The 232,280-nt window shown below is 42.0% G+C and overlaps 4 protein-coding genes across 8 annotated transcripts; 1 reads left to right on the forward strand and 3 right to left on the reverse strand.

Moving 5' to 3' along the window:
* Positions 1-3,546: 3,546 nt before the first annotated feature.
* SVOPL (SVOP like) lies at positions 3,547-16,829 on the reverse strand. The gene is made up of 11 exons (XM_065633282.1): positions 16,758-16,829; positions 16,529-16,653; positions 14,855-14,918; positions 13,277-13,402; positions 12,094-12,222; positions 10,450-10,523; positions 8,051-8,253; positions 6,794-6,905; positions 5,584-5,665; positions 4,022-4,111; positions 3,547-3,708 (listed from the first exon to the last, which is right to left on the reverse strand). Exons 1-11 carry the CDS (start codon positions 16,827-16,829, stop codon positions 3,547-3,549), a joined length of 1,239 nt encoding a protein of 412 aa, XP_065489354.1.
* A 10,953-nt stretch (positions 16,830-27,782) lies between these two features.
* Positions 27,783-55,369, reverse strand: ATP6V0A4 (ATPase H+ transporting V0 subunit a4). Of its 3 annotated transcripts, none has more exons than XM_065627026.1 (21): positions 55,062-55,369; positions 53,008-53,192; positions 52,424-52,502; positions 51,506-51,600; positions 50,365-50,490; positions 49,878-49,972; positions 48,699-48,825; positions 48,020-48,102; positions 43,739-43,832; positions 42,431-42,643; positions 41,277-41,427; positions 40,356-40,495; positions 39,889-40,046; positions 39,340-39,433; positions 37,427-37,545; positions 36,261-36,477; positions 34,522-34,629; positions 32,544-32,678; positions 31,468-31,585; positions 29,284-29,455; positions 27,783-28,183 (listed from the first exon to the last, which is right to left on the reverse strand). In XM_065627026.1, exons 2-21 carry the CDS (start codon positions 53,122-53,124, stop codon positions 28,090-28,092), a joined length of 2,535 nt encoding a protein of 844 aa, XP_065483098.1. In that variant the 5' UTR covers positions 53,125-53,192; positions 55,062-55,369; the 3' UTR covers positions 27,783-28,089. The 3 variants fall into 3 exon arrangements, with proteins under 3 accessions (XP_065483098.1, XP_065483099.1, XP_065483100.1); XM_065627027.1 differs by having other exon boundaries at positions 54,949-55,369; XM_065627028.1 differs by lacking the exons at positions 27,783-28,183; positions 31,468-31,585 and having other exon boundaries at positions 29,338-29,455.
* A 6,777-nt stretch (positions 55,370-62,146) lies between these two features.
* On the forward strand, positions 62,147-65,980 carry TMEM213 (transmembrane protein 213). The gene is made up of 3 exons (XM_065626769.1): positions 62,147-62,228; positions 64,413-64,481; positions 65,814-65,980. Exons 1-3 carry the CDS (start codon positions 62,147-62,149, stop codon positions 65,978-65,980), a joined length of 318 nt encoding a protein of 105 aa, XP_065482841.1.
* A 9,549-nt stretch (positions 65,981-75,529) lies between these two features.
* KIAA1549 (KIAA1549 ortholog) lies at positions 75,530-223,869 on the reverse strand. 3 transcript variants are annotated; one of them, XM_065653319.1, is made up of 20 exons: positions 223,231-223,869; positions 149,540-152,278; positions 147,952-148,040; positions 142,005-142,182; positions 141,055-141,182; positions 139,533-139,716; positions 132,189-132,248; positions 129,454-129,599; positions 121,705-121,882; positions 119,302-119,486; positions 104,449-104,651; positions 101,077-101,201; positions 95,951-96,156; positions 94,001-94,224; positions 92,701-92,845; positions 90,823-91,056; positions 89,729-89,781; positions 85,770-85,915; positions 83,772-83,926; positions 75,530-78,441 (listed from the first exon to the last, which is right to left on the reverse strand). In XM_065653319.1, the coding sequence occupies exons 1-20, from the start codon at positions 223,340-223,342 to the stop codon at positions 78,187-78,189; spliced, it is 5,745 nt and encodes a 1,914-aa protein (XP_065509391.1). In that variant the 5' UTR covers positions 223,343-223,869; the 3' UTR covers positions 75,530-78,186. The 3 variants fall into 3 exon arrangements, with proteins under 3 accessions (XP_065509391.1, XP_065509400.1, XP_065509407.1); XM_065653328.1 differs by lacking the exon at positions 83,772-83,926 and having other exon boundaries at positions 78,203-78,441; XM_065653335.1 differs by lacking the exons at positions 75,530-78,441; positions 83,772-83,926 and adding an exon at positions 84,078-84,162.
* Positions 223,870-232,280: the final 8,411 nt, after the last annotated feature.

Genomic DNA, 232,280 nt, shown 5'->3' on the forward strand with positions numbered 1-232,280 from the left:
TGAGCGTTAGCAAGTTGAATTTAAGATCTGATGGTGGCTTTTCTGAGTACACAGCTAGTTCTGCAGATTTTTATTTTTCCATCTTTTTGACTTGTGTGTGTGGAGTCCAGCAGCTGTAACTTAAAACTCTTATTTGTAGCAAGAAGGATAATAATGCTATTAAGTCCCCACAAAAAGAGGGGACCATGTTAACGAGTTATTACAGTCCCATTTATCTTGACCACCGTTAGCCAAAGTTAATCCAACTGTAGCTGAATCAAAGCTGTCCTTTTAGATCTAAAGCAGTTTTAATTAAGTGTTTTGCTTAGTAATTTTCTGTAAATGCAACCATTTGAAGGCCTAAGTGGCTCTCTGGCCTCTGTGCATGGGCTTGAATTTCACCCACAAGGGAAGAGTAAGTTGCTTTGTCCACTTCCTTATTTAAACTTTGCTTATTTTTTTCCCCCAGTCTTTTATAGAATATCATTTAGATATTTTAAATGGCATAAAAACATAAAAGACAAGGATTTCTAAAAGACAAGCAATTAAAGAAGCAGGCAGTGATTAATATGTTGGGTTTTTTTAAAACCCTAAGGTTAACTGTCCCATGTACCTTTGGGAAACCTTAGAAGATGTGACCCAATGAAGTTAAGAGTGTGTGTATGTGTATATATGCAATATGTGTGTGTTTGTATATATGGGGTTTTTTAAAAGCTTCTGTCTTGCTCTAGGCCGCTAAAGAATGTGGATTATTTATCCTATGGTGGTCTGATTTATACAGGTAAGACTGCAGAATAACAGGCAGTGCAATGTGGGCATGCTGCATGCACGACATGAAAATTTCCATGCTGGTGTAGCTGAAGCGACTGGAATGACACAACTGCTCACCACCTCCTGAAATGAAACTAGTGTGCCTTAGGCATGGGAGGGTGTCTGAATTTAAACTTTCCCCTTAATCTTTGTGCTAGGTGTTTTGGTTGATGGCTTTAGAGGAAACACTAGCCACAAGGGCTTACCTAATGGACTGATGCAGTTGGGGCTTCTGACTTGGATTTGATGAAGAAATGGCTTTAGTGATTTAAGGTTTGGTTACATCTGCTGTCCTCTCTTCCTGCAGCACAGGCAGAACAGAGTCTGTGCCTGTGAAGCAGCAACTTCAAATCAGGACTAGAGATGTTGAGATGTTTTGGGATGCTTAGACTGGATATTGGGAAAATTTCTTCACGGAAAGGGTTGTCAAGCACTGGAACAGGCTGCCCAGGGAAGTGGTGGAGTCACCATCCCTGGAGGTGTTCAAAAGGTGTTTAGCTGAGGTTCTTAGGGACATGGTTTAGTGCCAGAGTAGGTTATGGTTGGATTCGATGATCCTGAGGGTCTCTTCCAAGCAAAATGATTCTGTGATTCTGTACTAGCACAGAGGGGCTTGTGCTAGCTGAAGCCAGCACGCTTGCATGATGAGTTACTGGGGCGAGGGCAGATCTTCTGGTTTGTTTTATGACAAATCAGCTTTAGGCAACTGGGGCGACAGTGCTTTGAGCTGCTGCAACAGCACAGTCCTATGCTTGCCTGTCAGGCTTCATTTTGGCTTATGAACCCTCAGGACAGTTTGGGTTAGATTCACAGAATCACAGAATGTGAGGGATTGGAAGGGCCCTCAAAAGATCATCTAGTCCAATCCCCCTGCCAGAGCAGGAACACCTAGGTGAGGTTACACAGGAAGGTGTCCAGGCGGGTTTTGCATGTCTCCAGAGAAAGAGACTCCACAACCCCCCTGGGCAGCCTGTTCCAGTGCTCCGTTACCCTCACTGTGAAGAAGTTTCTTCTCATATTTAAGTGGAACCTCCTGTGTTCCAGTTTGTACCCGGCTCCATCCAGTTTGTAGCCTGGCTCCATCCTCGTGACACTCACCCTTTATATATTTATAAACATTGATGAGGTCACCCCTCAGTCTCCTCTTCTCCAAGCTAAAGAGAACCAGCTCCCTCAGCCTTTCCTCATAAGGGAGATGCTCCACTCCCTTCATCATCTTTGTGGCCCTGCGCTGGACTCTCTCCAGCAGTTCCCTGTCCTTCTGGAACTGAGGGGCCCAGAACTGGACACAATATTCCAGATGAGGTCTCACCAGGGCAGAGTAGAGGGGAAGGAGAACCTCTCTCGACCTACTAACCACCCCCCTTCTAATCCACCCCAGGATGCCATTGGCCTTCTTGGCCACAAGGGCACAGTGCTGGCTCATGGTCATCCTGCTGTCCACCAGGACCCCCAGGTCCCTTTCCCCTACACTGCTCTCTAATAGGTCACTGCCCAACCTATACTGGAACCTGGGGTTGTTCCTGCCCAGATGTAAGACTCTACGCTTGCCCTTGTTACATTTCGTTTCCAGCCTGTCTTGCTGGATGGCAGCACGGCCTTCTGGCGTGTCAGCCACTCCTCCCAGCTTGGTGTCATCAGCAAACTTGCTGATAGTATACTGAATTCCCTCATCCAAATTGTTGATGAATATATTGAATAATACTGATCCCAGAACTGACCCTTGAGGCACTCCACTAGATACAGGCCTCCAACTAGACTCTGCCCCATTGACCACGACTCTCTGGCTTCTTTCCTTCAGCCAGTTTGCAGTCCACCTCACTACCCGATCATCCACTCCACACTTCCTCGGTTTAGCTGTGAGGATGCTGTGGGAGACTGTGTCAAATGCTTTACTGAAATCAAAGATCACATCCACTGCTTTGCCATCATCTATCCACCTGGTTATGTCCTCACAAAAGGCTATGAGGTTGGTCAAGCATGACTTCCCCTTGGTGAAGCCATGTTGACTGCCCCTAATGCCCTCTTATCCTTGATATGTCTTAAGATGGCACCAAGGATAAGTTGTTCCATCACCTTTCCAGGGATGGAGGTGAGGCTGACCGGTCTATAGTTACCCGGGTCCTCCTTCTTGCCCTTTTTGAAGACTGGAGTGACATTTGCTTTCTTCCAGTCCTCAGGCACCTCTCCTGTTTCCCACAACTTGGCAAAGATGATGGAGAGCGGTCCAGCAATGACTTCAGCCAGCTCCCTCAGCACCCACGGGTGCATCCCATCTGGACCCATGGATTTATGGATGTCCAGATTGCTTAACTGGTCCCTAACCCAGTCCTCATCAACTGAGGCAAACTCCTCCATTGCCCTGCCTTCCTCTGGGGCCTCAGGGGTACGGGGCTCCTCAGGACAGCCTCCGGCAGAGTAGACAGAGACAAAGAAGGCATTCAGTAACTCTGCCTTCTCTGTATCTTCTGTCACCAGGGTACCCACCCCATTCATCAGTGGGCCTACATTGCCTCTGGTGTTAGTTTTATCTGCCATGTATTTGAAGAAGCTCTTCCTGTTGTCCTTGACCCCTCTTGCCAGGTTTAACTCTAAGGAGGCCTTAGCTTTCCTAGTTGCCTCCCTACATCCTCTGACAACAGCCTTATATTCTTCCCAAGTGGCCAGCCCCTCCTTCCATGATCTGTAAACTCTCCTCTTCCACTTGAGTTTGCCCAGCAGTTCACTGATTCTGGCTGAATCATAGTCTACTAGTTTCTAAATAGCATTTGGATACAGGGGAGCTCCTGGAGGGGTGACACAAACCTGCAGTGCCCTGCCCTTGGTCTCGATGGGCAGTGTGAACGCAGAGATGGCACACACGATGCACACTGATGAGAAAAGACACAGGGCCCCAATGAAAGAAGCATTTATAAGAACCTGCAGGCAAAAGAACAGTTCAAACATCAGCTCAGTGGTATTGGGGGGGCTGGCAGTTAGCTGGGAATTAAAGGATGGACAAAGGGTCACAAACACCTGAAAGACTCAACAGTAGAAAAACAATATCTTGTGAATCTAAGAGCTTTCAGAAAGTAACAAATACTAAGCTAAGCTCTGGGAAAAGATTTTTGCAGATCTGCATCTGGCAAAGACCACATAAGTACTCTGTGTAAACATCAGATAAAGAACTAATGAGTTGAGGAGAAATCAAATACAATGTTTACCAACATAATCAAGCATGTGATAATCTTACTTGTGATATAAATGGGGCCACCATAGCTCCAACACGGCACAATGACCCACTTGTTCCCATCCCCAGGGCTCGCATTGTGGTGGGATAAACCTTAAAAAAAAGGCCAGAAAGTAATCTCATTATCTCAAGAACGATCTGTGATGTGTGTCCTTATTTTTCCTTTTTTTTAAAAAAAGATTTTCTTCAGAGAGGCCCATTACATTATCAAGGGCAGCTAGAGCGATAAGATCTGGAAAGAAAGGCTCCTTTGGGTCTCATTTGTGCCATTACCAACCTGACCTATTTTGCCCCAAGTAAAGTATTAGGGCAAGTAAATCGAAGCTGGATGTGACTCCCCTGCTGTTTGTTATGACCACCACCTTTTTCCCAGCTGTGCTGGGCAGCTCGCATCAAAGTCACAGAGGATAGGCTGGGTGATAATGGAAGAATTGAATTTATATTGCTGGGCCCTGCATCTGGAAAGCAGAAAGAAAGGATATTGTCTGCAGCCTTCAAGGCTGCCTATTTATTTGTATCAACAGCACTTTATAGCAGGAGGGAAAAGAAAAATGGAGCCCAATAAGAAAGCTCCAGGCTTGGAAGAATGTGCTGTGTGTATTTTCTTTTTCACATCTCCCAAACACCTATGCTGATAAAACACTTAAGCGTGTGTTTTGCTTAAGTCCTGTTCAATATCAATAGATTTTAGGAGGTATAGTTATATGAGCCTTTGTTTAAATATTTCACTAGGCCAAGCCAATGGAGGTAACCTAGTTCAAGAAGAGTCCAGGCCTGTGGCCAGAAAGGGAATTTCCAAGTTTGGTTTTGATCAGTGATTAAATTGTAAGTAATATGGATTTATGATATTGCTGTTGCAGCAATAGTCTGACCATCAGCAGCATCTAATTCAGGAGTATTAAAAGGTTAGTATTTAATCAAGGCTGGTGCATGCTTAAATATAGTGTGCTATTAAAAAAAGTAGCAGGTGAACCCAGGGGAAGCTGCTTCTGTTTGCTTTTTATCACTTTACTCAGTCTGGAAGGCAATACATTTAACTCAACAACGAAAAAACCCAATGCTGCCTACTTAACCCACAGGACTCATGGCTCCAGAGTTGTGTGCAGGGCAAACTCTCTGAAGGATTTAAATTATTTGTGGACTGAACACAACAATTTCCATTAAGTGAAAAAAAATCATATGCTACCTCATACAATACATCGGTCCCTTTAGTGGTGGAAAAGGTTCCTTTCAGTGGTAGCCTATTTTCTAACTTTGCAGGGTTTGGGGAGGGGAAAGATCATGAGATTTGGAAGATGGTGGTACACACCATCCTCAAAAAATAACATTTTCTGTGGTAGCTGACCAACAGGTGACTCCTCTTACACCTGCTCTTGTCATCTCCAACTATTTATCTGATTTATTCTCTCATCTTAGATAGGAAAAGAGTGTGGTAAGGAAGCCAGAGAGCCATAGTTCAAGAAAGTTGACTAACTAGTCAATAAATGAGGCAACATTGCTGGGTACAGGCAAATAAATGGGTTTCATGCCCCAGAACAGGTTAACATACTTTCAGGAGAACCCACCTCTGCTGTGTAAATGTAGATGGTGTTGAAGTTGGCTGAAACCAAGGCGCGCAGCATGAAGAGAAACCCAATCGTGCCTGCGCTAGAGAGGAAGCCGTGGGGAGCAAAGAGTTAGTACCACGGAACAGTGATCACCGGAGACACAACCTCATATATTCATTGTGCTGGGGCTTTTACCAGCTTAACGTAAGGGAAAGCATATGGAAAAGTTGATTGCTGACAAGTATAATCTCTCTTTAGTCCATTGGTAAGGCATGTTTGATAACAGGCTGTTGCATGTGAGGTTTCCTTTAGACCAGATTTAGGGGCTGGAGGGGATGATCTGAACAGGACAGTGGTGGCTCAGCTGGTGCCCTCAGCATTATGGTCAAGTCTGACTTTCAGCCTAACCCTTGCTTTCTGTTCCTCTATAAAACTGTCGCAAGCAAATGTGCTGGCCAGGCTCCATTTCAAGGAAAACTGAAAATAACAACAATAGCAATACAGAGGTTGGTGCCTTAATGAAGAACTGTAAGCTCCCTGACAGGGGCTCATTTAGCTTAACGACTACGTGCAGGCTCCCACCCCAGCTCCCAGGCGTTTCAGCCAGTCTCCAGGGCCAGCGGCCACAGGACAAGCAACAGAGGTGCACGTCACTGGCAAGTGGCCCTTGGGCTACCAGTGACGTTGGAGGAAACTTGGGCTAGAAGCCATCCTAATTTTCTGTAACCATTAGCTCTGCCAGCTTGAGAGGGATCTTTCTTACACATCCTCACAGATGAACCTGATAATTACAGACATGGCAGGCTTTCCTTTCATGCCTTGAGCTCCTCTTGAAGTGCCCAACTCTGCAGGTTAGAGGAGACATGTAGCATTGCCAAAAATGAAAGAAAGGTGGAAAAAAGAGACTGAAAGAAAAATATTACTTCTTTCTGGTGGATGTTGTTCACATTACTTTTCATTTTCCAGACAGCACTAGAAAGCAGTTAGTTGTGTACTTAGGGGAAGCCAGGTGGGCTCAGTAATACCAGGGGGTTGCTCTGCACACCCCTGGACCACAGCATCTGCCGCAGCTTTCATAGGAAGGGCAGGGAACAACTCAGAGGGGTTTTTTCAGGTCTACGAGAATTAACTGGCCTGAGTGGTGACCTGAGTATACAACAGTTATTCTGCCCTCTGCCCACAGCATGGCACCCCCCCCCAACAACACCCGCACGCTGAGCGAGACTACCTCGAGACGCAGATATTAAGGAGAAGAAAGAATAGCGCCGTACATCCCATGGTGATACACAGGCTCAGGCGTCTTCCGAGGAAATTGATGCCAAGAATGTTCAAAGGATTTACTGGAGACGAAAAGGAAAACAGTAAAATGTTAGATGACTGAACTGTAATGATTGTCTGTCTTTATAGATTTTAGGCAGCATGCCTCAAAAATACCTCTCTGCATCCCCAGCACCTGCCAAATGCTCTACAAAATGCACAAACCCTATAATTCTCTGCCTGTACCCAAACCGTGCAATTTGCCCTCTCTGTTTTGTTTGTCCTTCCTCTCAGAGGATGCAGCCTGTCCTCTGAAATTGCCGTGCTGTACTACGACCAGACCCCAGCACAGGTTCTGAGCCAGGCAAGGAAGGCACCTGCTGGGGGAGCACCACAGGCCTGAGTGGGTTTGCTCCCTCCAGCCACAGCCCAGCCACAAATGCTGGGGCCCAGGCTGTGCCCCGTGGAGTCTCCCCATGAGCTGGGAGCCAAGCAGGCACCTGAGTCCATCACTGGAGTGGTCCCAGCCCAGCTGCACCTGCAGGATCCAATACCCAGTTGCTGAGATATGAACCAGGGAGAGCATTCGTCTCCCAGGAGCGTTGCAACACGAGACCCACACACAGTGCAAAGTTCTCTCAAGGGTGCCATGTGGGAGCCTTTGGGCCGTCCTGATATCCCTCAGCGCTCTCAGGCCGGCTGCACCAGGAAGCATTTTGGTTTGCTGCGGATCCCCTGGGCGCTTAGCTGTAGCGTTCACACAGGACCTGCTCCTGAGGCCACCCCCTCTTTGAAAGGAGGGCACTTGCGTGGTGCGTTCAGTTGCATCAAGCTGACTATTGTCAATCCTTGCTTATTTGTGACTATCCAAATACTACGTCGGGGAATTTGGGAAGCCAGGCTCAGTTCTGCTAAGTTATAAGCCATTTCCCTTGGAGTTTAACCAAGGCTTTCAGTAGGTACTAGCTGCAAAGGAGGTGTTTGGCTCTGCTGTTGGAAGGACCTATGCTGAAGCTGACTTATCCCCCTGGGGAGCAATGCCCTTCCTTGCCCATTACCACCAGCTCATGGCCTATGTCCCCGACCTTCATTTGAAGAGCTTGTGCCTGGCAACACTGAGGACATGTGGACCCCTGGCACATCACCAAATGCGTGCAAAGCTGAAAGCTTTGCAGCCGGTATGAGCTGGCTGCGAGAAGGGGGGGGCAGGGCAGGGAGGGGAGGTTACGTGCGATCTCTCCGACTGTGCTGATGATCATGGTCTGGTAGGCGTCGGGGCCGAACAAACGGCAGTGGCAGGGACTGCGGCTCTCCTCGGACTCGTGGCTGGAGTCTCGCACCGGTGGTGCCGCGGAGCCACAGACGAGGTCCCGCTCCAGTAACTCGGCGCTGGCCAAGATGACGCCGTAATAAGCAAAAGCGATGCCAAGCCTGGGGGGGTAAATGCTGCAGTGAGTGGCGGCAATGATGGGGAAGGCCCACTGCCACCTACGTCCATGCACCTTTCGCCCCCGGAGGACCCCACTTCAGCTTATAGCTCGTCTTTTTCTTGCCCCTTAGTGCTGTTTCTTGCTCTGCAGTGGTTGACCTGATGCGGTCATGCTGGGAAGAGCATAGCCCTTCAGTTCCTTTCCTCACACAGTAAGTGGAGACATTTCCAAACCACCTCTTCCCAGAGGACCAGGGAGTCTCAACATCATGCCCCAACGCTTGTAGCTCGCATGAAGAAACTGTTGATGTTTAGGTTTGGGGGTTTTTTGTCCTTATTCTTTCTGCCCAGAGATTTTCAAAAGGAGTTTTCATTAACTGGCTGGAGAAGCTCACATCGCACCCTGGCTGGCTGTCAAGAACACAGCATTGGTGATGGCAGCCTGGTTGTCTCATTATCAAGTAATTCAGCATACGCCTAATCATAACCAGGCTGAGATGTAATTTTCACTTTTTTATCCCCTCAGCAATTTCAGAAACAAGCAGCAGAATTTGGGCTAGGAAACAAGCTGCCTGGGGAGGTGGGGGATGCTTGGGGCATGGGGGCAGGAATGCAAACCCAAGAACACACCAGTGACTCCTGGGAGGACTAGGAGAGGAAGAAGGATTTAAAAAAAAAATCTATATAAATCACAACACTCATACAATTAAGGAGAAAAAAAAAAAAACATAAAAAATTCAAGGCCTGACTTAGCAAAATTTTGGGTCAATGAGTTTCCATGGACCCATTATTTATACATTTCCATTCCAGACAGCAAAGTCAATGAAACATATATTACCCTTGCATACAGCTACCAGGAACATTGCATATGAAACCCGTCTCTCCCTTCAATCTTAATTTTCCTCAGCCTGTGGCACCAGTAACACTTAATGAGTTTCTGTTGAAGCCCTATTTGACCGATACATTGGCTGGCCTGCAAAGGTGGTACATTTGTGCTCCTCTCGGGAAGAACATGTTGTAGTTTAACCCGAGCTAGCAATACAACCACGACAGCTGCTCACTCATCCCTCCTCCCCACCCCCCAAATATGGGAGAGAATCAAAAGGGAAGGGAGAAACTTGGATTGAGATAAACACAGTTTAATAAAATAACAAAATACTAATACACTACTAGTAAATATATAGAGAGAATAGAAATAGAATATAAAATAAAAGATACTCAATGCAATTCCTCATGAACTACATCTGCACCAAGCAGCCAGTCCCAGGCAGCAGCACCTGGTCCCAACAGGCAACCCCAGAGAGAGAAGAGAGAAAAAGGCAGAAAGGCCCAGAGGCCTCTGCAAAACGGCAGAATGGCAAATGGCAGAACTAAAGAAAGTCCCAAACAGAACTCTCCCAAACCATCCCAGGTGCAACAAAGAGAGCGAAGAAGGTGAAGAAGCGAGAGAGACAGACCAAAAGATCCCAGCTCTCCTTAAATATGAAGCATGACACTAATGGGATGGAATACTCTTGTTGGTCAGTCTGGATGTCAGTCAAGCTCTGCCCCATTCAGCCCCCCTTCCTCGATACCTCACGCCTGTGGGCAGAGCGCTCAGAACATCCTTGGCTCTAAGACCAGAGCAATTAAAAACATCAACTCTGTCCCAAGGTGTTATCTTCTTGTTCTTAAACTAAGTCCAAATAATGACCGTGCTAGCTACAAAAAAGAAAGGTTTCTAACTGCATGAAGAAAAGTAACTAATTTTCAGTCAAACCAGCACAACACATTTGCACTGAGAAGGGAAGCTGAGCCACGGGCACATCGCTGGGCACGCTGCGGGCAGGTGTGGGGTCTCTTCTGCGGCTCTTGCCTGGCTCCCACCCCACCTCCCCTGAGGCACCGTGTCCTGAGGAAGGGCTCCTGGCATCCTGCACCACCCTGCGTGTCCAGCCATTTTCTGCCTATGTCAACACTGACACAGGGTGTCCGAGGCATGGACGGAGACCAGGACAAGCCTGCAGTGACCCACGCTTGCATACTCCCCCTCCAGCTGCCAAGGGTCTGCAGCCACCTCCTGAGGCAGAAGGGGTGCCTTGCAATGGCAGAGTCAATGGGAAACTTCTGCTCCCTGCACACATTCAACTGAGAGAATGAGCTGATAAGCAAGAGGGAAAAAAATAATTAAAAAAATTTAGAAACCAACTTTTTTTTACCATATGATCCATATCTGCAAAGTGGTTCTGAGGTATTTGGGGTGGATGAGGTCCTTGAATCTTCCTCTCCTTTCCTGCAAATCATTTGATAGAGACAGAAGTTTTTTAAAAAGGCATTTTTCACTCAGTAGGACGAGTGTTCTGCGGCAGCAGCCCCAACCCCCGCACCCTCACCCCAGGCTGCTGGTGTCACAGATAGATGGTGCAACACAGCACTCCACCAGCCCTCCGGAGAGGAAAGCCCCTCTTCCCAAAGGATGCCCACAGAAGGATGTGCTGCAAAGGATGGAGGGGAGGAGAACAGAACACCCTGAGCACTCCTGGCCCCACAGGACCAACCCCCAGCACCCAGCAGTCTGGCCCCAGCATAACCATCATGATGCTGGAGGGGGACCTGTTTGCGGTGGGGACCAGCACTGCTGCAGCTGCTGGTGGCTCCCATTGCCCTGCGTGCCAGCCAGAGGGGCCCAGCGTCCTCTGCTCTGCCTGCAGAACAAGTTTGTGGCCATGTGCATCCTGCTGGGAGGCCTGGAATGCCAGTGAGCAGAGAGACAAGCAGGCACTGAGGGCCCCTGCCTGCCCCCCTGCTCCCCAAGCACCAGCAGCCACCCCAGTGTCCCACCACCGAGGGGAGACAAGTTCACAGGGATGGTTTGGCTTACCTTTATTTTTATTTTCCTCATTATTGGTTGAGCCTGAGAGGGTATACAGCTAACAAAACCCCTTCCTGCAGCCAATGCAGGTCCATTACTTAAATTCAATTAAACTTCAGGGAAGCTTTAATCCTAATTAATTCCCATAAAATAGCACCATCTCACATGAATTGCTAAGGACAATGCTTGGTGCCTGTGGGATTGAATAAGCAGCAAAGAGGTCCAGGAAAGAGACTTAAAAGAGCTAGTTAATAATTTTGAGGCCCTGGACAACATTGTCCAGTCTTCCTCTCTTGGCACCCAGCTCCTCTCCTGCCACCCCTACAACAGCCACACTTGCTTTTGGGCATTTTGGTGGAGTAATGATCAACTCCTGAGCTGCTCCACTGCTTGCAGGTACAAATGGCACTAGGTCTGAAATGACTTCTGCTTTGACCTTTTCCTGCTGGCCCATGGCTCCACACTCAGGGACCTGGAGTGCTGGTACCCAACAGACAAGCCTGGGCAGGGACTGGGAGAAGCCACTGGGAACGGTGGGTTGACCTCATGGCAGGGACCCACGCAGCCCGACCAGCCACAGCCCTGAGAGGGACCCCAAGGGGCAGGTCTCAGGTGTCACAGCACAGGGATCATCCCTGTGGGATCGATGGGCAACCGGGAAGAACGTGCTTTGCCGGGAGCCCTTTTTGTGGTAAAGGAAGCAAATCTTTTCTCAGCATAATATTTTTCTGAGTGAACACAAAGAATGTGAAAAGAAAAAAAAAAGGCAGAAAACTCAATTCCATTTTGAGGGCCAAGACTACTGTCTCTCCAAAAGAAAAATGACATCTTGGTCATCACATTCAGTAGTTGCTTGGGAAAGAACGCAGGTGAGAAGGGGAAGAGAGGCAGAGCGAGATGTGCTTGGCTGTCCTGCTCACTCCCCAAACCCCAGATACCAGCAGCCCTGCCCGGGACGGAGGGTCTGGGCAGTGCCCCAAGCTCAGCTTACCTTGGCAGGCTCCATCAGCACCCCCTCAGGCATCGCTGCCCCATTCATCTTGGCGATCCTCTGCAGCGTGGCCAGAGCAGCCGCTGTATTTCCCGTGGAGACGTTGTACCGCGCCGACTCTGGGATGAACTGAAAGTGGAGTGGCATCAGAAAGTGTTTCTGCATCTCTCTGGCTGTGCAGCCCTATTCACGGCTTCCCGTCATGCCCAGGAGACCAGCCAGGTCAGCACAGCCTGAGCTGGGGCAGCCTTTTGCCTCTCCTCCTCCCCAGCCATTCCTTGGGACACCCCTGCGTGTCCCAGCTCCCCAAGTCCTATTCTGGGGGGCCGACTTTGCCAGGCAAACCCATTTCTTGGTCCAGCTCCCAAGCCAAAGACACAGGTTTAACAAAAGCAATGCTTAATTAATTGTAATTCTAAATCGAGATGAGGGACATGTCACTTACTCAAGTGAAAATCTTGGAAGACTCAACAACATCATTAAAAAAAGGGGTACGTGGAAAAAATTTAGGAACAAACTCACTCATCACTAGCATTTCAATGTCACTCATACCTGGTGCTCTCCCCAAAGTAAAATACCTTTTTATTAAATTATGGCTCTATTAAATTATAAACAATTACATGTATATCACTGAAAGACAAAGACTCCTTTTTTAAAGGTATGTATATTGACCATGTTTTTTATTTCTTCTGGGACTAAAAACTTTTGCTACCCGTTCTTTCTGGCAAAAATAATCAGAGAAACCAAATGTCAAAGATATACAAGTGGCTGTTCATGGCAATCTTGCATTTCACTGCCCAGGTAGTACCCCAGGTGGACTTGTGCATTCATTCAGCTTCAGGAAGGGCTTTCACATCTGCAGTTCCCACGAGCACTGTAAGTAGGGATTTTCTGCATCACTCCCCACAAATAACACAGTCAGATCGGTATTTCAGAAACATGAGTGGACCTGGGGAAGCTGCAGTTGACCCTAACATCCATTTGCTGTGTGAACACTTCACTGAAGCTCCTTCCCTCAGTCCTAGGAAATGTAAAGATTGAAAAGGATGTGCTGTGACCAGCACTAGACTGAAGGTACTGTGATTTTTTGCACATCCCAGCTAGCCTGTCTTTTGCTTGATGCTTCTGGAAACGTCGGGTTGCTGGTGGTGTGGTGGACAGTGGGGAGAGGGGCTTTTCTTACCTTGAACACCAGAATGAGAAGGATGCCGGGGATGGAGGCAATTCTGATCAGCCACCGCCAGCCAATGGTTGGGTTCACCACTGATGCCAGGCCAATGATTAACAAGGACCCTGCCAACCAAAACACCTTTCCAAGGGAAAGGAAGGGGTTAAGACATGAACACATAGAAAATATTTGTTTATTTTCTTCCCTTCTGGTCTGGTTTCATAGCTCGGTGGGGATCTGTGCTAAGGAGCACTGAGGTGCAAATGCCATCATCCCACAGCTGTCTGAGAAGCTGAGCTTGGATTGAAGGAAAGAGGGAAAGACAAGGACTTGGGAAGGGATGGCTGAAGATAGCCTTAATTAGCTCCAGATGAAAACAGATAACTTGCTGTGGCTACCATTGTACTTAAAGCCACTTCTTTTGTCATTTCAGTTGCTTCTCTGCTAATGTTCCTGCCTGTCAAGTTTCCTCTTGTCTAAATCTCTGTGGGGAAGCAGCAGCTTTACAAGCACTAAAGGCAAAGACAGACCAGATTTCCACTGCTCGAAGCTGGTGGGTCTCCAGTAGACGCAATGGCAAGATACACCAACAGAGAATCTGTCCTCTTGATCTGCAAGTACATTCCTCCCCAAAGTTCACTTGCTGCCATTAGGAGACATGCCCCTTTCCAGGGGACTACCCAAGGGAGCTCAGCCAACACAAAGCACAAATACTTAAAAGCCACAGCATGTTCATGAGTAATCTATGGGCAGAAATAACAAATTTCTGGAGAAAAATACAAAATTGTTATTTTTTTATAAACCTTTGTGTTTCTGATGATACTTTAGTAACGAAGCACTGGGATAAAAGAGGCAGTAATGAAAAGCAAATTAACCCCACCAACAACACCGTATACAAACACTTTTGGTTCAATAGTGAATTTGTGCACTCGGTGAGGCCTCCGCAGATCATCTGCACATGCAGAAAGTTCCCACTGCAGAAGTCTGGAGTAAGTAACAGCCCCAGTCACGCTTGCTGTGGTCTTTGCCCAGCAAGTGGTCACAACCCCCCCAGCATGTCTCCAGCCTAATTTGGGACTATCCTATCCTGTGCAAAGCCCTGTGCCGTCCCTGAGCAGGGACAGGGAGAGGCACAGATGAGAACCACCTCATTAACCACTTGTCATCACCAGGGATCCAAGGAGAAGGAGGGAACGTGCCCAGGGCTGGAGGAGGCCGGTGGTGCCACCAGCCCCAGTGCCTGACAGACAGCCCATCGGTACTGACCCCGTTAGAGTGAGCAGCACAGTTACCGACAGGGAGACTGAGCGGCTGGATGTCAGTCATCACTCAAGTCCTCAGGCAATATTCAGAGCATCCCATTATTTGAGAAGAAATTGCCTCTCTTCTGCAGGCAGCTGCCTGTGTGCATCTTTTAACACTGCAGACACCACGCTGCAGGGTGCAGGAGGCAGCGGACACTCGCTCAGACCCAGGTGAGTGTGAATTGTCTGGGAGAAAGGCTGATGTGCTGGCAACCCATCTTCCAAACAGCAGTGGGACAAATCTCCTGGGACTTGGGGCTAGAAGAAACAGTAATATGCTCACTCTTACCTGAGATAAGGGCAACATGTATCCTCGGTATTTGGTGGGCAAAAATTCCGTTTTTATGATGAGCCTAGCAAAAAAAGGGAAAAAAATGCAGAAATACAGCAACAATGAGAATTTCTGTACTAATCAAATAGCAGTTCAGCTCAGTCAGTGCTGGACATTGCTGCCTATAGACAGACACCCAGAGAGGTGGTCGATGCCCCATGCCTGGAGACATTCAAGGCCGGGCTGGACGGGGCTCTGAGCAACCTGATCTAGTTGCAGATGTCCCTGCTCATGGCAGCGGGTTGGACTAGATGAGCTTTGAAGGTCCCCTCCAACCCAAACCATTCTATGATTATATGATTCTTCCACCACTGAGCACCCAGAGATGGGGGATCCCTGCTCAATAAAACTTCTACTTGGGCAGGCAGTAAATTACATGCAAGGGAGGTACATGGCACAAGTCACCCCCAGGCCACTGCTATAGGATATAGGCAGGTGAACACTGCAGTCTGTGCAGCAGGAAACCTATGGGAAGGTCCTATGGGGTGGCTGAGGTGTCAGCAAAGGCACAGAATATGCTTGTAGAAATGAACAATTTTTAGTGAATCATATCTTTTTTTTGTTAAATAAAGAAAAGAGTCTGTTCCACTTTTTATCAAATGATTGGATGGCCTCTGGGGGGAGGGCCTGGCACTGGCATCTCTCAAGCTCACAGGAGTGAATTGTGTTTCCTTGGCTGGAAAGAGGGGTGGGGAGAGACCCACTTTGGGTCCTTCTGTCTCAGCTATTGAAGTGTTTTATGAAATGTGTAATCTCCCTCCATCCTCATTAGGAGACTCCATGGCCAGGGAATGGGGGCCCTCCTGCAAGGGAGGCAGCCCTGGGTGCTCAGAGGATGCACAGCCCAGGTGCACGGTGCCGTCTCCCCCCAGTAGCACCCATCTGCCTCCCGTCCTTCGCTTTGGTAAAGGGCTCTTGGGTCAACATGACCGACTTTGAGCTTTCCTGCATGGGCAGCAATCAGGCTTTGAGGAACTGTGGAAGACGCTGAAATGTTGCATTTGTTTCCCTGAGAGAGTTGCAAGAAATAATTTATTTTGCCAGGTTCCTAGTGAAGAGGTTATTAATATCGTGAATTTCTCCTCTCCCCCTCCATGCCCCCCTTTCTGCCCCAACAGGGCAAAAAGTTTCATTTAAGTGGGAACATTTTACATCTGTTCGAGGAGAATTTGCTACTTAAGCAGAATAGTTGTGACTTTTTTATGAGAAAGCGGCCTTTGCTCATCTGTTACCTGTCTAATTCTTTTTATAATATATATGCTTAATAATCCCTCTGTCACTGGCTTAACGTAAACCAGCTGCCCCCTCTATTCCAGGGAGTCCTTGAGAACTGCAATTTAGGCCAATTGACCAGGATTCAGTGAAATTACAGAGCGGCATTTTGTTTAAGGAGGTGTGGGAATTTGCTCCCATCTCCCCTTCCAGCCCCCATGGAGGCCCCTTCCCCACCATCTCCTCCAGCCTCCAGCGCAGCCACGGTTTACCAGGCTCAGCGCAAGGCAAACCAGGAGCTCCAGAAGAGCCAGACAAAATGAGCTGAAGGTCACCTCTTGCTGTAAACCCAGGAACTCAGCCCCTCAGGTCCGTGGGTGCCCCCACTAACCTCCTCGTGAAGGCTTCTGCCTGCCTTACCCTTGTGCATGGCCCGCCACGCCACCTCCTACCATGGCTCGCAGGAACACGAACCAGATGTAGGACGGGGAAAAAGAGGTCAGCAAGGAGAAATAGGCCGCCCAGAGGAATGAGAGCAGCAGAATCTGCAAAAGGGGAAAGATTGGGGTCACCAAACCATGAGCTCAGCCCGGCGCGTGGCTCCTATGGGGCTCAGGAAAAGGACATGCAGCCCCAGGCGCTCACTCACCTTCCAGCGGCCATACCTGTCGGCCAGGAGCCCGAGCACTATGCTGAAGACCATGTAGCCAAAAAACACCATCTAAGGGGATTTAAACACAAGCTGTGGAGGATCCACGCCTGGCAGCACCAGGCAGCTCTGCTCTTTGAACTGTGGGTGAGCTGAAAGCTTTCTGGGCAGCAGAATGAACTGCAGTACCCAGAACCAGGAGCGAGGTGGTTTTCAGGGCTTGACTTCCTTCAGGTAGCAACCCACTGTTTCAGTCCTCAAAGCTGGAAGTTGGATGGCAAGGACTTCAAAATAAGAATATGGAAGCAGGGGCTTGTTTTGGCATTACAGCTCTGGGCATGGATGTGTGCTCACATCAGCTCACTTTCTGGTTTTCTGCAGTTGTGGTACTGTTCTTGTTCCTGAGAGGAGGTCCTAGGAATTTATTTGGTCCACTGGGAAACAACGTACTTTGCAAAGCCTTTGGTGGTGTCCCTGACAATGACCACATGATGGATGACCTGCATGGGGAGAATACAAGTCACTCACCGTTGTCACTAAAGCCACCTGCCAGTCTTGAAGCTGCCACTCACATCGGATGAGAGGGGACACAACAGCTATTAGCATGATCTCCATGGCTTCGACCACCTTCGGGAACAAGTGTGCATGTTAGCAAGAAGGGAAGCAACAAGGAGCCCACTGGGGGAAGTCCCTCAGTCCTACAAAGCCTGCAGCCACAGCAGTCCCACCATGTCAAAACAGCCCTGCAAAGCCATGGTGTCTCCATAGTGGTCTGAACCCTGTGCCTGATCTGGAAGAAGTGAGCACTTGGAAACAAGGAGAAGAGGGGAGAAAGGTGCACCTAGAAAGCAGGTATCTAGGTATACTGTGTATCTAGGAAGGCTGGAAAGACTCATCCTTTGCAGAGGACACTCTTACCCAGTTGTGCTAGTGGAAGATCTTCAAAAATCTCTGGTAACCAAGCTTCTTGGTTAGGTACCCAGCTGTGAATTTTGGCATCTAACCTAGAGATGACCAGGCTTGCCAGGCTCCTAGTGAAGAGGTTGTTAATATTGTGAATTCCTCCTCTCCCCCTCCATGTCCCCCTTTCTGCACTAACAGGGCAAAAAGTTTCATTTAGGTGGGAACATTTTATATCTGTTTGAGGAGAATTCAAGGAGAACTTAAAAGTTTTGGCATTTGTTTTGGTTTGTTTGGTTTTTGTTCGTTTGTTTTGGTTTTAAAGTTTTTAATTTTTTTTTATTAATAACTTCATTGATCCATTGGCTGCTTGCCCCAGCAGCTGACTTCAGTTAAGAAATAAAAGAAATAAGCCTATCATTTACTCATAGCTAGAGGCTTCTAGACCTCAGCTGCAGTGATCCTCATGGATCACATCTTTATGTCACATCTTTACCCCAGCCTGACCTCAGGCTTTTGCCCCAGTTCCCAAAACAGATACACCATTAACCCAAGACCCTGGCAAATTTTTCAGGTACCCAAGGGTGAGAGGATGGCAGCCCTTCCATGCCAGGTTGCACAGGGTTTGGGTGCCCTGGGGATGGCATGCAACATACTGCCAAGAGACTGAACCAAACCCTCAGGTGCTATTGAAGATGTGCCCCACCAGTGCTGCACGGTGGGACAGTGCCCCAGTCAGGAAAAGCTTGCTTGGCTTTGCCCTGAAATCACCTGTGGCCAACATCTAATTTGGCCAAAGATGACAAAAGCAGAAATCCTGCTTGAGAAGGTATGTGTGAAAAAAATGGGCTGCAATACGTGCTCATGGTGCTTATGGTTGTTATTGCACAGTAATGAGGAAAATGAGAAGAGCCTTTTTTCGGGTCAGCACAGATGGCTGCAGACACCTACCCCAGTGCTGCCCATGATCAGGAAAAGTGCGATGTGGAACTTCCCAAACCCAATGGTTTCCACAGCCTCTTCCACTGTAAATGTCTTCTGCCCTGAACACCAAAAGGAAAGACAGAGAGAGACGAAAAACATGTCAGCAGTCAAATTGTACCTCCTCCTTAAGAAATGTCAACATTTTTCATGTTACTATGGGACCACACCAGGAAAAAGGCTGGAAACATCTACCAGTTGTGTGTCCACAGCCCAGCCCCTGGTCGGGGGTTGCTGAAACAGCAGCCAGGGGGGAAGAGGGCAGGCTGGGCATGGAGGAAGGACAGCCTTGCCTCGAGTTACCCCAGCTGCTTCAGAAACCCATGGCTTGGACTGCATCTGGGCAATGGTCTGCTCCCTTCCCCTGCCCAAACTGCCATGAGACACTGTCCCTCTGCACCCCTGGGCTATGGGTCTGCTCCTGGCATGGGCGGTGTGAGTTGGGGGCTGCCCCAGCCCTGAGCCCTGCAAGATGAGCACAGCCAGGAGCTCTGGGGTCAGTTTCATCTCCTAAGCCTTTATTCCTGACTTGCCCCCAACTCCAACCCCATTTCAAGAGCAAACAAAGCATCTCAAGATCAAGACTGGGATGACTTTATAAACAGATCTGGCAGAAAGCTTTCAGTATGTGTATACATTCAAACTCTTATTTAGGTAAAGTCATAGCTGTATAAATTTTTCTGTCAGACCATTTATCTCCCAGCTAAGTCATCTCAAATCCATCAACATTACCTCTGAAATGGAACAGAAAGTACTACAGGATTTCAGGAGGAATTTTTTTTTTTCAAATGCAGAACTTTTCATTTTATGCTTTTCTGCATTTTTTTCACTTTAAAGTGCTTTTGAAATAGAATATATTTTTCTTTTTAAAAAAGTATCCAAAATGAAAGAATCCTTGAATTACCAATATAATAAAATATTTACACAAAGCAGAGGCCTGAGAAAAACCAAGCCAGCCAGCTCTTCCCACCATCGTAGGGAGCAGCCACTAGCCTGGCAGCTGTGATGAGAGAGGAGCGGTGTGAAGCTGATGCTTGTGGCTCCGTATACAGACATTTTAGGTAGCTGGAGTGCCAGGATGGCGGACCCAAATTTCTAGTCCTGACAATACAAACCCACCTTTTGGGGGTTCTTGTCTCTCCATGTGGATTTCCTCCAAGCCAATAGCATTTTCCGCCTCTTTCGGTGCAGTGGCCATGTCAGCTCCTTCTAGGGTCCACTGTCACTGCTGGGCAAAGGTGGGATTTACCTGTGAAACTTCTGGAGAGTCACGAGGCCATCTGAACAATCAGCCAGCAAAGCAGCAACCTGCGCTGGAGTGGAAACACTCAGATATGCTCAAACACAAGTTTGCTTTGGGCAGCTACTGGGAGATGTCCCTTCCCATAGTGGTTTTAGCGAAAAATACATAGAAACTTCACAAGGTAGGTTAGTCGAACTGACAGAGATCAGTCATCACATTGCACTGACCATTTTTATGGAAAGGCCAGGCCCTGCCTTAGGGAAGACTGGAGACCTGCTAACACAAGAAAGCGTGTGACAACTTCCCCAGCCCAGAGGTGAGTGAAATGCAGAGGCAGCCAAAAGGTGCTGCATCTCTGAGAGCCAAAACATGACATGATTGGCAGCAGGTTGCCCTTGTTGGAGGCAGGAATTGCCACCACTTGGGAGCTGGGTTGCATGAGCAGCAGAGCTGCTGCACCCTGAAATGGCTCAGCCTTGCGGGAGCACCCATGGGGCAGAGCCAGGGGGCAAGAACAGCCGTGCCAAGGAGTGGGGTGGCCCGGCTGCTCCCCCAACCCCGGCTGCCCTGGGAAGGCATGGCTAGCGAGAGGCAAGCACCCAACACCTCCTCGCCCAGCCCGCACCTTGCCAACAGAGCGTTTCCCACCGCAAACCTGATCCCCTGCCTCACGCCCCCACTGTGCTAATCCCTGTCCTCTCAGGTCAGCAAGAAACACAGATGTGCGTCCTGATTACAACAGGGCAGAGCTGGCTTCCTCCGCCGGTATTTCTGGTTTGCAGCACCAGATCCCTGGTTTTATCCTCATCTTAATCCCAGGGCAGGGATTAAGTATACTGCTTGCTTTAACCCACAAGGTTTCCCGTTGAGTGCATGCACAGACACCGGGGTGGGGGGACTGGAGGAAAGCAAATGTCACTCCGGTCTTCAAAAAGGGCAAGAAGGAGGACCCGGGCAACTATAGACCAGTCAGCCTCACCTCCATCCCTGGGAAAGTGATGGAACACCTTATCCTTGGTGCCATCTTAAGACATATCAAGGATAAGAGGGTCATCAGGGACAGTCAACATGGCTTCACCAAGGGGAAGTCGTGTTTGACCAACCTCATAGCCTTTTATGAAGACGTAACAAGGTGGATTGACGATGGCAGAGCAGTGGATGTGGTCTACCTTGACTTCAGCAAAGCATTTGACACCGTCTCCCACAGCATCCTCACAGCAAAACTGAGGAACTGTGGACTGGATGATCGGGTAGTGAGGTGGACTGCAAACTGGCTGAAGGAGAGAAGCCAGAGAGTTGTGGTCAATGGGGCAGAGTCTGGTTGGAGGCCTGTATCTAGTGGAGTGCCTCAAGGGTCAGTTCTGGGACCAATACTGTTCAATATATTCATCAATGACTTGGATGAGGGAATTGAGTGTACTATCAGCAAGTTTGCTGATGACACCAAGCTGGGAGGAGTGGCTGACACGCCAGAGGGCTGTGCTGCCATCCAGCGAGATCTGGACAGGCTAGAGAGTTGGGCGGGGAAAAATTTAATGAAATATAACAAGGGGAAATGTAGAGTCTTGCATCTGGGCAGGAACAACCCCAGGTTCCAGTACAGGTTGGGGAATGACCTATTAGAGAGCAGTGTAGGGGAAAGGGACCTGGGGGTCCTGGTGGACAGCAGGATGACCATGAGCCAGCACTGTGCCCTTGTGGCCAAGAAGGCCAATGGCATCCTGGGGTGTATTAAAAGGGGGGTGGTTAGTAGGTCGAGAGAGGTTCTCCTTCCTCTCTACTCTGCCCTGGTGAGACCTCATCTGGAATATTGTGTCCAGTTCTGGGCCCCTCAGTTCAAGAAGGACAGGGAACTGCTGGAGAGAGTCCAGCGCAGGGCCACAAAGATGATGAAGGGAGTGGAGCATCTCCCTTATGAGGAAAGGCTGAGGGAGCTGGGTCTCTTTAGCTTGGAGAAGAGGAGACTGAGGGGTGACCTCATCAATGTTTATAAATATATAAAGGGTGGGTGTCACGAGGATGGAGCCAGGCTCTTCTCGGTGACAACCAACAGTAAGACAAGGGGTAATGGGTTCAAGCTGGAACACAAGAGGTTCCACTTAAATGTGAGAAGAAACTTCTTCTCAGTGAGGGTGACGGAACACTGGAACAGGCTGCCCAGGGGGGTTGTGGATTCTCCTTCTCTGGAGACATTCAAAACCCGCCTGGACGCCTTCCTGTGTAACCTCACCTAGGTGTTCCTGCCCTGGCAGGGGTATTGGACTAGATGATCTTTCGAGGTCCCTTCCAATCCCTAACATTCTGTGATTCTGTGATTCTGTGATTCTGTGACTCAACTGATCTTCAGTTTGATGACACCCTCTCGTTTGACGACCTCACTCCAGGGGTGCCAGACTTGGCCCAGGCAGCATTCACGGCCACCCAGCAGTGATCAGGGAGGCTGCAGGAGAGTGAGAATTAACAACTGAGAGCATCTAATGAAAGATGCAAAATCCCAGCTGAGATAGAGGACAGCACAAACACAGAAAGCACGGAGTTACAGCACTCCCAGGCTGGACACCATAAAAGCATTATACTGATATACAGTCATGAGGAGGCCACTAAGGGCTAACGGCAGATTAGCTTGTCGGGTCACACACCTTGCTGTTATGGATTGTTACAGTCAGCATCCAAGAGGATGCATAGGATGTTGCTTACAACTGTTTCTCAGCAGTGGCCTCAGAGACAGCAATACGGTGCCACCAGCTCACCATACTGGCCACCAGCTATGGACCGTTTCCAAGTGGAACCAGCTCAAGAGCAACCAAACAAGGTTCCTGGGAGAGCCCGCCAGAAAAGGTAAAGCTTTACTGTGTCGCTGAATCAAATAGCAAAATCTGGGGACCTGTTTTTTTCCTTTTCTGTTCCTTTATGATGAGGGACAAGCAAACAGGTTCTGGCCTAAGCTGTCAGGTCACAGCTGTGTCTGGTTGAACAGCTGCTCTCCTCTGAACCCTGTGGTGGGTGCAGCCCAGAGTGCTGGCAGGCCAGGCTGGGACATGCCCAGGACAAGGATCGAGCCCTACACCCTTGCCCACCCCAATGTGAAAGCCTGACGCTGAGTTACTTTGCTAAGTTTTGCTGAGAAATGCTGGAGCTTTTCACTGGTTCTCACCATCTCTTGGCCATGTGCTGCCCTCCTAGTAGGTGATGCAGCTCTTCCAGAAAAGGTGATGAAACCCTGATCCCTGGCATTGCTGTGCAGGATCCCTGGTAAAGCTCATGCACTCAAGCAGAAAGGTGCAATGCCACCTCCAACACTTCACAAAGACAAAGACACTGCCCAGAGGCATCAGGATAGCAGATGACATCTATGGGAGACCCACACTGCTCTCAAATAGCAGCAGGTGAACAGGTGGGATACCTGCCCTAGCATCTTAAATAACATCAGAAATCTGTGCAGGCACCTGCATCACCCTCTCTCCACGGTATTGGGACAGCTGGAGCAAAACTCACTCATCCATAAGCAGACAAGAAGCCACTGTTCAGGTAAGTCTCTGGCACTGTACGCTCTGCTCTAGACTTTATGTCCAAAAGGCAGAAATTTAGATACAACACTTCAGTAAATCTAACGGTTCCTACCAAACCCACAGCTTGCTCATTTACAGCCCTGTTTGCCCTGATGGAGCAGCTAGTTTCTATCACATCTCCTTGGAGAGTCACAGATTTCCCACTATTTGATTCTCCATCCAAAAGGAGCAACTGCTGCTGGGACCTGATGGAGGGATGCTGTGGCCCCAGAGCAGAGGGCTGCAAGGCAGCAAAGGGCACACAATACGTAGCGCTGCTCGTAAAACCAGCCAGGAATTTTGTCAGTAAAGTCAGAGAGCTTCTGCATATGACATATGAACAATCAGATACCTCCACTCCTAAGCCGAGGCTTGATTAGATTTTTTTTTCCTTTTTTTTTTTCCCTTGAATGAAGCTTTCTTACCTCTGCAGTGTCTCAGGCACGGAGCAGCAGACCTTTCCTCTTTTCTGACGGTTTCTTTCTCTTCTGTTATTTTCTTCTTACAGTGTTGGCAGTGCTGTGGGTTTGGGATCCGGCTCCCGGGATTCAGGTTTCCTTCTTTCCTCCTTGCTGGGCACAGGCAGGTCACTCTCCGCCCCCGATAAGCAGGTGATGCAGGTGAGGTGCCCTAATGCTGACTTGTACTTCTCCTGTGGCACCTACAGCTCCTCCCCAAGGGGTGCCCATCGTGGGTGAGGGTATTTGCCCATCCTTTTTAGTGAGGACAAACCCAGGGAGACGGAGGGAGGGCACTGGGGAGACATCCCTATTGCAACACCAGCAAGGTTTTAGCTGACAGGTTTTGGGGGCAGGTCCTGCAGCACCAGTGCCCACAAAAGGCACCTTTGCCATGTCCTGCAAAGCCATAAGCAGTGCCAAGGCATTGCAGTCACCAGCCCTCCCTTAGGCCAGGTGAAGCCAACTCAGGTGCCAGCACCATGAAGAAATGAGGCCTGTTCATCTGCTTCATCCTTCTAAATTTCCTGACCAAGTATCAAACTGCAAGGAGCATTCGTGGCTTAAACTGCCACAGCAATCCTGACTTTACCGTGCAGCAAATCTCAGTGCTACAGGTTGTGTTGCCCAGTGAATCTGAGCTAGGATGAGTACGTGCTCTTGACCAAGAGATTATAAGTCAACCTTTACTACTCAAGTGTGTTGGCACTGATGAAGGCCAGCAAAGATGCTGGGATGGCTCTTGTGTCTCTCTCACAAGGGTTACCCAAATCCTTCCATTTTGAAATACATACAATGAGCTGACAGCAATGCTGCAGTATTTTTATCCAAGTGTGCAACTCCCACCCTGAATCTCATGCTTCCAAGCATTAGAGGACATTTGCTACCAGCCAACATATGCTATTTCACAGCCTTATTTTACATCTTCTTAATAACATCTAATATTCAGCTACAGCTATTATTGGCATCTGCTGAATGAGATGCATGATCCAGGCTGCCAGATCCGTACCATTATGTTTTCATTGCAAAAATCTCAGACAGCATGCATGCAGTCACAGGAGGGTGCAGATGTGTCAGCATTCCAACTTCCAAGCACGGAAGGGAAAATATGACCAAAATACCAGTGAAATTCTGAACAACAGAGATGTGCTTTCAGGCCCAGGTGTTTGGGACTGAACAAAGGGATGCTAAGTCTACTATATTTTTTTAACCACTTCATGATATTTTAGTTATTTGCCACAGAAATGCAAAGACTGAAGCATGAATGGAAATGTCTACATGTGTGAAAGCTCCAGGAGAAACAGAAGAGTGAGGGCAAGAAGAAAGGTCTCCATGCTGGCCAAGGACAGGATGGAGAGCCATCATATGGATAAGCACTGATGAAAGTGCTGTTTGCTACAGGGCCAGAGGCTGGACTCCAGGAAACTGTTGACTCCTGAAGTTTATGAAAGTACAATCCGAAAACTGGTTCATCATCACCAGTCCAGAGGACCTAAGAGACTGGACAAGAACTTAATACCTGGCTTTCCTCATCTTCCACATTACCAAAGTCATCACGGCAGGAGGGCCTGACCATAAACAGCAATGTCTCTCATGAGAAGAAACAAAAAAATCCAGGAGAGAGCGAGAGTGAGTGACTCAAATGAGTTTGATTGACTTTGTTATCCCTTTCCCTTCTTACATGGTCATTCACTGAGTTTTTTTAATATTAATTTCCTACAAAATTATATAACTGATGTCACCAGCTCTCAGCAACAACTGCCTTCCTAGCAATAGGATGAGCTTTGGATCCAGAAACACTCATTTGTCCCTAGGCATCGATCCCAAGCTCTCCCCAGAGGGGCACACTGAGGTTCTGATTTGGGAAGCGTTCCCAGTCAGGTAATTACAAGTCAGACCTCCTTAAGCAATGGGTAAAGTCCAGATAAACACACCGGGCTGTTGTACCAAGGTCTACTGGACTGTAATAGTGGTCTCTGCTGGATCTGACCACATCTGGTGCCCGCCTTCACAGCAGCAGCTAGAAAACACAGTCCCATTCAGCTTAGCAGCTGTGCAGTTGAACGGCCAGTCACTGCCCTGCTCCAAAATCCCCCTCATCTTTTGCAGGAAAGTATTTTTAAAAATAAGGTACTCTCTGGAACATTTCTGGGTTTTTAAAGAAGTTGACACAGATAAAGGCCCAAGGCTCTCCTCAAAGTACATAAGAACAACCCTGTCTCTCAGCAATATATCATCTGAATGCTCCCTGATTGTAAGTGGGCTTGGTCCTCATGTGGAGCGGGGAAATGCTGTCCCCATATCACGAATGCTCAAGTGAGCCACAGGCTTTGCTGTGTTATTCAACTGTGCACAGAAAGGGAGAGCTGAATATAGAATTAAGCCAAATGTTTAAATCACTGCTTGGTATAGTAAACAACAGACCATCTTGTCACCTGCAGTGTTCACAGGATAACTTGTTTTTCTTGCTTAAAATGTAAACCTCAGACAAAAAGCAAAACACCAAGAAGCTCTAAAAGGAGCAGATATTCTGTGTCAGGTAATCAACTTCTCAATTACATTGCAATCACATGGAATGGTGCGATAAAGATACAACATGTTTGTGCAGAAAATCCGCCCACTGTTTCATAAAGTATTTGGTAATGCATCAAACCAGTTTGGCCTTTCTTCCTGCAAGACAGCTTTTCTCCTGAATGGAAACAGACAAAATAGGCTGGAAGGAAGAAACAAAGGTGATGTGCACATGCTGAGCAACCGTGACACCAACTGCATTCGTATCTGTGCATTTTTTGTCTGTGCTGTAGGCTACCCATGCCTGAAGAACTGGTGGCATGGAGCCACGCATGGGTCATGGACACACTCCTGTGCCCACCTTTTCTCTGCTCTAGCTGTGGTTTCAAACCCAAGCTGTCAAAAGGGAAAAATGCTCGTGGCTGAGTTGCAACTGGTGCCCGATACCAGTGTGGTTTCTTGAGACCACAAGGGAAGAGAGGAACAACTGCTTTGCCTGGGCCTGTATTCTCTCCCTGGTCACTGCAGCAGGAAGGTGGCTCTCAAGCCTGACTATTGCAGACTCACAGCCCATGATGACTGTTCCACTGTGTCTCCTGCTGGGAACACTCCCTTGTGGGTTTCTTTGATGGAGCTGAATGCCAGGGGTGTGAGGTTTGAAAACAGGGCTTGTTTCATCACACCACATGGAAGGAAGCACTGCCACTTCCAAATCCATTGATGTTCTGTGTTGGGATTTTTACATCCTCCATGATTAAAAAAATAGCCTGTTACAATTAACACTATTCAGTTTGGAAGATAAGTAATCCATTAATATTTAGGAAAGTTCACAGTACATCAATACTTCAAATTCATCTCAATTGTTTTGATTCCTCTCTTCTTCCTGTTCATTAGGCATTAGCATTTCTACACTGTCTGCTTTAACAACCTGCCTTGAAAAATACAGCACAAGGGGAGTCATCTTAAGTCTCCAGTGAGAAACAAGTCAATAGAGAGAAATAAACTGGCTGCCAGTGTGGAAACTGGCACACTCTTTTGTTTACATAGCTCAAAACTAACACTTCTGTTAAGTGATGATGTGTGCAAACATCTATAATCCACTGCTGTCAAGCCCTGGAGCAAATCAGATAAAAAGAGGGTCATTGTAGTAAAGCATGTAGAAAACTGCAAGCCTGCAATATGATCTATCTTTGAGTTGGTGTGCGCTGTGTGCTAAATGAATGGCTGCAATCTTATAAGGGACTTAATCGTTGTCATATGACCAATCACAGCTTGAAACAACAGACAAAACATATTTTACTTGGAAAGGGATATGCCACAAAGGCGAGGCAGTAAATGGAGCAAAACATATGTGAGTGGATTATTAATAAGAAATTTAATTCAAAAAGGTGTGTCTCCACTTTCAACCAAGCTGCAAGCAGCTGACCCGATCAGATGCTGAGGACGGGGTACTTGGCAAAGACATCAGAGGACACACTCAGCCAGGGGTCCAGCCAGCGTGGTCAGTGTAGTATCAACTCTCAACTCACAGAACAGTATATGCGAACATAGCTAGGACATTTTCAACTACAGCTTCTCCTCTTTCAAGGGCCACATTCCATTCTGTTTCATCCCATACACCCCACCCTGTGGGTGACCAACCACAAGGAAATAGAGCCCAGTCTCAGAAGCAAAGTAGCAATGCACTGGCTTCACTCATCTGTGGTGCCATCGATGATGTGCTCGAAGGAGAACGGAGAAAATTTGTTCCCAGCTCCCATGTAGAATTTGTTCTGGAACTCCACCCTGGGAAGGAGAAGAGGAGGGCATTGGTGTTGCCCACAAGCAGGACCTACGGCCAGCTGAGAGGCCGAAACATGGCACCCACAGGAAAAGGGAGGACACAAGAGGCAGTGGCCTCTAAGCCAGGAACATAGGCTCCTTCTGGAGCCAGTGGTGAGACATGGGCAGCCCAGGGAGCGACCCGGCATGTATTCCGCTTTGACTTTCCATCAGTCAGCCTGGAAATGCTTCTTGTGAGGCCAGTCGGCAGGATCTTGCCTGCCCGCCAAACTGCTTCTAGCAGCTTTGAGAGCTGGGATAACTGCCTGCTGGCCGCTCACGCTGGTGGGAGATGGATGCCTCCCTCTCCCTGCACAACGACAAACAACTGCACCCCAGTTTGCCTGGGCAGCATTTGTGGTGGGATGCTACATCATGGAAAAGGCCACAGCTTGGGTGCTCAGGCAGGATGCCAAGTTATGGTGGTGCTGAGGGGTGATTTGTTACCTCGGTCTTGCTTTACATATTAGCCTGACAGTGCATCCGCACTGCTGCCCTTGCTTGGACTGATGCCTGGTTAAGGCAGACACGAGCTAACTTAAAACTGGTTTGCCACAAAGCCAAAACAACCTGGAGCTCAACCTGGGCAAACAGCACAAGGGCTCACTCAGGTTTTCAGCAGGTTTTTGGAGCCACAGCTGAACTGTTGCTGCAGGAGGTAGTCTCCAGATGGCTTGTTTGATGGTAACCCTGTGTGGGATACACCACCAGTGGTGTGGCTGTGCCTTCAGGCCTTACCATGCAGGTCAAAGTGGCCTCGGCAGCTCTGCATGTTTACCAGGGCAGAGCTGCAGGTTGCCATTTGCCACATGTGCTCACAGCCCCCACAGGCTCAGGAGGACAAGCAGCTTGCTCCAGGGAGCAGCTCAGAGATGGAGCAGGGAGCTTTGACCTCCCTTTGGAGGAGTCTCCCTCACTTCATTTGCCTAGAGAGACTGATGTCCTAGCACATAGGTACTAGCACAACATGTCTAAGGCCAGCTGGCTGTTGTCATCTGTTTCCACAGCCTGACCCTTCCCCAAAGACCTCTTTGGGAAAAGCTCCTAAAGACCATGCCACCTACCAGTGCAGACGCAAGGCATGCAGAAAGGCTGAGAGCCCCTCCATGACAAGCAGGATGGCTACCGTCAGCACTGCGAAGGCTGCGAAGATGATGAAGATGAGGATGAGGCCTGCCCAGCTGCTGTTGTTCAACCCGTTGCGCATCACCATGGTCCAGAGAACCTCTGACAGTTCTGCAAAGGAAATAAAGGGAAAACAGTGCTGAGCAACAGCTGTGGACAGACAGAGCACAGTCTGGCAGCTCACCCATTTTTCCCAGTTAGATGAGTTGACCTAGGATAAAATGTACATGACAGTAATCAGGTACATGACAGTAAAACGTATATGACAGTAATCACGTATGGCCACTCTGCCCCTTCTTGATGACTGGGGAAGGAAAGTGGATGCAGATTGTTTTCCATTGCCCATCTTCACTGTGTCAGAAGCTGACAGTGCTGTTTTGCCTTGGCTTTGCACCACAAGTCCATGCAAGCACACCACCAAGACTGCTGTTACTCTGGCATGATGCAATCACCAGTTTAATTCGCACCTCTTTAACATGGCAGATAGGCAGTATGTGGAGCCTTCTAGGACTGCCTGCTGCTAAATCCCACTGAACGTGATCAATCAACATAGTCAATACATCTGTAGATTAGGTTACAAGCTCTGCTGTTTGATGCTAAGACCCACAGGAGATATGTAATTCCCATTAGTAAGTTATAATTAAATAAATGATAATTTCTATATAAATTTATATATTATTAATAAATTATATATATTTGTAATTCTCTAAACTACTACTCTTACGGTGTGACAGAGAAGCTGTGGTGGGAAAAAGAAAAAAAAAAAAAAAAGAACAACTGGTTGGTCCCACCCAAGGTACAAGGCAGGCTGTATTAGTGTTTAGGTTGCTTGCATGCTCTGAAAGGTTTTTTTTTTCCTGCACAGGTTTATATCAACATTCACCACACTGGTATATCTCCATACATAACAATAACATACTCCTAACTTACTACCCCAGTCATACAGGAGAGATTCAGGACTGAGCAATTTTCCTCTTGTGATACAGGAAAAGCAAGGACTTAGCTCTTCTACATCCAGATGCTCCAGCCACCAGTTCAGCCAGGCATTGGTCCTTGAGCCATATTCAGATCTAATGACCTGTTACTTTAGGTGACAACAGATGTAAGGGATCCCTTGTAACTACTGCCCTTGAGAAAAATACTCCCGTCAGTTCCAGTTTGTAAGGCTACAAAGGAATACAGTGTTTTTTCCAGGGAGAATTCTGACGGAATACACAAGATGGCCCTTAGCTAAGCTTTTTAGTCGGTTTATTTTATTTAGATACCTGTCCTCCATGTAAAGCTGATGAGCATTAGCTTCTACTCAACACCTACTAAGCTCATTTCTGTGCCAAGGAGTACAGTTCATCTGTGTCAATCCATGGCGTGGCCTGCCTTTCGTTTTCCTATTTTGTGTGCCCAGTTCTTTAGGTCAGGCACAACTCCTGGCCAGAGGCAGTACAGCAATATTAATAAAAAACATTTCAGAAAAATTAGAGTCATTGAAAATCTGAAACATCAGCCTGAGGCAATTTCTAGTATTTGAACATTTGTTTTTATCTTAAATCAAGACAAAAGACATTGAAATGCTGTACATTTCTCATGGAATGTGAGGTTCCACTAAATGTTGCTGGGAAAAATCCCAGTGAAAGTGACAAATTCCAGGATTTCTTGAACAAAAACTTTTTTCTCATTTGCTGAACCAAATAAAAGTAACTGTTTCAAGTCATTTTGACATTCACCTGCACACCCTAAGGCGATAGCAAGTGCCTCTGTGGAAATTAAGCTATGATTCCCATACTGCTTTTACCTCTATGAACTGGACTACCTGTTTGGGCTGCACCTCCCACCATACCACACCCCATGAGGACTATTCCAGAGGGGTGGGAAAGGGGGCCCAGCCAGTAAATGCAGCCAGGAGCTGCCTGCTATACAGCTGCCAGGGGTCACCACTGAAAACTGAAGGTGGACACCACAAAACGCTTGGATTGATCTGACCTGAAGCGAAACATTGTGAGACACAAACATCCACAAAGGCAACTTCGATTTCATGGAGAAATTCGGAACAATAATCAAACACCGGCAGAGGAAGCGACGGGCATGGAGCTGCTGGTGAGGTAAATAACAGGTGGCCAATCACTCACGTGCATGGGCTAAGCTCAGTGCCCAGAGCCGCAAGTAGGACGCTGTGTTGGAGATGCAGCCAAGGCAGTATTCAATGGTATGGATGGCCTGGTGGACAAATATATCTCCAAAATTGAACTGAAACAACATGAAACCGAACATGTTTTATTAGTTCTTAGTTCAGAGCTTCCTGGTTAACAGGGCAACACTCCACCAAAGGCTCTTCATAGTCCTCCCTTTTCCTTGATGTGTCCTGAGCAACACACAGACAGTTCCCAGATAAAAAGACTGCTTTGAAAATTGTCAGTTCTCTATGATCTTCCCATATGTTCTCCCCAGAGAAATACAATTCCCATGAAAAGCAAATGTTCATGAACCAGCTCTTATTCCAGCCTTACGATTTCAATCTGAAACAAGATGGCAATCCAATTGCTACCCGTCTTTGTGATTTCTTGTAGAGGCAGAAATTCTTATATAAAAGAGAGTTTTTCAGACTATCTGCCTATTGGCATATGCATTTTGGGCGATATCACTGAATAAGCATATCTTGTAAGACTGTGAAGATTCCCTGTGTCCAGGAACAGTCAGCCATGTCCTCACTCAATATTGTTGGTACTCCCAACTCTTACAAACACTTCTGTCACTTTAACTGTGTTGTTGCATACTGCAGAAGGCCTTGACAATACCTGCCAAAAGAAGACTTTTCTCCCTAGCCAACACTACAGGCTGTCAACTTTTCAATGCTCCTTTGCAATTTAGAGAAAGGAAACCTCACTGACTCTTGGGGAAGGCTTGACCTTCTCCAGGTGCAATGTGGAAGTGAAACAACTCCCCCGGGGAAAAAAAATCTTCAAGTTTGTAAAAGCCTGAGGTTTGTAAGAACGCCTGCCATCACAAGGTAAAACTAAAGGAAAAATGTAGAGGAATTCTGTGAAAATTCAAAGCTTACTCTGCTTGGAAATACAAACTATTGCAACAGTAAGTCTTGGCATCTTGTTAAAAAGAAGGGCTGGCAACTCTGCAAAAGCCTCTTGCTTGACTTTGTGTCTTCTACTATTGTGTCTGTCCGAATAGTTTTCTGCCCACATCTTCTTACCTCTTCATCATCATCCCCATGTCCTCCATGGCCACCACTGTGGTCTCCCTGGGAAGCTTTCTTGAAGTGATTGGTCTCTGGAACATCTACCTCATTTTCACCTCCAGGGTTTCCTGAGACAGCTTGAGACTGAACCTTTCAGGAACAAAATGTAACATGTCTTTTATGTCACACTACAGGTTGATACCAAAATGAATCTGACCATGGCACAGAACAGCATCAACAATCTCATCGTGGGTAACATACGAAGGACTATATCATGAGCATGAGGACAATTTCAACAATAGTCAGTCACCATGAACCACAGAAACTGAGTAGTCCTGCCAAATGGCTAATAATACTTAAATATTTTCCATACTAGAGCATTTCCCACTCATTCCAACTACTTCGGAGATAGTTTCTAGTCTCACAATGCCCTCTTTATACCCACCATGAGAAGATCCATCACTTTTGAGAAATGAGAAAACTGAGGCACATTAAAGCTGATGAGCTCAATTAGATGGGTGCAAGTCAGAGGAATTAGCACCTAGTGAAAGGGAAATGGAGCCTGAAAGGATCAAGTGACTTGATGAGGGTCACACAGCTCCTGAGATACAGACAGAAATACAATTCGGATCTCTTGATTCACTTTAAATTGACAAAAACCTTATAATAACCCATCTTCTCTCTGTAATTATTCTTTACGGAGCTTTTCTAGAGGCCTGAAAAACCTGATATGAGCCTCACTCCAGAAATGACAGCACAGCATAAGAACAGCTGTACATTATATGCCTATTATATGGCATAACCAAATACGGACCTCACAGCTTCTGTCAAGTTTTGTCCTGTCACTCTTTATAGCTTCCAGCAGGTTTCATGGGCAAGGTCTCGTGATAACATATTGTTTCCTATTGCAGCAGTAATCATTGTCACACTCACTTTGCTTTACCTGAATGTCAGCATAGAGAGCAGATTTTGTTGCAAACATATAAATCTGGGTAAATGTAAGATGTGATCAGACGGCTAACATATGAAAATTAGGAATAGAAATACGGGGGAATAATAGGAGGTGGGGAAAAGCTGTCAGATGTTACTAGCATAAAAGCAGGAGATGGAGTCAGTCATGTCAAGTTTTCATCCAAATCCCAGAAGAATGACAAAATAAGAAATTACAGCACAGAGGCAGGCCTGCAAAGGTCTCCCAGGGATCTGGCTTTCAGTTATAGGTCAGAAGTGACTGTGTTGGAAAAGGTCATGCAACACAACCAGCATCTCTTTCTTCAAATGGAAACATCTGTGCCCTATAAAAGGTACTCCAGGCACTAACTCCAACTATAAAGAGAAGTAAATCCTGACAGACAAGTAAAGTCGTGTTAGTGTAATGAAGGAGAGAATTAATGAACAACTGGGAAATTGCAGCTGCCGCAGTTACACACTAAAGAGCTGGGCAAACCACAGAGCCCGCAGGAAGGAAGGTTCCATTAATGTGAAGGCAATCATTTAGGGAAGAAAGCATTGTTGGAAAGCAGGCAACAACTTCTAAATCAAGCCTCTCCTCCAAGCAGTGTTGATCTCTCCGAGGGAGGAGCATCACAGGCGCCTCCTTCCTAGAGAGCAGCCAACCAGTGGTTAGTGGTGGTTGTGGGCCAGGAACTAAGTCCTTTGCCCTGTCTTGGCTTTGCCAGCACTTCAGTCTTTCTAAACATTCTCTGGTTTTGGATACAACACTTGAAAGAGATCAGTGTCAGCCTAACTCCTCTCCCAACAAAGAGGGTATGGCCTTCTGAGCAAAGCTCCTGCTTCCCTTTAAGATGGCTCAGCCAAATGTCCATACACGTGCTCTCTTTGCATGTGCCATAAAGCACAGTTTGAAATCACTGGAGAAACTCTGAGATCAGAGAAAAGCAGATTTAGATCTCTGCAAACAGTTTTTGGGGTCTGTCTCCTCAGCTTTGCCTCTGCTCTACTGAACACCTCTTGCCTGATCCACATCCCTTACCATGCGCTGTGCTTTCTGGTGGTTGGCTCGGAGGATGAAAGGTTTAATTAGGAGCATCCAGGGAACAGCAATCAGAGCAAATATGACCAAGAAACTCTGCACTTCTTTCTAAAACACAAAACAAGAAGACCGAAAAGTTACTTCCTTTAGCCAACTACACTTATGGTTAGAAACCTGATTCTGTACATTTGTGTGTGTGTGTGTGTGTGGTGGTGTTTGTTTTGTTTTGGGTTTGTTTGTTTGTTTTGTACAACAGATAAACGCTCTGTACTGGTTGAGTATCCTCTGCTTGTAAGGACATGAAAATAAGCGTATGCTGCTTAACACTCCAGAAAGCACTGCCAGCTAGAGATGGCTGGAGACTCTGAGATGAAAGGCTTTCATGTTGGAAAGGGCTGATTAGCCAAAACCCAGTGTTACTGTCTTGAACCTGTATCTCCATTGTTCCAAGTGAATGTCCTAACTGCTGGGTGAGCCAGTCAGTCTGCCTGGCTTTGGTCAAAGCAGAAATGCTACAATAAGAGCCAAGTCATTCATGTCTTCCCCTGGAAAGCAGGGAATCCAGGATTTGCTCTACACTTGCAATTCCAGAAGGGAACTGAATCCCCATAGTTTAGGTTTGATAACACAATATAAGGTGTTCTTGTTGCAGTATGCCACCCCTCTTTCTGTCCTAACATGACTGTGCTTTAAGAAAAACAAACAAACAAAACCCCAAGGTACAACTTTTGCATTTTTCTAAAGCTGACACAGATCTCTGATCACCTTATGGTTGGTCTCATACGATCTTTGCATTCAGACTACTCAGCTGGATAGCACAGACAGTTGCTGGTTGAGTAAGGTGACAGGAATATGAGAAAAAAAATTACCATCTTGGAAAGGCTTTGGGATGCTATAGAGCAAAACATGAATCTAGTGAGTTTTTGAAGGCTGGGAAAACTGTGTTTTCCAAAACTCCCCTGCAGCCTTAATGCAGTTACTTGGAACTGCTTGGGGCTCTCTACTACCCCTGAACCACCAGCAGCCCTAAAACCGAGCTCACATTGAAGTGCCAGACTGTGCAACTGTATAGATTGTAGACGCATACATGTGGCTGGAGGCAGTATTTGCTTGCAGATTCTTCATTGATGCTGCTGACATAAAATCAAGCAAGAAAAACATAATCCATGTTCTGAGTAAATAAATAGAGACGACTTTAAAAGATATTTTCTCTTAGAGGAAATTTTTTAGCTTTTTTAAATTTTTTTTTTTTAAAGTCAACTCCCCAAAGGAAATATTTCAGACAAAAAGCTGCCAGAAGATCCTCTAGCTACTTCTGGTTTTTAGCTGAAAATTGTTTCCAAGTTTTCCAAAGAAGAAAGAAGAAATTATCAAGGAAAGGAGAGGCATGCTTTGTCTCTAGCACGCTAGCATCGTGCCAAGACTTCAGGATAGCACATCTGCAATACCCAGCTTTGCATCTCTAATCACCCCTCTTCATTTTTTTCCCCAAAAGTATCTTAAATTGCATCATCATTCTTGTAAAGATGATGCTAAGGATGAGGTTTCCTCCGCATCACTGATTGATAGCTTCTTTGCCCTACCTGCCAACACAAATACCAGAAGAACAAAATTCTCTTATGTGACTGGCACTTGTGATTGAGCTTCTGAGCCTGTTCCCCATATTTATGCCCACCGTCCACAACACCCACTGTGAATCCAAAACCAGCTACAGTGGATTTGAGCTGCTTGATCCATACCTGATGCAGATACAATGAAGCATTTGAAGTGTCACTGTAATTGAACAGAAACATATTGATGAAGTGGATGAGGATGCTTGGTGCACTCTGGGATGAGTGGACATCAAAATGACACCATTTGAAAATAATCATGAAGACCAGGTAACCAAAAAGAGAGATAATAAAAATCATCTCTGGAATGAACTGAAGGACAATGTTTATGTATTTCTTGAAGTAGCTGGAAAGAAACAGGAAAGATAACTACAATTAATACACTAGGTATTAACATAAAATTGCACCCAAGTATGGTAGTACTGTACACTACTTGGTGTTTGCAAAATAATATAAGAAACATACAAATATCACTAGCCAAGAAAGAGTTCTGTAATTGCAGTCTTTAACAATGAAAGCCATTATGTAAATACAAAAACTTTGTCATCCTGATTCTCTTCAGGTTTTTGTACATGAACCACCAGTATCTCAGCACCTCAAAAGATTACTACATTGAAATAAAAGCCAATTTTCAGAAATGGCTAATGTACAAAGTTAGGCATTACATGCTAAGGAAGGTCAGAATCGGTTCTGTAGGGGCAGTCGTCCTCTCTGTCATCCGCACACACTTTCTGTACTGTCACTGCACTCCTTGCAGCTTTGAAGAGTCTCTCAAGACAGTAGTTTCAGCCTCTCCACTCTAACACCATTTCTTATTTTGTGTTGCAAAATACAGAGGGAGAGTTATAGAAATGCACACCCACAGATCCTGACCAAAGGCCCACTAATCAGGTGAAACACACACACAGATACTGTGCAAGATTTCTGTGTGCTTTGGATTAGTGCAGAAGAGTTTGTCTTTCAAGACAAAAGCTGTCAATAGTGGGAGGTGCTATATATTTTTAATTTAGTGTACTTCAGCATTTCTGCAGGATCAAGAATATAAGAGAGAAAAAGAAAAAGAAAGCTTATCCAAGAGAATATCTGCAACACAATGGCCATCAATCTGGCCTTCAGACTCAGCACTCTGTACCAACAGCGCTGTGAACCAGTCCGTGTACGGGGCATTTCTACTCGCCTTGGAGAAAAGGCAAAGTTCAAGTAATCGGTCCAAGATACGAGGATTTCTCTGAATGAAGGACACTACAGATGAGGACTTGTGTGCTGCAGCAACGAGCTTGGCAAAACATACTTACATGTGGTTGAAGAGACTGAGTATCACCCCAAAAATCATGTGCACAATCCCTATGACAACTGACATCTTCATTTTGTAGGAGTTCAGGAAAGTCAGCTTGTTTGATGCAATGTTCCAGATCTTTGAGGAAAGAAGCAGAGACAGAAGAAGAAGGTTGTCACGTGTGTGCTCAATAACAGATTTGTGGAAGTTGTTGCTTTGATGCCATCAAATTACTCCTATCAGTTCTAGTAAGGAGATAGCAAGTAACAGAAATATGGATGTTCCTTATAATACTTTTCACTCTGCCAAGCTTCTCATCTAAAAGGTATAAAGTATTACTCTCATTTAACAGAGGAAACAACAGGAACTTAAAATGATGCACTGACTTTGCCTCAGTCCTCCAGAACTGATGTAAAGGATGGCAGCAGAACCTAGACATTTTCAGTGTAATTCCTTGCCCTCAGGCTGAGTCATCTCCTTTAGCAGAGGTGGAAAGACATGGGAAAATCCCTTGTGCTGCCACAGAAATTTGTTCCACCTTCATCAGAGAAGTAACAAGGGCAGAGCATATTCAAACTTTTTGTTTGAACAAAAATCCAGCTCATTCCAGCTCTTTAGTCATGGAAATCAGATTATCTCCTGCCTCTCTGCAGTAGCTTTTCAGTTGTGTTAAGACAGTAACTATATACTTCTTCTCAGTCCTGCCCTTTTTATGCTACAGAGCTCCAGGGTTCCTTCTCTTTTCTTCTAAAACTTCCTAGATTCCCAAAGTCTTCTGACCCCAAAGATGGTAAGTAGATACATGTTTCAGATATTAAGTATAGTATCTGCACAGAAAGAAGGGAAAATGGGATTATTTGGAAGGCAAAACATTAGCTTATGTGACTTTGTTCAAGATGCTTTGCCTCTTCTATGGCTATGGAAGAGCCTGCCTAGCCTCCTCAGTTCAAGGTGACTTTCTCTTCCAAGATATACCCCAGCCGTCCTGCCAGGACTTGCAAAATGCAAAGAGCCTTCCACCCTTCTGGGCAGCTGACATAGATCATTTCCACAGAGAGGGTCACAAGGGGGCTGGTGCTTTCCAGCCCACCCCTTCCCTGCCAGCACTGGTTCAGCTGATTCCTCCCTCCCAGCCCCAGGCCCTGGAGCAAGCAGCAGCCAGGGTGGAAGAGGGGCTAGCCTGGGTTAGCCTAAATTCAGGATGTTTTAGGGCAATGTACAGAAAATTCATCTTCCTCTGTCATGACTTCTTGAGCTGCACTTCTTATGTCCTGGGCAGAGCATTAGAGGCTGGTTTGTGAAAAACTTACTACAAGGTCAACCTCTCTGCAAACCAGGGGAAGCCAGTTTTTATTTGTGTGAGCAACTGAAATGAGAGTGCATCCAGCAGAACAGAGGTTATTTGGCTGATATGAAGACTGAAACAGGAAAGCCTGATGTTGCCAACTGCATTTCAATACGCGATAAAGAGAGAACAACGGCAAGAAAAGGGAAATAGGACACGGAAGAAAATGTGGATCTGTTAACTAATACTGGCATTTACTTCACACTTCAAACGATAAATACACTGCATAGAAATTAGGACTTTGGCCTCAACTGATTCCAGACCTACCTCACAAGTTTAAGTGCTCAAGTAAGGAAACTTGAGTTCAGCAGCCTGGTGACAGAGCAGAGACTGCAGCACAAGACCACTCTCCAGTGAAATCAAAGTTCCTTCCTGCTTACCATTTTGCTGCTGCCTGTGCAAAATTGTCAGCAATGTATATCTGTGATTGCCAAAGAAAAGCATCACGACTACTATCTAAAGAACAGGCAAAGAGCAAGAAGATAAGAGCACGGCTTCAGGAGAGAGTGCAGGGAACTCCTGATGTACCTGATATATAGAAACAGGACTGAAATACAAATTATCTTAGAGCAATTTAATTTAATTACCGGATCTATTCCAAATGGATATGGATTTCCAGAGTAGACTCCGGGGACTGCCGGATCCAACTGCAGCTCCGTATTGTCCTGAAGCACGTCCTTACTAAAAGAAAAAAGGGAATTGACCTTTGCAGCTTAATCTCGCAGCATAAGCCTGCAGTATGTTTATGTGACGTGCTGAGGCCTACCCCATGATATCTGTCACCAGCTCCAGTCTTTCTGTGAACTGTTATCCTGGACGTGCATGTGTGTACGTGTGTGTATAAATGGGTCCTACATAATGGCACTGAATAATTCTCTATGCATCAGTCCCGGACACCTGCAGATTTTTATGCACATCAGATCCTGAACAAACAGGCGTGTTCCCGGGGACTCTGCATTTCCATTTCAATAGTGAGTTTGTCTGTGTGTGTCAGACAAAACCTCTGATTCATTCATGACTGCATCCACAGCAGGGAGTTCTTCCATTCCCCACACAGGCAGTTGCTGTGCCTTTCTTTCAAAGCCCACATGCTCCATTCGGTGTGTTTTCAGTTCTTCCCACATTTAGCTACTTACTTCCAAGTGCTATTTTTAAACATGGGGATGATATGCCATGAAGAGCCAAAGATGTTGAAAGATTTGGAGAAGCAGTCATTGTAGATGAAGCCAGTGTACATGGAGAATATGCCCATGAGCAGGATCAGGTAGCGCCCGCTGAAAAAGGTGTCCCAGATCTGCAGGGGGAGAAGCCAGTGCCAGTGACCAAAGTACCTGCAGTCCCACCAAATGGTGGGCATCAGCCAACAGGAGACACGATCGTACCAATCTATGTATATACCATTATTCATAGTAAACTCCAGGTCCCTTGGGCCCATAGAGGTCTCTGTGTAGAAGCAGACAGAATTACTTGCCAAATCTCTGCCTCACAAGCATCTTCAAAGGAACTGCACTCAGCCTTTGGGAGGCTGGATGCCCCTTTTATGAAATGGGGATGATGAGCCTTTTCCTATGCTGATGGGGTGCACCAGCTCCCTGGTACTCACCTCATTAGTGCTTTTCTGGGCCAGAAGGCTTTCCTCATTAACGACCATCCAGAGGGCAAAGCCCAGCATGACAGCGCCATGGCCACAATCCCCAAACATCACCGCAAACAAGAAGGGGAATGTAATGATAGTGTATGGAGCTGCAGGAAGGAAAAGACAAGAAGCTGAGCTCTTCCTAAACAAAAAGGTGTCAGCAGAGCAGCAGTCCACCCCACCAGACCATTCTTCACAGCTGCTGCCCTTAAAGGACTCCACAATCTCTCCTCTACTCACCTGGCAGTCATATATAATGCAGAACTGGCTTTATCACCAGAAATATTTTCTAATTGTATGACCTGCATCTTCCTTGCAATTTTAGCCTTCATTTCATGTCTCACCATAATGAGCACCAGGTGTAGACAATTGCATTCTGTTTTGCAATGGAGCAATGTATTTGAAGCTTGTTGCCATGTTTCTCAGTCTTCTCAGCCTCAACAACCTGAATTCATCCAATCCTTTCCCATGGCCCCCCATTTTTAGGTTTCTGTTCATTTCTCAGTGGTCTCTTTGAGATTCTCTACCATTGTTTCACACTTTTCTCAGGTCCTTCAGGCCTTTTTTTGCCTCAGCACTATAAGCTCAACTTGTATTTGTCTTATGAGCTTAGGTCTTTTCCTCAGAGCTGCTACCTCACCATTTGTTCCCCATCCTGTGTTTGCGTAGTTCATTATTCTTGTCACAATCAGTCATTGAAGACCAACAGCTGAATTCTTCACCTGAGAAAAGCCATGCCTATCTATCAAACAGTATAAATTTTACCAGAAGAAAATATGATTCAGATTTCTCAATCAGCAATGAGCACATGTTTTAGGATAGTGATGGAGCTCAAAGGCTTTACTTTGGCTCTAGCAAGCCATGTGCAGGTAGTTGAGTGTTTCTCACCTGGGTTCATCTCTCTGTAGTTGCCCACACCGTATGCATCCACGATGTTCTGAAATCCAGCCGTGAACTTGTTGGTCCTGTTGAAGGTGGGTGGTGCCATCTTGGTGTGTACGGCAGTCAGGATAGGGGTCATAGCAGAGCCACTGCGCTCCTGCAAACCCGGTGACAAGGACAGACACAGTCAGGGTGGATAGCAGAGAAGAATCAGTCCCAAAGCACCATGGTCTGTGTCCAAACATGCACAGGCAACAACATGAAAGCTGGGCTCAAGGGTGTTGTATCTCAACTCTTTTTCTAATATCCAGATTTTTCTATTTTCTGTGTGTCCTGCTTTTTGGTGGGATAGGGTTAATTTTCTTTATAGTAGCTGATATAGTGCTGTGTTTTGGAGTTAGTATGAGAATAATGTTGACAACACACTGATGTTTTAGTTGTTGCTATGCAGTCAAAGACTTTTTGGCTCCTTATACTGCCCCACCAATGAGTAGGATCAGAGTGCACAAAAGGTTCAAGGAGACACAACCAGGACAGCTGACCCAACCTGACCAAAGGGATATTCCATACCATATGGGATCATGCCCAGTGTAAAAGCTGGGGAAGAAGAAGAAAGGGGGAGATGGTTGATGTGATGGCATTTGTCTTCCCAAGTCACCATTAGGTGTGATGGAGCCCAGCTTTCCTGGAGATGGCTGAACACCTGCCTGCCCATGGGAAGTGGTGAATGAATTCCTTGTTTCGTTTTGCTTGTGTGTGCGGCTTTTGCTTTACCTATTAAACTGTCTTTATCTCAACCCATGAGTTTTCTCACTTTTGCTCTTCTGATTTTCTCCCCTAACCTACCCAGAGGAGAGTGAGTGAGTGGCTGTGTGGTGCTCAGTTGCCAGCTGGGGCTAAACCATGACACTGTGCTATTGATTTGTTCAGGGAAAGCTGCCAGCACTGCTGACTCTTGTGGGTCGATCACAAACCTGCTAAGATTTAATGCTGACCTTAAACTCCCTGAAGCCAAGTGATCATGTGACAACCTCAACTTTAATTAAAATAGAAAAGGGAGCCCAGCATTATGGTAACAGACGGAAGTCTGAACATATGCTCAACACATAAACAATTCAGTTTGGGTGAGAGCTTCAAGGACCCAAAATGTTCGTCCTCACCATTCCCTGATGGAGAGCTTTTTTTATCCGGCCAGTATCAGCCACTGGGAACCAGATCTCTGCGATGACGCATTGCTGGGTGACATCAATGTTACAGCAATTCAGCATGTGGTAGATGGCCTTGATTTTCTTCACCTTGATCCTCCAGGACCACAAGCTCGCTGCTGCCTCATGCAGCAGTTGCTGGCGGTGGGACTCAGTTTGGGTTATCACCTGTAAGCACAGCACAGGCAGCACTTGAGATAGGAAGGGATAGGTAGCATGGTCTATTCAGCAGTTATTTGGCAGGCGGAATAGTGTTGCAGAAAGGGAGTGATCCATATAAATGTGTGGGCAGTCCTGGAGGCCAGTGTGTGCAGGTCTGGACACAGCAACACTTGACACCAGGTGCACAATGCTGTTCACTAAGGACTCTGCCTGCATGGCCCTGAGCCTCTGTGACTGTAGAGGAGATCATCAGGAGTGACTGCGCTGTGGCATTGTCTCCTTACCCAGTAGCTTACAGACTGGTCACATCTCACCATGCGCCCCTCAACCCGCCATCTCCTGTAGGCATCTCTGTGCCACCAATTTAGGGCACATCACATCCATGAGTGTGCCTGCCCTACTAGAGCTACAGCTCATGGCCCCGGTGGGACCTCCATGCATCCTGTGGTCATCACAGTGCTGCTACCTAAGAGATGGAGATAACATGTTGGGAAGATAACCTGTGTGGCCTACAAGCACTGAAGAAGCCTAGCTGTCCATGATGCTCAGGAGTGAAAGGCAGTTTGGGAGCAGGCTTGCGTGCAGGCTTGTCAGTCACAGGCATCCACAGAGGGGGTGACAACAGGATGTCAACTGCAAGATGGGCCACCTCAGGCAAACAGGGTATCCGTTCCTTCCTGCCTTGAGATATGCTGACTGTCATGTGTGACAATACAAAGATGACAGGCAGGAGTCCCTCCAAAAGGTGTCCTGATACAGTATATGGATATACAAGCTACCAAGCACCCATAGCAACTGAAATCGTAATTTTCAACCATGTGTTAAATGTTGGGGTAAAGAGGTTGCAGACTTGCTCTTCTATAACAGCAGTCTTGGCTTTCCAGTGCTAGTGTGACAAGCACCCCACAATTTCCTTGGTAAAGGAAATCTAATTTAAAGGGACCACTCCTGGGCTGGTGGCTTCATCCCCAGCCAGCTCTGCACAACCAGGTCTCAAAACAAGCTTGGGATCTGGCCACGGCCACAGGGTTTCAGACAGGACAAATACCTGGGAGGTTCCACTTGCAGGGTTCAGATCCCAGTAAAGCCACTGGCACTTACTGTGTTTAAATCCTCGATCCTTGTGTTGACTCCGTCAAGCATTTCTCGGCGCTCGGTGGCAGACTCTGGACAGGGATAGACTGTGGTACGAAATCTAGTCTCAGTAAGACAAAAGTGAGAAATACCATTTATTTGACTGACTTTTTCTTCCTCTGGACTCTTCTCAGATCAAAGGCAGGGATACGAGGCTTTATTCTTTACCAAGTAGTATACACTTGTTACATATTACAAAACTGTGCCTGGTCTCCCAGAAAGGTCCAAAAAGGCACATTTATTAATATCTCTTCATGAGAAAAAGGATCCCTTCGCCTGTTCTAGCTAAAAAAACCCAAACCAAACCAAACAAAAAAACCACTACAAGGTACATCATACTGTACAATGGTCAGCACTAATATGCAGGCACCTCCCTTGTGCCCACAAGCTGCTCGAATTGCTAAGAGTCACCAAAAAAAAAACCTCACCACCACCCTGGCAAAGGCATCCCCGATAGCACGGTAGCCAACAGATGGCCCTCTTGCACTGAGGCTGGAAAAATACCACGTCCCTGTCCCTGCACTACCCTCTCGCAGGCACTGGGGGAGGGCATCAGCTAAGCTACTGCTGCACAGCAAACAGCCTTCGTGCTGCAGGCTGTGTAAGTAAATAACCCTGAGGGGGTGGAAAAATCCCCCAAACCCACGAAAACCATCCACGAGTGTATTTCCAGGATAAAAAGAAAAAGGAGGATGACCACACAGCCAGCTCTTGGCTTCTGGTCCGTCCGTTTGGCTAGATAGCTTGGGAGTGAGGGAAGGATGAAACAACTGAGGGTGTTATCTGTTATGTCCACTTAGATGTGGCCATGCCAATATAAATGCTTTAATAAACTTACCCCCAAGGCTGTATTTGTGAGATTCAGCTGGTTTGTTCAGTGTGGTATAATAAGGACTAATGTGGGCTTCTAATATGTAAGTGAAGGTCTTATGTCTATGCAGGTGTTGCATAATGCTTCATCTATAGCACGCAACATGACCTTTTCCATCACGGCTGCCAGTTCATATTAGTGTAAAGCTGCTTACACTAGTACAGCACACTGCGGTGTTGTAAAGCCACTATATGAACCCAATACCACCCGTTAGAAATAAATGAGTTGCGTGTCTCTCTGAAAAGTGCACAGCTACCTGTCCTGCCTGCAAAACAGGTCCCAGTGTATACTTCACGCATGAAGAGCAGGCACAAGGAGTTCCCACTGGGACCTTGCAGGTCACAAGGTGCAATGCTGCAAGGCTCTGCACCTATGAGCTTTGACTGAGCTGAGGTGCTGCAGCAACTAAAATCAGCAGAGATCTCTCCATTTTTTTCCTACTGGGTTTGTTCAGTACTGTCTAGCGCTTGTGCCAGCCCTGCCACTTCAAAGGCATTATAAATGTCATCCTCCAATATTGCCCCAACAGGTCTGCAGGAAGAGATCACTCCTCTTTATGGAATGGAGATCTTCTGCCCACCTAAGGCAATAAGATTCTACCATCCTGCCGTGGAGTTATGCTGAGTTAGGGTTGCTGAAGGGCTGCCTTTCTGCACGTGAGATGAATTAAAAGAAGATGTAACAGGGTCATAGGGGCCTATCCCTGTTTAAGAGACAAAAACTTGCATGCTCTGTATACGGATAAGCATCATGTTCTGGCTTTGTCTGAGCACAGAACATATCACCACCTGCTCTCCAAAATCAGTTCCACCACACACACAAGTGAGGACAGTTGCAAATTGAAAAAAACACAGAGTGGTTTCCTAGAGATCAGCCCAGAGCTGTGTGTAATGACAGCACGTGCTCTTCAGCTAAACTTCCCTTTCCAGAATTGAATCGCTCCTCGCTCAACACCTGATATTCATTTCCAAAGGCTATTCACCCTACCTAATTATTTCCATCTTCTTATTCTTCACAACTCTTAGTTCATCTTTAATAAGGATTTTTAATCAAACTTGAAAGCTTATTCCTCCATGCTGTACAGTTCCCCTGTTTCAAATAACGTTATTGCAGCAGTGTTGCTTTGATCTTTTAACAGCCATTTTGCATACTGAGTATCAGCTTTGCCCTCATGGCACAGACGTCTCTTAAAGCTCCAGGAGAATTCAGCAGGGAATCCTTATATTGATAAACCCAGTTTAGTATTCACATTAGCACTGAGGCAGCTGCAAGAAAAGGAGGAAAAGAAAAATTCTTACATTTTCCTCCTCCCTGCTCCCTCTACACCTTTCACTAATAAATTTGTGCATGGACTTAATGCTCATGAAATTGGCAGACTAATGTTACCAATTAGAGTCAAGCTGGGACTACAAGCGTAACCTGAGGCACACTGCTCTGCAAACAAATCTTAGCCTGCCTTGCAGGAGACTGGCTTATACCAATCGCATGATTTTTTGCAGGATATTTACTTGTCATGAATGATGACTTAGTGCTAAGCCAAAATGTCCTGCTGGCGCTGGAATGACACTGCCATCTGCTTTTAGGTATAGTTAACCCTGCCTTGAAGATGGACCAGACCAAAATTTGAGAGAGAGGAAGACAAGACAGAAAGGATGATTTTAAGTGTAGCCTGATTAGCTGGCAATAAACAAAAACCAGTGCACTAGCCCTGCAAAGGACATCCTGTGAATTTATCTTAGGTAAGTATGTTTTACTTCAGTTACAAAGGCTGAGAGAAACCAGTCTAAGTTCCTTTCTATGAACCTACCACCACATCCATGCCACTAGCTCATTGCACATCTTGGCCTACCCTGCAGGGATCTGCTCACACTTCCAGTGCTGCCTGGCCCCCCGCTCCCAGCTGCACCCCACTGCAGAAGGTCATGCCTCCACTTTGGATGATTCTGGGTTCAATAATGAAAATGCTGACAGGCATCGCATTGCCTGTTCTTTTACTCCCACCCCACAAAAAAAGTACTGGGCTTTTGACTGCAGGGAATTTAAAATGCTGCAGGGAAAAAAAAAAAATCCAAACTTAAGTGCCTGCAGCACTCTGGGCAACCCCAGCCAACTCAAAATGTATGGCCTGGCAACTTGCAAGGCCATCAGCACAGGGGCAAATGCAATAGGAAGCATTTACCAGCAGCAACTGCTCATGAGTACAGAAGAAAAGGCTACTGAACAGGCAAAGGAAATGGGAAATAAGCAGGAAATTATAATCCAGAGAGGCTCACTGAAAGCTTAAAGACCACTGGCCGCAGCAGTCTGATCCTGTGCAGATGGCAAAACTCCCTCCATCTCTGAGGTTCACGATCAGAAATCAGTGGCCGAGAGCTGGGACTCTTCCCCTCAGCTGTCCATGCTCTCCTGGTTGCTTCATAGAGAGAGATGCCCACCTCAGGAGGGCTGAATTGCTCTCAGGATGAGCACTGCCCTCCACTGCCTCTAGAAGGCATCTAGGAAGGCCTCATTTCTAATGCAGGAATTGCTGACAAGTCCCCAGGGGTCTGTCACTTCACGGGACCCAAGTCAGTTCTCCCAGCTGGATGAATGGTCTTCCTGCTTTTATTCTGATTAAAGGCAGGATGCAAGGAAAGACCTGCCCTGAGTACACATGTCAGGTAGGAGCAATTGCTCACCCCCTCCCTGCGACCTTCTGCACTCTGCAGGCGCTTGGCTGGCCCCGCTTGGCCTCGGGGTTGTACCTGAAATGGATTTGGTGACAGCAGACAGATCCCCCCGTCTAATCTGATTTACACTGCAACAAAGCCCATCAGTCATCAGTGTTATGAAAGAGTAACAAAATATCCAACCTGAATTATATTTTCAAGATGCTTAGCAGGGTGGAAACAAGTCAGGCTGCATGAAGCTTTCATTTCTCTTCTGGGCTCTGTCTCTGATTACAGATGTTGCCCAAAGGCCTTGGGAAAGGTTTGAATAAACTACATCATCTTTTTTACGTAGAAACGGAGGAAGTCTTGAGAGCAGGTCGGGTATTACCACATTCCCAGTGCCCACTTTAGGGCCCCTGATTTTCAGGGGAAGGATGTTCAGTACTTCTTAAAAAACAGTCCCCTTTAAAATGTGCCAAGTTAAAAACCTTGCAACTGAAGCTCCCAAGATTTCTAAGTCACTTTGGAAAATTTAGGATTTCAATTTCCAAGTGCCAAGGTGATGGACATCTTTCATTATTCGGAGCAGCAGAGCTGAGGGGAGCTCCATGGCAGAGCTGACAACGGGAGAGCTTGAGATCTGATCTCCAGCTCCAAACTCAGCCAGCCTGGGCTGACAGGTAAACATTTCCGTAGGAGGCTGGTTTGCCCAGCAGCCTGCCTTACCCTTCACAAATCTTCTTGATTTTTTGTTTCAGCTGCTCTCCTTGATAGAAGATAATGAACATGTTCTTCTTCACCTCTTCTCTCTGCAATGCAGTTCAAGCAGAATTTAGCACACTTAGAGCAAAGAATCAGGTGCAGAAAATGTGGGGTTTTTTTCATCAGTGTCTCCACCAGATTGGTTTTTTCCCCCCAGCCCCAGTTTTTCAGCAGCAATGTTTTCCCTAGATGCTGTTTCAGGGACCAGGTGCAGGCAGCAGATCTGGCTTATGAGGGAAAGAGCAATGTGGAGCAGAGAGGTCGGGGACAGGGGTTCTGCTGGGGCACAGGGTTCACCCCAGAGGCACCAAGGGGAATCAACACTCCATGGCGTACCCTGGGTGAGGACAGCCACAGCCCGCCTCCCTGGTGGTCCCTGTAACACAGACACCCTGCTGCGGCTCACATCCACCTGGACCAAGCAGGAAAAAGAAGCCACCTCGATAACAGGCAAAAGGGGAAAGCAACATCCAAAAACCTTCTCCCATCCTCAGACTTCCCCACCTTTCTTCTACAGTCTGCCTTCAGACACCCAGCTTTGGTGAGGCAGCCATTGACGCAGCACAGCCAGGGCACCAGTTTGGTTTCTGCAGGTCACAAACACACACAAGGAGCAGCGTGAAACAAAAACACGTGTACTTACCGTCACAGGGTCCTCCAGGGGCATGTCCATTTCAGTGTATCTCAGGTAGATGTTTCCCCTGCAGGCTCGCCACAGCAAACGCTCAAAGAGTAACATCCGTTCCCTCTTTATTACCCCTGCTGTGAATCTGAACAGAGTTAAAAGATAAATAAACAACAAGCCCATTCCAACTCTTTTAGGACCTGTAACACACATGATTTTACAATCTCTTATTTTCTAGCCTGTGATAGCCAGGGCTCTGCTGCTGCTGTAGGCACTTCTAGGGAAGACCTTCTTGCTCAAGCTTCAATCTACTGGCTTCATCCTGTTGTTCTTTCTTTAAAACATTGTAAGTCCTCCCCAGATCAACAGAAAAAAGGAGAAGAGACAATTCTGGCTAGAAATGGAGGAACCGAGAGATGCTTAAAGTCACACAAAAGCAGGCAGCAGTTTTGCAGTGGTGGTTCATCTTTACTGCCTCCTATTTTTCTTTCCCCAGGAAGCACCAGACTGCCCCTTTGAAGGGCACCATGACGTGCTGTTAAACCCACCAAAGAAAGCCATCTGCAGGCATATGCTTTGCTCATACCAGATTTGAACAGGACTTCAGAAATACCAGCATAAGCAGCTAAAAACACCAGTCTGAGAGAACACCATCAGTGAGTTTAACCACACAGAGCTGAGGTAAACACAAGGGTAAGGTAAACACAAAAAAGCTGTTTGAGTCTATACTGGCTGCTGAATTACCATCAGCATTATTCTCAGTGGTGTTTCTGCTCCCCTAACTCTCAACTTTAGTGCCACTTTCTATTGCAGACAAAGTCCAGTGCAAGCAAATCCCATGGCTTTTTGCTGTGTTTAGACAGCCATCCCTGAGGAGCCGGCTGGTAGCCAGCTGCCTGAGTCCAGAAACCACCAGAAAGATGTCATAAGATAACAATTTCCAGTCAATACCTACTAAAAGCTCACTGGAATTGGTGGACTGGAAGTAAAAGTCCATTTGTCCCACTGACCCACAGCCTGACCACAGTTTTGATGAGAACTTCAGAGGACAGTCGCTCTTTCGCCTTCACTAAACAGCTACCCTGAACAGGCTGGTGAAAAACCTCTGCTAAGAAGCTGAAGGAAGTGTAATAGTGTCACAGAGAGGCAGGGCAGGTGGGAAGCCTGGCCACGCTGAGGGCCGTCACCAATACACACCCCAATTTGGCAGCTGCAGCGGCAGGAGCGCTTCTCAGCTCCAGCAGTCCAGAGGTGTCTTCACTGAAGAAATCATCTGGCAGATTGGTTTCTGCCTGGAAAACATTCATTTTAAAAACTATTCAGCATTGCCAGTTTGAAAACTATTTTCACATTTTCCTCCTGACCTTTTTTCCCCCAAAGGTAGCTTTCCACAGAGATTTAGACCAAAGCGGGGCAAAAAAGGTAAACTGTATCTTGGCAACTGAAAAGAACAAAACCCATTTTCAAAGAGACCTGGGAACCAGGTTCTTGAGTCCCATGGACTCATGGAACAATGCAGGCTCCAAAGTGACTGAAGTGCTTCTGCAAATGTACCTTATTGGCTTGTGGTAAAGACTGCTGGGTTTTGATTAAAAATCAATAACAGCAACACATACTGAAGGAAAATGTCAGTATTTTTAGGAACCTTCCATATCTCTATTGGGAGAGTAAAGAGGCCTCTCACCTCGAAGAAGTCCTGGGTTTTCTTCAGCAGATGTTTGAGTTCCATCAGTTCGAGGAAGTTCTGCTTCAGCATTTGCTGGTTACGGTTGGCTTCCACCAGCTCAGCTCCAAGTTTCTCCAGCACTGCCTGTTTAGGGTCCAAACACATCTAAGAAAACTCTGAAGCAGGTCAATGGCCCTTTACCAAGCTGATACCAAATCTCAAAAAATAGATGGTTGGTTTTTTTTTTCAAGGGGGAAATCTAGAAATATTCAATGTACGCATCCATTAACACTGAGTCCATTAACACATCAATGCTGACACCTCATTTTCCATTGCCACAATCCCTACTGGGTGTTTTGCCCTCTTCTAGCATTAGAAACAGAATTCACCTGACCAAAGCCCAGGCAGGTAAGTGGGTGCCTCAGCCTGTCTTAGCAATTCTGTGGTTCCCTGTGGGACATCTCAAGCCCCAGGTGGACTGGCTGTCAGCCTATTGACTACTAAAGGAGCCTACAACAAGACCATCAGCTTAGTTTCATTAGCCATAAGCCAAAAATTAGGTGAGGATGTAGACTCAGGAACACACCAGGGAATCACCTTGCTCATGAATCTGAAGCCCTTGGGGAGCACGACTTTCCTTCCTAGTCACCTACATGTGCAGCATTTAAGAATGACCCAGTCTGTAAACTTAATTTCCAAAAGCAAGCCACAAATATTATTGTCGGGCCACAATATTACTGTATCACAACCATACTCCCACCAGGACAGAAAGCCTTGGGATTTTTCTGCAGTGAAGTCAGTTCTAACAGTTCTGCAGTGAAGTCAGTTCTAACATCAGCTCTCCTGGTTAATCACCAAAAACCTTGTTATTCTCACCTACAGGATGACGAGAAGGGGGTGTTGTGGAAGTTATGTGTTGGATCAGAGCTTTCACAGGAGATGTTAAAAAGACTGGGCTCCTTTAGGAACACGCAACAAGACCAGCCTTAACCTAACTGCTGAGACAGCAACCTGGGGAGCACCTTCCAGGCAGGGAGAGCTGTGCCAGCCTCAGTCACCAGGTCCTTCTTTGCCAGGGAGGGCTGTATCGAGCATGGCACCCAGACACCCCAGTGAACATCCCCTTCCGTCTCTCCTAATCCTGCTTCAAATTCTGTACCTCCAAATCAATCATTTCCCGAGGCAGGGGCGTCTCTGGGTACTTTTCTAGTTTGACTATCTCAACATTGCCTTCCACCTCATTTTCCAGAAAACCTGCAAGGAAAGGACACAGACATCTTTATACAGGGTCATGCCTGCAGCATCATCCCAGTCACCAGCTGCTGCTAAAACTCCTGTCAGGACATCTGACAGGGGGCAGCAATATACAAGTGCCATCATCCCAGTGCATATAAACAGCCATCAAGACCTGAGTGCCTAGCAGCCTTCTTTCTTGGTGAGGATGCTGTTTCTCCCAAATTTGTCATGGCTGCTCCCACCCCCATGCCCTGGACAGCCCTCAGCCCTGCAGCCAGCATGGCACCTCCTTGCTTGGGGCAGCGAGCAAGGCACGCAGCAAGCTCAGGCTTCACTCCTCCACTCTAGCCATGGCAGGTGCTGTCACAGCGGCTCTTGTGGGCACTGGTGTCATGGTGGGGGGAGTGCAGAGCTCACAGGACACACGTCCATGGGACACAAGGTGCCACGAGCTCCGCTGCTTGGGTTTTAAGGCTTTGCCCCCAGGCTGAAGTCTTTGGCCACAGGAAGTGTATGCCAAGGGCTAGTGCATGGGTGTTACAGTCAGGTTATCTGGATTAGCCTCCTGCCCAGCCCCAGATTTATCCTGTGATTTCATATAAGCTAATTCTCCTCCTTCCAGTTCAGTTAACCATTTTCAAAACAGGAGCAACAATTTATTGCCCATATGGGGGAAAGCAGTAATTAGCTGACACATGCAAAACATTTCCAGGGGCTCAGATGAAAACATCACCATTTTGCCACTAATTCTGTTCCACAGTGTGAGAGCACTTAACAAAGAAATAAATCCCACGCCACCAGTTGGCAGGAAGCCGATTGCATTTGACAGGCATTTACTTACGCAGGATCCTCTCCAAGGATTCACACCTTCTCACTTCTTTCACAAACTTTCTCTGGAAGCTGCTCACATTCACATTCAGCTAAAAACAGGAGGGAAAACAAGCCTGAGGCTGGAGGCTGTACGCTGCTGTGCTCTTTTTTAACATCAGCAGAGACCGAACGCCTTTGGTGCAGATGGCCAACACTGCTGCATCTTACAGACTCCTAGAGGCAGGACAATACCATGTGTTTCCTTAGGGCCAAGGACATCGTGGCCTTACCAGGCTCATTTCCACCCAGCCTTCTTGTGGCAGCAGGAGTCAGTCATAGATGGACTGTCATGGAGAGACTCCCCTTTGTTGGGGGTGGAGGGAATCGTCCTAAGGTTGTGCACAGAGTGTGCAGAGCACTGAATAGGGACTCAGGAGCAGGCTGGGTCTCAGCATGGTGACTGGCTTTCAGATCAGCTTTGGGGAAGTCTCGCTCTCTCCATGGGCTTTTTGACCACCCTGCAGGTGGACCTTCCCCAAGCGCTTTGCAGGAAGGACAAGCACAACCCAGGGCGCACCTCCCGCAGCAAAACGTGCTAGCTGGGCCCTTACTCACATCTCTGAACTGGACCAGACCCAGCTCCCCGAGCTCAGCCACGCAGCAGTAGGCAGCCTCCACTTGCAGGAAGAGCTGCATCAGGCTCATCTCCTCACTCCGGAAGACCGAGGACATTTTGCCTGCCCTCCTCTGAGCTGGGGGTCCGTGAGGGCCTTGCTGGCAGAGACAGAAGGTGCTAAGCGCTGTGGAAACATTGGGATCAGTGAGTCAAGATGCTGGAAGCTAACCCACTGCTGCCCATCATGTCCTTCAAAAGGGTTTCTTCACCTCCTAAAAGCCTCCTCAGACCCATATAAGGTTTTACCCCACCAGTATGACAATGGATGCTAAGGTATGTGTGTGACACAGGGAAAAGGAGAGCCACTGGTCCCCTAGGACAGATGATGAGCAAATACCCTGCCTTGTCCTCTGCTGGGCAAAGATGCTTCAGACCCTTTATTTGGGATTTGGATGTTGAGCCTGTGAAGGATTAAATATCTCTTTGTCTTCCACAACACACAGAGGAAAAATCATTCATCTGACCTTGCAGTTAGATGGATGAAAGAGGCCTGACTGGTTTTTATCACTTTCATTGGTTGTGTGAACACCACATTGCAAACACATCTGGAGCATCTTATATGGGGATGGGAAGAAGATAACTATTTTATTTAAATTAAAACAAACTTCAAGATTTAAAAAGCATTTTCTCCTCATAAAGGACTGTTTTCAAAACAAGACAGACAAAATACCATGCATTTCATAAAAGTTCCTTCTGTCCATACGCTTATTATTTACTTTGAGTAACCTGAACTTACAAATTGCCTTTAGTCATTCTTGCACAAAATTTACTGTTTTGCATGCAAAAATACAGTAATTATTTCCCTGAGAAAAACATGCAACCTGATCCACTTCTTGCATGCATTTAATTTTGTAGCAAGCCTACGTTTTATAAATATCGAAACACAATCCCTTTATATCTTCACTTCTACTTGTTGACAGGGATGGGAAGTCAATTGCACTTAACCCTCTATCTCTCCATGAACCTTGTCTTGAAACATTTTTTTTTAATGTGGATTCTAATAATTTTTTTTTATAACATATGAAAGATTTATCTTAAATGTGAGAGAAACACTTTGCAAGACATTAAAGGCTTGTTTAACAGGAGCACCATAGTTGCTTGTTTTTATCTGCTCAATTGTCCTGAGTTTTCCTTGTCTTACTCTCTGTACCCATTCATGACATGATTTAAAATGTTGAAAATATAATATGTGATAACTAGCAGCTTGTTTAAAATAAAACATATGAGCCAGCTCCAGTGAGTTGAGTAAGGATATAATCTTTGAAGTCGGTTGGACATTTTTCAGCAAACTATGTTTTTCACAGAAAAAAAACCCACAGAAAAGCTGCAAGAATCTCCCACAACTCATGCAAGAAAGTAAAAAAACTCCCTAGCTCTGATTTTGAAAAAGTTTAAAATCATCATCAAAATGTCCCACCTTAACTTCTTTAGACTGAGAAGTGTGGAGAGACTGTAATTTAAAGTAGTTTGTATTTCTAAAGCTGCAGTTAACTTCCATAAAAATGTTAAAACCTTAGAATTAAAAGAACAAAACTCAAATGAAATATTTGGAAATATCATAGTTAAACTGCTCAAACCATCCAAAACCAGGGTTATATTCTTACTTAGTAATCAGTTAGTGAAAAAAACCCTGTTGCTCACTTTCATCTTGATTTTGAATGAGAGAAATATGAAAAACAAAACGAGAAACCTCTTTCCAGCCAGGAAACTCTTTCCAGCCCTGCTCCGAGGAAGGCAGAGCATTCGCCTTTCATCTATTCCTGCAGCTACAGAAGGCTTGCCCAAAGGCACCTGCTGCCAGCCATGCCTGTACCAACACCCTCCCACACCCCCAACTTTTTTGCTTTGGCAGAAGAACAGTTAACTGAGAAACCACTCACGCTATCCCCGTTCGCTATTTTCCAGCAGTTCTGCGCTGCATTCGAACGCGCCAGGTTTCGGGCAGGGTAAATCTGGTGCTGTTGCTTTGGAGAAAGTTGTCGCTGGGGTTTACCTCTCAGCCACCGCGCTCCTGTTCGGCAGGCCCTCTCCGCGGGGCAGGGGCGAGCTGCCCCCTCGGCTGGCTGGCGGTCGCGTCAGGCGGTGACAGCGGGGCTGTGCTTTGGCATGGATGGAGGCACCGCGCCGGCGAGCGAAGCGCCCCAGCCAACTCTCCTGTCTCGCACAGGGCACAGCAAACCTTTTCTTTTAAGGTCAGAACTGGTCTGGACCAGAGAAAGGGAAAACCCTTTTTTGTCTCGAAATAAACCCCTGGGTGGTCTGGACCCAGCGCTTGCTGGCTCGGACGCAAACCCTGTCTCAGGTCTGCGACAAGTGCAAGCTGTGTTGCAGCAGCACACGGCTTGTTGAGACTAATAACAGACAGGGCATGCCGGCTCACACCGCCCCTGCCACCCCAAAACGAGCGAGAACCTTTGCAACCTGCTGTATGCGGAGAGCTGTAAACCCATAAAAACTCATTTGCGAGCCCTGGACAGAGGATCAGTCGGCAGGGAGGTGGAAAACTCCTGCGCTGCTTCTCAATGTTTTTTCCTCACCAAGGGCAGTCCGGGAAAGGGCAGGGAAACAATGGGAGATTAATGATTCTCCTGCAGCCGGGACCAGCAGAACTTCACAGCAAAGACAGGGCAGGGGCTCAGTCAGCAGAGGCGCGTTAGCCTGGGGCAGTGCTGACAGGGAACTTGGTTCTCATCCCTTGAAATAATAAATTCTGTGGGAAAAAGTGGGTTTATAAACTTTCACCCACTTCAGCTACTAAAGCAAGGGCTCTGGAGAGAAATTTGGCTGCTCCTAAAATTGATGGGTTAGACAGGTCAGAGGAGGCAGTGTTTCATCCTGGTAAATAAGGCTGGTTGGGTCACTATTAAATCTAGCACCCATAAGGAGTTTTATCTCAAAAGAAGCTCAAAATTAAAATGCATGGATATATGTAAATTAAAAAGTACCCCTTACAGAAATGCTTTCTCAGATGTCTTTTTTCAGAGGCACCCAGTATCCCTGACTTGACAAGCCGAAGGGTAGAGCTTATCAAAGGTAAAGATGCGGAAAGGCGAGTAACAGCAGAGAGTTTCCCAGCACAGAAGTTTTCTATTCAAAAGCAACAAAGAGCAGCCCAGTTTTGCGAGGTCAGCTCGTGTGAGAGGGCTCCCACTGCTTTCTGAAATCCAGCTGCCTCAAGCTACGCAACCCAAACAGGAGGCATTAAAAATTATAAGGTAATCTTGAGAAGTGAGCCCAAAACTGTAATTTTGCTCAGCAATGGCCCGGCTGAGCTGGCTATGGGGCTCTCTGGCCTCCCACGCACTTTGGCTGCACAGTGCTCCTCCCGTACGGGCCATCGCCAGCCGTCGGCTCTGCTTTCTGCATCAGCGCTACCAAAGAAAGGGGATAAGGCTGATGAAAGTCAGCACTTGCTGCTGGGAAATCAGAACTTCCCTTGGTAAGGCCCAAGTGAAGTCATTGTCGTGAACCGCATGTTCACCACGCTGGGCTGTGGAGAAGGTGGTGTGGGAAAGGAAGGACATTGCCTTCCAGCCCATGCTATAATGCTAAATAACAGGAGTCATCATTCAGTTCTCAGCTGATGTATATTGACACAACAAAATAAAACAGCTTCCTAGGCTACTCCTCCACCTCTGCACCCACAGCACATTCTTCCCCCCAGCAAAGCTGTTGTGTTCATTTGATGACACCAGGATTTGCTTCTTTTTTAGAATCATAGAATCATTTCAGTTGGAAGAGACCCTCAGGATCATCGAGTCCAACCATAACCTAACTCTATCACTAAACCATGTCCCTAAGAACCTCATCTAAACACCTTTTAAATACCTCTGGGGATGGTGACTCCACCACTTCCTTGGGCAGTCTGTTCCAGTGTCTGACAACTCTTTCTGTGAAGAACTTTTTCCTAAATTTTTGCACTTACTCTGCTTTTACTCATCCCCACAGTTACACTCAGCTACTCCCCTACAAGCTATTGGGGTGGGGGAAGCAGGAGTGGCTCCCAATGCACACTTCCTTGCCAAAGCAAGCCGCGCTATGCTGGCCGCTCCATCCCATTAGTCAAGGAGCGAGTGAACACTGAGTCTGGGGATAAAGCCATCTCTCTTGTCCTTCCCCCCGCCTTTCTCTGGCAGAGGAGAGGAGCAGAAAGCATATCCTATTTCCTGCCTCTGGCATGGGAAAGTAAGAACATTATTTTATAATAATCTTATTATTAAAGATGAGATAATGATGGCTGATGATGAGGTGCCCTGTCAATAGTCTCATTGTTGGCGCCAGCCTGGGCGAGCTGAAGGGAGCCCTTCTCAGGCAGCCCCACGCCACCTGGCTGGTCTGGGTCTCCCTCCCTGGGTTCTCCAGAGGGACAGTGTGGGGTCACAGCAGGGCCAGCAGGCTCAACATTTGTCTAATACCAGCCCCGGCTTGGACTGGAAAACACAAAGGGCACGGTAGTGGAGTTATTTGAAATGCTAGAGCTGCTTTCCTCTGTGAGGTGGAAAGGAGATCCCCTCTCCCCTTCTTTCATTTGAAGAGTAAAACCTTTGTCATTTTGATTTTTTTTCCTCCATTTGCCTAGTTTTAAAAATCAAATGCCCTGTTCACAGGTAGCTTTATCTTACATGGCTATTTTCATATCGATGAAGATACCAAACAAAACAGCCCCCTACCTGACAGACACATTATTGGGATCAGGCTTAAGATTTTGCACTTTTAAAAGCCATTTTGAGGGGTTTATAAAGGCCCTTAAGATTTCTAAGCTTTATAAAGGCCACCTGGGTTTTGACAGACAGACCTGCCCTCCCAGCAGATGGCTTTTCTAGAGCTGCACTTGGAGGTTTTGCTACCTAAGAAGCAAATGTAGGAGACAGATCCACTCCTGTGGTCCCACCAATAGCACAGACCACCAAGCACCCTCCTTGGTATTTAGCACCATGACCTCAAAGGCTGCACAGAGCCCTTGGGAATAGTAACTGGTGATTGTCAACTAATCGTCAACTTCAGCGTGCCAACAGGCAGGGCTCAGGGGGATCCCAAACATGCAACCCCTCCAGCCAGGTTGTTACCATTCTCAGCAGTACGGGGCAGTTTCATGCAGTTGTAGGTGGCTCTGGGATCAGTATCTCAGCTATAATCACTCCACTCTTAGTTCCACCATGCAGAAGGTTTTGCGTGGCTACATACGACATGATGTTAATTTTTGAGCTCTCTTTCACCAAAGATCCCTCCTACTGCATCAACTAAGCAGAGTAGCACCTCAGGTAGGCTGAGATGAGAGTAGAGGTGTAGTTAACTCAACCTCAAATGTCATACGGAACAAAGGGATTTTTTTTTCACTGATATCACCCGGAGGTGATGGACCTGCTCTGCTGTGCTCTCATGGGTTGTGTGTTTTGACCTGAGTTAAATATCGTGCTATGGCTCAATTGCCATCATGCTGGTCACTGCTGGGATGGAACAGGATTGCAGCAGCAATCACCTTTCATTCAGAATTAAAAATATAAACATGTTGCCTATGTAAACAGAAAATATATATAGACAGAATGACTGTGTATGAGTGTGATAAAGGTAACAACTTTCTGAGAGCCACACCTGGTGGTATTGGGTCAAGGGTAATACCTTGGTCAGCAGAGAACTTTAACTGTGAAGCTCTCCGTGGCACAAAATATACCGAACAGTAGGTATTGCCTCCTTCATAACTACCAGGAAAAGCTGACCAGCAGCCCTACACACTGTGGAAGAGTCTCCAAGGGGAGGGGTGGTGAAGTACCTAATTTTAAATTGAGTCCTGCCTTAAGAACTGCCTGGAACCGGGAGCCTGAGGAAAGGAAGCCCCTGTCTCTGCTGGTGCTGCAGCCGTGCCTGGCGTGCCAGGTCACCCCCGTGGAGACAGGCATTCCTGCGATGCATCGAAACCAAGCTCAGGGAAGGCTTTGGAGGGTCTTATCACTCTTCAGGCAGTCACAGCACTGAAATATGAATGTGTTACACAGAATAAATGAAATAAATCCAAATCTGTGTCCGGAGATGATTTTATAGAGCTCCCATTGTGTCTGAACTTATCAAGCAAAGCCTTCATTTCCAATCCTTTCCAAAAATCACTGAAGCCAAGCGCAGCCTGTTCACTGCTTCAGGATAACTCAGAGCAGGCCCTTTCTGGACCACGGAGGGAACACATTTTGGGAAGGAGAAGAAAAAGAAATACATTATGTTAATTGTGCAAAAAGTTTTTAGCATCACTTAGAAATGGACACATTTACCTGCAAGCTGACAAAGACCATTTAGGTAATACTTAAAACTCAAAAGTAATTTAATTTCATTACAAATTGAATCATCCAAGCAATAGCAGAGCAATTTTGTCTTTTTGTTTCTCCTCAAACATTTTGTGTTGCACAGAACACCTTGTACTAATTATTTTTGCAAAATTAACTGCCAAGTCAACTTTCAGCAGGAATCATGGGTGAGAAATTCAGGAGGGAGAAGTGAAACTGCAAGAAAGTGGAATTCCTTTCCCCAGTAAAGAGTCAAGTTTTAGTTTTGATGCAACAGAGCGCTCAGATAAAAACACAAATAAAAGACAACTAGCATGAAAGGACTTAGACACTGAAATGAGGCAGAGATGAAGATTATTCTATAGGCTGATTTCATAGACTATTTTGGATTGGAAGGGACCTTCAAAGCTCATCTAGTCCAACCCCCTGCCATGAGCAGGGACATCTTCAGCTAGATCAGGTTGCTCAGAGCCCCGTCCAGCCTGGCCTTGAATGTCTCCAGGGATGGGGCATTGACCACCTCTCTGGGCAACCTGGGCCAGTGTTTCACCACCCTCAGCGTAAAAAATGTCTTCCCCATGTCCAGCCTGAATCTCCCCTCCTTTAATTTAAAACCATCACCCCTTGTCCTATCGCAACAGGCCCTGCTAAAAACTCTGTCCCCATCTTTCTTATAGGCCCCCTTTAAGTACTGTAAGGCCACAATAAGGTCTCCCCAGAGCCTTCTCTTCTCCAGGCTGAACAACCCCAGCTCTCTCAGCCTGTCCTCACAGCAGAGCTGTTCCAGCCCTCTGATCATTTCTGTGGCTCCTCTGGCCCCTCTCCAACAGGTCCATGTTTCCTGTGCTGAGGGCTCCAGGGCTGGACACAGGACCCAGGTGGGGTCTCACCAGAGCAGAGCAGAGGGGCAGAATCACCTCCCTCAACCACGCCGCTTTTTGAACCCCGAGCAGTCAGAGCGCTTTTCCAACCATGACCTGCGCTTACCGAGGCCCAGAGCGATGGCCGCTGGGGTCACACAGCAGAGCACCACTCGCCCTGGGCCACCCGTGGGGTCCCAGCCGTAGGAGGGGCCGCACACACCCGCAGCAGCGGGCGGCGGCTGTCACGGACCGGCCGGCACAGCCCCAACTCCGACAGCCCCACAACGTGTTGACATGAAAACAGGGAGACAGGGCGGGTAAAGGTGCCTGTTTCAGCTGGCCTGCCGTCATCTGCAGCCCGGTGTGCCCTCTCTCTGGGGGAAGCCTGTGTCTCGCTGCATTGTGGGGACACTCGTGTGTGGAGGGGAGCAGAGTGTTTTTGGTGGTGTGTGGTGGACAAGTGGGTTCACCCCACAGAAACGCCAGGCAGGGCTAAGACTACATGGGTTTTGCTCTCAAGCTTTTTGTTAAATGAAGGGAAACCAAACAAACCACACGGTTTTGCACAGCAGCACCCCATTGCATGCATCTCACTGCAGTTCCTGTGGGACATCTATTACACGTACCCCTGCAGGTTTCAGCAGTGTGGCGGGAAAAAAAAAGATAAAATGTATAGATATTACCCATCCTACCAGGATTGCTGTCTCAGGCACCTTCCTTCTAGCCCCTCATGGGATGGCTACATGTCCCCAACAGGCCCCAGATAACTTTATTCTCACATGAGCACTTGAAACCATGAGTGACCACCACTAAGAGCACCAGCTCCCTGCTGAGCCCACCTCTCCCAGACCCTTCCCGCTCAATTTAATGCCTGAAGTTTTCTCTAACAAGGACATCACGGTAGGTCAAAGCCAGGAGCGAGCAGAGCCAACAGCCTGGGGAACAGCAGCAACGTGTGGTGCTTGTCAGACCAGGATAACACAAGCACTTCAACAGTGTGGCTTTTCCAGCCAGGACTGTAGAAATAAACACTTTCCCTCCAGCCAATACCATTTTGCCAACAACCCCCCCGGTCTGCACATAGAGCCGAGCTGGTGGGAAGCCACAGCTCCTGGCATTACCTGTGTCATGGAGATGGTGGCGTAACTACGAGAAAAAATTGCTCTTTCAAGCACCACATTGCACGTGAGCGATGGAGGCAGTGACACAGGTGAGAACGGTAGCAGCTTCTCCTGTGCAGAGAGGCCCCAAGCTCGAACTGATCCCAACACACACCCCAACACAGGTCCTTAAGGAAAGGCTGTTGTTACTGTGTAATAGCTGTTGGTAGCCCACACGAAGCAACAGGTTTCATCCCACTATCGGCGGGAACATGCCCACAGACTGTGTTAACTCAGTGGCTACTGTATTGGTGTGACACACAGCCCTTCTAAAAAATCGTCACTGCTGGGCAGTTTGGAGGTGGGGGGATATCATGCCAACGAACAGGCAAAATCAAAGCCAAACATGGAGACAAATTCTCTACCCTGATCCTCTGTTGCTTTCCAACTCTATTTGGCCATCTTTGCCGGACCAAAAGGAGACTCAGAAGACAGAAGGTGCCTGGGACCCTGCGGGGACGGGCTGGCTCCAGAGGCCTTTCCTCCCTCCAGCTGCAGCGGATCCTGGGGAGAAACCTTCAGGCTTGACCTTCAGGGCCCCTCCGCCTGCCTCAGCGCTGGCATCCACCTCCTGCTGGAGCTGTTTTGGCCAGAGCCCTTCTGGTACCTCACCCGGTTGCGGCAGGAACGTTCCAGGTGTCCTGGCAGCAGGAAGCTCCTTTGCTCCACCCTCCGCCCTGCACGGCAGCTCTGGGAGCTGGTGGAGGATTTGCTGAACCAGAGCTGGCAGCGACAGCAACCCGACCTGTGCAGCTGCTCGGGTGGGAGCTGGACACCCCCGGCATGAAGCCCTTCTCCCACCAGCCCCGGGCAGCCTTCGCTGTGCTCTTCTTCGCCATCGTGCTCTGGTATTCCTGCTCGGCAGGTATTTCTCTTCTCTTATGCTCCAGTTTCTACACCCTGCCTTTTACCCCCACCCTTTCTCAATGCCAAAATACATTGCCCACCGACAGTAATTCGTTCTTTAAAAACAAGGTGGGCTCCCTTGCCTCATCTAAAAAGTGTAAAGAGCTGGAATTGATTAATGCTAATGCGAATTATTTGACGTGATCGATCACAGCATCTTTCTGAAGAGATGTGCTTTTGGCAGTTATTAAGAGATCCGCTGTAAATGTGATTGAGCTGCAGGCTGCTCCACTGAATGACAAGGAGATAGGGGAGCACAGTTACTTGGCCTTCACGTGCTTGCGGAGACAACCCAGAGGTTCACTGTTTAGCTCTTGTTAGGTGCTTTTTACAGGAAATCTGGTTTTGTTGCCCCCTTAATTGGAGAAGTTGCCTAAAACCAAAATGTAAATGAGAGCAGTGAACTGCTGTTTTCCCATCAGGCTGCTGCCTGCACTTATATATCAGCACCGGTTGAGACCTGGCAGATGTTTAAAGATGGGTTGGCTTTGACAGTCTGTCCTTTGGGCTGCAGAGTCTACAAACATGAACTAGCACTCTGCATTCTGCAGCACTTTCTTCCTCGGGTCAGAGACAGTTTTCAATGATTCTTCCAAGTGTTGCTGTGAGGTACTTATTAACCCAGAAAACAAATTACGGGCTTAGCCAAGGTCATTCAGCAAGTCCTAGCAGAGTCAGAAAGAGGAATGGGGAGTACTCAGACCCTGACCTGGAGCAGGCTGCCCAGGGACCTGCTGCATGGCAGTGGCTGCAAGGAAAGCTCTGGTCTTGCTGATGGTTGGTCAGCTCAAAATGCAAAGCTGGGCAACAGCAGGTGACCCCAAGGGGGACATCTCCTGTAGGATGACTTCAGTTTATCTGCTCTTACTTGGAAAATACCAAACTCAAAGTGAAGGTTTGCTCAAAGGTCTTGTTCAGTCTTGGTTTCCTGAGCTGAAATTAATCTGAGCTATTATTTTGAAGTCTTTAGTGGAATCAAGCTGGAACTCTCTATCACACTCCAAATTATCAGCTCAGAGTGATGGCTTGACTGGAAATAGTTCTCTCACAGCTTCTGCCTGCTCTGTGAGCCAGCAGCACTCTGGAACCTCTCCATCTGCATGCAGCAGGAGCCCTCACTCCTGTAGCCTCTCCCGGCTGGTTTTCATGTGTCTGTGAAGAGGGGCATTTCAGCACGGGATACTTCACCTGGCCAAACTTGAACTGTAGTGCTCACAGTGCCACAGGAGGAGGCATTTCTTTGGCTCCCCCTTCCTTCTGCAGCAGGGGACAGGCTGGTGTTAATGCACAGGGACCAGAGCAGCCTGCGTTTTTCCCACACAGGTGTCCTGCAGCTGCTCTTGCCTCTGATCCATGAGAGGTGCATGATGAAGCTGAGGGGCAAGGGAGGTATTAGGACATCTAAGGAGGCTTTGGCCTGTGACACCATGTATAGGTTTGGAGGGCTAGAGGCCAGCCACAGAGCCATGCCAGAGTCCATGTGTGCTCTGATTCAGGATAAAGAGGAAAAGCCTTCATTGAAGCCCCTGTCCCTCACCCTCCCTCACTTATTTCTGTATGTTGTATTTTCCAACCTGAGCTGGTTATTATACTGGCCTGAACTGGAGCCCAGCCAGATCAGTTTCAGACACAGCTGCACCTGAGCATCCACAAAGCCAAAGTGTCCTGCTGAGGCTGTGGTGGATCTGCTGGGGCTTCGCATGGATGGGCTCAGCCCTTGGCTCTGCCAGACTCCTTCACGCCCTGGAGTTACTGGGGTTTTTCTAAGGGCAAAAGGAGGTAGATGTACAGCTGTTTCTCATATCAGTCCTTGCTCATTTTGCCCCTGTAGCTTAGGAAAGGTCAGTGGTTAGTTTGAGCTCTGAGTGATGGCTCACACTAGGGTCACATTCGGGTAGAGGCACAGTGATTCACTTGCTCCTCATAGCTGGTGATAGAGCAGGTCTCTCTGTTCTGACAGTGGTGGGATGAGAAAGCATATGCTGATGCAGCAATGTTTAGGGGCAAGAACTTACATTTTCTCCAAGTTGTTACCATCCTACAGACCTCTGTAAGGTCAATGGCTTTCAGATTTTCATGCTTGATGTCTAGTATTGCTTTTCCAACCCAACTTGCCTTTTCTCCTGTGCTTTCCATCTGGCAGCAGCTGAAGACATCTCCAATGTTTCAACAACCACCACGTCCACAACTGAGAATGAAGCACCATGTCTTAGTAAGTCTTCATAAATCATTACGACCATGATAAAGCCAGGTGATGAGAACACACAGATGACTGAGAGGCTGTCCTGGAAAAGGATTTATCTGTTGACATGGCTTCCATTGCAGGTGAAATTCTAGGATGTATTTCTAAGACTCCTCTATTGGCACACCCAGTATAATGTCTTAAGTACATTCGGATGGACTCATAGCTTTGAACAGACTAATTCATAACCAATTCAATGTGTGCCCTAAAGGTCCCTGCCAGCCTGTAGGCACAATGTGGATTCCCAAGAGTGCCTCCTTCCTCCACCCTATCAGGTCTACCCCAAACAGCCAGTCCCAACTCAAGATCCTGCCAGTCCTTCCAGAGTCATCCTCCATCCCAAATGTCAAATGTCCCCACAGTCCTGCACTTCCTGAATTACAGTAGGTGTACCAATAGAGGTATGCTACTTCAAAGCACGGTGTAGGGGGCAGGCATCCCTCTCTCTTCTCTGGGCACATACAAAACTTCTCTCTCTTGTTGTGGAACGAGCTGTTCTCTACAGCACAGGACACGTGTACTGTGTGCACTGAAGGCAAATGCACAGGAACATGGTCCTGCTTGACACAGAATCATAGAATTCTTTAGGTTGGAAAGCATTTTAAGATAATCGAGTCCAACCATTAACCTAGCACTGCCAACTCCACCAAGTCCAACTGTTAACCTAGCACTACCAACTCAACCACTAAACCATGTCCCTCATGCTCACATACACGAATGAGAGCAACTGAGAAGCACCTGCACTTGCCTTTTCCCTGGAAATGTGCAAGATGCTGGCTGCCCTGCACCAAGGTCAGGAGGCATTTACTTTTCACAGCTGACAAGCTTTGTGCACATCAACATGCAGCTGTAAGGTGGTTTTGGCTGTCTCAGCTCTCTTGGGTGCTGGGGTTTCATGCTCAGCTTCTATTCTAGCCTGAGGGGTCAAGATAGCATGGTCCCTCAGGCTCTCTTTGATACTTCCATGTTACCACCCAGGACGAAGACACCGAGCTGGGTATTTTTGCTGTGCTCTTGTGACAGAAAAAAGTATGGCAGATGCTTTTCAATAGCAGCATAAATGAAACAACTAATGACGTATTCCTTAATTGACTTTAGGAAATTGGACTGATTAAAAAAAAGGGGAAAGGTGCAAGAAAAAATACATGGAAATGTTAAAAATTATTTCATTTTTGAGAACATTGAGGCAGAGTGACAGGCCACAGGGTAGAGAGTGAAGTCACTGTCTCATCTATCTACTGGCAAAGGAAACATGTTACTTACTCAGCCTCCCCTCAGCTCACTTCATTTATTCTCCACCAGATGTGAACTGCGTGCAAGTAGCCATGTGCTGCCCCACAGGCATGGATGATTACGGATGGATTGCAGCGGCCGTCGGCTGGAGCCTCTGGTTTCTGACTCTCATCCTGCTCTGTGTGGACAAGGTCATGAAACTCCGGCCTGATGAACACAAACATTTGGTGGCCTGAAGCAGGGCAAGCCAGCAATCAGCAGCACCTGGGAGCAGTGAGGTGCAGACAGACTGACAAAGCATTTAAATCACTTTCTAGGAAGTAAAAAAGAAAGGGAACGTACCTCCTGGCAAAAAAGGCAAGATCTAAGCAGGGCACATGCTGGGGCTTCATCCTCCCCTGTAGGGTGGAGCTGCCAGCCAAGGTGTGGAGCAGTCAAGTCCCTGCAAGGCACCACGTACATCCCAGAGTGGACAGAAAACCTTTTCCCTGAGCCATTTTCCTTCTTGATGCGAGTGTGCCAGCAGCAATGAGACACCGAAGATCAGTTACCGGTCTATAGCACACTGCCTAAAGGCAACCCAGTACATAACCTTTGACTTTGAAACAGAAAGTGGGTAAATAAAGTTTTTTTCTGGAGGATCGATGTTATCAGATCCTTTGCTAAGCTATAGGCCAGGTTATGACAGTACATCAGATGTAGCTGATTGATTATACTGAGTCCTTCACACTTCCTAGCCTGCGGTAAGGATTGTTTGGGCTGGTTCAAAATTAAAGCTAGTTTTTCCAGTGCAGTTTATATGCGAACTGTTTTGCAGGAATTGAACACTGGTTGTATTTATTCAGCTTGCACCAGCCCATGTCACTAAGCCAAACTGAACCCTGGCAAGTAGCTTTAAAGCAGCATATCCAAATGATGCACAAAACTTTCCTATTTATGCAAGATGATAATAAACACTTACTGATGGAAAGATTCTCACTGACTCGTTTATGTTGATAAAGCTTATATTGGCAAGGAATTGCCCAATGCAAATCATTAGAAACATGATTCTAACATGAAATATTCACACAGAAGGGTTTGCCTCACTGCAGTCAAACTGTCTGATTTGGGGCAGTTTCATCTGTTTGACTTCTTTCCATTATTAAAACAATAAATCAGTGTTAAATCCATCCAGACATACACAGGATTAGCAACCCTGCTAGAGACCAGCTGAAATGAAACATAAAAAGTTACTCTTAAACCAAAGAAATCTCTATTGGAGATTTCTGTCTGTTGAATGTCATTAAAACCTCCCTTTGGTTTATCAATGCATAACTTTTCCAGTTAGAAAAGATACAAATCAATTTAAGACTCTTCAAATTGATTCTGGCACAACTAGACACCTTGATCAGGACATTTCAGAGTGATGGGCTGTTGGCCCTTATCAACTATCCACTATCAACAGGAATGGGTACAAGATAGACACTGAGGAGACATTCTTCCCTATCATTAGTATCACTTAACACAAAAAGTCTTCTAGAGTGAAATGCTGAGCAGAGATGTTAGTGTCAGGAAAGAAAGTTTTGAAAGGGAAGGGCTTAATTATTTTGTGGCATTTTTACTGTGTGTTTTGTTTGTTAACACACACCATACTACTAGTAGTAAACAATCACAAAATATTGCTTCATTAAGAAAAAAAGAAATCTCAACATTTCAACACACAACAATTAAAACAAAAAAATATTTCACAAGATGTCGCGGTTTAACCCAAGCTAGCAATACAACCATGATAGCCACTCACTCAGCCCCTCCCTCTCCCTCCCCCCACTATGGGAGAGAATCAAAAGGGAAGGGAGAAACTTGGATTGAGATAAACACAGTTTAATCAAATAAAACAAAATACTAATACACTACTAGTAAATATACATATATAAAATAGAAATAAAAGATACTCAAGGCAATTCCTCACAAACTGCGTCCACACTAAGCAGCCAGTCCCAGGAAGCAGCACCCTGGTCCTGATCCTGAAGAGAGGAAAAAAAGGAAAAAGGCAGAAAGGCTCAGAGGCCTCTGCAAAATGGCAAAAGGCCGAACTAAACGTCCTGAACTGAACTCCCCCGGCTTGAGGGAAAAAGAGCTAAGAAAAAAAAAAAGACCTGAGAGCAAGCAAGAGCTAGAACGCGCAAGTAAATCTATTCCAGTCTGAAGAGCTGGAAGCACTTGACACAAGATCTAGAGGTGCTACAGCCCAGCACAACACCCACAAACTATCTTGGTAACAACCAGGCAATTCTGGGCCACTTCATAAAGCCTGCCTTTAAAAGCACAGCTTGTTTGTTTTTCACACTCTCCAAAACAATCTGTGTGCAGCTACCTTCAAGGAATGTAGTAGACTCAAACCTCAAGTTTTGCTTCTTGCAGCTTCTGTTGAGGATTCCCAGCTCAGGCAAACTGGGGAAAAAAGGAAAATAAAACCCCATAGTTCTTCATATATTGTAATACCCGCAGGATTTTGTATAGCTATGTTCAAAGGTGACACCACAGTCTCAACAAACTCAGGTATACAAATGGAATATCTTAGAGATCATTTCTGCCGTGAAACGTATACTTTTTCTAGACCACCGACCTGTAAACCTCTGATCTAATATAACAGGTTTTTTTTCCTTACTGCTTTGACATCAGTCAGGTTTCATCTATAGCCTCTTCTTTTCAAGTCATTTGACTTCCCTTGAAGTGGACTGGGTCACCTAGAAAAACGAGGTCCTGTAATGAATTTCATTAACACGTTACTACTCCCAGAGTGTCCTGGGATCCCTAAACAAAGTGGTAGTATCCTGAAAGCTCAAAGGCTACCAACTTAAACATCTTATCTGTTCCTATGCAACACAATACAAAAAAAAAAAAAAAAAATTAAAGAGACTCTCTGAAGTACATGCTATGTGTTGTACTGATCCTAGGCATGGTGGGCTATCACATGTACAACATAAAGCAAAGCATTGTGCAAAAGGAGAAGAAAAGCCTTAACAGCACTCTCAGTGTTTCAGAGGCTTGTCAATAGTTACAGAAAGTGCAGAATAAAAAGAGTTGCATCCAAAAGACTTGAGAGATTGAAATAAAGACAAAAACTAATATGGAGAAATTGACTATACATACTTAATTTACAGTAAATATAATCTAAATATTATCTGTGGTCTGCTGCTACACTTCCTGGAATATTTTTGGCTAGAGAACCCACAGTAGCACAGCTTGTGGGTTATGATCCCTATTTTAAGACCAATCAAGTCACACTAGAAGGCTGTGGTCTGGTTTTGATGCAAATATTAAAGGCGACTCCATAGTACAATGTCTCATAAATGTGGTCTACAAGCACTGTCATAGACCAGTGTACTGATTTATTTTGTATTATCTCATGCTCCTAATAATATCACTGACATTATAATACTTCTAATAGTAGAACCCCAAGTAGTGTAATGCTGTCCAAATCCTCTTGACTACCAGGGAGCTACACATACATCCAGCACATGCCTTGTTTTGTTGTCTGGGCTTTTTTCATTGTAATTCAGGAAGAGTGACATTTTCATTTCCACATGAAACCTTGGAAGCAAAACATAACTCCTGATTTATCAGTGTGCATAAATCATTCCACCCATGTTAAACTCTGGTGACCCTTCAGACTGCTACATACAGTGCCATGCCATAGCACTGAGCTGGTTTAGGCTCTTGTACATCTCAAAGTACGTAAAAAATAAGATGACAGCTCATATCACCTACTAAGCTGCAAACTACTCTTTCAGAACAATCATGGAAATGTTAACGCTCCCGTCACTTATTGTACATTGTCCAGTCAAATTCTATGTCCTTGGACCAAAAAAAATCGTTAATGGAATGACATGGAGAAGAAACCTGTTCCAGTTCATATGATTCAGTACAAAGAAAAGCAAAAACCCAAATTAGTTGAAACCTGCATGGCTAAATAAAAATATGACTGAAAAACAGGACTTTGAACCCTGACATTGCCAATCGAGCCAGAACAGTTCTTCGTATTCTTTGGACAAAGTTTCTGAATTTCAGGCATGAAGACACATAGTGCCTGGAAAGGAAAGAGAGACGCGGTTGGCACCTGGGAAAGCTGCTGGTCTGCAAGTGTCTCAGATAGACAAACAGAGCAGCAGCCATTACAAAAACTAGGATTTCAGAAAATTGTTGTATTAATAATTAATTACAGCCAAGGAATGAAATATAGGCATTCTTGGGAAGCAATCACCCTCTCTCATCCTTACATTCCAGCGCCTGCTTATTTTGTGGTATCAGTGGTACCAGCTTCCGTTGTGGAATTCAAACCTCACCGCGAGTTTCTGTCCCAGAATCAAACATGCACTTTCTAAAGAGCTTCGTTCCAACTCCTATTTCATAATACCCTTCCGGAAATAAACTGGGGGTAAACAACGCAGTATTGTCTCCCAAGTCTGCAAACAGCTTGGAAAAAAAATACAGCTCTAAGAGACACACAGGCTTCTTCTGTCCAATTCGATGGTATGAAATCTAAAGACACATTCAGCAAACCATTTTGCTCACCTACCAGAAATAGTAGTTCATGGGCCATTATGTCTTGCTGACATAAAACTTCCCCAGAATTGACTTCTGCCTCCAAAAAGAAAGCCTCTCTGCAGTCACAAGGGGAAAACGTCCACTCTCAGCGACCAGCAAACAAAGCTCAGTTCTAAACCCCACACCTTGTTTGTGCCCTTCGCTCTAAGAGCTAAATGACTAACCTAATTGCAAAAGTCTACATTATCTCCCTCTGCCACTATGTGTGGTAAACTCACGTCTTCTATTTGTAAACCTGCCAGATACATATTTTGGGGACAGCGTGAACTAAACACCACTCATGTCGTGTCAGTCCCAAATCCCTCCATTTCTCTGTCTCCCCAATGGTGACCCCCCAGTTTGGTTTTCCATGGGAAGGAACCAAAAGAGCCTCGGGAAATTTATAACCTAATTTAGATGAAGATGCCACAGGCCATACAGACCTGGAACTGAGCTTTCTTCCTGCAGCTCTTCCCCTCAGCATTTTGAAATTAATCCTTTGAGGACTGTAGATATTTTCATGCAATAACACCTTTCTATGACTTCTTCGTTGCAACTTCTCCCTTGCGATTGCAATCACTCTGGTTTCCCCTCACATTTCTCTCATTGATCTCATTTTCCATAAACTTCACATATTCACTACTCAGTTTGTGCACCAACCTAAACACAGTGTGTCACGCTTCACGTATTTCATATGAGTGACTTTTTTTTAGACAAGCATATAGAAGCATAATGTCCGAGTCCTAGCTAAGCTTCTTGCTGGTTCTGTGCTCTTTGGTGTCCGTATCTTCTGAACTATTTACTCATTTCAGCTTAACTTTTATTATTCTCTATTTACTCAATACACTAGGTTTCTTCCCTTCATTTCCAGCCCACAGCTGTACCCAATGTTGGTTGCAACATCCCAAAAGACCTGCCTTGTCCTTTCCTTCTCTTCCCTTGCCAGTGAGGAACTGGAAATCAAATCACCTCCAACTGATTATATTTCCGCAAGCTCTGCTCTTTTCTGATGACTTCACTAAGTTCTTTTCATTAATACCCTATCAGTGGCTCTTTGCTCCCAGGCAGAAGTGCGATTATTGTAGGTAATGCTGTGCCAGTGATGCGGTCTGTGGAAGCAACAAACAACTTAATTCCTTTGCAGTTCTACTCTGCAAGAGCAAGACTCTGGTTTCCAGCATCCTAGCAAATTTTCTTCCATGTGGCAGTGAAGTACAGGAGGATGTAGCAATAATGTAAATACTTGACTGCACATCTACAAATACTCTAAATGGGAGATTCCTCACCTCACATCTTGAATTTTTGAAGTGTTCTTGTTTAAAGCTGACATCATCAAGCCTGAAGACAGAAACTATCATAGAATCAAAGTTAAGTGTGGAAACGCTTGACAGGAAGTGTTCCATACAAAATGCAAGGCAACTTACCTGCAACCCTGTTATCCAGGATTGCACGGACTAACAAATCTGGGAACCGGTTCATGAGTTTGTGGGTGCCCACATCACCTGTATTGCATCAAATTTGAACAACAGATTTTTTACAATGAGGGTGGTGAAACACTGGCCCAGGTTGCCCAGAGAGGTGGTCGATGCCCCATCCCTGGAGACATTCCAGGCCAGGCTGGACGGGGCTCTGAGCAACCTGATCTAGTTGAAGATGGCCCTGCTCGTGGCAGGGGCTTGGACTAGGTGACCTTTGAAGGTCCCTTCCAACCCAAACTGTTCTATGATTCCATGAACTTTATATTTGGCAACTATGTTGAAGTACTACTGACAGTGGCTAATCCACAATTCTTTCTCCTGTTTCCTTAAGTCCAAGGATAAAAGCTTCCTGATTTTTTTTTTTTTAATTATTGCAGTATTTTAAAAATTATTATTTCTTTAGTCAAGTTTCTTTCAGGTCTGCATTTCAGGACCAAAAGAGCACAGCACATTGCCAAATATAACACTGCATTAATTTTCCTTAAGTATAAAGAAGTTTTTTCTGAAACACAAACAATACCCAGTTACTGCTTTTATATCATGCACAGCACTAAAACATTCAAACAGCCTGGATGAGAATATCAACTTCTGAGAAGCCCTGGGATGGAAACCTTAGAGAAGTTTTAATGGGAACATGCCAGAGCTCTTAAGACGTGCGGACATCAGAACTGGAAATGCAAAACAATAATTTTCAACTTTTAGTGTCTTTTCTACTCTCTTAATTCTCATTTCACTTCATCTGTTCTACCTGTGGCAATAAGAGGATGATGGTAAGTGAACCTGAAAACCACCATGTCAGGGATCCACAGAATTTGAGCATTCATTTCAAAAGAATCTTCAGAGCATTTATTCAAATGTGCCAACATTTTATTCCAATTAAGGAAAGATGTAACAGCCTAAACATAAACTTAATGGAGTAAGAACTATTTAAAACTAAACAGGACTGGCCAATTACAAAGGAAAACACATAAATGTAAAGAGTATAAAAAAAAAAGTAACACAAAATCAAGACAAAACATTCCAGCTCTACAAGCTATGTAGTGTAAATAAATGTGTGTTTTTCTAGTACTAATGTAACTTTTTTTTCTTCCATCAGTCTTCAGTGGGATTCACAGGACTGCAGCTCTACTTTGGAAAAGTCTCTAAAAATGCAGCGCAACTCCACAGGATTTCTGCTTCTCCAGTTTCTTACTCTCAGGGTGAGTAAACTCACCTCAGGACTTGGACGACAAAGCCAGACACACCTTACCAAATGCATCCCAAACTGTACTAAACAATCCGTAGGATAAATTCTCCTTCCAAAGCATACATGCGACTAAATGGTTTTCAGTGGAAGTCATGCAGATGCGACCAGGGACAACCTGCAGACTAACATTTGGATCTGAACTACCAATCCTGTCGGTATGAGCTGCCACAACGTTCTGCCCTCATTTAATTAGTGTCAGAGATACAGAGGAAAATGATTATGGGTCCTCCTTCTGACATAAGCTGCATTTCAAGGGATACCCACTAAAACAGAGATCCCTGACCTTTGAAGCGCTCAAGTGCTCTCACACCAAAACTCTGCTAAGCTACCGTGAATCTTCAGCGACACTGCCAAAAACTTTCATTAATAATTTCTGCTGCCTCAGTATTTACGACCTACAGATAGTGGAATACATGAAGGACAGCAGACTGGTGACAGTGGAATGCATCCCCAGGGTTTCCCCCTCATTTTTAAACAAAACGTAACCAGGAACGGGAAAAGAAGCCCACCAGAAAAGGGAACTGATTTTTACTTCCACATTTAAGCACTTCAAAGCTGCTACTTTTCTCTAGGAACATCTAAACAGTTCTGGAGAAACTCCACAGCCATGGTGAAGTGCTTTTGGGAGTCTCACTGATGAGAGACATTCCTCGCTGGTACAGACCAGCACTGCAAGTGGTGAAGGACTGCACAGAAGAGGGGTTGTGTTATGGGATCAGCTTGAGTAGAGGCAGGAGTCCCCAAGACTTTATTTCTTTTTAGTGCACTGTCACAGGTGGTCCTGGAGACCTGGTTACTGTCCTCTGCCTTCTGACCATCACGTGTTACCTTTTTTTTAATCCAATTTCAGCTTTATGTCTGTGTTCAGAAAATAACAAACAGGTGGGTTTTTTTAACCCATTTATTTCTTCACTGCTGCAAAAATATGGCCCAGACCACGTTACCACCTCAAAGTCACGAACGTTCTTCATCATGCCACTTCAAAACTCTTGGCCAAGACGTGGGTTTTTTTTTTTCAAGGATTGGCACTTGTTAACAAAGAACTGACAGATAAGGCATGGAATGGGAACTGCCCATTTCTTCTGTGAGCTGAAAAATTGTTAAAAGCTGGAAAAGGGGAGAATGTAGTGAGGGTTAGAGTTTAAAATGAGTTCAACTGCCTACTGCCATCCACATGACACAACTGGTGAGCTCACTTGGGCTCGAATACATACCAGCTGCCTTGTGTAATCCATCGATGTGTTTCTAGCCTTGAGTTAACACGCAAGAGTGTCAGTAGTTTCGGTTCTTGGGGAGTTATGATCCCTGTGAACAGCCTCTTTCTAAGGTAACGCTGTAACCCTGCTGTCCGTGTTCTAATCTAAAGGCACTGGCTTCAGCACTTGGTAGGAACGTGTACTTCTGAGTGATCAATCCATTTCCGTACCTACATGTGTGCATAAAGGTGCATTACACTGGGGTAGCCAGTATCTTGCCAGCAACTCCTTTGGGTGCAGAGGTGATATAAAGACCTTGTGTGATGCTGCTGCCCTCCAACCACAATATATGAAGCCTGTTTCAAACTACTGTAAGTACAGGACATTGCAAAGGTCAGTGAAATTCCACTTACTGCTCCAAAGTGTGCGTATTTAACATGACAGGTCCAGCACCTATGCAAATCATTCCTCCTAAAAGTGGAGTCATGTCACTGTCAGGACCACGTGTTACATCCTGGTAGAGAATATTTAGAGCACTGAAGTGTGCCCCACCTCTCAAATCAAGTGTATGAAAAATAATTGTAAAATTTCACTTAGCTCCAAACATAATGAAGAAGCAGGCTAGAGGTCAACATTTTGGCCCTGATAAGGAAAAGCAAACCAACCAAGCTAAATTACGTAGCTCTCATCTTGCCAAATTCTTCTGTCTGCCAAACTAAACACAGACTAAACACAAATGTCAAGGAAAATTGTGAAGAGAAGAGCCTGAGGATTCCATGAACCAGATGGTTTAGTCGTGGAAATGGATGTAACTGTTGGTAACAGCTTTCTGTGCCTGTACCAACTTCTCATCTGATCAGCATTCTCAGAAACTGGTAGATTCATTAACAGATACTTAAATTCAGGATATTTCAAGTTTCAGAAAAAAAAAAGGCTTGCCTTTTTTTTTCCCCTCCCCTTTTAATAGCGCAATAAAAAAAAAAGGCAAAAGAGCTCAAGCACACGGGGATGTAGAAGCTTAGAGATTATTTTTCCCGGAATTCCCAAATAGAACACATTTTGGCCCATGCACTCCACAGAGTCCTTTTGTAGCACATGAAAACCCAGCTTTTCCTGTAGCTGCAGCAAGTAAAGTGTGGGTCTCCATTATTAAGAGCATCCTTGGAACTGGTGCCTTATGTGTTACTTTTCTTACTATGTGAAGATACAGATGATGCCATACTATTTTTTGTGAACAGTGGATCAGGTCTCCATTCAAAGTAACTTCCAAACACAGCTTTCTGACTTCTTGCATTTTACTGTCCTGCCCTGTGAACTTGAAAGGTTTTAAATCGGCATTTTTGCATTAGAATGCCTCTTTTATTTACCAGTACATATTTGTCCTGTGTTCTTCAGAAGATTTGGGACTGAAAAGAAAAAGGATATTTTTCCAAACATAAAAAGATGGAATATCACAACACTGTCACCATCACTAGCAAAAGTTAATGAGAAATGGCTGAAGTAACTCTAACTTTCAAAGCTCTTATTTCACATTCCTTCCTAAATAGCTGGAACCAGTAGCCAGACAATGAACTTACTTTCTAGAAGCCCACATTTTCTTGAAATGAAGTCACAGTAATGTGCTAATATCAAAAGACTGACTTCTGACCTCACTGCAGAATTAAGCTGGAGAAGGACATGAAGAGATGGTTTTAATGGGAACACTAAGGAACAGTTGGTATTCAGCATTATCAAAAAGACCAAATGCATGTTGCCTGATACACTCTTCATTCTGCAAAATCTGACATTTCACAGCAGTATTGGCAACGTTCATGTTTACAAACCTGGTGGAAAATAAACATTTCTTTATTTTTGTCCTAGAAGTGATTATCACACAAAAAGCTTAAAAAATTCACAACATAGTAACCCGCTGGTACTGCTGTTCACAACCATGCTGGTGTTTGGACTCCATTCAAATCTCAGCCAGTGCTCATGAGCGCTTTAACTATTGGCCTGGGAACTAGAAATCAATTTAGACTGTTTCGCTACAGTAAGCCCCTCAAAGCAATTTCATACAGCCTTTTGATGATCATGGGTAAACAGAAAAATAATTGAGCTTCCTAATAAAGAGAGAAAACACACCACCTTTTTTTCCACATCAGCGAGCAGCCAGTTGCTTCCTAGTTTTGTTTTTGGCAATTATCTACATACCTCATGAACAAGGTACATAGGGTTCTTCCATGGCACCCTCCTACCTGTTTTCATTTCAGTCTGAGTTAGTCCTGTCACAGTTATTGACCTGTGCACTGGAACCAGAAACAGATTTGGTAGCCAAAGGCCACCATACCACACCAGTGTTATATATTTATATTTTACCAATGCCATTTCTACCCCAGTAAAAGAGGCAAATGCCACCCTACCCTGATCAACTGCCCAGTGATCTTTTTGGTGGAATACTGTTCTTTAGACCTTTTATGACTACCATTTGCTAGTGTTTGAAATACCCACGCTCTAGCACCAAATAGTTTTGCCTTTCATTTTTCTAGACCAAGGCTCTCAAGCCTCCTCACAAACACTGAGCTTACCCTCTATCTCTGTGACAGTTTGTTAGCTTTAGTTCAGTCTGATCTGCAAATAAAAACACTCCAACAAATCATGACTTAAGCAAAATTTCAGTATGTATTATGTCAGTTACAGTTATGCAGTGGCCAAATATTAGTAAACTCGTAGCTAATATTAAATTAAAACTCTGGAAAAAACAGCAACAAACATTTCCATGGCACGTACCATTCTTACCATGGGGATAATGCTTACCCTTTGTCCAAACGGACATTGGAAACAAGTATAAATATAGAAACTGTCTCAAAACTGCAAATCTAAACCTATGTTAATGCTCTAAACTGTCACTGACTTTCACTAAAATTATTAAGATCCAAACATAAGCAATGATTTAGGACATCAATTTATAACGTAATGCTGGTGACCCTGTACCAGTCAGGCTGGATTGGTTCCTGTCCACAAAGCAAACTACAGAGTGGCAATATTTTATTGTGGGTCTTGCAAGAGCATACAGTATGTAAATATATTTTTTAAAGATACACATACACATTACTCCAAATTCAACTGTGGCTGAGCTCCTCTCCCAGTTTTCAATAATTTTTAAACAAAAAAATACCAAGCCCTTTCTGTTTGGATGCTTTGCTTTGTTTTTCCAGCCTGAACAAGTCTACAGATATTTTCTCAGTTATACAAGGCCAATGTTTCACTCTGCAAACATTGAAGATGAAGGAACACTTGAAGCTTCAGCACCAGAAGGGAAACACGGAAGAGTGCAGAGGGTAGCTCCATTTGGAAGCATAGAGCTATAACAATTATTGTTCCAGTTTGTTACAAGTAGCTCATAAAGACTTTTATCCTAAACAGTCCCACTGTTCCTGACAACCAAAGTGATTCTTACACGGGGTCACACCATCAACACTCTTGAGCTGATAGTGTTTGTAATCTTGCAGAACGGCAACACAAACCAATTCTCCATAAGCACTGGAGAGATCAGAACACTTGTAAACTCTTGCAAAATGTCATCTCAGTTTATTCAAAGAGTCATCTACTTCCTTAGAAAAAGGAGTCTATCATACTTGGTAGTTTGTTCCTGTGATTTTTTTGTTGCTGGAGTGTTGAGTTCTTGACCTAATGTTTTATTTATGTGTTAGGTCGAATGAGGGTAGGGAGAGAAGAGGAGCACCGTAATATTAGCAGATTAATTAATATTACTTGTGATTACACTGATTGTTTTCCCTGTTTGTCCCCCACCTCTCCTTACTATTATCCTCATTTTGTTGCCTTTTTCAGTTTTTCCAGAGTGTTGTCAACAGAGCTGTGAAAGTTCATTCTTTTGAGAGGACAACATTGCTGATTTCCTCTAAGTCTTTGCTTCCATAGGAAGCAGATACCTGGTAGATTTGCAAGGGAATGCTAAATCAGCTGTGGAAGTTCTGCACCGCTGTCTGTTTCTGAGAAAGCCGCAGAAGTTCTTCTCTAATTGCTTTGATAAGAGAGGCTGAAGAGTGCCCCGGCTGGAGGTCCTCAGTGGAACTGGTGGTGTAGCAAAGGCCCTGGCCCTGAAGGCTGTTGTGTGGAAGCTGAGCAGGGGGTGCCGAAGGCTGCCTGGCTGAAGTCCTCGGCATCGGGAATACTGGTGAGGAGGAATATTCTTGGTGCCCATGCATATGCATCTGGAAAAAGGTAGAAAGCGTTATTGTACTTTCTGAACAAACATGGTGATCCCAGAAAAGGCAAGAAAGCAAAAAGGCAAGTAACAGAGGGAAAGCAGCATGGAGATGCTTCTATCTGCTGCCACTGTTCTTCTGTTTTATGAATGAGTGATTCCTCTTAAGGAGCACAAAACAACAAGGATACACAAAATTGCTGGGCTGCCTCAACTATAGGGATTTTCAAAAGCTCTTTGAGCATCCATTAAAAAGTCTGCCCCCCTTTCTAATCTATGGTATGATTAGAAACTGAAGTGGAAGGAGGTGGGGAGAAAAACCCACAGAAATAGAGGCCAACAGAACTGGCTGTTCTTTCCTTGCCTTTCCATCAACATTCTAAACGACAACAGGGAAATTAGTCTCTTCCTGGCTGTCATTTCTCCATAATATTTATAAACAGAGATACTACTGCTTTCACCTTCCCCTTTTCTGCCTGGCTTGCTGGTTCTGTAACTGACCAGTGCCCAGGAAAACATGGTCAACAGAGGAACCAGCAGAAGAAAATTATTCAAAAGGGAAATATTAGATTTTTCTATACTCAACAGCTGTTTTACACATCTGAGAAACACTATCCCAGTTTAGGGACAATACTTGTTTCAGGGTAGAAAGGGGTTAATTCTGCATTTGTTCAGTAACATAAATTTTCTAACAAAACAGGAGAGAAACAAAACAGAAGCCTGAGTTTATGGACTTGTCTATCTGGAAAAAAATCTGCTTACACTAAAACAAAGCATGAATGTGCAGCACACTATGCGACTGCACGGACTGCCAGTACGGACACAAACGAGGTACATTGCGGAAATCTAAATTCCAGCTGACATCCCTAAAGCAAGCGTTTCATCTTGCCTCGTGTTGATGAAAGCTGCGAGACAGCCAGAAGACAACACTGGACACAACAGACTTGAACGACACAACCAGGAACAAAGCAGTGCAGTCCCCTTTCAAAGGCTGGGCCGGAGGAGCTGCAGCACCGTCAGATCACAGTTATCACAATTTAGTGAGCACTATCTTTGTGGATAAACCTTAAGTAGTAGCAGAAAGAGCAACCTGATGAGGGAAGAAAGGACAGCAAGGTCTGCTAGAAGGGGATTTGGGGGTGAGGAGAATGAAGGGATTGCAAAGCAGAGCCTGGGAAGGATATGGGGGACCTAGAGCGACAAGGACACAAAAATGCACGAGAGTATGTTCCTTAACACCTCCGATAATATAAATGAATAAAATCTAAACCATTTTGTATAAAGTAGAACTAATAATAGATTCTGACTCGCTTGTGCAGCTCGTGTACAGCACTGATCAGTTACACAGTTAATTTGGGGACAGAGATCAAGAGGAAAAGAGGCTTTAATAGAAGAACGATAGGTAAAGAAGGTTTTCTAAGCAACACCCTGTCTTTCTTCTTTGAAAAGGAGGTGATTTTAGTTTCAGAAAGGAATGAACAGGTCTCTTGATTGTTCAGAATTATTCATGAAACCTGAAACTAATTTATAAGTGTAGCCTAGAGTTAGCAAACCTGACAAGTGCTCTGTGGGTTTATAGAAGAGATGACATAAAAAGTATTAAAAGCAAACATTCCTTGACACGAGTCTTAACAGCAACCCAAATTATGTTCGGATTACTTTCACATTAAAATGGATTATGTGATTCAGCTCCCATCTCATACTGCCCTGAATTAGCACTAAAAGAATGTTTCTTAAGGGAAGTTAGGAAGAACATCTGATGACGGCAGTGGCTGTTTTTTAACGTTAAAGCTATCAAAGTGTTCTTAAATATCTCAGAAAAACAGAAGTGTGTATTTCTGTGATCTCATACATAACATCAGAATTAAACAGGTGTGAGAACTTTCAAAAGCAGATTGGTTTAGAAACCTAACTTATACTAAACTGGAACATCACAATAAAGAGAGTAAAAAGGTCAGAGTCAGGAAGAATTTTTGCACTATTTTTTTATACTTTTAAGTTCTTTACTAACAGAAATATGCATTGATATATGATAGTATATATGTAACAATATGTAGTTTTACATAGGCTCTATAAATTCTATATTTTTATAGAGAGACTTCTGTAACATTAACAGCAGTACAAAATAATTGACAAAAATATCTTCATTGAGTCTTCCTTCTTGAGGAACGAAGATTTATGAGATCACATTGTGAACTTGTTAATCTCCATGTAATTGTTGAACTCTGGCCAATTTCAACTGAATTGGATGTATAAATACACACACACATGTATATGTATTAACTGGTATATATTTTAAAAATTGCAAAAATAAGTAGCTATTTAGAATTAACCTGATCTGTGCTATCATTGGATCTGCTTCTGAGTGGCAGAAAGGCCAGGTTAGGCTGTGCTCAGCTGGACCTGTCAACCAGCACGTATCTCACAGGGGACAGCTAGGGGACATGAGAGGCAACTTGAAGTATACCCTGTTTCCCCAAAAATAAGGCAGGGTCTTATATCAATTTTTGCTCCAAAAGACGTGTTAGAGCTTATTTTCAGGCAATGTCTTATTTTTCCATGAACAACAATCTACATTTATTCTTGAACAAAAAAAAAAATCAACATTTATTCAAATATAGTCATCTCACCACATTATGGAACATCACCATAACTCTCCAGACCCTGAATTCCACCGTGAATTTCTTGTGATTCTATCTCCTTTAGAACCATTGGCCCCAATTTCTCATGTCTAGCAATAGAGCTTTCCCTAAATGAGCACCTCTTGCCCATGTAGCCTGCTTGTAGCGCATTGGCAACGCAATGGTCAGTTGTCTGTCAGATGTCTGCTTTTCTTGGTGAAGGGTCTATCTGTCGTGATGCATTCTATTGCCAATTAATTTTACTTTTTTACATGTATAGCTGCCTGGACACGATTTAATTTTTTTTTTTATGAACTGTAACTAGGGTTTATTTTTGGAGTAGGGCTTATATTTCGAGCATACTCAAAAATCCTGAAAAAATAATGCTAGTGCTTATTTTTGGAGTAGGTCTTATTTGCAGGGCAACAGGGTAGTGAGATGGTTTAGAGACACTACAGTGGGCAGCCAGAGTATAACAACAGGGTAAAAGGATGAAGGTGGCTTGGGGAAAACACTGGCAAACTAGAGAAGACTTGAGAGAACAGTGGAGAGCCAGAGGGGATTGTAGATGGACAGAAGGAGATGCAAGATGCTACACACACCTGTAAGCAACCAGCTTCATTTGTTCTGCTGCTCAAATGACCGCTTGCTCACTATTGTATTTTGTGTCAGCTAAGGAAATGCTGTAATTATCCTGGTTGCTCAGGCCTTCCAGATGGAGAATTAAGGTGAATTGATGGCAACCTGCACACTGGCTTTGGGTCAGGAGATACAAGTGAGAAGTCATATTCCAGCAGAAAATCAGGTGTTGATGGCAAGAATAATAGGTGAAGATACTTTGAGAAAAGGGCCATTGCAGGAACACAAACACAGATCCCTCTCAAGTTTGCCGGTGAGAAGAAGCACTCTAGATCTAATCTTCCTAAAGAGTTTAATTTTAGAAACTTGTTCAGAATGAGGGAAAGGTAAGGCTGTTTGCAAAAGATCAGTTGAATACTCCAGCATAAGGAGCATGACTCTCATGAAGTAAATCCTCCTTTCCAAAAGGAGGAAAGACAAATTTAGAGCTCTGTCTTAGTGAAGGAATCTGAATGCTGAAAGTAATTAAACTAAAGAAAACTACATGACTAGGACTTATCTAAGAATGTCTTTTTTTTTTTTCTCCAAATGGGAATAATCCTTTGCAAAAAAAAAAAAAAAAAAAAAAAAAAAGAAAAGGAATTCCTCAGAGGAAAAAGAAAGTACAGGCACCAGATGAGCTCTCCTACAATTAAATGACACAATACTCAGATAGATCTGGTCCATGATCTCCTCCTTTTTCTTAAAAAAAAAAAAAGACAAAAATCACATTGCAGCAACATTTGAACTGCAGCAACCAATGCGCAAAAAGTTCTGTTAAAGCCGAAGAAGTGTTTTAACTCTGATTAGTTAAAAGTCGACCTAGATTGAGGTGACATGTACCCATCTAAAATGGTGACTCAAGGTGTAAACTGCAACCAAATCATATTCTGTTGGGCCAGGAATCTTTGAAAGTTGCACAGGTAACTGATGTTAAAACACTGATCTGGAAAAGTTGTTTTCAGGAAAGACAAATGATAAGAAGGGACAGTTAAAGTTTTTGAATAGTATCAGTAGGGTCTGTCTCTACTGTGCCCCGTTCTCAAAAGCTTTATGCTGCTCCTCTCAAGTTCATCTGGAGTGGTGGCAGCTTGGTTTCACCAAAATCGAAAGATAAAGCCCATCCTGTTGCATTTTCTTTCTGCAAAGCCATTTAGAGATCATGCAATACTGCAAAGCAACCTCAAGTAGTGTGAACACACACTGCCCTAAGTATGCAAAGGAAAGAGGTCCTTCCTTCCTCCCTCAAGGAAGAAACCAGAAAAATCATAGTTTAAGCAAAGGAGCAAAAGAAGGAGCATGAAGTTGTCACTCTCAAGAGTACTACGACAAAGCTCTCACATGTCAGTCGGTTTCAGGATGCAAGTACAAAGAAGGACAGGGAGCAGGCAACTGTATCTTTCCTGGAAAGGCCATACACGATCTTCAACCTCACACATCAGGTTGAATCAGAAACATCGACCTCGAGCTGCACTGCTGCCAAGAACATGAAGTCACGATGGCTGCCTAGGCAACGCTGGTAAATGAATACGTATTAATTTACCACATCCTGCTGAGTGAGGCTAGGAAAACAGCTTGCTTAGAAACACCTCTCCTGTTACGTGCAACTATGTGCCTTATTCCGCTGCCCTGACTCCTGCTTTTGCGCACTGATACAGAAGACAAAAGAACTACACCAATACAAAGTAGGACGGTAGTCTGGGACAACTTAATTCAATGTTTTCTACTTACAATGATCCCAAAATACAGAGGCATATTTCAAAGAAGAAAATGGAAAGCAGTATCCACCTCTGCCGGAGCTCAGAAGCAGAACTGGGTGAACTGCAATTAATGGGTGAAGGCCTCAAGTGAGAAAAAAAATAAAAAAGGTTAGGGTAAAGTGAGAGAAAGCAGTTAGAGAGAAGCAAAGGCGAAAGAGCGGCAAGCAAAACTTAGAAGAGCTAACAAGGGTTCGAAGAGCAAAGCAAAGAATGTCAGAGAAGCAACTGAAAGTATTCCAGGGGGAAAAAGTTCCAAACAGTAATGCAGGAAAAAAAAAAACCAAACCCGAACATATCACTACTTCGGAAACTATGCAAATGTGTAACACAGTACTCACTGCATCTCGCCTAGCATATTCCTCCTCTCCACGGTACTGGGGCCACCCTGGCCCCCCCGGCTGGCCATGCCCTGCTCTGCCTGAGGGGATCTCCACTTGTTGACCTCCGATCCTGCTAGCAATTCCCACCTGAGTGAGGTGCTGTATCTGAGAACCTTAAAAGCAAATATTGGTTTTTTTTCATCTTTATACACAGTCAAGTTTGTAGGGCAGACAAATGACAACATAAAACTTTGTTGGAAGCAGGAGACAAGAAGAAAGCAGAGCTCTGTTTCTGTGCAATTAATAAAACAATCAGCAGAAAGAAGGCTGTCAGCATAGAATAAAGAAGGAAAAGTTACGTGCATTTTGTGCAGTTCATTGGAGTGTGAAGCTTTTCATTGCCACTGCACTGAAAGAAGAAGTTGGGATACACGCATCTCAGACATGGACTACACTTCATTCCAAAAATATGCCAGCCCTTTCCAAATAGCGTTTACTGAAAGCCCTGGCAATGCTTTCATGTAAATTATGTAGCAGCAAAGGGAAGACATTTGCTCCTGTGGTTACACCTTATTTGCATCACACTGGCAAGACACTAACTCTCCAGACTGCTTTCTATTCCATCTCTCGGAAGAATAAAATACATGACTACATAAGAGTAGGGTTCTTTCAGCTTTGCTTTGCAGTTAAATATTAAACGATGCTGTCATTGAGTAACGAGAAGGTCAGAACACACTGTATCTCCTTTCAGCCTGAAAGTGAACCTCCTCCTTTCTCCTGTCCCTTCCCTCCCCTCCCACTGCTTTCACACACATGCAAGGACAGCCACCACCATTAATTGTAAGAGACGTGTAACAACATGCCGGCTTTTTTCCTGAATTTCCTCCCACAGGGAAACACAATTTATTATTATTATATTATTCATTAAAAATGAAATACATTTAATAAACCCACAGATATAGAAGAGAAAACTCTGTGTGTGTATGTAAAAAAAGGGAGGAAAAGACAAAACAAGTGTGATTTGCATGATGGACAGTTAGGCCACTTCCATATTTTCCTCTCAAAAAAATTTTTTTTGAGAGATTTGATATTTTCACATAATTATACTGAAGGACAGGAACTAATCATCTGAATTGCCTCCAAACTTTAAAGCAGAATATACATGAACATTTAGAGAATAGTGTGAATCAGACAGTAAAATAACCATCGTTAAGCTGTAACAGTCACTACATCCCTGTCATTCTCTGGTACAGGAAAAGGACAGCAGCTATCAAAACCAGGACACCAACATGGGTATGTACTCGTATTTCCAGTCTTTTTCAGCTCCCCAGGAAGAAAACATTTCTCTGAGAGAAAATTAACTGTGGCATTGGCATAAAAGCAGAATCTTTTATACTTAGAATCAGTTTTTGATGCTTAATTGCCATGTGATGTCAGAATCTTATTCATGATAGCATTGATGAGTGCTACAGAAATTACCTCGCAACCAAACCAGGGAAGGTGATTTCATATGGGACAGCAGCAATAGATAGTATAGCCAGAAAGTAAAAGATCCTGCTTTTATGCATACATTTCTAGGAAGAGAAATGAGAAATAAAGATGCAGAAAAGTATTAAAGTTGCTGTTTAGCAGGCTGATGTGAGATGCATCAGTTAGCTCATTTAGTACAAAAGAAATAGTCAGCAGTGGAAAGCTAGCATACACTGTACACTCTAAAACAATCACGTATTTTTTCATTCTTAGAGAATGGGGCTTTTTTTGAAAATATACTATGCGATAACCAATGCTTGTAAGATACTAAAAAGGTGACAAAGCACTGCCTTTTTCTGCAAGGTCCTATGGACATAAAGTTAACCTCATCTTGTGATCACTTTTTTTTTTCGCAGTGAAGACAAGGACCACATGTCAAGCATAGCAGCTGAAGGAGAACGACGCCTTAATGGTTACCTAAGTTTAAGAGCGGATACGGAAAAGGATCAGTTAATTTAGTGCACATTCAACTTAAGTGAAGTGTACCTGCAGTGCTTCCAACAGGTCGTGGCCGTGCCACGGATGGCACTTCCTCTGAGTATATCCCTCTGGAGGAATACTGAACCTCAGATGGCTGCTGGTCTGGGTGCATTAACTCTGCAGGTTGAAGGAAACCTGGCCCAAAGTTCTGCCTGTGGAAAAGTAAGGACTCAAGATTACAATAAGTGAATTGCCTAATTAGAAACAGTAATGCTAGTGCACCTCATAAAACTCTTTACAATGACTTTTGATGTACATCTTAACCTTAAATGTTAAAGAAAACCATCACATCTGAGGAATACATTCCTCCTTCATGACCTGCATTGCACAGGAATAGGAGTTAGAAACTCTAACAAAATTTCACACAAGTGTTTTTCACATGTTGCAGCCTCCTCAATGCAGCGAAAAGCATCCACAGATCTTGTTTTCCCATTGGGGAAAAAAGCTTTTTCAGTTGAAAAAAAAAGAAAAATAAAAATAAGAATTCAGTAGTGATGTAGCTGCTTACCTTAGCAACAAATCTGACTCTCACTCAAGAGTTTTTGGGCACACAGTTTTGCCCTGAATCAAACCAAAATTGCATTACGTGTCCATTTCATTGATAATTATTATTTCATCAAGTGTCCTGATAATTTTCCAGGAAATTTTCAAAACTTTGCTCTTTAACATTGAACCTACACAAAGCTGTAATTAGCACATATGAAGAGATACAATTGTACAGTAAAATGAACGTTTCCTACAATTCAGGTTGGTGTTGGTAGTCGTTACATATTTACTGAAAAGAGTTAACAACAGAAACCATCATCAATCTAACTTTAGTAATTGTGTGAAGCTAATCGGACTTGTAAAAGAAACCCTATAATTCATTCACAGAACAGGAGTAGAGAAGAAGATGGAAATTCTGCTTTTCCTATGCTTCCTATTAATGCATCTTAACCCTGGTACAGAGAGATTGTATTTTAAAAGACTGGTGGCAGCTGAGTTTTCAAGGATTATTGACTCCTATCAATACAGTGGAGGTGTGGATGCCCAAACTCCACGCTAGTGTCTCTTAGACTCCAGGTACAATCAAAGAAGAGAGACACGCTCCTCAAGAGGCACCGCGTCATTTTTTGCAGGAGCCTCTCACTGGTAAGTATAAAGGACGCAAAGTGAGACAAACATCCTAAGTCAGGCACATGAAATTACACAAGGTGAGGACTAGGGATGAGTTTTATATGCCTTTTACCACAACAGCATCTAAGCCCTTCTAGGATATGGCCGCAACCTACCCCATTCCTCAATACCTCAGTTTTACACCCTTTTGTTTTAGAGGAAAATCCCATGACTGCATTTAATTCAAACTATCCTTGATCTGTGCTTTATTTGGAAAACGAATCACCTTTGTATGACAGCCAGACAGCAAAGAAAGCTGACATAATAATAAATAGCCTAATAAAGCCAAATATGAGCCTAATATAGCACAAGCAAGTAACTCTAAATTAAACTACTAGCTACCTGACATACAGTATTACACAGAGGAGGTATAAGGGGTTCAAGCTGCAACAACCCCATTGTGGAAGTGCCAGAATTTCACCAGTTCCCTTGCACACAAGCCCACTTGTCCACTGAGCAGATCCAGAGGAAACCATTTCCAAACAGACTGACAAGCTAGTTAAAATAAATGCTTGAATGGGTAGGTAATATTTAACAATGTCATTTCTGTTATGTTAATCACTGTAACCAGTAAAGGATGTGATCATCTGGCCCTTTATGCCTGTAGTGCTCCGCTGGGAACTTGTAGCTGATAAATGACTACAATTTTTGTTGTTATCTAAAGAAAATATTTTCTCAACATTATTGGAAAAGTATTATTTTTGTGCCAATTTTTCAGAGGTCAAGGAGTATATCCTTTATTGCTGATGGGTTTGTACTTGAAAGGTGCATGTTTAATAACCCATCACCCTTTCTTCTCAGTCTTCTTTATAATAGATATAGCTACCCTTTAAAGCCAGAGATCAACAGAAGAGTATAAAAATGGGATACGTTTCTGGATCCATATAATACAGACTTTCTGGTGCTCCTTTCTATTTCCAGACTGAGACACAGCCTTCAATTTATCTTTGCACATTCCAAAAAAAATCATTTATCTCCAGTTATTTAATTAAGTGGGGAGATACTGCCCCCAAAAAATCAATTTTACACCACTAATCCACTATGGCTAAGTATCTCTCTCTGTTGCATGATGCAATACTCATTTTCTCATAAAAGCTGTCCATTGTGCCTTTAGGTTTGCCTAGCTGTTATGTGGCCTAGGTCTTTTACATGTAATTTTTTTTACTGAGGTTGGTTCCACCCCATTAAAGACACTGACTACATTTGTACACAGAAGGGAACAGTACAGTCACTCAACTATTATTCCACGCAGTGGATATTTAAGCCAATGGACTATGACATTGATACATGCCACATAATCATACTGACCTCAGGTTATTTTTCCTTCCTCTAATTGGTTCACTGTTTCTATTAATTTGTTTATCACTGTTTTCAGAATTTGATCATAACTCCCACTCTACAGCCATGACAACGCTTTCCTTGTTTTTTATTGACCAAGCTTTAGGAAACTTTCTATTTTAATGACAATTTAAATGAATTCTTCCTGTTAAGGTCAACAATCTTGCAGATTGTTAACTTAATCTGCCAGCACTGGCAGAGCCAGCATTTGAATTATCAGTGATGATGCCATTAATTTGTAACTTACAGAAATCTCGAATGCCTATGCCAAAGGTTGATACACTTGTGAACAAAAAATATCTTGCAAAGACACTGTCTTGCTCAGGTGCATGAATATGGGTTACGGCACTTTCATGATTAATTGATCACATTTTCCCTGAATGCGTACCAGGCCAACAAAGAGAAAATCCTCAATAACAAACAATTGGTTATGCTTTGTGTTGGCAGTCTCAAAGCTCATAATCTTCAAGGTAACTTAAATTACAAAAAATATACTGCATGTCATGCTGTTTGTCATTTCATGTATACTCCACTCACACTGAAACTGTCACCTTCACTCAAGACCTAAGTAAGAAAACGTGCTTAGAGGCTCCTCCTTTCCTTTCCTAGTTGGTCTTTTCAACATAAGGTTGCAGAACAATGGATAAAGAAAAGCTCTTCATATCCATTTTACCATCAAGTTTCCAAGGCAGTGAAGACTTCAGGTGAAATCTAATGAATGACATGGATACCAGTGGGAATTCATCTCACAGGGGGAGCTAGAAGAAGGTAAGGAGAGAGCAACATGAGGCCACCTTTTTACTACCTTGGCTGCAGCAGCTGGGAGAGGGTGAGACAGGTCTGACCACAGTGGGTACCATGACTCAAGAGTCCAGCTTCACATGTAGTTAAAACAGACACCAAATGTGGAAATAACAGTCACCTGGACAACTGTTTTCTTCTCTTCACAGGATTCTCCCACAGCAAGGCCAGGAGAAGATGGAAAATTTGTTCTTCACCCCTGATTTTATAACAATAGGTCTGCAAGGCCTGTGAGGGTCACCATGCTCTGTAATTTGTTCTCAGCTTGGTTAAAGATAGAATGAATCTGCTAGTCATCTGAAAGCTTTTGCGAGTGAGTGTTGCCCTGAGGCTACAGAAACAAGATAAAAGCGAGACTACTGGGAGAGTTGCATGCATCTGAGTAACTGTTTCAGGCTCTCTAAAAGTTGAAACTCAGTGGTTTACTCAGTATTTGGAAGGATACCTCTATAGCCAAGGGGCTAGAAACACATTTCTTTTAAAAGGAGGCTTGGATTCCATACAGCATGCATATCATTCATGCTACATAAATATATTACACAGGCTGGATCTGGACTCCTCTTACTTCTAATTTATGAAGTACTCTGCATAATTATATACCAGTGCGAGTAAGAACTCTGGAGGAATTGCAGAGAAAATAATAAATGATAATTCTATCAGTGAAAAGCTACCTTGGTAGGAGACCTGGTGCTGTTGGCGGGGTCATTCCAAATTCCACGTATCTCTGTCAGAACAATGAACAAACAAACGAATCACAAATTAAAACCAAAATGCATACTCTGGGAAGTCCACTGTCAGCCTTCTAGGTGATGAATGGCAGAGATCACTAGGCCTGTATGTGTGACTTGATTGCAGCCATAAGAGCTTAGTTTTACAAACCCCGAAGCACAAGAAGATCTGGGAATCACTGCTGCAGTGGGGTAGCAGTCTCTTCTGTCTGATCAGAGTCTTAACTTAAAAACCTTTCAGAAATACTTTCTCTCACTTGCAGAAGATCAAGGGCTGTTCCAATGTGTACTTAGCTTAAAACTTTCAGCAAATGAAGCTTTGCATTTGGACATCTCTTTACACCTCAACCAGCATCAGACTGCAGCAGAGAGACCATAGGGCTCAGACTCAACAGCCCACTGGCATTATGAAACTTGTACTGAATTGTTGTGGAACTCGAAATGACCTGAAAGATTATCCACGTGTCTCCAGTGCTCCATAAAATGCAAAAAAAAATACACAGAAATTCTGCTTCCCTATCCCTCTCCTCTTGAAAGCACTCGGATACCCTGCTGCAAAATATGACCTAAGCCAAATACACTCTTTTTTTCACTGTCAAAATAGGAACTAGCATATATTTTTTTTTTAAAAAAGAAGTTTTACTCTTGGACATAACAAGACTGATCTGCGGAAGATCATAACTGAGAAGAACAGAAACATTTTCCTAAAGGAGGGGAACTCCTGTCTTCTCCTGTGGTTGGGATGGGAAAACGGAAAAGAATCCAAACCGCTTAAAAAGCAAGTTCACCATCTTATGACGGTCACTTCTGAACTCTACTGGCTCCAGAAACTGCTACACATTTGTGACAAAGTCCTGACAGCAAGGGCACAATAACAGTGAGCATGGCTCAACTGGTGCTAACTACCTGCCCAGAAAAGCCTTTTAAATTGCATCACTCACATTAAATTGTTTTTTTACTGCCTGAGTTGGACCATAAGGTGATCCCCACTGGGTGCATGTGGTTCCCTTCCCTGCTCGAGCAGGAGTGTTGTTTACCGGCTGTCCTGCAGAGACCCCGGGTGGCGTGACGGCCGTGGAATTGGCTGCTTGGCTGCTGGGAGCCACCAGTGCAAAAGCATCATCCAGCAGAGAGTGCATGGTTTGCCGAGCCTCTTCAATGGATGGCTGTGGTGGGATGTACTGGGAGACTGGGTGGGAAGGCAAGCCGGGGAACTTCCCCAGATCAGCTGAAGATGATGTCTGAGGTTCAGCAGGCAAGTCTGGATCAGACTGGAGGAAAAGGAAAGAAGGTGAAGGGCAGTCACAGGGAAGATCTAAACAGACAGCTTCCAAGTCCCTGTGGGTCTTAAGTATGAGCAACATTTTCTTTGCTAGAACCACAATGAGATAAATGGCACAAGTGCTAGTGCTGGACAAAACCTGCCCCTTACCCTTCCCACCTCTGTATGCATGTATACATGCACATATATAACACTAGTTGTTCAAATACTTCACTCAGTGGGATCTGAAAGACAGACAAGGCAGCAGAGCTTTGTGCAGGAGTTACTCTGCTACAACAGAAATCTTGTGGTTTGCAAGCACACAATGAAATCATGCAGAGAATGTTTACTCCACCCAGAAAAAGACAATCAGTTCTGTCTCTATCTTTGACTTCACAGCAGCTTTTGCAGTTCAAATAAATTAATTTGGTCTTCAGCTTACAACTGGCCACATCAGCAGTAATATTCAACAATTATTACCTCCTAGGAAAACACAAAAAGGGAGCTGTTAAGCAACTAAGTGGTTAGCTGCATGGAACTTGGATTTGGATGCATCATCTGAATGGGATTCATATAAGCGCTTCAGAGCAGCAATACCCGAGGCACACACTGCAATTACTACCTGGGATCTTACCACATGGGCCTATTGTTCATCAGTAACAGGAAATTAAACGAGCTTTACAGCAGCAGACTTATTATCAAAGCTCATTCTCACCACTGCACACAGACTGCGAAATGAGTCGTCAAGATGCGAAAGCCTCTACTTCATCAGGAACTTAGCATTCTGAGTACTGTCTCACTACAGATGCGAAAGGGCCTGAGCTTGCTGTGTGACATGTCTTAATTAAACAGCTTCAGATGATAATTCATTCTGCTGCAGCATGACATTAAAATCATCATGCTGTTGTTTGAAGGCAGAGGGAACTGAAGAAATTGACACTGTAGTCATCTGACTGCATACACAGCTAATGGTAAAACTTTAAAAATTCTTAAACCATCTTCCAAGATGAAAACCGTCCAGGGGTTTCCAATATTAGGATTAGGCTTAGTAAAGTTTGCTTAGAAGTGGCTAAAGGTGCCTAAATACAGTTTGTGACATGGATGTGATTGAACAGAAGCATTCTTCAGTGTCTTTGCCTTTTTTAGACAGGAAACAAAATTAATTTTCAAGACATTGTATTAGAATTGTTTCAAGTTACTGTAGCACAAAGACATGTTCCTGTTTCATTAATAATTAATTCCCACATTTTAGAGATGAGAAAATTTCTCATGAAAAGAACTGAATCTTCCAATCTGTGAAAGCAAAGGATGAAATTTTCTGTAACATATGAATATATAACATCCAGCAAATTGGACTAGAGTGAAGCTATGTTCAAGATATTGCAGAACATGCCAAACACACTTCCATGTGCATAATACATCGGCATTAATGAAAAGAAGGTTTTGGTTCTTGGCCTCTTTAATATCAAGGAATACTTGGCAGAATTTTACTGCTTAATACTGACAGACTGCCAATGAAATCCTTGTTTCACTTTGATTTACATGGCACTGAAACTAGCCATATAGACCACAGTCAGAAGGCCAAAAACCTTCCAATGTCACAACTGTCATTACAATTATCACAACATTCCTGTCATTCAAGAGACATACATACAATATATGCAGAATTATTGACTCCTGGAGGCCTTTTGTATGTCCCATCACTGTCAGTAGTGATTAACCTGTCCTTTTCTGCATCAGTCGGACTACCATTTATCTGATGTCGCCGGCGCTGCTTGGGAGAACGTTTTGCACGAGAACTTAACAGGAAGAAAACAAAAAGCAGAGAGAGAGAAAAAACGAACAGACAAGACAAAGGTAATTGTATTTCTTTTTGCAATTTTTCTTCTCATCCCACTCAAGGTTGAACTCCTCTGCCCATTCCCTCCAAGTCGTCCTTACCTCAGCCCCGTTTCTCTTCCTTTTCCCAGTTTTTCATGCCAGTTACATTAGTTGGCCTTGAATCTCCCTCCGCAGGCTTCTCCTAATAACACTTTCATTGGCAGCTCTCCAAACTGTCCCATTCCTTCCCCAAACTCTCTCCAGTGTCACCTCCCTTCTACATCAAAGTTGTCCATGCTCCAGCCCTGCTCCCAGTGCCTCTCCAGACCTCCCAGTCCAATGTCTGACACATTTGCAGTAGCAGAACAGACCACACTGCCAACGAGGCTCTGTGCTTGGCATGTTTGGTTTAACCCTCTACCAGGCAAACCAGCCGAGGAACCCATGTAGCTGGAGAAAAGCTAATTTCTGTCAGTGTGGAAGCGGTCACAGGGACACAGTGCTCCAGGAACAAAGCATCAGTATCCATCAGCCGTAAACAGGGCCAAGGGAAGACTTTCTCTGAAAATACAAGGCCAGGAAGGCAGATCCACGAGGCTGAGAAATGTGCCTCATTACCCAGAGGGAATATATAAAAGGTTATCTTGTTGATTTGTGAATTTGCCTTTAAAATTCAGGATCTTCATGCTTCTTAAGTTGTTCAAGGGTTTCCTGATTTTGCATGTTTTCCTCTCTTAACAAAAATATTATTTCTTGCAGCTTATATTTTCTGTGCATCTTTTTGGTAGTGCTTATATTGCAACTTTGATCCCCCTACACCACACAAAAATTATTTAAAGAAATGCTAGAGCAAATACTAAATTGTTTTAAGATAGTTTTCATACATTTGGGGTTATTTACCAAGAATTCACTGCTGAGAACTTGTAAAAGAATAACTTGAAAACAAAACAGAGTGGTATATACTGAAATAAATAAAAATGTTTAAACACTCCAAGCCTTTTCACCTAGATAACTCAAACTCAGCTAGCGATCAAAATTATTTTAAGCTCTGAAAGTTCACAAGTACAGGTTTGACGTACTTTGGACATTGACTCTAAAAGAAAATGGTTCTTTCCCATCTTTGAAATCCCTACCTCTTCCTGGGCTCTATGAAGACAGTAGGCACACTGCCTCCAGGGTCCAAGATCTTGTCAATCTGCATCTGTGCCTTGCGATATATTCTGTGCTGTTCTTTGGAGTCAACCACCATCACATCATCCACCACTGGAAATTCATAGTGCCCTTTGCGCTTGGCACGAAGACGAATCTTATTGCGGTGATGCTCAATCTCAGATTTATGCCTCAGGGCTGTTTGTATCTTAAAGGAGGAGTGGAGAAAAAAAAAAAAATCAAGTGTGTTTTTCATTTGTAGTTTTTGCAAACAGAACTTTTTTCCGCTCTTCTGTAAACCTCTACTTCTCACCTCCCTGCCTGCCCCTATCTCCCTCCTCCCCCAAATCTCTGAAGGATTAAACTATGTCACATAATTTGTAAACACACTTTCTTTCTTGGATATTTTGCAGTATGCCCATTGTCTCCCCAGGCAGATGTACTATTATACAGAATACAATAGGTGCAAAACAGCAGGTGCAATTGGAGAGAGGTGGCAGTTTGTTAACAAAAGGCAGGAGGAACACGAAAAAGTCCTGCTGTCTGCTAGAAGTGACACTGCTCTGAAAAAATAAGACTCATCAGTACCGGCTATATCTACCTTTGCTTGTTTAAACAGAGATACATTTGATCAATAGTGTTGAAGCCTGTCACCAATTCCCTTTAATGACCTTAATTAAGAAGAAGAACTTAAGAAGAAGAACTTAAGAACTTAAAGAGCTAATTGAGCTCATAACTTGATGCTTCTGCTGAGCGTGAGAGACCAGCACAAGCTACGCAGAAACGTAGCAGCAATACAAGGACCCAGCTCCCGAGATGAACATGGTGTTATCAGCTCTACCTTTTCTTGCAGGCTGCGCTTTCACGCCTCTCTCTCACCTCTTTTTCAAATCTCCTGGAGTGTATCTTATCATCTGGGGAAAGCTATCATAACACCACAGTTTTAAGTCCTGGCCCAACACTCACTGAAATCATTCTTATCAATGGAAAAAATGTGGGCACCAGATCAGGTAGAAACAACTGCTCTACCTGTGCTGGCCTAGTTCTGGAACACATCTGCAGCAGCAAATTAAAAACCAAATAAAAATTGATTTTTGTCTATTCTCTCATCAAAATCTCCCAAAAGCATAAAAGGGACACAAGCCAGACTTAGTCTTTACATTTATATTTAGAATTATATGTCTTCTGCCCATATAATCAGATTTTGTCTTGTGGCCCCTCTTGCCTACGTATACTGGATGTATTTACCTCTCTTCTGCAAGGTACTCAGAAATACAGTATCTTAACATATTTAAGTTAGAGGTTTCAGTAATCTTCCACTCTGAATTATGAGAAGATGCCATCTTAGGCCCAGTACCAAAGCAGGGTGCAGGTACACGGTACTGTCAGGCAGCATATGATGTGGTTTTCTCTCCTAACGTCCCAGGCACGCTCATTCTGCTTAGAGTAACCCAAGTCTCAGAGAATGCAGGAAGTTTCTATATGCTTACAGTCAGATAAACACATCAGACATTGGAAGCAATGAATATGCTGCAAATTCACACCCCAGAATTACTTGAGATAACCCCCATCCCAAGCTGCTGAAAAGTCAAAAGAATGGTGTAGAATGAAAACCAAGGTGGGTCAGACGTTCCAGTTCTCTAACACAACTCCCGTAAGTCGTGTCCTGCTGACTAGCAAAAGCACGGTAACACAAGCTATCCTGACCATCAAATTTGCTCCTCTCTCAGTGTTTAAGTTTCATTTTAGGTATCTCTTAAAAACAGGTCAGATTATCTCTTTGGACGGAAATAGGATTACTCTTGCAACTTGTCAAAATTCGACTCCTCAGGAACTAACGAGGAACTCCTGATAACAAGCACCTGGATACTTTTCACTTCACTCTTGGCTGGGCATATGGTCCTCCACAAACATTTAAAACACTTCAAAAATACCTCTTTATTAATTTTGTTGGTCTCTGCCACTCGATCAGAAAGCACCGAGTTCTGAACCGGAGGTGCTGCCATCGGTTGCATAGCAATCAGCTGGATCTTGCTGGGGACCCGTCTGCTGGCATCTGAGGAACGCGACATCCTATCCACGTGTTCAAAAATAGAGGCTGAGGAGTGCTGTTCGTTTCCACTGCTGGTCTGAGGAGGTCCTAAATCACCAGAACAAATAGAGAGAAAAGTAGTGCCGCTAGGGTTATCTCAGTCAAATGTTAAGCTCTACAGATGCTATGCTACAAGAATATGCCTTGTTTTCCATCTGTGTTTAATTTGCCCTATAGGCCTTCCAGCTGATCCACATTTAGTGTACAAGTTTATCCAGTGGTTTGCAAATTATAAACATTTTTCCATTATATTTCCAGAAGGCGAGTTGCCATTTTTTATTTCTGTAAATCAAGCTCTTGGCATTTGCAACCCCCCCCAAAATCTCAATCTACTTTAGTCAAAAAAAGCTGTTCTAAGTACATAACTGCTAATGGTTCCTCTTATCAGTACTTAAGGAGATGCAAATTCCTCAAATGGAGGTTCAAAGAGCAATAAAAGATGTCTCACTGCACTGTTTTCTTCTCTGTGACAGGATAAACAGTTCACATAGTAATAAGCAAGGTGCACAAATATTGCCACACTGCAATTTTTTGAAGAGGTTATATCAACTCAAATAGGATCACCAAAAGATGTTATGGAAACTGACAGATGTGAAAGTTGTGGCCCTGGTCTTGCCAACAGTTAATTGTATCAACAGAAATGGGTCATCTCCCTCAAAAGACTTGGAATCTTTAAAGTCACTCCAGTGGTTCGCAGTTAAGCACATATTTAAGTATTTTGTTTGCTGGAGCTATGCCTACAACAGGAACCATTATGTGGATTAGGCTTGCAAAGACTATTGAAGACTTGCAAATTAATCTTTTGTTTTGTCCACATGCTAGCACCACAAATTCATAAAATGCTTTTCACTGTCAAATACAAGCAATAAGAGATTAAGGTTTGTGACTGCTCTCATGGAGGAACACAAGAGAGTAGAGGGACATAGTCCCTCATCCTTGCACAGACTCTAATAACAGGTTGTGGTTCTCAGATTCAAATCAAGAGAATCTGATTTGATTCTGATACAGAATCAATTGTTGATCAACTTGATCCAACTCCAATAGACAAGATGGAAAAGAAAACAGACACTGCTCTGATCCGTATCTATCTCTTTTCTGTAGCTATTTATATGACAAATTACCATTTGTCATCTTCACAGCCCCATCGTCATGCATTTCTTAGAAGCATGCAAGCATGGCCTCTCTGAGAGAGGGGCACAAGATATATTACATAGTTAGTGTGGATCCCTCAGAGCAATCCTGTAGTCAAGGGGAATCTAAAATTCTGCATCCATCTTTCCTGTTTTCCCATACATTAGTCATGTTTTCCAATGTTTCCAGTTGAACAGCAGTTCTCAAAGTCCACTAATGTCCAACAAAAAAATTTAAGGTTATTTTCATATTACTTGGTTAGCAAGGTCTAAAATGTTCGATTATGTTGACAATTCACTCTGAATCTTTATAATTTCATTCACAACCTTCCCTTTTGCACACACAAACAAGTGCTTGGCAGAGGCCTCTTAGCTGGAGTGGTTCTTAAACTCATTTTGTAAGACTGTCCAGAAGTCCCACTGTCAAATTTTGCTAAGGCTCTACATTAACATTGTATGTTACTCTCTTTTGCAGAAAAGATACGCAAACACACAAAATAACCCATAAGCTGCACCTGACCTTTAAATCCTCTTTGTGTGCATACACTGAATGTGTCTATAAATACAAACCACGATGGAAGTACAGTAAAGTAGATAAGAAAGCCAGGAACTGGACAGTGCTGTAAACATGCAACAAAAGGAGAAGTTGTTTCTAAGTCAACACATGAATGAGTTATTTTAGAAGTTTTGACAGAGTGAACAAGAATGGTTTCTCATTTCAAGGTTCTTATATTACACTATTGTCCATGGTTAGAAAACCTTCCTTTAAAAGCTATCAGATGGAACTATATGAATGAAATTTTGATCTCAGACTAGACAGCTGAGGCTGAAAAATAATGGAGAGGAATTAATACCCAAATAATGGACAGAACATATTTAAACAACTAGTCCATATAGGTCACATGTCAGTGATCAACGTTCATCACTGTTCCCTGAATTGAAACTACTAATTGAACTGAAATGTCAGGAAAATTAAGTGCTCTGCAGGAAGCTATGATTTCATATGAAAACCAATACAGCTGGAGATAGAGGAAGGCTTCCTGTACCTTCTTGAAATAAAAACAAGGGACACAGCAACCAAGATGCATAAAGCCTAATCCAAACCCACGTAAAGTTGAGAGGAATCTTCCCCTGATTCACTGGTATTTGAATCATGCCAGAGCATGCAGTTTCAGACACATTTTGCACAGTTTCTTCATGTGTAGATCATGTCCCCAGGATGCAGCCGATGACTTTCATTCGTTGTACAAACCCAACAATGGAAAGCATCATAGCCAGCCTTATATCCATACTTCTAGACTATTATAAGATGGAAACTGCTATCAGAAGACACAGTCCTTAATTTATCTCTAGATAGGGTATGTGTTATCAAAGACAGGGTCAGATTTCTGCTACCCCATCTTTGCTATGTCTCAGTCCTGACCAGAAAAAAAAAATAGGTTGTGAGAAAATATTTGTGCTTCTTTGCAGGTAGCCAGCAAAGTCTTGGGCTTCCAGTAAAGATGCTAACAATTTGTATAACTTGTTTATACAAAGTTAGTTTCAGGACCAACAGCTGCCTCAGTTTTGCTTCTTTCACAGTGATGTTTTCCTCAATAATTTGAAAGAACTGGGAGGAAATTAGAAAAATGTGCCTAAATTGGATGACTATAATTTGTGTTACTGAGAATTTTTTATACTTCAATAGCTCAAAAGCAATTTTGTTTTTTTTAGACTCAGAAGACAAATCCTTCCATCCCTAAGATATAATTGCATCTAACCCAGCACCTCTATTCATATTTGTACTCAACTACCAGCTCTGGTTACTTACCCACTCTGTTTGCTCCTGACAACGTAAAGGAAAAAGAAGAGACAACACAGTAATTATTACAAATAATTCAGCTGGAATGGTAACTGGAAAGAAACACAGCAGTAAGATGATTGCATTTACTTTTGAATGAAATGCATGAACTCGGATCAAACTGCCAAGCCTCAGCTGCACAAAAAGGGAGCCGAATCTGCCATTTAACAGAGAGCTCTCCACAGACAGTGCCTCCAATTCTGAACGCTAAAAATAGTCCCTATGATTACCAAACTAGAGGCACGAAATTCTGGGGAAAAAAAAAAAAAAAAGTATATTTGATCCAGGAAGGGCATGATAGGTTAAAAGGACACATCTTACACAATAACCTTGCTGCCTTTGCCAGATAATTCAGAAGCATCAATACCTAACATTTCTACACCAAAAGGACATGTTAAATCTTACACAAGGGTTTTAAGCTCTGATGGAAAATGAAGAGAGAAAAATGGAGTTCCCAGGTAAGAAGAAATGGGGAGAGCACTAAATCAGGGCAACAGAATTCAAGTCAGATAGGTTGGAGTAACTCATCAACCATCCTGAAATGAGCTCTCTCATAGCACAGTTGTTTTCTTATATATGTACTTGGGCATGACTTTTGGTCCTTAGAGCACACCTAAAGCACTGAAAAGCTATACAGCATCAGTACAATATATTCTTTTTGTAAACTGTAAAGTACATACAGCATTCACTGCGTGCTGAATTATTAGGAAGTATAACTTCCTAGTCTACATTAGCAGGTGCCGTGCTTTGTTTTCTTGCACATCGGTTACAGAGGAAGGCCTGCTCCTTCACCCTTGCTGTTCCAGAAGCAGTCCACATTATGAAAGTTTAAGAATCACACACTATTTAGCTTGCTGTTTAGCCACTCATGAGCTAGTAGTTTATATAAACTATCTTACACATTCCTCAATCTCATTTCTTCGACATAAGCAAAAACTGAATATTGCCTGCTAAGATCTGAATTTCACTGGCACTGCAGTCCTCAGTAGACATCTTTACATCTCAGCTGGTATTTCAAGGAGTACGTGGAAAAAACATTCAATAAACCAAAGAAACTGCTCACAATGTTGTCAATATTTTCTTCTTCTCAGTTTCTGTTGCCACCAAGGCCATGTATACTAAGAACAGATGGGGATATCACAAGCTCACAATTCAGTATCAGAATTTTCTCTAGGAAAACTATTGTGATACAAGGCAAAGATTGGGTAACTAAATCCTCAAGCAGGAAGCAAGCCATCTAAACCCAGAAGATTCTCAGAAAAAAAACCCAAACAATTAGTGTTCACATAGGCACAGTTAACCACACACTTTTAAACAGGAAAAGAATTTAGAAGAATGTTTTAATTTAAAAATGAAAGTGGGTTTGCAGCATTTTATCAACTTTTCAATGAGGAATGAAATGTATCTTAGGGTACCTCCAAGACAGATGCTGGCACTTCAACTGGAAGGAGGATGGTTCTTTACAAAAAAATGTCACTGTTATTAATGTACCAGCACTGGATTTTCATCTGTCTAAAGCACAATCATTAAGGCATTTTGATGCCTGAATTAGAACTTATTTGTAAAACATTTACATTTCTGGTGGTGGGTTTTTTTTTTTTGAAGTTACAGTTACAGACACACACCCAGGCTGTATCAAGTCCTCCTGTGACCTCTACTGCCCATGTAACTGCAAGACTGCTACCAGGAGAGCCACAATTAGGCCTAAATGGAAAGAGGTTTGCTGTGGGTGTGTGGGAGAGAAAAGGGGAGAAGATTCATTCCTGCTAAGAAGTTACTTTCAAAAGCTTGCTGGAATGAAAGGAATGTGTAGATATTCAGTTTCAAGAGAAGAAACTAAATGAAAGAGGAGAGGAAGGAAATTTTTCACAACACAAACCAGAAAAATCAACAGCCAGAGATGAGTTTAGAAAAGTTATAGCACTTAAGTAACTCTAACTCTTCAACCTGAGTAAAGCACTGCTAGTGCACACAAGGAAAAAAAGGAAAGTAACAAACCCTTCTTCACTGCTTTGCGTGGTTTGCCCTCATTTGCAACAGCTGATGGTCTTGCAGTTTCTTCTCCTGTCTCTCTCCCACTGGATTGTTCACTTGCTGTGGAGTCGGCATCTGATGGCGAAACTCTGCCACAAACATCAAAAAACAAACAAACCAACATGCAACATAAGTTTGCAAAGGGGCACAGTTGTCACACACAAAGAATCCTGTGCTAAAGTATCTTGTGAAGACTGCTAATATTTTCCACTGTTTATAAGTAAATTTATAATAAATTATCATAGTTAAGATATTCATCGCAATGATGTTACTGTTGTGTGTGAAAACTGACTGCAACAGGATTCACATGTGACAAGATTGTTAACTAATCTTTCCTTTAAAATATACTTCAAGAAAACACTCTGCATTGATAAGTAGTAGTTTACTTTTCAGACAAAGGAATTAGAAATAAGAAACCTGTAGAGGTAATTAGTCTAATATTCAGACTTGCTAACTTGCTGTTCTCTTACTAACACTGCAAGTCCACATGTGTATTTTCCTGACTAGTTAAATGTAGGGTCACTCAGAAATGCTACTTTTATGTATTTATCCATGCAGTCATGAGATTCTTAAAAACATTAGTTACTGACAAATTACAACCTCAGTGTTTATAATTTTTGTGGGTGATTACAGAAAAAAATATACAGAAATACTGTGATTTTCCCCAATAGAATACTTCAGCTGTAAAATTATTGAGATAGTATAAAAAACAGAAAAAATACAGAGCATACAGCATTGCCCAGCTGATGCCAAAGCCTGTCTTTTCATATGGGACCAGCCTTTGTGATCGTGTCTCTAGTGACCATTTTGTCTTGCGAACATTCATATTCTATTCCTGCATTAACTGCGTGAAGTGCAAGATTTGCCTGGGTTAGATGGAGATCTGAACTAGTTACTGGAGCTCTTGGCTAAATATCAACCTGCCTAAAGCACACAGACTAAGATAACTACACCCAGCCAGACAAGTTCATTGGAAGTTAAACCAACTCCTCACAGCAGGCAATGCTCCAAATTCAACTCCCCTTTTCCTCCTCCCCAAACAATGCACTGATAATTGAATTCTGTCTTTCATTCTTCTCTGCACGACTGTAATACTAAGTCATCACATCCCAATTAAAAAAAAAAATAGCAGGGAAAAACAGAGAAATGTTTCTCAATGAGCTTACAGATCTGCACAATTGCATCTTTTCTTATTTTCTAAGGTGGAGGGGGTGGGCAGAGCTATCATCTCCATCACCTTTGTCTTGGTTCAGCAGAGTAGAAGGCTGGAGTTCTGTTTCCAGATCTGTTACTGACTTTCCATTTCACCTCACTGGGCCTTGTTTTCCTTTATACTATTTCCTCAGTCTATTCAAATTATCATTAACTAAATTATAGGAACATAAATAGTGCTGAGTCAACAGTCATCAAAAGTGCTGAGGAATTTGCAGTCGTGTCCTCTCAAGCCAAAACAACAGGTCCAGCTCTCAGCTGGAGCCTAGAGATTCCATTCTTTCTGAGATCGGTTGTTTTTCTTGTTTGCTGTTTTTCTACAGATACAGAACGTCTACTCACATCACCACTGTATTTCCTGGCATTCAACATACAGTCCTGAATTGCACTGTGATGAACTGAGTTCTGTATTTCCTCACAAAACAGAAAACAACTAAAACCAACATAACACACTGTGCTATCATTTCACATTTCAACTTCTGCCTCAGGGAATAAATGTTTTAAATCTCAAGCTGACATGGGCATGTCAGCGTGTTAGGGAGATGATGGTAACATCTCCATAGTTAAGCCTAAAGGGAGATTTGCTCTTAACGGAGGATAAGGGAAAAGAGGGAAATTCTCCTTTTTGAAGTGTTTGAATTTATATGCTATTAAAAAAATAAATATCTTTGTTCCAAATTTGAACAATGATTCATTATTGTCTTCTGGGGAAGCATTATAATGTTAGCTCCTGAAAATTCTTCCTGCTTCATTTTCTGAATTATTCTAGATAAAATACAGTAACAGCCTCAAGTTTAAATATTTTTCTTATGCTTATATGCATTTGAATATAGATACTTTTCCCTCCCCTTAAGTATCATCTCTGTCTTAGGCCATTTTTGAAAGAAACACAAAACCACTAGTCCTCAGGGTTTACATTCGTTTTAATTTAAGCTACACCAAAATGAGTTAGCTCATTTTTCTTCCATTATTTTCCAATTTTGCCCACCTTCCACTGTACCACTGGTAGTCTACTACTTGCAAGGCCTATAGGGAGTTAGGAAGACAGTCTCAGCATCTTAGAAGGTGGAAACTGAGCTGTGCGAAGCCCATGTGGGGAAGATGAAGCAAGAATCTTAGGGCAACTGGGGCTTGAGAGGAAACACAGAAGTTTGAGCAGAGGATCAAGATGTGTCACAGACACCTCCAGCTCAGGAAGAACCATTTCTTCCTCCCACCCTGCCATAGCATGAGGGTAAAAGCACGGGGGATCCTGAGCTGGAGACAAAGGAGTGCAAAAAATGAGAGGAAGGGAGAAGAAGAATTATGGGAAATTGGAGCAGAGAGGAGCTGTTTGTGACTCACCATAGCACTTCTTTCCTCAGGGCTCCAATTTTTTCCCCACCTATTACTTTCCCACTTATGCTTTTTTTTCTTTTAAATGCATAGATCCTTCTTCACTGCATAGCTCTGTTACACCACCTATCTTACAAACATAATCCTTTCCAGCAAGACACATTCACATCATTTGATTTTTGGAAAAGTTTGGGAAGTTACTGCTGAAGTTTGACAGACACTTCTCCACTTGGACAACTGTAAATTTGCACTCCCTTTCTGGAATAAAACTGGTTTGATATGAGAGTTGCCAGATAGCCACAAATAAAAAACCACCAACTATCTTCCATGATTTTTTGAGATACTGCTTTTTTCTGGAAATTCCAGCTTACCATATATGTACTGATCACTATTAATGTTATTGAAACACACTGCTATTCGTCACTGGTTTCTGCTTGTTTTTAACCACCTGTTGCCTTAGTTGCTAGAGGTCACTATGAAGTGAATGCATCAGAAAATACACACTTTATGTTTCCACTAAATAAGCAGTGATTTGACTCCAGCCAACTTAGTAGTGCCTTAAATAGTCCTCTTAACTGGGCATGTTGCCTTTAAGAGAAAAATGGACACTAAATTCTCACAACCTTGTACTAATGAGTAGCGAGGTGTAACACTGACAGCCCACTATAAAACACAAGTCCCAGAGCTCTAGAACAGTTCTGTCCACTGAAATTGCCTTAAAAAGACAGTAATTGCCAGCCATTAATAAACTCGCATCTACTACAACTTGTTTTTCCTCTGTGAACTGACCTCCCTCTGTGTCGAACAGTCTTTGAAGGCTTTGATGAATTCTTGGATTTGGGGCTGGGCACATCTCCGTTTTCAGATGGGGTAGTGTCCTTAATAGGTCCTGGTAAAGGAGCTGGCTCATGGATAATCAGGACATCATCTTTATTGTGCTGGCCCAGATGCTGCTTAGCAAAATCAAAGCCTTTCACACTGGGGGCTTGTAGCTGTGAGAGAAGAACAAAGACAAAAACCAGGAACAATGAGTGACAATGAGAACAAAGTCTTCTGGGAAGATCTGCAAACAATGGCCATTAGGAGGATGATCAGGATATGGTAGTCTCAGGAATGAACGTAAGAGCTGCAGAGAAAAGGAAAATAAACCCCCCGTGATTCTGTCATCTTACTTAAGTAGATGATACACAGTTTAAAACTATTAATCAGCAAAACTATTTAAAAAATAGCTTTCTGTAGCTGCCACATCTTTTTCCAGCTATTTCTTCAGATTTAATCATTGTGTGAGGAGCTTTTTGAATACTTGCAGGTGCAAGGCTGTAGATGCCTGTGTACTGACTGAAATGGTTACCACTGCCAGGTCATCTTTCCATTTGTTTCACTGTTTCCATTTCTTCTTCTCATTTCCAAAAATGAGTGAAGTTAGTTTAAATAGTTGAGTAACATGCCATCACTGACCTTCCTCATTTTGAGCACCCCAAATCTGCAGGAGGTCTGGGAGTTCTTGTACAAACACCTAGTTTAGCTGATGAAACACTTTGCAGATCTGAATTATACAGCAGCCTGGCAATGACTTTTCAGCCAGCACAGATGCCTCCAGCAAAGTACTGAAGATCTGGCTCTTAGGAATTTCATACTGAATAGACAGAAAAATATATAAAAGGCCTTGGAGTGTAGAGAAATTAGATACTTATCCTAGAGAGCTTAATAAGGAATTATGGATTCAATGGGTGTCTTGCTTGAGAAAGACACAGAATTGGGCCTTTCATTTTCATAACTGTATTTATAAAAAAGTTAGTCTCACCTTGTCAGTGACTTGGTTCGGACTTAATTTGATCAAGCCTCCAAGTTTCAAGTTCTCCCGCTGACTTTTTGGGGGCTTTGGAGTAATTAGACATTCTGAGACACTAATTAGAAGAAAGATTTTCTTCGAGTCTCACTCAATTTTATGTAGTTTGGAAGTTGAAAGTGGAAAGAAATGTTAACTCCAGTTTTCAAAGTGCATGTACACACACTCATAGCACACGCATAAAACCTTCTGTGTGTTCCCAGGGCTGATTTCCTGCAAAGCGAAGCATGTGTTGGAGTGCGCGTTTATGGGTGCGTCAGGTTCCAGATGTTTAAATGAACCCCCTTTCATAAAGCTTGGCATACCAGTGTAGCTAACTATAAACACACTCGTCTGATATCATGCCAAAGATAAGCTTGCCTAAGGAATATTCTGAAACAATCTCTTCAAAATATTTTCTCAGTAAGCAAACATTTTCCAAATGGTTCTTAGAAAGGGTGTTGCAGTAGAGCAAACTGCCTATTTAAACCAGTAGATGGCAACAAAAGCTCTCCTGTAAAATCTAACAACTATCTGAAGGGTTGAGGTTTCGGAGTTTATTTCCCAGAAAATGAGTAAGCCTGTTATTTGAACAGATCTGGACATCTTCCACTATATTCCATTTTTGTTGAGCTTCACAACAGTCCCTTCACTTCAGCATTATGGGTGATACAATTACTGAATTTATGTAACTCATCGCAGCCACTGACTCGAAAAGGCACTGTTGGGCTAGACCAGGTGAAGGTGTAACTGTTTCTGCAATTTTTGAGTCATAGTCACCTATTGAATCCTTCCTGAAACTTCCCCCCCACTCAGAGTTGAACATTGTCTTCAGGCTCTTGCTCGCTTAAAAACCAAACCAAACAAATGAACCCAAATTTCTATGCCTTTTCTTTTTTTTTTTCCCCCCAAAGTTTTTGTGAGGAGGAACTTCTCACTTCTGCTGCCAGAATTAGCATGCCAGCTTGCCTAACCCTTTAAATACTCCGTCCTTGTGCCTATACTACCCTGCTGCTGATACTCAATGATCACTTTTTCTATTTCACCAGCCTCCTTTGCCCCAAAGATGATGCCAGTCTTCACCATGTGCTGAGCACAATTATTTCACATACACACAAAAGTGGTGTTCCTCTACCCTTTCTTAAGCACCCTTGACTTGACCTGCAAAGTTACTACTCTTTTTTGAATAGTGTGACAGGTGGGGTGAGCAGGGAGAACTAAAGAGACAAACATTCTAGTAATAATAGAATAACTAGTATGGTTTTATTTAGATTACTGAGTGTGTCAAGCACGTGTTTCAACCTACCTTAGAGTTAACTCTAACACACTGGGTTTGTAAACCCTCTGGGGAGAAAAGCAACATGCAAACATATAAATTTTCCATCTTTTGACTTTGAATAGTCTTATTCCTAGCTGAAGTGCTATGCTGAAGCATAACCTTTCATCTAAGCACAGTTACGGAAACAGATATGTGTACAAGTATGCACACCACAGCAGATGTATGCACAAATGTTTATCTGTAGACAGACCACACAGAAGCTGAACTGAAAGACTGCTAGAATTGCAAAGACAGGCACTCACACTGTAAGAAAAGGCACAGTTAAGATTGTCTGAACAATCACAACTGGATCCTCTCGTACAACCATTGCAGTAGAGTCTTGAATTACAAAAATCATAAATTTGTTTCTTCCACAGGAACCCCCTTTGCTCTCTCCCACCCTTCAGGATCCTTGGCATAGGCTGGGCATTCCGCTGTAAGTCAAAGCTGGGTAGAATCTAAAAATGTTACTTGTAGAACCAGGATGCCCATCTCATTTCATATGCAGAAGCTAGCAAACATGTAATGAAAGGAGAGAATGCAAGACGAGAAAGGATGTATTATTCTACGCACATCTGCAGCTAGAGTGGCTGAGACTTTTTAAGTGGATTTCACGGACATTTGCTGGCAACAGAGGACTGCCAAGTCTCAGGTCTCACCATCCCAGGCCTCAAGAAGCACTCAGCGCAGGCACGGCAGAACCTGCGGCTCTATTTTCCTAAAGCTGCAGGAGGTCAACTCCTCATCTGGTCTTACTCCTCCTTGCCAGGCACAGCCAGTCTCTCCATCACACTCTCTTGCCCCTCTCTCCTTCTGCCTGCCAGCTGCCAGTTCCAGCTTATGCTATCCAAGAGCCTGAGGCTCAGTGCTCCTTATTTCTTTATTTGGCCTCGTAACAACCTCTGTGTACAGCAACAGATAAAAAAACTCTCTCGGCTTTTAAGTGACAGCTCTACAGAGCCCAGAACAGGTATAATCCTATGAGAATTTAACTGGTAAACCTCTAACCAGACTGTCAATCGCATGCAAACATTTTCCCAAAGGTTTAAAAATTAGTCAGAAATGGGCAATTCCCCATCGAGTGGGCATCTCCCTCACACAAAACAACCTTCTGGTCCTGTTTCCTTTCTTTCCCCACCCTGCACCGCCAAAGGCTGAGAACATCCACTAGGGCTTCTCCAAAACGATTTTTAAAATTTGGACAGAGCATTCTATTTTCTCTTAACCTTGTTCTTTAAAAGAACAAGCTCTTCTTGTCACTGTAAAAAAAGATCTAGTATGAAACTGACACTTGAACAGAAAACTTTGGCCTGAATGATTCAAATCTTGCAGAGTTCTGTACAGCCAAATAATAACATTTCTAGATATCTCCTGCTAAAAAAGCTCAAGTTGGCACTACCAGCTACAGTCAATAAATGAATAGAATGCATGTGTATATGTGTTTGCATATATGAATGAAAAATGAAAATACATATATAAAAAACCTGATATATGACTGAATATGAAAAGATGGTCCTCAATGAAAAAAATTATTTATTAAAAATAATACCCATTATTTGAGAAATAGAAATACTAATACTAATGATGCCAACAGAAACCCACTTTGTTTTCTTAAAAAAACCCCAACTACACTGCTGATATCTCACCTCTCAGACCATGGCAACATTTACGACTTTTAACTCAGAATGGATATCAACAAAAATCGACATTTTCCGTGAAAAGTGTCTGAAAGACACTGAAAGACAACTCTGCTTTCTGAAAGACTAGATGGTCAGATCACTGAGACTCAGTGGAACGCATCAATAGTGTTGTTCCAGATTCAAGAGGTTTCCTACAATACAATTTCTTATGAACTTCTGTGTACCACCTGCCACATTCTTCCTTTTCTTTATATCAAGTTATATAGTGTACCAGATTGGACGAACTCTGCTCATCTTAGGACAGGTAGTCAAAATACTCTGTGTGGATCAGTCATCCGCTACTTATAACTTCACCACCACCACATTTGTGCTGATACACTTACCTGTTCAGGTGCTGAAAATGAACCCCTTTTTCTCAGCCTCAAGCGCCTTTAACTAAGACTGCATAAAATCGGTTATTAGTAAAGATTTATTGTTTTAAATGCAAGTTGTTAGAGAAGGTTTTCATTTGTTTTATCTTTATATATTTGTGAAAGGGGAAAGATAAACTACTCTGAAGGTTACCACCAATATAAACATGTCTTAGCTATGGCATTTGTAAGGCACTATATTATTATACAAACGCAGAACCTGCTGAAATCTGAAGAGAAGATAATTTCAAATTGCTAAGCCAAGACAGTGCTTTAATTCCATTGTTACATACTGAAAGAAAAAAAGTATTTGAAGTTCAATCCATAGAAAAATAAAATAATTTCTGCAGAAGCCTACAAAGCCTGTGCACCTTGGTCAAGACTTATTCTATTAAAGCAGCTAATACATTCAGTACCGTTCAAGTCACAGAAATTTAATATGGTTGCCAATATACTGTTTTGCTAGATGCAGAGACACACCAGGAATGTCAATAATGTGTCTTCTCAAGAAAGCGAATACCACACACACAGGTCAGTGAATAATTTCAGCAAAAAGCAGAAGAGAAGAAAGACACTTACTCAGTATTCTTTTTGTAGTTCCTACAAGTGGCGTTTGAATTTAGACATAATATGAAGCATAATGTATTAAGAATATTTTCTCTTAATGTTATACCACAGTCTTGCCTTGTTCCTTCTAGAGATAGACCCATTGAGCAGAGGCTGTTAAAATACATTTCTAAGGAAACAAAGGAGCTAAGTATAATTTCAAAAATAAAACTTCAGTGTTGGTACATAACCTATCCACAGGACAGGTATCCCTGTAAAGAAGTCATAGAATCATTTGGGTTGGAAGGGACCGTCACAGGTCATCTAGTCCAACCCCCAGCCATGAGCAGGGACATCTTCAACGAGATCAGGTTGCTCAGAGCCCCGTCCAGCCCGGCCTTGAATGTCTCCAGGCATGGGGCATCGACCACCTCTCTGGGCAACCTGGGCCAGTGTTTCACCACCCTCAGCGTAAAAAAATTCTTCCCCATGTCTAGCCTGAATCTCCCCTCCTTTAGTTTAAAACCATTACCCCTTGTCCTGTTGTAACAGGCCCTGCCAAAAGTCTGTCCCCATCTTTCTCATAGGCCCCTTTTAGGCACCGAAAGGCTGCAATAAGGTCTCCCTGAGCCTTCTCTTCTTCAGGCTGAACAACTTCAACTCTCTCAGCCTGTCCTCATAGCAGAGCTGTTCCAAGTCCTGCTGAATTATGACTTTACTAATATGCAAGAACATGGAACGTTACCAAAATGACAGGATAAAGAAACTTTACAGAAAAAAAAAGTTTTCAAATCTGCCAGTTTCAACGCAGCAAGGCAATGAAAATCACTGTTCTTAAAATTAATATGGGTTCAAGATGTCAGTTTGATTTAGGATGTCTTGAAGCAATTCAAGATCACAAACTGCCTTCCACAATCTGGTCTTCATACCACTGAACCCTTCTCTGTATACCCAGGGCACCATAGCATAGGGTAGTGTGAATCTACTGTATTCATCTCATGATGCACCAGTAAGGACAATTCTTTGCACCTGCTAGTGTGCTTGCTAGGGTCTTCTTAATTTTACCTCATTTGTTTCACCATGCTTCTACTATCCCATCCAAGATGGTGCCTACTTCTTCCTCCCACAAGAATCATTCATCCATATTGTTTGCAGTGACTGTTCCATGAGATATTTAAAACACCTACCAATAAGTAAGAATTTAGAAGTACTGAGGCATGTTCACCTTTCTCAGTCTCATTTTCCTATTCAGCTCATTCTTCTAATATCATCCCTACCCCTTATGCACATAAGTATACCCTCTGTATTTTTGTTTACTTTGCTCTCCTTCAATGTAAAACCCTTTGGGATCATAGCCAGGGACTGCGTGTAAAGTATGCATACAAATTATACATGCAATTCAATAAAAATAATGTATATCCGACTTAAGAAAAAAGAAATCTTTGTTAATGAAAAAAGCGTATTAAAAGAAAACCCGTTTGTGTTTCTTTTTGTGCCATTGATGCAATTTCCCTATCAAATGGGATATGATGCAACCAACTTGTGCCATCAGAACAAATTCTTTTTCAGTCTACTTTAAAAAAAACTACTAAACATCACTAAGAAATGTACAGAGGGATCCTTCACGGCTGCTGGTTTAGGAAATGCCTTTGAGCTCCAAATGAAATAAAGGTCTCTGATTTGATTTAAATACTTTCACTTGATAACTTTGTACGTATGTAAAAAGAAGTATATGTGCAATGGCAGTTCACCGTATTGCCTCTTAGGTGGGATGCCATCACCCTTCTACCACAGCAGTGTTCCAGCCTGTATCCTCTATGGCAAGCCCCATCTCAAGAAGCAGCAGGATTTTGAGATCTGAGGGCCAAAAAAGGAGTTGCGTGTACAAAATGCTGCCCATTTTCTCATCTCTGACCAAGTACCTCTTCATACATACTACGTCTCACATTGGTCATCGCAATAGCACTTCTGTCAACTATCACCATTAGTGGGAATAGGTAAAGCAGTTGAGCAAACCTGTCCTTGTGGAGAAGAAACATGCCTACGGTTGCATGGGCCTCTACTGCCAAGTTGGGGAAAAGCAGTGTATGGTATAGCCAGTGCAAGTGCAGAAAAAAACCAGGACAAGCTCGTGTACAGCCTCTGGCCCTCCTCCCCTCCTCTGAAAAGTCAAATCTGCGGTTTACTGCTAACTACCAAACAAACAGTAGGTAAAGCAGGAATCCCACAAAAAATACCACCTCAGGAATTTTGCTTCTGGAGTAGGATTAAAAACAAATAAAGAAACCTCCAAACGTACAAAACTTTATAAAGCCTGAAATTCTCAAGACACCTGTTCTGAAATATTTTCTTAAGACAGATTCTTCTCATGGATTTTCATCATTCCTCCTCTCCTCCTTTGTGCATTTCTTCCTGCCACACTAATATTACCGTGACAGTTCAGTAAATTTTACAAAATACAAGAGGGATCATGTTGTTGAAAGCCCTTAACTCTGAGTACATCTATGCCCACAGGCTGCTGAGATAACTGGTGTAACAGGCAGAATTTTGTGTCTGAATCACATACGGTTTTAGCCTTCCTTCTCAGACAGAAATGCTGCAGGGTGGATACTACCTTAATCACAGTTTGGTGAGGTTCTTTTGCACACCAGTTGGACAAAAGTGTCAGAAGTAAGTTAGAAAAAGATTGCTGACTTTATAGGATCGCTGCTGTGTATCAGTTCCACTAGTCTTTTGTCCATAAGTTATGTCAAACAATTACTCCTTCAAGGCCACGTACACAACTCGGACGTCAACTGCAACCTCTAAGAGAGGTAGCACAACACATAATATATTATAAATTGAGGAAACTCCTTTCTCAACTTGTGAGCAAAATACATTCATAACACAGCTTTTATTGTCTGGACAGAGAACATAGCAACACAGTCCAGAAATGCTTTCTCTCTACAAATAATGAGAAAAATGCTAACAGACTTTTAAGATAGAGTATAGGTCAGCAACTTTGTTTATTTTTGTAATGGTTTAATTCACACAGAAAGTGCATTCGCATATGTCATAGAAATAATCTGCTTGCTGAAGTGAAGCTACAAGTGACTAGAAACATCAAAACCTTAGGCAACAACGATTTGATGTTGGCCCACTTCCTTGTTCCCAAAATAGCTAAATTCTACAGTAAACTCTTTATTATCTTTTGCTAGGAAAGACAATTTATTTCCTCAGCATTAAGGTAGTCTCAGTGGTCTATTATGTCTAGGACAGTATAAAGTTTATCCACATTTTGAAAATGGATTATTTTTCTTTTTGTTTAACTCTTCAAATGCTGCCTCCATATAAACGTCACTCTATAAATCCATGCATTTTGAATAGCATATTCAGTTCTGGTCTTCCCCTCTCAAAAAGGACGGAAAAGAATTTGAGAATGTTCAGCCTTTTCAAAGGCTAGCAGTTGGTTCAAAGGCCAGTTCAAAAGAAGGGATGAGAAAACTGGGACTCCTCTGTCTGGAAAAAAGAGATGACGGAAATGAGAGTATGAGGGAGATCTGTAAAGTCAGTATGGGCAAGGAGCAGGTGCCCACAAATCAGCTGTTCACTGCTCCCTCCAATACAAGGCCTAGGAGGCATCACAGAAAACAAAGAGGTGGAAGGATAAAAGACGAAACAAGACGACGTGGTTCTTCACGTAACATGCTGTGGAAATCCCTGTCAACAGCTCAGATGGGTTTAGAAGGACCGGACAAATTCATGGAAGAGAAATCTGTTGAAGACTGCTAAATCTTGTCACTTCTACAGAAAGTCCCTGAGACACAAATAACTGGCGGCTGAAGAGTTACTCAAGGCAAAGCATCACATGTACTTGCCCTGCTTTTCTTCCCTTCTACGGGCTTTTGCTTTTGGCTCCTGCGCTAGCTGGCCTTTTCGTCTGACCTCAAGACAGCTACTCATATGTTTGTAAAAAAGCAGATGGAGACATTTTACTTTTTGTATCTATCAGTATAAGCAGTATATCTAAGCGTGGTATCTTTTTACTACAGTTTGTGAATAGTTAATCCTCATTACAGAAGAAGAGTTACTACGAAAAAGCTCATGCAGATGAATTGCCATGAGAGAAATGTATTGTTAAAAAATAATTAAGATGTTGAATACTGTGTTCCTTGTTAGAATCCAGCTATTGACTCTGAAGCAGAACCTGTATGCCAATTCCAAAAAGACAACATTTTGGATAGTTAGTCAAGCTTGCTATTAGAAATGAATGATATTTGTTATGCAAACAGTAGGCACAGACATGAATCTCTTGCAGAAACTCATGTCAGTTTTCAAGTAGTTTTTATAAGATTTATGTCATCAGCTGCCTTTCTTAACATGAGTCTCTTTTGACTAGAATTATTCTGTAACGCAGAGCTCTTGCCTCAACATTATACAGATGAACAAAAGCATTACAGGATGTCAAAACATCACAAGAATTCTTTATATCAGGAGCAGAAGTCTAGTATTTAGCCTCCAGCAGGGTTGGCCTCTCTGATCCTGGGAACATCCAAGACGTAGTCTACTGAATACACAATAATAAGCAAAACTCTCAATTCAGAGGTGTAAAGTTACACCTGACACATGAGATGCGGATATCAGATATTCCTGCTTGGGGGGGAAAAATAAAAATCCAGACAAGCTTCTCTAACACATCTTGCAGAATGCATGACTCATTACCTGTAACTGAGTGACACAGGGAGGTCTGGCTGGCTGTCAGAAGCAGCGCAGATTAGAGCAGAAATGCAAGGGCTGGTAATGGTCCCCAGGTGATCACAAATAAGCTGAGGTTTGCTGGCACACGATGCAAACCGGCAGCCCTCCAGCTCTGGCACTACCTGTGCTACTGCTCACTGAGAGGTAAGGTACCGTATGCTTTGTCCTAAGCTTCGTGGGGACCAACCCACCCCACCCCTCCCACATGTGGACACACAGGAGGGACACTGAGACAGAGAAATATGTTCAGCCTATAAGAACCACGGTGGCACACAGAGGGCCCCAGAGAGGAGCGACTCACGGCTGGAGAAGCAGACCTGGTTTTTTTCCTCCTAGGGTTCTAGGATGTGCCCTTGGGGAAACTAGGAGCTGAGCAAACCACTCCAAGTTAGCACTGCAAAGACCATGACTTCAGCATGCGCAGCATTTACAGGAGAGCATCTGAGACCTTCTAAATAAACCATCAGTGAGCTTGTCCACAGGTGTGAGATTCTTGTCATTAGGGCAGGGAGCCTTTCCCTGAGTAACTGTCTAGAGCTGAAACTAACTCTGAAAAGTCCTAGCAAGGGCTTCGACTTTTTTCTCCAAATGCTTGTACAGAGCAGGGCAAGTGAAATCTCTAGTTAACCAGGATCCATTTTAATTTTTGGATGTCCATAGAGAAAGAAATAATATTAGCAACTGTGTTTCCATTACAGATAACAGGTAGAATGTGGGGGTTTTTTTTCTCTCTGGGGAAGAGGAAAGGGGTTGATGGCATCTTTTGCACAAAAACATCAGTAATCCAGTAGAGAACAGAATGATGATTTGAGCATTAAAGATATTAATGCATTTTTTCATTAAGAAGAAAAATAACCCATGGCATAAATTCAACTGCCCACTTTTGCAAGTAAAAAAGCTCAGGTTGAGACAATGTTGTGGTGGATATAGGCAATGGCAAGCGAGAAAATCCTGTAATTTAAAAATGCCATTTATGCATCTTTTTACTTCCAAAGACATCTTTATCCTGTGCAGCAATCCAGATCACATCAAGGTGAATTTCCAGTAGGATGCTATGGCTTAAAGAACATGTCATGAATACTTCATGTGCCCTTTAAATATCTTAGTTCCATCTCTTGAAAAGAATTATCCTTGCACAGACCAATGAATCTTGCATAGAAATTCACTGCTCTGATCTGCTTCCTTAGCTCCCAGTTTGAAAAGGGTCCAAATAACTTTGATCTAAGCATGTTTTCCCATCTAATCTCCAAAATGAAAAAGGTAACGTAATATTTTTCAGGTATTGTTAATCCTGTTTTGAGGCAGAGGGATGGATTACCTAATCAGAGTCTCTTCAAGATCCAGTATTTTTATTATTATCTTCAAACCTGGTTTTGCTAGCATCAGTTCCCCCAAAAGTCTTCTCTCATATGTATTTATGTTTATGTTCACTGAAGTAGCAGACTTCTGAGACTATGCAGAAGTAAAACATCCCTTACTATTGTTTGAGTTCAGGCCCTCTATATATCCTTTGCAAAAAATAACATTATGAGCCTTTTTAAGAAGGACCCATCTGCCAGCCTGTCTACAACATATTGATCCTGTGATGAAACTAGAAGGAAAACTGGAAAGAACAGAAACTGGTAGAGTGGCACAGTACACTCAATCTATAGAACGGTCTACCCTGCCCATGTCCTCACCTTAGAAGAAACATTATCTTTGTATTATCTACATTATCTTTGAGAGTGACCTGGCCTTGAGGGTGGGGACAAGCAGCAAATCTGGACTCAAGCCCAGCTTCAGGGCTGCCACGGCACATAAATAACAGATGCAATTCTGGGTACTTCTGCAGATTTGTCACTGCAAGGTCTGAGTATTTTCCAACACAGCTATGCCTGCTGAAGTGGAAAATACACTAGTATCGACAGTCACACGTGAGGGACTGTGACCCAAATATTCTAATGGGGTGTCCACAGAGCAGATTTGGGACCAAAGCAGGTTAGCTGTGCTGGTATGACATGCTGGCCAGTGTGACTGAGTTCTTGCATAACGCAACTACCTGGTGATCTTTACCTCACTGAGGTGTACCACTGGAGCACATCCAAAAGGCAGGAAGGGTCTTAGCATCAACAGATAATAGTACTGGTTTGCTTCACCAGAAGATAGACTGTCAGGGTATGCAGCTTATGACTTACTTTTAATGGTGGTCACAGGAACACAGAAATCACACCTACTCCGTAAAAGTAAACCTTTACATATAGAAGATTAAAATTAAAACTCAAATAATTAAATTGTCTGAGTGCATATCAAAATATTTCAGGAAAAAGCACGAGTTTAAAACCAGAATTAAGTGATTAAGTGAAAAGAAGGAAGAAATAAAACATGGTACTAGAATGACACATGGGACTCTAGAATCCTGAAAACTTGCAGCATCTTTAAAGCATCTCTCTGAAGAGAAGAATGCGAATTTGTAAGAGACCCTAAATTGACAATAAAAAGCTGCTGCAAAACTTATGTCTTACTTATGTAATCTGCATTACCGTATGTTTACAGAAGTTCTCTCTCTTGACATTTCAAGGAACCAGCCTTTTAGTGGCAAAGTCTTTCCTCAGCAGCATGAAGCAAACAGGCTTTTTCCTCACCCCACTCCCAACTTTGTTCCAGGCTTTTTTAAGTCACAGGTGACATAATTTGCTATCAGCTGCTACTGTGAACTCTAAGAGATTATTATGCTGCCCACTGATCTGCTATGTTAAAATGGCTAATTAAACACGCTGAAAAAGACTGTGATACCTCTGGAGATCCACCAGTGCAGTATGACATCCTATTTCATCTGAACAAGAAAAGGTTGTCTCAGGTTCTTGTCTTCCAACCAACACACATTTTCAAGTTCAAACCACATTATAGACTTATCACATGGTTGAAAAGAATTATCTTCAGTTGCCAGTATGGACATGCCATGCATATTCTAATGAAATACTTTGATATTTATATATTCCATTTCTATATTTACATTAAAAGAATTTTTTTTTAAGATTAATGGAAGTGAGAAGAGTGAGCACTGTAAGTGCACCTTTATGGATTTCACCAATGAAATATTGATTCCAAGAGAAAAACCCAGATCTTTAACCTAAATATCCTTCCATTTAGAGATGTAGTACAGGCTTTCACTTCCTTTTGGTACCAAAGTCAAGCTCTGTAAAGAGGGAATGGAATAATTGTGGGTACAGTGAGGAAGAGACAACCCCAGTAATTTTTTAAATTGAGTTTATCTACAGGCCTAAATCCTTTGATCATTTCTTTGCATTTAATGTAATAAAAAGTATTTAAGAAAATTTAAAGGGTGGGACCAGATCAAATGTCCCTCATCATTGGTACACTGTTATAACTATCCGAGGGTCTTCAGTGCCTGTTAAATACGCCTTATTCCGAGATCTGGAATTCCAACCCCGTGTTTGAACATATGAAGATATCCCAAAGACAGCTTGCTACTAAGGAAGCCAGAGTATGACTCTAGTTCTGGATCTTGGGCAAAGGAGGAAAATGGTTTTCAAAGTAGATTCTGCCAGTTGTTTGATGTGCTAAGTGATAAAAATTTAAGACACTTTTTATTGCTTTACCTCATTTAGTATTAAAGTATGAGCCATCTACCAGCACAAGGACTGGACTAGATGTCTATTCTGGTTCTTTCTAGTTGGCTTGCAGTGACTTGCCTAAAGAAGGCAAAGTGACAGGCTCCCTAGGCGAACTGAAATGAGACTTGCATACAAACAAGTTCAAGGCTTCTGACTCATGAATAAGATGAAGAATACGGTGGAAGCAATGGAGAAAAACAACGGAGCGATTTTCCCAAAAGAAATTAAAATTACGAAAGATGTTTTTTGCCTTACAGCCAAACCGACCGCTTTCTTACAAAAAGCATGCAACAGCAGAGTGGTAGCGAATATGTATGTGATGAAATAGTGTACCAAGGGTAATGATCCTCTCCTGCTTTTTTGTATGACCCTTCTCAAAGTAGCCAAAACTACTGTGTGGAACTTCTTCAATCAAAATCCACATTATGTATTACCCCAGTACAGGTAAAACAAGGTACCAGGGGCAGAAGTTCATCCAAGGGTACCACTTGTTGCCAACCCTGATTCTGACACACTAAATCTGCAGTGGCAACACAAGAGGAAGTTACTATTGATTTGTTCTGACTGCTTTGGAAGTGCAACCGCTTCCTGCTTCTCTCATCTTTCACATCATTAATTATCTTGAATGAGAGCAAGGTCTACAGACAAGGCTTGTTACAGAGAAAACTATATGACTGAACATGAGGTGACAGTACAAGAACATGACTACAGTACCACAGGATTAGCACAGGCAGATTATTTTGCCTTTTATAATGCCTCTGAAAGTATAATCAGTAATAACCATCTCTGACACACAGACCGGTTCTTTTCAGTTGTGAAAAGGAAAAGTAGAATTTGTAACCCTTTAGTCACTTCTCCATACTTTTTAATGAATACACACTTCGTGAAAATCCTGGATCACATATTTTTTAATTTACAGTCTTGGGCAGGAAAAAGACAGACTTCTGAATTCCTCACCATCTTAACCCAGTCCTCCAACAGTCCAGTCAACATGCTCACCCATGCAGTCTCATGCAGATCCACTAATTAAAGTTCTAGTCCTGCAACAGGCTCTCACAACAGTGACACGAGCCCTGGCAGAATGCGGAGCAGCAAAGATAGGCTCTAGCAAATTCTAATTCCAGCATGAGGTACAATGGATGGTGTGGTTTAGCTGTCAAATCAGTTCAGCAGAAGCTCTCCAAAGAAAAATTCAGCCCTCTGCAGAAAACAAGGTCAGTGATTCAACACTCAGTACACTTCCTCTTACTCAGTCCTAGCCAGAGCCTTGAAATGAAATGATAAAGAAAGGTTAGAAAGGTTACTTTCAACCTCGGTGCCCACATTTCAGAAGGATGTATCTGTCTAATGCAGTATCATAAGCCTAGGAGAACAAATAAAACACTATGGGATTCTTGACTTCAACTATAATTTGAATTTTTTGCTTAACTGGAAGGCTTTGAAACTGTGTTTCCACAGGCTATTTAAGGATTCTAGGTGTTCCCTAGACTCCCACATTCATTTCTGCTCAGAATAATCAAGCTCCTCTCAACACAGCTTCCCCTTTTACCTTCTGTCGCTGCTGAATGTTGCTCATCGTGTCTGGCTGAAACTCCAGTTTGTCTGTTCGACAAAGCTTCCAGTACAAAATAATGACAATCAGGAGCACCACCGCAACTGGGACTGCCACACCAACAATAATCCATAGGTTGCTATTCTGTGACTCTGAGGTGGACTCCTTCACCTTCTCCACAGCTGTGAAGTTAAAAGGAAGACAGCAATATTACATGGTTCTAGATTTTAAACCAAGGACACTTAAAGGTTACGTATTTTTATGTTCTTGTAGACGCTAGTTAAAGCATTTATCAGAAACCAGTTGCACACGACAGGAAATGTCATACCACTTATAAGTTAACGTATGTCATGCTCAGGAAGCATGGGGCAGGTGATCGATTGTCCTGGCCTACCTCCTTCTGAAGATGTGTGCTTAAAATATTAATGAAAATGCACTTCTGCCACATCATTCTGTAACCCAAAACTGAGCTGACATAGTGAAACAGGTCCAGAAAAATGACTTATCACTAACTGCAAGGCGAGAAGGATGTTCCAACATTATTGTCTGTTTCCTGCTTTAAGCAGTATTATCAGCTGTCTCTTCTTTTTAGTAATATATTTTGTTACCTTCCCCATCAATAATCACAGTCAATTTGAAATCAGTAAGACCCTCCTCCTCAAGGTGTATAGTTCTGCATTTTTTAAGCCTTTTTTCCTTTCTCTGTTTCATTGTGAGTCTGTGAGATCCTTTAGCTCCAAACAAGAAGAAAAAGCTACTGGAAAGTGTAATCGAACCAGTCGTGCTTGAAAACAGCAAACCGGAAGAATCAACAAAACCTTCATTTGCTCTGTTTTGCATAGTGGTTATATGTACGACTAAAAACTATAGCAGTAATACATTTCTAGTCAAACTGATGCACTTCCTTAAAATGACATTTTCAAGTTAAAAATAATATTTCTATGCCAACTTATTTTTATATAACATTTTATTAATAGCCATTCTAATGATGAACCTAGACATTAAAGGAATATATTATAATTCTTATATTTTATACATCTGACAGCTCATTTATAACATTACATTTTCTGTTATAAAAATAACCTTTTTTATCTAGCTTCTTCCAATAAGAAGAAACATGTAAAAAATTTCTACGATTCTATGCGTCTTAAAAGAACTTTCTAATAATATGTCAAAGATAACAAGTTTCAACATGCAGGACAAGCTAAAAACACTCATGAAGTTTGTTCAACACTTATTTTTGTAAAGGGAATTTATTCTTGCAACTTTTTACATTTCTGTCTAACCAGCATTACAGTCCATTAACAGATATTAAGCAGAGGTATATGAGCTTCTGACCTATCTTTAAACCACTGTTTTAATAAGGGACAAAATTTAGAAATGCATCGAGATGGTGCCATTATTACTATTTTCTTTCTTTCTGCAGAGAATTTTAAAAATCAGACATGTTTGTTCTATTGGCAAAACACTCTGTGGGAGAACGTAACTCATACCTCCATATGGCAGAGAAAACGGAAAAGGTAATTAAGCATTCCTATCAACGAGGTATTTTGTAGATCATATACATGTCTGTTACTGTTTTAAAATACTTTGAAGTTTCTTTCCTAATCATAACATAGAATTTTGAGAAAGTCTTCTGCCTCGCTCCCTACCACAAATTATTTATATACCAGCCTTCCTAAATAAAGCCATTATATGACTTTATATGACCTGTCACTTTTATTCGGATGTGTATCTAGTAAAAGACCGCATTACTCTTATATTGTCTTTATTAAAAGATAACATTACTTATATATGACTGATGGACAAACAAATAAAAACAAGGTCAACTGTATTCGGTGGAGAAAAGAAACTATTTCTTTTTGCTTATATCCTCCAAAATGCCCAAATTAGCATTAGCCTACATCTTTCACTCACAGAAACGATAATTCAGACAAACAAAAAATAGTGACTTGTATTAAACTTCACTGCCACTACTCAGCTAAAGGAAACACCCATTTCGCACTGACGCTCTCCCATTGCACAATCGTGGGTTTTGTGCAAGTTCCTGGACAAGATAAGGTGCACGGAAATACTGGACTAGCAGAAGGAGATGAAAATGTCAAGAAGGTATCTAGTTAGCACAGTATTTTTCTACCACAAGCACTGAAGTGAATGCAGTGAGGCTTGCACTTAAGGACTTGTTGCAATTCTAAGCTCAGCAGTCCTCAAGAAGCAAAGCAATATCACATAGCTCACTGTCAGACTGCTAAAAGGTATTTCCTCAGGACTGTCAAAATTGCAGCATTCCAAGAATGAAACACTGCAACAGTGGGCACTATGCACTGCCATGATCTAAAAATTAACGTCGCCCTTCCTGTTTCTCTTTGCTGGCATCAGTGTGGATTTGATAGAGCTTACGCTGTGCAACGGTGCCCTCAATGCGGTATCCAAGGATGATTGCAGCCCGCTGGATATCAACTCTGTTCATCAGATCTGAGCACTTCAGAGCACTGAGCCTCTCTCCATCTTGGTCCTCCACAAAATAGATCAGCTCCACAGGGTTATCAACACCAACTAACCGTGACACGTTCACGATCTGAAAGGAAATTGGAAAGCTTTTATATTTTAAGTTGTATTTATCTGGTGTTTCAGTCCTTACCCTCTCTCCCCCTTCTTTTCGCAGGGCCTGGACCTTAAGGACACTTATCTAAAAAGAAACACTTGGAACAGCCTTGCCAAGATGGCATCAGTATCTGTCTTAACTATCACTGTGTGCAACCCTTAGTGCGTAAAAAAATTCCACCTTGTATTATGATGTAGAAATACAATTGCTGTTAAATAAAATCCCACTATCTGTGAAACCAAAGAATATAATATTATACTAACCATATAACTGCTGCAAACTGGTACATTTTGGAAATTGTCAATATCAGAGAAGTCTGATGGGAAGACATGCTGCGTGTAGTAATCCAAAATACTGTATGCAGCAAAGACAACATACACACAGGCTAGATCTCTCATCTGAGAAGAGCTTAAGCAATGTTGGGCAAGCGTAGATACACAAAGCTAATACTCAAGTAATAGTAATTTGTTTCCAAACTAAAATTAATGATATTTTCACCTAATACTTATATAAAGGATTCTGAATAGCAGTCTTCCAGGGGAAGACAACATTGCTGGAATAACGCATCGGTGTCTAATTACACAAGCACTATTCAAGTGCTCCAGGGCCCTGGGAAATTTACAGAAATATCTATTTTGTAACTGAAAAGAAAATTTCCAGGGAAGTGATCCCCTTTGTAATACATTTTTATGGCAAACCTGAAGTTTCTGGTTTTTTCCTATTTATTTCATGACGATGTCCAGATCCAACACTGAAGAGAACTGCTTTCACTCTAAAGCTGCAAACACCATACCATCCTGGCAGCCTCTGCTGATTTTAGCATTTGTCAGTTAGTAGTAGCCACAGAAGAGGTTAGTGTGACTGTGCTTTTCCCTTCTCTAAATACCTGCTTTGCTCTGTTATTCATAACATGCCTCTCTCTGTTCCAGTTTTTCCAAATGTTAAGCAGCTACACAGGTGAATATTCTGCTAGCTTCAAATAGAATTGTTTGCTACTCTTCAACAAAAGCACCTGCGCAGTCATCTTCACCCTCCAAACAGCTCCCCTGGCATCCACCTTTCTTCAGGAAGGAATGTATTTGATGCTGTGGGAAGCAATTCTTCCTTCCTACTTCTAAAGACATTAATAACCAAAAGAATGCATGCTATGAGGAAGGCCTGTAGATACTAACCACCAAACATCTACATTGTGTATGAGAATCACGTAACAGCTTTGAATTCCTGTAAAATTAAATCTCGTATATAATAACTCTTCTCTGTTTAACCACTTATATGTAATGGTGAGTTCAACCTAGAATTAGGTCAAACAAATAGTAGGAGGTATTCTATCATGTAAACCAGAGTTTGAAGAGCTCTAGAAGGAATTGCCACAAATAGAGCAATATATTTAGCTTCCTTTGGGATTATCCTTTACTATGAAGTACATATTTAATAAATTAGCATTTCAAACACTGCCTATAGGCTGAAATTAAAGCAAACACACAAACGTTTGCATGTCTGAGGCTTACAAAAGCAAAACTTTATATTGTTTCCTTTCCTAGTTTCCAACAAAGCAATCATGTTGAAAGCAAGCAGTGCAATGTTCTAGCTCAACAGGGCTGATGTTCTGGTCTTTGGGGACATCAACTCAACATGTCCAAAAAAAGCATTTCCTAGGAGTGGCAACAGCAAGGTATATAATGAAAAAGACAAAAAAAAAAAAGGCAAAAAAAGAACGAACAGTTTTATGGAAGTCTTCTAGGCCAAATCAACTGAAAGCAAAGAATAACATTCAACATCAGTCACATTTGATGCAAAAACTGGAACACCTACAAATAGAGCAGAAAAATGTGCAACTATCTGAAACACAGTAAGACCTGCTAGCAGGACCCATTAACCAATGCTGCTTCTCATCCTGAATGCTATTCACTCTTCTACCAGCTAAGCAGCATCCGATCCCTAACTGAAGGGAGTATCGATAAATAAGGTTCCAACACACATATTGAGCAGCTGTAAGGCTGAATCTGGTTTCACGGAACCCAGATGTATCATTAGTTAACAAATGGCCACAGCTTCGTATTTCTGCTTCAGCTGGGCTGCCTTCAGCACAGTCTGGTCTCAGTGCAGGGAGCAGCGGGGAGTACGGACGGGCATCTATTTTCAGCAGGGATGAACCCCTCCTAAGCAGCACTTAACTCATACGGAGAGCAGAGGAGTTCAAAGGCCACATGGGACTGAAAGTCAATAGGTTGTTCATTTAATTTTATGAAATCCCTCTGTGTGTAGAAAAGCTAGAGAATCAGAGAAATTTAGAAGATTCTTAACTGAATGGTTGTAGATTTTATAGTGTTGTGGAGCATCCAAGAAGTACTGTACCCTGTTTGCCTGAAAATAAGACAGGGTCTTATACAATTTTTGCTCCAAAAGATGCTTACTTTTTACATGTATAGCTGCCTGGACACTATTTAAATTGACTTTTTTAATTGACTGTAAGTAGGGCTTATTTTTGGAGTAGGTCTTACATTTCAAGTATATTTAAAAAATCCTGAAAAATCACGCTAGGACTTATTTTCAGGGTAGGTCTTATTTTTGGGGAAACGGTAATTATATGCGTGTTATATACAGGGTTAACAGTCAGAAACTGGCTGAATGGGTTAAAAAAGGAACTACTCCACAGCTGCCTTTAGAAAGGGCAGAGAGGAAGGAGGACAGATTCCAAGTTGCCCAAACTGAAACAATACAATTTTAACACAGAATTTAAAACAACAGTGTATGGCACCCTATGCTGGGGAAAAGGGATGGGTGAGAACAGTCAAAGTGGAGATGCGAACCAGCAACCGGAGCTATTTCAGCACAGTCTTGAGAACATGGGTACGAACAAGAAATTGTTTAGTGGAGGATGGAGGTGCAGGCTGCTGTTGACGAACTAAGCTCACTACTTAAGGCTAAGTTTTATCTGAAAGAATTCATTCTGAATACACGGTATTTTATGACTCCTCACACCATACTGAGGGAAGCTGCAGACAAGATTTCAAATCGGAGGGGAGATGGTTATGGATTTCTATTTTGGGAAAGCTGATGGCTGAGCAGGGTATTCTTGGTGTGACTACAAAACAACTAGACGTGTACATTAACACAACAACGGTGACAATATCGGTACTTCAGTTTTCATCACTGTCACACCAATTCTTATTTTTTTTTTAAACTAATATCCGAGTTTGCTGCAATACAGAAAATGGCACACTGGATCTGAACAGTTTTTAAGTCTGTTTATAAAATTGAGGTGCACAGACACTGTGTCCATTTTTTAGTTTCTGTATACTAAGATTTGTGCCATTTTGCTCCAAATTATCCTCCCTGGGCACCTTCAGATTGGTTTTGTCTCATATTTTACAGAGGTGTCGCTGTCCTCAAGAGTGCTAAGAATGCAAGCAGAGGCAGAAATGGTATTTTCCAGGCTCCCAGCAATGCGGCCCATGTGTAAGGAAGTACTTAAGCATTTTGCATTTATACTTTGGCAGTGAGGGATGACATAGGAAGGGAGGAGATACGAGAATTTCAATACATGGGAGGCAGAAAATGAAAAAAAAAAAAAAAAAAAAAAACCACCAAGAAAAAGAAAAGACGAATTCAACTTCTGTGTACATAAATGATACCATCTTTGTTGATACTAGATGTGCATTTAACCTCTACAGAGTAAAGGCTTAACGGTGTTCAGGTGTCAGTAAATTTAATTTTAAAAGTGTTTTCAAGAGAATATCATAGGTCAGTGAACGCAGTTGTCTTGGCAACCCAATCTAGCTCATAATTTGAAGCAGGGAAATCCAGGTGGTGGACAAGCTCGCGAGGCGTTTGCAGCGTGTTAGTCAGCCCGTGGGGTGTCCCTGGGTGAACTGGTTCAGGGTTTTGAAGGCATGAGTGTTACTTAGAAACAAGCGAACACACACATACACAATCTCCAAAATGAATGTACGAGGATTATTTTCCTTTTTTTCACTACGTTCATCCCCTAGGGAAAAAAATAATCAAAAAAGTTTGTGCTTTCTGCCTTATTAAAGTAGGATTTTAGTGTCCAGGCTATTGAGTCAAAGCTGTACTGCGGTCTGAGCGGTTCAGCAGACAACGCAACATGAAACACATGTGGAACAGGCATCATGCGTAACCTGTCCCGGCTCTGAGAAAGCTCCCACAGGAACCTGGCGGGACAGAAATGGTGGTGCCAGCTGCCTCCTCAAGGGCGCCGGCTGGAGCCGGACAGGACAGCGCTTGTCATGGCACCAAACACTTGCCCGCTTTGGCGGACCCTCCTCCCGCTGAGCTGAGGAGACCACTAAGTGAACTGAAGGCAACGCTGAGGGAATCTCCTCTGCTGGCTTGCGGAGGCTTGGCCAGCCAAGAAATTAACAGCTTGCCAAAACAGGGGTAGGAACAGGCTGCGAGCAACATGACAGAGGGGCCGGTGTCTGCCCGGTGCGGACATCAGAAGGGTGAAATTCCTCTGAGGAAAAAGTGAAGCAGCAGCAGTCCCCAAAAGCTCCATTTAAAACCCTAAAAACTCCCAGCAGGACTGGGCCTCTCCTCAGATTACACACTCGGGAGAGATACATAAGCTGTCGGTAGAAAACCAGGAGAATGAACCTCTTTGCCCTAATGAAAAGCTCAATTCAGTCATTATGTCCCCTCATAGCTACTATAATACTTCCTCACACATTACAACTGCAGTGCTGCTTAACACGCTCTTTAAATCAGAACATCGGGGTTTTTTGTCACTTAGTAGGACCACCTCTTCGCTTTCTATTAGGTTCAAAAGACCAAGCAGGCTGAAATGACAGAAAACTAATTTTTTTTGTATTAGCTCCTTGTATATTTTTAAACTACAATTAAACCATTTAATTCCTCAAAAAATTGAAATTTGAATTATTACGGTAAACTATTGACAAAATATAGCATAGGGCCTAGCCTCTGCAGATTCAATTCAAACTAAATATGTACCTTCAAATTTACAGCAACAGCAGATACATATTAAAAAAATAGATATATAAACGTGAAACATTAATATAAGCATCACACAGAAATCAATGGAACTATCTCACATACAGCAGTCAGGTGTGAGGCTTCACAGTTTTTTTGGTATGTAATGGTTATAAACTTTTTTCCTTTTTTTTTTTTTTTTAAAAATCATGAAGTGCCACCTGTCAACAGTGCAGACAGACAAACGGGAGGGGAAAGCATAGTGTTTGGGCACCCTAGGTAGTCCAAAGCTCTTACTCAAAGTGTTTAGCTTTAAAGACTATTTTTTAACATTCTTAGATCATAACACATGCCTCGAGAAATGAAATCTAAACCTGACAAGGTATCGCTTCTATTTTCTTAGTATGTGAAAGGAAACTAATATGCCTGTTGTAACATTCACAAATAATTGCTTCACCTTCTGACCCACAGTCCTGATTTTCCACAGAGCTTAGAAATGCCACATTTCAATACACTATAAATATCTTTCGCATCAGGAAGAACTCTGGTCTATAGGGGCTCCACACAAGTGAAATGTGTGCCTAGTCTTCTGTGGATATATGCATGTCCTGTTAATAAAAGTATCCAACACGTTAGTGTTGCTGGCAGTTCCTGTTCTAATTTTTACTTCATTGTGACCTACTATCACAGCAGTCGCTGGTTTGTGTGCAAGAAATATGAGAAAATCCAAATATAATGCACAAAAAACATCAATAGCTCTCCCTGAAGACACAAACACGTGCATGTATACAAAACACTTCAAACATAGCTTATAAACTTGGCTATGAGGAATAAAATTAGCAGCAAGCAGTAAAACTAAAAGGTTCATTGCAAATGACCATGGATCAGATCCTCCACTGACGGGGCAGCATCCTTGAAAGAAATTGTCCTCCCCTCAGGAGTCCGCTGCCAGGCACATCGCTCCAGCTGCACACAGCAGCCTCTAAGGGTGTCTCACCCAACACACGTGAGCATCCTGCCAAAGTAAGCTGCCAAGAAGCTGTAGTACCTGATGGTACCTACCATGCTCATGCAGGACAGCAGGACACCTATCGCAGACATCTAGCACCAAGGTTATCTCCTTCAGCCTTCCACATCTCCTTCATTACAGCGCTGACCTCATCTAACACCATGGGCTGTGAGCACCTAGGGAAGCCCCGTGTTATGTGGGATGTTATGATGTGCTGACCATAACTAAGAGAAGCCTCCACTGCCCAAAGACAGCAGTTTGCAGACTCTTTGCACTTAATTAAGTGGTATAAATGAGCAGCGCCACTGTTTGGAACATAAGCTGAAGACATCATTTTTATCTCCCAGTAAGTAAAACAAAGTCATAAAAAAAACGCTGTATTTTCACTTTCTGAAATACTTTTCTTCAGATAGAAAGGACTGCTTGTAATTTTGTGCATACAAAAATAAATTACCTGAGCTTTATGTAAAATCATAAAACCGTAATCTACACATACACATTTTATAGGCTGTGGTCTCTTTGCTAGTAACATAAGGAATATTTATTTAATTTATATGCAAAGGGAGGACTGAGGCATAAAGAACAAATTGCAGTAAGAGGTGTTGGGAATACAAGATGTGAAGCAGACATCTATTTACAGCAGTTCAAAGATACACAAAAGAAAAATAAAGTTGAATCTCTGTTACTAAAACAGATGTTTCTGAGACAGGAAAACAAAAGTAAGAAAATTCCAACATCTGGAAATTTAAGTGGTAGCAAAAATGCAGGATTAAATTAAATAAAGATATTAGGTCTGAACTACTAGAAAGGCATCTGTGAGGTAAAACAACTGTAGATGAATTATCAGGAAAAAGTAGTTCTTAAGAAGATGAGCCATTAAAAAGTATTTTGGCTTTCAGTTTGTTGAACTAACTAGAAAGAACACATGTGAGAATTTAAAACTTAAAATTAAATATCCAAGTCTTCCTGGACATAATGTGAATAATTCCACCTGTGACAAAACAATAAAGCAGCACTGGAATCCAGATAGCAGAAGCTGCAGTGTGTACAAAATTTGCCATGATTAATCATTCTTACATGAAAGCCATTCCTGTGACCAGGAGTACTGTCAAAATAGGCAGTTAAGGGGTGGAATATACTACTCTACTGCTGCATCAAGCTGCACATGATTCTATTTCATATTTCTACACCACCACCAAAATGCCACAGAGAGCTGTGAAGTAGCTGTTCCAGAGTACTTTTTTGACTGACATGACTATCCTGTCTCCTTTTGCTAGGCAGCTCATGCAAATCAGACAAGATAGCAAGTTTTGAAATCAGGATGTTGGTAAAATAGTTTTCAATATTGTTTTTAAGAAGTCACCAGACACTTAAAATACTCAGTCATTTCCATTTGTTACGTTTAGCTTTAAAGACAACAAGGTATCCAAAAGAACCATATTTTAGGTGCAAAACACAAGCATCAACTAGCTAAATGTGTTACGTGCTTTTGAGTAATGTTTCTGAAATCAAAACCTAGACAATATTCACTTATTCAATAATTTATTACCCTTTATTTCTTCCTCTGACTTTGAGCTCTTAATACCTGCACAATGTTGCTGCCTGCAAAACTGGCTCGTCTCCATATCCGCCCTCTGACCAAAGCCTCGTTTAACAGGTGAGCTAGTTTCCGTTCCATCTCAGCCTGAAACACTTCCTCCTGAATTCGCTGGTCGATGACACCCAAGAGAACTACATTGCAGAGAAAGTAACCCAAGAACACAAATGAATTAGTAAAACTTTTCACTGTCTTTTCTGCAACTTCAATTACAAGCTTTGAGTCACCCTGTGACAGCTCGTGGACAATTCAAGAGCAGCTGTGTTCATTTGGGAATACTGCCCAATTCAGCTGGAGATTATGTGCTGGAAAAGAAGACATCACCTGGGAAAAGGTCAAAATAAATCAATCAATAAATAAATAAAATTAGCGCAGAGTGCGTTTTTGGAATCTCAACTAGATTAGAAAGACCCAGGATATTAAAGAAACAGTTTTAATTCTCAAAAAATATAAACTTGTGAGCATTCAATGAATTGTTCCAAACCAAATAAAAGAGAAAATCCAGTCTAAATTGTCTGCTGCAACTACTTTCAGTCAAAATGTTGTGTTTGGAAGTGATATGGAGGTGAAGATGGGCAAGGCAAGGGTTCAGAATCAAGGAGAAAAAGTACAACAGCAGCACGTGAGTGAAGCTGTGTATTCCAAGTGCACCTTCCCTCGATAAGATAAAGATTAACAAGAATGCCAATCATAGCACAAAAACCGTGGTTAGTAGCCCTGCCTTCTTCATTTCCCAACCCCATGTACACTGGGTCAGCTGGGGCAGCTAATGCTGAGAGGAATCCCTGAGGAACAACACATAGGAAACATGAAAAAAGTGTGGGCCTTTACTAACAAGACGGTATCTGGTAAAAGAAAAGTGGAGTTAATGGAGTGAGTCATTCAAATGACATAATTAAACAACCCTGAAGGATGGTAAACCAGCTCACCACTGACTGCAGAAAAATAACTCATTTTTCATTCCTGTGCCTCTCCACTAAAATGGTTTCTAATATTTCAAAAGTCCCTTTTTTCAGTAAGTGTTTTGATGTCTATTTTTTTTTAAGTGGTGCTTAATAAAAAGCCATCCAATTAGATAATATCAATTAAATATAGATTGAATTTTTAAGACAGAAATATGAAAACTACTTTCTCCATTAAAAAAATTTCACTCCACATGTCAGGAAAAGGAAACCTTTGCATGATTTCTCACAGAGATCAACAGCATTCGTCTTCTAAATTCAATCGCAGCCTAAGTATCTCAGACTTAAATAGCAAAGTAAATAGACAGTAGCCTAAGGCTACTATATACAGCAAGTAGAAGACTGTTCTTGCCTGTGTCTTCAATTTCAGTATCAATGCATTATGCTTAAGAGCATTGTACAACTGAGAGGGACAGCTACAGAGAACAACTGCATTTCCCCATATTTTATGACTATTGGGATACATGCACATACATATGGGTAATCTAATGTTAAAAACTTTTATATGCATAAATTCTATCTTTTTTCCTACATCATGATTCATTACCCTTACAATACAACATACAGACTGAAAGGACTGACCCAGCCAAAGTCTACTTTTTCATCCTAGGCTGCCTGCAAGAACTGGGATTACAAAAAAATTCCTCTGCAGCAGAAATGGTGCTGCAATTGGCTTTCAAAATCTTACAGTCAGGAAGTTTAGCAAAACCCAAAGGGACATGATATTTGAGCTGCAAGAACCCTCCTCTTACTGCAGGATCTAAAAGAACTTCCACTAATGGACAAAGCAAACCTAAGGCTGAGCAAGAGAGGGTGGAGGCATGACCAAAAAAGTCAACATAAATCTCTAAGGAAGGATGACATTGGATGTGCGATACACACATGTAGTTTCATGTTATTGAACATGATCTGATTTTCTTCATTTTTATTCTTTAAAACAAACTGTATGGGATTCAGAAACTAAGTTGCAACTTGGTTTCCTGCCTAAAAAGTAAACTGAGTCACTGGTGAGAGGAGACAGGGATACCTGAAAAAAAGAGTAGGTCTTTACAACTGGTAAACCACAGGTGGTAAAGTTGTGGGAAGAAAAAAGTGTATCCAGTGGGGCATCTGTGCTCTAACAGCAAGTTTGGTAGGCACAGCCTGGTCACCGTTCAGGCTTTCTGCTTAAAAGCAGGTATGAACTACAGTGCGCAGGCAACCCCAACAGCCTTTGGGCATCTAAATGTGACAGCTCAACTGTGCCTGTGAATTATAGAGCAAAACATCCAGAAGACGTGGGTGGGAGGGATCTGCTGTGAATGAATCAGAAGAGATCAATGAAATGTGCTGAAACTCTTTCAAGTACTTGCAATATATCTATTTTCATTCTGGTTTATTCCTGGCATGTTTTGGTTAAAAGTGCCACACAGATAAAATTTTAATTTTCACTTAAAATAAAAACCTAAAAATCAATGTGGTATACTGACAGCATACAGAGTAGACACTTTCTGCCTGACAGTGTAAGTTGTCTCACTAAGAATGAATTGCTTATTGACACAAACTACTTTGTGCGCATTATCAAGGAATTGCAGGGGTTCGTGCTAGACCCGGGAATAACATTTCCCAGATTTTCCAGGTCACTAGGCCTTTGGGTTTAGAATTTATTCATCTCAGACTCATAAAAATGTAGCACCCCATAGCTATCAATATTTACGTAGGCTAGTTACCCTGCTAACAAAAACAATTACACTCTTACTTACTCACAGAGACTGTACGTACCTGTTCTCACCCAGGAAGATTTCATCAACTGAGACACATTAAGCTTAGGATAATGAAAGGCTGAGGAAAAAACAGAATGGAGGGAAAACATCCGTAAGAACAGTATTGTCAACACCATACACAAAAAAAGAAGCCACTTTATAATTTATACTGTCAGTAAGCATCTTATTTACACAGATGTATTACTACTCCTGAGGCTGTGCAGACACAACAGTAAGGAAAATGCTCTGAAAATCCACCCCCCAGTTCATCTCTGCACAAAAAGAAGCTAACTGAAGCAGTCAGATTTATTACCTGAAAGATTTCAAGCTGCTGGTACTGAGGTCACTGCTCCTAGAAATTTAAAAGCTCAGTGTCTGAATTGTGGCTCTTTCTGAGCTAGCTGCAGGATCACACGTGCTCAAAGGGCAAGGAGGCAACTCACGAGCACCTCAGAATGAAGGTGAGACCTTCTCTGAAGCAGAAACAGCATGGAAATACTAAATGTAAAGCAAAAAACTAAACACATCTGATTTGTGTTCCAGACTTGTGCAGGGGAAAGCATTTAAAAAACACCACCTTGATTTTTTTTTTTACAAAAATCACAAATAAGTGCATGTAGAAACATTGCTGTAGACAAATCTCATGGCTTTTGTGTTTGGCTTGGTGGCTCCAAGCTTAATTTCTCAAATTTTCCAAAAAAAAGCTCTGCTCCAGCATGAAATCCTTGCCTCGGTGAAATAAATGAAGTCCATCTCTACTGACTTCAGTAGGGATAATATTTTTCCCAAGGATTCCACTGGAGAGCAGTAAAGACATGTCGGGAAACAAGAGAAGATGGGGGCTGGGCCAACACTTTCCTCAAGGGAAGTCTTAAGCTTCGCTATGTCAATAAGGAAAATAAATGATCTTAACTTTATCAAAATATTTAATCCAGATGCAGTTTGCTAAGCATTATACAAAGGTTAATTTTTAAACCATTTCATGGATAGAAAGAATGCAGCACATAACAATTAAATGACCTGGCCCATGCTAGATCTAGAGTAAAGATGTTTTGTCTTCAGTTGTAGAATAGTTTGCCACTATTGCATGTTTCAGAGAAATAGAAAATTACCATTTTTCTGAATTAATTATGCAGTAATTTGTAGAGGAGCTGACCTCCGTCAGTGTAACTAAAAACTGATTTTATGCCTCTTGAAAAACTTATTATTTTTTTGTTAAGACAAGAGCAAAACAGTCACTAGTTACGTTGTACCTTTTATTTTCATAGACTTATAAATAGTCCTATGGAAAAAAATGAAAAACTTGGTTATTCCAGCTTTATTTCAATAATAGTACCACTAGACTCACAAGAACCACCTGGGAGGTACTTTGTGACTTACTATTCAGAAGAGTATCAGAATGTGGTCCTTTATTCTGAACAGGAGACATCATCCCTCTATACACTGACCAAGATGCATCAAATTTCCAAAACTTTCAGACACACAAAAAGCACCTCACAGTATATTTAAGCAAACACACTTATTTTTGGCATACTGCTACACGATTCTTCTGATTGTAGCTTTTATATTGGAGTTCTATTTACTCTGGTCATGCAATTGCTTACTTCAATTTAGAAATACGACCTGAACAAAAAAGTATAAACTAAACCGCATCTGTTGTTTTTTCCAAAGCATGGAAAGAGCAAGATAAGAAAATCAAAAACCTTCCAATAGCCATAAAGTTTTGAACTGCCAGCACTTGCGAGTTTTTTCTTCTTTAAACCAAAATAATGTTTTGCCTCAATACTTAATGTGCTCTTCACACTTTTTCTAATTAGTACTTGAAAATTATTTAATTAATGCAAATTGCTGGATGACTATTCACTTAAACTTTTCACGGAATTAATGAAATTTAAAAATAAAACAACTTGAGCAGAAAATCTTGAAAATGAAAAGAAGGATGTGCCATGAACATTGGCAACTAAGGCTGGGTTCTAAAACCTGACCAAGAATGCATGAAATGATGGACACTTCTGCAACTGAGATCATGCTCAGAAGCCAGAAAATCCAGGCTCCAACTTATTCCACAGATAAGTCAAGTGTCTCAACAAGACACGTGGCCAGATCCTGAGCTCAGCTGGATTCTCAGCACTGCAGCAAGATCATATTTGTGAGATTCCTAATGCCCCCTGGAACTAAGGATTAAAACCAGCACAGACTGATTGTTTTCCTGAGGGAGAAGTTGAACAGATGAAGTGCAATTATTAGTTAGATTGCAGCTGGTCTGCTAATGACTATAGATGCATTAATGAAGTAGATGCTAGCATTGTTAGAAGATCCTAAAATGCAGCCCTGAAGCATCATACTGCATAACAGCATTGATTCCATGCTGACCAAAAAGGCACAGGGTCATCCTGAAGCCTCTCGACAGCACTCTGAAGCACATCACTTGGGCAACACGGCCTTCACCAGATGCTCCAACAAGGATCTCTCTGACCCTCTCATATAGAAATGTGTGGGACCATGCAGGATAGAACCAGCACCATATCGATTGTTCTTATTTCTGATAAATGGAGGAACAGTAATAGAAAGCACGGAGGGGAATGCAATTTTTGGAATGAGAAGGCATCAAATGAAAAAAAAAAATCCATGCAAATATGGGGGCGTGGGCAACAGTAACACATTTTATCTGTTAAAAGTCTGATTCAAAATCTACCCAGAAAAAAAAATGCCAAATATTTCTGTAGTTTTTGGACTGTATCATACAATTTTATATTATCCTACTGGCCTTGCAACATTTCCAAGATATCTAAAATAGATGCCACCCATCAAAGCTCTACTTATGGCTCCAAAAAAAAAGCAAGTCCCAATGCAACTCTCTCTCTATAAAGTTGTAATAAAAACCAAGGGATTTATTTGAGGAAAGTTCATGAAGGCCAATATTCCTCATTTACTCCACAGTTAACCTTTGCCTGTCCTCAGAGAAATCATCCAGCCATAAAGAGATACCAAATACATTGTTTCCTACTGTTTTTAATGACCTGGCACGCAAAACCCATGACTAGCCTTGGTTTTCTTTCTGCTGATATGTAGTTCTTGGTCATCTAACCAGTTTACAATCTAAAATGTGAGATGTAAGTTGTACAACACAAAACAAGCATGCAGGAGGGTTTAAACTGAAAATCTGAATATAAGCATGTTGCTGAAATCACCTAGAAGTCGGTGGGGGGAAGAAAAAAGTCTGAAAGTTTCCAGGCTTGGCCACTCCAACAACTTATTCCTGCACAGGACAGTTCATTCTGTCAAACTAACAACTTTCACTACTGACCTTTACTCTAAATGAGGGGAAAAAAAGCTGACAAAAAAATCCTGTTGTTAATGATGTACTGTACAGGGACAACCCACACAGTTAAAAGTATAAGTATTGCATATTAGCTATGTGGGGGGGAAAAAAAAAAGTGAGAGGACTGTGTGTAAAAGGCAATGTGAAGTGAGCAAGCAGCAGGGAGTAAATACATTCCTTCAAACAAGGCTCATTTTGGGATATCAACGGCAAGGTCTCACCTCACTTAACAGTGTTGAGATATAGTGATATTATGCAAGTAAATTTTCCTTAATATGAGTCAACTTCAACACCCTGACAGCTCAGCTCACCTACAAACCTCCTCTTTTTCCTCAGATGCAGAGTATAAAACTTATAAAATCATATACAGAGCCCTCAGGGGGAAAAAAAAAGTCACCCCCAAGAGTATTAACTGTTGGCATTCCAGATAACTAAGGCACAAATGGCATAGAACAGTATGGCATGGAACATTTCATATTTATGTATAAACAATTTACATATAAACAGTAACATATGTAAATTGTTTATATGTAAATATCAAAAATTCCCCCAAACATTCACACTGAAAAGCAGAGAGTTGCATATTAATTTGCACAGACCAAAGCAGCTGCCTATCTAAGGAAGATCTTCACAACACCTTCCCTGCTACAACTGCCCCGTAGACCAAGGGAGAGCACGAATGCAGGGAGTTCAGGGCCTAGAAAACAAAAGTATTTAGGCGTCTTCCTGCCAAAGTAGCTCTGAGAAGCTGTCTGTTGGTCATCTTCAACAGACTGGTGAATAAGATGTCTCAAGAAGGATCTGCCCTATGCTGCTGACCCTTTGGACATCATTTCTGGCTCTGAAGACTGAAGATCTAAAATCCTTTGGCTCAAAATACCATCATAGCAACAATGCAAAAAAAACTGTAGGAAGAGCTAAAAATAACCAAATGTGGTTGCCTCACTTATAAAAGCATATCAACTACATTCGTTACTGTGCTCACTGACAGACAGACCCGCAGTTCTAACAAGCTGAGAAACGATGTTCCCACTTTGCTCACTTCTCAAATGGCACCACATCTGGTATTCCAAAACAGTGGCTACAAATGCACCGAAGCACTACTGAGACCAAACTACACAAGTTCAAATCAAAATGACGTGTCCTGCAGTGGGCTCAATCCACTGTAAATTTGAGTTCCTCTAGCAAAAGGCAAGTCAAATGCTGACTAGATGCTCCTGGATTTAGGGCACCATATCCACAAAATTCTCATGTTTTCTGCATTGCAAACTCTGCGAAGATTTCACCGTTCCTAAAAATTCTGAATTACTAAATTCAAATTAAATGTATTTATTTTGACTTATAACATTTATTCCAACAGAACATTAACAGTTTTGAAAATTCAGTCTAGACAAATGCGAAGGTCGTCTTCAAAATTTCTCTTTCAAACAAATCAAGAGACACCACCACCACCAAACTGGCCAAGATGTCTGAGGCAAGTGCTATGCTCTGTTGGCAACGTTCATTCAATGAACTACAGCAGCAGAGTTAGGTGGGGTCATGGAAGGTAGGGGTGTATACATAGCTTGTTCAGCTGTCATCATCCCCGCTGCTGGGAATGTGCACCAAATAACCCAGCATTTTTCAAGAGCTCCAAATAGGAGAATCTGGGAATAAAGTGTGTATCTTGATGGACTTAATCACCACTGATGAGTAATTCTTCTTTCCTACATTAAGGGTCTGCTTGAGGATTTGAAGTTTGGTATTGTTTGGGAGATTTGGAGGATTTGAGGGGAGAAAGAATAATTTTGTGTTTGAAGTCCTGTGCTGGAATTTGCAGGAATGAAATTACCATGCTGTTGACATACTAGTATAAAATTGTCAGCAGGAACAAACAATTCCTGAAGCTTCAGAAACAAAGCTATAGAAATAACTCACCCACAGGCTTGGACATGTCACTGTACTAACGGAGGCTACATTTTCCAGGCCATGACTGCCGACATCTACATTACTTCATTGCAAATCCTCAGAGTAGTCAGGAAAGGAGAAGAAATCCGAATGAGACCTTTTTCCAAAGGCACTGCCTGACCTCTTCACTGATTCTACTTTGCACAGTTTCTCATTAACATGTGAGCTATTAATACCACAGAACTCCACTGGCCTTGGCCAGCATCAGCCCCACTGGCCGGGCACTAGAAAGCACACAGGTAACACAGGGAGAGCTCCTGCTATAAGCACTAAAGAAATTACCTTCAAATTTCCTAAGTAGCACCAAAAATAAGGAGAAAAGTGTACATGCCTGTTACATAGGAATTTTTTTTCTCCTATGATCAGCCTGTCTTTCAGGATACAGCAGCCTTGGTAGAAATTCAGTTATAATTTGATTGCACTGTTGGTCCACCACACAATCCAGAAAAGGATTCTCAGCATGGGGCAACCTGCAAATTCACTACAAATATCACTCCAGAATATGTGGACAAAACTAAAAACTGTAGGACTTGATGTGTGTACATCACAGGGAAAAAAAAAAGCCCCTGACACTGAAAATCCGCAAGAGACCACAACTAATAAACTCTAGGGCAAAGGTGCAAAAGAGATGATGTAGAATAAAGAGAAATGTCTTTCAAGCAATGGAGCCAAGAGCAACATTTGTTTTGAATTCAGTGAGAGGTAAAAGCCACAGTCTGCAATCTGAGAAATTTTGTGGCCTCAAAGGAACAAAAGAAATTATAGTCATCTATGAACAAGGATTCTCAAGGCTTTTGGTCCTATATCAATTAAATACAGCTACTACTGCACAGGTACAGTCTATGCGAGACTGACTGAGAACAGAAATGTTTAAAGGAAACGAGACAACAATCTGCTACATTGTTTAAATGATTATGGGAACAGAAGGTTTAAAATGCTGAAAAATGAAAACAAAAGGTTTCAAAAAATTAGTATGTTCACCCTACTTCTAGTCATTGGGAAAGTATCCTGTGTAGTCATCTTATCTAGACTTAAAGGTGCTATAGAGAACAACTACTTCTGTTGACAAACACTCTCTTAAAATATCTTTGTTGACATACTATAGTACAGCTGCATCATGAACAGGCTTCATTTTCAAGTAGACATTTAAATATATACAGAGAATCTCTGTGTCAGATGCTATGCACCTATATAGCTCATAAAAATAACTCCGATAATTAAAAACCTGCATTGGAAAGCACAGTGACATAGGAGAAACTGGGAATTAACAGACTGGATTAACAGTAACACTTGTCACCAAAAAAGGCAAGTACTGTTCGCTCATAATCTTGCTTACGTTTCTGGCATGAACAATCCACTACTGCACAAGGGTAAGTGTTGAGTTCAGAAACTTGGCCTATTTATGAGACTGAGAAAATTCTAACCAAACCTAAGTTGCCAAGGCTCAGTGTCAAGCAAACTCTGCTATGCACACCGTTCCCGTTAATCTATGTTTAGGATTGCCATGGTGCGGAAAGAGTGACTTGCAGTGCAAGTTGTACATAAGAAGCAAGAAATATGCTTAAAAGATAATACCTTAAAGTATAATAGACTAATCAAAAAAACCCACTGCTGCTGACTAACGGATAACCAGACACACTACATGGGCAGATATAAGTTTATGTTGCCAATGCCCCAGACTTTCTCGAAGTCAGAGCCACAGTTAAGTGCCAACACAAAGCCCAAGGTAGTAAATTCTGCTGAGAAGCAGCCAAGGCCCCTGTAGACATATCCACAGACATACACCTTGGATCACACTTCACAGCAATACTGATCAAAGTGACTTTTTTTTTTTTTTAATCTGGACTAAGAGCAGAGAAAATGATGCCAGGCTAAGCACAACTGGCCCAGTGCAGAAGGGAAGGATGATGACAAAAGCAACAAGTTGCTGCAACACTGATATTCAGGGGCATAGATTTGTTCTGCAGAATTCACGATGCAAGTTAGGTACTTCAAGCTGCATTATCAGTTATGCAAAAAATTACTTTAAAATTATACAGAGGAAAAGATACTAAAAAAAGTATTTTGCAGTCTTGGCCAACAGTAAGTACTCACGTTCAGCAATTTGCTGCACAGGAAAGCCCAGGTAGAAGCTGAATTCCACCACAGATAAGTTTCTTAGCTGCTCACTGACTTCGGACCCATTTAGAAAACCGTATCTGTCTCGGACAGCAAAAACAATGCTCACAGGGCCTTGCCGAAATGCTACCCCAGGCCTACTCAGAGTTATATTCAGTATCTGAAAAGACAAGATTGAAGCATAGTCAGCAAAATCAAATCACTGGCATTTCCATTCCTTCCTCGACAGACTTTTTTTGCTCTAATATGAAGAGCAGGGAGGGCAGATCGCATCAAAACAGAGGAACATCTATTCCAAGTTGTTTCAGCCTGCTGAGTCTCAGAAGAGGCAAAGTTACATGTGAATTCCTCTTCTAAGAGTTGTCCTTTAGGGTCAATCATAATCTAGAATGATCTGGAAGCTACAGTCCAGAAAACTATGGTAATGAAACATTCTGAAAATGGATGTTCTTTAGGTCAAGACCTCCTGCATCATGCACACCCAGAACTGGTGGTTCTAACCACTGGTTAGAACCCTTATTTTGCACCAATGTACACAGAAATGTAGACAAACATCTTCCAGACAGTGAGAAAGTATTTAAAATAACAGTTTACTAAGCTGATAGTCCAATAAATCAGTTTGTGTGTTTTGTCTTCAGTCTACCCAATCACATTGTGTCATTCATTTGTACAGTTCTGAGCACTTTACTACATGTACTATATAGTACTTCAGGTACTATAAAGTTTGTCATTTTTCCTGCTACGATTTTATTTTAGGGTACCACAGATGGGTATTTATGGTGTCAATTAAATAACATGATAAAATTTTTACTAATTTTGGTATTACAACAAAGCCAGATTAAATTTAAGAGTTCAGACAGAAGAGGGAGTTGGTCTCATTAAGTTGAACTCCTGACTTTCCAGGGAGTTTTAAGCTCTGCTAAGTGATTCAGTACCCAGCACATATGCAATACATTTCATATGCAGAGTTCCAGTAGCAGCTGCCACAGACATCATATGTTGCTCTAAGTATTTCTAGACCTCAGAAGCAACTAGCATGTTTGCTTACATAGTGGCAGAGAGCATATAACTCCTACATTCCCTAACAGGATCCCCTGAGTGGCAATGAGACCTGAAAATTGTCTTCCAACAGGAACATTCTAGCCATATTCTACTCTGTAACAATAAAATCTGAAGGGAATGACTTTGATAAGTGTTAGGGCAGCCTTTATTTGAAAAACTATAAAACCTATTATACTCAGTAATGCTTTTGGATATATAATAAATCATCATTTTTGATCATTTTTTCGAAAAGTTTGAAACCAGAGGGATGCGGTGCCATATTATTTTGCAGGGGAAAAAAATCCTGACATCATAACAAAGCCTCATAATTCTACATTATCTAGATAGCAAGTGGTAGCCAGTGAACACCCAACTCATTTTACCAGCTGGATGAAACACAGGACAAGGAAAGGTGAAGAGAAAAAGGGACAGATACACAACATGCTAATCTTCTTACCTGCACAGAGAAGTTGTAGAACTCCTGGCGTTTGCTCATCTCCATGAATGCCATTGTCAGCCCTTTCTCAATGCGCCTGCTAAAGTTGCACAACCGAACATCCACATTCCGAGGAACAAACTGAAGCACTGAGGGCAAAGGGTACACGTTATTCTCACAGACAAGTACTTCCATGAGAGAGAACAAAACGAGCAAGAGAATCCACAGGGCTACCACTTTTTCGTGGAATCCAGGACATGTTTAGAGAAATATGGGGCAAAAACACAGTAGAAATACATTTTGTGTTGGTGCAGTAAATTCTCCACTCATTAATCCCTGTCACTACCTCATTACGCTGTCAGCCAACTAGGCAGGTGGTTTTGTTATGCAAATAGAACCTGAAGAAAATTTTAAATGATACCACTGAGTCTCAAAATCTATTACATGGGTAATATTTTAGTTTAGATGATTAGTAGTCATGGACTTCACATGAACTGCTGCCACACAGCAGCCATGGAAAGAATGCTACATGAGCAATCCTCCTGCTTACATTATACATGAGCACTCTTGCTCACCAGTTCTCCTATGAGAATACTAAAAAGTAGTATTTAAGGTAATCAGAATTTGAAACTTGATTCAAGCACTATAAAAAGTAGCTGTACTGCGATTTTATGAATAAACGCTTCACAGATTCTTTTCGCTTCTCACCTTTTGAAGCAAGAAAAAAGAGTACATCTATTTTGCAATGTGCCAAAAAAAATCCTGAAAAGATAATGAAATTATGACGTTAACTGTTCACGATTTATCATCTCTCAATCACGTATCTGGTGAGTATTTTGCTAAAAAACAAGAAGTAAGATTCAGAGTAGTAGAATGCAGGGTTTTGACTTAACCTTGCATACTTAATCATAAAGGAAGTGTGAATCCATACAAACCTACATCTCCTCCCCTTTGTGTCAAGAAGAACTCACCTGTCTGAACTTGGAATCTGCTATCCGGCACAGTGAAAGAAGGATGCAGCGAGAGGATCATGGGGGCCTCACCACGAAGAAGACTGCTGTTCACAAGCACATTTATGACAGCTACTGCCGTGTAAACAAAAGGACCTGATGTCACCAAGAAAGTAAATTTTGGGGAAATTTTATAAACCTACGAAAAAAAGAAAATTAAAAAAAATCTTCAATGCGGAATTCGACAACACTTTAGACCTACACAGTCTCACGCATTTTGAAGCCACGCAATCAAGAGGTAGGAAAAAGCAATCTTTATTTTCCCAGGAGGGAGCAGAAGCACAAACAGTCTGATAGTGCTGTGTCTTGCAGCCTCTGCTCCAGTGCATCAGAGGCAACTCCCCCATGCTAGGTGCACCTACTAGAATCTCTTCAGAACAATCACATCCCCACACAGTAGCACTCCCCCTCGCCTGCATTGCCTTCAAGTACATAAGAGTTCCCGTACAAAATTGTTGTTTACTTACTAAACCACTTGCATAGCATCTGCATTTCAGTCATATACTGCATAGCGAATACATCCTATACCATTCACACGTGAGATGCAAGAAGCAAAATACACATAATCTGTGTTTTATGGATTTAATTTTCACACTCAAGAACACTTTCTTCCAGAGAACACTACTATCTGCTTATTTCAGCATAGTTAGCACAATTACAATTTTCCTCTTCCAATTAATTTCCTGACATGAGTCGTCTTAAAAACCCTAAGGAGCCTTAGTCATCATGTAAAAGAAATCAGATTTTAAGTTAAATATAACACTAGGTGAATGTTTCCATGCAGACACTCTTATCCACCATTTCTCTGTCACCTAAGTAAAAACGAACTGAAAGTTTTTATTTATTTAAACATATTGCAGTGTCTTCTCTCCTTCAGAGAAACTCTCTCAATATCAAGGAAGCCTGCTTCCCCAGCATTTTTTTCCTCTTTGGTTTACTCCCTCAGTTTGCTTTATTTGCCTAAGGCAGTAACACTGAATTATTTTGGGATGTCCAACATTATGGCCTCACAAATAAATAAATAAATAAATAATACAAACCAGGGACCCAAAGGTTTTGACAAATGTGCACCTGTTAGACGAAGACATGCTAGCACTTTGCAGGTTTTGTGCTGGTGAAGGGATATTTAGATATCCTCAGCTTGAGGATCAGCCTTATAGAAAGCACATTGCTACTTAAATTGTGACCCACGTGTTCCTTACAAGTATTTCTGCAACTGTGTAAAGTGATGGCAGTTGCTGTTTAGATCAGACAGCAAGCAGCTCTCTCCTGTCTTCTAAAAAAACCACATTTCAAAGAGATCATCTTCAGCAGAAGAAACTACCTCACTAGCAGAAAGAAATGAAAAAAATAATCTATGCTGCTCATTATTCTTTTCTTCCTTCTTAGCCCACGAATATATGCAGCACCCAGCTTTTATTTTAAATGGATTTAGACCTACAGAACTCAAATTTGTTTGATATTAATAAAATGCACAGCTCTTTGCAGTTCCTCTTATCTGAAATTTTATGCTTTTATCTCAGGATGAAATGATCTCTGCAGCTTCAATTTGTCAAATGGAAACAGCAGTTATAATGGGTAAGACATGCCAAAAGAAAGTTGCCCGTTACTTGCATAGGAGACTACTTAAAAGGAAAGGAAAAGAGGAATTAGAATTACAAATCTCAGTGACAATTTGCTAGTGATTTCTAAAACTATATATGCTGAGGAAGAAAGGCTTAGTGTAGCCAGCATGCACTAGATTTAGGTATTTCAGATAAGAAACCGAGCCTCTGATAACTAACTTGGTTGTCTCCATCTCTCACCTCTTTCAGTGCACCACAGATGCAGTGTAAGCAGCCTAACTCAAACAGCCCCCTAAAATTTTGCATCAACTTTTTCATGTTAACAGCTAACACTGTTTCTATTTCGTGCTTCGCTGCAGAAGAGTGACAGCAATTCCAGAAGAATGGAAGTGCGTAAAAGAACTTTTAAGTGTAATTTTGAGGTAGGTAGATTAGAACCACTATATTGCAGTGTTATCTAGAGCTCTCTACAACCTAATTCAGACAACAGAAATAACAAAGCCATGCCAGAAAGATGCTGTCTACAAGCTGATTCACAAAGAAGTCTGCAAGGTTGTATAGGATAGATGAGCCCGGGTCATGAATGAGAATAGCTCCTCCTGGCACAGCTCTAAAGGTTCACAAACCCAGCTGTCCATCTAACCCTCTCTCGGAGCTTTCACCTCTACTGTCAGGATAGTTAGACACTAATAAATTAGCTAGCTGAACTACCACATTTTAGAATGCCACCTATTAAGTAAACAAGCACAAATTTCTTCTATTAAACAAGTACAAATTTCTTATCTTAACGCTTTGGGCCAAAAAGCTGGAGAAGCACTCAAAACTCCATGTGCGCTTTGGAGCCACTGCCACAGCAAAAGCTGAGACCTTTCGCTGGAGCAGAGAACCCTTACACCACCTCAAGTGAAGGTGTCCCCTCTCCAAAGTGTGATGGCTAATCCCAGTCTGCTGTTTCCAGGACCAATCTGTCTCACTCAAAGCTCCCTTCCCAAGAGAGAGTGCTTCTTATACAGAAAGTTTTCAAGCCTTGATTTACTAGAGGCTAGAAGATTATTTGGGTAAAACATCACTGTATGCTTATTCTGTCCCTTATGATGTTCCCTAAGCATTTGTTATTGATTACCGTCCGCTAAAATATTTGATCAGATGCACCTTTGCACCAATCTAATCCATGCCTACACTCCACCATATTATGCTGTGTAAACATCTGGCAGAAAGCATAAACTACCCGTTTCCTCACCACCACCTTATTAAGCTTCCTGTAAAGAGCCTGCAGAGAGCGCTTAACTTCCTGAAGACGGGCTACAAAGGCTCACAGGTCTTAAAAACAAAACGAAGCTTCTGCTTCTATGCACATTAGGAGCCTCAGGCAATAATTTTCTCACCCGTTTTATACATCCAAACGGCACCAGCCAGAATTTCAGCAGCAGTGAGAAAGGATGAAGCTGGTGCAAGTCCACGTGCTGACATCTTTGAAAGGAGTATTTAACTGCCTGACAAGGAACTGATCTCCTTACTTTGAAGGCAGAGGTTTACCAATTTTGGATTATACAAACCAATACTCCAAGGTCAGGCCCAAGCCCCCACATTAAATTCAGCAACAAAGACTGCATGATAAAATTTCCAAGCACAAATGAGGCTGGTAAAAAGCTTTTTTTCCTGTTGGCATGAACTTAATACACCAGGGGTCCTGGCAGCGAGTCACTGCCAACACTATTTTATTTCACACCCCAGTTCAACAAAGCTAAGTCAAGGGAACATTGTATAACAGATCTTACCCAAGTTGTCATAAGGTTTACATTAGAGGAAGCTGACAAAAATTGCTCTTATTCAAACAATAGGGTCTTATTCTTTTGCAGATGCAATACATTGAGATCAACTGCAAAGAACGAACTTCAAAATTTTAGGTTATTCTCACTTTACTCTAAAGATTTTGCTAGGAAAAAATTGACAAAAGTTTTTTTCTTTAGGCAGGATTCAAGCCTCTTTTTTTTTTCAACTTCGACAAGTCAATGTTTCAAATAATAAAGAAGCAGGGATCAGAGTTTCAACTGAAAAACTTGGAAAAAAGTGTTTTAATTCTCCTTGCAGTGTTAAACTTGGTTTGTACTTGAAGTGAGCAGTAGTTATATCCACCGTTGCCATGGATTTTATTTTTAAAGCATACATTATTACCGAGTTAAATTTAACAAGACTGTCTCCCGATTTACGATGCATTACATCACAGCAGGGCAACAACATCTGTAAGCTGTAATAGGAGACACAGTAAAAAGGCAGCCTAGAGAAGTGCGCTGCTTTACCGTAACCTACAAATGTACACACGTTTCCTGGGTACTCTCAAGTAACAAAAGTCAAGTCTGTTTGATTAATTAAGTTTAGTAATATAGACAAATTCTGTTTAAAATTTTGCATTATCTCACCATTAAACATGTTGGTACCATAAGACAGCTCTTTATTTAAAATAACAGTTTTGTTAGTATTTCACCATTATAAGTGAAGACATTTGCTAGTGATTATTTTTAGTGCAGAACCCATACCCAAGGCACCACGAAGGGAATGCAAACAACAGCAGCATTCTAGCATAAAATAAGCATAACTGATTCCACAGAGATGCTTTCTCCTTTTGATAAAAAAGAATTTGCAAAGAATGAAGCTGGACTAACTGCATTATTTATAAAAACAGTTGCTTCTGAGGAGCCTTAGGGCCAAAATATCCTATTGAGACCTTTACAAGGGAATAGTGCACATGAAAGGAACGAATTTAAAGGGCAAAAATATAAAGAAGGAAGACACCAAATCTTGGTTCCAATCAGCCTTCAAATATTTAGCAATAGATTTTGTCTTACTGCTGTTACTATTAAGAGGGTAAGTGCTTCCATATTATTGAGGCGTATAAGGTCATTGAAAATTAGTGTAGTTCTATCATTGTGAACTTTTGGCTTTTACTTGACTATGCCAGTTTGCACGATCAGAAGGTATAACTCACAAACCAGAAGAAAAATCTGTTATTTACAAAAAAACCCTAAAAAAGCTTATAGGCAGGCATTGCTAAAAGGACTTAAACCAAACATAATTTATAGTTGCAGCTCACTGTGGTTGAAGTTTGGCAGAAATTCGTAACACTCTTATCTTGACTAGGTAGTAGAGAGGGATGTTCTCAAATACCAGACAGGAGTTGTTTAATTACTGAGTGCAGTGATTATGGCAGGAGCTGTCAAAACACTGTTTCCCCACACAGATCAGCAAGCAGAAGTTAGAGGCACCAAACGATCCTGTGCATGGAGAAACTCAAGCTATGGAAACATTCAAACTGCTATGTGAGTTAACTTCATAATGAAAATGAGATCATAGACTGAAAAAAGCAAGATAACGTGGTGTTGGGCTATCACATCCAGATGAACACAGACATGAAAAGTTGCAAGTGCAGCTGAACCTGCACCTACACCAGTACTTCCATTAAAACATTTCGTTTTGTCCCCAGTGTTAGGTATCTGATTATATGACAAAGGTACCCCCAAACTACCTCTACAGTCTTTTCCTCTCAGACAGAGGGTTTAAGATAGAGGGGAAGAACAGAGTCTCACTTTGAGGTTAGGAAACAACACTGAAATATAGCTCAAAGATAATTCTTTAAACATCAAAGCAGAAGCAGCTTTCAAAAAAAAAAACCCAACCAAAAAACAAACAACAAACAAACCCAGACAAACAAACCAAGAATGCAGCAATTCCTAGCCCTGTGAGTGGAGGAAGGACCTGAGTCACACCTATTTGAAGGCTTAAAAATAACATCTTACCATTGCACACCTGATTTTTTTTCCCTGCCTTTTTCATCTGCCAAATCCTGTATTTGGGATTCCACTAGTTCCCCTGCAAGTGTTGATGGCCTCACTTAAAACATAAAATATCACACGGCTGTGCAGAAGGTTTTGTTTTGTTTAAGGTGCTAAATATATAATCAGCTAGCAGAAGAAATAAAACTTTTTTACAGCTATTTCAAAGGGTAACATCTTTTCAGTTCAGTTTCAATTCAGCAGCCAAAGGAGCTGAGCAGTAGAGGCTGGGCACTGCTTGCTCACCTCTGGCAAAACCAAGAAAGGTCTGTCCTAGAAAATGCTGACATTCTAAAAGTAAAAAAGCTGATGTCATATTAATGTTATATTAAAAAACAAGCAAACAAACAAAAAACCACGAACATGACTAACATTTGAGTTAGAATAAACCGCTCTCTGATATATTATAGTCCCACATGGGTTGTTTTTAAATCACCATTTTAACCTGTGAACTAAAACCGCTATTGTATCTTATTGATCAAAGAGTACTTGTACACACTTCATCCCACTTACCTCCAGCTCTACTGGTCGCCTGAACTGAACTCTGAGCACTTCTCTGATGGATTCACTGACATTTGGTAGAACAGCTCTTCGGGCCAGCACTGGAAATTAATGTCAGTCAATAAATACATTTTAGCTTCATCTCCTGAGCTTTGAGGCAAAGCTGCATTTTCAATTGTGCAATGCATGAAAAAGCAGACAATGAGATCAACTGCATCAAATGGATAAGATGATGCACAAGGAAGCAGGTAAAGGTGTGACTGTATCCTAAAAAGTGACTGTGCATACAGTTTAAGGAACTCCAGGTTTACTTTCTCTCTTGTTTTGTTTTTCCATATCTAATGTCTTTAGCATTCTAGTAAAAGAATCTCCTAAAGAGCCACTGGGGCATTCAAACTGGATCTGAAAGTCGCAGCACATTCAGTCTGACCTGTGCACAATAAGCCTGCTGTCACAGCGCAATTAAAGCTGTGTAGGCAACACACGGAATGCAGATAAGGTCAGAAAAAAGCCACAGAAAATATGCATCTACTTTTCTCTTAAATAAAAAGTAAACAAACTTGACATTGATTACTGAAAGGGATATCAACTAAGAAACTGCTTTAAAAAACCTACATCCCTACGGACGTCATGTCTGTTACAGTCACACTTGAGACTGTGACTACAGTCATAGAAACAACTGAAAAGTGTTGCCTTGTCATCCTGCATTTACTTTCCATCAGTAACCTGCCTACATAACTACTCAAATTACAGGTTAAAAAAAAAAACAACAAACTTCCTCATCAACAGCACAGCCAGCTCACCTTCCTATCTGGAGGATAAGGTTATGCTCATTCTGGTTTACATATTGCAAGTAAATCTTAAGGGGAAAATGTGCTGCTTACCACCGAACATGCAGCACTTCCGCAGCTGCTCTGGATTAGTTGGCTAGTATTGTTTTGTTAACAAGCTAGGAAGAGGTAGGAGCGCACCACAAAAGCAAACACAGATGCTGAGGCAATTAATTTTGAAACAAAGTAACGTCACTTTTTCTGGTTACAAACACACCAAATCCAACTGAAGTTAAGTACGGCAGGAGGGAAAATATAAACATAAGCTAGTACGTTACAATTGTAAAAAACAGTAACGAAACCTAAACATTTTTTAAACCAACTCTCTTCTTCCATATCACAACATTACCTCACATGCAGGTTTTTTTTACAAACAGCAGCAACAACTGAAAGGAGAAACTTAGTCAGAATACTTAATAGTTCAATAAACAGTACCATGACAGTAACATTCATTTACAACCCATGAAATGATAAAGCAATCTTTAAATCAGTATACTTGTATATACACATCGGCAATTTTAGAAGACGATTTCGTTCTTGGTGCAGTGTAATGCATATGTAACTCACTATCACAATGGACTTTGTTAAAGTGAATTCTATTATTTTCAAGAGTAAATGATAAATCAATGCTCTTACAGCTGTTTGTCTAAATTTACACCATTTTTCTTTGAAAGGTTCCCTTTAGCTAACTCAATACCTGAGATTTAGCTAGCTGGTCTACATTACAGTGGCTTCTGAAAAACAAAATAAAAATGTTAGGAATCTCTTACCTGCAGTGACTAAGTAAGCATCGGGAACCGTGATGTCGCAGACATAGGGTTGCCTGGTAGTGGTCACGGCAGAGGTTATGACCACAGGTTCAGACGGAGTACTTGTCACCAGCAGGGTGGAGGAGGAGAATGTCCCCAGGCTGCCTGAAACAGTCGTACCGTCACTGCCCGTGGCACTGGTGGCGCTGGTTGTGGGGAGAGCGGTGGGAGCAGCCGATGCATCAGTACCAGCAGCTACGCTGCTTCCTGCTGGAACTTCATCCCCAGTGGGAGTGCTAGAAGTGGGAGGAAACTGTGTGGGAGCAAACAACGTGGTCACAGACAGAGATGCTGTAGGAGAGGGCATCACACTGCTGGTGTCGGCACGTGGTGTCAGGTTGACAGGGTCTGCAGGAGGAAGGGCTGTGTGGACAGTGCCCTCGCTGCCAGAAGTTAAAAGCAGTGTGGGGTTAACTGTAGCACCAATATCCTCATCAGAAGCTGGAGCAGTTGATAGCAGAGATGAAGATATATTTAAGACAGGAGTCGCCAGAAAGGTAGTAAACAAAGAGATCAGATTTGTTTCACTGTGCAAGATGCTGCTGGTAACAGAGTGGGTGTCGGATGCAGGCAGCACCAGGGTAGGAACCACGGAGTGAGAGGCGGAGAGTGAAGGCTCCACCAGAGAGGTAGCTCCTGTAACAGCTGAGGTAAACGCAACTTCAGAGCCCGCTGCCAAGACTGAGGGTGCTTCCAGAAACACAGACGACTCAGAGTGAAAATCTGATGACGGCGTTATTTCGGGAACATGTGCACCTGGAACAGAAGATTCATTTGAGTAAAAGGATGATGTTTGGCTGAGAGGGAACTGAGAAACCTCGGCGTCAGTGGCAGAGCTGACAGTGGTAGCTGACTCCCAGCTGGAAACATCCTCAGAAAGTACTGATGTCCCAGTCAACAAGGTCTGAGGTAAGACTGTTGATAAATCACTTTGCATGACAGAGTAAGAACTCAGCATGGCCGATGATAAAGACAAGTAGCTTGGTTCAATAAGATACGGTATTGATAAAAGACTGGATGGAAAATCTGAAATATTTGAAGACGGTTCTTCCCTTGTAGATGTCTTGCCAAGCAAAACCACAGATTCTGATGGCATTAATTCTGGAGTCTCCAGCAAAGTTGTATGGCTGACTGGAAATGACGCTACTGGCTCACTCAGTATGAACGTAGAGTCAAGCACAGTGGTGGTGGCACCAGGAAGTTCTACATGAGCCCTTGATGTCCGCAAAACTGTTTCCAGAACAGGAAGGGAAAACTGGGCAGACATGTTCAGTGATGTTCCTCCAGGGAGCTGATAGTAGGAAGGAGAAATTGTTATAGGTGTTTCAGTGTCAAGGTCAGTGTCTGCAGTGCTTGATAAAAACACGCTTGAATCAGGGATTTCTGCAAACCTTGAAGAAAATGAAACAACTGGTCTTGATGGAAAAGTAGTATCAAAAATCTCAAGTGCGGGCTCCTCTAATTCATACCTGTCAGTAATTATTGTTGTAAATAGAGTTATGCCTTGTACTTCAGAGACTCTGATGGACAAAGTTTCAAGATAATCACCTGAGCCCACATCATGTTCTGGGGAAAAGCCTGCTTCTGGCAGCAGTGAAACTGAGTCACAATACAGACAAGAACTGTATGATCTCGCGAAAGGCACTGGACTTGTGAGCTCACTGACAAGCTCCGATTGACTTGGTATTTCTGAACCAGCAGGCAAATTTGGTACTGTCCTGGAAAATTCATGTGTAAACAGGCTGGCATTAAGAACCATATTAGAGTCTGAGGAAACGACAGCTGAGCGCAGCGGGAAAGAGGCGAGTGGAAGACTAATAGGAAACAGAGCAGGCTCAGCACCAGCTGCTGAAGCCGGCATGGACCAGAAAATGCTTGGACTGGGGTAGGTCCATGAACTGGGAGTTTCTGCTGCCCTGCTGCTCGCATCAGTGTAAATGTCACCATACAGGTCTGCACTTTGTACTGTGGCAATTGGAGCTACAGGGGTAGTTTCATCCAGCAGCTTGAGATGAAGAGGCGACTCTTCCGAAGCAGCTCCAAAAGTCAGAGCTGTTAAACCTGCATTTATGTTTTCCCGCATTGCAACTCCCGCCTTGGAAGGAATGGAAGTGAAATAAATAGCTGTATCTGGAGGGTACAACGGCAAGTCTCTGCTTGCAGTCAGTACTTCACTATCTGGTACAAAAGACTGCAGTTCTGCAAGAGCGTTACTGTCTTCAGGGACAGCACTCAGAGTCTTTTGCTGTGCTGCTTTTGAGATATCATATGGTGAAAAAAGGAGAGATAATGAAGGTGTTAGCAACACAGTTTCTAACGTTTCTCTTGGTGGCTCTACTGTATTAACAGAGTGATGATCTGTTAAAACTGCAAAAGACTTCAGTGGAGGAGTCCACTGTGCCTTTGGAAATGAGCTAATAAATTCATTGTCACTTAAGAATGCCTCATTGCTTGTTACAGAGACATCTACCAACGGTGTACTTCTCCCTTCTGAAATCCTGACCATTTCTCCTTGGTTAAATAAAGTCACATCAAAGGGAGTGGTAACTGATGATAAAACCATTTGAAGGAAATTACTTTCTTGGGACTCCGAAGTACTTTTTGCTAAGGCCATTTGTGTCCTGCTGCCTGATATGCTTTGGTGCACTTTTGAGTCCATCGAGAAAAAGGTAAAATTTTGCTGCTCCGAGGATCTCTCATCTAAATAAAGAGGGAGAGATAAAAAGAAAAAAGAAAACCCACCAGATTAGCACAAGTAGTAAGATCGCAATGAGCAAACCTCACACAAAGTATTTCTGGAGACAACTGCCCAGAATTGAAGGGCTGAGACAAAACCTCTCAGCATATGAAAAATCTCCATAAGCGAATCAGCACAAACAAGATTCCCCATGAAACTCCATTCCCTGGAAATGAGCAGGACAACACGAGCTCCTGTCACTCTGTACCTACTGCTCTCTCTCCAGCAGTGCTCCAGCGAGCCCCAGGGAAGGACAGTAAGTGGCTCCCTCTTACTTACATGAGGCTACAGTGCATGGCAGCCAATGGTCACACCAAGTAAACACACCAAAAAGGGTAACGAAACAATGCAGGGAAAAATTCTGTGTAACTTTAGGTCTTCTGCTTTCTTTTAGTATCACTTCGTTTCCTCTGTTTTCATTATTTCTTAATATTAGGCTCACTAGGCAAATCTGTTCTGTATCAAGGACTAGATCCTGCCAGTATCAGAAATGAGTGACACTTAATGAGAGATGAAGAGGCGTTGCCTTTACGTAAGCCAAGTGTGGACCTGACATCAACTATAAGAATTTACTAAGCAACAGGTCCAGTAATTACACTTACATGGTCAGCCATTCATTGAACTTCTGGCCTTTCAGCAGTCAGTGACAAACTCCTTCATTACACAATTGCCATCTTTATTAACAACCTGCTGCAGGAGTGACTTGTTTATAGGCCACCTGCAATAAAAGTTTCACTGCTCCAGTTTGCAGAATTCAAGTAGTAAGCTTCAAACATGATGGAGAAAAAGCTAAGAATTCACCAGATATTTTAATTAAATACTTGCAAAAATCACATAGGAATATAATTTGCATAACTTGACTATAATTCCTCCTCTCTAACAAAAGTGTTCTTGAGTTACAGAGGAGATCTGTATAAAAGCTTTTCCAACCATGGACACATTTTGCAGAGAAAAGGTTGATTATTGCTTAAGTACTTTTCTGAAATGTCAAGACTGAATTAGTAGCCTTCAGAGATGAATATTAAAGGAAATCACAAAATTGCCGCAGGGTATTTTTCAAGGATATACACAAAGGCTTCATCCTTAAATTATCTATCCCACCTAATCATCCTGTTTTCATATGGCAGGGTCCATACAGTGCTACTGGAACTTAATTACAACACACATTAAAAAATCCAGGGCGGGGAGTGTGGAGCAGGGGTCAGGAATCCCACTCAGTTAAACCACCAGGGACCAGTTTAAAATGAAAATGACCATACACAGTATAAAATGCCAGACAGTGATACAGTACACCTCTCAACTGCAACTACATTTGTAACCCTTTAGAGGATGCCTTGAACTCGGTAAACCTGTGGCAGATCTTGTAGGACTAGCTCACCTATCTGTTACCACACTATTGTCAGTCTAAAGACACTTTCTAAAGGTGATAAACTGCTGTACTCATCCCTCCTCCCTGGTCTGTCTGCTGAATTCCTTGACGCAACTTTTCAAGTGCTGACATATCTTGGTAAGTTTTTAATCTGCTGATCTGAAAAGCACAATTACAAAAATGAATGCACAGAACTAATACCACGGTACCACTAATCACACCTAATCACATATACAGGTACTATTCTCTCAAGTAGTCCCAATCCATCTTTTCCTCTCGCTGCAAGCATTGCCAGCTTTATGATGCTTAGTTGTAGTATGCTAATAAAATATACTGCCTTACAATGCTCTCAGGGGAAGACAGGAGGAGAGGAGGAGAGGAGGAGAGGAGGAGAGGAGGAGAGGAGGAGAGGAGGAGAGGAGGAGAGGAGGAGAGGAGGAGAGGAGGAGAGGAGGAGAGGAGGAGAGGAGGAGAGGAGGAGAGGAGGAGAGGAGGAGGGAGAAAATAAAAAAGAAAAAGAAGAAAAACACAACAGGTACACTCTTGTAAAACCCGTGTAAGACAAATATACAAGTCCATCCTTCTTGCATGGAGGTCAGCTCTTTGAACATGGCACAGTACAGCCACCACAGAATAACAACTTTCACAAGCAGTTAATGTGAATAACAGAAAAAGTTTCTAGCAAGCAGAGAACTGAAACTCTGGAGCCAGCCCCATTTGCTGACCAAAATGTGTTCAACATTTTCTCCTTGCTAAAAGTCTCCCTAGTCTCACCCCTTCCTTTGACTTAGGTTTCCAGTCTTTATTTTTCTTCGTGACATTTTCAGTAAGCAGGGAGTTACTAAAGGAAAAGACTTGCAAGGCTATGAAACAAACACTGCCCAAGTGAACCACTTCTCTCCCTATATGCATGCACAGTTCCTTTCAGCCAGCCCTGTAAAATCCTGTCCACTTTGGTCGCACTTTGGATACCCAGTGCTCGCTTACAGTGAATTCCAAATTGCAGACAAATAGGCTAAGAAAGTAAGTTCTTGTTCATTGTGGCTTCATGTTGTAAATCCCTGCAGCAGTAACACAAGACGACTGTATTAGCTTCAACACAGTGGGTTAAACACAGAACTGCTACACATTACAGTTTATGTGACTGGTAAAGGTGAATACATACTGATTAGTAACTGCACTTTTGACCACAGATCTCCACAAATCTTCGACCCAAAGCTAGAGGTGATACCACAAACAAAACAGTTTCACTACCTACACACGGCTATGCTGTGTATCATCTTCCTTCACCCACAGAGACCTCCTTTTACCTGTGTTCAATTTGACAGGGGGAGCTGTCACAAGGCAAGATCCTGCTGGAAGTCAATACCCATCAGAGAAAGATCTTCTGATGCACCATTGTAAGCTGGCCAATAGACATGCCTAAGAGGCAAGGGCAATTTGGCTTTAAATTGATTCTGACTTTAGAACTAGCTTTTTCTTTACAGTCTGCTAATCTTTTTTCCTTGAAAGACAAACTCATAGTATATAATAATTTTATCATACACCTAATGCCAGGAAGGGAAGAACACAACATCTGAAAAAGATGCTTCATTTTTTTAAGGAAAACACATCATGCCTTGAAAAAGTTACAAGCTGTAAGACAAGGTAAGAGCATTGTTACTTGAGATAAGTGGAGTCGGAGAAATTCATTTGTGCATATAAGATTTTGAAAAAAACCTCACCAGCAAGTTCGCAAGCCAGTGTTCCATGCTATTTACTTTGCTTCGCGTTTTCGAAGCAGGGTGCATTAGTGACATGCCATTAACAATACAAATTACTGTTTTCTGTCATCTCCATAAGAACAGTGCACTACTTGAATGCTGCTTGTCAGAGCTGTGCGCGCCTCTCATGGAGAGCAGATGGGACGCGTGGCAGATGTGCCCGAGAGCAGCCAGACAGCCCACAAGGAGGAGGGAAAAGCAAAGGAACAAGGGAAGGAGGCGCAGGCACACCACGGCGGGACAATCCCGCCCTCACCAGTGCGGAGCAGCCGATCTGGCTATACTGCGGGACAAAGAAAGCAGACAGATTGCACATGTTCTGGTGTATCTCAACACCGCGACCGCACAAAGCTATTGATGAATATCAATGCTGACGTGTCTGTTTGCACAGCTGTTGCTGTTCGGTGATGGTTTCGCCGTCCAGCAACTGTACTGCCATAGAGCTGGGCAACGGCAGCAGGATGGCAATCAGACGCGCCAAACTCCGCCAAGCTGATAACGTTATGGAAAAGAATAGATAGCTTAGAAGCAAAGCTGTGATCCCAAGTGGCAGGAAAGCGGGGGGAAGGGCAAAAACTCATGGCAGGGGCCACAGGCAGCACAGATGGCACCAATACAATGCCTCAGCTCTGACAATGACATTGGGACTCGGGAGGAGCAACAGCATGGGAAATGTGCTGATGAGCTCGGGGTGATGAACTCTGCTGCTTCTGCTGCCCCCAAAACAGGTAAAAGCCTGAGCAAAATTCACAAGTAATGAAACCTGTCACTGAACACAACGACCCCTCCAACTGCCTAATCTGTATTTACAGAAGCACAGTCAGGCATCCTTAATGCTGGCGCAGACTTGTGTGAATTTGGGAAGGGCCATAACACCAGCATAACACTGCCCTGTGACTACAGCAAAGGACTGCTGCAGTCTGTAGACATCTTTAGTGACAAAAATATACCATGTCAGCTTGCCAGAAAACTACATGTGTTCATAAACCAGGAACTAGCCTAGCTATTTCTCCAGAAAGCAATTAGAAGGATGTAGTTTTTGTTCTTCCTGTAGCTGCAGTGCTGAAAATAATGTCTGTTCTATACTCTATAACAAAGTAGAAAAAGATGATTTTTCAAATATATATTGTAATAATATATTCGTATACTTTCATATTTTGATATTCCATTTATAATAAACATACTTCCATATATTTTTAAATGCAGGATCCAAGATGTAATCTCACCTCTGCCACTGATCTTTCATGCAGCTTCAAAACAGCTGCATCGCTCCTCTGCACTCTGCTATTAAAATGTGGCAATTGTACATTACTACCACTATCAATATCTACTAACATGTATGTAATTTCCTACATCATGGAGATGTTAAATTATAGACAATAGGTACAGGCATGACAACAACAAGTAAAACAGAGAAGTCTTTACTTGTAATAAAATCAAACTTTGAGAATAGAACTATTATATTAATTTTTGCTCTATTATTTTTGAGAAACTAAACAACAGCCAATAAAGTTTGCAAACATCAGAAAGTGCCAGCAGACTAGTAACAAAGCAATTCCAAACACACATCACTTTAAAAAAAGTGATCCATGTACTAACACAATGATCTACAAAATTAAATTTTAGTACCTTTGGTTTTTAGGCATGGAGAAAATTTGCTCTTTTATGGCTGCCCATTGTTTCAAATAGTGGCATTTTAGGTAGAGAGGCAACCAGTGCTGCATATGTTCCAAGTATTATGGGAAAATTCCTATTCATTAACTAGATAACAACAGTTCCTAAATTATTAAAATTAAAGCTATGAACTTACGAAGAATTTTCACCACCCAAAACAGCTCCTTGACTATGGGGTAGAGTAGCACATCACATTTCAGGGAAGCTTTTAACAACATTTTTGCTATTCACCACTATTTAACTTTTATTTGAGAACCATATAGTAAGAAATTGAAATAACTAAACGCAGCATAGGAGGATATCACCTGAGGGAAAAGAGAATGATAGATGCAAATGTATCTGAAAAAAATCACAACTCTTCCTCATATGGCTTAACACTTAATAACTTTCTAACTTATTTAACAGCATTTAGTCCAGCTGCCATCAAGAAGACCTTGTACACATTAGCTCACTGCAAAAAATGTACACGATTCTCTTGTGTAAGCCCCTAACTCAATTTCTTAGGTGTCTGGCTTGCAGGAAAATACCAGTCACAGAAGCATGTGCAGCTGAAAAGCTGTCTGCTTTCTTCTCTGGGAGGCATTAAGCATGGATTGAGCAGTGACAGTAATCACCCCTGGCACACAAAAGCCAGGCTCCCATCCCCTCCTCTGCCTGCACTGCTCCTCCTTTCCGGAGCTCCAGCTCCTCTGTGGGGCTCTGAGCGGCATTTGGAAGGCCCTGTTCCCTGGAACACAAGCTGTACCCATGCCCGACGCTGCCTTGGGGTAGTGCACACTTAGGATGTGCAAGAGCCACAAATCAGCTGGAGTCCTAACAGCTGTATCTCAATGATGCTCATTTTCTTATTGTAAAAGATCAAGAAAGTCCATCATTTACCGCACGCACTTACAAATTTTAAGTAATTAAGCTGCTTGTACCACCTAAAGGCTAAAAAAGAAAGTAAAGAAATGCAAGATCTATGCTGTGTCTTGGCACTCTTTTGCAGTGCAGTTGAACATAAAATTTCATAACAAATAGCAGAAGTTGTATTAAGAGAAAAAATAATAGTGTTAATGGAAAGCAGGCAAAGTCAGTGCCTATGTACACACATGCTCAATTCTGCACACTTCAGGGTTCAATACATAGCCAAGAAAGAAGAGGAACATCTTGAAGCCATTCATCATCCACATGCAAACAGATGTGGCTCAGCTGCTGCCCAGGTGCAAGTACCCAAGAAACTCCTCCTCCCACACAGCAAACAAGCACAAGCTTCCACCTCTGCATGAGGAAAAAAGATGCACCAAAACACAAAGGGAAGTGGCCAAGAGAAACACCTCCTTGCTTGCCAGCAGAGCTGATAAGTCTTTGTAAATGAAAAGGTTTAGTAGAAGACGGTCTAACTGCATTTCAGACCCAAGTCAAAAAACATATCATGACACTCCACATCCAGTATTTATTGCATTTGAAAACCAACCGCAGTGCAGTACAAACTGATATCAATATGATACCAATGAGCGTATAATACCAGACATTTACATTGTCGTCTTTTTTTTTTTTCCCCCAAAAACACCAACAAAAAACCAAATGCTCAAAACTTCCTTTAGGACACTTTCGCTGGTAACCATCATGCTAAAGAGCTGTAGGCACTCTGGGATCCCAGCTAGCACTGCACAGCTGATGGAACAGCTCAACAGAAAACTTGCGATCCGCGTTCTGATCCAGCAATCTTCCAAATATATACACTTCTGAGGCTGAACAGGACCCTGTAGCAGTTAATAGTAATTGGTAGATTAAAAGAAAAAAAAAAAAACCACACAGCTTCTCTTTACCTAATAGCATGGTAACAAATCTGTTTTGCACAATAGAGAAAAACCTTGCAACCCAAGCAAAGCTTTTCATAACACAAAAGATAACAGTGCACCCACCACCAGATCAGGCGGTGAGGGCAGGAGAGCACACAGATGGGGAGAGAAAGAGAACCCCCTCCCCCCCGCAATCCACTCCATAATCACAACCACGCGCTGAGATCCGTCTCCCAAACAGCATTATTACCTTTGAAAAACTCTGCCTGCCAACAAGTGGGGCTGGGAACAAACCCTGTTCACAGAACAGTTTGTCATGCCTACACACCACCTGCAAACCCGAACGATAAAGAAATCCTCACTCGTGGAACTGCACAAAGCTCTCATGGCACCAAGATGCCGCAAGCCAACAGTCACTCTCTAGAACTGCTCTGTACAGATACCCGAATGCAGAGGTGAGAAAGCAAATTTACCATGACAATTCACACCATTTCAAACATCTCAGGGGGAAGAAAGGTAGATGTTTCCCATACAGAAGCCTTCTGTGGCCACTGCATATTCCTACAGACCATCACCCACAATTGAGGAAAGCAAGGGCTTCGTGCAGAGCTCAGTGCTCTGGAGCAACCGGCTGGCTGGCCATGCATGCACACGCACAGAAAACTGCAAATCAAATCCTAGTTCAAAGTATAACTTTTGCTGGGAGCTCTCATGCTTTTTTGGCATTCAGTTGTACATGACATCATCATGTGGGAAGCCATATGTTAGGGATAAAGCACACACAAACGAATTGGCTTTACAAACGTTAATTCTAGGAAAAGCTCATCGGATTTGCTCATCATGATAACCAAGTCACATTTTTAAAAACAAAAAGCTTGCTTTCCCCCTTGTGTGGGTTTTTTTTTTTTTTTTAATTGCTCTCTGCAGAGGAACTTGATTTTTAGTCTGTGAAGTGCCAGTATCAGTTTTCATCTAACCAAATGACTACTAAGCAGCTTTCTGTTTATGCTCAGCACTGCAGCATCCTCCAAAAAGCTTTTGAAAAGACCAATTACATTTATATTAGCCTCTCCTTTGCACAGATGGCATATCACTGAGTAGTATTTTGTTTCCGATGCATACGAGTACTTCAAGAAAAAAATACATCCTTAAAACAATTTTTATTTCTTAAATTGCATTATTACTATTATATAATACAGAATCTCTCAAAGCAATGAAATGACAGCCTGAAGACAAGAATAACTGCCTAATTAAAACAGAGCCTATGCTGTATCCTAGTAACCCAGTTATCCACAGGGACTCTCCTCATTGACACATATCCTTAACTGTGCCATGCTGACAAAGGGAAAATACCCTTGACTGAGCTTTAAGTTGTTCAGGTCAGCGGACTCGTTGCTCCAAATTCATGTTACTGCAAGGAGTAAATGGAAGTCCCAACCTGCAACACCTAAAAGCAGCTCCTTTGAGAAGCTAATTTACAAGACTTTTGCTACACAAAGCATGGTGAAAAATCTGAAAATACAACATTTTCAACCTGCATAATACCATCACTCTGTATTAAACTCACGAAACAACTTCCTTGCTCCAAGGCCAGATCATAACAATATCCCTCTACATGCTTAATTTTTCAAACAGTTGCATATGCATAAGCAAATAATACTGAAAAGCTCTTGCACAGTAGGATACGAAGGCACTTAGTGGTACTCGCAGCATGTATCACTTGGCAAATCAAGTCACATGAGAGAGAATCTGTCAATGCATTTTCATAGAAAAAGGATATTTCACAAAAAAAGATGGAAAAGAGAAGAGAACAGTCCCAGTTACTCCAGTCTTTGGGGTTGAAACTAAGTGTTTAGCAAGAGCTGAAGACACGGAAAAAAATGGGACATAAGAAAGAGATGGAACAGAAATTCAAGTAGAGGTTTGAAATAAGCTACCTAAGATTTTTCTTTACACTGTGCAAGTTTTATTGGCCTTGACTTCACCTGGAAAAAGAGAAATCTCCTAAACCAACTCCGTAATAAAAAGAAAAAAAGAGTCATTGCATATTATCAAAGATCAAACTTCTGCCATAACTTATGCCCATGGAACTTCCAGATGACAATTCCCTGGCAAAACTACTAGGGAAGAAGAAAAAAGGCAACACAAATACTCTTTCAAATTAAAAATAAAACAAAACCAACGAAAAAAACCCACACTTTTCTGCCCCTTCCCTACAGGCTGGCAGGCTTAGGCATCTACTGCACAATATTTGCAAATTCCATGCAAATATCCTTACTAGAGATTCTGGAGCTGCACTAGTTTTAAGAATAATTATGATATCAGGTAGTATGTTTCCTTGTGTAAGTATCTCAAGCTTTAGCAACTAATTCTGGTCTTTTTGTCTTTTTCTCCTTAGCAACATCCTCGAAACATGGCAAGTAAAGAAATCACAGTTGCTAGCATCTTAAGAGAAATGAAACTTGCCTGAAGCCTTTTCTTGTGTCCCTAATGCAATACAACAGGCCTAATCACCGCTCTCAGAGCACTCCACTGGAAACAGGTTATCCTGAGCTACTGCCTTCTTAAGCTTTCAGACCTGGGGCCAAGTTCATGACTAGCACAAATGAGTTCACTCTACCAGCTCCAGCAAAGTTGCATTGTTATTTCCCAGCACTGAAGTTGGTGCTGGGAGACAAGAAGTTATCGGCCATACAATAATACCCAAGATACTAAGGTGCAAGTCTTCTATTTCTCAGTACTCTTAGGTGCTCGAGATGCGTGTGGCATTCCAAACTCATGAGAAAGATGCTGTGGATACCAGAGTCCTTAAGTCCTGATAATAAGACCATCTTCTAGTAAGAGCTGCAGTTTCTACATGGGCTCAGAAACTTCATAGCTTCAGTTAATAACAGAAACAACAGAATGAGTAAATAACATATTAACAATGGTAGTAGAAATAAATCAAAAAAAGGATCTGCTGTGGGACACAATGAATACATGGATAATCCAGAAAAGGGATGTAAGGAGAGTACTCTTACTATAAATATGTACAGAGAACCAGAAAGGTAAAAAAAAAAAAACACTGTAAAGTATGGAGAAGTATATAGGAGTGGAAAGTGTTATATAGTCCTACGTTATGGGGCAGTCTGCTCACAGCATTTTTTTATAGGAACAATCTCTTTTCAGGAATGTCACAAAGTAAAACTCCCTAATTAACATATTGGGAAACAGACTACAAAGCCAACAATAAAAAAAGAGGGGCAAGGAATCTCTTCTTATCGAAATTTAACACACACGAGACAAATGAGAAATAGAAACAACTGGTTGGGAAATGGATCGGTTAACGCAGCTTTACCAAGCAAGACTAGTAGCAAAGAGCAACTGAAATCTGTTTCAGAACAACTGAGCATTAAAGAAATGGAACAGCCACAGCACAGCCACACCAGCCTTGAAGGAGACCTTTTTGTAATAACTGACATTTGTTACTGGCATGAAAGAAAATATATTTTCCTTAAAGCAATGAGGAGGAAGTGGGCAAGGCATCATGTACATGCAAACAATAGCCACATCCCGTCACATTGTGTAATAATCATTGCACGCTTGTCACCTCGGCTGCCATAAACTATCCCATTACAATCAGACTTTACAAGATCCTGTGGTACAGCACCATGCTAGCTTGGCTGTGAAATATTGCTAAAGTGAATGATGACACTGAAGAGGTGGTCCTTCTAAGTCCTTACTAGGACTTTTCCTGGTCCTTAAGCTCCCTGGGTCACCCCTTCACTTCCCCATGTGCTCTAATGCATAAGGCTGCATCATGTTTCAACCTACTGCCATTACTGTTCTGTAAAGCTACAGATGCAGGAGTCAGTGCAGCATTATAAACTGCAGCACATACTCATTAAACACAGACCTATATGCACTACTCCATCTACCAGAGATGGCTCTGTTACAGCTACTTTCCCATGGAAACACCTGGGCCAGGATTAGAGGTTCTTCAGGTGACTCCAACATCCAGTTAAAACCATGCTGATGCCCATACACACTGGAGAAGGCCACTGGGAAACAGAATTGTGATGCATTCTGGCTGCATAATCTCCAAGACAAAGACAGTAAAAAAAAAAAAAAAAAAAAATCCAAGAACACTAAACATTGGTCTCAGAAGAAGAATACAGGCTTCTCTTGAATTCAAACCTTGATATTTGTTCCAAGATGATCTGAGGTACATTTTAGGACAACCTAGAAGTTTAACCCAATTAAGTGTTGATGAGTTCCTTATGCAGGACTCCTCAGGACAGTAAACAATATTTTTAGAAGCTGAAACAGATACCCCTTAGATTCTGAACTGAATAGTGGGGCATTTCATTTATGAAGTTGTCAATAGCTTCATCCTATCTACTTTAAAAAAAAAAAAAAAAAATCACATTTAACCTGGTGAAGCACCAAGTTCCTTTCACATGTGGTACTCCGCAGGACAGCAAACTATGTTTGGAAGCCAAAACAGCTACCCATGGGATTCTAAACAGAACAGAACCTGGGGCTTTGATGTCTTGAAAAGCTTTAACCTTCCTGCTTGAAAGATATCACTGCATTGAAATTGGGGGTTTTGATCAACAGCTGGCTGAACATGAGCCAGCAGTTTGCCCAGGTGACCACAAAGGCCAACAGCATCCTGGCTTGTATCAGGAATAGTGTGGTCAGCAGGACTACAGCAGTGATCGTCCCCCTGTACTCGGTGCTAGTGAGGCCCCACCTTGAATCCTGTGTTCAGGTTTGGGCCCCTCACTACAAGACATTGAGGTGCTGGAGAGAGTGCAGAGAAGGGCAACAAAGCTGGTGAAGGGTCTGGAGCACAAGTCTCATGAGGAGCGGCTGAGGGAACTGGGGCTGTTTAGCCTGGAGAAGAGAGGACAACTTCCTGAAAAGAGCATGGAGGGTATTGGTTTCTTCTCCCAGGTAGCAAGTGATAGGAAAAGAGGAAATGGCCTCAAGTTGTGCCAGGGAAGGTTCAGGTTGGATATTAGGAAAAAATTCTTCATGGAGAGGGTTGTCAGGCATTGGAACAGGCTGCCCAGGGAAGTGGTGGAGTCATCATCCCTGGAGGTGTTTAAAAGGCACATGGATGAGGTTCTTAGGGACATGGTTTAGTGCCAGAGTAGTTAATGGTTGGACTTGATCTTGATTGCGAGTTTCTTCCAACCGTAGTGATTCTATGAAATTTGGGCTCTGCAATGTGAATGGGGCTGCCAATGCTCTCCACAAGGTATGGTACATTTGAAGCATCTCCCCTTTCTGAAATATTCCAAGAGGAAGAAAATAATTCAGTTACCTCTGTAAAGAGGGAAAAGGCAGAACTGTGGGTACGCAAGAGTTCAGTTTTATCAGGAATCATGACACAAGTTTCAAGAATAAAAACACACAGTAAGTAGAAGCAATGCTGATGCCCATTTTTTATTTGCATATAATTGCAAACGAATAGATACAATTTTCCAAAATAAAGAACAGACCCTCTTTTCTGATCACACACCACTATTTTCCTTTATGGCATGCTTAGTACAATTTAAAATAATTGCAGGCTTCTTACATTGATTTTTGAAAAAACCTGGCTTATGCATATTACAGTGTCTTCAGACAATAAAAATTAAAGTGACCACACGTTAATAAATGTTTTCACTTTTATTCCAGATAATGTTAAAACAAACAATATAATTGGATAAAGAAATAACACCAATATGATAGTTTCCACAGTGTATTAGAATTCTTCTGAACAGTAAGTTTCAGACTATCTGAAGTGAAACAGGTTCAAAAGAAAGGAAAAAGAAATACCATAACCTTCCCTAATAAATTATCAGTTACTTGAGATGGAGTATTTACAGTGTACATGAATGTTGTTTGATATGTCCCATACAGAGCTGGAAAATCCATTCCGTCATTAAAGAGGCTACTACAGGACAGCACATTAGGTATAACCAGACATACTCTTAAGAACCAATCCTAGCTCCTGCATCTTAGAATTCTTCCCCTTTCTTCGGTTGAAATGCTGAATTAAAGATCCTGGTTGGCTGTTGATGTATTCTTCTCCTAATATCCTAATCCCAGGAGTTATTCATAGTAACTATACATCCACATCTTAGAAAATAGAATTATTAAGATGAGATACTACAAAAGAAAATTTTGTAAGCAACTGCCTGAAGAACTGTTCAACAAAGAAAAAAAAAAAATCTCTCAGGCAGAAACACTTTCCTATGGAAGAGTCCTCAGTCAAAGAGGATAAGTCTCCTATATCAAGCTGATTTAAATTATTTAAGAGACTGCATCATGCACATGGCTATTTTCTTCCCTTACAACAGTCTGGCCTTTCACAAGTCACACTGCTTAAGCGCCCACAATCGAAAATGGACAGTGTTTCTGGATCAGGTCACAACACAGATACTTTGCACTACTTTGCCATGTATAGCCAAACTAGCATAAAAATTTTATTTATGCTAAAAGAAAAGCAGGTCAGCCTTACACAAGTTATGAGCTACAGTTTATTTCACTCCCTGTGGTTTCAAACCCCCCTCCAACAGTCACTTGAGAAAGGACACTTAGCCTAATTATCTCTAAATGCAATATTCCTACTATCCCACTAATTCTTGCTGTAAACTGACCTAATACCATAGAATCATAAAGTAGTTTGGGTTGGAAGGGACCTTTAAAGGTCATCTAGTCCAATCCCTCTGCAACAAGCAGGGACATCTTCAACTAGATGGAGACTGGCAGGAGTGTTGTTACCATAGACCTAAGGCACCATTTCTCCAGTTCCTGGATAGAAAAAAAAAAGGCACTTCAGGAAGGGGTTTTTTTCCCCCCCAAAAAAAGTGTTAGAAGTCATTCTGGACACACAGGGAAATCTCTATTTTCTTTTGAAGTGGACCAGACAGGGCTTAAAAACTTCTAAAGAAGATATGATTTTGGAGTATATGAGCTTGATTACTCTTTGCTTTTAACCTTACATCGGTATTCACACATCTGTAAAGTGCTGTTATCCTAACCTGGGAAAGTTTGCACACAGTGCACAGAAAATAACAGCCTACACAGAGAATTCAGTCCATTAACTAATATTGGTCTCGTCTAGGAAAGAGCATGGTATGTAGAAAATTTGTTAATTAAAATGAAAAGAGAAAATGCACTGGGACCATGATAGTTTGAGCTTTGTTCTCAAATGTACTATATTTAAACAGTCCCATTTGCAACGATCTGAGGCTTATTCAACCTTTGGAGTAAGATTTTTCTTTTCTGTGCAGACTTTTTCCTGCAGTGCCAACACTATACAGTACCCAGCACAGGGGTATAACCAAGTTCAGCCCCTCCGGCGCAGCCTGTGCAAAGCACCTCAAGTGCTGTAGGGAACAGAGCTCCTCGCCCAGCTGACAGAACCAGGATTCTGCAGGAAGGTATATGAACACAAGTCTGTTGTCTCATGCTGTGATACTAAAAAAAGGAAATAAAAGAGCTTTACACGTGACCTTGGGTCTCGTTTGGATGCTGTCCTTAAAGAAAAATATGGTCTAATTATAAATAATCCAAAGAAGAGTACAAGAATGGGCAGAGGTTCTCTGATGAGGAAACAACTGAGATAAAGTTGGGATTAACTATCCTAAAGGAAAAGTGATTACAGGGGGAAAGGAAGGTACATAATAAAACATGCCGATTGCTTTCAAGTACATGTAAAGCTATAGCAAAGGGGAATAATCTCTTTTCCACTTCCATACTGGACAGTTTAGCAGTGCTAAAAGCCATTAGGATGAGTTTTCCAGAGGTCAGTGTTGCTGTGTATTGGAAAGGATTGCTCCAGATGGTCCAGGAGTCCCCATCGCTGGAGGTCTTTAAGAACCATTTAAACAACCACATCAGGAATAATAATTACATTTGATTCTTTGTGGCTTTGAGACTTCTTTCAGACCCGTTTCCTCTGATCCAGACTGTTCAGATGCACTGCAGAGGGAAACCAATGTCACATGTGTTTAAAAAACAAAAGTTGCAGAGCTAAACTTTCTGTGCAGCTTCTCATATACAGCAAAGCTGGTTTAAAGAACATAAACCAATAAACCAAGTTTGGATATTCACAAACATTCCTGCTACCTAAGAAAGAAATTTCTTCACGATCTGTTAAATTAAAAACATTAGCTAATACAGAGACACCATAAACATGAGGTTGCCAAGGAACAGGTCAACTAATACACTTAGAAGTATGATGAGGAGGGATTGTAATCGGTGAGTACACAGAATTCCCCAATCCTAACTAGCAATTAGTTGCCAATGGGTAGTAAGCAAAGTACATACTACTCTCTCTCTAAGAGCAACACAAGAACATGCTCTGTATTCAGGTGGATAAAAGCATGTATAATACAAACAACTTCATGCTGCTGAGGACCTGGCAGTAAAAGGGATCAATGTCTGAAAGCAGTCTGTATTTGACTCTGTCACCAGTTGTGCATCCTTTGTGGTGAATGTGCTATTTACAGTATCTCTACACAACCTCAGAACACATTACAGAAGCACAACTTGCTTAGCTATGCTCTCAAGGACATTTCTCAAGTGAGGCAAGCCTCCAAATTCTTTCTTTTGCCTTCCAGCATTGCCTATCCCTTTCACAGGCCAGACTGTTTAGTCCTTGATCACAACTGGAGTAAGAGTCAAACATTCTGAAAGCCTCCAATGAAGAGAGTAATATTGCCACCTGGCAGCAAAACACAATGCTCAGCTCCCCAAAAACTGTTTCCATGTCTTCCTGGTAGAAGAAATTACAACCAGTTTTAGTTAAAACCACAAATGTTTTAAAAGCAGTGCAAGTACAAATGCCTATACAATTGCACAGTCAAGGAAGTTATCCCCATCACAGACACATACCACTTTTTACTTCATGCGGCTATTTCACCCTCTCTTCCCCTACCCTGCTGCTTCCCACAATACCTACATCCAGGATAAAACCTAAGTAATAAAACATGTATTCTGACCTGCTTTGGACTCCTACAGCTAGCAAAGTTTCTTCCGCAATCTAAGCTGTGGTTATCCTCAGCTGCACTTCAAGACCTACTTGGGCCTCCAAAACTACACGCATTTCTTTTATCAACTAGTGCTGCCCTGCTAACTGAGATTAAAAGCAAAGTAGGACAGTTCCTGCTGCTGAGGAATGCTTTAAATTCCTATCACTGCTGACAAGAATTGTGTGAAAGACATGAACACATACCGCGCAATGGACTGAAAAATCTTCCCCAAACTTATAGTATATGATGCTTCCACCTGAAGAAGCTCAGATAAGGAATGGGTACAGACAGTTACGCTGCTGTGCTGCAGGGTCAAGGTTCTGGCGCCTGCAGCAGCGCTGGATGTTTCAGCCTCAGTGAGGAAGGCAAGAGAGGCTGTTCTTCATATGGCAGTGAAACTACAAGAAAATCTATATGTGCTTTGCCCTTATAGATAGAGCTGTTCTAACATTGCCATCTTAGGATAAAAAAGTGTGGTTTGCCTCTTCTAGTATATGTTGCCACGTGACAGGCAGAATAGTTAAAATGGGAACTCTTGGTGATGCTTCTGGTTACAGTAGGTGAAAGATATTTTGCTGTTACTTGCTGTTTTGTAGCACCATGTACAAGTCCCTAGCGGAGATTCAGACACCAGGCCTTGGCAACACCTGCTCCACAAAAATTGCAGTAAGTACTGGTAGGAGTTTTGCCTCAGTCATAATTTTCTAAATTAAGTGTTTTTTAAATTACTGAAACTACACCCAAAAGATTTTTTTATCTCTAGCTCCTTTTCTCCTTCCCTGCCAAGTTAACTACCTGGCATCACTTCTACTTGAGATGATCTTAGATTTTGTTCATTCAAATACATACACACATTCATTCTGCATTAATCAGGATTTGTAAAAAGCTAAAAGCATACAGCCATGTAAGCTTCCTACAGATTCAAGAGTAACACTGATATTATTTCCAGTAGCACTTTCCATTTTGGCCCATCAGACCACTGAATCATTTAACACACATGTGGTTTTGTTTATTATCTCTCTAAATGAATGACATAAAAAAAAGGCCAAAACACTCAGTACTAATCTCAGCTAAGAAATGCAAACAGCGGTGCTCCCATCCAAGAAATCTTTGTTTTAAAATACATAGACAGGTCTAGTATACATTTCATGACCTCCTTAATAAAGGAACAAAACAAGTTAAAAAAAGAGAGAGGTATATCAGCACCAATATTCACAAAGGCAGAGTACAGTTATCTTCACAGGCAACTAAGTAACCAGAGCACCCATTAGAAGATTCCTTGAGACCCTCAAGGTCCAGGCATCCCTGTAATTACCCCTGTAATCTTCTTACGTGCTCAAAAGTCTCTGCTAACACTAGTCATAAAAAAAAACCACCAAAAAACCCCCACAACACCAAAAAACAACAACAAAAAAACCACACAAAAAAACCCTACCACACCGAAAAACGACTAAACAACACTTTTACACATCTTGCAGCACTAACTCTCAAAACAATAACCACACTTGGTGGTAAAGGACCGGTTCTCCTTTTAAGGCATAGGAGAAAAGTACTAAAATCCAATGCACCACCTGCAGTCAGCAGTTCTAGTTTAAGCAGTTTCCATGCCCAGAGATATGGGATGTACCTTCAGGTTTGCCATGTCTCTGAAATGTCACATTATACAAACTACCTTAAGATGAAAGGAAATGGGAAGTGTGTCCTATGCCATCAAAATATACACAGTTAAAGGTCTGAAAAAACAGGTGACAGGAACAAACATATATATACACATATATAAAATATGTATATATTTGATCTAATACAAACATACACAGAGTACATGAGACATCAACATGCATATGTTCTAGATCAGTTCTAAGGGTCTTCCATCCCACACCCCTCCCAGCTGAGCTTAAAGCTGTAATATTTTCCCAAATTTCATAGCCTGAGACCCAGTTCTTATTTCAGCAATATCTTCTTTAGACTGCCTTCACACAGCAAATTAAAATACATGGAATCACATAAATGCTTATATTCCAACTCAGCTATGATTTTGTGGAGACTTAAATCCTTATCTCCATCTCTCTTCTCCCTCCAGTTCCCTAATTCTTGGTCAGAAGCTTAAGCCAGGATGAAGATCTTAATGTTTTTGTGAAAATTTATAACATTATGACCCATCTTTAAAAATTCTAATTGTCTTTGGGCATAGTAGGTGAAAAGATCACCTTAACAAAGGCTACAAGAAAATCAGCCAGAAACCATGATTGCAGGCATCTAAACAAAGCATGATGTTCTTCCTGTCAGCAGAAGGTAGCAGAGAAAAAATGGGCACTTCGCGGAGCATGATTCCCAGCCCAGTCTCTGAGAGACACTGCAGCAGCCTCCTCTGCAGACCTGCTCCAACCAGCTGCCAATGATGCAATGTTCTGTACAGACCATAATCTAAAACCAAAAAAACCCCAAACCACTACTCTAAGCCTGGTTTCCTAAGGGAGGATGAAGCTGTACTATCTTCTGACACCTCTAGTAACTTCTGAATCCAATGGCCAATTCGAAAAATACTCAACAGAAGTCTAGAAATTCAGAAATAATCAGTTTCACTCATATTTCATGAACATACGCATCTGAGGTGAGGAAGGAGATATAAATTAGTCATTCATTTATCCTTCACTGAGTAAGGTCCAGGCAGAGCTCAGCTTTTAACATGCCTTTTGAGAACACCTGTCTGGCAAACTTGGATGTCCACAGCTCAGACACAGCACCAAACATATCGCTTCTTGCCCATCTTTTTGACCTTGATCTGCTGTTGCTGCCCTGGTTAGACAGAGATGGAAGGAAGAAGAGGGAAGCAGAACACTACTGTCAAGGCATCAAGATTCGTAAATTCTGCCCATTGTGATACAGATCTTAGACCAAGTTGCCCTTCCATCCACCTACCTAGTTCTGTTCTGTGCAGAAATCCCAAAATCCACCTAGTCACGGCAGCAGTTCTCAAATGGCTGCACAAAACACTGAACCTAATCACGTCAGAAAATCGTGTAATCATTTGGTTGAAAGAGACCCTCAAGATCATCAAGTCCAACCATTAACCTGCTCTGGCACTAAACCATGTCCCTAAGAACCTCATCTAAATGCCTTTTAAACACCCCCAGAGATAGTCACTCCACCACTGCCCTGGGCAGCCTGTTCCAATGCCTGACAACCCTCTCCGTGAGGAAATTTTTCCAAATATCCAATCTGAACCTCCCCTGGTGCAACTTGAGGCCATTTCCTCTCATCCTATCACTTGCTACTTGGGAGAAGAGACCAACACCCTCCATGCTACAACCTCCTTTCAGGTAGTTGTAGACAGCGATAAGGTCTAAGCAAGTTACTTAGCACAAGGTACATGTTATTCTCAGTTCTCTGCAGGTCGCCTACAGACACCATCAGTCAGATTCAAGTAATAGCTGGGAATAGACTGCATCACTACGCACTAGCTGGAGCACTGTATTCAGCATCACTCAGAATAAGAGAAAAGTATTTAGGATACGCATCTTCATTACTGTCCAAAGTCTCTTTGACACCTTTAACTAATTTATGTGCACAATAACATTATGCATAAATTCATGAAGTTATTTAATGATTTGAGTTAGAAAAATCTCTAATTAGGCTTAGCAGTCCTCATCGGAGAGTTGTCATTTCTGGATACTTAAAGCAGCACTGTATTATTTCACATTTGGAAGTTAGTCCTCTTAGCCTCTAAGGATCAGAAATTTTACTTCTATTTCAAAGCTGTAAGCCAAAATTCTGCACAATCTGTCATGGGATCTAGATAAATACATCAAGCAGGCCAGATCTGGCCTAAAGGCAGGGCATCCAGCTTTCCTGCATATGTTACATTGTGGCTCAATGGCTTGAACTTCAGGATGTGCAGGTTAGACTATGAAACTGATAGAAATGGTTTGGGGGTTATTTTCCCAAATCCAGTCACTGTACATGCAAAAGGTTTATCTGGGAGCTATATAGGAAGAAAATCTCCATCAGTTTATCCATGTTATGTCAGAAGCCAGGCTGTCAACGTACTAAGTAACAAAACTAAAGTAATCCTTAAAGAGAATGTGCTAAGACAAGGGAAAGAACAACACACCAAATATCTAGTTAAGCATCTGTTGGGAAGAAAAAAAAAAGTTTTAATATTAAAAAAGGCACCATTAGGAAAAGTTATATAAAATAGCCTAAACCAGTCTGCTATACTATCTGATTACTCAGAAAACTATGTTGGTGCAGTACTATGACTAAGTAGGGTAATGATCTTCTCTGTCTCTCAAAAAAACCTGTAGAATTCAGCAGTCACCAGTTGCATGCCAGCTTTAAGTGAACTTTGATTAGGACTGCATCTAAGAATCCCGCTGTGGTGAACCTTCCATCCTCTTCATCCCCACCAGTAATTTAACTCCCATAAGGAATTAGAAAGGCTAATGAACTAAACAGCTGCATAGAGTTAATTTCCGATTCTCAGTGCATGCACGTTTCTTATGTTTCTTCCTATCTGTGCAAGGACTTTGCTGTTGCAGGAAGATGAGGGATAAGAGGCTGAAGAAAAGGCGACCGACATACTTTGTCTGTTGTACCTTGGTGTAATGGTAAAGGAAACTATATTAAACATTATGGCAACAAGAACGAGACAAAAAAAAATCTACAACCTCTAACTTTCTACTATTTGAACTTCTGAAATAAAACCAAATTATTTTGCATTAGTATCAGTTTAGGGTTTAATTTTTTTTTTCTTTTAAACATATGAAGGAAGCACCTACTCTTAATATAAGTTGTGATAGAAACGACTGTGAAGTAGGTTATTACCTTCAATTAATACCAGCACTGTGCTTACATTTAAAAGGGGACAGAAAAAAAACCACAGTACTTAAAACACTCTACACATCTCACCTGCAGTGGCTTAAAATCACATGTGGCCAAAAATGAAGCCAGTAATTATTTCCCAAGAGAAAACAAGGAGTGAAGAGAGGAGTGAGACGCAGTACAAGGGAGAAGTCAAGGAAAATATGCCATTTTAACAGTGTTAAGATGAAATCCCAGGAGAGGACAAGACTGAAGAGATGCTCTACTGTCATTTAATTATGTGGCTGATTAACTAGCTAAACGTAAGTATAATTTTGTAGTTCATATTTGTCCAATAACCCACAACAGCAAACAAAGACAAATTGGATGTAACCTTGTATGTATTTTGTTACACATAAAGGAGTCTAAAAGACATGGAAGATAAGATGGAGAAGAAACATCACAAAATATTGAGGTGCCAGGAACGGATGTACCAGAGCACTGCAAAAACAATAAATGTAAAGTTTGAAACTGCACAACATTCCAGATGACAGTAACCAGGAGGACACCAGGCTCAGTCTGGCTAAGCTCAGTTATAAACACAAAACAAGCACAAATGGTGCTTTACTGATTAAAAGTATCTCCATCTCAACAAATCTGCTTCTTTTGCATTTGATTTCAGAAACTGAGAAAAGAGCTAATGTGGGGATTTAATCTGAGGATACATTTAACTGTTGACTCCTGATCCACAACTCTTTTTCCATTTTCTGGTGCTCAGTTTTTTTTTTTTTTTAAAAAAAAAAAAAAAAAACAAAACACAAACTAAAACCGGTGCACGAATTAGTACAATTCAACAGCAAGTTCCACTTGTGCTGGGTGATCTGCAGTGCCCCTCGAAGTCAGTTTAACTACTGCAAATTTTCAAATTCTGCAAAACAGACTTTAATGCCTTGTCCTCAAGAGCAGCTATGGCATACAAGAAAAGTAGGATGCAAAATTTTTCAGCAAAATTGTTTAAAAAGTAGTAAGCATGTACAAGGACAGAGCTGGACTATACAGGTGAGCAGCCTACAAATGGCACAGAATCGGTAAAAGCGGAACGATTTAGCTTGATTAGTGGGATGTATTGACTCAGCAAAGAGTTCAAAATGTACCAGAACCACTGAAAAAGAGAAGCTGGACAACAGTCAGAGCAGTGGAAGGAGCAAGTCAAGTGAGATGTCTCCCTGTTTCAGCAGCAGCAAACAGTTCGGTCAGCTCATCACCCTAAACACCAACAGAATGCTACAAACAAACAAAAAAAAAGGGGGGGGGGGGGGAAAGCCTTAAAAGAGTAAATTAAATGGGGCACGGCTCAGGTTAAGTAGTTGAGCTGACGAAATCTGTCTAGCCTATGCTCTACCTCTGGAGAAATGTAAATCAGAATATCTGATCTTAGCAGCAGTAATACTGAGTTGGTGGGGCTGAATGCTTTTAAAGTACATTAAGTATTACATTTGTTCTGGTTTTCGCTTTCTTCCACACGCTAACAATGTAAATCCAAACATCCTAGTCACTGGGTGTGGTTTATTTTAGCAGAGATTTTTTTGAGATTCTGTTTAAACACAAATTACTGACATCAGCTTGACATTTATTAGGACCCTTGCCACAACTAAACATCATCCAGCCTACAGAATGAGGAAAACAACCAGGGCAAGTAAGTTAGCATCAAACCACTAGAGCCTGGGTTTGCACAGGATAGCATGTAGTTGTTTTTTAATATGGGGTGGGGGGTACACTTTGATAGCAGTATATTTTTCTAGAAGGTAGTTTTGATTCATTGTGCGGTCTTTTGATTTTGCTTTTCCTTCCCATTAAGCTCTATGCTCTAAGCTCTAAAGCTCTACTTTACCTGTAACTAAATTCGGCCCATTAATAAAACCATAAAGTGCTACGTGCTTCAGTGCTGACCTGGTTATCAACACAGGTACACCACAGTATCATCCTGCAGCTCTCACACATCAGGCATGAAGACTCCATATCATTTACAATTTGCTCATTTCTAAGCAAAGATTTGAGCCACACTCCTCAAGGTATTACTCTTGGCTAATTCATCAAGTCCAAAAAGTATGCAAAAAGTATGTCTGCTTTTAGGAGTACCAGTTTGAAGTTCAGTAGAATAACTCAAATCACCTAAAACCAGTAGATTTACCAGCACCTCAGAATAAAAGCATGTAATGAATAAAATCTCTGTACATTTTGTTCCCAGGTCATTGCTCCCAGGTCCCTGAACTCTATATCTCTGGCAGCACCAAGAAACCTCGACCTTTCCACCTCTGCACATTCTCCATGTGCCTCCATCCCGTCTTCAGAATGCTTTCCTTTTTTTTTTTTTCCATCTATGAACTCTCCTTTGATCCCCCACTTAATTTCAAAAAAGAATAACATGCTAGTTTGGATTATGCCAGATTGTTGAAGCTTCTCCCAACAGTTGATGACCTCGCAAGCATTATTGTAGCTTTTCTAAAGCAAAGCTCCTACAAATACTCATCCTCGCCACCATTTTCTTTTCTAGCCCTGCTAGAGTTTCCTTTAATGCCTACTACATCATGAAGACAAGACAGAGCTATATAATAAAAAATAACACAGACTTTTTTGTCCAGTTCGTTGTAAGAATCCCAAAAGGGCTGAGAAATATTTCTCAAGACAGAATAGCCATACAGGCTGCTTTAACTCCAGATTAACCTCAGTACATTCCACATTTAATGCTCTGTAAATTGTTAATGTTTTATTCTGGGTCCCCACATTCCCCTAACCTATTAAAACCATAAAGTAAATATTAAACAACTATTCTTTTATTTTTTAAAAGGTTGTAACTCATGTTGGAACAGTATGTTAAACCCTTGGGAGCTTAAAGGATCGCTTCATCTAATTCTTTTTTCTTCCTTCTGTAAAACGTAATCATGACATAGTATTGCAATGTAACAGCTGTGTTGGTGATACATTAAGATGTAATCCCTAAAACTGCTCAATACCTACTATGGATTTTTCCTTTATAGTCTCCCACCTCACTACAATTCAAATGAAAAAAAAGGAGAGAAAATTGTTTTTTGCAGTCCTAAATCTTGAGATCCACCTGCCATCTCCCTCCTCTACCTCTTTACATTCTTCCACATGAGCAAGCACAGATCATTGTAAATCCAAGATAGTCACAGCTTAGATGTACTCACCTGCATTCATCTAAATATTCAATGATGCAGCACTTCATTTGCAACAGCTTGTTAGCTTTATAACACAAGAGGGTATGATTTTTATCTACTTTTTTAATCCATTAAGAGGACTTTTATTATGTTGCCCTTAAGCTGATTAAGAGCTTCCAGAAGAGTCTTACAACAGACCAAAATAAAAAAAACAATACCCTTGCTTGCCACAATAAATAACATTCTGAGTAATACATAAATATGAAACATTTACATATTTCCAATGAATATATCAAATGCAGCTTTCACTTAATAGGTAACTTGTTTCAAATTAAAGGTTCCTTGTAGTAATTTGGTTGGAAAGACAGACACATCTGAACATAACATACACACAGCTTGTTACCACTTCGTGATATCTGCAATAATTTTTACCCAAAAAGATCCAATTATTAGTGGTTCAGAGATGGAGCAAATGCCACCGTGCTTCCAGAAGACATACTAATCACTGCCTGGAGTGCGAATAAGTTTCCCTAGGAGCTAATCAAGGTAAAACCTGACTGCTTTTCTCTATCTACATGATTATTTCATGATTCCACAATCATACTTTGATATTCATATAGTCCAAAGGGCTTTGCTTTCCACAGAGAGGTTTCATTTACAGTCCCTAGTATAACATTTTTAGAGGCTTACCAGCATGGCATTCTCCAAGCCCTTCTACCCTCTAGAAGAATTCAAGTCATAAAAATGGGGATAAGGAGATGAGAAGCATTTTGTTTCTTGATTTTTAGGTAGTCATGTATGTTGAAGAAAGAATGAAATATTAAGAGAACTATACAATGAGAAGCACATGTTATTTCAGGCAATGTTTTAAGTTGGAAAAAAAACTGAAACAAAACTCATGCTATCCTCAAACTCTGCAGGTAAGGTTTTTGCTCAAGAAGGCAGTTTTTCAGTACATTAAATTTATTTTCATCGCTTTCCCTTTATCAACAAGAGTTTGCATAAACAGATGTTCTTATATACTGGAGTTTACAGCTGCCCCATATGGAACTGCAACAATAAATATGCATAACTATGGAAACTAAAGCAAAGGTCAGAGAAGTCAGTAGTTTAGTAACCTGATATCACAGGTCTATAATCGTTATCGAACTTACATCTTTCCCAAATGAACCTGACTACGAAATATGTCAAACATATTTTCTATCCAAATGCTTCTCCCCGTGCTCTTAAAACCTAAAGAATACTTACTTTTTACTTAGACAAAAAGTCATTTCTGTTAAGATGGAGCTTCTTCCTACCAGCTGGCAAGTGCTTTCTGCTAGAAACAAAGTACATTAAATACTCACTGAATTCAATAGGTTATCAGCGGGACATCTCAAAACCTAGATCTCTGAGATTATTCCGAGATCTTACTGAGCTACTTCTTCCTCTAAATAATCCTAGGTTTATGTTGCCCATACAGTGAGGACTTCGGCAAATAAACATCACCTGCTTCTTGTTTTTCAAAGCATCTCCCTCTTTCGATGACAGAACAAAAAGTGGATACCTGTACTAACAGTTCAGTAACAATACAAACATAAGCTCTCTTACCTTCAAAGATACAAGCAATACTAAATAGAATATTTGAACATGTCACTGCATAATCTTTTAGTGAGGAACAGAAGTGAATACACCTGCAAAAGCATGTTCAGCTAGTTCACTGATTATACTAAGCACAAACTTGTAATTTATCCTTAACTAACGAAGGACCTAATTCGTGACCCAGAAATACACACAAACTCCCTTTCTTGCTATTGGCAGAAGATTAAATCAAGAGAAATGGTTTAGTACAAAAATATTTTGCTCTTAAGCCTTCTTTCTTCCACAAGCAGGAAAAGAAATTTAAACCAACTTCCTTCTACCCCTAAATTCAGTATTATCTCCTCCAAAATAAAGCTTTTCAGACTCTAACAGGCATGGCTCACAATTTCAAAAGTAGGACTGTCAAGTACTGTCCAGCTGAAATTGTGAAGGATTATTTATTTTTTGCAAAACTGTAGCTGACTCAGTTCTGTTGCACATTACAAAATCAGCAAATAGCTACTTGAGTAAGGCTTTTAATTCAGAAACCTGCAGGGCAATTAAGCAACTTAACATAAAGCACTTTCTGAGAGGTGCCACCCAATATGTATGACAAACTTGAAACACTAGAACTCTTATAATAATAAGGTTGGGGCACAATGGGGAACTTTAAATGTTTAATTTAGACCAAGCCGCAAGTCATTTATTTTTAATTAATGCAAATCTGCAATTCAGCTAGAGCTAGATAGCCATTCTGGCTGAAAACAGGGTGAATTTCTGCAACACAGAATGGGATAACCCCCTCCTCCCAATATCGTCTTTTACGTACAGATGTCAGGCCAAGACACGGTCAGACTCATGTCTGGGCCTGGATGAAGGTGCATTTTTTGCTCATCATTTTGCTCACCATTAAAAAAAATGCAGCTTGATCACGTATCTGGAATACACAATTACAGCATCAATTTACACAAAACTATTCCTAAGAACGCAGAGTGTTTTGAGAATGCCATCGGCACTCAGAAGCTACTTGGCACTACGTCCTTGTTCATGGTGACAGAGCCTCACTCATCCAAAGCCAACACACTGAGGAAGCAGAGATACTGATATTGAAAAAAGAAACATCTGCATTTCTATTTGCCCAGCAAGACAGAGGTTTTAGCCATCAGTTCATCTAAAGCTAGAAGCAGTCTACCTAAAGCAGCTAAGGTTCGTTAATTCAACAAATGTGTCAAAAAGTAGAATTCTAATCTCTTCCAAGTCCAACAAGTATTAAAGGCAACTTATTTTCATTTTTAAAGATTCTTAAATATTCTGCTGAAAGTATATTATTAAAATTTAAGTCAGCCAGGCTGCAAAGGTCTAATGAGTCTTGACTTTCCATGTGCTTCCTAAAATTTACTTCTACTTTTCTAGGAAGCAAGAGGAGACCTGATACATGCTCAAACTTTTTCAAAATAAACCTTGTTCCAACTTCAAAAGCTAAATACTTTGTCAGGTTCAAGGTTCTCAAGTTTTAAGTCAAGTTGGTCAAGCAGCTAGTAGCGAAAAACCTGAACTGGTGAAAAATGGTATGCTGTTGTGTTCCTTAAGATTACCTATAAGCAAAATAAAACACGTTGTGACCTCATTTTGCTGTCACACAGACATGCATAAACAGACTTCCTTGTAAATCTGGCTATGTGCCATTTCCAGCAAAATCCAGAAGTGACAGGTGTCCAAGAAGCATCATTTCAACTACACCAGAAGAACATATTCCCATAACACCATTCAAAGAGGAACCAGCTCACACAGGACAGGCTAGAGCTGTGCACTTTTAAGCAATCTCTGATCAAGCTTCCTCCTTCCAGCACTGTGGATGTGTGGGTTGAGCAGGGCCAGGAGTAGAAACTGCTCAGTGGAGGAAGGATGCAGATTAAGAAACAAAGGGAATAGGAACAGTGAGGACCTCCACCAGCATTACTGAAGGAATGAAGGGATGTGCTGGAGTCCAGCAGAATCAGTAGATGTCTCCCTCCCACCCTGAAGCAAAGAGGCAGGAAACCAGGCAGATCACGCAATGACCTGTGCATCCAGCAAGGGAAACACCTCAGCTCCATCAACAGGGATTCAGAAGGTCTGCAGACTTGGGAATGAGCAGCAGGACCATCCACCAGGCACACATCACATCAGGGGCTCAACAAGGCAGCTTCGTTGCTGTGGGGCACCTGTGTGCTGAGGAGCCTCCAGGGCCTGGTAATTGTCCAGAGATACTGAGAAAGATCTCACATCAACCTGAAATATCCACAAGTTGCATTAGAACCACAAGGAATGGGTAGATAGAGTGGATACTCCATACAGACTGCCTGCACCGCAGACATGTTTGGCAGGGCCTGGAGGTAGGAAGAGCTGATCCGGCAGTGACGCTGATGAAGCAGGACCTCCCTCCCTCCTCCAATGGAAGCTTAACGCCTTTTTTTTTTTTTTTTTTTTAAAAAAAAAAGACAATTCCTACTACTCCTCCCCTTAGAGATGGACTGATGCTCCTTTCTAACCATCCTGAAAGCCTCCCCTAGGGAAAGACGAAAAGAGATTAAATGAAGTAATTTAACTGGACACAAATGAAAAAGCTCAAGGACAGTGAGGGTCAACATCAAGAGAAGGAACTGTAAGGAGGATCAAGCAGAACAGTCCCAACAGCATCCACTGTTCTCTGAAAGGGGATTGAGTATTGTACTTGAAGGATTTCTGATCTAACCTAGCAAGGCCATGCTTCAAGTACTGAACAAGAGACAGAAGCATGTGAATCAGATAATTCAGGGCCCTGGAACACAACTGTCTGAATGGGAATTAGCCTTAGAAAGCACTTACAGAACAGATTGCACCTCTATTGATTATTAAAATAAAAACGGTACACATCTTCCTGGATACTTACCACAAACTCCAGAGGACACAGTTTAAACATCTACAAAGCAGCACAAAGTGTTTGAAAAACAGATCATGCCAAATCATTAACTGCAACTGAACTAATGATTGGTTAGACCAAGATTCTGTAATATTTGCCTTCATCAAGATTTTTCAGCAAAGGTCAAAATTTCTGCCAAAATAACAGCTTACAAATTATTAAAAGGAAACAATGTTAAACACATCATTTCATTAAGCAGTCTTGTTTAGATGTTTAGCTACTCCATTGCTTACAAGATTAATTTCATATTCCAACCACCACCTCTCAACAGAAAGTAGAGAGAGAAATCCACATTGACACGTAAACAATTCAAATCAAATTTAGCAATGTTGATTTTGAAGCATTTTCTGAGACATGAAAGGAAGTTAATGAAACAGAAACACAGCTTCTAAGTTCTGGAGGGAGGAGGATGGGAATGGATCATACTGCAAAAGTGCTAAATCTGTTTCCAATCTTACTCAATTGCTGACAGATATAGTTTTTAAAGTTCTAGTAAATTTAACAGTTTAAGAATGCACTTTTTTTTTCAGATTTAAAAATAAATTTCATAGTCTTCTATACAGAAAGCTACTGTGAGATTGCAGTGGTGTAGGTAAGAGTATTACAGGAGGAGAGGGAACAGCAAAAGCAGCTCTGGGAAGAGAATTCCAGCCAACCAGAGAGCAGAAACAAGTGAAACACTAAAAGCAGGGTGCGTGGGTAACTTCTAGAACCTAATCTTTTACATTTTTAAGGCTACTTTTACACAGTCAAGGTAAACAAAGGTTTTAAAGGTAGGAACTTCTCAAGTGGGTAATAAATTAATGTTTAAATTTCTGAAAATTTACTATATACACATACTTATTAAATATATATTTAGACTTCCGTGCAGAGAGAAACACCTGGACAAATAAAAATTTAGCCATCACTATAGATAAAACTTATAAACAGAATTTTCTTCCTCATTGATAATGAAGACTTGAATAACTTTTTAAATAAGAATGACCTTTATGCTTTGGGGATCCCATCTTATACATGTCTTGATTGGGGGCAAAGTCATTAGATACTTGCTAACAATATTTCAGTTTTATTTATGAACTAGGAACTACAACAGACATGTGGAGCACACTGCTCAGATATAGGTGACCTGATTTGTTTTCTACTGTATATGAGCCTGCCACCCACTGAAAACAGAAAAAAATAGGACAGGTTTTTAAAGTTCAACTGGACAAGACTAGACTTCCTGCCAGGAAATCAGAACTCTGAAAACTAGAATGATTTTGTTCAGAAAAGTGTTGGGGTTTTTTTTGTTTTGTTTTGTTTTAATTCTTGATATCAGCCCATAAAAAAGTTTGTGTCACAAGTGAAAAGTGATATTAACTTAGCATCACTTCAAAAAACTTTATCACTGAAGGGTAGCAAAATTTATCTAGTTAGTCAAAGACACTAGAGTTTTGAAGAATTTAAGGTTCAACAATACTAAAAATCATACGAACTCAGCCATGTCAATCAGAATAATGAATAAAAGAGGACATAGCAACACTTTCCCTAAAATACTAGCCACTTTCACACTGAAGTTAAAGACCTTCATCATTTCTGAGGCGTGACTTGGTGGAAAAGATGAAAATCCTGACAATTTCCCACCAGGAGAAGCTTTGAAAGGAGGAAGATCAGTCTTTTCTGTTCAGTGCAGTAATACGCTTCTGTTTGCAGTGGGGAAATGCCTCATTCATTTTGTGTCTCGATTTCAGAAGAGGGGCACTGCTGACTTCAAGTGCCTTAACAGTTTTCTGAATGATCACCCAGTCTTTCACCTTTTTCTTCTTAAAACATTCAATACGGCATAAACTCAGATTTGATCACGTTAACTGGTAAAAGTAAAAAAAATAAAATAAGCCACAAGCATTGAGAAACTATGAGGTAATCCTTTTTTCCTCCAAGACTTTAAGACTCCTATTTTACATGTAGGTTTTTTTCTGCACACGTAAAATGTATTTCCAAGCATTTAGCTCCCAGTGCAAATAAAACTGACAAACACATCCACAATGCTGCTCAGTTGCTACAAAAGCCATTCTGTCTCTTGCAGCCCCAGCTCTTGCCACAGACATGTCAGACTTCTATGAATCAAGTGTTTATTATCTCTTCCTTCCTCACTACTGTGATGGCCCAAATTGAAAAGCACAGTGGAAACAATACTTGATTCAATCGCCCCTTCCCAGAAACCATAACATTAGATAATGAGGCAAAAAATACTCAAGAGGGGTCCAATTCACCTCTGGCCTTGTAAAGTTATTGTTCTTTGTATTTGTGCTTATTAAAAATGCCATATTAAAATACCAATATAAAAATACCTTCAGGAATCAGTATGCTCTCTTAATGATAAATTTTATGGCTGACAGATTGTATCAAGTGTCAATAAATAGGCGCTTTTCTGTCAGCAGGTCAAACTCTTCTTTGTCCATGCACAGACCACCTAAGCTGCTGTGGTAGGAGGATGAGTTAGGAGATATTGCAGTGCTAATTCAAAGCTCTAGAAAATCGTTTGTAAGATCATTAATACCACTAGCCCCTCCCTGCGACAAGAGGTAAATAATGTAGAGGTTCTTTCCACTGCATGTAAAAATAAAGAAAATGCTATGTAAATCATCACTCTAAGCTCAAATTTTTTGTACACAAAACCACAAGTATTAAAATCTGTATTCTCTTCCTTCTTTGCATACTCAGGAGATCTTCTCTCAATTGAATTACTAATGGAATAACAATCACAATAATAAAAAGCCTTTTTGAATAACCAATGTACAAAATCCATTTTCTGCCTAATTAAAAGAGTAAAATGTTTTTGGGGAGAGTTTTTCCTCCCTTGCTAGTACATCAAGTGTCTTCTTTCAATACCGTTATTATGTATTCAATATTTGCAGCCAAGTAGATACTGTGGGAAGATCTGACTCATGATTAAAGCAATAGCTATGAATCAGGATGTACATGGAGAGTTCTGTAAAAAGTGTCTCTGTAAAAGCACTTTCAGGAATCAAAGGTCTGGCAACATCTATTAACTGAAACACACTACTGTGAAAACTTAACTACAATTTCTCCCAAGTTTCTTATTTCATTTGAGTCTTTCAGAGGCCCATGTTTCCCAGATGTAAAATAAGCGAACAGACACTATGATGACAGGTGCTTTTTGAGGAGCACTGAATGCTTCCCTCGCCTAAGCCACGACTCTCACCAGTGTCAAGTATCACACAAAGGCCTCAGCCCCACCTCACTGGGAACACGCTGGTTTAGCCCGTATTTAGTGCCACCAGCATCAGACCTACTTTACATACTTTACTTTTGCTAAAGAAAAGTGCTATTGATCTACATCAGTTCTTATTGATCTACATCAATTCTTATTATCTCAGGTCCTCCAGAATTTCAGTGTTGGCCAACTAAGGCTCAAAGTTACTGCCCACATCTCTTGAACACTCCACTGTCCAAAAGAATTTTATGTGCAAACAGGCCAAACTAGACACAGCAGGTAAAGTTATTTACTATTTAGAACAACACTGCCCCAACAGCAAAGACAGATAGATGCATGCAGCCTTCACCACAAGAAATTCCAAGCATTAAAATAAGCTTTACAATGCAAAAGAATAGCTTGTGCTTCAATGCTGAATCTCTCACAGGATTCATAGTTCAAGTCAAGAACATTTATCTAGCTTAAACTGTGGTACAAGCAATCTCCAGCAACTTGAAGGAAGGCAGAAAGCAGGGCCTGAAAAACCTAAGAGTCCTAGCAATGAAGTCTTCCAGACACTATGAAGAGCTAACAAGGGTTAGTGGTGCAAAGATGTCTAAGCCCCCAACACTGCTGAGAACATCTCGCTGTTTCCTATTTACTATAATGCTTGGCAATTAGGCAGAAGTGCAGTTAGAAGCATACAGACTTTTCAAAAGATGATGTTTTGGGGGAAAAACTTCTCACTTAATAAAACATTATTTTAATAAAATTATGAGTAAAATACCCAAAAGTCCATTGTCTCCACTAGCTCCATTACCAACACAAATGAGCCAGCATTGTTGAGAATACAATAAGCTGATGTAAAAGAGAGCTGACCCAACCCCACCCTCCCCTCCAGATTCCCCCAAGATAAGGTTGTGCCAAAATCCCATCACATGTACTTTGGTCGTTCTTAATTCTTCAGTGTTTCAGACAGTATGAACTGGGGCACATCTGCATTTCTTTATTGTCAGAATAATGACAGGATAATGATGCTGGCATTAGGCCAGGCATTTTTTGAAACACTGCTGGCACAGACCATATTTGCAGTATTGTGAGTAAATGGTCTTGCCTGACAGTTATGGAACAAGTCAAGGAAATAATGGTAAAAGAAAGTTATCCCTAAGTCTCCTGCATTGGTAAATAACTCCCTATTAGTTAAAATCTTTGTTATTAAGTAGTCCACGCAACTATTTTGAGACTTTTCTGAAAAGTGATATCTCTTATATGTAGAGCTGAAGGTGCTGTGAAAAGAGAAAAATGGACCTCAACTTCCAATACTTATAAAACTAGTGCTGTACTTGCAGAAACACTCAAATGAACTCCCTAAATACTTAGGAACTGAATTAATACCAATGTGTGTTTGAACTGTGGGACAAGAAAGCTGAAAAAATTATGTAACATACAGAACATGTCCTTGTGATGCACTGACAGCCCATAAATACATTAAACTACAAACTAGAAGTTACTCTCCCTCACCATTTCAAGGAAGAGCTTATGTACTTTGGGCTTTCTTCCTGTTCTCTAAGAACTAAGCATACACTGAAGAGGAGATGGCAAAGCCCTAAGTTCAAGACAATACTTAACTAAAAGGCTGAAGGACTCTAAAATATGGAAAGCAACTGTGCCAAGGCTATTTGTGAAATTAAGAAAGTGACAGCCAGGCAAATCAGATGCTTTTAGCACCATATAGCCTTCAGACTTCTCACATATGAAAGTATGCCTTATTCATGTAAAGGCTTTTAGCAAGTTACAGAGATAGACAAGCTAAGCTTTTGAGAGACTCACCACTGGGTGCTCCTATGTAACAGGTTTCTGCTACATCTTATACTCTTGTGCTCAAATAAGGCTGTCACACAAAAGTCTACAAGTCTTACCTTATCACTGTTCAGTCAAAATATTAAAACTAAACAGTAAGCAGGCTTCTTTTCTTTTTTTTTTTAAATGAGAGATTTAACAGAAATATTTTAGCATCTTGTGGTTTTATATGACATTAAAAGCACTACTATGTTTAATATATGAAGTTGGTTAAGATATCTAATCTAACAGAAGTGTAATTAAAGAAAGGGTATTTACTTAGCTTCTGTTTATCTACACACTCATACCAAAACTACCTATGTTTGTCACAAAACACCACAACACACTTCAGCTGAAGTAGTTTCAGAAGCCATGTGAGCTCTCTCTCCAGCTCTTGAAATAAACAAGGCTAAAGATTTTTCTGAAACAAATAGGCTTACCTAGTTTTAACAAAAATCTCCCAGGAACTCTCCACAGCCACGATGCTGGGAGCTGTAGAAATAAGAATTGGCTGGAAGGTAAAAAAAAAACCCCACACACAAAACAACACACAGCATGGATTCACAGAGAGAAAAAACCCTAAACACAAAACCAAAACAAAACCCCACACCAATGAACAACAAGAATTAGCAAGGAAGATCAGGTCCCATTTGGGACTCACATCAGAAGCATCAATACCATAGACACAGACTGAGGCATGTTCAATCTGGGAAGGAGCAAAAAGCATGTGTATTTTCTGGAAGCTTCTTTAGTTGAGGCAGCACAGAAGACATATGTAGCAAACCACACCCAAAACAAACCTACCCGCTATTCCATATGTAGCTAGAATGAACCAAGTGAAAAAAATGAGCCCAATTTCATGAACTTGTCACAAACCACACAAGAGTTTAAAATCAAAGAAATTTCTGATCTCAGAATAAATAATTGACCCTTAGGGCTAGACAAGGCAAACTTCCATCCCCAACAGAGAAATTACAGCTAGCTGTAACTTCTAACTGCCCTTGAGCCTGAAATCTGCAGGTGGTTCTACCAAAACTCATCTCAAGGATCCCACACCAGCACTTCTCTGGGAAAAAAGCAACAGGTGCCTGACACAGGCAGCTGGTTGGCCTGGAGACACCACAGGCATCGCCCAGGGAAACAAAAAAGGTTCCTTCAAGAGTGGACAAAGGCTTTCCTCAGACTTGCCCTTCAGCCTGATAAAATAAACATTGATGTGCTGCACAGTTAGTATTATAGTTCAAGCACTAGGCTCTTCTAACTAAGCTTAACAACTTGATTTGGTACCAAAATGTAGGGCTTAATTTTGAATGCAGGTTTAGGTTGATTCTGAAGAAGACTAGGCTGCTTATTGATAATCTAGAGTTAGGTGTGATCTAAAGTCTCTGAAGAGGTACTGGGGACAGATACAGTGTTCCCCCGAGCTGCAACCACCATTTTCAAACACAGTAGTGTTTACATTCAAAAGCTCTCAAGAATATCACCATGACAAAGAGCCTGTTGTAATTTAAGACCAATCAGGGCCATATCTGTGGTAGTATTGCAACATATTTTATCTCATTTCACCCTCCCATGTAACATCCATGCATTCCAACACAGAAGCATCCTAGACTTTGGATGATCACACCTCCAGGTCGTTGCTCAGGATGAGCAACAGGGAACAGGCAGGAAAGACAAAGACATTAAGATGCTACATTGATGTCCCATCATATCTGAAATACACTGGTGGTCTCAGCTCAGTTCCTAGAGGGCTGGTGACCGCTATCCACAATCTTTTTGTGTGTTTTCCATTAGCATTTCCAGTTGAAAACCTAAATAGCAACACTATGGAGAATAAGGAGCCTTGAACAGTACTACTCTCTCCCATCATCACATGAGGCCAAGTTCTCATCAACAATATGCTGTATGGGGGCATTTTCTGTCCCTACTATGCTGCAGATAACTAGGAAGCACACTGTTTATTAATAATCACATTTGTTATAAATGTGTGGAAAAGTCAAATGCATATTATTTTACAATTAAAAAGAGTTCTTTTAAAATGTATTTAATTGTTCTATGATGCAAGTGCAAGCTTCTATTTAAATAAAGCACCTCCGAGAAAAATCATGAGTAGACAAGTGCAGTTCTTCACTCAGAAACCTTGTATTGTAGAGAGCTGTTGATGTATTTTCCTACTCAAAAAAGTACTTGAGAGGAAGGCTCTCCTAGGATGAAGAGGGGAGAAAGCATACTTGCTTATCTGGATCAAGGCATTTATTCACGTTACTGTGATAAACATGAACTCAGCATCGAAAAAGTGCTACTGAATTCTTCAGAGGTACAGAAAACTGCAGGTCTTTAACTCTGACATCTGTGTGGTGAGAATGCTATGCTCAACATAGAGACCACAGGCAAAGCCACGGCACATTTAGGAAATGGACATTTGAAGGAGACCTTGAAAGAAGAAACTAGAAGTTACACAATTAAGTGCCAAAAAAATCCAAAGAATAAGAAAGTCTTCAATTATAAAAGCCATGACAGATGCTAGAAATTTATTTCAATAAATTCATTATTGCAGATTCTTTTTTGGAGGAGGACAGGTTTTTATTTTTAAAGAGGAGCAACCTGGCTGGAAAAGACCAAGTTTCTGAACATCTTTAAGACAGTCCTGAAGCATTTACAAAAATGACTGCTTGGACATACTCATCATTCAAGCCTTAGTCACACAACAGCAGTATTCTTCCTCCTTGCCATCTGAGTGACCATAAGCCATGAATACGTGATATAATTATGAAAAGGAAAATGCATCAAGTATTTTTTTTAACTGAGAGATATTAGTGTCAAAAAAACCAACTCAGACCAATTTACAGAAGCAATAGTATATGCCAAAAGAAAAAAAAAATCCTGTGATTTTTGTTTAGTTGAAGTTTCTGGCAGAGTTTGAGCTGACAAATTTAGATAGCCACAAGAATGTAGAAGGCACTACTGGGAATTGTAGCTGAACAGAGAGCACTAAGAATCCCCTGCCTATCTCTGAAATATTTATGTTATGTCAAGCAATATTTCAATTAACCTCTCAAGCAATAGCCAAGACCAGTAGCAAGTTAAAGTTCCACAGTACTGGCTGCTATATAAAGCCATAAGACAATTTGCCCTAGCATGATTCTTCTGTTACTGTATTACAGTTGCAGGAAGACTAACACAGTTATTTTCGCATGTAGAGAAAGCTGTCTCTGGAGGCTAAGTGTCATAAGGCTACATACATATTTTCACCCATTTACAGAATGGATCCTTAGTTCCAAAGTTGTTTTCTACAGAAGTTTTTAATTGGGGTTTGGGTTCATGACTGTTTTATTTTTCCCCATGTTGTTAATAAGACGGTGTTTTAGCAATTACTTTTTAGAGGCAGGTTACACCCTGATGCAGAACAGATACTCAGCAGGTATATCCACAGAGCCAAAATTTGTTCAAAACTCTGACCAGGAACGATGAAATATGTTGCTTCAGGCATGACCTACTAGTTAGCTTCAGAAGTCCTTCCTATACCATGCTGTTCACTATGCTCTATTAATGCTAAAATATAGTTTGCATTTATTCAAACATAGTACATGACTAGAACTCATTGCAGTTGAGATTTCTAAATATTTCTGGACTGCCAGAGAATTGTATTAAGAGAAAAAGCAGGCGAAGGAGAAGTGGGGAGGATACAGAGATGACTCCCCTCACCCCTTTAAAAAAAAAAAAAAAAAAAAAAAAAGAAGAAAAAAACCCCAAAAAACCAAACACACCACAAACCCAAACCTTTATGCATTACATCAGGTCAAAAATCTCTGTAGTCCTTTTCCCTTTCTTAAAAAAAGAAAAAACCAACACACTAACATTACAATTCCCACTTCATATCATCATACAACAGAGCAAATAACAGTGCAGAGAGTTCATTTCTCATTATTTTCCAGAGAGCTGAAATCAAAATAATGCTGATCAGACTGAAAAACAGGCTTTTGTATGCTCCCTCCCCCAGTTCTAACCAAAGCAGCAGCTTTAGCTTACAATGCACCTCTCACAGGAAAAAAAAAAAAAAAAAAAAAATAATCAAGGAGTGCCATACATCACAACATTTCAGGAGGTTCTTAACTAAAATAATTCTTTGGCTTCTTAAATAACTCCGTGTAGGACTGTCAGTACAACCACCCTACCCTCCCAATACTCTAAAGGAACAGAGGGACACACATTACAGATCACGTACTTAAGACTGCTACTCTTGGTTTTACTTTGCCTACTTCGGTACTTTCAGATCAAGAGTTGGGAGTCTTTCATATACTGGAAATACATGCTAAAAGTAAGACTCCTATTTTAAAAAGGAACATCATTTCACATGCCATAATCTTCGATGACGCCAAATAAAGTAATTTCAAGCTTTTAAAAAAATGAAGTGGATAAAACAAAGAGATGACTCCTTTATCTTTCTTGGGAAAGCAACACTTCTCTAAACTTGCATTTGCTTCATGGAAGCAAACACAAACAGAATGACAAATCTCTTCCAATGGTTCAATTTAACTGACACCAAAATGCACTGTTGTAAATCACAGAATGGTTGAGGTTGGAAGGGACTTCTGGAGGGCATCTTGTCCAACCCCCCTACTCAAGCAGGTTGCCCAGGACCATGTCCAGATGGCTTTTGAATATCTCCAAGGACAGAGATGCCACAGGGCAACCTGTGCCAGCACTCAATCACCCTCACAGTAAAAAAGTGCTTCCTGACATTCAGAGGGATCCTCCTGTGTTTCGGTTTGTGCCCACTGCCTCCAGTCCTGTCACTGGGCACCACTGAACAGAGCCTGGCTCCGTCGTCTTTGCACTCTCCCTTCAGGTATTTATAAAAATTGATGAGATCCCCCTGAGACTTCTCTTCTCCAGGCTGAACAGTCCCAGCTCTCTCAGACTGGAAGGATGCTCCAATCCCTTCATGATCTTAGCAGCCCTTCACTGGACTCTCTCCAGTATGTCCATATCTCTCTTGTACTGGGGAGCCCAGAACTGGACCCAGTACTCCAGGTGTGGGCTCACCAGTGCTGAGTAAATGGAAGGATAACCACCTCCCTTGACCTGCTGACAACACTCCTAATCCAGCCGGGGAGACTGACAGCCGCCTTTGATCTCAAAAGCTAGCAGCATCCCCTATTTTGTGTTTGCATAGTAAAAAAATAAAATGACGGAAAGTGAACAAACAACTGTGGTTTTAATTTTCTTTAAATACTAGGTTTCCTTGAAAAGCGGAAAGTTGTACTAGGACATTGCTATAGCATACATCTTTCATGCATCTATACAAAATACAATGCTAGTGCTCCAAGTTATACAAGGAAGGGGAAGACGAAGCTGGTCACTTTTTCAATTCAATAAATTCATGACATACACAGTGAAGTAATTCTCAAACAAAAGTGATTTATAACAGATGACCACAAAATTACCTCTGAGCAGTCACACTGCAGTGGATCTCTATGAAAAAAACAGGAATAAATATAGCAGTGTTTACTCCTGAGGTAATCTTTTCCTATTAAAAAAAAGAAAAACAGAAAACACCTTTTGACGAACCCTTCCTCAAACTCAAGTTTTCCATTAACTTCAGAATGTTAACATTTAGCAAATCTTTGGACGCACAAGAACAAAAAGAGCTTTAACTTCCTAGCTAAGGTTTAAACAAACAGAAGTGGCAAAAGATGTCTTGCATCCTGCGCGTTCCACCAGTACACGTACTCTGTTTCACTGTGGGTTACTGTGACGCTTTTATCCCCACATCTTTTACTGCCTGCTTGTTCATTTTAATTTTATAAATGGACTGTTGTGCTGGAACTAATTCCCTCAAGGCCAGTTGCAAGCTAAGGACGTTTTCCCTGTTCCACCCCATCTCTCTATTTCAATAGACAACTCTGGCTTATGACAGTAGTACATGAAGGAAACCCTCCACAACTTTGGTGTTTAAAACTTCTCAATCCTTGCAAATTACTAGCTGCTGTTAAGGCAAGCCATACGCATAGCATTTTAGTCATTTTATTTAAAAAACAAATCCCTCAAATTACCACACTGGAATTAAGTTAATGCAACATCCTTTCACAGGAGTGAAAAAAAAAGAGTAACAAAAGCATAGTTCAAAAGCAACCTAGTGCTGTGACAGCTGAGGCTGTAAACAGACCTGCCATTAAAAGGGACTGTTATTTCACCAAGTCACGAAGAATGCAGATACAGATATTAATGTGCTACCTAAAATTGGGCGCATTTTTCTTTATCACAGCGCATGGCTTCCCCATTCCCATCAGAAGGAGAAAGTGGACAGGAACACGATAATACAGTGTCAAGAGTCTTGTCTGTTGTGTCTGATGATCAGATCTGTAAGAGGCACAAGAAAACTGCTTTTGTGTTTATAATTTGCCCAAAACTGACATATTTAATACCCTACAGAATTACCTGTTATGTAACATGTTGCTCAGTCAAATCTTCCAAAGTAACATAATGTTTTGTTCCAAACTACTAAATAATTTGCTTTTTGCGTATGTCTCCTGTCACATTCAGTAAATCTACTTAAGGTTTCTCTCCATGCAACAGGAAATTGCCTTAACTGACGCATTCCATTAAAGCAGACAGCCAGTGCTCGGCTTTGAATTGCTCCTTTGTAAAAAGTCTATGAAACGCTAAAACGAAAACTCCACTGTATCAACATGAACTCTACAGACTAAGTCAGATTTAAGCAGATGACTCATGTTAAAGTGACATAATATCCAGTCTCCTTTTTAAAGAAAAATGCAGTTTACAGACTGCTATTAGCATTTTTTAATCTAAGGGCAGGTGTTGAAGTCTTTAGGATCTCTACAACAGTCTTATTATGCTGCATTTGTTACTGCATATTTTTACTGCTCAGCAATCTTGAGGACCCTAGGAAGCCATTTTCAAAAAGTAGATGGAAGCAAAGATTCTAAAGGCTTCCCCTGTACACAAATATAATTGTTTATGTACAATATATTCTCACATTTAATCTAACTATACCTCAATCTTACACTGTGAAATTAAAAACCTATTCTCTTCCTAGACCATAGCAAGATATTTCCGTGTTTTATGTTGCTCTACTATACCCCAACTGCCTTTTCTATCTCTCAAACTCCCTAGCCTGGACAGGCAGAGGGGAACAGCTTTTAATAATTCTTTCTGCTTTTAGCTTTTTATACATCTAAAGAGTCCTGTATTTTCTGCCCTAGCTTTACATCATATTTATATTTATTTCACAAAATACTAATAGAAGAGTTTATTGCTTTCTGTTTCATGCTGGTAACATTTCCCTTTCAATGCAATTTGATAACTGTTGACTTTCCAGCACAGCATTTCAGCACACTATGCAAACCAGTTTTTCATTAGAGCACAGGTTGTGTAGTACTTACAATATTAGACAACCAAAATAACATCACTGGCCCAGACCTGCACAGGTCTGCAAGCAGGCTGTACCCAGGTCTTCAACACAACCTGCCAGCTCCGCAGCAAATGTGTCCTTTTTGAAGTTTCCCTAATAGTAGCAGAATGTCTTGAACAAAGCAACATGAACAACCATTCTCCAAAATTCAGAATGTTCTATCTCTTCAATAAGTCTGTTAAAAGTTAGGAAATTTAAGATTAAATATAGTGACTCATTTAAGGACTTAAGTGAGACCATGAGGGACCACATGATGAGGAGGCCAACAGCAGTTCTTAGATCCCAGCTTAATTGTGAAGAGAATTCTGAGCATTGGACTAAAATGACACGACTCACTAAGTAACTGGCATGTAAATGTCAATTTAAAAGAGAATTATATATTTCATGTAAGCTTATATATGGTTCCTGTTTTCAAAAGCTTTAGGAAAGCAAAATTATCCCATTCTCTCCCTGTACATACACCTGTTGCCACTTCTTTTATGTTGCTTTTATCCAGACACGGTCCCCTTCCTTCTCCTTGCTAGGAGCTGGAAAGTACATTTCTAGAGGCTACAGTATTTCACAGAAGTGATGTATTGAAATTGCTTAAGCTATCCCATCATTCAGATACACTGATTTACACAAGAAATCAGACCCAACACCTTATGTTCTTTCAAAACACACCTGTATTAACATCGAAATATTTTGATTGAAACATTAACTGTTTTTATTCATGACTCAGTTATGAGGTCTTACCAAGTATCCACTGATTTGCCTGTGTGTACACAGTTCATGCCAGCAATATAGTATACGATTTAGTCTGTACATGAAAAGGACTAATTTAAAGTCAAAATAGTCCGCACTTGCCACCACACTCACGTACCGCTGCTTCAAGTTCATTGAGACAGGACAATTCATGAAACCATAAGACTTTCAAAAGTTCAGTACTAAAGACATATGATCAATCAGTTCACTTTGAGACCCATTAGAAAACAGCTGTATTACAAAAGAGCATAATCTAACCAATGTTTTACGTGGCAAGTAAAGACTGCCATAGCTGAGCTTTTGATACCAGCAAGGCAGCTGTCAGGAACACTATCAGGCAACAGTTTGCAATCCCCACATCAACTCCAGCCCCAATGTTTGCCAACCAAATTACGTGCTTTTCATCTTCCAGAATTCAGATATTATAAATCTGTGACATGCTTAGTCTATTGGCTCTACTAATCAGCAAGTAAACTTGTAGTAAGGCTTTTTTCAATTACTGTATTCTTCATTTAATTTTCTAGGGGATGCAGAAACACAACCAACATCACACACTTCAGCCTCTAACAGCAGCCAACACCAGACACTTTGCCAAAAGACGTATGAAACTCTGCATGCAGTAAGCAATACTTGGGCAACCAGCCCACCAGGCAGATATTGAAGCCTTTGCAAGTTAAGAGACAGTCTTATAACAGGGAAATTCAATTCTTCCAAAACTTCCAAACCTTGTTGGTTTTTAATCCATGTCCATTCTGGAAGGACCAGCTTTGCCTACCCAGCAGGAGTTATGCTCAGTCTTCACAGTTACAAACTGTGGCATCACACCACATGTGCTCCCTGTGAGACCAGAAGATAATGAGAGGAAGCATCTCATGTCTGGGACCTTGGAAGAGTTTGGGCAACTGCTACTCGTGGTCAAAGGAAAAATGCCAAGCATATATAGACAAGCACAAATGCTTATGTCCTTTGCAAGACCTGACCAGCAACTGCAGTTATACATGTTCTCAGCATTGTTATAATACATGTACAACTGCTCTACTCATGGCCTTTTGCACTCACTGTTGAAGCCTGTGTGGGATTTTCCTCTAACTACATATAAGTATTAGGTAGATATCAGTGAGCACAAGCAACAGACTTTTGCAGCATACTGCATCTTATCTTCTCCAAGAAGAGTACTATATTCAGGTTAATTACATATATAGATACAATGAGTTTTCCAAGAGTACGTTGTGAGTAAAGTGTATCACCAGACTATTAGTGCGATAAAGTTTTCAGAGAACTCAAAACAAAGTGCAGTAAAGCTGGATAACCTGGAATGTATGGAGATTTCTGCTTGCTGTCTGCTGCCCTTGGTGACTACTGGATTTGGTTTCACCTCATGAGAGGAGGGTCAATACAGTCACGTTATTTCCAAAAAATATACAACATTTTTAGAAATAAATCCTGTTCCGAGCAGTTGTTCTGCTTCACACTATATATATTGACTTTATATATGCTGACTTTACCACTGACAATGAATGCACCTATAAACTAGAGCATTGGCCAGCACTGCACCAATTCTATTCTCTTTTTTATTTCCAAAGTGACAGAACTGCAAAAGTTGAAGATGGGATACACCATTCTTCCAGTATCAACTGCACCCACAAACCACCCATGACATCTTTCATTCCACTAAAGGTACCGCTGGATAATTTAAAATTTCAGATATGTGGTTTAGGTAAGTACACCCCTCTTATTTCAAGCAGTCAGAACACCCATGGAAAATATCTTCAGGCACCGACTTCTTGCATCAAAATTTGAAGGCTGCATTTGGCTGCTGTGGGAACCGGAAAAAAATAGCGACAAACTGTACTACTCAATTAATCTTCCTTCTAGTAAACCGATTATATTCTTTGACACAGTTCACAACTCTGTATGAGCAAAGTCTTGACAACAGAACAACAGAATACTTCTGATAGTTTGAGGACATTTTCTCTGGATCATTCTGCTTTCTCTTGTATATTACATAAGTTGCCAGAAACGAAAATTTGAGGTTTATACAGAAAGGTCACCTAAAAATTGTATGTGAATCCCAAGGCACTGAAAAACACCAAAATTTGCAATCAAAAGAGTGTTCGGCATGCAAAGTATTTTCAGAAAACAATTGTCAGTGTATTGCAAGTCAAGATTTGTAATGAACTTCATGTGTCAAGTGTTTTCCATTCCAAATCATCTCTATTATTCAAGTATGAGTTGCAGTAGGAAAATCCTTTGACAGTATCATGCATTTTCATGCATGTAGTATCCCTTCATAGAAATTAGCATTAAGCACAAAGCTTTAAAAGAATTGTTGAAAATTTCATCTTCTCACAGTTGAAGGACTGAAGGTTTTGAAATCGAATTGTGATTTTCAGAAGTACCTTTTCTATTGTATTCCTAAAGCTGTTAATCTTTAGTTAGGATTCTCACAGATAAACTGTAGCACTCTGAAAATGTACATTATCTTACTGATACCATTAAGGATCAAAATTGTATAGATGCTGACAATATACAAACATTCAGCTGTTCCTGTATGAGATAACACTGCTAGTTATAAGAGAAACAATAGTGGTCACCATGACGCAAAATCTATGCATTTTAACAGGGAAATCTTATTTAGGAGACACCCTAGTGGCACAATGTAAGAGGTAAACCAAGTCATCACTTAGTTCTTTTTGTCATACAGATATAAATAAGCCACGATGATTTCTCTCCAGTCCAGATACTTACAGTCCTGAATTCTGGAGCATGAAGCTGAACTGTAAGTATCTTAGACAACCACTTTTTAATGTACATATAAGCCAAGAATAAAGAGACCTCACTGGAAAAGCCATTGTCTGGCATCCAAAAAAAAAAAAACAAACAAAAACTTCTCAATTAGAAAACGTGGCAAGAAAAACAGAAACCTCAAGAGAATTTTGTATTTCATCAAGTCATCCCAAGGAAAACAGCAAATTCCTGATTTTAGCTCACTATACAGTATCAACCCACAAAACGATATGGTCAGATATAATTTAAAAGCCTTAAGTGAAATAAAAGCCTTACTTAGCCAGCTGCATGGCTTATCAGCCTGCTGTCATCTACAAGTATTGTAAACATCAGTCAGGATGTTGTGTACGGTTTGTAAGGAAAAGATATGTCCCTGATTATAACCTCCCTTTGTGGATTTTAAGAACATAGATGGCCACCATTTATATTGCTCTCCTAATCTTTCTGTTAATAAGCAAGAATAGATAAAAGTGACAACTAAGTTTATTATACATGACCTTGTTAATAAATGGCCTTGACAATGAATCTATTCAGTCTTTTCAGCAACCTTCCGGTGCTTTCACAATTAAGATGTTTACAATGAATTTCATAGTTTAAAAAAATGCTTTGCATACTGCCTTCATCTCCAGCACATCTCTAGCTGCTTAGACATGATACCTTGTACCTACTTGTCTTCCCTCCTTCACCGAGCCTTCTCAGATACAACTTTTGTTTGCTAACTTCAGCTGCACGTGAACAAGCAAGCCCACCGCAGCATGAAAAAACCATGTATAGCCAAAAATAATATATATAATACTGATGCAAAAAAGCTGTGCGTGTTGTTCTGGAACAGACAATAAATCATGGCCTCACTCCTTGCAGATATGTCCGCCTAAAAATTCCTCCATGGCATCATTCGGCAATATGTTGATGCTATGTATGCACGTATGCTGCATATCTGAGATAAACTGGTTTCTTAGATCAAGAGCCCACACAAAAGTTGCAGAAAATTATATAAAAAGAAATATTTTTAAGAGAATGATCTTACAAGCAAATAACTACGCCTTAGAGTGATCTGATGAACCACATCAACTCAGCAGCTTAAAGGAGAGACTCAAAAACTGTTAACCAGTTATGCATAGTATGATTTTAAGCTGTAATCCCAAGATTTGTTGAAAATTCATGGGTTTTCAACAAACAGGTTTTTTTGTGGGATGTTAAATTCGTGGGTTCTAAAATATGTTTTTAACCATAAAATTTCTTACTTTCCCAGTATTTACTGTTGTACATCAGGCAGTAATACTGCCAAAACACATGCATATTTTTCTATGCATCATGTGTGTATATATAAATATCACATACACACATGTACATAGAAATCTATACATGTGCATTAATACATTTGTGTTAAGATCAGTATGAGAAACTTGCATACTGTCATGCAATTCTTAAGTTCTTTGATGAACATGTATATAAGAGAAACATGAGAAAACCAACTAAAGAATACAACGAGCTCCAATATACACAGTATCCTGAGACACAACTATTTGCCTTTAAATAATTTCAGCTACATTCACAAAATCACAGAATGTGAGGGATTGGAAGGGACCTCAAAAGATCACTTAGTCCAATCCCCCTGCCAGAGCAGAAACACCCAGATGAGGTTACACAGGGAGGCGTCCAGGCGGGTTTTGAATGTCTCCAGAGAAGGAGAATCCACAACCTCCCTGGGCAGCCTGTTCCAGTGCTCTGTCACCCTCACTGTGAAGAAGTTTCTTCTCATATTTAAGTGGAACCTCCTGTGTTCCAGCTTGTACCCATTGCCCCTTGTCCTATCATTGGTTGTCACAGAGAAGAGCCTGGCTCCATCCTCCTGACAGTCACCCTTTACATATTTATAAACATTGATGAGGTCACCCCTCAGTCTCCTCTTCTCCAAGCTAAAGAGACCCAGCTCCCTCAGCCTTTCCTCATAAGGGAGATGCTCCACTCCCTTCATCATCTTTGTTGCCCTGCACTGGACTCTCTCCAGCAGTTCCCTGTCCTTCTTGAACTGAGGGGCCCAGAACTGGACACGATATTCCAGATGCGGTCTCACCAGGGCAGAGTAGAGGGAAAGGAGAACCTCTCTCGACCTACTAACCACCCCCCTTCTAATACACCCCAGGATGCCATTGGCCTTCTTGGCCACAAGGGCACAGTGCTGGCTCATGGTCATCCTGCTGTCCACCAGGACCCTCAGGTCCCTCTCCCCTATACTGCTCTCAAACAGGTCATTCCCCAACTTACACTGGAACCTGGGGTTGTTCCTGACCAGATGCAAGACTCTACACTTGCCCTTGTTATATTTAATTAATTTTTTCTCCGCCCAACTCTCTAGCCTGTCCAGGTCTCGCTGGATGGCAGCACGGCCTTCTAGCCTGTCAGCCACTCCTCCCAGCTTGGTGTCATCAGCAAACTTGCTGACAGTGCACTCTAGTCCCTCATCCAAGTCGTTGATGAATATATTGAATAATACTGGTCCCAGTACCGACCCTTGAGGGACTCCACTAGATACAGGCCTCCAACCAGACTCTGCACCACTGACCACAACTCTGTGGCTTCTTTCCTTCAGCCAGCTCATGGTCCACCTCACTACCCGATCATCCAGTCCACACTTCTTCAGTTTAGCTGCAAGGATGCTGTGGGAGACTGTGTCAAATGCTTTACTGAAATCAAGATAGATCACACCACTGCTTTGCCATCATCTATCCACCTGGTTATGTCCTCATAAAAGGCTATGAGGTTGGTTAAGCATGACTTCCCCTTGGTGAAGCCATGCTGACTGCCCCTGATGACCCTCTTATCCTTGATATGCCTTGAGATGGCACCAAGGATAAGGTGTTCCATCACCTTTCCAGGGATCGAGGTGAGGCTGACCAGTCTATAGTTACCCGGGTCCTCCTTCTTGCCCTTTTTGAAGACCGGAGTGACATTTGCTTTCGTCCAATCCTCAGGCACCTCTCCCGTTTCCCGCAACTTGGCAAAGATGATGGAGAGTGGCCCAGCAATGACTTCAGCCAGCTCCCTCAGCACCTGCAGGTGCATCCCATCTGGACCCATGGATTTATGGATGTCCAGATTGCTTAATTGGTCCCTAGATTCCACTCAGCCTCCTGAGAACTAGTATATTAAGCACAATGCTTCTTCAATTCTTTTGTTTCATGGAGGTACTCACACATGCAGGCAGAAAGACAAACTAAAACATTCTCATTCACATAGATCTTTTCTAGCAGCACAAGTAACCCCAGAGTGCTTACAAACTGAATGTGAATAGGTATATAGTATAAACCAAGAAATAAAATATAAATGGTTGCTAATCCCCAAGAAAGCCAAAATAGCAAGTAAGACTCCATTTTTCTCTCCATTGATAGCTGTCAAACACTTTAAAGATAAATCTCATGAGATGTATTGCTTTTACACTTACCCCTAAGTGCCAGTTATAAAGCAATGACAACATATAGCCTCTTCATTGAGCTGGGTTTTACTCATAGCAGAAAAAAAGCATAAGCCTCCTTCTCAAGCTTATCCTGAAAGTACCTCCAAAATGAACTACTTTTTGAACAAAGCTTCTATCACTTAAGGACTGCTCTTGTTCAGGTTGCTTATAGTTTCAAGAGCACAAATCTACCTTCTGAAAACACTGATTGCCCTCTAATCCATCAGCATTTCTATCTTGGACTTGCTACCTAATTGCCTTGCACAGATGAACTAGGCAGAGTGATCTATGAAAGAGTTAATGGTTGTAATCCCAGAGGTTCCCAAATAATTTTTGTGGAAGTAAATTGTATGTCACATGTCAGTGACAGTTCCGTGAAGAGCAGTGTGTACACAATATTAATCCACCTGAAACCATTTTAACCGGATTTTCAAAGCTTTTAACAAGGCTCCTAATCAACACTCTTAAATTTAACTACTAAGAACTAAGCTCAAGATGTCAACAGGAATCAATTAAAAACTTCAGAATGCAGAAAGATTTCCAACCGTGGTGCAGCTACAATGGTCAATATCCTCAAAACACAAACAGGAACAGAGAGGTAAATAAGTTGACAACATTTGCCAACAGCATTTCAGAAAAGTCCCAACTGAAAACTGACACAGAAGAGCTTTCACCGTGTTAGGTGAAATTCAAGATTGATGAATGTGAAGTACAGAAAGGAGGTAAAACAATGCTACCTACAGAAGCAATAATAAGCTCTGAGTTAGCTACTACTAACTCGGCAAAAGAGATTGTAAAGTACCATCCACCACAATTTCAAAGTGTCACCTCAGTGCTCAGCAGAAATTGAAGACACAAAAACAGAATAGTAAAGACCACTAGGAAAGGAATAGAGAACAAAAACAGAAACATGTTATTATGCCACACTACATGTAAACATTGTGATCTCATCTTCAGTGCTACACCGTTATAATTATCACTCCCAAAAAAGAATAGAGAAATTGAAGTGTCACAGACAAGATTAAGGATAAAACACAGGTATGGACTGGCTCCATTACAAGATTCTTCAGACTAGAGGAGAGACGACAGGAGAGAAACTATGAGAATGAGGTTTCTAGAGTCATGAGTGGGAGAGATGTGATTAATTAAAAGACAACTATGATATTTCAAAATAAACAGTCAAATTCAATAAAAGTATCAACTAGCATAAGTTTAATAGAAACAAAACAGAAGTATTTTCACCCCAATTAATTTAATTAATTAATTAATTAAATTAATTCACCCCATAATTAAATTGGGGAACACACTGCCATGGGATGTTCAGAGTCCAAAGAGCATAAATAGTTTCAAAAAAACCTAGACAAATACCTGAAGAATACTGTATTCATACTGCATTCAGTTGCAGAAAACTAGAAGAAATCAGATAAATGAATACTACAAGCTTGCTCTGTTTCCTTAGCTCTGAGTAACTACAGAGTTAATTCTACCTTTGCTACAAAACAGAGACAGAAGAATAAAGGAGAAACAAATTCCAGTATCTGCAATGTGGATAAAGCACACCAAACACAGACCCAGACATGAAAGTTGTTAGGTATGTTATCAAAAAGGTAATGTTTTTTAATCTGTCCATTAAAACAATTTTCTTTTATTTCAAACATAATTTGGGAATTAAAGTTTTGCTGGTAGAATGTTACCTCCTCAAAGGCCTATTTGCTGAAATTAATTTGAATTTTTACAGTAACTGGAATATAAACCCCACAACAAACTGAAATTGCCACTCTTCATTAAGAAGTTTCCAGTTGATTGAAGTTACTTTTCTCTTCACGTGCCCATGCAAGGTTTAAGAACTCTTGCTCAAGGTTTCTACCTCAACACTTGCTTGGAAGCTTGTCCCACAACTTCCATGGCAGTGCCATAATTCATTACAACACCGTGAATCTTCACATGTTCTGATAGATATACCATGAGTTGGCATTACTTCAGAATATGTGATATATTACAAGAGTTACAGCCTTCACTTTAAACAAAACCCACAAGTCACAAACACATTGCATACCTTTAAAGATCCATCATCAGTTTTTAACTGACAATGAAATATTTGTCATTTCAAGAGAAACGTAAGGGACGCAGGCTTGTCTTGGTTTCTTCCACGCAGGCAGTTTTTCACATCAAAGATTTCTAAATGGCTGGTTTTTTGTCAGTCAACTCCTGCACGTTAACGTATTTGGATGGTGGGACTGGAGCTCTTGAATAATTTTACTGAAACGCATCACTACCTACAGAACTAGAGACTTTCATTTACTTCAGTTTCAAGGGAGGATAATTTCCTAGATATGCTGCTTTTGAAAAGCATATTTTCATTCTCTGTTGCCTCTTTTGTTGCTGTTTTTGTTCTGGTTGCACCTTTATCTGCCATGCCCTTTTCAAGTCTGCCCTTCGCTGCTCTGACCTCTCAAAACACAACTCCAGTTCAATCATGCCATGAGGCATCTTTCCCCTCGCACTTCTCAGCTCCTTGTACAGTCTTCACATTTTCTGTCAACTATGAATAAAATAAAAGGCAACATCAATAAAAAACACTTCCTAAGCCATATTAATTTCTCTAAGAAAAAGCCACAAACCAGTTGTCTCATTTACATTCAGCCAGTCTTTTCCCCCACCCATTGCTTTTCTTCATTGACCACTGCACTAAGTTTGAAACCTGGTGTAAACCTAGATTTAGGAACCCTCAAATGTCATTACAAGATTTTTCTATCTCTGCTTCCCAGTTTTCTGGGGAGACCATATACTATCTCTAAAATATCCAGAAAAGGAAACTCAGAAGGTAAAAATCAAGTTTACCTAGCTACTAGGGCTCTACAAGTTAAAAAACAGTAGTAGCTCTGCTGCATATTAAATTTCTTGCTCTACAAGCTATAAAGATTACCGAACATGGTAGAAATTCAGCAAACAACTGAACAAACACAACCTAGTTCAGCTAGCAAACAGTAAATGATTTTGGCCCAAAGGGTCCAGTTCAGAGCAACTACAAGATCAGTAAGTTCTCTCGTCAGAATCACATTGAGAAAACCCTATGCCAGCATTTCACTCAGCAGAGGCCTTAAAAGTTACAGCTGAAAACCACACAAAACTACTGAGATATTGCTGTCTCCCTCTGCCCCGCTTTCCCATAACAGTTTAAAATAACAAATGCTCCAGGTAAATGGCTAACGTAGCAAGGAAGTGAGAGAGCGCCATTAAAATGATTGAAATTGGTCACCACAGATACCAACTTCTATAGTCCTGCACTGAATTATTTATTAAGAAGTTTCCGTTGCTACAGAAGTGTCAGTTTAACTCACTCTGGCTTCTTCACTCTGTGCACACTGTTACCAGTGTGTGAAATATGCTTGAGGGGAGTCCTACTACAAGTAGTACTGAACAGTACCATTTGAACCTTGGCATGATACCCATGAAAAAAAAATTAAATACTACCTGATATTCCAAGGAAATTAAACCTTTGGTGTAAGAGAGTCAATAGGGAAGGGAAGAAAGAGGTGTCTACAACTTATTCTCTGGTCCTCTTCCAGTTTTATCTCTAGAGCTGCTTCTTAGTTGTGGTAGCACACATCTCTGGGGGGCTTCTCATTTGGTGGAAAATTTGACTCTGAGACTTCTTTCCCTTCTCTCTTTTTGCATCTCCATGGAAATTCAGAGTATTATCCAAACACAACCATCTGCTTCTACACCCACAGAACTCTTCCTGGTACAGGTGTACAACAAGCTCCGCAACACCTCTGCTCTCACACTTGCTAGGAAAAAGGGAACAGCACAGCCAGCCTGGGAGGTACTGACTTGAGCTCAGCTCACTGCCAGTTGCCACTGCTGACACTGCTGTACCACCAGCACCCCAAATTCATTACCTTCTTGAAATCCTGACTTTTCTTTGGCACGTAAGTGATTGCTTTTAAACCAGTAAAACTTTATATCAATCGCCCCTAAATCTCAGACAAGAGAGACAGGCACAAGCAGTATCATCTTCTCTTGGTCAGTGCAGGTTTTGCCATTTACTCCAACAGAACATGACTGAAGCCAAAGGAAAGGAGAATTAGACTCTGTGCTACGTGATTAGACTCAATGTCATTCTTTTACAGCATACAGTCAGATGTTTTTAAGGACAGTAAGTAACAATGTAATCTCCCAGCCCCATCTCTGGCCTAATTCAGTTCATAAATCTTGCCTAAATTAACTCTTGCTTTTTAAAATTTCCAACACAGTAAGTTGGCCTATGGTTAATTATTCCTCACTGTTACAAAACGCTATATATAACTCCTAGTCTGATGTTTTTATGCTTCAATTTCACTTTACTGAAAATCTTTCCTATCTAGTCCAAGGGCCCTTGCTCTACAGAATTTATGTTTTCCACAAGACAGAAATCAAGTCACAACTCCACTGTTTCTAGAACATGCCAACTAGGCTGCCCTTTCTGGCATTTTCACCTGGAAACATCCTTTCCAAAGCCTCAAGGGGATACCCTCTAAACCATCCCCAATTGGGCAATATCCTCCTGAACGGTTCACACTAGTAGCCAACACAAAACACCCACATACACAGGTAAGAAAGTTTCCCAGTTTCCACTCATATGTTTAAAGATTATTCCCAACCACATCACGGCACAGTGAGTTCCTCTTCAACAGTCCACCAAACTCTTCCTCCTGCCAATTCATTCCCCTCCAGCCCCAAATCACTGTTTTTCAGAAGTTTTTGCCATGATATCAATACAGCCTTCACTGTTTAGACAAATCAGCTTAGCCTCTATATGCTTTTTGTACAAAAAACAAAACGAAGCTCCATACAAAATGTTTATTCAACAGATCAGCAAACAAAGCCTGGTATACTCTGTTAGTGTCTGTTCTATGGTTTCTTTAAACAAATGTGTTTAATTAGCTTTTTAATAAAAAGCCAACATCTAATCACAACAGATACCTTTGTGGAGTACACTTTTAAGCACTCAGCTCCCATGGGGCACGTTACTCTCAATTTCAACATCATCCCTGCAATTCAGAAAGTCACTTCATGTCTCTTTACATTTCCAGACAAAGCAACATCTCTGACACATTTAATGCACCCTAAACCAGTAACTTCACTCTCATGTTTGCCAAATAGTATCCTACATTTATCATGCGTTGGTTTAGTATATGGTGTGATGATTTGTAATAGTTCAGATCAGAACTGCAATAATGCTGTTTAAATGACAAATGACTGCACAGAACACTGCCCATGAGATGCTACCCAAGGATTAATGTAGAAGGAAAATACATGTGTAGTATCTGGTGGAGCTGCAACAGCAGGTCTTTTCCACAGTCATAAAATAAGAGGTTGTACTTGGAATATTAAATAGTTGGTTCATAAAGCTGGTCTAAAACAACTTTCATAAAAGTGTAAAAGTTGTTACATTCTAAAAACTGAATGCTCCTTTCCCCATAGCTCAAGAAGGAAAAGGAAAAAGTACTCAGTAATGTTTTTCACTATTAAAACTCCAGTTTTAGTAAATGAAAAGTTTGTGGTATCGTTCACTAAACATATTAACACTTTTTTCTCATGGCAAATATGAAATTGGCTAATGGCAACATGCTAACAGAGACCTGCACAGAATTCCTTCCCTCCCCTCGCCACCATTTTATTCTATCAATTTCAGTTACTGGAGAATAAAATCACTTAAATCAGGATTTTAAGGGAAAAAAGTCTTCCTTCCTTTGTTATTAGGGACCTAAAATAGCCCAAGCCATGACTATATGCTTACCATTTTTTATCCTACTGTAATTCCAATATTCAAGCATGGTCCACTTGCTTTCCAGTATGTTAAGCCAATCAACAAGAAGTTTTATTTCCTCTGTCTTCCCTCCCCTCTTATCCAGTTTAGTGCAAGTTTTACAAAACCAGAGCACTTTAGGAACACTCCCCTCCCCCTCCTTCATCAAGAAGCATTTAATTTCTAAGAAACAACCTAAAACGAGCATATAATCATCAAAAAAAAGATCAAGTTCACTGGAAGACACGAGACTTTTGCAAAGAAGAGAGTTTCCAAAGGCTTTAAATTGGCTAAAGTACTAAAGGTTATTTAATTTTAAGCATTTTTTTTGAGTTCAATTACATTGCTTGGAGTGTTAATCTCATCATAAACTGAAGTATACATAGAGTGAAATAAACAAACTCTGGCAAAAATTATGCTCTCAAGACATGAAATTTCTAAAAAGTAGTCACTGGTTATCAAACAACATTAATATGCCAACATCTGGTCTCGTGGGTGCCATAAGATGATACTGTTGACATAAGAATGATAATTCTCTACCTGAAAAATCAGCATCTGTATATCTGACTTGAGTTTGGTCTAGGAAGGAAAAAAACCCCTATATATTTAAGGACAAGCTATTGATACCATTTTTCTATCAAACATCTGGGAAATCTCAAAGCATCTTCAGTTCCATGCCTGCTCTGTAGAACTCAGTGACTGATGAAAAGCACTTCACCACATCAACGCTGTGCCACAGTTTCCTTACAGTAGAATAGTAAACCTGCACACAAATCTTTAACATCTTCCTCAGAAGCAAGTCATATACCAATACTTGTACAACACAAATATGGGAACATGCAGGGGATAAAAAAAAAAAAAGCAGCTATAAAAATCGGAGTACTCAATACAATATTACTTCACTGCAAAGACTCACGTTGGTGTTTCCTGTAGAGGAAGCTCCAGTAAAGTCCACCTAAAACATCCGTCTAAAACAAAAAAATTACTTAATAAGAAAGTCTAACGAAACCTGGTGTTTCCAACACTTGTCATTTTCTTTAAAATGTCAGCACATTCAGATTTGTATGCTGTTCTTGAGCCTCCTGTTTTCTTTTTCTTCCTCCTTCCTCTGCAAAGGATTAGGAAACTGAGAACTTGTCAGTTCCCAAACTGGTTTACATAAACCAGCCCTAATTAGAGCCTAAGTCTGTTACAGTCAGCATCATGAGAGTCTTCACATTTCTCCAGGTACCTCAAAGACCATTATACTGCTAGACAGTCTAGATAGAAAAATACACCTATTACTGATCTTCAAATAATTGCTGAACAGAAGCCATGAAAATCATCAGTGTGAATAAAGTGAAATATGACTAAGATTATATGTTAAAATACATACTTCTGGAAAAACTTCCTGCATTAGTTCTCAGTGGCAGTGCAAAATTTTATTATCAGAGCTAACAGTGTAAAACAGCAAAAGGTCTAAAGCTTTTAAACCCTAATGTAGGGACATACCAGGAAGTCTGTTTTTCAATGAAAGCCTATTCTGGCAAAAAAGTAATCCTCCATTTTAAGTACCACTGAGAACTGCAATACTGATTTTTTTTTTCTTTCAATTCGGTCCCAGAGATGCTTTAGAATTTTTAATGCTTCATATCCGTGTAATACTTAAATCATAATTAAAGAAACCACAAGGGTGACACTTCCAGTTCCATACATGATTGGAAAAACACAGTCTCCCTAAAGTGACCTACAATATGCACAGCCTCAATGACTCACTGTTATTAGCTTCTCCCTGATGGGGCTTCCTCTCCTCAAGACACTATTCCATCATTAAGCAAACAAACAAAGGAAAAAAAAATACTGAGTTCAGTATCATTTAGCTCTAAAAAGACCACCAAGACAAAAACAGAAACGTGCCCATTTACTCTGTAATAAAAAAACATGCTGGCTTACATTTTTCTCCAAAATATTCTCGTGTTCTTTTCTCCTCCCTACCCTCCACAGTGCCACAACATTCAGGAAGACTCCTGCATTTTCTACAGTAAAATACATTAGTTTGCCTCAGAAGGGGCTGAGAACTGACATGCCACCGTGCCACTTGTCAACATCCCTGCTGCCCTTCCTGCTCTGGAAGGCAACACAACAGGCTCCACATCATTAATTTAACTCTTCTGCTCACAGGAATGCTGCCGTCAGCAGCAGCTGCCAGCAAGTTTGCACACATAAAACTTAGCAAAAGTCTGCTGGAATTGATGAGTGTATTTGCTACAAAATATTTTGTCTCCAGTGCTGACAAACAGTGTTTTCAAATCCCCTCTCACATGGTAAGGTTGAATCAGGGAGGAAAACAAATACTTCCACTGCCTACTTAATGCTGAACCCCATTAATTGGAATCTTGCTCTCTTGGATGATGCAGAAAACATCTAAAGCAGCAACTCCTGTGTAGGCAGACAGCATGATATACCATAGATACTTTATAGCCTGATTTTGGCCAGGTGCTAGACACGTACCATTTCACATTGGGCCACCCAAATTCTAACTCCTCAAATCTGCTTGGTTTTTCACACAGACCTGGACAGCCTAGCTTGCTGAGTTAAGACCTCTGAGATCTCTAAACATGTATTTGTGCATTCACCTCAGAATGCCCAGGGATGCATTTGCTGCCCTACAGACAAGCATGGCTTGTTAGACCGGAACAAATCTATCATAAGAACCTGATTTGCACACACAGTAACACAGGTATAACTACAAGGTGGTTTTCTATTTGATATAGCATACAGAAATAGAAAGAGAGCCAAAAATGCAACAGCAACACCAGTGTAGCCAGTAGCCCAACTAACCCACAAAGCACAACCGGGGGCAGCGGCTGTCACGCAGGGAAGCGGCAGACGGAGGGAGGCAAAGTATGTTTGCAAAGTTGAGGAGCTGCGAGGCGACACGGGGAGAGCGTAAGCAGGAACGGTACAAAGAAAGGAACCCAAGTGCTCATGTGGGGACTGAACAGTAAATAATTCTGATGATAGGGAAGGCATTGAAGCCAGTCCTAAAACAGAAGGCATCAACTGTGAAGAAGGATATAGGGCCCAACTAAATAAAATGCATTAACAAGAACTCTAGTTCTCTAAACCAGTCAGTTATAAAAGTGAAAATTCTTTATCTAGACAAATTATGGAGCTTAAACTTTCTAATACCAAGTATAATATGGCTGAGGACCAAAAAGACATTTTAATTCACCCATTCATATGAATATCTCCTTAAAGAAAAGGATTTTACTATGTACTCTGAGTTGAACTACTTAAAAATACCAAGATCCACTTTCTTTTCATTAGATAAAGACTCCAGAAAGAACAGTCATAAAAATTACTAGTAAGTAATCGAGCTCAAATTAGAAAGGAGTTGCTGTTAAAATGAAGTTTTCTCAATAGTAGAGGTTATTTAAGACCAAGCAAGTTCTAATCCAGTTGGTCCTTAACAAATTAATTTCAGAGTATCATAGAGCTGTGGTGCCATTCTGTCAGTGGCAGCTGTGTTTTGAAAGGTTCTTCCCGCTCCCTTACATCCCCAAACGCTCATTTCTGTGCTCCAGAGGTGCCAATTCAATTGTTTGCATGACTGTGCTCCAAGTTAGGCTTTCAGGAACTATGCCATTTAAAGGAGAAAACACACACCAAAACCAAAATAGTGAAACTATCCCAATAAGGTACTGTTTTAAAAATACAGCCTGTACAACAAACATGCAAAAAGCTGAAGTGCCAAGCTAAGAGAGAGTAACAAAAACATCTTAAATTGGATTTTCCCCTGTGTGGAATAACATAGAACCACAGCTTCATAAGAGGGAAAATCGTTCGGTTCTGGTAAAAGATTACACTCCTGCTCTCTTCCTCCTCCCCTTTTTATAAGTCATCCCTTCCCCAACAAGAAAAAACCCCACCCATGCCTAACAAGTTCTACTCTCCTCCTTAAGAGCTTGAAAGAAGTATACACAGCGCAAAACCCACAAAACCTGGAATCATGGGGGTTTTTTGTTTGTTTTTGTTTTTTCCTTGGGTCTTCAATAGGAGGTAAGATGGAACTCCCTACAACTTTCACTCCAAGACAGAGACATAGCGAAGAGGGTAGATTATATCAGGGAAAATAAGAGGAGCACTGGGGAAAACACAGAAGATAATGTTGATACATTTGTTAAAAAAAAATAATAATAATAATTCTAATAAAAATAAAAATCCAATAAAAGTACTTGCTTCCAGAAGGGGGAAAAAAGAGGAAGAAATGGATTTGAAATTTACTATATTGTATAAAAGAAACAATGTTACTATGTTGCTGAAGTGAAATCTCTTCGTCTTGTTCCTCTATTTGAAGAGTTACATATTATGATATTTCAACATTCCAGACAAACAACATAAGACATGGATATGAAACAAGGCTGAGCTCAAAAGACTAGCTTTAACTCTATTATTGTTGTGTCTACTGGTTCAATATACATAACACCTGCTGTAATATGTAGAAACAGAGGAAAAACTGGTGGGTTTACTTGTTTAAAATACAAACTGACTTCTTCATGAACACTTTACCTACCAAAGCATGATTTTTATTTAGAAATGTGTCATTTTTCATAAACACCAGAGAATGGTATGGGGAGGTCAGCAGGACTTGTTGGATGGAAAACAGGCTATTGAGATGACTGTCAGAGACTGTATCATCACAAGTCATGCTACTCTAACTCAATTACACAGCAACTGAACTATTTCTGCATTAACACAAGTGTTTAATAAAAACAAACAAACAAAAAGGTTGTACCTACCATGTTCAACTTCTCAAATACAAAAAATCCTGCACATTGAGAAAACACAAGCCTGTTCCCCCAAAAGACTACGAAAAGGAATTTAATCATGAGACATACAAGACTTTTATGGTTAATAACATTGGTTTTGATTTACTTGTCTTGGATAGTCTTTCATGAAAGCAAATCACAAAAAAAAAATATACAGGTTTCAAACCAAACTCTTATAACTCTTACTTCAATATTTTCCACTTAGCTTGAGATAACAGAGTTGCAATTTAGAAGCTCTAAATTGCAGACCTGCAGACATGAGATGAAAATATTCCCTCAACAGTTCTGCCTTCAACATATTTGAAGCAGCAAGGAATCCAGTCCCAGAAGCTACAAAGGATGCAGTAATGCTATTTCTTTTACACTGCAGCAACAATTCGGAAAGCATCAACAAGCTTATGACTTTGCAAAGCTTCCAGGCAAGATAAACTTTCTGAAAGGTAGCACAATAAAAATAGTGTAGGTTATTAAGATAGCTAGTCTAATGAGAGCTTTGTTCATTTGGGTTCCCCATCTCAAAAACTTCACATAGCTCCATATTCTACGTCTTTCCTGACAACCTATGCTTGTGCTACTTTATATTACGATAAAATAAACACTTAGCAAAGGCACTGTAGAAAAACCAGAGTAAACTGGTATCAATTACTGTATGATGTAGCTCCTAAGGTGAGCACAACAGAAACAGAACTTGAGGCAAAGGTGCCAACTAAACTTTCAGAGTTCATACAGTCAAACCTGCACAATAGTTTTCAACCTTTTATGCATTCTTCAATCATGAAAATAAACAAATCTCATTTAAAGCTTTCCCTCATCTCCCAAAAGGGGTGGGGGGCAGGGGGTGTGGACACCAAACCAAAACACACACATATTAGTATTAGTGCATTATGAGCACAAACCCATACTGCATGCCTGAGCTTATACGAACGTTCCACATAAACACCTGCTGTTTTGGGTGGTTGCTTTGACTGCCTATAACAAACTATATTTAACATGCACCTGTGCTTTTCACCTGTCCTCCTCCAAATAATTCAATCCACAGGGATTGATTGTAAACACGCAGAGAAATTCCAATAGCTATCATTTAATTAATTCATTACTTTCATTCTACTGGTAAAATTCTCATTTTTTTCCCCAACTGTCTCAAAACTAAAATAAATTAATCTCAAGACATGTCTTCATAAAACCGAAGTCCACTAATTCATTAGAAATGTAACTTCTGATGTATGAGAAATGGAAGTGGGAGCTTGAAGTATTCACTCAAAATACTTGTCTTCATAAAGCATATTAACTCTTGTACCTGTATGTGGAAGATGTAAAATTTCTATATTTTTCTGCTTTTAATAATATCTAGAAAGCTATTTAACATCAAATTTACAGAGAACGAGTTTTAGATGTGACCTTCAAGGCTGATACTATTCAGGAATGAGGGAAAGTACCACAGAATATTTCTGAAGTATCTTACCTAAATGACATGGATGCTTGTACTGAATACATGATACAATATAAAGTTGCATTCTGTTCTTCAAGAGTGTATGTATTATTTTATATTTGGAAATAAAATACATTCTTAACTGTCAGTGCAACCTCACACACCAGTAGCATGTTGTAATGATGGTTTTGGCTCATTCAAGGCAGACATAAAACCAACTCATTTTAGTGTTGTTTCAGTAAATCTGAAACACTCCAAGATTTCTGGAACTATCTTCACCTGACCTCAGTGCTTAGCGAACTGTGCACACACAGTAAACAGCAGCAGTAAATACTAAAGAATCATAAGAATTAATACTCCAGTACAGAAACCATGTTCAGTTTTGTTTCTAAGCAAGTTTCTAATGCTCTCAGGATTTTAAGAAGATTATACTTTGAAGTGACACTGTCTACTTGGAATCCAGTCAATTTTAAAAGAAGCAAAGTGGATTTACATTCATCTCACATTCCTCAGCTATCCTAATCCTTCTGACAATTTTTACAGTTTTAAGAACCTGGCTGCAGTAGAAGCAGAAAAGTAACTACTCACAGAAGCAAACAAAGTAAACAGACTAACACAATTTATTTCCTTGAAACTTCCTTGCTTGTACTAATACTGGATAAAATATTTCTTGACAGAACCATTATTACTATGTTGATAAGTATTTACATATTTTTTTAACCGAGTTACTATAAAAAGCACATGCATTCTGGAAAGACAAAGGGAAAAAAACTTTTTTTTTTTTTGTTCTTTCAGAGTGGAACAAATTACATCTTCTAAAAATTGAATGTCAATGGCTGGAAGCCCAAATTTGTTTCATCTTTCTGCATAAGGGCAGGAAGTAAGGTCACTGTCAGCTTCTAATTGAAAACATCGTCAAACCAGACTTCTGCTCTAGATCAGGATTTTGTCCTATGACATGCAATTTCTATCCCAATATATCACACAAGTTAGTCCCAATTCAGCAGCAGCTCCATTTTTAAACACAGACATCCACTGGAAAAGTTACCTAATCAGAATCCAGCATAGCTGATAAACAACCAACTTTCTTCTATTCAAGAAGTAACCTGATATTAGCCCCGAGGGGTCTAGTACATAAATGCATGGAGCTTTGTCTCCAAAAAATGCTGAACTAAATCATTGTGGTTTTGTGGCTGATCAGTGCTCACTGCAACCTGCATACATGAGGTGGAATTTATTTACACTAGAATTACAGGCCACAGGAAAGGGTGAGACAGGCTCAACATCTAATTGATGTTGAGTTCACACCCAACTAGAAGGAAAATAAACAGTCCCTGCATCATTCTGCAGTAACAAACAGTTGCTTTTAAATGCAGAAAGAACTTTTACTTAGAGAGTATCCACAAATTAGTTCCATACACTATTGGCTGGGGAGCAAACAAAAGGAGAGCCTTCTTCTCATGTAAGAAATCATACCAGTTTGATTTTCTTACACAGCATGAAAACACTCAATAGGAAATTCAGCCCAAAATAATGTGAATTAAGAAAAAACAGGCTGAAAACAAAATCTGTAAATTGTTTCACTACTACTTAAGAAAAAACATCTTTACCTGTCTATCTGTCCTATGTGACCATTTATTTTCAGGTGCCTTTACAGTTCTCAAATATATCTTACGAGGCACTTGAATGTTTTCCACTAAAACTGAACCCAGCTACTCCTTTAGAAAATGCCCTATGGAATTGCCCTCCCCACGGTTGCCACTCCAGTTGGGAAACTCAGCCACTTCCCAGTCACAGGGAGGGCATCCACTGCCTCAGCTATTGAACAACACGAGCTTTGCATTCCCTCTTAGACCTATACCCCAGACGTGGGCTACACTGGCTGGTAGTACATACACCAGAGGCAACTGAAAGATTTGGTCTGTGCTATGCATTTGCTCAGTCTCCCAACTATCTTGCATCACTTAGGACCTCTTCCTTTCACCACCTCTCTCTTCCCTAAGGGTATAATCCTAAATTCTGTATCAAGATACACAAGTCCCTACGATGCTCAACTATACATTTCATAGAAATATGATCTATGATGTGTGTTTTGAGTACTAATACTGCCTCTCTTTCCATCCTACCTGTTAAATACGCAAATTCTAATAATTCAGTTGATGAATAAAGACAAGACATGCAGAATCACATTTACCCCATCTACTTGTACCTCTTCTCTCAGTGATAATCTATGCAGTATTACAAAACACTTAAGAAACTGAACTTGCACAGAGACTAACTTAAAAAAGTGCATTCTTCCTGCCTGTTATGACTAAGGATAAAGTCACTATAGCAAGGATTATAAAATATTATTTGAGAACTTCTAAACTGTTAAGCCTAAAATCAGTAATTTAAAAATAAGGAAGTATCATTACTAAGGCTACCTATGAAATCCCAATTCAGTTTTTCTTTGCATAAACATTATGGCACAGTATTTAACTACAGAACCATAGGTTGTTTCTTCACTTGAACAGCACACTAAAGTTTTCAGTAACTAACAGATATTGGGCCCAATGTTGCACATTTGCACACAATTTATATTATTTGTAGAATCTCACAAAAACAGATCTGCAAAATATTTCAGGAGGTCATTATTCCATCCTTCTACACCATTGTGGAATCACTGTTGCAATCCACTTCTATTAGATCATTATACAAGCTGTTCTTACAACTCCGATGACAGATAACATTATTGCCCCAAACCATTTATTTCAGAGTTTCGTTATCTGCACTATTAGAAATACCAGCAGTTAGAAAATCTGTTTTGTTCACTGCAGTAAGTCTTTTACTTCATTTCTTACTCAACATAAACAGCTGTTTATGATGCTTCTCTTTCTATTTATCTTTTATATATTTAAATGAAGTCCTGTCCAACTATTTTTTTATGCTAGATTAGGTGACCCAAGTACTTGGGTGATCTGAACTCTCCGCAGTAGCCTGTCTCTTCCTTGAAAAACAAGGTCCCATACTGGACACAGCACCCTGGCTACAGCTGTTCTGCCACTGAAGAGAATGAACAAGTTATTACACAGGATATGCCAAATACCATAACCCATATGTTCATGAGATACAGCACCCCTGTGATCTTATTGAATCACATTGTTTGTGATCCATGATAAACACCAGATTTCTTCATACAGCACTGTTGCATTGTCTACCCTTCATCCTACAGCTGTGCAGGTTTTCAGCCCCCTCAGCATGATACTATCATGTACTTTCCTTACCAAAAAGCATCTGGATTTTCAAGACTTTCTTCCATTATATTTCCAGCATTCGTCCCTCCTCCTCGTCTTACTTGCTGGTGAATTTTAGTCTCTTACTTCTGTTTCAAACCACAAGACCAGACACACTGCCTTGACCAGATGGCTAAAGCTAATTCAAAATTCTGTACAGGGTATTAACTCATAGAAGAGAAGCTTCTCGAAATCAGAGGAAAGAATGAAGAGAACTAAAAGGATTAGAAAACAGTTTGTGTATGAAGATCAAGCAGGTAGGGAATGTAGGCTGAAACTGCTAAAACAAACTGAGCAAACATCAGTAACCATAAATGAGTTCTTTTTATGAAGATCTGATTAAAAAAAAAAAAATCAAACAAAATCCTACTATACTTTGATACAGTATAGTACATCTTCCCATCTATACAGCTATTTAAGTGTCACTAAAAAAGTCTTAATATGGCAAATGCATACTGTTACACTACCCCCTGTTATTTTCTATTTGCTTACAAATAATTTATTCCTTACACTTCTCTTCTGTAGATTCAAGTTCAGTCAACTGGTTTATCATCCACTGGATCTTTACTGTTCTAAACACAAAAGTCTTTGGCTTTCTGATGAACTTCTCCTTCATGCTCACTCTTATTGCATCTGAAAATTTCATACTATTTTGAAAATCACACAAGGAATTACACCTAAGAAATTACATTTTACAAATTGCAAAACTAAGAAATGAGGTCAAATTCTGAGTGCCTAATTTGAAACATTAATGAGTATTTAGAATCATAGACACAGAACAGGTCCCCTTGACTTCTTTGGCAGCTGCAAGCACTCAGAATTTCTGCAACACAGATCCCAGAGGTCTCACATCCAGTAAATGAGGAACACACAGCTAATGACCACCTGTGGGAAGCCTGACCTAAGCAACTTGCTCACATCACTGAAACTCTGCAACAGTAACACAAGTCAATTGTCTAGGACAGCATTTAATTACATTAACAGTGAAACCTTTATTCAAACTTCCCTGTTCCTCGCCCCATTCATTTCACACCTTCGAACATCTGCTACAAAAGGAGCAAGAGTCCTATAGATAAGTTCTTCATTTGCTATCCAACACCCATTTTTCCCCAGTGCAGGATCAGTTTTGTACACTGTCTGCATGTGGCTATATGTATGTAAAAATATTTATGTGCAGGTGCCTATATAGCTGTATTATCTACATGGATATACACTTTGTGATCATGTGAGTATAGCTGTACTATAACTGACAGGCACAGAAGAAGTTTAAAATCGTACAGGTTATTGTAATGTCAATATTTCCAACTTGCTAATTTTTGCCTTTGCAGTCTTCATATGCCGCTATGATTTCTGTGGAGGAAATTTTCCAGTTTTTAAAACAAACTCTGAAAAACACTTCTGTCACAAGTCTGAAACATGCACATTCACAAAATGTTCAAGGAGTAGCAGTAGATTGTTGTGCTCCTGGCTGAGAAGAGGAAAGGGCCAACACCCTGAAGCCCTGGGTTCTGTGCCAGATTCTGGGTAGGTGAGGTTCCATGAGAATGAGATATACACAAGTTTTACCAGACAAAAAAATGCATCATCTCTGTCACAGCCATGTGTGCCTAAATTTGGTTGTTACAAGCTTTTGAAAAAAATCACTTTCAAAGCAGCAGCAGAGAAAACATCCCCTTCAAAGCAGACACAATCTGCCAAAGTTTAACTGCATGCTCCAAAGCATAAGGGTATTAAAGTTGTTCAGAAAAGAAGCTGGCAGAACTCTAAGCAGAAACCGTTGTTTTCCTCTTGCCTCAGCATCAGAAGCAGCTGAACTCTTTCAACTGACATTTTGCAAAGAAAAAAAAAAGCTCCAGCCCATAGCAAAATGCACAATTTACAAAATTTCAGTTGAAATAGTTAAGTTTGTTCTCAGCTCCACTGCAAGGCATTAATATTTCTGACAAGCACCGTATAACATCTTACAGCTTTTATAAGAACTAGCACAATCAGCCAAGTCTACCACTTTCTAGTATTTATTCTGTGCATTTTACATGCAATTAATTACACTAACATAATCAGTGCTGTGACTACTGATGGTCAGTTGTATTTTTTCCCCATCTCATGTGTTAGGAAGAAGACATCACTAATCCATTGCTCTTATGAAAGGTTTTCCCCTTAGTCGGCCAAAACAGCTGTCTCAAATAACATCAACAGCTGAAAACACAGTACATATAGGGAGTGTCAATCAAATCTGTTATTGAGCTCATGTGTGTTTAGCAACCACTGAAGAAAAGCACAGAAATATATGACTTTTAAAGGGATAAAAAAGACAGCATATCATGCAACTCCAGAGTGCAAAACTGGCCATACTGACAAGGCACGTAGGAAGTCAAGGAGGGGAGCCAGAAGACCTGCGTGGTTAAACAGGGAACTGCTGGGCAAACTCAAGTGGAAGAGGAGAGTTTACAAATCATGGAAGGAGGGGCTGGCCACTTGGGAAGAATATAAGGCTGTTGTTAAGGGGTGTAGGGAGGCAACTAGGAAAGCTAAGGCCTCCTTAGAGTTAAACCTGGCAAGAGGGGCCAAGGACAACAGAAAGAGCTTCTTCAAATACATGGCAGATAAAACTAACACCAGAGGCAATGTAGGCCCACTGATGAATGGGGTGGGTACCCTGGTGACAGAAGATACAGAGAAGGCAGAGTTACTGAATGCCTTCTTTGTATACTCTGCCGGAGGCTGTCCTGAGGAGCCCCGTACCCCTGAGGCCCCAGAGGAAGGCAGGGCAATGGAGGAGTCTGCCTCAGTTGATGAGGACTGGGTTAGGGACCAGTTAAGCAATCTGGACATCCATAAATCCATGGGTCCAGATGGAATGCACCCGTGGGTGCTGAGGGAGCTGGCTGAAGTCATTGCTGGGCCACTCTCCATCATCCTTGCCAAGTCCTGGGAAACGGGAGAGGTGCCTGAGGACTGGAGGAAAGCAAATGTCACTCCAGTCTTCAAAAAGGGCAAGAAGGAGGACCCAGGCAACTATAGACCGGTCAGCCTCACCTCCATCCCTGGGAAAGTGATGGAACACCTTATCCTTGGTGCCATCTTAAGACATATCAAGGATAAGAGGGTCATCAGGGGCAGTCAACATGGCTTCACCAAGGGGAAGTTGTGCTTGACCAACCTCATAGCCTTTTATGAAGACGTAACAAGGTGGATTGATGATGGCAGAGCGGTGGATGTGGTCTACCTTGACTTCATTAAAGCATTTGACACCATCTCCCACAGCATCCTTGCAGCTAAACTGAAGAAGTGTGGACTGGACGATCGGGTAGTGAGGTGGACCATGAGCTGGCTGAAGGAGAGATGCCAGAGAGTTGTGATCAATGGGGCGGAGTCTGGTTGGAGGCCTGTACCTAGTGGAGTGCCTCAAGGGTCAGTACTGGGACCAGTATTATTCAATATATTCATCAACAATTTGGATGAGGGAATTCAGTATACTATCAGCAAGTTTGCTGATGACACCAAGCTGGGAGGAGTGGCTGACATACCAGAAGGCCGTGCTGCCATCCAGCGAGATCTGGACAGGCTAGAGAGCTAGGCAGGGAAAAATTTAATGAAATATAACAAGGGAAAATGTAGAGTCTTACATCTGGGCAGGAACAACCCCAGGTTCCAGTGTAGGTTGGGCAGTGACCTATTAGAGAGCAGTGTAGGGGAAAGGGACCTGAGGGTCCTGGTGGACAGCAGGATGACCATGAGCCAGCACTGTGCCCTTGTGGCCAAGAAGGCCAATGACATCCTGGGGTGTATTAGAAGGGGGGTGGTTAGTAGGTCGAGAGAGGTTCTCCTTCCCCTCTACTCTGCCCTGGTGAGACCGCATCTGGAATATTGTGTCCAGTTCTGGGCTCCTCAGTTCAAGAAGGACGGGGAACTGCTGGAGAGACTCCATCGCAGGGCCACAAAGATGATTAAGGGAGTGGAGCATCTCCCTTATGAGGAAAGGCTGAGGGAGCTGGGTCTCTTTAGCTTGGAGGAGACTGAGGGGTGACCACATTAATGTTTATAAATATATAAAGGGTGGGTGTCACGAGGATGGAGCCAGGCTCTTCTCTGTGACAACCAACAGTAAGACAAGGGGTAATGGGTTCAAGCTGGAACACAAGAGGTTCCACTTAAATATGAGAAGAAACTTCTTCTCAGCCAGGGTGACGGAACACTGGAACAGGCTGCCCAGGGAGGTTGTGGATTCTCCTTCTCTGGAGACATTCAAAACCCGCCTGGACGCCTTCCTGTGTAACCTCACCTAGGTGTTCCTGCTCTGGCAGGGGGATTGGACTAGATGATCTTTTGAGGTCCCCTCCAATCCCTAACATTCTGTGATTCTGTGACTCTGTGAAAATGTGATTCTTATATGTGAGCCAAAAAAGAGATGAAGTCTGCATTGTTCATTTAATGCTACCATTTGAGTTAATTTTGCAGTTCTATGACAAAATTTAAAAGACAACTTGTGCTATTTCTTTATGGTTTTTTTACTTACACATAGGTTCCCACGACATACTCGATTTAACTACTCTTATGCAATTAGTGTTACTCATACTGTACACCACAATGGGCCACGCTGAAGACACACTAGTAGTTAAGGACATCGTCCATAGTAACTCTTATGCAATTAGTGACATTCATACTATACACCACAATGGGCAAGGCTGAAGACACACTGGTAGTTTAAGACATCATCCATAAACAGATTTACTTTGAAATGAAGGAAAGCCACAGCAGAAGTGAGACTGTATTATTATTAAGAAGCCTATTCTGCTTCACTTCTCTCCCAAGTAACTCCCCCACATGCACACACACATTCTGGATTGAGAAATAAGAGCCAGGTTTTCAGAACCTGCCACTCACCACAATCACCAGCTTCCCAAGACCTCTTGGAAAAGATTTGCGCTGCAGCAAGAATCACTGCTCTTTAATGTGTCCAGTGCTTGAAATCTATTACCCAAGGTAGGTCAAAGCTGTTAAAGCCTACTTTGTTAGAGGCACACTATATTTCAAGCCCCAGCCCTGCCTGAGAAATCCAAGACCTTGCTTCACAGAAAACGAACATCACTCACAAAACAGACACAACTGAACAAAAAGCTGCACTGTCCACTGGCTTGTTTAGCATTCTAACTTCTTGAAAGAACATGCAAACAAAAACCACATTTCATCTGGCAAGACTACAAGTGTAGCTTGTAGACACAAGGCTGACATAAATACAGCAAGCACAGCATAGAAAGCAGTCTGAAAGGGAATCCTCCAATCATATGAGTCTTCTGTGAAAATGAACTGAAAGCAAGCTTGACAAGCTGAACTGGCCACAAGAGACATGATGCCAACTCAAGTGTCTGCAACACACTCAGGCAATTAAGTTGAATAAACAATATCCTCCAACTGTCCCATAAGGCAGCTACATCAGATTCCCTGCCTGACCTCCACAACTTGTCGTTGGTCCATGAGTCTCTGAGGAGACTCACTGCAGACTATTCAGAGGCCGGCACATATCTCTCGCCTCTCCCATGAAAACAGTGGAGCAAGACAAGATAAATGCTACTGATTGTCAGTGCGGGAGTTGCACAGATTGTGCAATGGAACAAAAGCAAAACCACAGCCTGGGCTGAGCAGCAAGATATTCACAGAGCCTGACCAAAGCCCTCGTTCACAGAGGTGCTCAAACACATACCTACCTTTAGCACACCAGCCACCCATCTACACACTAAGAGTTCAGCATCTGCTTAATTGTGGAAGCTGAAGCGCTGATTCAGTGACATGTGACTTCAGTGGGAGCTGGATCAAGCATTCCAAAATCCAAGTTGATTTACTACTTAATTTTCTTAAATACTGACATTCACTTCGCTATTTCAACTGCAAGCAAGTGGCTCTAATAGCCATTCTGCTCTTACTGTATATGCCTCTTCTGCGTAACTCAAAGCTACAGGAGTTTGCTCTTGCTGTTCCTAAACTGGTCAAGACCAAATGGCACTGGAAAGCAAATAAATTGCACCCAAAATGGATATTCAGGGAGTTATAAGTCTAATGAGCAGTTACATGAACGTTGTCCAAGCCTACTGCATATGACCAGTACATATCTTTTCTGTTTCACACCACCCATTATACCATCAAAACATTTCAAGGCTAAAGATTAGGCCAGGTCCTAATTTGTTAAACATTATGGGCCCAAAACAGAGGAATCTGACTCCTGTCACAGTTTTTAATAAAGCATTTCACTTTAACTCCAAAGCAACAAAATACTCTTGTTCTCTGCAACCTGATGTCTTTAAATATCTGTAATCAATGAACCACTTCTGAGATGTCTATGAAAAGCATCCTCTGAAAAGCAAGTTTGCTCTTAGAATGCTAAAGTTAACTGTACATGATTCACATGCTCAGTGGAAAGAGAAAACGTAGAGGACTCACAAATCAAACCAGCTCAAAGGCTCCTGTCCTAGCCTGAGCAGGAAAGCGTCGCTTTGGGCAAGATCTGTTGTCTCCGAGTGCTCTCTTCCAGCAGCCCAAACACTGGCTAACTTACATAACATTTCTTACTGCTGCTTTTAAGTTATACAAGAACACATATCAATCACACAAACATTTACGGAAATTCACAGCAATGTTTAATTAAGAGCTACCAAGTATTAGACAAACAATTAAACAAAAGCCAGAAAATCCAGAAAAAAACACCACCAACAAAAAACCCCAGCCACTCTATTAACCTCAAAGACGCAAAAAAAATCCCAAGCAAATCTCCAACTTACAAACCTACTGCTTTGCCTTCTCTTACTTGTATGCAAAGCCTGTTCTATTTAACAAAAAGAATCTCTGAAGCTTACTAGAAATTATCAACTTTCACGTAGGCTGGAAACGGAACATCTTGTTGGCTACAACACGAGCTGAGTTTAACTTCCCTGAAAAGATCACCAGTTACCACCAAAACACGAACTACTTTCTGAAGTGGAAATAAACTATTATTAAAAAGACAAGCGTGCTTTATAACATCAAGGCTTCTTAAACACCCAACAACAATCACCACAATTCTTGTGTTTAAATAAGAGTCAACACTAGTCGGTCCACTTCATGAAACATGTTAATGCAGACTCTTATCATTTCTTAGTGTTTGTCAACAACTTATTAATGTTGATAAAAATGTATTGCCTTATACCTGTTACCTACTGAAAAGAAAACCTGTAGTCACAGTAAAATTGTCCCTTTCTATGAAGTGTTAGTTGGTGCATTTTTAATATTAAAGATAAACCAAGAAGTGCTATGGGAGCAGAACCAAATGAGATATCTTTGTAATTAAATTGTCTGCTTAACTACAGACTCATTCTAATGTGTAAAGCCACTAGAGGAAAGAAGAAAGGGAAAAAAGAGGGTCACTGATTCCTGCCTATTTTCAAAAATTCTACTGAACACACCCCCCTTCTGAAGCCCCAGCACTTCTCTCCACACACAAGTCATGCCACGGCCGTTCTTGGAGAGCAACATTTCGCGTTTCGAGGAGCTCTAATGCTCCTTTACTCCAAAGGGGAAGGAGAATCAGGCTGTCCCGCACCCCGCCGGTGCTACCCCCGCCTGACAGGCTGCAGCCCCGAACGCCCCGGGCACTCCGAGAGCCGCTGGCGGAGGGGCGGCCACCGGGACCACAACCCCGGGCGACCACCGGGCTGGCAGGGGACATCCCACCCGCTCGAAAGGCCGGGGACCGGGCTGCCCCACGCCGGTTCTCTCCTTGGCTTCCACGGGACGGGTCCCAGCGCCGCCCCGGCCCCACGCCAGAGCGGACGCGGTTCGGCTGCCAACAACGCGCGCGCTTTCTGGCGGAGCTCCCCAGCAGCGCCGCGCGCACAGGCGGCCCCCGCCCGCCCCCCCCGCACCGGCACCGCCGCATTGTTACCGGCGCTGCCGTTAACGGACGCCGGCGCGCGGGGACAGCTGCCCACGGCAGCGGCTGCCGCCTCCACACCCCCCCCCCCACGCCCCGACTCACGGTGCGGCCCCGGCCCGGCACACCTGCCGCGGCCCGGCCGGCCCCGCGGGCCCCCTTTGTTCCCTTACCTGCGGCGGGTGAGCCCCGCAGCGCCGGCACGGCGAGCAGAAGCGGGAGCAGGGCGGGCAGCGCCGGCCGCCACCGCGCCGCGGCCACCACGAAGCGTGTCATCCCCTCCATGGCACGGCACGACACGCCGCGGCCCGGCGTCAAGTCATCGCGGCGCCCCGCGTCCCCTCCGCGGGCTGAAAGGGCTGGGCGGGCTCGGCGGCTCCTCCCGGGCGCATCCACCGCCGGCGGGGCCGGGACGCCGGAGAGCAGGGGGCCTCTGCAGGCCCCTCTCCCCACGCCTACCCCGTGAGGAGTATTCACGGGGGCAGCGCCGCGGCACCAAACGCCTCCCAGAAGCGGCGGGGCAGGAGTGGGGCAGAGGCGCCCCGCAGGGGCCGCGGGGCGGCTCGGTTCGAGCCCCAGGCGGGGAGGCGGAGGGGAAGCCCCGGCGCTGTGGGGCAGTGGGGCTCCTCGGCCGGCCGCGGCGCTCGCCCGGGCGACTACGGCCTTTCACGTGGGAGGCGGCAACAGCCCCGACCCGGCCGCCCGGCGCTCGCTCGCTCCACTCCCTCCCCGCCGGCGACGCGCTAAGCCCGGCAGAGTCCGGCCCTCGGCGGCGGCGAGCGCAGCGGGGCCGCCCGCCACCTGCGCGCACCCCGCCGTCCGCGTCTGCGCGGGGGCGCGCCCGCCCCGCCCCCTTCGCCGCGCGCGGGCGGGGGCGGGGGCGGTGGGGAAGGGAGGAGCCGAGGCCCCGGCCGCGCTCTCGGGGGGGGGCGGGGCGGAGTCGGCAGGCCCCGCCCCCGCCCGGCCCGCGAGGCCCCGCCACTGCCGCGGGTCATTTTGCCGTTGGCCCCGCGCGTGCTCGAGCCTCACAGAATCACAGAATGTGAGGGACTGGATGGGACCTCTAAAGATCATCCAGTCCAATCCACCTGCCGGAGCAGGAACACCCAGATGAGGTTACACAGGGAGGCGTCCAGGCGGGTTTTGAATGTCTCCAGAGAAGGAGAATCCACAACCTCCCTGGGCAGCGTGTTCCAGTGCTCTGGCACCCTCACTGTGAAGAAGTTTCTTCTCATATTTAAGTGGAACCTCTTGTGTTCCAGTTTGCACCCATTACCCCTTGTCTTACCATTGGTTGTCACCGAGAGGAGCCTGGCTCCATCCTCCTGACACTCACCCTTTACATATTTATAAACATTAATGAGGTCACCCCTGTGCCTCCTCCAAGCTAAAGAGCACGCACAGCCCAGGCAAGGGTGGGGGTGTCACCCAGCGGCCGCCCCCCTCAGGATGGGTTGAGTTGTCAGTGTCTCCCGGTACCTGCACGGTGACCGGGACGGCCTGAGAGCCCGGTCCTGATTTGTGCGGGGCACCCATGTTTCCTCACTGCGCTGCTCCCCCATGGATGAGCGAGGCTGGGAGGCTGGTGGTCCCTTCCCTCAGCCCGCTTGGCCAAGCCAAGGGGTGCCCGGGGACAGCCCATCGTGTCCCGCAGGCTGCATGTGGAGTTTTGAGGGCTGAAATAATGATCAATGTCCAAGCGGAAAGGGAGAAGGTGCAGCTGTGAGAGTGTAGTTATATGGCAGGACGTCCCCGAAACGTTAGTGATGCTCTAGGATACAATGGGCACAAAGACCAGGAGTGGTCCTTGTCACCGCAGGGCTCCTCCTGAGCTCAGCTCTCCTCAGGAGCAGGGACAACTCCAACAGTCACCAAGGAGCACCACGGAGAGCTGGGAAATGGTCTCATCAGAAAGTAGAGCTGGGCTCACCTAGTTCTCCAGCTGCGCTCGCAATGGAATAGGCCAACAATACGTCAGGGGACTTCCTAGCAATGTTCCTGGCACACATCACTCACAACAGATACACCTCACTCGCAAAGTAAGGTGGAAAGAGGAAGAATTCATTTTGCTGACACACAAAAATAAAGCAATACCCGTAAGCTTTAGGTTTACATCACAACATAATATCACAGTCAGCAAAGGAAAATAATACACGGCAGAACCTTGGCAACTTAAATAAGCGAAGCTGAAATCAGTCAAACTACATCAGCTGAAGATGTGACTCAATATAGACACAGTGAGTAAGGGGAGGGCATGAAATATGAAAAATCTACTGGGTTTAGGTTAGACGTTTTCAGGGTCAAAGAGTCCACAGATATCCTGTCTTTGGCGAGGTATCAAAAGCAGTCACCATGATGAGTACTTCAGGCCTCCTAGCACAAGACCTATACTTTCATTCTAAAAGTCTCGGTCCAAACAATATAATTTTCTTTCATTTTGTAGAGTGGAGAGATGTTTCACAGAAAATTTCATGGGTGATTACAACCTATATCTTAAAATGAAACAAAAAATATAAGCTATAACATCCCATGGAAAGATGTTAAACATTGCAAAAAGAAGACCACAGCAGGACAAAAAATACCCATAACTTTTGATTCATCTAACAAAAAACTGAATGCAGAAAAACTTGTATAACACCCTCTTTTTTTTTTTTTTTCACCTGAGCAAATAAAAAGATCAGGGCCTGGGGATTGTTTGTGTTATATTAAATTGCTGATAGATAGAAGAATATCTTTGATATTCCTTTTTATTTACTAAAATAAAAAGAAATTTCTGTTTCCCAAAACCCATTAGGAATCAAACAGCTTATTTTTTTTTTGCTAGTTTCTGGTCCCCTAAATATACAGCTTATTATAAGAGTGCTCTTTAACGTTTTCTTTTAACTACATACCCACCATTCGTGGATACGCACCATGTCAGGTACTTCCTTGTTTCCATCTCTCTCAGTTTCCCTTGGCCTTCCCAACCTCTTTTGCGGATCTACAGTGCAGGCGAAACAATAGCCACCAAAAGCTTAAAAAAACCCACGCCACTCCCACATGCCTTCATTGTAAGCAACTCTGGGCACCCGCGTTTGGCATTGGAGTGTGCGGTTACATAGTCTTTCTGTTTGCAAAATGTGGTTTTCCTGTTCTTTTAATAAGTTTGCGTTCAGAAGTACTCGGTAAGTGAACAGGAATCCATCCCTGCTTCACATTCAGTGGGAGCTTTGGCAGTTAAGACCCTTGAAATATTTAATTTCAAAACATATTTCAGACACCGCCTGTCATCTCCTTTACTGAAAGGTACCACAATACATCGTTGTCCTAAGAGCACCTTTAGTAACAGAGTGTGTAAAGCTCCCTGTAGTACATTTCTGACTGCTTGTAGATAATTTGTCTCGCCAAGATCCAGTCATGAATGGTAACTTCCCAGACAAAAGCGTGAGACAACTTCTCCCACATTTCTGAGACGTTATCCATGATGAAATCCACTGCAACTGCTCACTCATTCACTGTCTCAGCTAACATGATTTCCTGCTCCAGTTCCCAGAGTTCAGTTCATGAAAATAATCTTCCTATCTTGTGTTTGGGTTCATGTTCCCCAGTTTCTGTGTCTGTTGAGACTGAACTGGTATTTATGTTATTGCCCGGCTTCCTTGGCTCATTTAAGAACTGTCACATTTGATTGTGTATTCTCTATTCCCTTGCAATTTCACACGTTCCACCAGATACCTCCAAATTAAACTGCCGTTGTTAAATAACAACTGGCATTGAAAGAGGAGCTGTGAGTCGGCTACCTGTGATATTACGGTTCACCCTCTCTTTTGGTCTGCTGTTTCCCAGAAGGTGTGAAGCAATTTCACTAGTCACATACAATCCTCTGTCCCACTTAACCTCCTCTTTCACTGGAGCCATACTTTTGGGAGATGTTTTTGCAGTTGTAGCTCCTACTCCCCTTAGTGATAGCATTAACTTTAGTAACTCTGTACTGTTGGTTAGTTCCTTTAATCTTTTTGCAGACCTCTGAGTTCCCCTTTTTCCTGGAAAGCCTCGTCATATGTGGCAATTTGATTGACATTTACTTCACCCATTTGTCTCAATGAACCAGAGCAGGAGTCATCCACGTGAATTTGGCATCTCTGTGGTAGCTGACTCCCAATGATTTTAAGTCCAACTTCAGGGTTTTTCTCCATCTTTCCTTTATGTTTCCTTCAGATATTTCTTCAGTATTCTTCTCATTTACCAGAAAGTCCTGTTTTCCTCTGTACAGCAGGAATTGTGACAAAGAACATTTTTTTTTGGTTACAGATTCAAGCACGTCTCAGCCTATACTTCTCTTTGTGCTTTCCTCAGGACTTCTTCAGGTTGTGCCAGTACATCCTCACCACCTTGTATCTTTCTGGTCCTTTTCACCTATTGTCCATGCACAGATAAAAGGTGCTACAGAGTAACCAGCAAGAGCTTCACTCTCATACTCCTTGAAGGGATGACATACTTGGATTTGTGGTGAAGGCTGTGTTTTTCCTTTCCCTTTGGAACAGCAAAAAAAACCCCACCACACCTTGCATGCTTCTAACAAGTATCTTAAGTCAAGAATGACAGTTATTCATAATAATAAAATCTATGGAAGACTTCAGATTCCATTAAAACAGAAATCTGAAAAAATATGGCTAATTTTGCTAGAACATTAATACGGGCCAGAAATCCTGGGATCTGTGACTCTCAGAGGCTTCCCTACATTGTCACTTGCAAACTCACAAAGTGAAACTAGCTATAATTTTAATTAAGTTTTACTCTGCAGCTTGCAAATGCATTAGTCACAAGAAGTAACTGAGTTGGAAGGTGAGAAATTCTCTTTCCTGTGGTACCCTGCTGTGGTCCTTGGTGGTATGGAGCAAGACATTGGGCATCCTGCTTAAGGGGAGAGTAGAAGTAATCTTTTTTAACAGTGTGACTTGCAAGGGTTATTCACTTACTGCTGAATGACTTCCCATTGCATATAAACCAGGAAGTTTTAGACATCACTGAGTTTTCCACTACAGTGATGGCTACCCTGATTTATCACTGGTGCAAGGCTGAGGATGCAAAAAATAAAATCAAAGTCCATGCAAAATATTATTAGATTAGTGATGACAGGCTTCGCCTGGAAACTGTGAGTTTGTTTTGTGAAGGACGTAAGGCAGGGGGGTGGGGAGAACCACAAAACCCCCCACTTTATGGATAGGAACCTCACAAGTGTACACACATCGAAGGACATTTGGGAGATGCAACCTCAGCAGTGGAAATGTGCACCCACATTGCAATCACAGAAAAAAGAACATCTCGGAAGGCTCTTTATGGAAGTGCTCACTTCTTGTTGCCCAGGTTTTGCTGGAAGGGAAGGTATGAAATTAGACCCTCTTACCAACCTGAAAGTACTTTTCAATCATCTTGCTTTTTGGAGTGTATGTAATACCCAAATCTGGCAACCTGTTTCTCAAAATTGCACATCAAAACCCTGGTTCAGAGACACTGGAGTGAATCAGAGACCAGCAACATTATTTCCAGTGGAACCAGACATCTTCTTCAGTTATTACTGGTTTTGGACTCAGTGGCCAGAGCTGCTGATGATATATTTTCCTTTAGTGAACAATATTTGTGTTAAAAAACCCCACAAACAAACAGGTTTTTTCTCCTGCTCTTTTGCTGTTGCTGAAATTTGTGAAGAAACAGACTTATGAATGTTTCCAATTTGCTGAACTACCCACTGAAAAAAAAAAAAACCAACACATTCAGAGGGCGGTGTTCTAGCTTGGCTTTGTGAAGGCCTTCAGAGAGTTCTGTTCGTTAGGCTATTCCAAATGCTCTCAGACATCTCATTTTCTTACCAACACTTGTGTCTAAGGGAGCAGAGAGTGCATTTTATTCATTATGTTTTTTCTTTTACTCTCTGCAAAGCTATGTGCTATGGAAAGTCGCATGGTATGTGACATTAAAAAAGAATCAAACCATTTGCAGAGGACACCCAGTTGGGCAGGAGTGTTGACCTGCTAGAGAGATCTGCTCGTTGTATGAAGAGGCTCCATAGCTCAGGGGTAGAGCACTGGCCTAATAAACCAGGAGTCATGAGTTCAAGTTTAACCGGAGCCTTGGGGCTTTGTACCCCCTGCAAAGATCCTCAGGCTTGTCTTTCTGGTTTCTCTTCAAGAAGGTAATCTTAGAGGCGCAGGAGGCTGTCCCCACGCACCAGAAGGTGAGCCTTCCGGGAAGAAGACCGGCCTGGCTGAATAGAAAGGCATAAAAAGAGAATTTGGAAGGAGGGGCAGGCTACTCAAGAGGAATACAAGAATTCTGTGAAGTTATGCAGGGAGAAAATTAGAAGGGCCAAAGCCCAACTAGAGCTGAGGCTGGCTACCGCAGTTAAAGGCAACAAGAAATGCTTCTATATCAGCAACAAAAGGAGGGCTAAGGAGAATCTCCATCCCCTCCCTGATGCATGTGGGGGGAAACATAGTGATAGAAGATGAGGGAATGGCTGAGGTACTAAATGTCTTCTTCACCTCAGTCTTTAATAGTCAGAAGAGTTGTGCTCTAGGTACCCAGCCCCCTGAGCCAGAAGACAGGGGTGGGGAGCAGAATGAAGCCCCAATAACCCAAAGGGAAATGCTTGGTGACCTGCTACACCACTTGGACACTCACAAGTCTACGGGGCCAGATGGGATACACCCAAGGGTGCTGAGAGAGCTGGCAGAGGTGATCACTGAGCCACTTTCCATTATTCCCACTCTACTCTGCACTGGTGCGGCCTCACCTGGAGCACTGTGTGCAGTTCTGGGCACCACATGATAAAGAAGATATTAAGCTATTGGAGAGTGTCCAGAAGAGGGCTACAAAGTTGGTGAAGGGTTTGGAGAGGAAGCCATATGAGGAGCGGCTGAAGTCACTTGGTTTGTTCAGCCTGGAGAAGAGGAATCTGAGGGGAGACTTCATCACAGTCTACAGCTTCCTCACAAGTGGAAGAGGAGGGGTAGGTGCCGAACTCTTCTCTTTAGTGACCAATGTCAGGAAGATGTGCCAGGGGAGGTTTAGGTTGGACATTAGGAAAAGGTTCCTCACCTAGAGGCTGGTGGAGCACTGGAACAGGCTCCCCAGGGAGGTGTCACGGCCCCAAGTCTGACGGTTTTCAAGAAGAGACTGGACAATGCCCCCAGATACATGGTGAGAACTGTGGGGTTGTCCTATGCAGGGACAGGAGCTGGACTTGATGATCCTTGTGGGTACCTTCCAACTCAGGACATTCTATGATTCTACAGATCAAAACAGCCCAGTCTTACTGTGCACTTCCATTCTGTTTCTGAACGCTCATACTTTGTTTGATCCAAACTTGTGCTCTAGGTTACTTCTGCCTTTCTCCTTTTAACTAGCTGATGGAGGACAGTAGCAACAGCAGCTGGCACCAGAAGAGAAAAGAGACAACTTCAGAAGGCCAGACTAACAAAACAGATCAGTTTTGTTCTGGAAAGTACAAGGAAGGTACTAGAAAGGATGTTTTTTAGGTTAAAAAGTGAAAACAAAAAAACCCCAAGCTTCATTAGGGTAGAGATTTTTGTACTTGTGTAGCTCAACAAGACAGTCCTGTATGGTCTCATGCTATAACCAGGTAAAATACAATATTAGGAACTGGCACCAGGAATGCCCACACAAATACTAGATTGTTCCTGTGTAAAAGAAGAAAAAGGCAATAGATGCCTGTATGCTGTGTTTTCAATTCTAAGCTTCTAAGCTGGAGAAATATAGAGTTAGATTAGAGAAATAGCCTTTTATTTAAAAAAAAAAAGAGGTATCTAATAAATTGCTTTCTTCAACATTTTCTACTACAGATTTCATTGAGAAATTAGAGAGGCTGCCCAAGTGCATCTCTGTTTTGCTGAAAGGCTTGTCAACTTGCAAATGCCTCGCGCTGTCTGTTCAATCCATTTCCTGGACTTCTGGCATTGAGTCTGCAACAAATATCTCAGATATACAGCTTCATACTGCTCTTCCTAAGAATGGTTCCTCTGATTTCCTCCTCTGACTCCTTCACTTTTGCCACCTACCAAAAGCTTTTCCTTCAAATTCCTGTCTTTCCAGTTCTTCTGAGGCAACGCATTAGAATAAATGGGCTTAGTGTTGTTCCTCCAGTAGAGACGTATGTAGCGCTCTGAACCAATGGTCTCTTTTCCTTCATATCTGCAACCAATCCTGACCTTAAGGGGTTTTTTGTTCATAAAATATTGTTTTAGAAGACACAGACATGCCATATTCAGAAATTATTGCACCACAGATATATTTTGCTCGATCAAACTATCCTTCATTCCAATGCACCAAGCAACTGAAAATAATTCCATCTATACTTAGCTAACTTACCATATTAAAGATAGTGCGTTTCAAGCTACTATAGCATTGATCGTGACAGCAATCAGATTATTTCTCTGTGTTGTGGAATGACACACAAAAAACAAGCAACCCAGATCTTGTCTCTTGCAGTTTTGGAACTTAAGGAAATTTAAAGTATAGTGACTTTACTATAAAATAACCTTGGTAATCCCATCACTAACAGAGCACTCACTGAAAAGGTCACTTACACATACATCCATTAAACTCCTCCCACAAAACAGAATCAACAAACCTTCCGCTTTATGCAATGTCAAGAAATACTTCCAAAAATATCTAGACCTTGCAAAATCCTCCCCCACATCTGTTTCCAATCTTCACTTCATAATTCAGGGTACATCTCCCATTCCAGAAACCATTTGGACTTCATATGAAAACATAAGGCTTCCTCCTGTCTGGCCCAGATACAGTTTATACCAAAGATTAATCAAATGCTATCCTAATTTATATAATGAACAGTGCAGATCAGTAAGTTGCAGACTCAAGGATCAGTGTTTTTTGGAAAGTAAGAATAACTAAATCAGACAATCAATAGATGCTTTGCCAGAACTTAATAAGAGCAGCTGGAATGAACACTTTCAAAATCCTGCCCATGACATTCACCTCTAGTGAGCTTTTGCTCCTGCTGACAGATGATAGTAGCTTGATCTTCCTGAGAGAAATGCTTTAACAGCCCTTTTCCCTTCCCTCAAATCTGCTTTGGTTTCCTACTGCTAATGGTTTCTGGTCCCTCTAGAAGTTACAACTCCAGGCTCCCTCCCATTCTGTACCTGTCACAAAACACCTATACTTCAGTTCTGTACTCTTTTTTCTTTCACATTCATCTTCC

This window comes from Caloenas nicobarica, chromosome 1 (genome assembly GCF_036013445.1).
Source record: "Caloenas nicobarica isolate bCalNic1 chromosome 1, bCalNic1.hap1, whole genome shotgun sequence".
Taxonomy (NCBI): domain Eukaryota; kingdom Metazoa; phylum Chordata; class Aves; order Columbiformes; family Columbidae; genus Caloenas; species Caloenas nicobarica.

Coding starts and splice junctions, on each gene's coding strand:
- SVOPL (XM_065633282.1), bottom strand. CDS start 16,829: ATGGTGTTTTTTGGCTACATGGTCTTCAGCATAGTGCTCGGGCTCCTG. Junction 12,223..13,276: donor TTCTCATTCTGGTGTTCAAG/GTAAGAAAAGCC, acceptor CTCCACTTTCAG/TTCATCCCAGAGTCGGCGCG. Junction 6,906..8,050: donor CACAGTCGGAGAGATCGCAC/GTAACCTCCCCT, acceptor TTTCGTCTCCAG/TAAATCCTTTGAACATTCTT.
- KIAA1549 (XM_065653319.1), bottom strand. CDS start 223,342: ATGGAGGGGATGACACGCTTCGTGGTGGCCGCGGCGCGGTGGCGGCCG. Junction 139,717..141,054: donor TCTACAACTTCTCTGTGCAG/GTAAGAAGATTA, acceptor TTGTCTTTTCAG/ATACTGAATATAACTCTGAG. Junction 83,927..85,769: donor ACCTGTTGGAAGCACTGCAG/GTACACTTCACT, acceptor TTTGCTTTTAAG/GTTCTCAGATACAGCACCTC.
- TMEM213 (XM_065626769.1), top strand. CDS start 62,147: ATGAAGCCCTTCTCCCACCAGCCCCGGGCAGCCTTCGCTGTGCTCTTC. Junction 62,229..64,412: donor CTGGTATTCCTGCTCGGCAG/GTATTTCTCTTC, acceptor TCCATCTGGCAG/CAGCTGAAGACATCTCCAAT. Junction 64,482..65,813: donor GAATGAAGCACCATGTCTTA/GTAAGTCTTCAT, acceptor ATTCTCCACCAG/ATGTGAACTGCGTGCAAGTA.
- ATP6V0A4 (XM_065627026.1), bottom strand. CDS start 53,124: ATGTCCTCGGTCTTCCGGAGTGAGGAGATGAGCCTGATGCAGCTCTTC. Junction 48,826..49,877: donor GCTGCAGCTGCCAAATTGGG/GTGTGTATTGGT, acceptor AACTCTGTTCAG/ATTCACAGCAGGGGTAATAA. Junction 37,546..39,339: donor ATCCATTTGGAATAGATCCG/GTAATTAAATTA, acceptor CTTTCCTCAAAG/ATCTGGAACATTGCATCAAA.